The following is a 233,978-nucleotide window of genomic DNA, read 5'->3' on the forward strand; positions in this document are numbered from 1 at the left end:
TCAGCAAAGCCAATTGAAATAAGTAAACAGACACTTTTTTGTACCAGCGTCTGGCCTTACGGGCAACTAGATACGGTGCCAACAACTGGTCATTGAGGTCCACCCCTCACATATTTTGGTTATATTCGTGGACACAGAGGGGTTTCTCCACAACACCAGTCGCCGTAGGAATTTGGACCATCGTGTCTGCATGAAGGGAGGTAAGAAAGAAAACATTCTTATTATCTCTCCACTTCATAGCGAGCAAGTTATTACACCGCAAGCAGGCTCTCTCCCCCAGCCTAAGACGGGAATCTACAAGCCCCTGGGGAAAGCCCCAGTGATTAGGTCGCATGGTGCCACATGCTCCAATCTGATGATCAAACAAATGACTAAACAGTGGCACGCTCGTGTAATAATTGTCCACGTACAAGTGGTACCCCTTTCCGAATAAGGGTGACACCAAGTTCCACACTATCTTGCCAGCGCTCCCTATGTAATCTGAGCAGTTCTCCAGCTTTACGTAACTATCTTTTCCCTCATAAACCATAAAGCTCCATGTATAGCCTGTTGTCCTGTCACAGAACTTTTAGAGTTTGACCCCGTATCTGGAACGCTTGTTGGGAATGCACTGTTTGAATGACAAGCGGCCAGAAAATGTAATCAGTGACTCATCAACGCAGACAACTTGATGGGGAATAAACAAGGCTGCAAAACGTTGGTTGAAGTGGTTTATGAGGGGCCGAATTTTGTAGAGCCGATCGCATTCAGGGTCTCCACGAGGACTACATTATAGCGAAGTGTCATTTCTTCAGTGTTGTCACATAAAAAGATATAATAAAATATTTACAAAAATTTGAGGGGTGTACTCACTTTTGTGAGATGGGGGGGGGTTATTTACCAAAGCAAATAAGAAAACAGCTTTTTTGCTTGTACATGATTGGATTATAAAACTAGCAGTGCGTCCCCTCATTTCAGATCTTCCCCTCAGATCTAAAGCGACTGCACTTCCAAGTGCAGCAAAGTGGATTTGCATTTAGTAAATCAACCCCACTGTATATATATATATACATATATATATATATATATATATATATATATATATATATATATATACTGAATATACATATACACACAATACATCTTTTGTTAATATAACTAGAAAGGTTATGTGACATCGATGTAACCTGGCAGCCAAGGAAAGAGGACTGGAATGCGCATGCATGAACAGTGACAACTTCACAGTACTACTCAGCGGGGGCACTAGACATTGTTAAGTGAGCATGTGTACTGTGTTGCCTTTGCATTCAAAATGACGGAGCGAGTAGAGCAACAAATCTACATCAAATTTTGCATTAGGCTTGAACTTTCCTCCGCAAAAACTATTCGGGCAATTCAAAAGGCTTTAAGGGATGATGTAATGCGCACAGCGCAAAAGAAGTATGGTGCAAATGCTTCAAAGATGGTTGAGAGTCTCTTCTAGAAGGTGTGCAACAAGCAGAACACCTGAGAAAGTTTAACATGTATGGGCTGCAATCAACAAAGATCGGAAACTGTGTGAGAACTAGAACCTGATTGGGGAATCCAATGTGTCTGAGATTTTGACGCAGGATCTTGGCATGAAATGTGCTGTGGCAAAATTTGCGTGGCTCTTGCTACCTATGTCTTATATATACGTGTCTTGTATCTTCTTCAATAAATGCCTCTATTTTTTGTATTACATGGCTTGATACTTTCCAGACAGACCGTGTGTGTGTGTGTGTGTGTGTGTGTGTGTGTGTTTATATATAAATATATATACAAACATACACTACTGTGTCAAAAGTTGTAGGCAGGTGTGAAAAAAATGCTACAAATTAAAAAATAATTATTTGTTATTATGCAGGATTTATATAGCGCCAACAGTTTGCGCAGCACTTTACAACATGATGGAAGATAGTAAAGTTACAATACAATTAAATACAGGAGGAATCAGAGGGCCCTGCTCCTTAGCGCTTACAATCTAAAACAGAGGGCCAAGTGATACAAAAGGTATTAATTGTGGAGTTTATAGAGGTCACCTAAAAATGGACAGAGTAGAAGATAGCTGGACACATTGGGATAGAGAGTTCCATTGGATGGGAGAGGCTTGGTAAAAAGTCCTGGAGGAGATCATGGGAGGAGGTCACTGTTAGGGGTGGCTTAGCGCTTCCTTCTCTGGGCTGGCCGCTCAGCTGTCGGCTAATTGCCAGCTCTCTTCTCTCTCCACAGTTACCAGCTGTTCCTGATGATGCTCGTCTGACCTGCCTACTTAAAGCCTTCCAGCTCACTTCACCTCTGCCTTCGCCTTGGTCACATCACTAGAAACCATCTCCTGTGGCTTGTTTAAAGACTGGCTTGCTGACATCCCTTCTGACTCCTTATCCTGCTCTACTTGGATCCCTGACTTCTGGCCTAGCTGATTACCCGATCTGGTTACTGGACTCTGGCTATGCTTGACTACGCTTTTTCTATTTACCTATTTATTTTTATTAATAAATAAGTGTGATTTAATTGTACTTCTGTCTCTGTCTGATTCATGGTTTCTGACAGTAGGGCGAAGGCCATGAATTCAGAAGATATAGTCAATCCACTTGTTGGTAATATTTTTTCCAGATTGGATGAGCAAGATCACCGCATAGATCAGTTTGCCATAGCATTACAAACGCTCCTGAATCGCATGGCTCACCTGGAATCCCCCACGGTGGCTGCTCCGGTACAACCTGAGTCGCAGGCCGTCCTTGGTGCTGCACCAGTCTCTGTGCAGGCACCCGCCTCGAGTATTACCTCGATAAGAGGTATGTCTGGTTCTGCTCTGCTTCCCCAGCGATTTGGGGGCGATTCAGTTCAATGCAGAGGGTATCTCAATCAGGTTGAGATATACGTCGAGATGTTGCCGCAGGCGTTTCCCACGGACAGAAGCAAAGTATGTTTCGTGATATCTTTACTTTCTGAGAGAGTCTTGGCCTGGGCTAACCCTCTATGGGAGACGCAAAAACCTGTTGTCTTGAGTTACCCTCAGTTTGAGGCCTCCTTTAAAAGGGTATTTGACATCCCCTCACGCTGCGCTTCTGCTGCTAAGTGCCTCATGTCCATCAAACAGAGTACGAGAACTGTTGTCGACTACGCCATTGAATTCCATACTCTGGCAGCAGAGGTTACTTGGAACAATGAGGCCCTTGTGGCTGCTTTTTCTCATGGTCTCTCAGATTGCATCAAGGATGAGATAGCAGCCCGAGATATACCCACTGAGCTGGAGAGCTTGATCTTGTTTGCCATCCTCATTGACTCCAGACTCAGAGAAAGACTTTCTCTTAAGGAGTGCTTGCAGAAGCCTCCTATATGTTTGCCTCCGAGCTTTGTAGTCTCACCCATGCCTCCCTCACCTCCCATGCCTCCTGGTACCGAGTTGGTCAGTGAAGATGAAACCATGCAACTGGGCTTCACACGTCTCTCTGTGGATGAGAGAGCCTTTAGGAGGAGGGAGGATTGTGCCTTTATTGTGGCCAGGCAGGTCACTTTTTGAAGTCTTGTCCTACCCGTCCAGGGAACGCCCGAACCTTAGGGTCCTGTCATGGACAGACCTTAGGTGGCATTGTTTCATCCCCACCACCTCAAGGGAGCAACGGTTTTCACGAAGCTTGACTTGAGAGGGGCATACAATCTCATGCGCATTAAGGAGGGTGACGAGTGGAAAATGGAGTTTAATACCAGAACAGGCCATTATGAATACCTGGTAATGCTTTACTTGTAATGTCCCGGCAGTTTTCCAGGAATTTATTAACAATGTCCTCCGAGATTTGTTGCAGTTGTGTGTGCTGGTTTATCTCAATGATATCCTCATATTTTCCAAGTCCCTAGAGAGCCACCACACAGATGTCTGTCTTGTGCTTCAGAAACTAAGAGAGAACAATCTCTATTGTAAACTGGAGAAGTGCGAGTTCCATCGTGAACAGGTTACATTCCTGGGCTATGTCATTTCCACTGCTGGTTTTTCGTTGGACCCAGAGAAACTTTCGGCTGTCCTACAGTGGCCTCAACCCGTGGGTTTACGTCCTCTGCAGCATTTCTTGGGCTTTGCCAACTACTATGGGAAGTTTATTCATAACTTCTCGTCTCTGGTCAAGCCCCTGACTGATATGACCAGAAAGGACGGTAACCCACAGAGTTGGTCTCCGGAGTCCATTAAGGCCTTTGAGACTCTCAAGGCTGCCTTTGTTTCTGCTCCAGTGTTGGCACATCCTGATCCTACGTTGCCTTTTATCCTAGAAGTTGATGCTTCTGAGACTGGAGTTGGCGCCCTTCTGTCTCAACATCCTAACTCTGAGAGCGCTATGCATCTGTGTGGCTACATTTCCAAGAAATTGTCACCTGCTGAGTGCAAATGAGATTGGTGACAGAGAGCTGTTGGCGATCATTTTAGCCCTGAAAGAATGGAGACATCTCCTTGAAGTTACCACTGTGCCTGTTCTTATTCTTACTGACCATAAGAATCTTACATTCTTGTCTGAGGCTAAGTGACTCTCTCCCACCGTGGGCTCTTTTCTTGTCGAGCTTTAATTACATTGTCTCATTCTTACCCGGTACTAAGAATGTGAAAGGGCTGATGCCTTGTCACGACAATTTTCCTCCACTTCCAAGTCGGAGTCGGTTCCGGTTCCTATGATTCCTCCTGATCATATCTTGGCTACGGTTCGCACCAGTCTTACTTCTCCTTTGGGTGCCAAAATTCTTGCTGCTCAGGCCCATGCTCCTCCTGATAAACCTTGTGACCGCTGCTTTGTCCCAGATAGTCTCCGTACTGCTGTGCTCCAGACTTACCATTCTCCCAAGGCAGCTGGCCATCCTGGGAAGAATCAACTCATTTGGGCCATTTCCCAACAATTCGGATGGCCTAGTCTACAAGCTGATGTTACTGCCTTCGTAGCTGCCTGTCCCGTGTGTGCTCAGAGTAAGACTCCACGACACCTTCCAGTGGGCCTCCTACAACCCATACCCAATGGAGAGAGGTCCTGGACTCACCTGTCTATGGATTTCATTGTGGAGTTGCCCAACTCCCAAGGCAACACTTATCCTTATGGTGGTTGACCGGTTCTCAAAGATGTGTCATTGTATTCCACTTAAGAAGTTGCCTACCTCTAAGGAACTGGCTTCCAATTTTGCTCTGGAGATCTTTCGCTTACATGGGCTACCCAAGGTGATTGTCTCGGACAGGGGCAGTCAGTTTGTCTCCCGGTTCTGGCGAGCCTTTTGTGCACAGTTGGGAATCCAGCTTGCATTCTCTTCTGCGTATCACCCGCAGTCTAATGGGGCCGCAGAATGAGCCAATCAGTCCTTGGAGCAATTCCTACGTTGCTATATTTCTGACCATCATAACAACTGGTCTGACCTATTACCTTGGGCAGAGTTTGCTCACAATAGTGCCTTGAATTCTGCCTCCCGATTGTCTCCATTTATGGTGAATTATGGTTTCCAACCTTCCATGTTGCCTGACTCGTTTGTTCCACAGAGTATTCCTGCATTAGAGGAGCATCTCCTTGGTCTTCGTTCCACTTGGGTACAAGTCCAGGAGGCTTTGCGTCATGCTAATGATAGGTACAGACTCCATGCTGACCGCAGACGCCTGAGCCTTCCTACCAGGTTGGGGACAGGGTCTGGCTGTCATCTCACAACCTCCGGCTTCATGTTCCCTCACTGAAGTTTGCACCTCGGTTTATTGGGCCTTTCCGTATCCTTTGCAGGATTAACCCAGTGGCTTACGCGTTGGACCTTCCTCCTAGGTGGCACTCCGAGGGAGAGGGGTCATTGAGGAGGGGGTACTGTCAGGGCTGGGTAAGCCCTTCCTTTTCTGGGCTGGCTGCTCAGCTGTCGGCTAATTGCCAGCTCTCTTCTCTCTCCACAGTTACCAGCTGTTCCTGATGATGCTCGTCTGACCTGCCTACTTCAAGCCTTCCAGCTCACGTCACCTCTGCCTTCGCCTTGGTCACATCACAAGAAACCATCTCCTGTGGTTTGTTTAAAGACTGGCTTGCTGACATCCCTTAAAGACTGTTAAAAGACTGGCTGCGCTGCTTTCTATCCATCCACTCCAACCAATCAGCGGCCAGGCTGAACGGTGGAAAGGACGTTGGGGGCGAACGCGGAACTTTCCAGGGGTGAGGTAAGTAAAACGGGGGGGCTGGGGGCGCCGGCAGTGTCAGATGTTTTTTTACCTTAAGGCATAGAATGCCTTAAGGTGAAAAAACATTTACCTTTACAACCCCTTTAAACTAAGTAGAGGGTTCTTTACTGTAAGAGCAGCAAGGATGTGGAATTCCCTTCCACAGGCAGCAGGGAGCATCGATAATTTCAAGAAACGATTAGATAAGCAACTGAACAACATAGAGGGCTATACAATGTAATACTGACATATAATCACACACATGGGTTGGACTTGATGGACTTTTGTCTTTTTTCAACCTCACCTACTATGTAACTATATAGAGTATATAACCTATCTAAGGCCGCGTACACACGGGCGGACTGTTCGCCCAACCTTGTTCTGCAAACAGTTTCATCAAACAGTCCGCTCAAAATTTGCATGAGCGGACTTGCCCACACACGAGCGGACTGTTTGACGAACAAGGTTGGGCAAACAGTTCGCTCAACTTTTGAAATGAACGGACTCGCCCACGTAAGGAGGAGGCAAATCCGCCCATTTCGAGCGCGTGTACAGGTAGGCGGGGCCCGCGAAGGAGACGTCGCGGGCTCCGCCGCCTGGAATGGGCTTAAAGGGGAACCCCAACGCCGAAAAAAATCGGCGTGGGGGTTCCCCCCAAGTCCACACCAGACCCTTGTCCGAGCACGCTACCCGGCCGGCCAGGAAAGGGGGGCGAGCGAGCGCGCCCCCCCTCCTTAGCCGTACCAGGCCGCGTGCCCTCAACATGGGGGGTGCCTTGGGGAAGGGGGGGCCGCGCGGCCCCCCCACCCCAAAGCACCTTGTCCCCATGTTGATGAGGACAAGGGCCTCTTCCCGACAACCCTGGCCGTTGGTTGTCGGGGTCTGCGGGCGGGGGGCTTATCGGAATCCGGGAGCCCCCTTTAAGAAGGGGGCCCCCGGATACCGGCCCCCCACCCTATGTGAATGAGTATGGGGTACAATGTACCCCTACCCATTCACCTGTGAAATAAAGTACAAATAAAAACACAACACAGGGGAAAAAAATATTTTATTGCACAGCCGGGGGTCTTCCGTCTTCGGGGGTCTTCTCGCCGGACTCCTCCGCTATGTGTGTGTAGCTCTTTTGCCAGCGGAGGAGTCCGGCTTTCTTCCTCCCCGCCGCCGGCCTCTTCTCCCGACTTCGGGGGTCTTGTCCCCCTCTTCGGTTCTTCTGCCGGGCCACCGCGCCTGGTCCGGTGGCCCGGTCTTCTGTCGCCGTCTTCCGTTCTTCTGTCGCCGCCTTCGGTTCTTCTGCCGGGCCACCGCGCCTTCTTGTAGCTCTTTTACAGGCGGTGGCCCGGTCTTCTGTCGCCGCTGTCGCCGCTGTCGCCTTCCGTTCTTCTTCTTGTTCTTCTTGTTCTTCTCCAGGAGATGTTGACACGTCGCTCCCTCCGGCCGGAATGCCAGAGCCGCCCTGCGCTGTGACTTATATAGTGACAATGGGGCGGTGTCACATGGTATATGTCACATGGGTTGGTCACATGGTGACCCCGCCCCCTTACGATGTCATAGTCCCCATGTGACATCAACCCATGTGACCAACCCATGTGACATATACCATGTGACACCGCCCCATTGTCACTATATAAGTCACAGCGCAGGGCGGCTCTGGCATTCCGGCCGGAGGGAGCGACGTGTCAACATCTCCTGGAGAAGAACAAGAAGAACAAGAAGAAGAACGGAAGGCGACAGCGGCGACAGCGGCGACAGAAGACCGGGCCACCGCCTGTAAAAGAGCTACAAGAAGGCGCGGTGGCCCGGCAGAAGAACCGAAGGCGGCGACAGAAGAACGGAAGACGGCGACAGAAGACCGGGCCACCGGACCAGGCGCGGTGGCCCGGCAGAAGAACCGAAGAGGGGGACAAGACCCCCGAAGTCGGGAGAAGAGGCCGGCGGCGGGGAGGAAGAAAGCCGGACTCCTCCGCTGACAAAAGAGCTACACACACATAGCGGAGGAGTCCGGCGAGAAGACCCCCGAAGACGGAAGACCCCCGGCTGTGCAATAAAATATTTTTTTCCCCTGTGTTGTGTTTTTATTTGTACTTTATTTCACAGGTGAATGGGTAGGGGTACATTGTACCCCATACTCATTCACATAGGGTGGGGGGCCGGTATCCGGGGGCCCCCTTCTTAAAGGGAGCTCCCGGATTCCGATAAGCCCCCCGCCCGCAGACCCCGACAACCAACGGCCAGGGTTGTCGGGAAGAGGCCCTTGTCCTCATCAACACGGGGACAAGGTGCTTTGGGGTGGGGGGGCCGCGCGGCCCCCCTTCCCCAAGGCACCCCCCATGTTGAGGGCACGCGGCCTGGTACGGCTCGGGAGGGGGGGCGCGCTCGCTCGCCCCCTTTCCTGGCCGGCCGGGTAGCGTGCTCGGACAAGGGTCTGGTGTGGACTTTGGGGGAACCCCCACGCCGATTTTTTTCGGCGTTGGTGTTCCCCTTTAAGCCCATTCCAGGCGGCGGAGCCCGCGACGTCTCCTTCGCGGGCCCCGCCTACCTGTACACGCGCTCGAAATGGGCGGACTTTCCGAGCGGGAACAGTCCGCTCATTTCGAAAGTACAGCGGACAGGCCCACACACGGGCGGACTGTTCGCTCAAACACAGTTTCAGCGGACAGTTTTTCGGAATTTCCGAAAGACCTTGTCCGTCCAACTGTCCGCTGAAACTGTCCGCTGAAAGCCCACACACGAGCGGACTGTCCGCCCAAACACTGTTCAGCGGACAAGGTTGGGCGAACAGTCCGCCCGTGTGTACGCGGCCTAAGGCATATATCCCCCTTTCTATGGTATGGTATACAGTTTATCACCTATATAAGGCATATATTCCCATTTCTATGGTATAGTATACAGTATATCACCTATATACCACTTTTCTATGAATGGTATACAGTATATCACGTATATAAGGTATATACCACTTTCTATTGTATGATATACAGTATATCACCTATATAAGGTATTTACACCTTTATATGGTATGATATAGAGTATATAACATATAAAAGGCATATATCCCCCTTTCTATGGTATGGTATACAGTATATCATCTATATAGGGCATATAGCCCCATTTCTATGGTATGGTGTACAGTATATCACCTAGATAATGTATATACCCCTCATGTCTGGTATACAGTATATCACCTAGATACCCCTTTTCTATGGTATGGTATACAGTATATAAGGTATATACCCCCTTTCTATGGTGTGGTATACAGTACATAACCCATTTCTATGGTATGGTATACAGTATATCACCTATATAAGGTATTTACACATTTTCTATGGTATGATTTTGAGTATATCAGCTCTATAAGGCATATATCCCCCTTTTTATGGTATATACAGTATATCACCTATATGAGGCATATATCCCCTTTCTATAGTATAGTAATACAGTATATCACTTGGATAAGGTATATCCTCCTTTCTGTGGTATGATATACAGTATGTCACCTAGGTACCCCCTTTCTATGTATGGTATACTGTATATCACCTATATACCCCCTTTCTTACATAGTTACATAGTTAGTAAGGTTGAATAAAGACATCAGTCCATCCAGTTCAACCTGAATGAGTGTCTACAATTGTCCCTATCCCTGTAAATTGCCCATTCACATCAGTCCCTACCCTCAAGGAGCCCACAATCCAAGGTCTGCATTCATATACCAGGGCCAATTTTGGACAGAAGCCAATTAACCTACCTGCAGGACTTTGGAGTGTGGGAGGAAACCGGAGTACCCGGAGGAAACCCACACAGGCACAGGGAGAACATGCAAACTCCAGGCAGGTAGTTTTGTGGTTGGGATTCGAACCAGCGACCCTTCTTACTGCTAGGCGAGAGTGCTAATCACTACACCACTGTCCCGCCTTTCTATGGTATGGTATACAGTATATCACCTAGATACGGTATATATCCCCCTTCCTGTGGTATGGCATACAGTACATCACCTATATACCCCTTTTTATATGGTATGATGTACAGTATAGCACCTATATACCCCTTTTATATGGTGTGGTATACAGTATACCACCTATATACCCCCTTTCTATGGTGTGGTATACAGTATATTACCTATGCACCCCCTTTCTATGGTGTGGCATACAGTATATCACCTATGTACCCCTTTTCTATGGTGTGGTATACAGTATATCACCTATTTACTCCCTTTCTGTGGTATGGTATACAGTTTATCACATATATACCCCTTCTGTTGTGTGGTATACAGTATATCACCTATATACCCCCTTTCTATGGTGTAGTATATCACCTATATACCCCCTTTCTATGATGTGGTCTACAGTAGATCGCCTACATACCCCCTTTTCTTGGTGTGGTATACAGTATATCACCTATATACCCTCTTTCTATGGTGTGGTATACATTATATCACCTATATACCCGCTTTTCTTGGTATGGCATACAGTATATCACCTATATACCCCCTTCTATAGTGTAGTATACAGTATATCACCTATATACTCCCTTTTCTTGGTATGGTATACAGTATATCCCCTTTCTATGGTTTTGGTAAGGTATATACATGCCATTGTGCTCAAATTTGGTGTGTGACTGGGTGGCTTTGTCAGCAGCAGGAAGTGGTGGATGTAGCAGTGTCTGTGCTCGGAGAGTGATGATGTGAGTGTGCCTGTGTCTGCGGTCTTGTGTACAGCAGAGCGTCTTGTAGAGAGTGTAGCGGAGCGCGCCATTGAACAGAACAGTGCAGTGTAGCCGGGTGTGACGGGGTGTCTGAGGGCTGTATAGAGGACACTGGACTGGACATCGTGTGAGAGGGGGGTGACCCTAGGTAACGTTTAGAGAGGAGAGTATTCATGGCAGATGTTGTCGGAGTGAATGGAAGGCTTGTGTGCTGAGCACAGCTGTGTGTCCGGGTGTATAGTGCGGACTCGGAGTAGTAATTTGTGTGTAGTCAGGTGTGAAGACACAGGATGTCTCTGAGGAACGAGCTGCTGAAGTCCGTGTGGTATGCCTTCACTTCACTCGACACCGAGAAGAGCGGCAAAGTGTCCAAGTCCCAGCTGAAGGTAAGTGCATTGCTCTACTCCTCAGGCTGCCATGTCTTATGTCTGTACACCTTTCCTAATGCTACTCATAAATTACAGGAACTGGCAGAGCAAAACACTTGACTCATCAATTCAGCTTTTTTTATTCAGTCAACGTTCGGAGTCTTAAAACTTTCCATAAGTATAGCAGTGGTTGTCGTCATTTTTCTTCCTTATCGGGCCATTTAATGCTTCGATTGTATTGCACATTTTAACTGAATCTGCAAAAATAATCAAATAGCCATAACTTGCCTTTCAATCAATTTACACTCAATCTGGATCGGCCAGGGCAATTATTGATCGTTTTGCATCCATCGGCAGCACCAAGACACTTTGTTCTTAAAATGTGATTGTATTTGAAACTATCAGATCATGAGATGACATGGTGGAAACAGAGATGTGATTGCCGACTTACTATCTTATCTTAACTAGCCATAGAAATCCACTTCTCTGTGTGTGGCACATCAATCGATTGGGTTGTTGATTATTCCAATCAGAAGACAACGATTAGGCTGGCCATACATTATACAAATTTCTTCTACAACTTTCATTTAGATTAGGGGTCTCCGAACTTTCTATACAAAGGGCCAGTTTACCATCCTTCCCACTTTAGAGGAGCCGGACTGTGGCCATCAGCAGTAGAAAAAGCATCAGTTGGAGTAAACAATGCCTTATCTTTGGTGTCAGTGAGAGGAACTGTGCCCCATCGTTGGTGTCGGTTAGAGGAACTGTTCCCCATCATTGGTGTCAGTGAGAGGAACTGTGCCCCATTGTTGGTGTCGGTGAGAGGAGCTGTGCCCCATCGTTGGTGTCGGTGAGAGGAGCTGTGCCCCATCGTTGGTGTCGGTGAGAGGAGCTGTGCCCCATCGTTGGTGTCGGTGAGAGGAGCTGTGCCCCATCGTTGGTGTCGTTGAGAGGAGCTGTGCCCCATTGTTGGTGTCGTTGAGAGGAGCTGTGCCCCATTGTTGGTGTCGTTGAGAGGAGCTGTGCCCCATCGTTGGTGTCGTTGAGAGGAGCTGTGCCCCATCGTTGGTGTCGTTGAGAGGAGCTGTGCCCCATCGTTGGTGTCGGTTAGAGGAACTGTTCCCCATCATTGGTGTCAGTGAGAGGAACTGTGCCCCATTGTTGGTGTCGGTGAGAGGAGCTGTGCCCCATCGTTGGTGTCGGTGAGAGGAGCTGTGCCCCATCGTTGGTGTCGGTGAGAGGAGCTGTGCCCCATCGTTGGTGTCGGTGAGAGGAGCTGTGCCCCATCGTTGGTGTCGTTGAGAGGAGCTGTGCCCCATTGTTGATGTCGTTGAGAGGAGCTGTGCCCCATCGTTGGTGTCGTTGAGAGGAGCTGTGCCCCATCGTTGGTGTCGTTGAGAGGAGCTGTGCCCCATTGTTGGTGTCGTTGAGAGGAGCTGTGCCCCATCGTTGGTGTCGTTGAGAGGAGCTGTGCCCCATCGTTGGTGTCGTTGAGAGGAGCTGTGCCCCATCGTTGGTGTCGGTGAGAGGAACTGTGCCCCATCGTTGGTGTCAGTAAGAGGAACTGTGCCCCATTGTTGGCGTCGGTGAGAGGAACTGTGCCCCATCGTTGGTGTCGGTGAGAGGAACTGTGCCCCATCGTTGGTGTCGGTGAGAGGAGCTGTGCCCCGTCGTTGGTGTCAGTGAGAGGAACTGTGCCCCGTCGTTGGTGTCAGTGAGAGGAACTGTGCCCCGTCGTTGGTGTCAGTGAGAGGAACTGTGCCCCGTCGTTGGTGTCAGTGAGAGGAACTGTGCCCCGTCGTTGGTGTCAGTGAGAGGAACTGTGCCCCGTCGTTGGTGTCAGTGAGAGGAACTGTGCCCCGTCGTTGGTGTCAGTGAGAGGAACTGTGCCCCGTCGTTGGTGTCAGTGAGAGGAACTGTGCCCCGTCGTTGGTGTCAGTGAGAGGAACTGTGCCCCGTCGTTGGTGTCAGTGAGAGGAACTGTGCCCCGTCGTTGGTGTCAGTGAGAGGAACTGTGCCCCGTCGTTGGTGTCAGTGAGAGGAACTGTGCCCCGTCGTTGGTGTCAGTGGGAGGAACTGTGCCCCGTCGTTGGTTTCAGTGAGAGGCACTGTGCCCTATTGTTGGTGTTATTGGGAGGAACTGTGCTCCATCGTTGGTGTCATTGGAAGGAACTGTGCCCCATCGTTGGTGTCATTGGGAGGAATTGTGCCCCATCATTGGTGTCATTGGGAGGAATTGTGCCCCATTGTTGGTGTCATTGGGAGGAAGTGTGCCCCATCATTGGTGTCATTGGGAGGAATGGACCCCGATTGTTGGTGTCATAGGGAGGAACTATGTCCCGTTTGTTGATGTCAGTATATGAAATACTGCCCCAAGGGCTAGGTAAAAGAAAGCAAAGGGCCGCAGTTTGGAGACCACTGCTTTGGATGTATCAAAACCATACAATATGAGGTCACACTTAAACACTATGAATTTTATATGCAATCAGGCAGGCCCTTCCACTACATAGTTGAAGCTAAATCTAAAGGAAATTGAACAAGAAAATTGTATAATGTATGGCCAGCTTCAGGAAAGAAATCAGTCATTTGCCTGAAGGACCTATGGCCACCATTGGTGTTGGCTGGGAACCAGGTTAAAGTTGTAGGTATACATTGGTTAGCCCACCCAGAATGGATTAGTAGTTATGTAAACTTTGGCAAGTTCTTTCACTGGTTTTAGCGGATTTAACTGGAACAGGTCTGGTGGTGGTGATCGTCATCGGAGGCTCGTGCATAAGGGGTGGCGCAGGGGCGCTGGCCCCTTAATCTCCCTGCGGGGCACCGGACGCATTGAGTTCTATGCTTTTTTTTTTTTTTTTTGGTGAATCGCATGATTAGAGCCAGAGGCTTCAAATAGTTTGGGCTCGTAGGCGCAGAGCACTCTGCCCTGAGCCCACCTGCTTGTGACAAAAACGAATCAACATTTGCTATTGTCTTCATGCCTCTCCTCCCGACGGATCAGGACAAGAAGCTGGACGGAGAAGCGACCAGATTATCTGGGAGGGGAAGCCATCCCTGACCTGTATAGGGTAAGTGCAGGGCTGGTGGGCTTGCGAACGGGGCTGGTGAGCGGGCGGAAAGGGGGTTTGTTTGCCGCCCCCCCCCCCCCCCCCCAAAAAATGGAGCACGAGCCGCCATTGGTAAACGTACCTCTGGAGATTTGATCCTCGCCAGAGGCAGAATCGCTAAACAGGCTGCCTGTCTGTCCATAAGGAATAGCTCCTTTGTAGCCAGATGCAGCTGAGTGTCACACGTCACTGACACAGATGCTGCTGAATCTTGATTGTTGCGATTAGGGTACATTCACACCGGCCATTTGAGTGACTCTCAGTGGGTGCCGCTGCCAGCCCTGTTCACTATATCGACAGGCCACTGGTGGCTGCAGATATTTACCACTTTGTGCACATCAAGCAGCGATCACCGCTGCATCTAAATGGATACAAACACTGTTCAGTTGAAAATTCCACCTGGCTGCTTTGATTTTTCAAGTCGAAGGATGTCGGGTGGGAGATGTGCAATAGTGCTATCCACTATGCAAATTTTGGCGAGGGTTAAAGTTGTAGTAAACTCCATTTGGACATTTGTACCTACAGGTCAGCTTATAATAAGGCTTACCTGTAGGTACAGTGAATATATCCTAAACTTGCCTAAACTTGTTTAGGAGATATTCACTCTGAATGCAGTGGGTGACATCACCAGCGCATGCGCTCTGAAGGGATGGTATACCCGTGCCATTCCTTTAGGGATCTGTGTCATAAACTGTGACTCCTGTGCGCATGTGTGGGAGTGAATGCCATCATCGCTAAGTTATTCAAGTGGCTAGAGCCTGCAAACCCAGAAGGAAGATCGGGTGAAGGTGGATGCCACGTCATCGCTGACAGTGCGCCGCTGGAGGGCTTAGTTTTTAGGTAGGTTTTTCATAATGTGCTAGTATGTGATGCATACTAATATATAATATGACATTACCTTGCAGGGAGAAAGTTCCCCCCCCCCCAACCAAGAGTTTACTACTGCTTAAAAGTTGGCCATACATGGCCTAGTAACTACAAGCAATGGGAGTGTTCTAAACATGTCTTAGGACAACTGGGACAAGCTTTTCTGATTGGTGGAAATGATCATTATTTTCTGTTTCCAACCGATAGTCCAGTATGTACTGTATTTTTCCAGTGGTAAAAAAGGAAGAAAACTTTTATTGGTACTAACACCTGTTGGTTAAAATTGGAACACCAATTCGGATGAATAACTGGCACATCCACTGTTGTTCCTGACATATGACCATGTATGGCTTCAAACTGTCCATATGGGTTAAAATCTTCTTTCTCTTTTCTTTTTTGTTAATTATGCAGTGTGGGGACTTAAAGTGATTGAAAATTCTTGTGCCTGTTTTTTTAAAAATAACAAACATGTTATACTTACCTCCTCTGTGTAGTGGTTTTGCATAGGGAAGCCCAGATCCTCTTCTTCTCGGAGTCCCTCTTTGCTGCTCCTGGTCCTTCCCTCCTGTCAAATGCCCCCACAGCAAGCACATTGCTATGGGGGCACCCAAGACGAGCAGCAGCTCCGTGTGTCCATTCAGACATGGAGCTTCCATTCGGCCCCGCCCCTCTCTTTCCAGATTGGCTGACTGACTGATTAACAACGGCGGGTCAATGGCGCCGTTGCTGTGTCTCAGCCAATCAGGAGGGAGAGTCCCGAATGGCCTAGGGACTCATGGACATCACTGTACAGAGAGGGAGTATTAGGGGGTGCTGGGGAGGCTGCTACACACAGAAGACTTTTTAACTTAATGCATTAAGATAAAAAGCCTTCTGCCTTTACAACTCCTCTAAAGTATATCTAAAGGCAAAAAGTTTTTCTAGTCAGTTTGGAGTGGAGAGGAATTAGAACAACTGTCAGATTTCATTGCAGTCTGTGACCCCATTAGGGTGATTCACCCTCTGTTTGTCCTGATTATCATTATCATTAAAGTGGTTGTAAACCCTTAAAGGCTACTTTTTGCTACAGGTAAGCCTATAACAAGGACTTGTTATGCAACTTTTTATGTGGCACGGTATTTGCGCATCAATTTTCAAACACGTTTTGTTTTTTAATTAAATGAATTTTAAAATAACAAAAAAGTTAGCCCAATTTTTTTGTATAATGTGAAAGATGATGTTAACCAATATGTCACGTTTTAAAATTGCGAACACTCATGGAATGGTGGAAACTTTGGTTTTTAATCTCCTTAGGCAATGCTTTAACATATTATACAGGTTACCAGTTTAGAGGTACAGAGGTCTAGTGCTAGAATTGTTGCTCTCGCTCTTACGCACATGGCAATATCTCACATGTGTGGTTTGAACGGCAATTACATATGTGGGCGGGACATAGGCGTGCATTCGCTTCTTTTTCTCGAGCTACCTGGGACAGGGGTGCTTTACATTTGTTTGTTTTTTTATTGCTTATTTTACTTTGTTTTTTTTTTTATTTTTACACTTTCTCCTTAAATGTTTTGATCACTTTTATTTCTATTACAAGGAATGTAAACATCCCTTGTAATAGGAATGGTGTGTGACCGGTCCTCTTTATGGAGAGATGCCAATGACACCAATGATGGGAAAATTCATGATCTCATGCTTTCTAGCCGCGATGGTGACTTTGTTTACAATCGCCGGTGAGGCCATGAGGTCATAATGTCGTGCCCGGGCCTCCAATGGTCATAGCGATGACTGGTGACCATCTGGTCACCGGAAATCCAGCAGTGGTTGATTCTTTTTATGGGTCCCCAATGGGATGGGAGAGCCCTGAGAAGCACCAGAGGGTGGCGGGGGGGGGATATCCCTTCCCGTCGCCTGTGAGAATGATCTAGCGGCTGAGCTGCCGCTATGATCCTTCTTGCGGTATGCAGGATCGCCAGCTAAACAACAGGATATTTGAATGATGCATTTAGCTGCAGGCATCATTCAGATATTCCCACTGAAAGTCAAGGACATCATATGACGAAAGGCATATAAATGAAAGGCAAAACATTTTTGTATAGATAAAAAAAAAAACTTTATAAATACCCTTTTTTCCCCCTTATTCATAAGTGATCACTAGCTGCATAAGAGCTGGGTGGAGGTGAAGTAGTAGCCCACTGAGCTTCCCAGTGAATGGCTGTGCAGTGGGCGCATGTCAGGACAAGTCGTAGTGACTTGCCTGGCAATGCTCCCCGCTGTCCTCTTCCTGCACCTGTTCAGGACACCCCGAGATAGCGTTGTATGGAGGGGTTCCTTCCCAGCTCCTGAGTTCCAGGCCCAATGTCCCCCCCCCCCCCCAGAAAGGGGACTTCCTCCAAGGCCATGAAAGTCCAACACTGCATCACTAGTTCTTCTACCTGAACAACTCTTTCCACAGCAGGCTGACCATGAGTATATACAGGAGGCTTGCCCCCTGCCAATCCTAGTTGGGGATTGGTCAGGGCTCCCAGATACATTCCAATTATCTAAAAGGAACCATTATGGAGGAGAAACTCCATTTGTTGCCACCATCCCAAATATAGTATATATAAAGAAATAAGTACCCCCCGGTACAAAGGGACTTTAAGGGCAAACTTTTTAAGGGCACGATATTTTCAAAAAAATTAGAAAAATTTATTTCTTGAAAACAGTGTAAGCCCTTGTACACACGGTCGGACATTCCGATGGAAAATCGGACCGTGTTGTCGGATAATCCGACCGTTTGTGGGCTCCATCGGACTGTTTCCGTCAGAATATCCGACCGACAAAGTTTTAGAGCTGGGATATAACATTTTCCGACAACATGATCCAATCGGACTTTGTCCGATCGTTTGTAGAGAATTCCGATCCGACAAAGTGCCACGCATGCTCAGATCAAATTCCTAGACCAAAGCTATTGGCTACTAGCCTGAACGTAGTCCCATCATAACGAAATAACGTCATTACGTTCTGAATGATCGGATTTTCTGACAACTTTGTCCGACCGTGTGTATGCAACAGTTTCGGACAAAATCCGTTGGACAAAATCCGATAGATTTGGTTGTCGGAATGTGCGACCGTGTGTACAAGGGCTTACGGTCAGAGATAACAACCATGCATGAAATGATGCATAATATCCATATATAGTATATAAGAAATGAGCACTTCTAAAGCCTAACGTGTTTAGGGAGATTCAAGATAAATCCCTTATTCAGGGGCAGCAAGGAGACAATAGTTGGAGACGCTCAATACTATATTCATGGGATCAGGTATTTATTAAAAAAGATTATATGGAGGGTGCTGAAAGGAAATGGAGACACATATCTAGACTGAAAAGAAGATCGTCCAGTAAATGATAAATCCTCAAGGCTCGAGAGATCCCTCACAAAGGTCCCCAAAAAGGGTCCAGCAGCAGATTCCTGCAGAGCAGTATATGGCTGGAATTATGTTGCTATCAATGCTTGGTGGAAAAGTAGCAGCGTTTGTCTCACAAAGAGCCCCAGCTCCTGAGTTCCAGGCCCAAGGCCCCCCCCCCACCCAGAAAGGGGACTTCCTCCAAGGTCATGACAGCCCAACACTCCATCACTAGTTCTTCCACCTGAACAACTCTTCCCACAGCAGGCTGACCATGAGTATATATAGGAGGCCTGCCCCCTGCCAATCCTAGTTGGGGATTGGTCAGGGCTCTCAGATACATTCCAATTATCTAAAAGGAATCATTACAAATCATCCACCATCCCAAATATAGTATATATAAAGAAATAAGTACCCCCCCCCCCCCCCCCATACAAAGGGACTTTAAGGGCAAACTTTTTTTAAGGACACAATATTTTCAAAAAAATAGAAAAATGTATTTCATGAAAACAGTGTGACGGCCAGAGATAACAACCATGCATAAAATGATGCATAATATCCATATATAGTATATAAGAAATGAGCACTTCTCCTAAAGCCTGACGTGTTTAGGGAGATTCAAGATAAATCCCTTATTCAGGGGCATGAAAGAGACAATAGTTGGAGACGCTCAATACTATATTCATGGGATCAGGTATTTATTAAAAAAGATTATATGGATGGTGCTGAATGGAAATGGAGACACATCTAGACTGAAAAGAAGATCGTCCAGTAAAGGATAAATCCTGGAATTATGTTGATATCAATCCTTGGTGGAAGAGTAGCGGCGTTTGTCTCACAAAGAGCCCCAGAACAGCAGCGTCCGCTGGGACTTACCCTTTTTGGTGACCCTTGTGAGGGATCTCTCGAGCTTTGAGGATTTATCATTTACTGGGTGATCTTGTTTTAAGTCTGGATATGTGTTTCCATTTCCGTTCACCAGCATCCTTATAATCTTTTTTAATAAATACCTGATCCCATGAATATAGTATTGAGTGTCTCCAACCATTGTCTCCTTCATATCCCTGAAGAAGGCATTTATCTTGAATCTCCCGAAATGCTTTGGACTATAGAAGAAGTGCTCTTTTCTTTTATACTATATATGGGTATTATGTATCATTTTGTGCATGGTTGTTATCTCTGACCATTACACTGTTTTTATGAAATACATTTTTCTATTTAGAAAATATTGTGTCCTAAAAAAGTTTGGCAGAAAAAATGCATCCACCGCAACCTGCATACATATGAACCTAGCCTTAACCGGTTCCCGACCGGCGCATGCCGATGTACGTCGGCAGAATGGCACAGGCAGGCATATTGGCATACAGGTACGTCCAATCTTTAATGCCGCCCTGCCATCACGAGCACACCGCCAGCGGCACGCTCGCATGCCGGTCGGGACACCCATGAGTCCGGTCACGGGTCCCGCAGACTCAATCGCCGCGGGCATATCCGCGATCGTCTCACGGGGCGGCTGAATGGAAAAATGCTGCTGTAAACAGCATCTCCCCGTTCTGCCTAGCAACTAGTGACGCTGATCTCTGCTCCATCTGATTGGAGCAGAGATCAGTTTTCACTAAATGAAAGCCCAGCCCCCCCACAGTTAGTAACACACCCCTAGGAACACTTAACCCCCTACACTGCCACCCACTGGTTAACCCCTTCACTGCCAGTGTCATTTACACAAGAACCACTGTATTTATATAGCAGTGATTACTGTTTACATGACAATGGTCCCAAAAATTTGTCAAAAATGTCCGATGTGTCCGCCATAATGTCGCAGTCTCAATAAAAATCACTGATCGCCGCCATTACTAGTAAAAAAAAATGATTAATAAAAATGCCATAAAACTATCCCCTATTTTGTAAACGCTATAACTTTTGCGCAAACCAATCAATAATCGCTTATTGCGATTTTTTTTTTTTTTTTTTTTTTACCAAAAATATGTAGAAGAATACGTATTGGCCTAAACTGAGGGAAACAAATGTTTTTTTATATATTTTTGGGGGATATTTATTATAACAAAAAGTAAAAAATAATGCGTTTTTTTTTCAAAATTGTTGCTCTATTTTTGTTTATAGCGCAAAAAATAAAGACCGCAGGGGTGATCAAATACCACCAAAAGAAAGCTCTATTTGTGGGAAAAAAAAGGACGCCAGTTTTGTTTAGGAGCCACGTCGCGCGACCGCGCAATTGTCAGTTAAAGCGACGCAGTGCCGAATCGCAAAAAGTGGTCCTGTCTTTGGCTAGTGGTTAATATGGTCATAGATGGATATAATTTCAAATGAAAATTCTTGGGAAAATTTGCTTTAAAATTCTCAAAACATTCATATGTTGTTCAAAAGATTTTGTTTGTTTTAACATTTGATATTGGAATAAATAGACTGTACTGAACAAAAACCACATGCAGAAATGTAATATTAACTAAAAAAATGAAAATGCAGTTTACATTTGCTACAGCTTTGTTGCTATATTGTAGCCTATAGGAAGCAAGGGGGGCAGAGTGGCTTAGGCCTCATTCACACGGGTGCTGAGACCCATACAGCGTGAATGAGCGGTTTGTTTATGGGACTGGAGCAGTGCACCTGCCCCTGCACCCCTGTCAATCTAGGATGTGTGACTGTATCTGTACAGCTGCTGCATCCCCATTCAGTAACATAGGCATCTTGCAACCAGCTCTAGGCGGTTAGAGCCACATAAACAAACAGTTCTTTCACTCTGTTTTGGCCTCGAGACCTCGGCGAATTAAGCCATACACTGTAAGCAGAGTGACCTCAAAGCCAGGTACACACTATTTGTTTTTTCCCAGTGGGTTGAATGAAAAAAATTACTGTCAGCTCTAGTCTCCCACAAATGTGTGCAACCAAAACTTCTCTTTTTGATGCAAATTGTTAAAACCATTATGTATTTTTTTGCAGGCTCGCTGATAAGTGCTGGGAAAACTTGTTTGTTTGTACTGCTACAGCAGTAACTTGTAGTATGTGTCAAATGTACCATCTTAAAAGTGTCTTGATTCATAAGTGCCATCATAAGTATATCATGCCCTCTGCTGTGTCACAGGACAGTAGTTAGGGGAGATTGCAGGGATGATCTTGTGCAGAGCATTATGGGCATTTATAACACTGGGTCAGTGTTTTATAGCCCATTTCTTAAGCATAGCTGACCACATTTAGTTTAGCGGCTGTCGTCTTCCTTCTGGGTTCCCGTACTCCATCCGTCTGATTGGCTGAGCTGCCATGATGTCACTGCTGCACATGTGCACAGGAGTCACGGCCGTGATACTGGGCCCTTCAGAGCGCATGCACTGTTGACATCACTGGCTGCATGCAGTGTGCATATCTCCTAAACAGTGCAAGTTTAGGAGATATTCCCTGTACCTACAGGTAAGCCTTATTATAGGGTAACTTCTAGGTACAAATAAGAAAAAAATGAGTTTATTACCACTTTAAACGCTTTATCAACTTCATTCTATGAGAGTTCAGTTTGTAGTGCTGTTTTCCAGGCTGCAATATCATCACAGATTTTAAATAGTTTTCCGCATAACCACACACACACACACACACACACACACACTTGCCAGTAAATTGGTAACATTCTGTTGCCTAACTGGTGATCAAAAATAAACCTTTGCTGAGAGAAATATCTGGGCTGCCTTGGATCACGTCCTTCCAGAGCCCTGTACACACAGGCCAAATATCGGCCAAAATTAGCCAGTACAATAGAAACCGGCCAACATTTGGCCAGTATGTACAGGTCCTTGACTGACAGAAGCTGATTTCACAACCGGCTGTCGAACGAGCATGCTGGAAAACCAGTGACTGATCAGCATCCGATCAACTCTTCCAGCCAATGGCTGCAAGGGTTAACCGAAGTGTTCAGGTGGGGGGAGGGGTTGATGGATGGACATCACATTACCACAGCGGGTAGTTCGCTGGACTAACTTCATATAGTTAGTACTGCAAGCTCCTCCGTTTTTTTTTTATTTTGTTCAGCCTGCTGAGTTGAACATAAAAAAAATTACGGTGTGTACCAGGCTAGCTGACCAGCACTGGATTCAATACTTTAAGTGCACTTTCACTCTTTATACAGCAGATAAAGTCAGCATTCCTTGTCTGCATAATTGTTCCAGATCAGCAATTAAAGCGGAGTTCCACCCTCAAGTGGAACTTCCGCTCATCGGAACACTCCCCCCCTCCGGTGCCACAATTGGCACCTTTCAGGGGGGAAGGGGTGCAGATACCTGTATAATAATCCACTTCCGGGAATAGCTAGCCGCAGATGCCCCGCCCCCCATTGTGTTCTGGGAAACACAGTTCCCAGGACACAGCGGGGACCAGTCTCATTGCGCTGCGCAACTCACGCATGCGCAGTAGAGAACCGGGCAGTGAAGCCGCAGCGCTTCACTTCCCGATTCCCTGAGAGAGGTTCTGCTGCTGACATCGCTGGACCCTGGAACAGGTAAGTGTTCATTTATTAAAAGTCAGCAGCTGCAGTATTTGTAGCTGCTGACTTTTAATATTTTTTTTGCAGGTGGCGCTCCTCTTTAAGGCTAGGTTCACATTGCAGCGATGCGGGAACGCCGCAAATCCGCTGCGGGTTCCTCGAACGCATGCCTCCCGGCGGCAGTTCACACTGCCCTATGCGAACGGCTGGGAGTGTCAGTGAAAAGTTAATGACACCCCCAGATCAGTTCGCATATCGCAGTGCGATCTGCAAACTCAGACAGGAATCGGATCGCATGGTGTGAACACCCATGCGATCCGATTCTGCTGCGGAACAAAAAATGGGTCCTGTGCGAGTTTGGGGCGGGTGCGATACAAATTCAGCTATACTATCTGTATGGCTGAACTCGCATCGCACAGAGATCGGGTGTGATTTGCACTGCAGTGCGGTGAGAATCACATCCGTTCTCATAAACCGCGGCAGTGTGAACCCAGCGTAAGATAGCCATTGCCACCACCATTATCAAAAAGAGGTGTGCATGCCTATCATTAGCTGCAGGGTGGATTTGATTAAAATCAAGTTGATTTAAATCACTAGTAAAAAGGCTTGATTTAAATCAACTCCGTATAAATCATAATTTTTAACCACTTCAGGACCGCCGTATTGCCATTGTACGTCAGCACAATGGCACAGGCAGGCAGAATCACGTACATCTACGTGATTGCCTTCCAGCGGGTGGGGGGTCCCATCGGACCCCCTCCCGCTGGATACGGCGGTCCGATTCGGTCCAGGAGCGCTCCGTGATGAGGGGATGGCCGTTCGTTTTCGGCCACCCCCTCTGGATCGCTCCTGGCCAATGAGAAGCTTCCTCCCCTGTGTATTGTTTACACAGGAAGGAGGAAGTGATGTCATTCTCCTCGGGGCGGTCTTTTTGACCGGACTACGAGGAGAAGAGTAAAAGTAAGTCTGCACGAACACTACACTGACATGTAGGTACACACAGGCACACAAACCCCCCCCGATCCCCCCCCGATCGCCCCCCGATCCCCCCCCCGCCCCCCCTCCCCCCCCAGTCACAGTGTCACTGATTGCATTGATCATTTCTTTACTGATCAATGCATTCAGTGTCAGTTGTGACAGTAAAAACTGTCAGGACAGTTAGTGTTAGGTCCAGGGTAGCCCCCTATCACCCCCCAATAAAGATTTAACCCCCTGATTGCCCCTAGAGTTAACCCTTTCACCCCCTTTTGCCAGTGTCACTAAGCGATCATTTTTCTGATCGCTGCATGTGTCGCTAGTGTCGCTAGGTAGCTAGTTATTTTTTTAGGTTCACCGCCAGGTTTTTATATCGCTAGGTACCCCGATATACTACCCAATAATGTTTTTAACCCCCTGATTGCCGCTAGTTAACCCTTTCACCCCCTTTTGCCAGTGTCACTAAGCGATCGTTTTTCTGATCGCTGCATTAGTGTCGCTACAGTCGCTAGGTAGCTAGTTATTTTTTTAGGTTCACCGCCAGGTTTTTATAGCGCTAGGTACCCCGATATACTACCCAATAATGTTTTTAACCCCCTGATTGCCGCTAGTTAACCCTTTCACCCCCTTTTGCCAGTGTCACTAAGCGATCATTTTTCTGATCGCTGCATGTGTCGCTAGGTAGCTAGTTATTTTTTTAGGTTCACCGCCAGGTTTTTATATCGCTAGGTACCCCGATATACTACCCAATAATGTTTTTAACCCCCTGATTGCCGCTAGTTAACCCTTTCACCCCCTTTTGCCAGTGTCACTAAGCGATCGTTTTTCTGATCGCTGCATTAGTGTCGCTACAGTCGCTAGGTAGCTAGTTATTTTTTTAGGTTCACCGCCAGGTTTTTATAGCGCTAGGTACCCCGATATACTACCCAATAATGGTTTTAACCCCCTGATTTCCGCTAGTTAACCCTTTCACCCCCTTTTGCCAGTGTCACTAAGCGATAATTTTTCTGAACGCTGCATCAGTGTCGCTAGTGTCGCTAGGTAGCTAGTTAACTAGGCTCCCAAAAAGTCCCCCACATGTGGTATCCCCGTACTCGGGAGAAGCAGCAGAATTTATTTTGGGGTGTAATTTGACTTCTGCCCATAGCATGTGTGAGCAATATATCATTTAGTGACAACTTTGTGCAAAAAAAAAAAAGTTTGTAATATTCCCGCAACTTTTGGCAAAATATAAAATATTCCATGGACTCAACATGCCTCTCAGTAAATAGCTTGGGGTGTCTACTTTCCAAAATGGGGTCATTTGGGGGGGTTTTGTGCTATTTTGGCATTTTATGGCCTTCGAAACTGTGATAGGTAGTGAGGAGTTAAATCAAAAATTTGCACCCTTAGAAATCCTGAAGGTGGTGATTGGTTTTCGGGGTGCCGTGCGCGACTAGACTCCCAAAAAGTCCCACACATGTGGTATCCCCGTACTCGGGAGAAGCAGCAGAATGTATTTTGGGGTGTCATTTCACATATAACCATGGCATGTGTGAGCAATATATCATTTAGTGACAACTTTTTGTAAAAAAAATTTTTTTTTTTTTTTTTTGTCATTATTCAATCCCTTAGGACAAAAAAAATAAATATTCAATGGGCTCAACATACCCATCAGCAATTTCCTTGGGGTGTCTACTTTCCAAAATGGGGTCATTTGGGGGGGATTTGTACTGCCCTGCCATTTTAGCACCTCAAGAAATGAGATCGGCAGTCATAAATTAAAAGCTGTGTAAATTTCAGAAAATGTACTCTAGTTTGTAGACGCTATAACTTTTGCGCAAACCAAAAAATATACGCTTATTGACATTTTTTTTACTAAAGACATGTGGCTGAATAAATTTTGCCCTCAATGTATGACTAAAATTTAGTTTATTCGATTTTTCTTATAACAAAAAGAAGAAAATATCTTTTTTTTTCAAAATTTTCGCTCTTTTTTCATTTATATCGCAAAAAAAAAAAATCGCAGAGGCAATCAAATACCATCAAAAGAAAGCTCTATTTGTGGGAAGAAAAGGACGCAAATTTCGTTTGGGTGCAATATTGCATGACCTCTCTGACCTGCTGTTGACTCACCAACAGTCCCATTCACTTTAACGGGATGGCTGGTGATGCGGCAGTGACACAACAAGGTGGGGGATGTGGCGGAAGCAGTTGCTAACAGGCGCTGCCATGATAGATCTGAAATTACAGGTACTCTTTAAATGTAAGGACTTATTATTACTGGTAGTTAGAATCTTTATTATATGCAAACAACATGAAGGTTTTCTATTTAGAATAATAAGCTGTCATGCGACTTGTGCTCTGAGGATCTTGGGGGAAACCCCAAGCCAAATAAAAATAAAAAATGGCAGGGAATCCCCGCTCCAAGACCATACCAGATATGGATTTTAAGGGAAACCCCTCACGCCAAAAAATGGTGTGGGGTCCCCCCCCCCCACAATCCATACCAGACCCTTATCTGTGGACGTAGCCTAGCAGATCAGGAAAGGGGGTGGGGGCGATCGAGCGCCCCTCCCCCCCCGAACCATACCTCAACATTGGGGGTGGGTGCTTTGGGGCAGGGGGGCCCTGCGCCCCCACCCCAAAGCACCTTGCCTCCATGTTGGTGGAGACAAGGGCCTCTTCCTGACAACCCTGGCCAGTGGTTGTCGGTGTCTGCAGATGAGAGGCTTATCGGAATCTGGAAGCCCCCTTTAAGAAGGGGGCCCCAAGATCCTGGCCCCCTCACCCCATGTGAATGAGTATGGGGTACATTATACCCCTACACATTCACCCTGAAAAAGTGTCAAAAATAAGAAAAGTAAACAGGTTTTTAACAGTAAGTTAGTAACTAATTTATTAAAGAAGCTCCAGCATCTCTTCTGATTTCTTCTTCATCCTCCGGTTCTTTTCCCTCCACTGATGACATCTTCCTCCAGTTCGTCTCCATCCGCTGATGTCTTCTTCAGCTGCCAGGTCTCCTCTCTCTGCTGTCTTCTCCCTCTGTTCTTCCTCAGATGTTCTCCCGACACTGGCTCCCGCTGTAATGCTAGGGCTGACGTGTGCCATTACTTATAGAGCCATGGGGTGTGGTCATCTGGAGATCCCGCCCCCTTGTGACATCACCACCCATCATGCCCCAGGTGGCCACACCCCATGGCCATGCCCATTGGCTCCTGCTGCTGTCAATCAAATCCAGTGACACCGGGGCGGGGCTGAGTCCTGCTGTCTGTGTCAATGGACGCAGAAGCAGCAGGACTCGGGAGTGCGCCCACACTGAATGAGAAGGAGGAGGAGCCAGGAGCGCCGCCAGGGAACCCCAAAAAAGGAGGATCGGGCTGCTCTGTGTAAAACCCTTCTATAGGCATGTTTGTTATTTAAAAAAAAAAACAATCACTTTAACTAGCAGGCACATTTATAAACCTAAATGTTGCGCCCTGTGCTGGGTCCTCCTCCTATGCTAAAAGTAAGCAAACACAGTGGCCTCCTGTGCTAACCTCTTAGTTAAAATAGTAGTTGCCCAGCTATCTCTGGCTTTTGTATTTATTGAGACAATAATATTATACAAGCATGCAGATACCAAAGTCAGAAAAAAGTCAGATCTCCTGATCCACATGCTTGTTGCAGATTAGTGTCTCAAAATAAACTGATGCCAGAGGACTAGAATGACAGACAGATCTGTGACAACATTTATATTCTTTCTCTATATTACTATAGGTGGTTTCCGAACAAGCAAAAGTCAAATAAACTAGAAGCAGTTTCCCTTTTCTGAAAGCTGTTCTATCAGTTAGTATGATTCAGGGCTGGATCTAGCCTGCCTGATGAGGGGGTGCAGAAAAAAAATGTCAGATAGGATCAGCAATTTATAGGCCAATGTGCCATTAGTTTTTAGGACAGCATACAGAGGTCAGCTGGGCAGTGTCAGTAGGGTAGTGCACAGGAATTGGTAAAGCAGTGTACTGGGAATCAGTAGTGCAGATGACGGGGGTCAACACTGGCAGGACAAAGAACAGGAGTTAATGCTGGCAGGACAGAGGATAGGGTAATCACTGGCAGAACAGAGGACGGGGTCACCGCTGGCAGGAAAGAGCACAGGGATCACCTCTGGCAGGAGGGAGGACGGGGGTCACCTCTGGCAGGAGGGAGGACGGGGGTCACCTCTGGCAGGAGGGAGGACGGGGGTCACCTCTGGCAGGAGGGAGGACGGGGGTCACCTCTGGCAGGAGGGAGGACGGGGGTCACCTCTGGCAGGAGGGAGGACGGGGGTCACCTCTGGCAGGAGGGAGGACGGGGGTCACCTCTGGCAGGAGGGAGGACGGGGGTCCCCTCTGGCAGGAGGGAGGACGGGGGGTCCCCTCTGGCAGGAGGGAGGACGGGGGGTCCCCTCTGGCAGGAGGGAGGACGGGGGGTCCCCTCTGGCAGGAGGGAGGACGGGGGGTCCCCTCTGGCAGGAGGGAGGACGGGGGGTCCCCTCTGGCAGGAGGGAGGACGGGGGGTCCCCTCTGGCAGGAGGGAGGACGGGGGGTCCCCTCTGTCAGGAGGGAGGACGGGGGGTCCCCTCTGTCAGGAGGGAGGACGGGGGGTCCCCTCTGTCAGGAGGGAGGACGGGGGTCCCCTCTGTCAGGAGGGAGGACGGGGGCCACCTCTGTCAGGAGGGAGGACGGGGGCCACCTCTGTCAGGAGGGAGGACGGGGGCCACCTCTGTCAGGAGGGAGGACGGGGTGACTGCTGACAGGGTACTCAGCATAGCTCCCAACCCTGCACTGCGTACACAGCCTGAGCACAGGTAGCAAGATCTCCTCGACTCTTCTCTACACAACACAGATTTCAAATCTGATTCTCTTTCACAAAGCTACAATCTGCACTGTACAGTGAGGGAAAAAGTATTTGATCCCTTGCTGATTTTGTACGCTTGCCCACTGACAAAGAAATGATCAGTCTATAATTTTAATGGTAGGTTTATTTTAACAGTGAGAGACAGAATAACAACACAAATATCCAGAAAAACACATTTTCAAAAAAGTTATAAATGGATTTGTATTTTAATAAATGAAATAAGTATTTGATCCCCTATCAATGAGCAAAATTTCTGGCTCCCAGGTGCCTTCTATATAGGCAACGAGCTGAGATTAGGAGCACTCTCTTAAGCCTGGGTTCACATTATTAATTAATTCACAATAGCAGGAGATTTTGACCGGCTCTCTAAGGAGCCGGTTCATATATCCCTGCTGCGGCTCCTGTGCGAATTTGCACAGGAGCCCTGTGCGTCTTTTGGTTAGTTTCAGATATGAATTCAGCCAAACATCTGGGCTGAAACCGGAACCTGAAGTGGTGAACGGGGATGCACCGGACCCTTGCTGTGAGCTGCATGCGAAGATAGTCTGAACCCAGCCTGAAGGGAGTGCTCCTAATCTCAGCTTGTTACCTGTATAAAAGACACCTGTCCACAGAAGCAATCAATCAATCAGATTCCAATCTCTCTACCATGGCCAGGACCAAAGAGCTGTCCAAGGATGTCAGGGACAAGACCAGGGATATGCAATTAGCGGGCCTCCAGCTGTTGCAGAACTACAAGTCCCATGAGGCATAGCAAGACTCTGACAGCCACAAGCATAACACCCAGAGGCAGAGGCATGATGGGACTTGTAGTTTTGCAACAGCAGGGATATGCCCCTTTTTGCATATCCCTGCTGTAGACCTATTCAAGGCTGGAATGGGCTACAAGACCATCGCCAAGCAGCTTGGTAAGAGGGTGACAACAGTTGATGCGATTATTCAGAAATGGAAGAAACCCAAAATAACTGTCAATCTCCTTTGGTCTGGGGCTCCATGCAAGCTCGTGGAGTTTCAATGATCATGAAAATGGTGAGGAATCATCCCAGAACTACACGGGAGAATCTTGTTAGTGATCTCAAGGCAGCTGGGACCTAAGTCACCAGGGAAAAAACTGGTAACAAACTACACCGTGTAGGACTGAAAACTCAACTCGCCGCGTTTGGAGTACACCATCCCCATGAACACCATCCCCACCATCAAACATGGAGGTGAAAACATCATGCTTTAGGGGTGTTTTTCTGCTAAGGGAACAGGACAACTTCAATGCATCAAATGGACGATGGACTGTCAAATCTTGGGTGAGAGCCTCCTTCCCCCAGCCAGGGCATTTAAAGTGGGTCGTAGATGGGTATTCCAGCCTAACAATAACCCAAAACACACAGCCAAAGCAACAAAGCAGTGGCTCAAAAAGAAGCACATCAAGGTTCTGAAGTGGCCTAGTCAGTCTCCAGACCTTAATCCCATATGTGGAGGGAGCAGAAGGTTCAAGTTGCCAAACAGCAGCCTCGAAACCTTAAAGAGGTGGTCCAGCCTGGGTGAAAAAAATTGAAAGTCAGCAACTACAAATATTGTAGCTGCTGACTTTTACTATATGGACACTTACCTGTCCAGGGAGCCCACAATATCGGCAGCCCCAGCTAGTCTTCGGATCGACTCCCGGGTGCTGCCGCTGCCATTCCTGGTAAGGGATCCCAGCAGTGAAGCCTTTAGGTTTCACAGCTGGTTTGCTACTGCACTTTCTAATTGACCCGGCGGTGGGGGAAAGAGGAGGGGGACTGAACCTTCCGGGAGATCATGCTGTGGCCCTTTCTCCTGAAGTGGGGAAGGGAACAGGTCCTCGTTCCCCCCTCCCCCTGCAAGGTGCCAAATGTGGCTCCGGAGGGGGGGAGGAAGCGTGTAAGCGGAAGTTCCACTTTTGGGTGGAACTCCACTTTAATGACTTGGAGAGGATCTGCAAAGAGGAGTGGAACAAAATCCCTCCTGAGATTTGTGCAAACCTGGTGGACAACTACAAGAAATGTCTGACCTCTGTACTTGCCAACAAGAAGTCATGTTTTGCGAAGGGGTCAAATACTTATTTAATTCATTAAAATGCAACTCAATTCATACGGTAACTTTTTTTAAATGCATTTTTCTGTATATTTTTGTTGTTATTCTGTCTCTCACTGTTAAAATAAACCTATCATTAAAATTACAGACTGATCATTTCTTTGTCAGTGGACAAACATACAAAATCAGCAGGGGATTCCTTTCTTCCCTTACTGGATGTAGTTGGTGGCTATGTTGCACTTCTGACCTGTGAAATTCCCTGGTCAGAACAGCAGCACGGCTGTAGTCAGGGCAGCCATCAGAAATTTTGGCAGCTTTAGGTCTGGGCCCCCCGGGGCTTCACCACAAACATTCCTCAAGTCTGTCCCACCAAATCCACCCAATGGCCATCCCACCAACTCCTTCAGTGCACCCACTTTTATTTTAATACTCTTAAAACCCAATATATTCTCCATCACATGTCCTCTTCTTCCTCCACTCCGATATCCTTCATCCCATGTTCTCCTTTATCCCATGTGCTCCTCTTCCTCTTTCAGTCCCTTCTCCTCCATCCCATCTCCTCCTTCTCCTCCTCCTCCATCTCATGTCCTCTTCCTCCTCGACTCCCAAATCTTCCATCCCATGACCTCCTTTTCTATCCCATGTGCTCCTCTTCCGGTCCCTTGTCCTCATCCCATGTCCTCTTCCTCCTCCAGTTCCATCTCCTCCATCCCACATCATCCTCCTTTTGCAGTCACATCTTCGTCATCCCATGTCCTTCTCTTCCTAGGTCCTCCTACCCCACCCCATGTCACCCTTCTCCAGTCCCATCTACTCTCTGTCAGTTCTCTCTCGCAGTGTTCTCCCTCCGTAGTCCTTCGATCTCTTCTGTGCCATCAGTACAGCCCAGACCCAGTCGTTGTAATCCCTCCAGTATGTAGAGGAGAGGAGTGTGGAGGGTATGACAGTGGCAGAATGGGGAAGGATTTATTTTAATGGCAGTCTGTGGGGTGACCAGGGAGTGATGTTGGGTAGATGAGGGTCTGAGTGATGTTCATCAGCTGGATGTATGAAATGGTCTGGTAGGTGATGCAAGCTGAGGGGAGTAGGGGGCTGAGTTGTGGTCAGATAGTCATGTTTATAATAAAAAAAAATATTGTGCTCATCTATCTACTAATATTTAAAGGTTACATAATACAAAATTGGTACTTAAAGAAATCACCCTTATGCTATAAGATGTAACTGTATATTTATATAATCCCCTTCCCACCGAGTGTACACAGATGTGCGTACTCAGCTTTCGGGGGTTATATCGGGATGATGCCTGCAGCTGCAGGCATCAACCCTGTACCGTTTAGAGCGGGCGATCGGCTATCCCGGGATAACAGCCGATGCAGCTAAAAGCCGCTTGGCTGTTATCCCGGTGGAGTGGGAGGGGATGTTCCCCCCTCCCGCCGCTCTTCCCGTACCACCGGGAGGCCCGATCGACAAACCGCCGATTCTGGTGGCTAGGGATAGACTGGAACGAAGCCGGAAACGGCTTTGTTCCAGTCTCCCGATTGTAAACACAGAAAGTGACGCCGTGACTGTATTACTTGGCTGCCAATGGCGTCGGTTTAAAAAAAATATATAGTATTCAGAATCGCTGAAAACGGCGATCTAAATACTTTGAAGTGCAAAGGATAAAGAGTACCTGTCACCACCTATTACTGTCACAAGGGATGTTTACATTCCTTGTGACAGCAATAAAAGTGATCAAAAATGTTTTATTTTTTTTTAAAGCGCCCCCCGTCCCCGCGTGCTCGCACAGCAATGAAACTGCATAAGTCGCGCCCGCATATGTAAACGGTGTTCAAATCGCAATCGTCCGAGCGAGAACAATAATTCTTACACTAGACCTCCTCTGTAACTCTAACCTGCTAACCATCAAAAAAATTTAAAGCGTCGCCTATGGAGATTTTTAGGTACTGTAGTTTGTTGCCATTCCACGAGTGCGTGCAATTATAAAGTGTGACATGTTTGGTATCTACTCGGCGTAACATAATCTTTACATTATATAAAAAAATTGGGCGAACTTTACTGTTTAGTTTTTTTTAATTCATGAAAGTGTCCCTTTTGCCAAAAAGTTGCATTTAAAACACAGCTGCACAAATACCGTGAGACATAAAATATTGCAACAATCACCATTTTATTCTCTAGATTCTCTGCTAAAAATATATATATAATGTTTGGGGGCTCGAAATAATTTTCTATCAAAAAATACGGATTTTAACTTGTAAACTCCAATTGTCAGAATGGGCTTAGTCATGAAAGGGATAATCCAACCCCTTTCCAGATTATGTAAAACTAATTTATGACAATCCATTTAGCCCTATGTTATCCAAGCTCTGAGTTTGTAACATCAGAAGTGTAAACTCACAACAAACACAGGGTTGCATTAATGGTTATAATTATAAATTACATTCACATTAAAGTGGTGGAAGGGTGTTTGTGCGCTAGCTTGGGAGATATCTGTGACACACGCTGTCTCTACATTCTCAGTGTCTCCTTATCACTGCAATACATACAAGACCTACAGAAACTTTTTGCAGCTTTTCTTCCAAGGAGACTTTGCTAAAGAAAAAACAAATCTCACCTCCTAGTGTGAGCAAGCGCCCCGGTCAGCACAGCTACAGTGAGCTCCACCCCCCCCCCCCCCCGGGGGAGAAAGGAGAAAGGAGCTGTGGAGATTCTAAATACATACACACCAGTGCAGTGTATGTATTTAGAAGCAATGACACTGCTGCTGTCCCCTCAATGGCAAGTACTCCCCCCCCCCCCCCCCCCCACACTTACTCTAGGTCCCTGGTCCACCCCTGGTCAGAATGGAGGAGCCTAGACTCCATCGGCTAGGTGTGCTGTTATGATAAGCAGCAAACACACATCAGAGTGATTCATTGCAGCGCCGGTCCTCAGAGAATATGAAAGCTGCCAAAGAACCGCCCCCTCTCGGGCCCCTAGGGATGCCGGGCCCCTGACAGGTGTATGGGCTGTACCCCCTGATGGCGGCCTTAGCTCTAGTAGCCAGCTACACACCGTGCAAATTATAGCTGTTTGAAAAATAATCAGATTTCGGCTTTGTGTTTTGTGGGGAAGACCCGAGGAGAAGATCTTGCTGCCTGCACAGTAAACTTGTGTAGCCACTACACCTCTGTTTGCATTAACCCACATCCTAAAAAACTGTCAACAAATACTGTATTAAATGTTGTTCATACTCACTTAGTCACTATGAAATTAGTTTTCTGTATTCTGCAAAAAACCTGGTTGATTCTGTTGTTCTCTATCTCCCCTTTTGTCCAAGTCCCCATATCAGCTAGGGATTTTGCAGAGCAGTTTTGGCAGCTCTGCACATGCTCGGTTTTCAGTGAGTTTCTATGCTGAGCATTTCCTCCCTATCACATCTGAGCAGCCCATGTGACTATAGAGTCACACATGTGGGCGAATACACAGTGGTAAATGCCAGCTCACTCCCTCCCTCCCTCTCTCCTCCTCCATGCCCACTAACCAGCTAAACACAATGGAGCAGGATTTTACATAGATTGATGGTGGCTTTACCTCCCTCTTATTCTAAGACACAGGCTGGAGGGGTGTGACACAGCCTGTGACCATGTTATTGCTTTAAAATAATAAAGATTTCTCTTATATTCACCGATCGACACAGCTCCTCTCTGTAACTAAATGGGTTGTATAGCCTGCCATTAGGAGAAACTAGGCAAAATTGTTACACAATACACAGAACTTTAATCCCGCCCCAGGGGGGCAGGCCTCGTGCTATCAACCCTCCTCTTGCTCCCAGCAGCTTCAGTTTTTATTTTGCCTAGCAAGGAGAATGACCTAGGAAACCCTGCGGGCTTCTCGGTCCATGTTTTTGCTGCAGGTCTGCTGCTTTTTGCGCAAGATGAAAGATCCTGAGATCTTCTATCAACTGTCAGCTGGGTGACAGGCTGGTTAATGATATCCTTGTAGTCTCCCCAGTCCGGCCATTGAGCGTGAGCAGGCCGCAGCTAAGGCTCGGCAGGCCACGACATGCCTCAGCTCCAGAGGTGGTCGGTGAGCTTCAATGCTCCGGGGTATACATATGACCAGACTACTGATGTCTGGATCACAGTATACCGTGGTCAACAGTTACCCTGTAACTGCGCAGGAGTAGGTCTGTGGTGGAATGTCTCCCAGCTCTTCAGGACTGGTAAGCACGGCTCTCCCTGCTTTGGTGGGGTGAGCAGCTGGGCATTCCCTGGGGGGTCGATTCGGGGGCCACCTCACCTCCTTATCTTCTCTCCCAAGTCCCTATAACCCCACCTTCCCCCCTCTGAGGGGGGTGTCTGCATGCGCTGCGGGCGGTGTGTGTGTATGGGTCACTGTTTCTCACCTATGGGGGCTTTGTGCGGCTGGGGTTAGTCCTGGTCCAGGTCTGGGGGTTTCAAAACAAGTTTACGGAGGTTGTTCTGACTGTTAGCAGGCAGCACGTTTTTATTTTCTGCTCTGTCACTGCATGGTGCCATTCCGGCGGCTATCTTGGATTTGGGAAAGCTATAAATTGTGAGCTTCAACAGCCATTTTCATTAGGATTCCTATTGATCACATTGGCGGTCTTTTTCTTAAAGCCTGAGCGCTTTTTTCACCGCTGTCCTCTTGTGGCAGCATTACATGTGCTTTCACTTGCTATTTCCTGTATCCACTGTGTGCAGGACGCTGGATGGCTCTTTGCTGAACGCTGAAGCTGCTCTGCAGATCGTTGCACCGCTGGTTGGAGCTGCTACTGCTGACACAGTTTTCTGCTCTCTGCAACTGGGAACCTCCTAGGGACTACAGGCACTGCTGTGGCTATCACAGAACGCCCCAGGGTGGTGAGTCTAGCGCTAAGTAACCCACCACGCGGCGGCAGCAGGAGGGCGGGACCTTCACTGTCCTAAGTCCCCTTGCAGGTGGCAGACAGGCTAGGGTCAGCTTGGCTTCATAAACTGGTGTTTCTTCCCCCGAAATGCAGGCTATAATAACCGGGTCACCTGCAGAGCTCTGATGCAGACTCGGGCCCTGCTGCGGCTGGAGACCCCTGCTCTGACCTATCAGATGTGGCTGACCAGGACCCTTCGGACAGTGAGGATGATTCCCCGTCCGGGTCCGGGCGCGACAAGGCGCTTGTTGGAGCACTTATCACAGCTGTGCATAAAACCCTGAAGATTCAGGAGCCAGCGGATTCCTCTGCTGATGTACCGGTCCCTTTTGGGTCCCGCAAGCCAGCACGTTCACCAAAGGTGTTCCCGTATTTGACTTATTTTGATAAATTCATCTACAGGGAATGGGGTCGCCCGCAACGGACCATTTCGGTCCCCAAACATATGGCGGTGCGTTACCCCTTTGAGGAAAGCCTTCTCAAAAAGTGGTCGGCTCCTCCGGTCGTGGACCCCCCAGTGTCTAGGTTAAATAAAGTAACCACGATTCCGGTTGAGGGGACTCCTCCGTTCAAGGATCTCACGAACAGGAAGGCCGAGGCAGTGGCTCCTTCCCTGTTTACGTTTGTGGGGTCGGCCGTGCGACCTGTACTGGCATCCGCACTGGTGTCACAGACACTGACTGAGTGGGCAAAACTTTTGCACCGCGAATTGGGAGAGCAGAACGCCTCGCCGGTCTGCGTAGAGCTAGCAGACCAACTAGTGCATGGCCTTAAGTACGTTTGTGACGCGGCCCTGGATAATCTCCCCCTGCTATCCAGGGCCTCAGTGTCAGCCGTGGTGCTGAGGTGCCTCATTTGGCTGAAATGCTGGTCGGCTGATCAGGCATCCAAGAACGCCCTGACGGATATTCCCTTCCTTGGCGAACGGCTCGTTGGAGCCTCGTTGGATGACATTATTAAAAATGCCACGGGTGTTAAGAGTACACAACACCCACAGGCCAGGAAGGCTAAGGAGCCACGCAGCATGCAAGGGCCCTCTTTTTCCCCTCACAAGTGGCTTTTTCGCCCGCCCGGTGCTTCGGCAAAACGACCCCAGCCCGACAGGACGCCCACGGACGGTCAGAAGCATCCCTGGAACCGCAAGCCTAACAAGCCTGTGAACAAAAGTGCTACCGCATGAAGGTTTGCCCCCACCCATGTCTCGGGTGGGAGGTTCATCTTCGGGAGTTTGCAGCCCGGTGGACCTCCCGATTATCAGACCAATGGGTCTGCGATCTGATTTACACAGGCTACAAGATAGTTTCTCTCTTGGCCGCCAAACAGATTCTTTCCCTCCAGCATACCCGTGTCCCCGGTTCGCCGGAGGCCCTGTTAGGGGCGGTGAGGGACTTGCTGAATCAGAGGGTGATTGTACCGGTTCCGGAATAGGAACACTTCCAGGGGTTCTACTCAAATCTGTTTGTGGTTCCCAAGAAGGAAGGGGTACGTCCAATATTGGACATAAAAGCCCTAAATCACTTTGTAAAAGTACAGAGTTTCAGAATGGAATCAGTTCGCTCAGTAGTCGCTGCACTCTATCAAGGGGACTTCCTGGCATCCTTGGACATTCAGGATGCCTACCTGCACATACCCACATGCCTTCGGCATCAAAAGTTTCTGCATTTGGCAGACAGGGAAGCCCTCTACCAGTTTGTGGCTCTTCCTTTTGGCCTGGCATCAGCCCCCCCCCCCCCCGAGTCTTTACCAAAGTACTGGCTCCAGTATTGGCGTTGTTGAGACAACGCGGGATCGCGATCGTGGGTTACCTAGACGATCTCCTCCTGAGAGCTTATTCTGCCTCAGAATTAGAGGAGGATGTGGCGGTCACCTTGCAGTCCCTGCAAGAATTTGGCTGTTGAACCTAAAGAAGTCGGTGGTTGTACCAACTCAGCGTCTGGAGTACCTGGAGTTGCTGTTAGACTCCAGGGAAGCGAGGGTTTTTCTCCTCTCAGACAAATTGCTGACTCTCAGATCTACGGTCAAACGACTGACGAACCGCAAGTGGTCATCGCTCAGCTTTTGCATGCGGGTGCTGGGGCTCATGGTAGCCTCCTTCGAGGCAGTACCTTATGCCCAGTTCCACACCAGAGTCCTGCAGAAGGAGATCTTGACAAAATGGGACAAATCTCAGTTGTCCCTGGATCGGCAGATCCAGGTGAGCCAGCCAGTCATGGACTCCCCGATCTGATGGTTGAGGTCTCCGGTGATTCAGTCCGGAAAATCGTTCCTTCCTCTGAAATGGACGGTGATCACTACGGACGCCAGTCTATCCGGCTGGGGTGGAGTGATGGGGATTCAGTCTGCTCAGGGCCTCTGGTCAACAGAAGAATTCAAGTTGCCGATCAATCTGTTTGAATTTAGAGCGATCAGGTTGTGCCTCCACACGTGGTTGATGACCCTCCAAGGGCGTCCAATCAGAATACAGTCAGACAACGCCACGGCTGTGGCGTACATAAATCACCAAGGAGGAACAAGAAGCTCAGCCGCTGCTCGGGAGGTCGCTCACATACTTCGGTGGGCAGAGCGACATGTACCGGCCCTGTCGGCCATTTACATCCCAGGGGTGGAAAATTGGCAGGCGGACTATCTGAGTCGACAGATGCTGGACCCGGGAGAATGGGCATTGAATCCGGAGGTGTTCAGGCTGTTGTGCCTGAGGTGAGCCACACCAGATGTGGATCTACTGGCCTCCCGTCTCAATTGGAAGGTACCGAGATTCGTGTCCAGGACCAGAGATCCATGGGCAGATGCGTCAGACGCGCTGGTGGCTCCGTGGGATCGGTACCAGCTGATCTACGCCTTTCCTCCACTGAAACTGTTGCCACGTCTGCTTCGCAGAGTGGAAGCCGAGGGGATTCCAGTAATCCTGGTTGCCCCAGATTGGCCTCAGCGGGCCTGGTACGCAGACCTGGTGCGCCTGGTGGCAGACGCTCCCTGGCGACTGCCTATCTCAAGGTCCAATCTTTCACCCTGCTTTACCATCGCTGGCTTTAACGGCCTGGCTGTTGAAAGCCAGGTATTGAGGAACTGGGGTCTGTCGGACTCGGTGATTCCAACTATGCTGAGGGCGCGGAAATCTTCTTCTAGGAAGATATACCATCGTACTTGGAAGGCCTATATCTCCATGTGTGAGGAGAAGGGGTGGCATCCGCGCTCCTTCTCTATATCCAGGATCCTGCTGTTTCTTCAGCAAGGTGTAGACCAGAGGTTGGTGTTGAGCACCATCAAGGGGCAAATTTCAGCTCTGGCTGTCTTTTTTCAACGTCCCCTGGTATCTCACTCATTAGTGAGTACCTTTGCGCAGGGGGTGCGACATGTAGTCCCTCTGGTGCGTCCTCCGTGGGATTTGAACCTGGTGTTGTCTGTGCTTCAGAAGCCGCCGTTTGAGAATATCAGGGAGATTCCTCTGCTGACCCTTTCATAGAAGGTGGTCTTTCTAGTGGCCATCACATTGGCCAGGAGGGTTTCGGATCTGGCGGCCTTGACCTGCAAGTTGCCTTATCTGGTCATCCACGGGGATAAGGTGGTGTTGCGTCCGCAACCGTCCTTCCTACCGAAGGTGGTTTCGGCTTTTCATATCAATGAGGACATTGTATTGCCAACATTGTGTCCTAAGCCGAAGCACCCCAAGGAGGTGGCCCTTCACGCTCTAGATATGGTTAGGGCTCTGAAGGTGTACTTGTCTGCCACAGCTTCCTTTCGGAAGTCAGACTCACTGTTTGTTTTGGTGGCTGGTCCTAAGAAGGGCATGGCGGTCTCGTCGGCCACCATTTCCAGGTGGATCAGACAGATTGTAGTCCAAGCCTACGCCTTGAAGGGGCAGGTGCCTCCCTTTCCAGTCTCGGCCCACTCTACAAGAGCAATCGGAACGTCTTGGGCCTTCCGACACCAAGTGTCTGTTGCACAGGTGTGTAAGGCGGCGACCTGGTCATCTGTCCATACATTTACCAAGTTCTACAAGGTAGACATCAGTGCATCGGCTGATGCTGGTTTCGGCCGCAAGTTTTTGCAGGTGGCCGTGAGTTTTTTTTTCCTGGTTTTCGAGAAAAATGCAGTACTGTTTTGTTAATGCTCTGTTGCATTACCTCCGCACTGTTGCGGTCTGGGGGTTCGCTCCAGTTGAGTATACCCGGTTATATGGTGGAGTTTTTCCACATACTGCTGTTTTTATGTGGGTTTTGCTTCACTAGTTCCCACTTGCCATGGTGGTTGAAGTTTTTATGCTGTTTTTTTCCCACCCCTCATTTGGCACTGCTTGGAGACGTCCCATTTAGTTACAGAGAGGAGCTGTGTCGGTCGGTGAATAAAAGAGAAAATAGGATTTTTTGTACTCACTGTAAAATCCTTTTCTCTGTAATTCACCGACGGATACAGCACCCACCCCTCCTTTTTTCTACGTTGTACTGCTTTTTGATGTACTGAAGCTGCTGGGAGCAGGAGGAGGGTTGATAGCACGGGGCCCGCCCCCCTGGGGCGGGATTAAAGTTCTGTGTATTGTGTAACAATTTTGCCTAGTTTCTCCTAATGGCAGGCTATACAACCCATTTAGTTACAGAGAGGAGCTGTGTCGGTCGGTGAATTATAGAGAAAAGGATTTTACGGTGAGTACAAAATCCTATTTTTAATTCAAATATATATTTTTACAACAATTTAAAAGTTTATTGATATTAATTATTTTACTCTGTATTGCAAAGACAGATTTTTTTATTTTGAACATGTGACCAGCAGCAGAGGACTAGAAGCTCCTCCTATATTTCCATTCAGACAGGCTGGGAAAGATCTGGGGTGTAGCTGTATAGCGATTAAAAAAAAAAGATATTTACATTTAAAAAAAAATTTAAATAACTACAGTGCCATCATCCACATACATAAACAGAAGGGACAATGTGAATGAAATATTAGGGGTGTTGAAAATAATCTTCTAATCGATGCTTCGCTATACAGCCTTCAACGATTCTGCATCAATGCAGAGAACAGTTGCATCACAATTGCACAAATGACGTCATTCTGGCGCGCCCTTCTGGCTCTCCTGGAGAGTCCTACCAGCCCAGCATACTCTAAAACTTAAAAAAAAAAAAAAATCACTGCCAGCCATCTCTGTTTCATTAATCCATCCTACTACACTGTGTGATCTTTTATGGCCGGTCATGTGACCTCCGGCCGCTCTGTCTCCTCCTCCGTTCTAAGGACTGGAGTGGGAAGAGCCGAGATCCCCTCTGACGTCAGGCGGGGAGGTCACGTGACCACTGTGCTCTGTCCGCTTAGCCACTCCCACTGCAGCCTTTAGATCGAGATTGGAGGAGAGCGGCTGGAGGTCCCATGACCAGCTAGAACATATTGGTGATAAAGTACTATTTAGAGGTATTAGTTACACTAACACACAACACTCATTTTAAACTGCAATGTCCATATACAACAATGTATATTGTATTATATAACTACTTTGTAGGGAAATCTCTGCTTCTTTCTATGTTCCACCAGTCATTTCCCATCAGTGCTGCCTATCAGTGCCACCTATTAGTGCCACCTCATCACCAGTGCCGCCCATCAGTGCCGCCCATCAGTGCCGCCCATCAGTGTCGCCTATCTGTGCAGCCTCATCAGTGCGACCTTCTTCTCAGAGCTGGCCGCTCAGCTGTCGGCTAATTGCCAGCTCCTATCTCTCCACAGTTACTCAGCTGTTGATGATATCCTGCTGGTCAGTCCTGCCTACTTAAGTCATTCAGCCCAGTGGATCTCTGCCTTTGCCTTGGTCAACATTACAAGAGTCTATCGCCTGTGTTCCTGTTTAAAGACTGGCTTTGCTGATATCCCTTCTGGCTCCAGATCCTGCTTGCTGTTCCACGACGTCTGGCTTGGCTGACTATCCTTTCCGATTACTGAATTTTGGCTATGTTTTGACTACGTTTGTTCTTTTTTATTTTTATTATTAAACAAGTGTAATTTAACTGTACTTCTGGCTTGGTCTGATTTCATGGTTTCTGACACAGTGCCACCTATTAGTGCTGCCTCATCACTAGTGCCTATCAGTGCCCATTAGTGTTGCCTATCAGTGCAGCCTCATCAGTGCCCATTATGCTGAAGAATGCACTGGCACTTCATTGAAGGAGAAAAATTACCTGTTTGCAAAATGTTATAACAAACTATGAAAATCAAATAAGCAAAAGGGGGGGGGGGGAGTGTGGGACTTTAAATGAAGCAAAGCATAGTGCTTCCATCCCGATAATCAATAGAAATTGAAGGGGGGTTGGGACTTTAGATGAAGCAATTGTATAGTAAAAATAAACTGTAAATAAGTAATATTTAATTGATGACATTCATCTAGAATCATAAAGAGTATAAATTTATTTCATATATATACATAATGCACATGAAGCATAAACATAATAAGTAGAATAATACAGTCAAAATGGAAGATGATCAATGTCAAACAAATAAATATGTTAAAAAGGAGAGAATGATTTAAAAAAATAAAAATAAAATAAAAATAAAAAAAGGGATATAATTGCTATGGCATAAAAATGCCACAGCGACAGACCCAAGACTGGCACGTGCACCCACAGGGTATATATAAGTCTATTGGCTAAAATAAAAACAATATCATAGAATATTAATAACTAGGTAGGGATCAATCCATATGGAATACAGCTGTGTCATCAAGTATAACTCGACGCGTTTCGTGGATTTTTCCACTCGTCAGGAGCAGATGCACCGGAGATTCCTGTGAACGTATATAAAATATGTAAATATTTAAAATAGAATTATACATGGTGTTGTATGCCAATAGATGGCTCACCGAACAAACTCACCAACCCAGATAGCGCACGCAGCGCATGGTGACCGGCGCAGGGTGAGCCACGGACATAGACCCCACCATGGGAGCTGGGGCGGCATAATATGAAGGTGCAACATCTGACGAACAGAGGATGTGTACAATGTGGAAAGCCAATTTCAGTATAACCGGACGTGATAATGGTGTAATATGTGGAGCAGGTATAACTGGGGAATAATAAAAAAAAAATAGTATTATGTTAAGTATGTGTATTGGCATAAAAGGGTGTATTATAAATAAATGATGTTATATAGTGAGCCTAGTGTGACTATAAAAGGGTGATTACCATGATATAAGAATTAACAAAGAAAAAATATTAATGATAATGTATGATTAAATGAATGAATAAGTGAGGAATGATATGGATGTGACGAATGAATAGTGAGAATGTGTGAATATGAAGACATGAAAAAAACCCACCAATGAAAAAGAAAACAAGCAGAAAAAAATCAAAAAATGAACCATAGAAAAAAGACAAAACACCAACCAAAAGAGAGAGGAAAAAACATACCATAATGCTGCACCAAAGCACCACCGGCATAAGGATACACCAGGTGTGCAGTACCCCCAGACGGGGACCGGTCCGATGGACGGCCAGCTCTGAGTGGGGGGTGTCTATATATGCCGCCAGCGCCACACGGTGAACCAATGGGGGGGGGGGGGCGAGACCTCACCAGGACTGAGTAATCACTCAGTAACCGGCACTGAAGCTCCCCCGTGGAGACACCAGGATATTGCAGCTGGGCGCCGGCATGTGACGTCATCCCAGGCATCACACACGCGGCGTACCCACCGCCACAGCTGAATAGCTTGACGGGCGTGGCGCCGATGCGAGGAGGGGTGTCCGCCCAGATCTCCCAAACATAGGAAAAGTAGGGGGAGGAGTGGGAGGACCCACTGATCGCATCGCAACTCCCACGACGGGGGATAAAACCAAAGCCAAATCCCTGTGTCAAAGCAACCACACGAAGCGTATCACTAGTCAGGCAGAGAGCCTGCATAAGATGTCTAAAAGGGGGCCTTAACTGTGGGGGAAATGGGCCAGCATCAGGAATACTGTCTGTCATGATTATATACACCATATACACAGCCAATTTATGTTAATATAAATATGTAGAAACAATGAAAATAAGTATCATAGGAATAAGAGGCTTAACGGAGAATATCCAGTGAGTAAGGACAAAAAACTAAACCCAGGGACAGCAGGGGAACACTGCCAATCCCTTGTATACAATTGCTTCCATCCCTAAATTAGATAAGCAAAAAGGGGGGGAGTTTGGGACTTTAAATGAAGCAAAGCATAGTGCTTCCATCCCGATAATCAATAGAAATTGAAGGGGGGTTGGGACTTTAGATGAAGCAATTGTATAGTAAAAATAAACTGTAAATAAGTAATATTTAATTGATGACATTCATCTAGAATCATAAAGAGTATAAATTTATTTTATATATATATATATATATATATATACATAATGCACATGAAGCATAAACATAATAAGTAGAATAATACAGTCAAAATGGAAGATGATCAATGTCAAACAAATAAATATGTTAAAAAGGAGAGAATGATTTAAATAAATAAATAAATAAAATAAAAATAAAAAAGGGATATAATTGCTATGGCATAAAAATGCCACAGCGACAGACCCAAGACTGGCACGTGCACCCACAGGGTATATATAAGTCTATTGGCTAAAATAAAAACAATATCATAGAATATTATTAATAACTAGGTAGGGATCAATCCATATGGAATACAGCTGTGTCACCAAGTATAGCTCGATGCGTTTCGTGGATTTTTCCACTCGTCAGGAGCAGATACACCGGAGATTCCTGTAAACGTATATAAAATATGTCAATATTTAAAATAGAATTATACATGGTGTTGTATGCCAATAGATTTTTTTATTTTTTTTTTCTTTAATCATTCTCTCCTTTTTAACATATTTATTTGTTTGACATTGATCATGTTCCATTTTGACTGTATTATTCTACTTATTATGTTTATGCTTCATGTGCATTATGTATATATATATATATATATATATATATATATATATATATATGAAATAAATTTATACTCTTTATGATTCTAGATGAATGTCATCAATTAAATATTTAAATATTACTTATTTACAGTTTATTTTTACTATACAATTGCTTCATCTAAAGTCCCAACCCCCCTTCAATTTCTATAAACTATGAAAATGTTCTTTTTCTTTTTTCATTTGTTTAGCAAAAAATAAAAAACCCAAAGGTGATTAAATACCACCAAAATAAGGCTCAATTTTGGGGGAAAAAAATTATGAATTGTCTTCTTTTTTTTTTTTTTAAAGCAGATAAAAATTACATGGGCAGTAATCATGATGCATTGTGGAATCAAATCGTTGACAGGATAATCGTAATCAAATCGTGAGACCAATGAAGATGCACACCTCTATTAAATAGTGTGTGTTTAGTATAACTTTAACCACTTAAGTACCGGAAGGATGTGCCCCCTTAAGGACCAGGCCATTTTTTCCAATATGGCACTGCGTCGCTTTAACTGTTTACACACACAGATCCCCATTCTGGCTCTCTGTGGAGCGATCGCAGGTGACCGGCTGACATTCTGGCCGCCAGCCATGGCCATTGGCTCTGGCGCACGCCCCCTCTCGCTCTTAAATCGGCTGACGGACACGTACGGCGATTCGCCCAAGAGAGCCAACCTGCTGCAGTATAATGATGGTGGCTGGTCCTTAAGCAGTTAAGCTGTCAAAGCTGCTGCAGGGTGCTGGCTTTAGGTGCAGCCAGTGACCCTAACAACTAAATTGTAAACAAAAGTGCAACTGCTGTGCCTTTATCTGCTAGAGCCACTGGCTATGCATGCTCTTAGTGCAGACAATTGCTCTGAATAAAAAGTTGCAGCTTCTGAATGTAGAAATCAGCCTGAACTATAGCACATGTGTGGGATTGGTACTTGGCATCACTGTGAGTGATAGTTTTTGGTCTGCTGTCATCACATCCAAGATGGCTTGCGAGGGATATTACATAGAATGCAGAATACTGTACATAATAGTTATTAAATGCAATTGCAATGTTGAATGAGTAATTAAAGATCTGCATACAGGGTCTCTTTAATGGCTGTCCCAAGAAAAAGAGGTAAAATGGTTAACTGACAACAGAAAGCAGAACTAGGATAAAGGGAATATGCTGTTTGTATAGTGCAGAATTTCCACAGAAAACATCAAGATTCAGCTTTTCAGTGACATACATTTTGATTGGTTGATATGGGTTAAACAAGTTTGCATTGCTAGTTTGAATATACACGATTATTTGTACTGAGTATGTTTGTTGTGAGTGGGCTGTGCTCACTGAATGGTAAAAGTAGGCCAGCTTTAGGAAGTCAAATATCACTGATATCTGCCCTGACCACAGTGGACAGGACACGCTGGCTGCATTGTATTTCACAAACACATTTTAACCACTTGCTTACTGGGCACTTAAAGAGGAAGTAAACCCTGATGGGTTTACTTCCTCTTTTTTTCCCTGCAAAGGTAAAGCATAATGGACTACTATGCATCGCATAGTAGCTCATTATGTGTCACTTACCTGACACAGGAGCCAGCGAAGTCGCCGCTGATCCCTGTAGTCCGCCGCGTCCATCTTGCTGGTGGCGTCTCGCAGCTCCGACCAATGACAGCGGCGCAACCGCGATGACGTCACTCCCGCGCATGCGCACGGGAGTCGCGCCTCGCAGCTCCGTTGCTGTCATACGGCGAAGCCGCGATGACATCACTCCCGCGCATGCGCACGGGAGTCGACAAATTTGGCAAATCCATTCTTGGATTTGCCGCATTTAGTGCGCCTGCACGCCGCTGTCTACGGCGCATGCGCCGTAGACAGCGGTGCCCATTTTCGGGCAAATATCTCCTAAACCATATAGGTTTAGGAGATATTGCTTGGACCTACAGGTAAGCCTTAATCTAGGCTTACCTATAGGTCCAAGTTGTTTGGAAGGGTTTACTTCCCTTTTAAACACCCTTCCTGCCCAGACCAATTTTCAGCTTTCAGTGCTCTCACACTTTGAATGACAATTACTCAGTCATGCAACACTGTACCCAAATGAATTTTTTGTCCTTTTTTTTTCCCACAAATAGAGCTTTCTTTTGGTGGTATTTGATCACCTCTGGGGTTTTTATTTTTTGCGCTATAAATGAAAAAAGACCGAAAATTTTGAAAAGAAACGCATATTTCTTTGTTTCTGTGACAGAATTATGCAAATTATAAATTTTTCTTCATAAATTTTGGCCACAATTTATACTGCTACATATCTTTGGTAAAAATAACCCAAATTAGTGGATATTATTTGGTCTTTGTGAAAGTTAGAGAGTCTACAAGCTGTGGTGCGAATCGCACAAAATTGATCACATCTGATGTACTGGTGGCCTATCTCGCTTCTTGTGACCCGAACAAGTCAGGAAAGTACAAATACCCCCCAAATGACCCCTTTTTGGAAAGTAGACATTCCAAGGTATTTAGTAAGAGGCATGGTAAGCTTTTTGATGTTGTCATTTTTTCCCACAATTCTTTGCAAAATTAAGATTTTTCTTTTTTTTTTCTCCAAAAAATTGTCATTGTAATAGGTTATTTCTCTCACGTGGCATGTGTATACCACAAATGACACCCCCCAAAAAATTCTGCTACTCCTCCTGAGTATTACAATACCACATGTGTAGGACTTTTTTACAGCCTGGCCACATAGAGAGGCCCAACATGCAGGTAGCGCCATCATGTGTTCTAGAAACATAAATTAACTTGTTGACTATTTATTACACTTTTGAAGCACCAGGACAGTGACACGTGACACTGATGACAGATGGCACTGATACGTGGCACTGATGACACGTAGCACTGATGACAGATGGCACTAATATGTGGCACTGATGACAGATGGCACTTATACGTGGCACTGATGACACGTGGCCCTAATACGTGGCACTGAAGACACGTGGCACTAATACGTGACACTGATGACAGATGGCACTAATACGTGCCACCGATGACAGATGGCACTAATACATGGCACCGATGACGCGTGACACTGATGACAGATGGCACTGATAAGTGGCATTGATGACACGTGACACTGACAACAGATGGCACGTGACACTGACAGGTGGCACTGATGACAAATGGCACTAATACGTGGCACTGATGACACGTGGCACTGATGACACGTGGCACTGATGACACGTGGCACTGATGACACGTGGCACTGATGACAGATGGCACTGGGGACAAATGGCACTGACAACAGGTGGCACTGGGGGCCGCTGCAGCCGTTCATCTCTCCCCTCTCGCACGCTGTCTGTGTGAGGAGGGAGAGCGGTGCTGAGAGATGATCTCATATGTTTACAGGCGCTGTAAACGGCCGCTGTGATTGTCCCCGGGGGACACGGCGAACACAGAACTTCCGCGATGCGCGCCCGCAGCGGCGCGCATTGCGGAAGTAAACATTAGGACGTCCAGGGACGGCCTCCCGGACGAACGCGCCTGCCCTACGGCCGTCATTCGGCTATAGGGCGGGCGCGAGGTGGTTAATATAAAAATGGCTACTAAACAAGTTCTAAAGGAATACACTCATAATTGTCCAAAGTTCCTTCATATGCTCCAATAAGACTTCAATTAGACAAAAGTGTGTTGATCTTGCAGCTCTCCAGACAGGGATGATCCCAAGCCACACAAAAAAAAAAAAAAAGAGAGTGAGCGACGACTAAGGATGAGCTCAGGCGCGTTCGCATGGTCCACACGCAGAGCCCGCCAGGAAGACGGCGCAGCGCTGCGCTAATCACAGGCAATGAGACATTGCCCCTAAGTGCGGCTGCAGAGATCAGACAATGTCTCATTGCCTGTGATTAGCGCAGCGCTGCGCCGACTTCCTGGCGGGCTCTGCGTGTGGACCATGCAAACGTGCCTGAGCTCATCCCTAGCGACGACCAGCTGAGTGTATCTGCTGTTTTTCAAGTACCTTGTGAGAATTTGAAGTATTTTAACAATAAATTTCATTAAAGAGTCTTCACAAAGCCAGTACTTAGTACATCCATTTTAGTGGATAGTGTCTGGAATGTCTGTGATAAATTAATTCCTATATTACCTAGCTGAGGTCTGCTTTTGAGAAACGGGTAGTGCAGGTCCTTGAGCAAAGGGAGTTGCACACCACAAACTGTTTTTCAGCTATGTTACATCATTTAACACCTTTTGTACTGTGACAGGCAAAGCTTATTCAAGTTTTTGAGACTTGCCTGTTAGGCTTCATGTACACTGCTGCTGGTAAACAGATGTTTGGGATCAGATGGGGTTTTTTTTTTTAGCTGCCTTGAACTCTCCTCTATGTTATCATATTAGTACATGTACACAGGGTCGTTTCTAGGCAGTTGAGTTTAGACGTATTCTTTGAAAAGCAAATAAATGTGTTCAAAATGGATGTTCAGAGGCATTTGAAATGCCAAACGTCTGTAACAGCTTGTAAAAGTGGTAACCCCTGTTAAAAAAAAAACTATTATAAATGTAAACGTGGCATGTAAATGCAGCAAAACTAATGTTTTTAAATGTCGGTTACTATCTGTCAAGTTGGATCATCCCGTAAAATGTCCCGTGTACATTAAGCCTAATAATGCCATAAGAAGACAAAATATAATAAAACATTTTTGTTTTGTTTTAAACAGGGCTATTAAGTTTTTATTGCTGTCAGAGTCATCGCTAGGTAGATTCACCCTTTTTTTTCTGTTTGTTATTGTCACCGGGACAAAAAGTGGTGGGAAGTTGTAACAAAAGGTGAGGAGAAGTCCCCCAATGGGGACACCTGTTCCTGTGGCAACTGTCTAATGGTAGTTTACATGAAAGCCCTGCAGTAACATGCATTTTGTTAGCATGCGAGTTACCACAATGCGTGGTAACATACCTAATTGGTATTCCCTGGGTGCTTTTTAAAATGAATTAAGGCACTAAGTCAAAACACCTGCATTGTAGTGCTTGGTGTTCCACAGAAGTTTCAGGTGTGGTTTTTAATTCAGTTAGGTGCATTGGCAGTTCATTCAAAATTATTAGGCTGTCTTAACACAATGCACATTATTAATGCAAAACATAACGCATAAACCCAGCCTAAGGCTCGATTCACAATCATTTTTGGTGCTTTTTGCAGGAAAACATTTTATTTTTTTATCATGGGTTCCTATGGCACACGTTCACATCAATGTATTTTTGTGCCTCTGCATTTTTGGAAAGGGCCTGGGACTTTTTTCTCACAAAATGCAACGCTTTGCATGTAATATACTTCAATGGACCCAAATCCAAAAGCAAGTATTGTATTTTTACTGTTATTTTGCAGAGATTGGCGTTTTGCGATTTGTGTTTTATTCTTTTGGCTTTACATTCACTGTTTATAGCTGATTGCTAAGGAGCTGGCTGGAATCCCGGCCGCAGCATCCTTAAAAACCAATGATTCATCAGCTGTCAGCAGGCTTCCTCGCTGACAGCTGAATGTGAAAAGAAAAAAAATGGCATGGGGTCCCCCCAAAATCCATACCAGACCCTTATCCAAGCATGCAGCCCGACAGTTCAGGAAAGGGAGGGGAGGAGCGAGCGACCACCCCCCCCCTCCACCATACCAGGCCGCATGCCCTCAACATGGGGGAGGGGCATGTTGATGGGGACAAGGGCCTCCTTCCCACAACCCTGGCCGGTGGTCATGGGGGTCTGCGAGCTGGTAGCTTATCAGAATCCGGAAGCCCCCTTTAACAAGGGGGCCCTAGATCCTGTGCCCCCCCCCATGTGAATGAGTATGGGGTACATTGTACCCCACCTATTCACCAAAAAAGTAGTGTAGTGTGACAAAAGACAAGAGACAGTTGTTGACGAGTCTTTTATTAACCACGTCAGCCCCAGAAAATTTGGCTGCTCAATGACCAGGCCATTTTTTCCAATACGGCACTGCGTCACTTTAACTGACAATTGCGTGGTCATGCGATGCTTTACCCAAACAAAATTGACGGATGTTTTTTCCCACAAATAGAGCTTTCTTTTGGTGGTATTTGATCACCTCTGTGTTTTATTTTATTTTTTGTGCTATAAACAAAAGAAAAGCGACAATTTTGAAAAAAACACAATATCTTTTAACTTTTGCTATAATAAATATCCCACATTTTTTTTTCCAAAAAAACTAATTTTTTCCTCAGTTTAGGCCAACATATATTCTTCTACATATTTGATTTGATTGGTTGGCACAAAAGTTATAGCGTCTACAAAAAAAGGGGATAGATTTATGGCATTTTTATTATTATATTTTTTACTAGTAATGGAGTGATCTGAGATTTTTGTCAGGACTGTGATATTGGACACTTTTGACACATTTTTGGGACCATTGACAATTATACAGTGATCAGTGCTATAAAAATGCACTGATTACTGTATAAATGTCACTGGCAGGGAAGGAGTTAACACTAGGAGGCGATCAAGGGGTTAACTGTTTTCTCTCACTGTGTTCTAACTGTAGGGGGGATGGGATTGTCTAGGAGGAGAGAGAGATTGGTGTTCATGGTCAATGGTCCCAAAAATGTGTCAAAAGTGTCCAATTTGTAAAACTGCGGCGGCTGGATGGCAAGCAGTTAAAGTCTTCTTCCCTAGCTTCTTCCTCCGGTCTTCTTTTACCTCTGGTCTTCTCCTTCCCCACTGCTTCTTCTTCCGGTGTTGTACTTCCCCAGCTTCTTCCTCCAGTCTCTTCTTTTTCCTCCGGTCTTCTTCTTTCTCTGGTCTTCTTTCTGCAGTGTTCTTCCTCCGCTGGTGTTCCCACCACCACCCAGCTGAAAATAAAAAAAAGAACGACCCTCCTCCGACGCTGCGCCCCCTGCCGATCTTTCCGCTTCAATTTTGCATATTTCATATGAAATTGTGGGGCGTACCTATCAGTGCCATCTGGAGACCCCACCCCCTTGTGATGTCACAGACCCATCATGCCCCAGGCAGTGATTTCACAAGGGGGCGGGGGTCTCTGAATGACGTCATCTGCAGCATCAGAGCAGGTTCGTTTTTGTTTTCAGCGGGTCGTGACGGCAGAGAAAGAAGAGGAAGACCTGAGAAAGAAGAAGATGACCAGAGAAAAAAGAAGACTGGAGGAAGAAGAAGATGGAGGAAGAAGACGACATTTTTAATAAAGGACTTGCCAAAAACTATCTATTGTCTTTTGTAACATTACACTACTTTTTTACCCCAAACTCATTCACATGGGGGGGCCAGGATCTGGGTCTATAGTTTCTTTTGTCTGAAAATGTTTTGCCCGCTGACAGCTGATGACTCATCGGTTGTTAAGTAAGTGGCTGTCGGCTTCACAACCCACTTCTTAGCAACCAGCTATATACAGTGAATGTAAAAAAATTAAATAATTTTTTTTTTTTTAAAAAGCAAAAAGCAAATCATGGTAAAAATACAGTTAGAAAATGCAGAAAGCACAGCAAAAAGCACAGCAGAAACGCTCAAAAGCAACATGCATAGATGTGAATCGAGCTTAAGAGGGATTTCCTTTTAACTTAGCGATACTTCCTGTTTTGTATTCAACAATGGGACAGAGGCAGTAAAAACTACAAAAAAGTCACACTTTAGACACTTCAGAGATACTTTACTGAATGATGAACAGTGTGGGCAAGTTTAGTAACGCCTACACTAACAGCAGAGGAAATAAATGCTCACCTCTTGAAGAGATCATTTCTAGCATCCCTCTGGCTAATGTCAGCCTCTGAGCTTTTTACCTAAATGGCAATAGTCTGTTTTTAATAGCAAGTTTGCAGGACTGTATAATCACAATTCTAATTTGCCTTGCTCCTGTACTTGCCCCTAAGAAAAGTAACACTATTAGAAGTGAAACAAACTAAAAGCATCAATCAAAGATTCAGTCCATTCAGATGTGTATGCTGTAGTTTTCAGTGAATACTAGAGATGTAACCACCTGACAGTTCCCAATATCTTTCAGAGACTGCAGCAAGATGACGCTTAATTTTTCAGGTCTGGGTATGTACCCTGGGTTCTAATAGGGAGTCCCAATCCTTTATTGGCTATTTCATTCCTCCGTTGAACTCTATTTGCATTCCATAATTCTTGTTGTATTAGTTACCTTCATAAAAAGTGGTTACATTAACGTATAAGAAAATAACAATCAGTTATACTCCAAACACATCTATACTAGAGGGTTTACTTAGGCTGCTTTCACACTGGGGCGGTATTCAGGCGTTACAGCGCTAAAAATAGCGCCTGTGTAACGCCTGAAAAAAACCGGCCCCTTTAACTCCAGTGTGAAAGCCGGAGGGCTTTCACACTGGAGCGATGCGCTGGCAGGACGGTGAAAAAAGTCCTGCCAGCCGCATCTTTGCAGCGGTGAAGGAGCGGTGTATTCACCGCTCCTATACCGCTCCTACCCATTGAAATCAATGGGACACCGCGGCAATACCGCCGGCAAAGCGCCGCTGCAGCGGCGCTTTGCGGGCGGGTTTAACCCCTTTTCGGCCGCTAGCGGGGGTTAAAACCACCCCGCTAGCGCCCGCACACCGCCGCTAAAACGACAGTAAAGCGCCGCTAAAAATAGCGGCACTTTACCGCCGACGCCGCTCCCACTGCAGTGTGAAAGCAGCCATAGAAAACAGAATATTTTAGAACTCTTGAGGCAGGTGTACATAATGATCATATCATATTTGGTTTCTAACCAATTGTCATTTAATTCTATTCAGTTTGTAAAACCCTGTCACCTGGAAACATAAATGTGAAATATATTTTTTTTACATTTTGGATAGGGTAAGGAAGGGTTAAAACCCCTATCAGTTTTTTTTTTGTGCCATCTATGCCCCATTGGAGGGATTTCCCTTCATGTTAGGTACCATAGCTAAAACAGGAAGTGAGAGGAAATCCCTTCAAAGTTTTCACCATGATCACCAGTTCCTCTTTATTACTGTTCTGAGGATAACCCAAAGTGTGGTATTTTCTTTTACTTTCACTTCAGTGATAACAGTAAAAAGGACAAACAGAAAGGGTGAATATACCTACCAGTAACACAGACAGCAACACTTTTCTGACAGGTGTTCTAATCCCTCTCCACTCTATCCATAACTAAAAAAATGTTTTGCTTTTAGTTATTACCACTAGTTACATCCAGTTCAACGTGTGTGTGTGTGTGTGTGTGTGTGTGTGTGTGTGTGTGTGTGTGTGTGTGTGTGTGTGTGATTTTTATTCACTAACAATCCCCATAGCCCTGTATATTTTTTAAATTGTCGATACTCTCAGCTAGTACCACTTCCTGGGGGAGGGAGTTCCACATTTTACTGCTCTAAGGGCACTTTCACACTGGGGCGGGGGAACATTAGCGGCGCTGTAATAGCAGCGCTTTTTGGCCAATAACGGGGCACTTTTAACCCTCTCTAGCGGGTAAATAAAGGGTTAAAAGCACCTGCAAAATGCTCCTACTGTGCTTTGCAGGGGCATTGGCAGCACTGCCCATTAATTTCAATGGGCACAAGTGGTGGAGGAGCGGTGTAGGACTTTTTTTAACTTCCTGCCAGCGCAGCGCTCCAGTGTGAAAGCACACAGGCTTTCACACTGGGGCTGCAGGGGAGGCATTTTTCAGGCCCTTTACAGGCCTATTTTTAGCCCAAAAGTGCCTGAAAAACGCCCCAGTGTGAAAGGGGTCTAACTAAATTTCTCTCAGGAGAACACAGTGATTATTGCTAGCAGCTAAAATAGCTGCTAACAGTAATCACATCCAAAATCTGACAGGCTGGTTGTACCCAAGTTGATCGATCGATTAACTTGGGCACATTCAACCTGCCCATACGTGGTTGGAAATTCAGCTAAACCGTCCAAGAATTGAACTGTCTATGACCGGCTTAATTTATCACTACTCTCCGGACCTGTTCATGCAACCAGTTTCCTATTCATGTACATACAATTTAATTATCTCCAACAGACCTTATTTTATTGATCAAAGGTTTATGTGATACATTATCAAAATCTTTAGATAAGCTACATCCACTGGACTTCCACTGTCAAATTTCACACTTGCTTCCTCATAGAATGATATTCTGATAAGATTGGTCTTTCATAAATCTATGCTGGTTGTCACTTATGATACTTTTATTGCATACACATTTCTGTCTCTTACCAGCCCCTCATAATATTGATGTTAGGCTGACTAGTCTGTAGTTTCCTGGTATACATCTCGTTCCTTTTTTGTAATTTGGTACCTTATTTGCTGTACACCAATCAGTTGGTACCATTCCAGTCAGTAAGGCAGTGCTCGACAAAACCCGGTCGCCAGGTCGCATTGGCCACTAGAATCAGCGACCTTGCGCCTGGGGCAGCATAGCTGGGGGTATCCCGTCTCCGTGGACCCCCCCCCGCGCGATCGCGTCGGGCCGCGCCGCAGGCGGCCGGTAATTGAGCCCCCGGCTTTGAGGCCTTCTGTGATCCTATGGTTCCTTCTGGAATCTGGCGCCCTCTTGTGGTGGCCGTTGGAATTACAACCAACAATGCTAATGGGGCAGTCTTTCTCCATCCCTTTACTTAGAACCCCTAAACAAAACAAACAAAAATATATATATATATATATATATATATATATATATATATATATTTATATTTATATATTTATATATATATATATATATATATATATATATATATATATATTTATATATATATGTATATATTTTTTTTTTATTATTTATTCTAACACCCTAGAGAGTAAAATGGTGGTCGTTGCAATACTGTCTGTCACACCATATTTGCACAGCGGACTTACAAGCGCACTTTTTTTGGGGAAAAATTTTTTATTTAATAAAAAAAAAAAAGACAACAGTAAAGTTAGCCCAATTTTTTTTTTTTATATTGTGAAAGATAATGTTACATGTCAATCGATACCCAACATGTCACGCTTCAAAATTGCGCCCGCTCATGGAATGGCGACAAACTTTTACCCTTTAAAATCTCCATAGGCGACGTTTAAAAAATTCTTCAGGTTGCACGTTTTGAGTTACAGAGGAGGTCTGGGGCTAGAATTATTGCTCTTACTCTACCGATCGCAGCGATACCTCACATGTGTGGTTTGAACACCGCTTTCATATATGCGTTCGCTTCTGCACGCAAGCTTGGCAAGACAGGGCGCATTTAAAACAATTTTTTTTTCTTCTTTTAACTTTTATTTTTATTTTTTTCACTGTTCTTTTAAAAAAAAAAATGTGTGTCACTTTTATTCCTATTACAAGGAATGTAAAAATCCCTTAATAGAAAAAAGCATGACGGGTCCTCTTATATATGCGATCCGAGGGGTCAGAGAGACCTCACATCTCATATTTACACTAAAATGCAATTTAAAAATGTCCCTCTAAGAGCTATGGGCAATGACTTGGAGACAGGTGGGGGGCTGGGGGCTATCTTCCCCTCACTCGTCTCCATGTCAGGCCAGGGACAGGTCCAGATCGCCGTCACGGACCTGGCTCCTAACTTTTTTAGCTGGCTCCTAGATTCCAAGCAAATTTGTCAACCCCTGCAGTAAGGTGTCTTTAAAAATTAGAATTGGCGGCTTGGCTATAACTGAGTTAAGTTCCCTAAGGACTCTTAGGTGTAAGCCATCTGAACCTGGTGATTTGTTCACATTAAATTTCTCTAGTCTCTACTGTACTTGTTTTTTAGTCAACTACACAAGGTACGTTCGGTCATACATCATTAAACACGTTTATGACCAGCTTACCATGTTCATCTGTTATGGGGCCTATCAGTTCCTTCATAACCTTTTATACTATTGATATATTTGAAAACATTTTTTTTTTTGCCGAGCATATCCCTTCTACTTTTGTAATTTTTAAAGGTCTGTTTGTTGCTTGTTACCGAAAAAAAAATACAGTGACCGATGAATTTGTTTAATTCATTTTTAAAACAATCCCAGTTCACAGCTTATTTCCCACTTGAGCCCCCGGAAGGTTTTTTCCCTTTCATGACCAGAGAACAATGTACCCAAATTAAATTTATATTGTTTTTTTCTCACAAATAGAGCTTTATTTTGGTGGTATTTGATTACCATTCTGTTTTTATTTATTATATAAACTAAAAAAGACAGAATAGTTTTTAAAAAAATAAATATTTTCTACTGTTATAAAACAAATCAAATAAAATCAAACCTCTTCATAAATTAAGACCAAATGTATTCTGCTACATGTCTTTGGTAAAAAAGAATCCCAATAAGTGTATATTAACCACTTCAGCCCAGGACCAATTAACAGCCTAAGGACCAGAGGTCTTTTTACAATTTCGCACTGCACTGCTTTAACTGGTAATTGCGCGGTCATGCAATGTTGTACCCAAACGAAATTTGCGTCCTTTTCTTCCCACAAATAGAGCTTTCTTTTGATGGTATTTGATTGCCTCTGCGATTTTTATTTTTTGCGATATAAATGGAAAAAGACCGAAAATTTTGAGAAAAAATTATATTTTCTACTTTTTGTTATAAGAAAAATCGAATAAACTCAATTTTAGTCATACATTTAGGGCAAAATTTATTCAGCCACATGTCTTTAGTAAAAAAATAAAATGTCAATAAGCGTATATTTATTGGTTTGCGCAAAAGTTATAGCGTCTACAAACTAGAGTACATTTTCTGGAATTTACACAGCTTTTAATTTACGACTGCCTATCTAATTTCTTGAGGTGCTAAAATGGCAGGGCAGTACAAACCCCCCGCAAATGACCCCATTTTGGAAAGTAGACACCCCAAGGAAGTTGTGGAGAGGCATGTTGAGCCCATTGAATATTTTTTTTTGTCCCAAGTTATTAAATAGTGACACACAAAAAAAAAGTTTACAAAAAGTTGTCACTAAATGATATATTGCTCACACATGCCATAGTTATATGTGGAATTGCACCCCAAAATATATTCTGCTGCTTCTCCTGAGTACGAGGATACCACATATGTGGGACTTTTTGGGAGTTTAGCTGCGTACGGCACCCCGAAAACCAATCACTGCCTTCAGGGTTTCTAAGGGTGCAAATTTTTGATTTCACTCCTCACTACCTATCAGTTTCGAAGGCCATAAAATGCCAAAATAGCACAAAACCCCCCCAAATGACCCCATTTTGGAAAGTAGACACCCCAAGCTATTTACTGAGAGGCATGTTGAGTCCATGAAATATTTTATATTTTGCCACAAGTTGCAGGAATTTTACAATTTTTTTATTTTTTTTGCACAAAGTTGTCACTAAATGATATATTGCTCACACATGCTATGGGCATAAGTCAAATTACACCCCAAAATAAATTCTGCTGCTTCTTCCGAGTACGGGGATACCACATGTGGGGGACTTTTTGGGAGCCTAGCCACGTACGGGACCCCAAAAACCAAGCACTGCCTTCCGGATTTAAATATAAAATGCTACTAAAAAAAAACTGTTAGCGATCGCAGGGATCAGGCCTGACTCTGCGATCACTGCAGTTATGTGTTTAGTGTTTTGTAAGTGACAGTGATCGATCGATACTGCACTTGGGTGGGCTGGGCAGAGGGGCAAAACGCAGGTGCCAGCAGGTATCTGGGCTGATACTGCTAACAATGCGTTTTTTTGGAACCCTAAACTGCTGGGGATGCTAGTATAGATCTGATCAGATATTGATCTGTTCAGATTCTATACCACTACGGGAGGTTTATGCTTTGCGTGTGGGTGTTAGCGGTACTGGCACTAACCTAGCGCTGCCTGGGGCGACGCAGACCCTGACCCTAAAACCTAATTGATATCACCCGCCTGGTGATCAGGGGGTTAAACCTTTATTGGGTAATAAATGGTGGGTGCCCTGATGCTATAAAAAGCAAACAAACCAGAGTCACCCGTAACACTTATACGGTGATCACTGGTGAAAGGGTTAACTAGGGGCAATCAGGGGGTTCACATTTTTATTAGGTAGTATATGGGGGTCCCTGGCGCTATATAAAAACCTGACGGGGAACCTAAATAACTAACTGGCTAACCAGCGTCACCAGTGACACTTATACTGTGATCACTGGTGAAAGGGTTAACTAGGGGCAATCAGGGGGTTAAAACCATTATTGGGTAGTATATCGGGGTACCTAGCGCTATAAAAACCTGGTGGTGAACCTAAAAAAATAACTAGCTACCTAGCGACACTAGTGACACTAATGCAGCGATCAGAAAAATGATCGCTTAGTGACACTGGCAAAAGGGGGTGAAAGGGTTAACTAGGGGCAATCAGGGGGTTAAAACCATTATTGGGTAGTATATCGGGGTACCTAGCGCTATAAAAACCGGGCGGTGAACCTAAAAAAATAACTAGCTACCTAGCGACACCAATGCAGCGATCAGAAAAATGATCGCTTAGTGACACTGGCAAAAGGGGGTGAAAGGGTTAACTCTAGGGGCAATCAGGGGGTTAAATCTTTATTGGGGGGTGGTAGGGGGCTACCCTGGACCTAACACTAACTGCCCTGACAGTTTTTACTTTTACAACTGACACTGAATGCAGTGATTAGAAAATAAATGATCACTGCAATCAGTGACACTGTGACTGAAGGGGGAGGGGGGAATGGGGGGGGTTTGTGTGCCTGTGTGTGCCTACATGTCAGTGTAGTGTTGGTGCACACTTACTTTCTGTCTTCTCCTCGTAGTCCGGTCAAAAAGACCGCCCCGAGGAGAATGACATCACTTCCTCCCTTCCTGTGTTTACTATACACAGAGGGAGGAAGCTTCTCATTCGCCAGGAGCGATCGAGATGGGATGGCCAGAAACCAACGGCCATCCCCTCATCTCGGATCGCTCCTGAAGCGAAACGGACCGCCGTATCCAGCGGGAAGGGGTCCGATCGGACCCCCCACCCGCTGGAAGGCAAGCACGTACATGTACGTGCTTGTGCCTGCTGGTGCCATTGCGATGACGTACAATGGCAATACGGCGGTCCTTAAGTGGTTAATTGGTTTGTGTGAAAGGTATAGCATCTACAAGCTATGGTATATGTACATTTGAAAATGGATCAGTCCTGATATATTGATGTCTATTTCATTTCTTGAGGCCCCAAAATACCATGACAATACAATTAAGCTACCCAAAGGACCCCTTTTTGGTAATCAGACAGTCTAAGGTGTTTAGAATGAGGCATGGCGAGTTTTTGAAATTGTAATTTTTCATCACAATATTTTGGAAAATGAAGAAATTAAATAAAATTCGTTTTTTTTTCACAATTTTTTTTTAAATATACTGTCAACAGTGCAGTACAGCGTCATCATATGGCTGGTAGAGCTGCACCCTGTGTTGCTTGCAGTCCTAACGCTACAAATTTATAAGTGACTCCACAGTGGAAGCACATGCATGGAATGGATAGATGTGGGACAGGTGAGCCTGGGGACTGCCCTAGCCCCCTTAAAGGTACAGGAGCACACTGGACACCCAGCAAGAGCACAATGGCAGCGAAGGTGCCCAGTGTGTCCCGGGACCATATATACAAACAGTAACAAAAAACTGGCCACTGCCCACACCTATAACTGGTCTTCACAGTGAGGAGCCCATGGAAGGCATATACTTATAAGACAAAAACAATTCCATAGCTCAACTCACCAGTCTGCTGACCAACTAAATGAACCTGTCTAACCATCTGTTAAAAGCAGGGGTTTAGTTAGCACACATTTAACACCCAGCAAGAGCACAATGGCAGAGAAGGTGCCCAGTATGTCCCCGGACCCGGAGTTGTAATTTTTCATCACAATAGTTTGTAAAATTAAGAAATTAAATAAAAAATGCTTTCACATATTTATTTATTTTTTTTAAATATGCTGTCAACAGTGCAGTACAGCGTCATCATATGGCTGGTAGAGCTGCACGATTAATTGTTAAGAATCAAAATTGCGATCTTTTTCCCTTTCTGATCTTCAAAACAGCATGTCATGATTCTTTCTAACAAGTGCAGAGAGTTCTCACAGCTGGAAAAAAAAAATCTGGGTAGCTTGCTAAGTTTAATCACAACACCCAAATAAGTAGAAACAAAGTATCTTTTTATTCTTTTATCAAAGGAAAGAACTCCAGCATGTAAATTAAGGAAGTTTAACCATTTAACCACTTGCCTACTGGGCACTTAAACCCCCCTCCTGCCCAGACCAATTTTCAGCTTTCGGTGCTCCCACTCTTTGAATGACAATTACTCAGTTATGTAACACTGTACCCAAATGTTTCTGTGATAAAATTTTGCAAATTATACATTTTTCTTCATAAATTTTGGCCAAACTTTATACTGCTACACATCTTTGGTAAAAATAACCCAAATTATTGGATATCATTTGGTCTTTGTGAAAGTTAGAGAGTCTACAAGCTGTGGTGCAAATCATAAAAAAATGATCACATCTGATGTACTGGTGGCCTATCTTATTTCTTGCGACCCGAACAAGCCAGGAAAGTACAAATACCCCCCAAATTACCCCTTTTTTTGAAAGTAGACATTCCAAGGTATTTAGTAAGAGGAATGGTGAGCTGTTTGATGCTGTAATTTCTTCCCACAATTCTTTGCAAAATTAAGATTTTTTATTTTATTTTAATTTTTTTCCACAAAATTGTCATTGTAATAGGTTATTTCTCTCACTTGGCATGTGTATACCACAAATAATGCCCCAAAATAAATTATGCTACTCCTCCTGAGTATTACGATACCACGTGTGGGACTTTTTCACAGCCTGGCCACATAGAGAGGCCCAACATGCAGGGAGCGCCATCAGGTGTTCTAGGAGCATAGATTATACATCTAACTTGTTGACTACCTATTACACTTCTGAAGGCCCTGGAGCACCAGGACAATGACACGTGACACAGACGTGGCACTGATGACAGATGCCACTAACATGTGGCACAGATGGCACGTGACACTGATGACAGATGGCACTATGTGGCACTGATGACAGATGGCACTTATACGTGGCACTAATAAGTGGCACAGATGATAGATGCACTAATACGTGGCACTGATAACACGTGACACTGATGACAGATGGCACTGATACCTGGCATTAATGACACGTGACACTGATAACAGATGCACGTGACACTGACAGGTGGCACTGATGACAGATGGCACTAATATGTGGCACTGATGACAGATGGCACTTATACGTGGCACTGATGACAGATGGCACTTATACGTGGCACTGATGACAGATGCAATTATACGTGGCACTGGGGACAGATGGCACTTATACATGGCTCTGGGGACAGATGGCACTTATACGTGGCACTGTGGACAGATGGCACTGATGACAGGTGGCACTGACGACAGGTGGCTGTGATTGGCTGTTTACAGCGGTCTGTGACTGGCTGTGTCCGAGGGACACGGCCAGCACAGAACTTCCCCGATGCTCGCCTGCGGCGGTGCGCAGAGGGGAAGTAAACAGGAGGACGTCCAAGGACGCCCTCCCGGCAGTTAGCGTCCGCTCTGTAGCCGTCTTTTGGCAATAGGGTGGGCGCGAAGTGGTTAAAGACCAATCCTTTTCTGACATTTTGATTATAAGAAAAAAACATTATTTTCTGCTAGAAAATTATGTGGAACACCCAAACATGATATATTTTTTGCCAGACCTAGTCCGCTGGAAAGTCCGTTCATGTGTGGTCATATGTGGGCAAATCCGCTCGTTTGGAAAGTGCGTCGGACCTCCGCTGCAAAGCCCGTCAGATTGTCCGCCGGATAGTCCAATTGTGTGTACGGGGCATAAGCCACACTGCTGCCCAGCCCCTTCTTCCTGGCTTCTTCTGGGTGCCAGTCTTCAGCCATCTTGATTGACTGGTGTGGGAGTTGAGTCATCCTAGCACACTGGGAGTCTGTCAGAAATGTAAACACAGCTGCGGATGCACAGATCTGTGTACGTTTTGCAAAGAATTGTGAACAGGCAGGTACATGTATTTTATTGCAGAAGAGATTTTGCATGTCTCTGCCCATTCACATTTTTATTTTCAGCCTTTAGTTCTGCTTTAAAAGTGCTACAAGTACTGAGAAATTTCTGATGGTCCTACCAGAAATGCAGTTTATTTCTTATTTTGTTAGTAGACTGACAATAATGCCAGAGTTTCTTCTGCTTGACTATGAGAGCATCCCAATTTCTTTATCTCAGTGACTTCTCTTTGTTTACATGCTGCCCACACAAACATCAGTTCACATATTTTAAATATTTGTATTTTTAGGGCATATTCACACTGCTCCCGTGCTAAATGTTTTGTTTTAGCGTGCGGGCAGCTGTCAGCCGTGGTGAGGGGCCAGTGTGGTGTACATGTGAGCTGAATTGCACTGTAAATGAGGCACAAAGAAAACAATAGATTTATCCACCACACTATGCACAAGCCCATAATTTTGTTTTTTCAACAACGAATACGGTAAATGACAGATTTGTTACAGTATCATTGCATATTTTTCAATTTCAAATAGTAACAGAAAACACAGTTGCTTACACATCTCATTTTTTACCAGAACAGACATCAACACAGACAACAGACACAGACAACAAACGGCAAATGGTCAGATAGCATAAAAAATAATCTTTTTAAATTCCAACATAGATATGTGTCTGACCAGAAAGTAATCCTTGTGCGACTAGAGCACACCCATGTATCTTGCATTTAATATTTTTGGAATTATACAAAAAAAAGGAAAATGAAAGAGCAATAAAATTATAAAAGAAAGCTGTATGTTCAAACTTTACAGCCGCTTACTTCATGTCATGGTCTTTCATTTTTGTTATGTGAATATTCAGTGTCTCTAATGCCGCGTACACACGATCAAACAATCCGGTGGAAAAGTCCGGCGGACGATCCCCCCCGTGTGTGGGCTCCGGCTGACTTTTTTTTACCCAAAAGCCCGGCGGACTAAAAGTAGTTTTGCACCAAAATTTGGGTCCGGCGGACAATACGGCTGTGTGTGTGCTAGTCCGCCGTACTTTTGAAAGGAATGGACTTTTCCCGCACAGAGAAAAGTCCGTTCATTTTGAGCGCGGCTCCAGGTAGCCGGGACCAGCGAATGAAGCGTCGATGCCACAGAGACGGCCGCTCCCTGCCCCTCCACAGCTCTTTGGAGATCTGTGAGCCATTGGCGGTGTTCGTTGGCTCGGTTCTCAGTGCAGAGACAGTGGGGGGGGGGGGGGGGGACAGTATCGGTCTGATACTGCATCGACATACATAAGTTTGAATCTTTAATTAAGAAACAAAACATACTTCTCATTAAAGATTTACGACCACATTGAAAGCAGTTCTTCACCCTAGAAAATATCCGGTAGCTGCTGACTTTTAACAGGACACTTACCTGCCCAGGGACTTACCGGCACAGTGGTGTAGTGGTTAGCACTCTCACCTAGCAGTAAGAAGGTCACTGGTTCAAATCCCAACCATGACACTACATGCCTGGAGTTTGCATGTTCTCCCTGTGCCTGCGTGGGTTTCCTCCGTGTACTCCAGTTTCCTCCCACAATCCAAAGACATGCAGGTAGGTTAATTGGCTTCTGTCCAAAATTGGCCCTAGTATATGAATGGGGACCTTGGATTGTGGGCTCCTTGAGGATAGGGACCGATGTGGGTGTAGCAATGTACAGGGAAAGGGACCATTGTAGACACTCGCTCAGGTTGAACTGGATGGACTGGTGTCTTTATTCAAACCTAACAAACTATGAAACTATGGATCCAGCACAGTTCTCACCTGGACTAGTTCTTTACTAGCCTTCGGGTTCCGAGAGCAGGCATCCTGTGAGCAGCCAGCTGTGCTTCTTACAGCTTCACAGCCGGCTGCCCACTGGGCATGTGCAAGCCATGCTGCGCTTTGTGAGTGGTCCCACAGTCCTCTGAGACCTGTGACATGTCCAAGAAGACTGCAGGATGGGAGGGGGAGAGGAAAAGTGCCAAAACTACTTACTCACTCAGCCCCCCCCCCCCCCCCCCCCAAAAAAAAAATAGACCTATCAAAGAGGATAAGAGGAGGAGGTCTTAAAGTTCTGCTTTATGTACAGTACTTGCTGTCCGTAGGATGTCCTTGGGTTTCAGTAGTTATACTATATAGGATGATGCCTGCACCTACAGGCATGGTATGGATCTTTTCCGCCAGCAATTCCCTTTGTAGTAGAAGTGATTACAGTGGCTAATTAGCCACTTGATCACTTCTACGGGTGGCAGAAGGAGGTCCCAACCCCCATCCCGCCTCCTTTCCTGGACTCTACTGTCCCATTGCAGAGCCTGCGGAAATTGCTGCACTGAACTGATGTCGTTCCTCTCTCTCAGTAACCCTTCAAACCCGGGAGCGATGAGTATTTTGTCATTAAGGTGAAAAACCTTGAGACTTTACAACTTTAAATAGAAGAGGTATAGTAGTGGGTGTGACCAAATTGTGGGCAGTAGGGCCTGAACCTACTCTTCCCAGGAGTTCATAATACATAGCATGCAGGGATAAATGAATGAAAGAAAGAGAAATACTTTATTGTTGTACATATTACACTTACGCAATTTACATTTCACGTGCTGAGGATTTCATTTTTTTTTTTTTATGATTTATTATTTTGTCATCATGTGGGCACCTTCCTTGTTTGCACTGCATCATTTATGAGGTTTATGTGACCTGCATTGACATTAATGCCACGACATTGACATTAATATTCACATTAGGTTAATTACAGAAGCCATTTTGTCAGTACATATAGAAGTTCCATATGTCAAAAGATAATTCGTGGTAATCAGTAAGGTTTGAAAAATGTATAGGTCAGAACACAGGAAAGTCCATTAAATAAAACTGAGAACATGGAAGATACATAACATACAGTATAAGTTATGTGTGAACGTGTACATTGAGCACTCGTTGCATTGTTACTTCCAATCTGTTAGATTAACTGTAACGTGTATCTGATGTTTCTATGCTCTCTGTGTTTCTTTGTATCTCCTTGATTATGTATATCACTTGTAAGTGATCTAGGCTAGTGCAAGCAGCTTTTATGTAGCAGGAAAACCTCAGCAGAGCAGGAAATAAAAGAGGAACGGAAGTGGTGAGGGTGGGGAAAAGTCATAACTATGCAAGGCATGAAAATAAAAATGATCTGTGCTTCTCTTTAATTCCTGCATTTTGGTCTGAGTTCTAATCTACATAAGTAGCTCTGAACTGCTGGTATAAAGATGGCTGTGCAGATTAATTGCTGGTAGGTCACACTAAGCACGGACCAATGCACAAACCTTATGTGTTTTTTATAATCTTTGTTTATTTTCAAAATGCATTATTCTGTCCAACATAAAAATATTACAGTACTATTGTATAGTATTGTACATGCACATTTTTAAGACTTGTATCTGAAAGTCAGGCAAACGGCTAAATACAGAATTAAACATGTGAACTGTATTACCTGTTGATTGACTTGTAATTATGTCTAACTAGTCTAGCCTTTTTCAACCAGGGTGTCTTGAGGTTTATTCAGGAATGCCTTGGCTAAATGCCTAAAAATTTATTAAAATTGTATAGAAGCCAGCAGGTGGATCAAGCCTGCCTTTTAATTACACAAAGCCACAGGTTTACATTATGCATCATTAGGACTTTCTAGACACTGGCATCCTAACAACCAATGATGTCATCAGTTGATCAGGAGGATGTCTCTCTCCCTCAACACTGGGGTCACAGCTGACTGATGGAGAGAAATAAGGGAGAAGAGAAATACTAGTCAGTACCAGAATGCAAGTGTATTTGCTTTGGAAGAATAAATCACGTCTAAAGCAGGGCGTCTTACGTGTGGATGTTGCTACATTATGTAAAACGATTAGAATATTTTTTTTTTACATTTTAGAATGGGATGCCCAGAGACTGTCCATTCATTTAAAGGGTGCCTTGAGATTATCTATAATTTTAAAGGGTGCCTAGACTAAATCTAGTCTAAGTAACTAGGCAGGTAGCACAGCACTTTTCTCCCCTGCAATTCTAGGCAGCACAGCTTTGTTAAAGACTTAGCCTAGGTTCACATTGTAGAGGGTCTGGGAGAACACATGTAAATCACACACATTACCTGGCCCACAGGCAAAATGTTCTGCTCTTTAGTGCGCATCGAGTTTTTGGGTGGTGCACGAAACCTCGTGGTCCCAAAGCACCGTGCATTTCCATCAGCCACATTTTTAAAAAAAAGGTCAGGGATATTTTTTTGCATTTCCTGCAGGCACAGCAGCCCAGTCAATTAAATGGGCTGCTGTGCCCACCCAAATGCAGCATGCAGGACTTGTAATAGTGTGAACCTGACACTGCCTGCTAATTAGAATTAATAGCAGCATACCAATAAGGTTATCACTGTGTTTTCACCTCCTTTAAGGTTTACAGTGGTATGCCAGTTTTATGTCTATGCTTTGCAGTAACATATAGTAAAGTTGACAGTACCTGGGGAGCTCAGTTGTGGTGCCATTAATGTGAAGTGACATCCCAACTCACCTTGCCAGCACATTACAACATGTGCATTTCAATGCAATGCACAGATGTGAACTATCTGTAAGTTGTGGTGTGCTGCATTGAAAAAAAAAGGTGCATGTCCCTTTTTCTCTTTCATTCATTGACGGACTGCGTCAGACTACGCGCCTGGTCAACCACGACATGCCCCTCAGGCTCCATCTATCTTTGTCACAGTGTGCCTTGGCCAGCAGCCACCCCATACTGCTCGGGTGTGGGTCTGTGATGGGATGCCTCCAGCTCGTCCGGACGGTAAGTACAGCTCTCCCTGCCACGGCAGGACAGAGCAGCTGGGCACTCCCTGGGATGTTGATTAGGGGGTCCCTCTTCTCCCTTTCCTCTCTCCCTGTCCCTGTATCCCTCCCCCCGGGGGGGATGCTGTATGACTGGGCTGTTGTGCAGTGTATGTACCTGGGCCGGGGGTCCTCCGGGGGGGGCTCTGATCCTTAGCTGGGGGCTGCGCTGGTTATCTGTGTCCATGTGCTGTCATCTGTCTCTCTGCTAGTGTCTGTGGGTTCTACACGTGCTGCCGCCATACCGCTGACTGCCGCCATTTTCTGTGTAGTCTTTGTGTACAGCATGGTCGTCAGCCATTTTCTGTTAGCCTCTGTGAGAAGGATGGTCGTCTGCCATTTTCTCGGAGCCCAGCGGCCATTTTACCTGTGTTTTTTACTATACAAGAACGTCCGGCGGCCATTTTCTTGTAGCCTCAGCGTGGTTTTTCTCCCCATCGCTGGTTCCTGTACCTCAGAACAGCGCGTTTTTTTTTCCTCCACACTTGTGAGCTGACCTCCCTGCAATTTCATCCGCCTGCAAATAGTACAGTGCCTTTGGACACTTTGTCAGTGGTCCTTGAAATGTTCGTTGCCAGGGTGGAGGCGGTGTGCGGGCGCAAGGGGGGTAAAAAATGGCCCCTGCCCCCCTCCTCCTCTGGGGAGAGCTCTGATTCAGACTGTGGCCCCATGGTGACTGGCGGCCCTGTTTTGATGTGTCAGAGGATGCTGACTGTTCGGACAGTGAGGATAATTCCGTGTCTGCAGGAAAAAGCGCTATTTGGAGCACTTATCAGTGCTGTTCTTGATACCCTGAAAATACAGGATGCAGCAGGATCCTCTGCTGAGGTGGCGGTCCCTTTTGGGGCCCATAAGCCAGCCCGTACACCTAAGATGTTCCCGTATCTGACTTATTTTTATAAGTTCATATACAAGGAATGGGGAAGCCCACAACGGACCTTTTCGGTCCCAAAGAGAATGATGGCGTTACCCCTTTGAAGAGAGCCAACTTAATAAATGGTTGGCTCCCCCGATCATTGATGCCCCAGTATCCAGGTTAAATAAAGTAACCACGATTCTGGTAGAAGGGGCTCCTGCATTTAAGGACCCTACTGACAGGAGGGCCGAGGCAGTGGCCTGGTCCATGTTTACGGTAGTGGGGTCAGCGCTATGACCGGTACTGGCCACGGCATTAGTGTCGCAGACCCTTACTGAGTGGGCAAAACGATTGCACCATTAATTGGAGAAGCAACAGTGTCCTCCAGTCTGTAGCACTAGCAGACTAGTTGGTGCACAGCCTTAATTATGTCTGTAATGCAGCCCTGGATACACTTCCCCTGCTCTCCAGAGCATCAGTAGCAGCAGTGGTGCTGCGGCGCCTGATCTGGCTGAAATGCTGGTCTGCGGACCAGGCATCTAAAAAAGCTTGGACGGATTTGCCCTTCCTTGGTGAGCGACTATTTGGAGCTTCGCTGGATGACATTATTAAGAATGTCACAGGTGGGTAGAGCACGTTGCTCCCACAGTCCAAGAAGGATAAGGAGCCACGCTGCAGGCAAGAGCCCTCCTTTTCTGCTCAAAAGAGGCTTTTTCGTCCGCCCGGGACTTCAGGTAAGTGCTCCCAGTTTGACAGGGGGACTGCTGAGGGACAAAAGCGTCCCTGGTCTCGCAAGCCCAGCAAGCCTGCCAGCAAAAGTACTACCGCATGAAGGTTTGCCCCCGCCTGACACACGGGTGGGGGGTCGCCTTCGGGAGTTTGCAGCTCGGTGGGCCTCGCGGCTGTCTGACCAATGGGTCTGCAAACTGATTTCATCGGGCTACAAGATAGAGTTCCTCTCTTGGCCACCAAGCAGATTTTTTCCCTCCAGGTTATCTTTATTCCCGGCTCACCGGGAGGCCCTGTTTGGGGCTGTAAGGGACCTGCTCAGCCGCGGGGTGATAGTGCCTTTTCCAAAACTGGAAAGATTTCAGGGATTCTACTCCAATCTGTTTGTAGTTGAATGAAATAGAAAAAAGGATTTTTGCACTCACCGTAAAATCCTTTTCTCTGAAGTTCATTGACGGACACAGCACCCACCCCTCCTATTAGTTTACGTTATACTGCTTGTTGACGTACTGAGCTGCAGGAAGCAGGCTGAGGGGCTGTAGCCAGAGGGACCATCCCCTAGGTGGAACTGTACAGTTCTGTTTTTTTTCACATGTATTACATGTTCTGCCTAGTTCTCTCCTGAAGGTGGCGTAATAAGATTAATGGAACTAGGCGGCACAGTGGTGTAGTGGTTAGCACTCTCACCTAGCAGTAAGAAGGGTCGCTGGTTCAAATCCCAACCACGACACTACCTGCCTGGAGTTTGCATGTTCTCCCTGTGCCTGCGTGGGTTTCCTCCGGGTACTCCGGTTTCCTCCCACAATCCAAAGACATGCAGGTAGGTTAATTGGCTTCTGTCCAAAATTGGCCCTAGTATATGAATGGGGACCTTGGATTGTGGGCGCCTTGAGGGTAGGGACCAATGTGAGTGCGCAATGTACAGGGATGGGGTCTATTGTAGACACTCACTCAGGTTGAACTGGATGGACTGGTGTCTTTATTCAACCTTACTAACTATGAAACTATGGAACTGTGCCCGTCAATAAACTTTAGAGAAAAAGATTTTACGGTGAGTACAAAAATCCTATTTTTTCATGCATTCTGGTGTGTTGGTGGCCCATTTTAAAATTAAATTAATTAAGTAAAAGTTGCCTTACCGCAGCACTTGTTTCCATGTGAAATAATTATGTTAACGTGCATGCGGTATAGTGTGGCAAGTGTAAATTTGGCCTTATAGGGCCACACTGTGGGAAGGTGTTGACCCTGCCTTTTCTATATGAGAACTGCTGTGCAGAGCATTACAGGAAACTAATATAAGGACAGATGTAGGTACTATACCATTTTTTTATGTATCTGTCTAGATTTCAGCTTGGAGCCGAATAACAACAGGTATTAATTTATTACTTAACATAGAATTCTACTTCAAACCCTTCTTTTCTTAGTTCTGAAGTGCTGTTTTACACATCTAATAGAAAATCAGCCAGGGTCTTAAAAGGGGATCCAGGAAGTTCAGATTACAACAGAGTTTTGCTTGTCATGGCCATGTTCACGATGGAAGAGACATCCCTTATTGTCAGCAATGAAGACCTTTAGAGGGATCCAGTCGTGTCTCACTCCACCTAAAACTAAAAAAAAAGAATGTTGTAGGAAGAGTTCCACTTTAAAAAGACTATACTTGATACAAAAATGACTGTGAACCAACAGTTTCTATATCTTAAATTTTCTTCCTGTTTCTACTGTCTATTTTACACAGCAATCTATGTTTTTTCTTTACCCAGGTGCTGTCCCATAATCTATACACAGTACTATGCATACCTCATGATCCTGTGGCACTGGAAGATCATTTTCGTGATGATGATGACGGTCCGGTGTCCAGTCAGGGTTATATGCCATATTTGAATCAATACATACTGGACAAGGTAAATTCATTTTTAAATGTAATTTTCTGTAAGTCTTCTCAAGGAGTCCCTAGTGTCTGTAAACTGTTAAAAATGAGCATTAAGTAAATTGTTAAAGTGAAACTGTGCTTTGCCCATGCAGGACAAAGCAAGAGGGTGATAGTAATCTCCCCAGCAGCACATCGTTGCCTATTCTTTGCACCTCACCACTCTGTTTAATCACTGGGAGCAGACTGTCAGGAACCATGAATCAGACCGAGACAGAAAATGCAGTAAAATTCACACCTTTTAATATAATGGTAAAAATGGTACCAATCAGTAAACATAGTCAAAATATAGCCAGGGTACAGTAGCCAAAGTAGGTAGTCAGAACAAGCCGGTAAATCAGGAAGCCACAGAGCAGCATAGTCGGAGTCAGCAGACAGGATCAGGAACCAGAAGGGATGTCAGCCAGGCAAGTTTTCAACAGGAACACAGCAAAGAGTCTCCAGATATGTTTGACCAAGGTGAAGGTACTGAAGAAATGAACCAGGCAGTTTAAATAGCCAGAAGGGGTTGGCTGACGAGCAGGAAATGATCACCAGGTGAGGCACTGTGGAAAGATGAGTGCTGGCAATTAACCGACAGCTGAGCACTGAGAAGGGAGGGCTGAGGTCAGCCCTGACACAAGTGAAGCTACTCTGTAAACTACAATTCTTAGGTTAAACAGGGCTTTAGACTCTCCCCAAGTGTCAATGGTGGTGCTTAGTGATTTCCTGTGTGGATTGTAAAGTGCTATCATAGTATGTGATAAAGAAAAGTGGATATATGATATACATGTACAGGAATGTTTGCTGTAACTATCATTCTCTTTTAACAAACCATAATTTTCTTCCTTGTGGTCTTCTGACACATTTATTACTTTGTTTACCCTTAGGTGGTAGAAGGCACATTTGTAAAGGAAAGCTTTCATGAGTTATGTTGGACTCTAACAGCTAAAAAGAACTATCGTCCAGCTGAAAAAGTGATTTCCAATAGAGATGCGTTTTGCCTTTGGTGCCTTTTCAATTACTTGTCAGAAGATACATACCCTCTAATAATGGTCATTGATGAGGTGAGACATAATATATTCTAGCTATGTATGCACACTTTAGATGTGTGTGTGTGTGTGTGTGTGTGTGTGTGTGTGTGTGTGTGTGTGGTGTGTAATTATATATATATATATATATATATATATATATATATATATATATATATATATAAATTATACATACAGTACTGTGCAAATGTTTTAGACAGGTGTGCAGAAATATTGTAATGTAAGGATGCTTTATAAAATATATATTTAAATTGTTTATTTTTTATCAATTTACAAAATGCAAAGCGAGCAAACAGAAGGAAATTCTAAATAAAATCAATATTTGGCTTGAGTACCCTTTGGCTTCAAACCAGCATTAATTCTTACACTTGCATATGTTGTACACTTGCACAAAGTCAGGGATTTTGTAGGATCACCATGGCAAGACAGCACAGCGACAAGACACAAGGCACAAGACACATCAGCAAGCTCTGTCCCAGGAAAGGCTTCAAAGTATGTTGGGGTTTCCAGATGTGCTGTTCAAGCTGTTTTGAAGAAGCACAAAGAAATGGGCAATGTTGAGGACCGTAGACGCAGTGGTTAGCCAAGGATACTTAATGCAGCAGATGAAAGACACAATATGCTTTCCCTTAGACATCCAGGAAAACATAGGAACTGGGGTGCAGAAAAATGCCAGCAGGTACTCTGGACTGATGAGTCAAAATTTGAAATATTTGGCTGTAGGAGGCATTTTGTTTGCGGAAAGGCTGGAGAGCGGTACAATGATAAGTGTCTGCAGGCAACAGTGAAGTATGGTGGAGGTTCATTGCAAGTTTGGGGCTGCATTTCTGTAAATGGATTAGGAGATTTGGCCAGGATTAATGGCAGCCTCAATGCTGAGAAATCCAGGCAGATATTTATCCATCAGGCCATACCATTAGGGAGGTGTGTGATTGGCTCCAAATTTATTCTGCAGCAGGACAGCAACCCCAAACATACAGCCAATGTCTTTAAGAACTATCTTCAGTGTAAAGAAGAACACAGAGTCCTGGAAGTGATGGTTTGCCCGTCACAGAGCCCTGATCTCAACATTATCGAGTCTCTCTAGGATTACATGAAGAAACAAAAGGTTTTGAGGCAAGTCTATATCCACAGAAGATCTGTGGTGAGTTCTCCAAGATGTTTGAAACCTGACACATTCCTTCTAAAACTGTAGTTTACCTAGAAGAATTGATGCTGGTTTGAAGGCAACGGGTGGTCACACCAGATATTGATTGATTTGGTTTACTTGATAAAAATAAACTACTAATTATAATTCTCAAAACATTATTAATTTACTGCATTTTTTAACACCTGCCTAAAACATTTGCAAAGTAGTGTGTGTGTGTGTGTGACCCAAACCTGCAGGGAAACCCGAAACATTTTATCTTAGTATTTGCTGGAAGTGTGCTAACAGGTCTGTGTGGAGCCACAATATTATTTAGCTTTGTCAGTATGCATGTATTGCAAGATGATGACCCTCTGGAGGCAAAATATAATAACATAATATTATTTATGTTCATGAACCCACAAGGGCAGAAGGACACATAGAAGCGCCTTACAGCCCACCTCCCACCCCTGCTTGCTATTAATGAGGGATTCTAACCTCTTGCCGACTGCATAATGCATATATGAGGCGGCAGGAAAACAGAAACGTAACACTCAGCTGCCGCACATATGCTCCCACAGTGGCCTGAGGTTCCTTGTTGAGAGCCTGCTGGCTGCATGCCCCCAGCACACTGACCAAGCTGTCTCCAACAGTTCACGTGTTAAGCTTTTGAGCCAGTGGGACATGCTCCCGATCACATGACTGCTGTGAGAGCCAATCAGATTGATGATCAAAGGTTCACCAGGAGGTGGTGTGAAGGTTTTAACCACTTCCCACCCGGCCAATGTACATATACGGCCGGGTGGGAGCTCTCTACTTCTGATAGGACGTTCAGGAACGTTCTTCAGAAGGAGGGGGATCGCGCGCGTGTGACGGCGCATCTCGGATCGGCGGGAGGGCTCTGTGATTGGCCCTCCTGATCACATGACGGCCGTGTCCAATTACAGCCGTCATGTGATGTAAACAAACAGCCGGTTGCTAGGCAATCGGCTCCTCCTCTCCTCACACAGGAGTCATCGCTGAGGAGAGGAGAGCAGATCGCTGCAGCCGGCTGGTGATCAGTGAGTATGAGCTGTTTTTACAGCTTTTTACTAACTGATCACCAGTCTAGTGTAAACACACATGTCACCACAATACACATGTCACCACAACACACATGTCCCCAAATAATAAAAAGACATGTCCCTAAATAAAAAAACACATGTCCCCCACATATGTCCCACTAAAATCACATGTTCCATTGATTATCTGCACACATATGTACGTGATCACCTGCACACATCTGTACATGATCATTTGCGTACATATGTCCGTGATCACACAAACCAATTATTATACACTTAACGGAATTGTTTTACCAAAAACATGTAGCAGAATACATTTTGGCTTAAATTTATGACATAATTCGATTTTATTGGATTTCTTTTAAAATAGAAAAAAGAAAATATAGTTTTTTTCCAAATTTTGGCTTTTTTTGCGCTTATATCGCAAAAAATAAAAAACGGAGTCGTGAATAAATACCACCAAAATAAAGCTCTATTTGTGTGAACAAAATGATAAAAATTTCATTTGGGTACAGTGTAGCATGACCGCGCAATTGTCATTGAAAGTGTGAGAGAGATGAAAGCTGAAAATTGGGCTAGGAAGGAAGGGGGCGAAAGTGCCCTGTATTGTAGTGGTTAAGGAAACCTTTTGATATCACAAAAAACTGCTATATATTCAGTATAAAGCAAGGTATAAAAACATTATTTTTCTAATATTTCATTGGAAGAAAGAGGTAACTTTAGTGATATGTTTAGGGTGCTCAGAGATGAGCTTTAAATACACTCTAGTTGTTTTTGGTTTTAAGTTAAATATCAACAAATTAGAAAGAAGTGATATTCCATTGTACTGTATCTTCTTATCTTATCTGTCTAATCTGCATTAAATCTGTCAATTGGAGATGAACATTGCTTTATATTTTCAGATATGAATGTATACAAGGAAAATACAATATGTCAAAAGTTTGTTCTATGCCTTGCTTATATATCAGGTTTGTTCCTTTTAAGAAAAAAAAAAAAGGTGGCCACATTCTTATCAATTGTTAACCAGTGAACAAATATGTATAGTTCCTGTTCTTGTATCTCAGCTATAAAACTATAGCCATTGTATTTGCAACCAACTACCCTTTTTTTTGTCTTTTCAACTCATCTGCAAAAATGGTTTCTTGCAATTACCAGATAAAACAATGGTCACAACCAAGTTTAGATGTTACTAGAAAAAGTGTGCCAGTTTGTTAAATGGGCTAAATAAGGAAGGGTGTACTCGTGGAGTGCCAAGGGGTGTGTAGGTGCAGTGGGAGTGAAGTGGAGGCATGTAGAAAAGGTGTTGAGATCAAGGAGGGGGAGGATGGGGGAGAGTTTTGTGCAGTGGCGTCAAGTGCAGTCGTGCGTGTTGGTGCTGTGGCAGTGAGTGCAGATTGGAGCTGGCAGGTGGTGTGGTGGTGGTTGTAGGAGGAAGGAGGTGTCCCAGAAGCAGGAGTGGTAAGGGGGGATTTTAAAGCACAGTGGGGAGATCCTAAATCCATACACAGGATAGCCAGTGGCTGAGAGCTCTAAACGAAGGTGTTCTGGCTGTTCTCGTCAGAACACAATAGAACAAGAGGTGATGTAGCTGTACTAACATCGGCTTGTTAGTACAGTAGCAGTGTGTACTAGACATAAGAGTCCTTCCTTACATCAAGGTCCACCTTACATTATTGTCCTTATCAGTGCCCTTTATATTGGAACCTCCCTTACATCAGAGTTCACCCTTACATGACAGTTCCCATCAGAGTCCCATCTTACATCACAGGGCCAGATAAGGATAGGTACAAATATCCAAGTATGTCATATCACATCAAGCATAATACAGCACAGGTAGTTGTGCCACTGTTAATTCCAACCCGAAAAAACATGTTTATAGGTACACTGAGCACCACTACGTCATATAGCAGCTGATGTTCAGAAATACCTGTGGCGTCGCTATGGGGCTGTGGACCGCAACCAGGTGACACCAGTGAAGCGGTCACAGCGGGCTCTTTTCCCCAGGCTCAGAGTGATAGTACCTTAGTGCTTACTCAATAGATGATACAGAGCTGGGGGAATTGACTCATTTGCTCTGAGTAAGGGTGGTGCGAACCAATAGTAAAATCAATGATGGCCTCAACTTTATTAAGATGATAAAGATATGCATTGGTAAACTACCTGAGATTCATTTTTTTAAATTGCTTTTTAGTTGTAGTTCTTCGAAAATACCTTTTAAATAAAGTCTTCCTTCCCAGTAACAATTCAGAATTTTGCTGTCTTTTTAAAGGTGCAGTACCTTCTGCAGAAGCTGCTCACAGCAGCCCGATCAGAAATGGGGGAGATGGAGCTGGGGGAGATGTTGTCCTCCCTAGGACAGGGAATATCTGTCTGGCAATTCCTTGATCTTGTTATTTCACCAAAAATCCTGCGGGGTATCAGTGCGGAAACACTTAGTATGGCAATCCAAGATCTGTATGAAGAAATAATACAAGATGCACTGAAGCAGGTGAGATAATTTTTTTTTTAACACATTCATGTAGGCCTTTATGGTTCATGATTACTAAAAGCATACTGTAGTACATTTGACTTTTGTCAGATCTTTCTGCTAATACAACTGAAGATGTATAGTAGAAGCTTCCCTTTTTTGTTTCACAGGAATGTTATTGGTTGTGTAAGAAGTTTAAAATAGAGCAAAGCCAGACAGAAACATTAACATACACACTGTAAACTAAGAGTGTATATCTGTCAATAGGTGACAATAGGCAGATGTACAGTAAGAGTGCTGTGTTCACTTATTTGACATTCTTGCAGAATTAAAAAGTAAAACATTCAAAGGATTTTAGTAATTTCAATATCTGAGTCTGAAAACCCATAGTGTACTTGAGGTTGGATTGAAATGTTGGTGAAATATGAATTCCAAGTGTATGCACATAGATTTAGGCAAGATGTAAAGCAAGCCAGTGTTGGGTAATGTTATAAAGAATGCCACAAAATAGATAAGAAAGCAAAAGAGAAAGGAGAATAAAAAGAGAGAAAAGCAAAAAAAAAAGAAGGTGTGGGGAAGCGAATGCGGGAGGATAGATGAAGGGGGAGGGGGGGGGGCAAACCCTACTCTGCAGGAACATCACAGCCTCGACTAATGCTTTTATATGCCTAGAAATGAATCCTGAAGGTTACTTGGGAATTTGTAAGCTATCCACAGGGACCATCCTTTTTGGAATCTATGATGTCAGTCCTGAAGAAGATCAGTCATTTTTCATTAACCGTTGTGCCCCTTATTTGCTGAAGTTTAGTTCAGTTTTTTGTTTTGTTTCAATAGGGACATAACCTGTAATGAAGTGTGTCCCATGCCTGGCTGGTTTATGCATAGTATAGAAATCCTGTCGTTGCTACCAGGTCCTCCCGACAGGAGTGATCTTTGTTGCTGCTGGAAATAACATCAGCTTCTGTGAGCATACTGCTTTCCCACACATTCCACCCTCCTTCTTTATTCATGAAACATGCAGTATTCTTTCCCAATATGTGATTGGAGGAAACGAATCGTGTCATTCATCTGCCTGATTTGAGTGATTCGGAGTGTGGAAAGAATTATGGCTTGAACCTTGACGTTAGTATTTAAAAGAATGTGATGATAATTTATCCACAGTTGAGGATCCTAGGTTTAGGTAGCATCGCCACATTGGCCTGAACCTTCTCTGGACCCAGTCCGCATCCCCCTTTGATCTTATTAAAGACTGTCATGAGATGTGGAGAGAAAACATCAAGTAAATTGTTATAAATGGGGGTGGGGTGGTATTGGGTCTGGTAGGGTTCCTTGAAGACCATTAAAGATTTCTTGGCATGCTGGACCTCTTCTTTGGTTATAGCAGCATCCATGAAGTTCAAAAAGAGAAGGCAAGGAAATGCTTGAAAAAAAAAATCGACAGAAAAAACAGTGTCTGAATACAACCTGAAAAGATGGTGTTGGAACTCTTTTAAAATAATTAATTGGTTGCTGGATAAGGTCAAGTTTCATGTTTTAAAGTGTAATTCCAGGTTATACCTAACTAGCTTTAAAACTGTCACCTCCCCCTCCTAACACTACCCTGTGTAAAAAAGATGCATAGACGTACCTATTTTCAGGCTGCTCTGGTCCGGGTACGTGATCTGACTCCCCTGTGTCAGCCAGCATGGCCTGAGGGGAGAGGAGGAAGCTGCAATAATGAATGGGCCATCAAAGCCTATGGGGGATGTCACCGGACCAGGCTTTACTAGCCATTGTTGGAGGCCTCTCCCCTGTAGCTGCCTCTGGCTGATTGTGACTGGAGTGGAAAATAGGTAAGTATAAACATCTTTCCTATACAGGTTAGTTAGTCTGTTTCCTAAAGCATGGGTTAAAACACCTCTGAATTTGTTCTAGGTGTTCATGGAAGGAATCTTGAGGATTATTTTTAGCAAAGTCTCGTTTTTTTTAACTTAAAAGTAATAAACATATTATAATTACCTGCTCTGTGCAGTGGTTTTGCACAGAGCAGCCCTCATTCTCCTCTTCCCTCTTCTGTGCTCCTACGCCCTCCCTCCTGTTGAGTGCAACCAAAGCAAGCAGCTTACTATGGGGGCACTCAACATGGAAGGATATTTTTGCCAGCACACCATGGATCAACAAAATAGCGTCCAAACCGATTGTTTTTTTTAATGATCACATCACAAGAACAGTGCAACGTTTCGTAGTCACGCAGGACCCCTTCATCAGGCATGTGACATAAAATGCCTGACGAGGGGGTCCTGCGTGACTCCGAAACATTGCACTGTTTTTGTGATGTGATCATGCAATAAACAATCTGTTTGGATGCTACTTTATTGATCCATGGTGTGCTGGCAAATATCTACTTTGTGACTTTCTGAACCAGTCTCCAGCTGGTTGTTACTGTAGCACCCAAACTTGAGAGCTTATCCAGTAATGTATGCAATAGGAATATGGAGTATCATTCAGACATGGAGCCGTCCCCTTATTCTCCTCATTGGCTGACTAACTTTGATTGACAGAAGCAGGAGCCAATGGCCTACAATCCTACAACATCACTGGATGTAGATGAGGCTCAGGTAAGTATTATGGGGGCTGAGGGAGGGCTGCTGCACACAGAAGGCTTTTTATCTTAATGCATCTATGATATAACCCCCTTTGAATTTATGTTTATCTCTCACTACCTTTTTTCAGTCTTTAATTTCCATTTCCTATTTTTCCCTTTTTTTTGTTTTAATATGACCAATCACTTGACTCAAATATACACAAACAATTAGACCCCTTTAACACTGAGGCACTCAAAAACTGCCCATAAAACGTTGGGCGCTTTAGCACCTTTTTTGTGGCACTTTTGTGGCGCTAGCAGTGTGCTTCTTTTAAGGTCACTTGGCAACGTGACCTTAAAAAAAAAACCACATTAATTTCAATGGACAGAGGCATTTCTGAGGCCCTTTTTAAAACGCTCCAAACATGCCCCAAAGATGCTTTTGGCCTGGCCAGTGCACCACTCCAGTGTGAAAGCTTCCATTGAAATAAATGGGAAGAAGTTCAGGTGCTATTTTTAGCCTCAGTGTGAAAGGGGTCTAAGCCCACGTACACACGGTCGGAGATTTTGCCAACCAAATCCGTCGGATTTTGCCCGTCGGATTTAGTCCGACTGATTGTGTCCGAAACTGTTGCATACACACCGTCGGGCCAAGTTGGCGAAAAATCCGATCTTTCAGAACGTGATGACGTAATTTCGTTACGATGGGACTAGATTCAGGCTAGTAGCCAATATCTTTGATGTAGGAATTTGATCTGAGCATGCGTGGCACTTGGTCCGATGAAAATGCTCTACACATGATCGGATTAGGTCCATCCGGCCCAGTTGGTCGGGAAATATTTCCAACATGTTGGAAAATTGGGTCGGACGGAGATTCGGACGGAATCAGTCCGATGCATACCACACACAGTCGGATTATCTGACGACACGGTCCGATAAGACTCATTCCAACAGATTCTCTGACCGTGTGTACAAGGGCTTAGTCTTGAGTAAATCTGTTGTTTTATTGTTAAGCTATATAGTCAGATATTTGACACCAGAAAGCTCCCTCTTGCCACTAGGTTGTCTAGCTCCTGTGCATGCAAATTCCTCCATTTTAGTGGGTGCAGTGTTAAGCCCCACTGCCTGCAGGCTGTCAAAGTTTATGAAAGGCATAAAATGCACTACAGTTGGACAGGGTTGAAGGCTGTGCACACCAATACACCAGGATTGCACGCACAGGGGCTAGACACCCTGGCAATCAAGGGGCCTACAATATACAAAACATTGCCACATACTGTAGCATGAAAAAAGTCTGCACTCATGTTGCATCCTCTGTTGCATCCAGTAATCATGTTTGCATAGATTGAAGGCCTTCAGTCTGACATGAGTGGGGTATATTTAATGAAATAATTTGATCTGGATCACCTGGTCATAGTATTGGACATGGACATGGTATTCAGAAAATACTGAGGTCACATATGTGTCTTCAAATTTCTCCCAATCTTCTGATTGCATCTGGGGCACCAATGTGGTCCCTTAGCCTTTTGATATCTAGCCACCTTGATTTCTAGGAAAGTGGAGTAATATGCAGAGACCAGTTTGCATTGTCCTTTCCAGGAGCACTTTTTCCAGTATCCAAAGTGGATATATTAAAGTCAGCGAGACCTATTTGAGCTTTAACAGCCTGGCAAAAATGTGTGTAAGTAAAGTGGAGTATGAGTAAAATGCTCAGCCACAGTCCAAATTTCGAGCCCTAGGTGGCCCTGTGGAAATGAGCCAGGTGGAAAATTATCAGATGCAGTCATTGTGCATGTGCTTCAGTAGCAAGAAGGAGAAATTCTGTTCAGCATGGATGGAGGAATCTATTATTTTCTCTCTTGAGAAATCTTTGAGTGTATGGCCAGCACTTGAGGTCACACAGTGTCCAAGGGTTTTACTTTGTCCTTCATGAAAGAGGTTATTCAGATATTTGATATTGTCTCTCCAGAAGGTTATATTCATTAAGTGTAAAAAGTGGGACTGTAGAGGATTGCCCCATATAGACCATTTGGGGAATGAAAAGCTAAACCCCAGGAATGAGACTAAATGTACCCTTATAGTGGAGCCCCTGCACTTCAGGATAGGCTGGTCTGCATGGATAGGATGTATTACTTACCCTATGACTCATGCCCTGTACACACCGTCTGACTTTCCGACAACAAAATCCATCATCTTTCCTATACAGGTTAGTTAGTCTGTTTCCTAAAGCATGGGTTAAAACACCTCTGAATTTGTTCTAGGTGTTCATGGAAGGAATCTTGAGGATTATTTTTAGCAAAGTCTCGTTTTTTTTAACTTAAAAGTAATAAACATATTATAATTACCTGCTCTGTGCAGTGGTTTTGCACAGAGCAGCCCTCATTCTCCTCTTCCCTCTTCTGTGCTCCTACGCCCTCCCTCCTGTTGAGTGCAACCAAAGCAAGCAGCTTACTATGGGGGCACTCAACATGGAAGGATATTTTTGCCAGCACACCATGGATCAACAAAATAGCGTCCAAACCGATTGTTTTTTTTAATGATCACATCACAAGAACAGTGCAACGTTTCGTAGTCACGCAGGACCCCTTCATCAGGCATGTGACATAAAATGCCTGACGAGGGGGTCCTGCGTGACTCCGAAACATTGCACTGTTTTTGTGATGTGATCATGCAATAAACAATCTGTTTGGATGCTACTTTATTGATCCATGGTGTGCTGGCAAATATCTACTTTGTGACTTTCTGAACCAGTCTCCAGCTGGTTGTTACTGTAGCACCCAAACTTGAGAGCTTATCCAGTAATGTATGCAATAGGAATATGGAGTATCATTCAGACATGGAGCCGTCCCCTTATTCTCCTCATTGGCTGACTAACTTTGATTGACAGAAGCAGGAGCCAATGGCCTACAATCCTACAACATCACTGGATGTAGATGAGGCTCAGGTAAGTATTATGGGGGCTGAGGGAGGGCTGCTGCACACAGAAGGCTTTTTATCTTAATGCATCTATGATATAACCCCCTTTGAATTTATGTTTATCTCTCACTACCTTTTTTCAGTCTTTAATTTCCATTTCCTATTTTTCCCTTTTTTTTGTTTTAATATGACCAATCACTTGACTCAAATATACACAAACAATTAGACCCCTTTAACACTGAGGCACTCAAAAACTGCCCATAAAACGTTGGGCGCTTTAGCACCTTTTTTGTGGCACTTTTGTGGCGCTAGCAGTGTGCTTCTTTTAAGGTCACTTGGCAACGTGACCTTAAAAAAAAAACCACATTAATTTCAATGGACAGAGGCATTTCTGAGGCCCTTTTTAAAACGCTCCAAACATGCCCCAAAGATGCTTTTGGCCTGGCCAGTGCACCACTCCAGTGTGAAAGCTTCCATTGAAATAAATGGGAAGAAGTTCAGGTGCTATTTTTAGCCTCAGTGTGAAAGGGGTCTAAGCCCACGTACACACGGTCGGAGATTTTGCCAACCAAATCCGTCGGATTTTGCCCGTCGGATTTAGTCCGACTGATTGTGTCCGAAACTGTTGCATACACACCGTCGGGCCAAGTTGGCGAAAAATCCGATCTTTCAGAACGTGATGACGTAATTTCGTTACGATGGGACTAGATTCAGGCTAGTAGCCAATATCTTTGATGTAGGAATTTGATCTGAGCATGCGTGGCACTTGGTCCGATGAAAATGCTCTACACATGATCGGATTAGGTCCATCCGGCCCAGTTGGTCGGGAAATATTTCCAACATGTTGGAAAATTGGGTCGGACGGAGATTCGGACGGAATCAGTCCGATGCATACCACACACAGTCGGATTATCTGACGACACGGTCCGATAAGACTCATTCCAACAGATTCTCTGACCGTGTGTACAAGGGCTTAGTCTTGAGTAAATCTGTTGTTTTATTGTTAAGCTATATAGTCAGATATTTGACACCAGAAAGCTCCCTCTTGCCACTAGGTTGTCTAGCTCCTGTGCATGCAAATTCCTCCATTTTAGTGGGTGCAGTGTTAAGCCCCACTGCCTGCAGGCTGTCAAAGTTTATGAAAGGCATAAAATGCACTACAGTTGGACAGGGTTGAAGGCTGTGCACACCAATACACCAGGATTGCACGCACAGGGGCTAGACACCCTGGCAATCAAGGGGCCTACAATATACAAAACATTGCCACATACTGTAGCATGAAAAAAGTCTGCACTCATGTTGCATCCTCTGTTGCATCCAGTAATCATGTTTGCATAGATTGAAGGCCTTCAGTCTGACATGAGTGGGGTATATTTAATGAAATAATTTGATCTGGATCACCTGGTCATAGTATTGGACATGGACATGGTATTCAGAAAATACTGAGGTCACATATGTGTCTTCAAATTTCTCCCAATCTTCTGATTGCATCTGGGGCACCAATGTGGTCCCTTAGCCTTTTGATATCTAGCCACCTTGATTTCTAGGAAAGTGGAGTAATATGCAGAGACCAGTTTGCATTGTCCTTTCCAGGAGCACTTTTTCCAGTATCCAAAGTGGATATATTAAAGTCAGCGAGACCTATTTGAGCTTTAACAGCCTGGCAAAAATGTGTGTAAGTAAAGTGGAGTATGAGTAAAATGCTCAGCCACAGTCCAAATTTCGAGCCCTAGGTGGCCCTGTGGAAATGAGCCAGGTGGAAAATTATCAGATGCAGTCATTGTGCATGTGCTTCAGTAGCAAGAAGGAGAAATTCTGTTCAGCATGGATGGAGGAATCTATTATTTTCTCTCTTGAGAAATCTTTGAGTGTATGGCCAGCACTTGAGGTCACACAGTGTCCAAGGGTTTTACTTTGTCCTTCATGAAAGAGGTTATTCAGATATTTGATATTGTCTCTCCAGAAGGTTATATTCATTAAGTGTAAAAAGTGGGACTGTAGAGGATTGCCCCATATAGACCATTTGGGGAATGAAAAGCTAAACCCCAGGAATGAGACTAAATGTACCCTTATAGTGGAGCCCCTGCACTTCAGGATAGGCTGGTCTGCATGGATAGGATGTATTACTTACCCTATGACTCATGCCCTGTACACACCGTCTGACTTTCCGACAACAAAATCCATCAGATTTTTTCAGACGGATTTTGGCCCAAACTTGTCTTGCATACCCACAGTCGCACAAAGTTGTCGGAAAATCTGATCGTTTGAAAGCAGTGACGTAGAGCATGTATGACTGGACTATGAACAGGCCAGTAGCCAATAGCTTTCTTCTCGTAATTTATTCTGAGCATGCGTGTCTGTCGGAATTGTCTACACACTATCAGAATTTAAACGATTGGATTTTGTTGTCGGAAAATTTTAGATCCAGCTCTCAAACTTTTTGTGTCGGAAATTCCGACGGAAAAAGTCTAATGGCGCCCACACATAATCGGATTTTCCGACAACACGATCTGATCGCACATTTTCCATATGAAAGTCCAACCGTGTGTACAGGGCATCACACTGCAAGGGTATATTTTGCCTCAATACTGGGAACTCATTTTTAAGGAGACATCCTTTCTGTATACCATTTTATATAAAACATATATAGAAATCACGTATAAAAAAAAAAATCAACAAATCTAGTATTCATACACCCTATGTATACAGGTTCTGACACCACATAGCATAATGACAAGATACACAACCACATCCAGGAGCCAATGAACCAAAAAGTTCCTTGATTTCACTCTCCAAGTAAGAGTGTGGGTATTCAAAAAGCTGTGGGCGTAAGAAGTTCATTCAGTAGCTCAGTAGCTCAACATGTTGCACGTGAGTACGCTTCTTCAGGAGCATTGAGTTCATAATTTGCTCAGCAGCAGAAGTAATGACGTGCTAAAGTGCCGGTAGGCAAATAGATACACTTTTAATATGTGTCCAAGGGCAGGGAGGGCGCCGACACAGGGCTGAATACCAAATGGGTATTATCAGAAAGATACCAGTATGTATATATTCACACAGTGTATTATAGAGGAAACAGGACCAGAGATTTCCCCGAGACTGGCACCTTTAAAAGTTTTTTCAGCCTCAGTGTTCGGAGTCAACGTATCTCCCAGTGTGCCGTTTAGCAGCAGTTGCTAAACGGCACACTGGGAGTTACATTGACACTGAACACTGAGGCTGAAAAAACTTTTAAAGGTGCCAGTCTCGGTGAAGCCTCTGTTTCTGTTTCCTCTATAATACACAGTCGGCCTGTGTGAATATATACATACTGGTATCTTTCTGATAATACCAATTTGGTATTCAGCCCTATGTCGGCGTCCTCCCTGCCCTTGGACACATATTAAAAGTGTATCTATTTGCCTACCGGCACTTTAGCACGTCATTACTTCTGCTGAACAATTTATGAACTCAATGCTCCAGAAGAAGCGTACTCACGCGCAACATGTTGAGCTATTGAATGAACTTCTTACGCCCGGATTCACACTCTGACCCACAGCTTTTTGAATACCCACACTCTTACTTGGAGAGTGACATCAAGGAACTTTTTGGTTCATTGGCTCTTGTCATTATGCTATGTGGTGTCAGAACCTGTATACATAGGGTGTATGAATACTAGATTTATTGATTTTTTTTTTATACATTTCTATATGTAACTATGTTTTTTATCTATGTACTTAATTAATAAATGTAAATACTTTTAGACTGATTACCAGTGTGCTTCTAAAGTCCAACCTTCTAGTTTCTAGCTTTTTCTATAAACTTTAAATGAAGACTATTTGAGCTTTGAATGTGATGAATTCTGACACATGCCTAATTAATGCACAGCAAAGTAAAGGTAAAGAAGCAGCAAAAGGATTACAGACTGAACAAGGGGAGGTTAGATTGCGTTTAATACAATTACTTATGTTTGTAACTTTGAGCAGGGAAGGAGTATCTGCTATTGTGTTATTGTCTCAATATTTCCTGTTTACATATTGGTGGTAGCTCATATTGCACCTCTTTTATCTGCTTGTTTGATAATAAAAGTTGTTCTTTTACATTCATTAAAGATGGCTTGTCTTTTTCTAGTAGATAAAAACCAATTAATGAATGGTCTCACAAATTTCCTCCCTCATCAGCTCATAACATATTTTGACGGGAGGGCAAACATTAAATATTTCAATATTTTTTAAACTGAATTTCCAAAAACCCACTTTCTGTAGAAAGAATCATAGTAATTCTATTTTTATCAATGGAATTGCAGAGCGAAAAGAACAATCCTTTGCTTGCTGGAGTATGCTTCTGATGTGGCGCCTTCTCGTCTGTGGATTTCCTGTGCATACCCTTGTGTAGCAATTTTGATCAGCTTTTTTTTTTAGCTTGCTTTATCCATCTTGGTCTTCCTACAATGTTACTATCATGTAACATTAAAAATTCACTTTCATTACTTTGATGTGAGTTTTTTAACCTATTTGCTTGCTTTCTGCTACTACTCTTACCTCTTTCCACTTGTAAGGTTTATATTCAGTTATTCAGATATGCATCTACCCAATGTTTTCATTTATTTAGAATAATACTTTTTTTTTTTTTTTATAAGTGTGCCTAAACTTTATAAGATTTTTTTTTTGTTATAGAGAAATGTTGATTCTAAACCTTATTACTTATTTATTTTTAATAATAAATATGTTGTACACACCTGCTTTGTGCAATGGTTTTACACAGAGCAGCCCAGATTCCTCTTTCCTGAGTACACCTCCCCGCTGCTCCTGGCTCCTCCTCTTTGGTGAATACCCACCATAGGAAGATGCTTTCTATAGGGGCACTCATACAGGTTCGATCCTGAACTCAGCTCCCTGCTCTCTCGTCATAATACTTGATTGACAGCAGCCGAAGCCAATAGCCACAAAAGGTTTTTTATCTTATTGCAGAGAATGCATTAAGGTAAAAAAAAACCTTAAGGCTTTAGGACCACTTTAATTTCCTCTTAAAAAATTGTAGTGCAGTTCCTGACATGTGACTGTGCATAATAGGAAGAACTTTTCCTGATACGTTGTTGTGCCTAGGTACTCCTGTCTCTTTTGGGTCATTTCTGTATATCTGTGATGTGAGATTATCTGTACCTCTTGCTGCCTCTGACTGCTAAACTCACAAGACTTGTAGTAGTATTTGGTGATGTCTCTGCAGTGCTGCTCACTGTTTGCTGACGCGAAAGATGTACCTGACGACATGCAGTGCAAGAATCTTTCTGTTTCAATTGTTCAATGGATATGTTCTGCTATTTGATTATTCCATTATCATTTATCAGACCATAAGTGGTTATAGGAGCAGCTCTGGCATGAGGAAGCAAACCCCTGCTCCTCTACCAAGATGGCTGGCTATACACAGAGACAAAGCACAGAACAAGGCCGGTAAGTCGGTAATAGGGAAAAGATTAACTGCAGGGAGCCTACAGGCAATTTTGGTGATTAGTACTTTTTCTGCATGCCTTTTTGGACACAGTTTGCACAGTTCAGGTACTCTAATGCCGCGTACACACGATCGAACTGTATGACGTACTTAGTCCGTCATACAATCCGACGGACAATCCGGCGTACTTTCCACTGAACGGACTTGACCACACACGGATACACAAACAGTCCGACGAAAGCTTGCGCGATGACGTACAGCACGTACGACGGGACTAGAAATAGGAAGTCCAAGACACAGCAAAGCCCTGTAAATCCTTTCTGGGCATGCGCCATTCTTAGTCCGTCGGACTAGCATACTGACGACCGTATTGTCCGCTGAAACCAAAGTACGACGGAAAGATTTTTGGTCAAACCGAAATTCTTAGTACTCCGGACTGCACACTGAAAAAGTCCGCTGAAGCCCACACACGAGCGGATTGTCCGTTGAAATGTGTTTCAACGGACTAAGTACGTCATACAGTTCGACCGTGTGTACGCGGCATAAGCCCTTGTACACACGGTTGGCGATTCCGTCAGAATGTGTCCGATCGGAGCGGTTTGTCGGATAATCCGACTGTGTGTGGTATGCATCGGACTGTTTCCGTCGGACCAAATTTTCCAACTGGCTGGAAATATTTTCCGACAAACTGCTCCGATCGGACATACTCCGATCATGTGTAGAGAATTCCGATCAGACAAAGTGCCACGCATGCTCAGATCAAATTCCTACATCAAAGCTATTGGCTACTAGCCTGAACGTAGTCCCATCGTAATGAAATTACGTCATCACGTTCTGAAAGATCGGATTTTCTGACAACTTTGTCCGACCGTGTGTATGCAATAGTTTCGGACAAGATTTGGTTGTCGGAATCTCCGACCGTGTGTACAAGGGCTTAAAGTTAGACAGGCAGTGGAAAAGCAGTACTTACAATATCATCTGAGAGAGAAAACATATTGCTGCAAGTCAGTATTAATGCAAATCATATTTCAAACAATTATTGACCAATGACCTATCCACTAAAAAAAACTTTCTGTTTACTGGAAGCAGCCATTTAGTGACTAAGTCCTGCATAGTTGTTTCATGGGACTGTCTCTGTGATAAGGTTTGTCCTTACAATCCCAGAACTGGTTGGGGGGTACAAGAATCAAAGAATAGCTGCTGTCATAAGGTATTTGGTTTTCTAAGTCATTTTAAATTCATCCTAGATCTCCTGCATATTTACAGTGTACAGCCATGGTCAAAAGTTTTGAGAATGATACAAATATTAAATTACACAAAGTCTGCTGCTTCAGTGTTTTTAGATCTTTTTTTCAGATGTTGCTATGGTATACTGAAGTATAATTATAAGCATTTCATTAGTATCAAAGGCTTTTATTGACAATTACATTAACTTTATGCAAAGAGTCAATATTTGCAGTGTTGACCCTTCTTCTTGTTTTCCCGCATCTTGAGGATTGACTACAAGTTCTCAATGGGATGGAAGTTTTCTGGTCATGGACCCAAAATGTCATTGTTTAGTTCCCCAAGCTACTCAATGGACACTTTTGCCTTATGGCAAGGCGCTCCATTATGCTGGAAAAGGCATTGTTCAGGATGTTTTTGTACCATTCTTTATTCATGGCTTTGTTCTCAGGCAAAATTGTGAGTGAGCCCACTCTCTTGGCTGAGAAGCAACCCCAATCATAAATGGTTTCAGGATGCTTTACTGTTGGCATGACACAGGACTGATGGCAGCGCTCACCTTTTCCTCTCTGGACAAGGTTTATTCTGGGCGCCCCAAACAATCGGAAAGGGGATTCGTCCGACAAAATTACTTTACCCCAGTATTCAGCAGTCCAATCACTGTACCTTTTGCAGAATATTTGTCTGTCCCTGATTTTTTTCCTAGAGAGAAGTGGGTTCTTTGCTGCCCTTCATGACATCAGATCATCCTCCAAAAGTCTTCACCTCACTGTGCATGCAGAAGCACTCACACCTGCCTGCTGCCATTCCTGAGCAAGCTCTGCACTGGTAGTACTCCGATCCCACAGCTGAATCAACTGCAGGAGACGGTCCTGACATTTTTTGGATTTTCTTGGGTGCCCTGAAGTCTTCTACACAAATGCAGTGGAAATGTTTTTTATGGGATTAAGTTAATTTTCATGGCAGAGGGACTTTGCAATTAATTGCAATTCATCTGATCACTCTTCATAACATTCTGGAGTATATGCAAATTGCCATCATAGGCAGCAGACTTTGTGAAAATTAATATTTGTGTCATTCTTAAAACTTTTGGCCATGGCTGTAAAGACTCTAAAGTAGACCACCGGTTTCAAGTATTGCTCAAAGCTTTGAGTATGTTATCAGAGTTTAATGTAGACTTTTAAATGTTTCTAAAGAGAACCTGTATTGAGAGAATTATGTAGGCTGGTATTTGCTGATTTTCTTTAACGACTTGAAGACCAGCTGCAGCAGTTGTGCTGCGGTAGTGTCAGGGCTGGGCTCAGCCCTTCCTTCTCTGAGCTGGCCGCTCAGCTGTTGGCTAATTGCCAGCTCCCATCTCTCTCCACAGTTACTCATCTGTTGATGATCCTGCTCGTCAGTCCTGCCTACTTAAGCCTTCCAGTCCAGAGGAGCTCTGCCTTTGCCATGGTCACATCACAAGTAACTATCTCCTGCGTTCCTGTTTAAAGACTGGCTTTGCTGACATGTCTTCTGGCTCCAGATATTGCTTGCTGTTCCACTACTTGGATCCCTGACTTCTGGCTTGGCTGACTATCCGTTCTGGTTACTGAACTTTGGCTATGTTTTGACTACATTTGTTCTTTTTACTTTTATTATTAAACAAGTGTAATTTAACTGTACATCTGTCTCGGTCTGATTTAATGGTTTCTGACAGGCAGGTTGACTCTCCTGGGCGAATTGCCGTCATTGTATGGCAGTTTAAAAACTGTAGGGGGTACGTGCCCTTGGCGCAATGCCAGAGCTGATGTGAGTGGCCGCAATGTCCGCCGGCCATCCTCTGTTACTCGTGAGAGAGACAAAATGGGGATCTGTCAATGTAAACAGACAGATCCCCGTTCTGTCAGGGGAGGAGAGACAGATCTGCTGTTCCTAGTGATTAGGAACATGATCTCTCTCCTCTCCAGTCAGTACGCTCCCCCTACAGTTAGAAACACCTTCCTTAGGGAACACTTAACCCCTTGATTGGCCCTAGTGGTAACCCCTTTCCTGCCAGTGACATTTATACAGTAATAAATGGCTATTTTTAGCACTGGTCGCTGTATAAATGTAAATGGTCCCAAAAAAGTATCAAAAGTGTCCGAACTGTCTGCTGCAATGCCGCAGTCCTGCTAAAAATTACTAGTAAAAATTAAATTATAATAAAAATGCCATAAATATATCCACTATTTTGTAGAGTCTATAACTTTTGTGCAAACCAATCAATATATGCTTTTGAGATTTTTTTTTTACCAAAAATATGTAGAATACATATTGGCCTAAACTGATTAAGACATTTATTATAGCAAAAAGTTAAAAAAAATATATTTTTTTTTCAAAATGTATGGTCTTTTTTTGGTTATAGTGCAAAATAAAAAAACACAGGTGTTCAAATACCACCAAAAGAAAAAAAGGACATAAATTTTGTTTGGGTGCAGCATCGCATGACTGCACAATTGTCAGTTAAAGCGACGAAGTGCTGTATTGCAAAAAATGGCCTGGCAAATCCTCTTCGTTCTTAAAGTGGTGTTGCCACCAAAAAATTAAAAGCTGCTTAAAATTCTTTAAAAAAAATAAAAATAAATAATTGGCAAAAAAAAAATTTTTTACTCACCTCTAAATACCGGTTGCTAGGGGGTCCCTCGTAGTCTGCCTTCTTCATTGCCCGGGCTGGTGACATCACTTCCCCTTACGCCGCACATTCACCTGGGACCTGTCACGTGTCCCAGGTGACTGTACGGCGTATCACAGCGCCCTGCGCCGCTCGCGCATGCGCAGTGGGTGCCCGGCTGTGAAGCCACAGCCGGGTGCCCACAGTATGCATGACGGCGCCGCGAGCAGAGCGGGGAACGAGGGGGGGCTTCGTTCCCCCGCATAACTGGACCCTGGGGCAGGTAAGTGTCCGATTATTAAAAGCCAGCAGCTGCAGTATTTGTAGCTGCTGACTTTTAATTTTTTTTTTTTTAAGGGGTACCCCACTTTAACTGTTAAAAATGCAAGTTGTGTGACCATCTCTTGCTTGAATATATTACAAGTTTCTGACCCAGAACAAGTATGCAGTGTAAAGAGAAAGAGAGAGCAAGATTTAAAAAATGTTATATAAAAAATACAAATAACGAATTCCAACAATAATTTTCATTAATTATAATATTTATAAAATGCTTGTGGTATGTATGCCTGGTATGCTAGTGATGTAAATGCAGCTATGACATAGTCTATAGGAGATATTTATATATAGTGTGGTTGAATCAGAGCAATATGTGTGACTGAATGCAATCTAATTTGCTGTCTTTTTTTCCCTGCTATTACTATAATTCTTATGCTACACACACTAGACGTTTAGCCCGTGTGCATCTAATCCCAAGCGTGTCAGGCAACCAATAGATGAGTTGTTTTTTGTTTAAAAAACTTGCCCGATTCCCCCATCCACACGCGAAGTATGCATTCTGAGCATATGTCTTTGAATGCATATGGCTATAAATGTGAGTACCACTCAGAACAGCTTTCAGCCCTGTCCAGTCTACTTTAGCCTGCCTTAGACTTTGACAGGCTGCAGGCAGTAGGACTGGAAGCTGCACTAAATCGCAGAGATTGGTCGCTCTTGGGCTAAACGTCCAGGGAGCAAGTATCCTTGTGGTTGAACAGCCTTTGCGTAGTGGGTGAATATGCAAGTGAGCATTTAAGCAGGGCTTTATACATGTGAGTGGAAAGGGTGAAGGAGGAAAATAGGAAAACTGAGTGGGAGAGAACACAGGGGAAGGAAGAGCGACAGGGAGTGGAGAAAGGTATGAGAAAAAGGAAAGGAAGAAATAACGAAAGGGGGTAGAAATAACTTGTTGGAGACCGAAGTGATGGGGGGGGCCTCCCTTGCACCTCTAGTTCAAATGTCCCTGGGTGCCAACAGTCCTAGACTGATAACATTGGCCTGGAAAGATGATTTAGAGGGGATGTCTTGATCAGTGAATGCTCCACAGTAGTAGTAGTCCAGCCAGGGTCTCCCAGAGCTTGTCAAGCCTGATGAGAACAGTTGGCCACAAGCGGACTATAAAGGCAGTGGGGCAGCTGGATATGATTCTAAGTCTACGGTTGCATGCAGGGTGTGCACATTGTACGACGACACTATCCAGACAGAAAAAGAAAGGTGATAGAGAAAGGGGAAAGAGAGAGAGAAGGACCAAATAGAAAAATGAGAGTAAAGAAAGAGAGAGAGGTAAATCATTTAATGTATAATAGTCACCGTCATGAGACAATAAATTAGTAGTTGGGTTTATCTTTTTGTATTATTTTCAGTTTTTCTGGGTACTTGCAGCTGTATTTTCTGTACAATATATTTTCATTGTGTTGTTATTGTAGATAAGTGTTTTCTTTATATACAGTGTATATATGATGTTTCTCATTGTATACTCATGACATTTTGACATTGTTTATGATAAATAATACAAAACCACTGGACAACATGATTAAAGACATATTGAAGTTTTTTTAACTGTTCCTGAAGTTTATCTGTAGAAATGCAGGTTTGTAATCCATAATTTGCATGCAATAGCAGGTACCTTTTGGGTGCTTGTACACTGTACATTTTAAGCTTTTTTGCTGGACCATCCTGAGAGCCCTGAAACATGGGGCTCTGTATTATGCAGTCATCAGCACTTTGGTCTGCCCTCTATTGGCCCATAACTGTGATATCAGATTTACTGACCTATAGTGAGGTATCAGAGGGGCTGGTCAAAGTACACCACCTTAAAGCCCCGTACACACAGTCAGAATATCGGGAGACATTTTCCAGTACAAAAAATACCGGCCGACATTATGCACATGTGTATGTAGGATGTGCATGCTAGAAAACCAGCAGCCGACCGACTCTCAATCAGCACTCTCAGACAATGGCAGAGAGCACTGATCGGAGTGTTCTGGCGGGGTGGTCTCCCTGTCAGAACACAACAGCTCAGCGGGGGAGATCGCTGGACTAACCTCGCATGGGGTTGCACGGAAAAAAAAACTGTCGTGTGAACCCGACTTAACTGAAGTCTTTGCATAAAAGAGAACCTGTGTTTTGAGGCATAAGAAAAAAAAAAATGGAAGATACATCTGGAGGTGCAAGTTCTTGCATACAATATAATTTACTTTAAAGTTACACTAAACTCTGGTTTAAAAAACACAAAACATTCTATTCAAGTATATATTCTTAAGTAACTTCTGTTACGCTCAGTCTCCTCCTGATCTCTCTTTTTTGGCTGCTGTGATCTAACTTTTTGTTAAAGGGGGGATATATTAATTCTCCATGGTCTCACTGTATACAGGAACTCTGTAACCCTCTCTTGCTTATTCCCAAGATGGACTGTGGACTATGGCATTTGTAGTGTGCACATGACCATAACTAACATGTACTGCTTGTTCCAAACAAATTGTGTGAGTAGGAAAAGGAGAGGTTCAGCATCACACGTTATAAGAAGGCAATAAAAAAAAAGATTTAATTAAAAATAGATTACACAGTTATTAAAGGGGTTCTAAATACTAAAATTTTTTACCTTAATGCAGGGAATGCATTTAGGTAAAAAATGTTTAGCTAATGATATCACCTCCCCCCCCCCCCCCCCTTATATTTACCTAAACTGTCACTCGATCTAGCGTTGTGCCTGTCTATAGCGGCTCCTCCTGCTGTCTCATCTTTGCTGAGGCAGCGGGAGCCATTGGCCCCTGCTGCTGTCAGTCAAATCGTTTGTTCGGGGGCGGGTCGAGCCAGGCTGTCTATGGATTGAGCCTGCAGGTGTTCCACAATAGGAAGCGGTTTCCTATGGTGGCACACTGATAAGAGGAGGAGCCAGGAGCGCCAATGGGAGACCCGAGAAGAGGAGCACAGAGCAAGTAAGTATAACATGTTTATCATTTAATAAAAAACTTTACTTTACAATTGCTTTAACCAGTGAAAGGATTATTTTTGCAGAATACGGATATCAATAAGTGTCACTTTAATGTCTGATGGCAATCTGATATATAAGAATAGTTTTGCACTTTAGTTTATGATATTCTTATTATCAGGTTTTTATGGCCTTTTTACCTGCACGTGCTGTATAGGACTTCTTGTTTAAATCCTATAACTTTATTCTTTATTTATAGAGCCCGTTTTGCTTCACATTCATTCGGCTGTGTCTTGAATATTGTTCCAGGGGTACCTTTTAAAGAAGGCTAATTTGAGAAGAACGTGGACTGAGCGTTGGTTTGTTCTAAAGCCTAGTGTTTTCAGCTACTATGTGAGTGAGGAATGTAAAGAAAAAAAGGGCACTATTGCGATAGACAAAGATTGTGGAGTTGAGGTCAGTATCCAGACAACATTTTTGTGCTTATTCTTTCATCTTAAACCATTACTGACTTTACAATTACTTGTTTTTTTCTTTGTATTTATTTTTTTTCATTTTTATTATGAGTGTCAGGAAGCCACTGCGTTACTCTCTGAACAGTTGCAGCATTGTACACATGGTACTTTGGACCCTTCCTTTTTCTTCATATAAAAGTTAGGCCCCTTTTACATACAGTGCCTTGAAAAAGTATTCATACCCCTTGCAATTTTCCACATTTTGTCATGTTACAACCAAAAACGTAAATGTATTTTATTAGGATTTTATGTGATAGACCAACACAAAGTGGCACACTTTACTTCCGTAAAGTGGAAGGAAAATGATAAATATGGTGTGTGTTTGTATTCAGCAACCCCCCCCCCCGTCAATACTTTCTAGAACCACTTTTCACTGCAATTACAGCTGCAAGTCTTTATGGGTATGTCTTTACCAGCTTTGCACATCTAGAGAGTGACATTTTTTCCCATTCTTCTTTGCATCTGTGAACAGCAATTTTCAAGTCTTGCCACAGATTCTCAATTGGATTTAGGTTTAGACTTTGACTGGGCCATGGGCCATTCTAACACCTGAATATACTATGATCTAAACCGTAAACCATTCCATTGTAGCTCTGACTGTATGTTTAGGGTCATTGTCCTGCTGGAAGGGTAACCTCTGCCCAAGTCTTAAGTCTTTTGCAGATTCTTAACAGGTTTTCCTCTAAGATTGGCCTGTATTTGGCTCCATCCATCTTCCCATCATCTCTTTCCAGATTCCCTGTCCCTGCTAAAGAAAAGCGTCCCCACAATATGATGCTGCCACCACCATGTTTCACTGTTGGGGTGGTGTGTTCAGGGTGATGTGCAGTGTTAGTTTTCCGCCACACATAGCGTTTTGCTTTTAGGCCAAAAAGTTAAATTTTGGTCTCATCTAACCAAAGCTTCTTCCACATGTTTGGTGTCCCCCTACATGGCTTTTCGAAAAACTGCAAACAGGACTTCTTATGGCTTTCTTTCAACAATGGCTTTCTTCTTGCCACTCTTCCATAAAGGACAGATTTGTGGAGTGCACTACTAATAGTTGTCCTGTGGACAGATTCTCCCACCTGAGCTGTGGATCGCTGCAGCTCCTCCAGAGTTACCATGGAAAAAACGTCTCCAAAACTTTATCCCTGCCCCTGTCTGGTTTGTTCATGATGCTGTTTGTTCACTAAGGTTCTCTAACAACTCTCTGAGGGCTTTACAGAGCAGCTGTATTTATACTGAGATTAAATTACACACAGGTGGACTCTATTTACTAATTAGTTTACTTCTAAAGGCAATTGGTTCCACTAGATTTTAGTTAGGGGTATCAGAGTAAAGGGGGATTAATACAAATGCACGCCACACTTTTCAGATATTTATTTGTAAAAAAGTTTCAAAAACACTTATCATTTTCCTTTCACTTCACAATTATGTGCCACTTTGTGTTTGTCTATAACATAAAATCCCAATAAAATAAATTAAGTAAAATAAAATAAGTAAAAGAAAATCCCAAACAAATGGGTTGTCCCTAGAAAAGTAATAGAGGGGAAATCATCCAATGGAAACACTAGTTCTGGTGACTTGGGGGTCCCCAAGGGGTTTCCTTACTTTACAGGGATTTCCTCTCACTACCTGATTGAATATGAGGCAGAAAGTGAAGGTAAATCGTCGCAATGGGACACAGATGGTGAAAAAAAAAAAAAATCCGACGGGGTTATAACCTTTCCTTGCTCTATCCAAAAAAATTGGTTTTGCCTATAGTTCTACTTTAGGGAAGTTTAATAATAAAAGTTTGTATTTAGCCAACCTATTTATATACATCATAAGTAAGACCTATGCCACACTTGTTAGCCTGTCAATGCTGATGACCCACCAGCAACAGAATTGTTATGAAGGACAAGGCAGAGAAGTATCTAGCCAGATCCAGAGCAACCTGTGGAAACATAGGTGGATCATAAGTGTGGGATAGCCCTAAAATAATCATATTTGTTAAAATCACAGAACGTACTTCAGAATTGCATTTATTTGGCTAGTATTGTAAATAAGAGTCTTCAAATTCATAATTCTGGTTGTCAAAAAATGACAAAGCAGTTTTTCTGCTTTCTAAGGCCGCGTACACACGCGCGGACTGTTCGCCCAACTTTGTCCGTCCAACAGTTTCAGCAAACAGTCCGCTCAAAATTAGCATGGACGGACATGCCCACACACGACGAACGAACAGTTTGCTGAAACCGTGCGCGATGACGTGAACAGCACGTACGTAGGGACGAAAAATACGACGTCCTATACACTGCATTATAGCTTTCGGCGTGAAAATCCTTTCTGAGCATGCGCGCAACTTTGTTTGACGAACAAGCCTACACACGAGCGGGCTGTTCGCTGAAACAAGGTTTCAGCGGACAGTTTTTCGGAATTTCCGAAAAACCTTGTCCGTCCAACTGTCCGCTGAAACTGTCCGCTGAAAGCCCACACACGAGCGGACTGTCCGCCCAAACACTGTTCAGCGGACAAAGTTGGGCGAACAGTCCGCCCGTGTGTACGCGGCCTTAGTATATAGCCATGTATGTCAGTTTTTTTATTGTCAGTTTTAATGATACAAGAGTTGGTCTCACATTCAAACTCATGTGCACGTTATAGTTCATTATAAAGTCTCATGGTTTTTCACCTTAATGCATTATATGGCGGCTTTCCATGGGGGCACCCGATGAAAAGGAGGTTCATGGCTGCTCTGTGCAAAACCCTTGCATAGAGCAGGTAAGTATAACATGTTTGTTATAAAAAAAAAAGAAAAAGACGAACCTTCACAATCACTTAAACAACATACAATGAACCACTGCTCACATTCATTGTCTGGTGACACTCCATAAGGATTTTATTGTGGAAGAGCTGGTTGAGACATGTGCTTGAGAGTAAATTAATTATGCCTGTACCTACAACTACCTTTCTATGCCTAGGGCAGCTTTTCCTCTTTGTGTTAAAAAAAAGCCTATATGAAATGCTGTGTACAAAATTTTTTTTAAGTGACAATCATGTAATTCTCATATTTTGAACAATGTCCCCTTCAAAACTATGTGATTTAAAATAAACCACAGGCAGATATAAAACATCACGAGTCAGTTTGCTAGCATGCATTCGACAGATGATTTGACTTTTACATTAGACAAAAGCTGGATGTGCAGGCTATAAAATTTTTGTCTGATGTGAACTCAACGTCTGATTTTTGGATGGTCAGTACACAAATCCATCACACAAAAGTCAAAAGTACAAACACATGCTCGGAATCAAGGAACAACTGGGAAGCGTTCAGTCTTGTAAACTACTACTCGTAATCAAGAATTAACATTCAAGACGCAGCAATTGATGAAATGTCAAACTTCTCATCTTCTTTAATGGGATAATAATTAAGCTGCTTTGCTGGTGATACTGATATAGTTATGCCAAACGTATTTTAAAAGGCATTTGTTATGTACGATCTGAAAATCGCAAATCAACGCTCACCAAACTTCTACTAACATGAAATGACGTGGATAGTTAGTATGCTAGACAAAACCCTGCACACGCTCTTTTGACAAAAATCAGACGCTCGGTCGTCCAACAATCAAACCGTCTGTACGGGGCTTTACTCAGACAAGAAGGGCCGCATTAGAGGCCAATTAGGTATGCTAAATGCACATATGCTGATAGGGAACATGCTGACAAAAGCAGAGAGCAAAGAGAGCAGAGGAACAAGATTTTTAGGTTTGCTGCTACTCATTCATTGTCTAGTCACAGACTGCTGAGAGAGGGAGTTGCTTAACTTCAATAAAGTCAGGTCACCAATTCGAAGTTGTTGATTGGTAGGACTGTGTAATTCTCAGGACTTGAATAGCTCATATATGATTACAATTCTTTCCTTCATCCATGGATGGAAGGAAAGAAAATGTCAGTGTTGATAGGGAAATGCTTGCCGTAGCGCTATTGTTTTCTGCTAACAGGAGGAGGGGCATGGGGAGCCTTCCAGGCCAACAGAACATGATGATTACTGCTAGTTGCTATAGCAGCATGTAACAAATCCAACATGCTGGTTGTACCCAAGTCTACAGATGGATCAACTTGGGTAGAATCAGCCTGCCCATAGATGGATTGAATCTTCGGCTGGTCCCTGCTGAATCGGCCAAATTTCGACCCATGTTTGGCCAGCTTAAGTGGATAGAAATACAAATCCTCTGGCAAGTAATGCTCCTACATACAATATGTATTTTAACTGAGTATATGTATATGTTATATGTAAAGTGGAACCTCCGCTGATCGGTACCATCCCCCCCTCCGGTGTCACAATTGGCACCTTTCAGGGGGGAGGGGGGTGGAGATACCTGTCAAAGACAGGTATTTACACCCACTTCTGGGCATAGACTCCCGTGGGAGTCTACGCCATTTCCTGTCCTGCCGCGCTGTCTGCTGGGACACACATGGGTCTCAGAGACAGCGCAGAGAATTCCTATTGCGCTGCGCGACTCGCGCATGCGCAGTAGGGAACCGGGAAGTGAAGCCGATTTGCTTCACTTCCTGATTCCCTCACCTAGAATGGTGGCGGCAGCAGCCGAGGGCCGAGCGATCGATCGGCCTCGGCTGCCGGCATCGCTGGAACCCAGGACAGGTGAGTGTCCATTTATTAAAAGTCAGCAGCTGTAGTATTTATAACTGCTGGCTTTTAATATTTTTTTTTTTTTGGTGGAATCCCTCTTTAAGTTCATATTTAATACTGTCATTCACACATCGGATTTTTGGTAATTTTTATTTTTTGTGTGTTGCCATGTTTACCTGCTTGGTAGCATGGTTACTTTTAGTTTTTTTTTAGGAGTGACCACAGAGATAGTTTCTTAGAAAGATGCAGTTTAAGATCCTGTTCCAAATAGGCTACTATTCTTTCACTTCCCTTTACGCAGGGCCACTTGGTTTCATGAACTTGTTAAGATGAGTAGAAAAAAAGTGTATGCGGTAACTATTCATAAAATCAGCCACAATTCATCTTTCATCAGTCTGACCACACTGACTTCACAAAAGGCTAAATTGGTTGGGAGGCTGTTTGAGTATTAGGCTGCAACAGCACAATGCATTATCTAATTAAAGGTTATATTCATTCAAAATGGATTATTCACTTATTGGTGACCTCGTGCAGCACTTTGTTTGGATTGTATAAGGTGTATTGCACCCTGGCAAAGTCAGCCTTTCCAACACCCAAGCCACAACAGTTTGTTCTTACCTTAACATTAGGTAGATGCATCCCTCATCCTTAGCGAATTTCCAAAAATTATGGTTTTCGTTGCTTTAAATTAATAAGTAATAGCCTTGCATAATTATTAAATTAAACATTTTCAAGAAATAGGTTAGCTACAGATGTACTACTTATATATTCTTTATATCATAGATACTTCCTGACAGAGATGGCCGTCGATGTATGTTCTGCGTTAAAACTCCCACAAAAACCCATGAAATGAGTGCATCTGACACAAAGCATCGGCAAGAATGGGTGACAGGTATACTTGTGTTTCCAACTATGTGCAGCTTTAAAAAATAAATCTAATATGTTTCCTTTATCATTATGTCAGTAGACTGATAATGAATTGCTATTGACCATATATTCCCCAAGGCCATATATAAATAGTGCAATCCTCTGAACTATGGAGATACACAGGAATAGTTTTGTCGTAGCTAAAATTCTCAAGAATAAATTATTTTAAGAATAAAGCAAATAAAATTAACTTCTGACCACTTTCTCTTTGGAGTAGATGCCGTGGTGTATATGGCTCAAAGAAAGATAACTGCACATTGCTCTTCTAGGGGTCTTGTAGTCTCTGTCGTACTCTGCATGTTTTAGCACATTTGTTCACCTTCTTTGAAATATCACAGAAGAACATTTCAAACCTGACATATTTTCCATTCTAAGATCTGTCTATTCCTGTCATTTGACTAGTCATAATATTCCTTTGATCAAATTTAAAGAATTCTTGGAATGTACTTTCCTGGCCCACCTCACATCAGAACACAACGGGTTAACACCTCCTCTGGAGCCTCACATGACCACCTGTTCCTAGCTAAATAAAAGACAGTCCCTCCCCCAACTAAGGTGTTCTTTTTTGGTCATGCTCCAGGCCACCTGTGGATTGCAGTTGGTAAGTAATTTGTTTGCTGTATCCCCATGCCGAACCTACCCCTCCATGTTCACCACCACCGCAACCCCCTCCCTTTAGAATGCAAGCTCTACGAGCAGGGCCCTCCTGTACCTTTTGTATTGTACTGTAATTGTGTTGTCCCCCCTTATACATTGTAAAGCGCTGCGTAAACTGTTGGCGCTATATAAATCGTGTGTAATAATAATATAATATAATAATAATGTTCAGCCTCTCATGGAGTTGAAAGACCCTGAACGTTAGATGGTAAATACTCCTAAAAACTCGGTGCCCTTTGTGCCAGGACCGCGGGCAAAATTATGCTTGAACAGCATTGATATTGTAAAGGTAAGGTATTATAAGAGCTCTGAAATGTCATCATTGCCTCTCCCTTTGGGGTTCTTTTCCTGTCTTATATGCAGCGCACCACACTTCTGGATTTATTGTCAGTCTGAGAGAGGTAGTAGCTTTAAAAACATGACTATCTATAGTGCTAAGGAAACAGTAACAATGTTACAGCCATAGATTGGGGACAGCATGCGTTACACGGAACGAGATTACACACCTTTCACGTTTTTACGTCTGATGACGTAAGGGGGTGCTTGTAGAAAAATCATGCCACTTCCGGTTTTTGTAATCTCAGTCTGTGGAACGCATGCTGTCCCAGATCTATGGCTGTAACACTTACTGTTTCCTTAGCACTATAGATAGTGCATGATTTAAAGATATTGCCTTGAAATGATTGAGTAAAGTAAATTTTTATGGATTTGCACTATGAGTATCAATCTTTCGCATGCATCCATATGTGAATATATTGTATGAGCCAACATCCAGTGGGATAGGAAATTCCATTGGCATCAAGATCAGAGGCAACTTTGCTTGAATGCGATTTACCCCTGTAGGGGTACAGCTTTCCATTGAGTGGGTAACCGAGAGGGGAGCACAAGTGGAATTCAACCTCTTTTTTGCACAGAAGTTGTGGTTGATTTATGCACAGGCCACTTTGGAAGCTACAATATAGAGACAATATTTTTGCAATTCTGGCTGTAGTTGTTTATTCGATTGTGAAGCATTTGCACCAACACAACTTATATATAATACATTTATCTTATGAAATTTTTTTTTATTTTTTAATTTACAAATTAATTGATGGTCATTTTTGTTTTTTTCACTTTTTATGAAGCACCTTAACCACTTGCCGACCAGCGCACAACGATGTACGTCGACAGAATGGCACGGGCAGGCAAATGGACGTACATGTACGTCCCTTTAAATTTGCCATCGGGAGCGCGCCGCCGGCGGCACACTCCCGCGCTGGTCGGGACCCCCGTGAGTCCGGTCGCGGGACCCGCGGACTCGATCGCCGCGGGCATCCCCGCGATCGTCTCACGGAGCGGCCGAATGGAGAAGTGCCATTCTGCCTAGCAACTAGTGACGCTGATCTCTGCTCCATGTGATTGGAGCAGAGATCAGTGTTCACTAAATGAAAGCCCAACCCCCCCCCCACAGTTAGTAACACATCCCTAGGAACACTTAACCCCTACACTGCCACCCACTGGTTAACCCCTTCACTGCCAGTGTCATTTACACAGGAATCACTGCATTTATATAGCAGTGATTACTGTATAAATGACAATGGTCCCAAAAATGTCCGATGGGTCCCCCACAATGTCGCAGTCACAATAAAAATCGCTGATCGCCGCCATTACTAGTAAAAAAAAATAATAAAAAATTATTAATAAAAATGCTATAAAACTATCCCTATTTTGTAAACGCTATAACTTTTGCGCAAACCAATCAATAATCGCTTATTGTGATTTTTTTTTATGTAGAAGAATACGTATCGGCCTAAACTGAGGGGAAAAAAATTTTTTTTATATATTTTTGGGGGATATTTATTATAACAAAAAGTTAAAAATAATGCGTTTTTTTCAAAATTGTCGCTCTATTTTTGTTTATAGCGCAAAAAATAAAAACCGCAGGGGTGATCAAATACCACCAAAAGAAAGCTCTATTTGTGGGAAAAAAAGGACGTCAATTTTGTTTGGGAGCCATGTCGCACGACCGCGCAATTGTCAGTTAAAACGACGCAGTGCCGAATCGCAAAAAGTGGTCTGGTCTTTGACCAGCAAATTGGTCCGGTCTGAAAGTGGTTAATAAATAACACTGATGAATTTGCATAAACATTTATTATAAGGAGTAGATTAGGAATTTCATTGAGTCACCTTTATTTGCGTTAATATACAAATTTTTTCACTGCTATCAGAGCCAATTACCCCTCCCCTTTCTATTCATTACCATTACTTCCCTTAGTGAAGTTTCTGGGGTAGGCAGCAGCCATTTTTTACCTCTATTTACCACCTAAGCACGGAATCGACGATTATTATTACTGGCTCACATGCGTTTATGCCAGCATGATAGGAAATGCCTTGCCCAAGTCAGGGTGCATTTTGGGCCTGCATGCAGTCTGCAGTGGTAGAGAAATGACATTGCACAGGTTGCCTCACAAGGATATGATTGTGTAAAATCTTAGCCCTATTAAGGCAGCTATAGCAGGAAGTATGCTGCAAATATCCACGCCACAAGCAACACCCATAATGATGCCACATAAATCGCTTGTTGATAAAGGATGAAGATGGCTGATGTATGTTTATGCACTGCACTTCCAGGGGTGGATGCTGCCCTCTAGCATCTGGTGTCTTTGCCTTTTTATAACTCGGTTGCCTTCAGAGATCCTATGGATGGGAAAGTGGACTTGTTCACACCAGATGCAGTCCAGTGCGTTTTTATTCTAATCAAGAACGCATGGACAGTGTTTAACTTTGATTCCAATTACCTAGTTCACACCAATGCAGCGCATTCTAGTGCAGTCAACAAATGTAGAGTGTTACATTGTTTATCTATGGAACATATCTGGAAAGTGGCAAAATGCATTAAGAATGCAATAGAATGCATACAAAATATTCATGCAGAAACACAACTGGAACGCAGAAATTGTGGTGATCTGGCCATCAGGCTTGTACAGAACGACAGGTTTTGCCTGTCAACCAGCAATAACGTTAATTTTGATATGTATAAACTTTAGAAATGGCATTACATTCAACAGTGGAAATTGCAAGATTTGGCACAGTTTCTGGAAGTTGAACCTGGCAACTGACTTTTGATTGATGCTTTTGAAAACCCCATTACAAGCATTGGTGCACTCAGTCACTGCTATGAGAGCATTGTGGTTACACCACTGAAAGGCAGGTGAAAATTCTACAGAAGCCTTCAACAATTCCTATAATGTGAGGCTATTGTTTGGCCAAATGTTTAACAATGCAATTAAACAAATGACAGGAGGAAAAGTTGGGACTGTGGCCACAGGCTAGTAAGAGGAAGCCGCCATCTTTCACTCAAGCTTATTGAACTGCAGAAGGTGCAAGAGGCCAAATCTTATTGGACAGGCTGCAGATTTAACAGATCATGGTGGAGGTGCCTCAAAGTTACATTTTACATGAAATTAACTCCAGAGCAAGTTCCTAAGATGGCTGGAAAGTCTTGTGAATGTGCGTCCAACCAGTCTCTTCTAGTTGGGGCCAGGGGGCCTGAGTGAACTTGATTATTGTAGCCTCATTCTGGAGGGTTTGGACAACAATCATCAAAGACCAGTGGGTTCAGAAGACAGATGGAAGTACAATGGAGAATTCCAAAGTTGACCACTGAATCCATTAAATTTATGGCCAACAGATCTCAGAAGAGAAAATGTTTGCAAGATTAGGTATAAGAATTTATACTGCTAAAAGGCCATCATGCCAGTGATGCCGAAAGCATAGAACCATCTGGGGGCTTTTCTCCCCAGTTTTTCTAGTACCTAAGGCCTTCTGGCCTGTTTCACTTTGAAGGATCAAACATGTTCATACACACCAAGTGGTTCAAGGTGGAGTCCATGCAGACAGTCACAGGGACAGTTCAGCAGGAGAGGACCAGTTGGAATCAATCAACCTGCTGACTCATACTTCTATGTACTGTTCAATGCAGAGCACCAGAGGCGTGTGAGATTTGGGGTGGCCAGATTTAATTTCCAGTTCAGGTGTCTGCCAGGGAAGCAAAATCAACTATTGGTTAGGTAAGGCAGAATATTTTTAAACAAGTGCCTCCAATCAATATTGGCCCTATAGTGCATTCCAGCAGTATTTCCCAGGGAGAATTCACTGAACACGCAGCTTCTGATATTTGCAACAGGATACCAATGAAAAGACTCCGTCATACAAGTTAGGTTCACAGTGCCATGGAATTTTCTGTTTGATCTCTGTCTCCCTCCGGTGTCCTTGAATATAAAGGTGCTTCTGAAAAATTTGGACAGAACAGGTCCTTTACACCTACTGAGAAGGCCTTGGCTTTCACTGCTCCCCTCAGATGTCATCAGCACCACCAAATTAGTTTCTGGTCAAATAGAATCTTATATGGCAAGGTCAGTGACAGCACCCCAATCCAATGAGACTACTTTTTTCAGTTTAAATATTCTTTATTATTTTCTCAAATACAAAATATACATTTCGAAATTTTACATTAACATGTCACAGAATAACAATTTTATCCTAACATAAATCACCGCCCTTTACACCCAGCCAATGCCCCTCACCCCAATCCCACAGCCACTTATACCGGTATGTTGCCACTCAAAAGCCTCATACACACGATTGGGCTTTGTACAAACTTTCCTGTGGATTTTTGTACAAAGGGTGTCAGCTGAGAACTTGTATTGCATACACACGGCAGGACTTTTTCAGCCAACTTTCACCAAATCACGTGCTTTTTCTGCTCTGTACCGCCAACCTTTTGGTCAACTTCTGTATTGTCTGATCGTGTGTATGGGCCTTTATAATCTCACTGTGTCTATGTTGAAAAAATATGTTTTTATTTCTTATTTTCCCCTTATCCCCCTCTCCCTCTCTCTCTTACCATTAACTATCTACTTGGAACATTTTATCTATTATCACCAACCACAGCCAGACTAGTGTTTTGAGTTAGAATCACTGTATAAGTGTTGTTGCAGCTGTGTGATCAATTTTCTCGCTTGAAATTGTCTCTCTACATTACTCCATGTATCCCAGCACACATACTCTATCTTCTAATTCCAATGTGGTCCCAAAAGTTATATTTATGGTGTTGAATATATCTGCCCAGTACCAAAACAGTTTTGGACACCTCCACATCATATGTATAAGGTCCCCTATCTCTTGGCACCTAGGGCACTTGGTATCTGGTCTCTGGCCAAACAACCTCTTGGGGGTATAGTAAGCTCTATGTACCAAAAACAAATGTGATACTTTCTGTAGAGAAACTGTCACCAAAGGCCCTAGTTCTAATATCCTCCTTGACTGTTCCGTTGTTATTTCCCCCAAATCCTCTTCCCATCTTTCCTTATTTTTAGCGGACCTTGCCCAGCTATGGTTCTACTGCATATCTGCGAATATGAATCTGAGATAAGTCCTTTAGATATTCCTGACTTAATTATCCTTTGAAGGAGTGGGGCCTTACGCCATTCCACTACTTTGTGTTTTTAACTAAGCATGCAGAGCATGTCTGATTTGAAGATATCTATAAAATTAATGGTTTGGTATACCATATTCTCTCTCCTTAATTCTGAAAATGTATTCAAAGTACTACCCTCATATAATTGGGCCAAACGTCCTACATCCTGCTTTTCCCATTCATTGATCTTCCCCATGGGCAGTAGTTCTTGCAGATGTTTTTTATTCCAAAGGGGGGCGTATTCTGTTACCCCCTTATACCCCATTATTGTCTTAACTAACTGCCATACTTTTACTCCTAAGACTCCTAAGGAGAAAATAATCTGCTTCCAACGCTTCTATTACAGTATTGTGTGGGGCACTCAGTAGCATCATTCTACCACTGGCATTCCCCCCTCCAGATGTGATACACCCCCCCCCCCCCCCAAATGCTGCAACTGACCTGCCAAGAAATAGCTTTGAGGGTGTGGAACAGCCATTACCCCCTCATTTGTTGGTAACTACAAGGTTTGTAGTCTAATCCTAGCCTAGCCTTTCTGCCAAATTAGTTCCCTAAAGAGGGATTCTATTTTTTTGAACCATTCTTTTCCTATCCAGGCTAGGGAATTTTGCAGCAGATACAGCAATTGCTGCATCCAGATCATTTTAATAAAATTACTTTGTCCCACCACAGACAAGGGGAGTCGGCTCCAGATATCCCTTTTACTCTTAAATTTAACCAAGAGTGGGATTAAATTATTACTAATGTATTGGTTTGGATCCCTCTGTAACCATATGCCTAAATACTTCATCCTCTCCACCACTTTTAACTGAGGGGTTCCAAACAGTATGGGGTTTTTTAGTGGATCAACAGGCAAAAGTGCTGACTTATCACAGTATATTACCAGGCCCCAGAACCGTCCAAATTCCTCAATTATATTCATTGCCGCAGTTAAAGATGACTCAGTGTCGCCAAGAAAAAAACAAGACATTGTCTGCATACAGTGTGATCTTATTCTCCCCTGACCTGCTCTGAAACCCCTGCATACCCATCGCTGATCTAATCGTCCCTCTCTAAAGCTGAATCGACTGAGTATACATTATTCATTTTTATTTTAGCAGTTGGGGCACTATAGAGTATTTTACCCACCCTATAAAGGTGGGCCCAAAGCCAAATATCTCCAGCTCTCGCCAGAGATAGTCCCACTCCAGGCTGTCAAAAGCCTTGGCTGCATCCAAGGACAGGACAGCCCTTGAGCACATATTCTCTGTCGGGGTCTGCAGATTCAGGTACGTCTTTCTAATGTTAATGCTAGTAGATCTATTGGGGATAAACCCAGATTGATCTGGGTGTATAACATTTTGGATGCATTTGTTCAACCTGGCTGCCAACAAACACCCTTGCCATTATTTTAACATTGGAATATAGTAATGATAATGGTCTATAAGAAGATGTATCCAACTGATCTCCCCCCCCCCCCCGCAATACTATGTATTATGGGGGCCTCCATCATTAAGGTGGTCAGCCTCCTAACTACTGCTGCCCAGCCCAATGCGTTTAGCAGCTCTGGGAGCAACACCTCTCCATACCATTTATAAGTCTCTGCTGGGAGTCCATCTGGCCCGGGAGACTTTTGATTAGTCATTCCGGCTACTAGCTGCTGCAACTCCTCTAAAGCTATGGGGGGCCTCCATATTACCTCTATCCCTCTCTGAAAGGGCTGATACTTCCATTCTCCTAAAAAAAGCTGTCCATTTCTCCCGCCCCCTCCTCCCGCCTTGATTTATACAGATTGCTATAATATTCCCTAAATGTATCTATAATAACAGGCATCTGAGATGAGATCTCTCCCCCTAGCGTCCTAACCGCAGAAATTGCAGAAGGGGAGGAATTAGTTCTAACCAGAAGAGACGGCATACGGCCCACGCTTTTCCTCTCACCAAAAGCACATTGTTTCTGGAAGAGAATTGTTTTTTATACTCCTGTTGTTTATTAAGCCATCCCCTTTTCTTCTCCAGGGTGTAATGTCCCAGGCAGTGAGCTAGTAGTGTTTTTGTAGAGGATCACAGCTTCGGACTTATATACATACTATGTAGTTAAGTGGTTACACCTTATGGCAAATTACAGATAAAGGAACGAAGGTATTTTGAAGGATTAGTTTGGGTTTATTTAGGAAGTTTATATACAGCCATAACTTAGGTATCAGGAGGGTCAGGCAGTAGCAGTTCAGAAGTACAAAGTTTCAGGTATACTTGCAGTGAGTTGCGTTATGCTGATGGGGGCACTCCATATGTCTGGAGAGATGGTGGTGAAGCGTTCATTGGCCCAAAATGAAGAGTAGTAAGTGGGGGCTCTGTCCAGCTCAAACAAAGAGGATGAAGTGGGGCTCTGTCCGGCCCAAACGTAGAGGAGGAAGTGGGGCTCTATCCAGCCCAAACGAAGAGGATGAAGTGGGGCTCTGTCTGACCCAAACGAAAAGGATGAAGTGGGGCTCTGTCCAGCCCAAACAAAGAGGATGAAGTGGGGCTGTCTGACACAAACGAAGAGGAGTAAGTGAGGCTCTCTCCAGCCCAAACAAAGAGGATGAAGTGGGGCTCTGTCTGGCCCAAACTTGGAGAAGTAAGCAGCAACGTGCGGCTGGTGCACTAGGCCTGGTAACAGGTTCCTAGCATGAATGATGAGTCATTGGCAGCAGCTGTTTAAATAGGAACAAGAGGAGGTACCAGGTGATGTGACTGAGACCTCATCAATGTGCTGAGGGGATAGTGGAGATGACTGAGCCCCCAGTGGATGAATCAGACATTACACAGGGTTGGATCTTCCACATACTGTTTTTCTGCCACTATCACTTCTTTCCTAATGCTCTCCTCTCACTCCCTAGATTTCCTCTTAATCTTTGCCACCTTCTGAATTAATAGTCCACTAAGAAAGGCCTTCAGGGTGTCCCACATCACTCCCATTGGTGCTGTACCTGTATTAAATGCCACAAATTATTTTAGTTTAAATATTACCTCATAAGGTTCCCCCATTAATTCCAGCGAGAATGGGCTTATTTTCCAATCTTTCAGGGGGCATTTTCCCCCTGTATGCACCGTCAGAACTAGTGGTGAGTGATCCGACACTCCCCTTGGCCAATATGCTATATATTTTACTAACAGCAGTGCTGCCCCATTCCCCAGTGCTATATTTATTCTAGATAGTGTAGAGTATGAGCTGGATTCCGAATTCCCCATATGTCATACAAACCTCCTTCTTCCAAAAATTGGCATAAGCGACCCTCTGACACCCTATCTGACCGTATCCCAGGTGTCTCTTATTGAAAACCTCATTAAAATCCCCCACCACTATAACCGGTATTTCTTCTTTATCCACCAAAAATTCCATGAACCTATATAAAACCTCTAGTCTAAAAGGAGGGGTGTATAAAGATTTGCCAACACATATGGCTTGTTCTCTTAAGCAATACAGAAAAACATAACACCCCAATTCATCTATACTAATCTGAAGAGGATTAAATCAAATGGTATTGACACTGAAATTTCCTGCTGCGGAATTGTGTCATGGCGTCCTTTATCATGTGCGTCTCCTGCAGGCAGAGCAGACCCACTCTGTACGCATCCAGTGTGGAAAAGACTGTGGCTCTTTTGACTGGGTCACCCAACCCCCTGAAATTCCAGGAGCCTATATTGACTGTTTTAGACTGCATATAAAAAAAAAGAAAAGTAATGTCGAAAGAAAAAAGGGTAAAAAAGGAAGAAGAGGTCCAAAAAAAAGGACCAACACTCTAAAATTACTCTTTGTGTCCTAATACCTTTGTTACCATGTACTCATGATTGGTCTGCAAATGGATTCGTTTTTATTATCATAACTTTCAAAATGTGTGATATTATCCAGCTTTCATTTGTGTTCATATCCCGATCCTGTACATAAATTGTGTTACTGTTACCCCCTATCCGCCCCTCATACCCCCATTCCCACCTTTCCATCCTTTATATTTCTGTTGATTATGTTTAATTGCTGTAAACTCACTGCACTTCTGTAGGTCTGGAAAGAAATCTAGTTATAGCGAGATCATAACTCCGTTATAAAGGGTATTCCCCATCTCTCTAGCTCTTTGCAACATGGTCTCTTTATCCTTATAGTTGAGAAGCTTCAAAAGTATTGGCCTCGGATAGCCACCCGGTAACAGGTTTCAAAAGGGACTCCATGGGTCCTTTCTATTGCAAAGAGCGTTGAATAGGCATCCTCCCCAAACATTTCTTTGAGCCATTTCTCTAGGAATCCTATGGGGGGGCCTCACTCCGCTTCAGGAGGCCCACCACCCTCACATTGTTCCTGCGTAGTCTATTTCCCATTTCATCCATCTTTTACACATGTAGGCCCATTTGTTCTCTCATTACTTTAATTTCCTGTTTTAATGGGTATAAATCATCTTCAACTAAACTTAACCTCTCTTCTAGGGCAGTCCTTTCCACAGTCCTTCACAATTCCTGACCCATTACAAGTAATTCTTCCTTAATTCCTTTTAATTGATCACATAGACTGTTCATTGAACACTTGCATGCATTAACAGCAAACAATACATCTTTCAATGTTGGCTCCTCTTGTGGTGGTAAGCCAGATTCAGGGACTATCACAGACACAGATATGGGCATTTCTCCCTCTAGACCCATTAGTAGTTTTTGTATCTAATGGTACGATTGGCGTTTGACCGTGACTCTTTCTATCCAAAGGGGCTCCTGATTGAACTCTTGCTTGTGTTTGTTGAGTCCCTTTAACTGGTGACTGCACAGGAGTGTGAGCAAACTGCTCCAGCTTGGCTGCTGCTGCTGCTGCCTGGTTCCCCTTCTCTTTTTTGAAGCGTGTTGCTTGGGACCCTGCATTCTCCTGGTGTGACTGCTCCTCACCTCTCCTCCTTGTCATGGCTGTCTTTTTAATGTCCAGCTGGGCCCACGCCTCTGAGTCTTGGATTCACCTGCAGAGGCTCTTCTAATCTCCAGCTGGCCTCCAGGTAATAGCCAGCAGTGCTCTGATGAGCCGCTCTGCGCTGTGTGAGCCAAACACCATTCTGCGTGTGTCCTGCCCTCTCTCACAAGATATCGTGCCCCTCCGTACGTGGCTATTGTGACTGCCTCCGCCACCTCGTCCACCCCCGTCTCAGGCCGAGGAGCAGACGGCACACCTCCGGCTCTGCACTATTCCGCTCACCGCCTCCACCCATAACACAAGCCGCACTGAGCTCACGGAGCAGGGGCACACAAAACGGACACGGCGGGACCCCTCCAGGAAGCTCAGGACCTCAGAATGAAGCAGGGAGAAAACTCATTCACAACCTCACTCCCACATCCTGTCACGCTTCCAATGAGACTACTTTTAATATCCTGGCTATGGAATAGGCTAGAAAAGGGGTGCAGGGATTCTCATCTGAGGTTGTTCAGACCTTGGTGACCAGAAGATCATCCATGAATGCTATGTATGAGAGGATATGAAAGAAGTTTGTTTTGTTTGCTCAGCAAAAGCTTTCTCTCCTGTGTTCCCTACTCTAGCCAATATCCTGGACATTTTACAGTCAGCGCTAGAGGTTGGTCTGAAATACAGCTCCATTTAAGGTACAGATCGATACTTTATCTTTCACAGGCTGCAGATGGCTGCAAAAGCCAGTGACCAGATGCTTCCTGCAGGTGACAATCTATATATAGTTACATAGTAAGGTTGAATAAAGACACCAGTCCATCCAGTTCAACCTGAGTGAGTGTTTACAATTGTGCCTATCCCTATACATTGCACACTCACATTGGTCCCTACCCTCAAGGAGCCCACAATCCAAGGTCCCCATTCATATACTAGGGCCAATTATGGACAGAAGCCAATTAACCTACCAGCATGTCGTTGGAGTGTAGGAGGAAACCAGAGTACCTGGAGGAAACCCACGCAGGCACAAAGAGAACATGCAAACTCCAGGCAGGTGGTTTTGTGTTTGGGATTCGAACCAGCGACCCTTTTTACTGCTAGGCGAGAGTGCTAACCACTAGACCACTGTGCCGCCCCTTGAGGGAAATACTTGTTTCCTCTGTGGGACTTAGGCTTGACTCGAAGAGCACCCTTTGCTCCAATGGTTTCATTTCCATAGAAGTACCTTACGGTAAAACTAGTTCTTCTGACAGCAACTACTTCAGTCAAAAGGATGTTTAAGATTGCAACACTTTCCTGCAAGGGCCCTTTGGTGTCTTTTTTCTTTTTTACCAGAGATAGGGATACCAGGTCTAACTCCAAAGTTCAATTTTAAAGTGATATCCAGTTTCCAGCAAAACTGGGAAGTAGTCCCTCCGAGTTTTCACACGAGAGTCACTGAGTGCACAGCAGGAAGACTTCAGTTCCTTACACATGGTCAAGTTACTAACCGTGTACTTGGTCAAAAGAGGAAAGTGGACAATATTTTCATTTAGCCATCAGGGCCCCAAGAGTCATCCACTCCTGGGTTACCAGGGTGATTAGATTGGCATGCAGGAAGTAGTCCTTTCTGCTCTGGAATAATTGCAAGCTTATTTAACTAGAAGGGTGACAGCCTTGGAGGCAGTTATGCCAGGAATGCTTGGACGATATAGGCAAGGGCTAGCTTGAAGGTCTTGTGCGGTCTTCATTCAACCTTACAAACTAAATGTGCATTCAGCAAGTTTGGGACAAGAGAGGTCAATTCTATTTGGCTTTAGCAGCATTTCTTTGATTGTCAGTCTCTTTTCATTTGTTCTCTCCCACCCATTTATTCAGCTATGGTATATCCCATTGTGTGCTGACGTGAGGTTGGCCAGGAAAACAGAAAATTGGTATCAAATACTTACCGTAATTTTCCTTTCCTGGCTTATCTTCACGTGAGCACAGGACTCCCTCCCTAGTGGCCTGTGGCAGGCTAGGTTATTGAACACCTTAGTTGGGGGAGGGGCTGTCTTTTATTTAGCTAGCAACAGGTGGTCATGTGTGGTTCCAGAGGAGGTGTTAACCCATTGTGTGCTGACGTGAGAATGGGCCAGGATAGGAGAATTACGGTAAGTATTTGATAACAATTTTCCATTATTTCTTAAAGTAGAGTATCAGACAAAATAATTTTTACTTGTGGGAAAGGGTTAGATCGGGATTTTATTGCTGTCTGTGTCTCCCCAGGGAAACTTACTCTCAATGTTTGCACAGGTGACCATTGTTATTAGGACAAAAATAAGGGGAAATCCAAAATTTACAGTTGTCAAAGTAGGAATTAAGCTGATGATAGATGAATAGAAAATGAAAATTATTAGGAAAAGTCTTAAGCCAGCCATAGAAGGTTTGAATCTTGGCCAGTTCAGCAGGGATCGGCTGAGATTCGAACCATGTATGGGCAGGCTGATTGTATTCAAGTTGATCCATTGGATTTTTCATGTGATTATTGCCAGCGGCTATAGCCGTAACCTGGGGGAAAAAGTGTTAATAAAATAACACAACGCAGGTTTTTAAAATACTTTATTAGACAGCTCCAGGGGTCTTCTTCCGTCTTCGAGGGTCTTCTCCCCGGACTCATCCACTATCTTCTGCTCTTTTACAGCTAGCTCTTTTACTAGTGGAGGAGCCTGGCTTTCTCCTTTCATCACCGCTGCCGTCCGGGGGTCTTCTTCCGACTTCGGGGGTCTTCTTCTGAGTTCAGGGGTCTTGTCTCGCTCTTCGGTTCTTCTTGCCAGGCCTCCGCTTTCTTCTTACAGCTCTTTTACAAGTTTTGGCCCGGTCTTGATGCTGTCGCCTTCTTCTTCTCTTCTTCTTCTTCCTTCCAATGTTGACACGACGCTCTCTCCAGCCACAATGCCAGGGGCGCATTGTGCGGTGACTTATATAGGGCTAAGGGGCAGGGTCACCGGGTGATGTCACATGGTGACCCTGCCGCTTATGATGTCACAGTCCCGGAGGATGATGGGACTGTGACATCATAAGGGGCAGCGTCACTATGTGACAACACCTGGTGACCCCGCCCCTTATCCCTATATAAGTCGCCGCACAACGCGTCCCTGCCCTTACGGCCGGAGAGAGCGTTGTGTCAACATCAGAAGGAATAAGAAGAAAAGGAAGAAGGAAGAAGAAGGCGAGAAGACTGGGCCAACGCTAGTAAAAGAGCTGTAAGAAGATAGCGGAGGCCCGGCAAGAAGAACCAAAGAGAGGGACAAGACCCCCCCAAAGTCGGAAGAAGACCCCCGGATGGCGGCGGCGATGAAGGAGAAAGCCGGCTCCTCCGCTAGTAAAAGAGCTAGCGGTAAAAGAGCAGAAGATAGCGGAGAAGACCCCTGAAGACGGAAGAAGACCGCCGGAGCTGTCTAATAAAGTATTTTCAAAGCCTGCGTTGTGTTTTTTTTATTATTACTTTTTTCCCCAGGTGAATGGGTAGGGGTACATCGTACCCTATACTCATTCACATAGGGTGGGGGGCTGGAATCTGGGGCCCCTTATTAAAGGGGTTCCCGGATTCTGATAAGCCCCCTGCCTACAGACCCCAAAAATCAGCGGGGGGTGCTCGCTCGTCCCCACCCCGTTTCCTGACCAGCCGGGCTGCGTGCCCGGATACGGTCTGGTATGGACTTTGGGGGGACCCCCATGCCATTTTTTCAGTGTAGGGGTTCCCCTTTAAATCCATACTAGGTTGTCGACAGGGCTAGCGAGGTGTCAATCTCATTGATCCCTTGAGGGGGATATTTGTTGCATCTACCTAAGGACGATTTGTCTTGCGTGCCATAAATAACGTTTCTTGTAGACGGGTCTTGGCATATCCAGTCACCCTCTGGCTCTCCATCAGTCCCAGCATGCAGACCTCTGGAGTAAATGGGATACATACTCCCAGCACTTTTGACAATATATCCAAGACCTCTCTCCAATATCTACTAATGTCCGGGCAGGACCACATTAAATGCTCAAAGTTGGCCTCTGGTAAACAACACCTTGCACGTTCTGCATTCTCCGTTTGTCCCATTAAACTGAATTTGCGGGGTGTCAGATTCCCAATCATTTTCATTAAAAATTCTACCCATCAATGGCCAGCTTTCAATTTAAATCTTTTAGTTAGTACCCCCCGACAACCAATGTCAAAGGTGGAAGTTCTCCTAATTTGGAGAAGTTTCTTGCTCACTACTGTTATGTCTCTGGAATAGGAAACAAAGGAAAAACTTCTCAAATGGGGAAAACGGCAAGCAATAAAAAAATTCAGAGCTTCTAAGATTTACACACTCTATACCAGGGTTTCTCAACTCCAGTCCTCAAGGCACCCCAATGGGTCATGTTTTCAGGCTTTCCATTATTTTCACAGGTAATTTGATCAGTTTCACTGCCTTAGTAATTATCACAGCCGTTTCATCTGAGGGAAATCCTGAAAACATGACCTGTTGGGGCGCCTTGAGGACTGGAGTTGAGAAACGCTGCTCTATACAACATAGAAAATGTAGTTCTACTTTAAAGGTTTACAGAATGATCTATATGTTTTTTGATTATTGTCAGTTCTAATGTATAACCCGTGATGCAACACAGAAAATGAAATAAACAAGAATTTGTTGCACTGTGACAAACTATAGTTTTTAATGCTTCCATAGAAGTAAAGGTGAAGCCTGACTGGTTAATATTTACAGTCCACTGTTGTTCTCATGTTTTTTTTTCTATGGTTAATTTACATAATCTGGGTACAAACTATAACAAAATTTGAAACCGGGGATTGTACTAATTGTACGAATAGTTCCCACGACAAATGCTTTTTGTGTTGTTTGAGTCTGTTCATGCGCAGTTTTTTGTATCCAATTTTTCTCGTACAAAAAAAAGTACGAAAACCGTAAACATTAAACGAAAATTGTTAGCTCTGTTCATGTATAAGAATAATTTTGGAGTTTGTCCCTTTGGGAATTTTCATTTGGAAAGTCTGAATCAGATGTCAAAAGTTGTGTACACACAATACAAAGATCTAATGATCTTTTCTCATATAGAATTTTTTCTTCTGATTTTCCCATACTGTGTACCCACCTTAAGCCCCAAAGTGTTAAAAGTGGTGGCCCACGGATCAGGGGCTTTTATTCACTCATTTACAAAAAAATTGACACTCCTTAGCTCAGGACTAGGCACCATAAACTGCAATCCCTCTGTTTAATGAGAGGACCTCAGGGTGCAGTCAGGGTGCTCTTAATGGAAAGGGAGATGGTGGGTGCAGCTTAGCCCTGATATCAGATAAGTGAGGCAGTTAGTGTCAACGTGAAACCAGATTCCAAAGTGCACACAGCAAATGGCTTTCTGGCTAGAAAAATAACAGCAAGCACAATGTAGGTTCTGCTCTTAAACAAGATAGTTATGCATTTGTATTGTTAATCAATTTAATACAGCAGTAGCAGTTTTCTGAGTGATGATATTGGCAATAACTTTTATGTCTGTACTACTTCAGCTATCCAGACAGCTATCCGTCTCCAGCAGTCCGGCTCTGTCTCTTTACACCGTGAGCTGCAAAGTAGGCGTAGGGAGCAGAGGGAGCAACGGGAACAACGCAGAGTTGCACGAGAGCAAGAGTTGCAGCGACTGGCAGAACTTCAGAGTGAAAGAGAGAGACAGCAAATGGAATTGGAGCAGCTGAGAGAGGCACAAAAAAAGGCGGAAGAAGCCATGATACAAGAACAACACAGGCAAAGAGAACAACAAGAAGAGATGCAGCGACTGCTGGCAGGAAAGCTAAAAGAGGCAGAGGAGGTGAGTGAGGAAAGTGGACTAGTAGGTTTTGATAAACAAATTGTCCTTGAAACATCTACCACTCCTCGAAGCTGTTTCTGTAACAGCAAGTCCTTCTGCAGTCTTATGTTTGACTGGCATCCAATGTGTTTTATTAGCATAGAAAATACATTTCTCTTATATTCACTGACCGACACAGCTCCTCTCTGTAACAAAATGGGTTGTCAGCCCTATCACTGGAGATAACTAGGCAAGTTGTAACACAACACTCCAGAACTTTTAGTTTGGCCCAGGGGGCGGTCCCTAGGCTACAACCCCACAGCCTGCTCTAGCAGAACTCAGTTTTTTTTCTTGCCTAGTGTGGAGATAAGACCTGGGAACCCTGCGGGCCCATAGGTCCGTATTTATTTATTTTTTGGTGCAGAAGCTTGGCTTTTTGCGCAAGATGAATGATCCTGTGATCTTCTATCAACAGCCGGCTGGGTGACAGGCTGGTTCACTTATCCTTGTAGTCTCCCCAGTCCGGCCATCGAGCGTGTGCAGGTCGCAGCTATGGCTCGGCAGGTCACGACATACCTCGGCTCCAGAGGTGGTTGGTGAGCTTTATGCTCCAGGGCGTACATATGACCGGGCTGCTGATGTCTGCGTCACAGTTTTATAGTTTCATAGTTAGTAAGGTTGAATAAAGACACCAGTCCATCCTGAGTGAGTATCTACAATTGTCCCTATCCCTGTACATTGCACACTCACATCGGTCCCTACCCTCAAGGGGCCCACAATCCAAGGTCCCCATTCATATACTAGGGCCAATTTTGGACAGAAGCCAATTAACCTACCTGCATGTCTTTGGATTGTGGGAGGAAACCGGAGTACCCAGAGGAAACCCACGCAGCACAGGGAGAACATGCAAACTCCAGGCAGGTAGTGTCGTGGCTGGGATTCAAACCAGTGACCCTTCTTACTGCTAGTTGAGAGTGCTAACCACTACACCACTGTGCTGCCAAGGCCAGTAGTCTTCCCTGTACAGATCAGAAGCTGACTACCGTGGAATGTCTCCCTGTACTTACCTGTACACCACAGTATGCCAAGGCCAATAGTCTTCCCTGTACAGATTAGAAGCTGACTACCGTGGAATGTCTCCCAGCTTCAGGACTGGTAAGTACAGCTCTCCCTGCCTGTCAGGGTGGAGTAGCTGGGCATTCCCTGGGAGGTTGATTCGGGGGCCCCCTCACCCCCTCTCTTCTCTCCCCTGTCCTGACTCCCTCTTTCCCCCCCTTCATGGGGGGGGCTGTACATGTGCTGAGCGGTGTGTGTGTGCCTGGGTTCTCACCTGGGGGTTTTAGCTGTGCTGGGTGCCTGGGTCCTGCAGCTTATCCCGCTGGATGCCTGTGTAATCATGCCCCTGTGTGGGTGCAGCGTTGTGCCTGCCACATGTTCTCTCTAGTTCCCCATAGCGCTGTTCGGCAGCCATTTTAAGTATGGGCAGGGGTCAGACTAGCTTCTGGCTTTAGGCGGCCATTTTCCTGGTAAACATTGCGGTAATACAGAGCGGGACGGTCCAGGGTGGTGAGTCCAGCAGGTTAGAGCCCCTCAGCCAGTGGCAGTAGGAGGGTGGGACTGTCACTGTCCTAAGTCCCCTTCGGGTGGCAGACAGGGTAGGGTCAGCATGGCTTCAGAAACTGGTGTTCCTTCCCCCGAAATCCAGGCAATTGCAACCGGGTCACCTGCGGTCTGCGCGGTCCCTATGGACACCCTTACGGTGGTCCTCAATTCGTTCATTGCCAAGATAGAGGCGGTACATGGGAAGAAAGGTGCTAAAAAGCGCCAACTGCCCCCCCCCCCCCCCGTCCTCTGGGAAGAGCTCTGATGCAGACTCGGGTCCTGCTGAGGCCGGTGACCCCTGCTCTGTCTTGTCAGATGACGCTGACTAGGACCGTTCGGACAGTGAAGATGAGTCCCTGTCTGGGTCCGTGCGCGACAAAGCGCTAGTTGGAGCACTTATCACAGCTGTGCGTGATACCCTGAAAATTCAGGAGCCACTGGATCCCTCTGCTGATGTACCGTTCCCTTTTGGGTCCCGCAAGCCAGCACGTTCACCTAAGGTGTTCCAGTATCTGACTTATTTTGACAAGTTCATTTACAAGGAATTGGGTCCCCAAATTCATTGGGACCCCCCAGTATCCAGGTTAAATGAAGTAACCACGATCCCGTTTGAGGGGACTCCTGCATTCAAGGATCCCACGGACAGGAAGGCCGAGGTGGTGGCTCGTTCCTTGTTTACGGTTGTGGGGTCAGCCGTGTGACCTGTGCTGGCATTCGCACTGGTGTCGCAGGCACTGACTGAGTGGGCAAAACTTTTGCATCGGGAATTGGGAGAGCAACAGGCCTCCCCTGTCTGCGTGGAACTAGCAGACCAACTAGTGCAAGGCCTTAAGTACGTTTGTGACGTGGCCCTGGATATTCTCCCTCTGTTATCCAGGGCTTCAGTGTCAGCTGTAGTGCTGAGGCGCCTGATTTGGTTAAAATGCTGGTCTGCTGACCAGGCATCCAAGAAAGCCCTGACGGATCTTCCCTTCCTTGGCGACCGGCTCTTTGGAGCCTCGTTAGATGACATTATTAAAAATGCCACTGGTGGTAAGAGTACTCTACTCCCACAGGCCAGGAAGGCTAAGGAGCCATGCCACGGGCAAGGGCCCTCTTTTTCCACTCACAAGCGGCTTTTTCGTCTGCCCGGTGCTTAGACCAAACGTCCCCAGCCTGACAGGACGCCCACAGAACCGCAAGCCTGCGAACAAAAGTGCTACCGCATGAAGGTTTGCCCCCACCCATGTCTCGGGTGGGGGGTCGCCTTCGGGAGTTGCAGCCCGGTGGTCCTCCCGGTTATCTGAAAAATGGGTCTGCGATCTGATTTCCACAGGGTACAAGATAGAGTTTCTCTCTTGGCCACCAAACAGATTCTTCCCCTCCAGCATTCCCATGTCCCCGGTTCGCCGGGAGGCCCTGTTGGGGGCGGTGAGGGACTTGCTGAATCGAGGGGTGATTGTACCAGTTCCGGAATCGGAACGCTTTCAGGGATTCTACTCATCTGTTTGTGGCTCCCAAGAAGGAAGGGGAACGTCTGATTTTGGACTTAAAAGCCCTCAATCACTTTGTAAAAGTACAGAGGTTCAGAATGGAATCAGTTTGCTCAGTAGTCGCTGCACTCCATCAAGGGGACTCCCTGGCATCTTCCGCCTCAGAATTAGAGGAGGATGTGGCGATCACCATGCAGACCCTGCAAGAATTTGGGTGGCTGTTAAACCTAAAGAAGTCGGTAATTGTGTCGATCCAGCATCTGGAGTACCTAGGTTTGCTGCTGGACTCCAGGGAAGGAGTTTTTCTCCCTTCAGACAATAAAACTGCTGATGCACCACAAGTGGTCGTCGCTCTGGTTTTGCATGCGAGTACTGGGACTCATGGTAGCCTCCTTTGAGGCAGTACCCTTCGCCCAGTTCCACACCAGAGTACTGCAGAAGGAGACCTTGTTGAAATGGGACAAATATCAGTTGTCCCTGGATCGACAGATCCAGGTGAGCCAGCCAGTCAGGGACTCTCTGATCTGGTGGTTGGGGTCCCCGGTGATTCAGTTCCGGAAAATCGTTCCTTCCTCTGAAATGGACGGTGATCACTATGGACGCCAGTCTAGGGGGGAGTGATGGGGATTCAGTCGGCTCAGGGCCTCTGGTCGACGAAAGAATCCGAGTTGCCAATCAATCTGCTCGAATTGAGAGCGATCATGCTGTGCCTCCACACATGGTCGATGTGTCTTCAAGGGCGTCCGATCAGGATACAGTCGGACAACGCCACGGCGGTGGCATACATAAATCACCAAGGAGGAACAAGAAGTTCAGCCTCTGCTCGGGAGGTCGCTCACATACTTGGGTGGGCAGAGCGAAACGTACCGGCCCTGTCGGCCATTTACATCCCGGGGGTGGAAAATTGGCTGGCGAACTATCTGAGCCACCAGATACTGGACCCAGGAGAATGGGCATTGCATCCGGAGATATTCAGGCTGCTGTGCCTGAAGTGGGGCACACCAGATGTGGATCTATTGGCCTCCCGTCTCAATCGGAAGGTGCCAAGATTCGTGTCCAGGACAAGAGATCCGTGGGCAGACGCGTCAGGCGCGCTGATGGCTCCATGGTATCAATACCAGCTGATCTACGCCTTTCTTCCACTGAAACTGTTGCCACATCTGCTTCGCAGAGTGTAAGCCGAGGGGATTCCAGTAATCCTGGTTGCCCCAGATTGGCCTCAGCGACCCTGATACGCGGACCTGGTGCGTCTGGTGGCAGATGCTCCCTGGCGACTGCCGTTGCAAGAGTACCTCCTATCTCAAGGTCCAATCTTTCATCCTGCTTTACCATCGCTGGCTTTAACGGCATGGCTATTGAGAGTCAGGTGTTGAGGAACCGGGGTCTGTCGGACTCAGTGATTCCAACTATGTTGAGGGCACGGAAATCTTCTTCTCGGAAGATATACCATCATACCTGGAAGGCCCACATCTCCATGTGTGAGGAGAAAAGGTGGCATCCGCGTTCCTTTTTCTATAGCAAGAATCCTGCAGCAAGGAGTAGACCAGAGATTGGCATTGAGCACCATCAAGGGACAAATCTCAGCCTTGGCTGTCTTTTTTTCAATGACCCCTGGCATCGCACTCCTTAGTGGGTACCTTCGTTTAGGGGGTACGACATGTTGTCCCTCCGGTGCGCCCACCGTTACCCCCATGGGATTTGAACCTGGTGAACCCGCTTCAAAAACCGCCGTTTGAAAATATCAGGGAGATTCCCCTGTTGACTCTTTCCCAGAAAGTGGTCTTTCTAGTGGCCATGACATCGGCCAGTAGGGTTTCGGAATTGGCAGCCTTGTCTTGCAAGTCGCCTTATCAGGTCATCCACAGGGATAAGGTGGTGTTGCGTCTGCAACCGTCCTTTCTACCGAAGGTGGTCTTGGCTTTTCATATCAATGAGGATATTGTATTACCATCGTTGTGTCCTAAGCTGAAGCACCCCAAAGAGGTGGCCCTTCACGCTCTCGACGTGGTTAGGGCTCTGAAGGTGTATTTGTCTGCCACGGCTCCCTTTCGGAAGTCAGACTCACTGTTTGTTTCGGTGGCTGGTCCAAAGAAGGATATGGCGGTCCACCATTTCCAGGGGGATCAGACAGATTGTAGTACAAGCTGACGCCTTGAAGGGGCTGGTGCCCCCCTTTCCAGTCACGGCCCATTCTACAAGAGCAATCGGAACATCCTGGGCCTGTCACCAAGCGTCTGTCGCTCAGGCGTGTAAGGTGGCGACCTGGTTGTCTGTCCATACGCTTACCAAGTTCTACAAGGTAGACGTCAGTGCATCGGCTGATGCCTGTTTCGGCCGCAAAGTCTTGCAGGCGGCCGTGTAGTTGCAATTGAGATTTTTTTTTTCCTGGGTTTTTGATAAAAACGCAGTACTGTTTGTTAATGCACTGTTGCATTGCTTCCGCAAAAGGGTTGCGGTGTTGGGGATCTCTCCTATTGAGAATACCCGGTTATATAGCGGTGTGTTTTTCCGTACACTGCTGTTTTGTTTTGTGGGTTTCGTTTCACTAGTTCCCACTTGCCATGGTGGATGAAGTTTTAATGCTGTTTTCCCACCCCTTGTTTGGCACTGCTTGGGGATGTCCCATTTAGTTACAGAGAGGAGCTGTGTCGGTCGGTGAATATAAGAGAAAATAGGATTTTTGTACTCACCGTAAAATCCTTTTCTCTGTAATTCACCGACCGACACAGCACCCACCCCTCCTCTTCTCTGCGTTATTCTGCTTGTTGACGTACTGAGTTCTGCCTGGGCAGCAGGGAGGGTTGTTAGCACAGGGTCCGCCCCCTGGGGCAGGACTGAACGTTCTGTGCATTGTGTTACAATTTTGCCTAGTTCTCCTAAAGGTAGGCTAACAAACCCATTTAGTTATAGAGAGGTGCTCTGTCGGTCGGTGAATTACAGAGAAAAGGATTTTACGGTGAGTACAAAAATCCTATTTTTACACGAATTAGGAAAACATTGTAGCCAATAGTGAGCACCACTGGCAATCAGAAGCACTCTTTATTTCCCCCTAGTGATAACATGAGCATCTCAAATGATGCCTAGATTTGAAGTCTTTTTAGAAATTGGGTTATTGCTACCCTAACTTGAGGAAAAGAGCATACATTCATTCTTCATATATTCTTCTGTTGAAAGGGAGTTAATACACAGTTTTACATTTCTTATCCTTTATTTTTATTCATTATCCACCATATTTTTTCAAATATTTGTGATATCCTATTGTTCCATTTATGAAAGGAATTATTATTCTGCCTGTAATTCTCAATACAGAAACATCAGATTTTTAATTTGTTGTGTTTGAGAATGAAAAAAATAATTTGATTTGTTGATATTGGTGAACACAGATATTTTAAAACTTGTTTTTATCATTTTCATAAATGAGGGCCCCTGCTTTTCACATGCTCACTTTTACATAATATTTCCGCAAGGCACGTGCTTCTATGCAGGCTGAGATGCAGCAGAAAGAGTTGGAGGCTTTGCGCCAGAGACAAAGGATTCAGGAGCTGGAACAGCTGCAGGACCGTTTGCAGGAAGCTTTGGCTCAAGAAATCAAAGCACGTCAAGATGAAGAGGAGTACAGACATGCACAGGCGAAGTAAATTATCATTAGCATCACTCAAACCATTTTGTGTATTTCACAGAGAAGGTTGTTTATCTGAAATAACATTTCACGTTTCCACATTAGATAGCAGAAGTGCTTAGATGACTTCCTATTTAAAAACTTTGCAATAAATATAAACATTTTTTGTACTTAAGGCTACAGTTCACGTTTAAAAATGTGTGTTTAGCAGCATTTGCGTTCAGAATCGCTTACTAAAGATAACCTCAGGAGACCCTCCCAAATGATTAAAAAGCACTAAAAACAAATATTTATTAACTATTTCAGCCATTCTGTGAGAGAACAGTGTGAGTAGCAGCTGAGAAAGCAGTGTGCTTTGTAGCTAGCTGTTCATTTTTGGTAGGTTTGTTAATATGGATCCCATGATGAGCACATGTGAAGAAATGCTCCTGATGTTGCTTTTGCTGAGGCTCCAGAGATGTAGAAAATTGCGTGAGAGGACCAGAGTTCATCGGTACCGGACACATCCATTGATGGCTCAACGCATGTCCACAGGATACTTTCTAATATCTATGTTCATTTGCGTAATTACCCAGAGAATTTTTTTAAATTTTACACGCATGTCAACTGCCACCTGTGACGTTCTCTTTGAAAAGGTTACATCCCGTGTAGTTCACATGGACACCAACATGAGGAAAAGCATGCCACCAGAGGAACGTACGTTGGTGATTCTCAACTTCAGCGTCAAGTAATGCAAGTCGTGTATTGTACAGTATATGTGGCTGATGAGGGGAATATCACATGGTATATCAAGCTTGCAGGCAGTGATAATTGAGTTTTTGGTTTTTAACATTTTCCAGGCCCAAAAGTAATAAATAAAATGTTTCCCTTTAAAAACGATTCAAGACTAAAACGCACCTAAACACAGGTAGCCGCGTTTAGCCGCATTTGGTGCTTGAAATGCCTCTAAACACAGATTTTGAACGCATTTTTTTTGGGGTTCCAAAAAAAGACTCTAAACTCAACTGCCTAGAAACAACTATAAACAAACCTGTGTACATGTACTGATAAGATAACATAGAGGAGAGTTCAGGAGCAGTTCAAAAAAATTTCCAACTTCTCCTAACTGTCCGTTTAACAGCAGCAGTGTACATGAGGCCTTAGGCCCCATGCACACTAGATGTTTAGGCAGGTGCATGATGCTGCAGGGATTAGGTGTGGGCGGAATGAACAGATGCACTGTCCAGAGTCAGACCCCTGCCAGCAGCCTGTAAAAGTCTATGAGAGATTGACAGCTGCTGGAGTGGTATGTGCCTTTTTCACTACGGGCCCAATTTCCCTAACTTTGAAACTAAGGTCTACCCAAGAGCTGCACACTCTCATTCCCCTTGTCCATTGAGCATGCTCGTTTTGGTAATTTTAGGACTGGTAGATGATTTAGGGTTTGCCTCAAAAACAAGCTGGGCTAATATAGTTGGATAGTAAAAGTTCTAGGCATCTTGTGCAGCCTGCATTACATTCAGGTATATCTAATGCCTAACCGTTTCCCTTTAAGATATATTTGCACTCTTTACAAAATGTATATAATTTATGAAAGCACAGAAAAAATCATTAAAAACTGTTGTGTTAACTGTACCTATTTTAGTTATCCTATCCTGAATATTAGAAACGTATCTAAGTGGGTGCATTGTCTTGTTAGTATAGGGCAGTGATGGCGAACCTTGGCACCCCGGATGTTTTGGAACTACATTTCCCATGATGCTCCACTACACTGCAGAGTGCATGAGCATCATGGGAAATGTAGTTCCAAAACATCTGGAGTGCCAAGGTTCGCCATCACTGGTATAGGGTATACTTGTCTATGTACAATACCTACAATTTTGTTTGTGCAAAAAGTTTTTCAAAGACCCCATTTTCTGCAGTTCCCAGGGGCCACTTTAGTTACTCTGCATTTTGTACTCTTAGAATGTTACAATTTTTAACAAATAGTTGGAGACTTTGTTTTAGCCATCGTGCAAACATTTTGACCAGAGCAATTCAGTTTTACCATAGTAACATTGTACCACTCTGGGGAAGGGAACACAATTTTTTTTTTACACACTATGATTGCTTATACGAGTGAATTTCACTAGTAAAAGCAACCATTTTTACTGAATGAAACTGGTTCATTCAGTGTCTTTTATTATGAATATCTGTGATTGGCCACAGCTAATCACATGGTACAGATTGGCTATGATTGGCCCTGTCTGTACCATGTGATCACTTTGACCTTTGGGACATGTCAAGACCTGCACTTGAGACCCACTATATTTACCAATTTGACTCCAGGGAAGAACAAATTGCTTTGAGGACATTTTTTTTCAGTCAAGGTATTTCTGGCGATAGTACTGTATTGTGATGTATTACTTCTTCATATTTATTTGCTGTTGTTTATTGCCCCCCTTTCCCCCTTGACAGACTGCTTATGCAAGAAGAGGACAAACTGCAAGTACTTCTTAGAATGCAGGAAGAACAGGCACAGTTTGTAGAGATAGCACAAAGGGAAAAACAAGAGCTACAACAAGAAATGGAGTCAAAGAACAAAGAACTACATGAGGCACAGAGACAGCTAGAAGATGTAAGGGAAAACAGACAAAGAGCTGACAGAGATGTACAGGTGTGTAGTCCATGAAGATTCTGTAAAAATGGTCATTAATAGTTAAGAAGGTCAAGACGTTTAGGCCTTGTTCACATCATGGTGCAAAGACATATTTCTGCGTGTGTTTTGCAAAGGCACAAAGAAAATAATTGTTATATATTTTCCCTGTTCACAACACTGGATTCACATGCAGATTTTCTATGCGCAGGAATCTGCAACGTGTATTAAACTCATTACAACGCACACGAGAACTGATGTAAACTCGTGTCTCTGCAAGTGACAGCTGTGCATTTTTTTTTCCATCAGTTTTTCTGCATATATGGTGTGAATGAGCCCTTAAACTTCTAATTCTTGGAGCCTTGATATGGAAAAATGTTTGTTCTATGCCCTTGTAAGGGTAATAACTGTTTTCTTCTACTCTGAATTGAGACTGGCCTATGCTTACATTGCAAATGTTCAGTCTGCAGGTTTTACATATCATTTCAGAGTAAGAGCCTGTGTTGATGGGCTTCAGGCTTTGTGTTGATGGCATCAGTTTGCCAACAGTTTGCGTTGCTTTTAAGATCATTCATAATAAATTGACGGGTGCATTTTTGACCTGCAGTTGTCCTCTTCTGGCGTGCATTTTGACCTGCAGTTGTCCTCTTCAGGCGTGCATTTGACCTGCTTCAAGTAGCTTTTGCATTACCATAGATTTATGTGGAATTGTGAAACCCACTTGAAATGAACAAATGCCTTAAAGATTGAGCTACTCTTAGAGCCGGTTCACACAGGGGCGACTCAGATCCGACTTCAGGTCGCCCCTAGTCGCCTCAGGTCGGACAACATTTAAAAATCAATGTAAGTGAATGAGAGCCGTCTTAATGCACGCTACTTAAGTCGCTCCGACTTCAGAAAAGGGTCCTGTACTACTTCAATCCGACTTGTAGGCGACTGGTACCCATTGATTTCAATGAAGGTCGCCTCCAAGTTGGATCTCCATCTATACGGAGGCAACTCTGACAGAATTATCAGCTCTCAAGAGGGAACTCCACGCCAAATTTATGAACAAAAATTTGGCGTGGGTTCCCCCTCCGAGAGCATACCAGGCCCTTAGGTCTGGTATGGATTCTAAGGGAAAGCCCCTACGCCGAAAAGACGGCGTGGGGTCCCCCCCAGATCCATACCAGACCCTTATCCGAGCACGCTACCCGGCCGGCCAGGAAAGGGGGTGGGGACGAGCGAGTGCCCCCCCCCCCTCCTGAGCCGTACCAGGCCGCGTGCCCTCAACATGGGGGGTGCCTTGGGGAAGGGGGGCTGCGTGGCCCCCCCCCACCCCAAAGCACCTTGTCCCCATGTTGATGAGGACAAGGGCCTCTTCCCGACAACCCTGGCCGTTGGTTGTCGGGGTCTGCGGGCGGGGGCTTATCGGAATCCGGGAGCCCCCTTTAATAAGGGGGCCCCCGGATACCGGCCCCCCACACTATGTGAATGAGTATGGGGTACAATGTACCCCTACCCATTCACCTGTGGAAAAAAATGTTTAAAAAAAACACAACACAGGGTTAAAATAGTTTATTGCACAGCTCCTGGGGTCTTCCGTCTTCGGGTGTCTTCTCGCCGGACTCCTCCGCTATCTTCTGCTAGCTCTTTTACTAGCGGAGGAGCCCGGCTTTCTTCTTTGTCGCCGCCCTCTTCTTCCGACTTCTGGGGTCTTGTCCCCCTCTTCGGTTCTTCTTGCCGGGCCACCGCTTCTTCTTCCAGCTCTTTTACTAGCGGTGGCCCGGTCTTCTGTTGCCGCTGCCGCCTTCCGTTCTTCTTCTGGAGATGTTGACTCAATGCCAGGGACGCGGTGCGCGGCGAGACTTATATAGGGACAAGGGGCGGGGTCACCGGTTGATGTCACATGGTGACCCTGCCCCCTTATGATGTCACAGTCCCAGCATGCTGGGCCCCCCCTTCCCCAAGACACCCCCCATGTTGAGGGCACGCGGCCTGGTATGGCTCAGGGGGGGGGGAGCGCTTGCTCGTCCCCACCCCCTTTCCTGGCCGACCGGGTAGCGTGCTCGGATAAGGATCTAGGGGGGACCCCAGGCTGTTTTTTCGGCGTAGGGGGTTCCCCTTAGAATCCATACCAGACCTAAGGGCCTGGTATGCTCTCGGAGGGGGAACCCACGCTACCCCCTTCAGAGCTCATTCTCTGATTGGCCACGGCAAAAGTCGCCTGGCCTGGGGCGACTTAAAGTCGTGTTATAAGTCGCCCCAGGCCATGTCTAAGACGTGTTCAAGTCGTCTCCAAGTTGCCTCACAAAGTCGTCCTGGAAGTCGTGTCGCCCCTGTGTGAACCGACTCTTAGGCTCCATTCACACCTGATTGCGGGCACCGCAATTGTCGCATGGTAAAACGTGTTCGCAATGTGCTATACTTGCTGATCAAAAAAGGAACATGAGCTTCTTTTGGTGTGACAGCGTCGCGCATTGCGATTTGCTGCGATTGCAGCGTGATCTACTGTGTAGCAATCAGCAGGGGTGCCAAAAGAAGTAATGGCATTGCAAACGCATCTGCGATCAGGTGTGAATGGAGCCCTATGGTCTGAAGGATTAAAATAAAGAACTTAAAGTGATTGTAAATGTTCTGATTTTATTTTAAAACTGCTCTGTGAAATGGTTTTGCACAGAGCAGCCCGATCCTCTTCTTTTTGGGTCCCCCACTAGCTGCCCTAGCTCCTCTTTCTGCTGAATGCTATAGGGGCTATCCAGAAAGCTCGCTCCCAAGCCACGCTCATGTGCATGGACATACACATACAAATACAAAGCACGGCTTGGCCCCACCACCCACGCTCTCCTCATTGGCTCAATGGCTCCCGCTGCTATGTGAGCCAATTAGGAGAGAGATACCTGGGAGTGCCGCTGTTTTCATGCACATTGCTGGATCAAGATATGTACAAGGGGGAGCTGCACCAGAAGGTTTTTTTACCTTAATGCATAAAGTAGAATGCATTAAAATAAAAATAAAAAATGTTCTGCCTTTAGAAACACTTTAATTTGGCTTCTCAAAGTGAGAAGAGCTCTGAGAGCTGATTGGAGGGAAGGGATGCACACCCCCTTCACAAAGTACACTGGAACAGAGTTGAGGCTGTCCATCATAGGCTGTGTGCTAGAGCTCCTTCCCCTTCAGCTTTTTTTCTCTTGGTGTCTGGGTGAGACTTAGTGTTCTCATTTGAGACACTTACACACTCTAGAGGGATATGCTTTGTTCATTTTTCAGGTCTGAAGTTTACAACCACTTTAAGCGAATTTAAAAACAGCAGGGTATTTATTACTCATGGATGGGTATCTTGTTTAAAACTGTATTTCTGTATGTAAAATGCAGGTGGCACAAAGAAAACTTCACCAAGCCAGTACAAATGTCCGACATTGGAATGTTCAGATGAATAGATTAATGCATCCTATATCTCCAGGAGGTGAGTCTTCTATGTACAGAATGCAATTTTAAATTACTAGCTGCATTGAAATTTTTTTTTTTTTGGGTCCTTCACAAAATGTGTGCCTGTGCAGGATGACAGTACTGGATCTAAGAGAAGCCAGTATCCAAGCAATATCACTCTCACGAAAGGTGTTTGAGGTATATCATCCCCATACACTAATGTATTGGGTATTTCTTTTCACTCCTGACAGCCAAAGTTGCAGGGGGCACAAGGGAGATATATGAAGCCTAGGAGGCCAACAATTAAACTTAGCTACTGCTTTGTTTGCTTTGGGCTGCATGGGCAAAGCACAGGTTCACTTTCAGGGCTTTTAAACTGAACATACTTTGTTACCGGTGAATTAATATTATTTGTTTTAGTTTTGTTCATTCTTAAAGGATAAGTTCATCATTCATATTTACAAATTGTATTATAAGTCATTAACAACCTTACTGCTATGGTGTGAGTGATTTAGGCAGGGCCGTTGATAGAACTCATGGGGCCCCGTACAACCTACCAGACAAGCCCCCCCACCTCACCTCACATGGCCAGGGCCTGAGCCTGGCCATGATTAAGTGCATTTGGAGTGTGTGAAATGCATCTACCAGCTTTCTGTCAACACTTTGGGATGTTCTGAATATAAGAATTTTGATTGAGTACAAAATTTCTTCTTTTGAATATATGCGGAGGCGAGCCAAGGCGGGCACCTGTCCAGATCATCAGGCCTTCAAATCCTGACCTGGAGCAGGAAGTCTTTTTGTTTGGATACCAGGGCCTGAGCCTGATCACCCTTCCCTTAGTCTGCATTCAGTGTGCTTCCTAGAGAAATTTGGGTGTGGCAGAATTGCACAGTGGGAGGGGTTTAAAACATGTAAAGCTCTGCGCTATATAAATCCTGTATATTAATAATTGTACAGAGCACAGGGGTCAAAAGTATGTAACATACAGAGCACAGGTATCAGGTGTATATAATAAAAATAATGTCAGTAGAATGTATTGTATATAATTCAGGGACCAGGAGTGGGTAATGTACAGTATATATTTCAGGTTTCAGGAATTGGTAATGCACAGAGCGCAAGGGTCATGAGTGGGTAATGTACATAGGTCAGGAGTGAGTAACGCATAGTGTGCAGGGGTCAGGAGCATGTAATGTACACAGTGCAAGGGTTAGTAGGAGGTAATGCACAGGCAAAAGGCTGCAAAGACAGCAAAAGGGGTGTATCAATGATGCCGCCAAAATGCTTTGCAATGCAGTAGTGTAGTTTAAATGAGGTGGTAAAGAAGCAATATAATGAAAAGCAATCTACCATGGATTTCTTTTCAAGGGGTAACACAAGTGTACACAAATCCACTTCTGGAAGAGTCTGCAGCAATAAAAAAAATAATAATTCCCCTGGCCTAATTTGTTCAGCAGGGGTCCAGGGTAGAAAGGGGACTATTTAATCACTTTCTTGTGCAGACATTTCCTAAAAATTAAATTAAAGTCCTGGCCTGCCCCGACAGATATATAGAGTTACATAGTAGGAGACGTCAAAAAAAGACACAAGTCCATCAACTCCAACCTGTGTGTGTGATTATATGTCAGTATTACATTGTATATTCCTGGATGTTGTGGTCGTTCAGGTGCTTATCTAATAGTTTCCTGAAACTATCGATGCCCCCCGATGAGATCACCGCCTGTGGAAGGAAATTCCACATCCTTGCTGCTCCTACAGTAAAGAACCCTCTACGTAGTTTAAGGTTAAACCTCTTTTCTTCTAATTTTAATGAGTGGTCACGAGTCTTGTTAAACTCCCTTCCGCAAAAAAGTTTTATCCCTATTGTAGGGTCACCAATATATATAACTCCAATTCCGAGAAATCTGTGTAAAACCTACATAAAAACAATGCAACGATTTGCAAATCTCATAAATCCATATTTTATTCACAATGGAAAACCTATTAAGTACTTAACCAGTTCCCGACCAGCTGCAGCAGTTATACTGCAGCAGGATGCCGAGCCATCGTAGCTGTACATCAGCTCTTTAAGATGCTGTAGGAGGCGTGCATGCCTACAGCGTGTCTCTGGAACCGATGTGAGTCCCCGGCGACTGCAGTGGCTCGTAAACACACAAATCCCGGTCCTCTCAGGGGAGAGGAGACAGATTGTGTGTTAACTGAACACAGTTAACCCCTTTATCGCCCCTAGTGTTAACCCCTTCCCTGCCAGTGACATTTATACAGTAATCAGTGCATTTTTATGGTCCCAGAAATGTGTCAAAGTGTCCGATTTGTCTGCTGCAACATTGCAGTCCCAATAAAAATCGTTGATCACCTCTATTACTAGTAAAAAATAATAATAATAAAAATGCCATAAATCAATGTCCTATTTTGTAGACGCTATAACTTTTGCACACACCAATCAATATACGCTTATTGGGATTTTATTTTTTTTACCAAAAATATGTAGAATACATATCGGCTTAACCACTTAAGGACCGCCGTATTGCCATTATACGTCATCAGAATGGCACAGGCAGGCACAAGCACGTAGATGTACGTGCCTGCCTTCCAGCGGGTGGGGGGTCCGATCGGACCCCCTCCCGCTGGATACGGCGGTCCGTTTCCCTCCAGGAGCGATCTGTGATGAGGGGATGGCCGTTGGTTTCTGGCCACCCCCTCTGGATCGCTCCTGGCCAATGACGAACTTCCTCCCACTGTGTATTGTTTACACAGGAAGGAGGAAGTGATGTCATTCTCCTCGGGGCGGTCTTTTTGACCGGACTACGAGGAGAAGACTAAAAGTAAGTGCACCAAAACACTACACTGACACATAGGTACACATAGGTACACAAACCCCCCCGATTCCCCCCCCCCCCCGATCGCCCCCCGATCCCCCCTCAGTCACAGTGTCACTGATTGCATTGATCATTTCTTTACTGATCAATGCATTCAGTGTCAGTTGTAAAAGTAAAAACTGTCAGGGCAGTTAGTGTTAGGTCCAGGGTAGCCCCCTATCACCCCCCAATAAAGATTTAACCCCCTGATTGCCCCTAGAGTTAACCCTTTCACCCCCTTTTGCCAGTGTCACTAAGCGATAATTTTTCTGATCGCTGCATCAGTGTCGCTAGTGTCGCTAGGTAGCTAGTTATTTTTTTAGGTTCACCGCCAGGTTTTTATATCGCTAGGTACCCCGATATACTACCCAATAATGGTTTTAACATCCTGATTGCCCCTAGTTAACCCTTTCACCCCCCTTTTGCTAGTGTCACTAAGCGATCATTTTTCTGATCGCTGCATCAGTGTCGCTACTGTCGCTAGGTAGCTAGTTATTTTTTTAGGTTCACCGCCAGGTTTTTATATCGCTAGGTACCCCGATATACTACCCAATAATGGTTTTAACATCCTGATTGCCCCTAGTTAACCCTTTCACCCCCTTTTGCCAGTGTCACTAAGCGATCATTTTTCTGATCGCTGCATCAGTGTCGCTACTGTCGCTAGGTAGCTAGTTATTTTTTTAGGTTCACCGCCAGGTTTTTATAGCGCTAGGTACCCCGATATACTACCCAATAATGGTTTTAACATCCTGATTGCCCCTAGTTAACCCTTTCACCCCCTTTTGCTAGTGTCACTAAGCGATCATTTTTCTGATCGCTGCATCAGTGTCGCTACTGTCGCTAGGTAGCTAGTTATTTTTTTAGCTTCACCGCCAGGTTTTTATAGCGCTAGGTACCCCGATATACTACCCAATAATGGTTTTAACATCCTGATTGCCCCTAGTTAACCCTTTCACCCCCTTTTGCCAGTGTCACTAAGCGATCATTTTTCTGATCACTGCATCAGTGTCGCTACTGTCGCTAGGTAGCTAGTTATTTTTTTAGGTTCACCGCCAGGTTTTTATATCGCTAGGTACCCCGATATACTACCCAATAATGGTTTTAACATCCTGATTGCCCCTAGTTAACCCTTTCACCCCCTTTTGCCAGTGTCACTAAGCGATAATTTTTCTGATCGCTGCATCAGTGTCGCTACTGTCGCTAGGTAGCTAGTTATTTTTTTAGGTTCACCGCCAGGTTTTTATAGCGCTAGGTACCCCGATATACTACCCAATAATGGTTTTAACCCCCTGATTGCCCCTAGTTAACCCTTTCACCAGCGATCACAGTATAAGTGTCACTGGTGACGCTGGTTAGCCAGTTAGTTATTTAGGTTCCCCGTCAGGTTTTTATATAGCGCCAGGGACCCCCATATACTACCTAATAAAAATTTGAACCCCCTGATTGCCCCTAGTTAACCCTTTCACCACTGATCACCGTATAAGTGTTACGGGTGACTCTGGTTAGTTTGCTTTTTATAGCATCAGGGCACCCACCATTTATTACCCAATAAAGGTTTAACCCCCTGATCACCCGGCGGGTGATATCAATTAGGGTCAGGGTCTGCGTCGCCCCAGGCAGTGCTAGGTTAGTGCCAGTACCGCTAACACCCACGCGCAAAGCATACACCTCCCGTAGTGGTATAGAATCTGAACAGATCAATATCTGATCTGATCAGATCTATACTAGCGTCCCCAGCAGTTCAGGGTTCCAAAAAAACGCATTGTTAGCGGGATCAGCCCAGATACCTGCTAGCACCTGCGTTTTGCCCCTCTGCCCAGCCCACCCAAGTGCAGTATCGATCGATCACCGTCACTTACAAAACACTAAACACATAACTGCAGCGATCGCAGAGTCAGGCCTGATCCCTGCGATCGCTAACAGTTTTTTTGGTAGCATTTTATATTTAAATCCGGAAAGGCAGTGCTTGGTTTTCGGGGTCCCGTACGTGGCTGGGCTCCCAAAAAGTCCCCCACATGTGGTATCCCCGTACTCGGGAGAAGCAGCAGAATTTATTTTGGGGTGTAATTTGACTTCTGCCCATAGCATGTGTGAGCAATATATCATTTAGTGACAACTTTGTGCAAAAAAAAAAAAGTTTGTAATATTCCCGCAACTTTTGGCAAAATATAAAATATTCAATGGTCTCAACATGGCCCTCAGCAAATAACTTGGGGTGTCTACTTTCCAAAATGGGGTCATTTGGGGGGGTTTTGTGCCATCTTGGCATTTTATGGCCTTCAAAACTGTGATAGGTAGTGATAGGTAGTGAGGAGTAAAATAAAAAATGTATGCCCTTAGAAATCCTGAAGGCAGTGCTTGGATTTCGGGGTCCCGTACACGGCTAGGCTCCCAAAAAGTCCCACACATGTGGTATTCCCGTACTCAGGAGAAGCAGTAGAATGTATTTTGGGGTGTCATTTCACATATGCCCATAGCATGTGTGAGCAATATATCATTTAGTGACAACTTTGTGCAAAAAAAAAAAAGTTTGTAATATTCCCGCAACTTGTGGCAAAATATAAAATATTCCATGGACTCAACATGCCTCTCAGTAAATAGCTTGGGGTGTCTTCTTTCCAAAATGGGGTCATTATGGGGGGTTTTGTGCTATTTTGGCATTTTATGGCCTTCGAAACTGTGATAGGTAGTGAGGAGTTAAATCAAAAATTTGCACCCTTAGAAATCCTGAAGGTGGTGATTGGATTTCGGGGTGCCGTGCGCGACTAGACTCCCAAAAAGTCCCACACATGTGGTATCCCCATACTCGGGAGAAGTAGCGGAATATATTTTGGGGTGCAATTCCACATATAACCATGGCATGTGTGAGCAATATATCATTTAGTGACAACTTTTTGTAAAAAATGTATTTATTTATTTATTTTTTGTCATTATTCAATCCCTTAGGACAAAAAAAATAAATATTCAATGGGCTCAACATACCCATCAGCAATTTCCTTGGGGTGTCTACTTTCCAAAATGGGGTCATTTGGGGGGGGTTTGTACTGCCCTGCCATTTTAGCACCTCAAGAAATGAGATAGGCAGTCATAAATTAAAAGCTGTGTAAATTCCAGAAAATGTACTCTAGTTTGTAGACGCTATAACTTTTGCGCAAACCAAAAAATATACGCTTATTGACATTTTTTTTACTAAAGACATGTGGTTGAATAAATTTTGCCCTCAATGTATGACTAAAATTTAGTTTATTCGATTTTTCTTATAACAAAAAGAAGAAAATATCTTTTTTTTTCAAAATTTTCACTCTTTTTCCATTTATATCGCAAAAAAAAAAAATCGCAGAGGCAATCAAATACCATCAAAAGAAAGCTCTATTTGTGGGAAGAAAAGGACGCAAATTTCGTTTGGGTGCAATATTGCATGACCGCGCAATTACCAGTTAAAGCAGCGCAGTGCGAAATTGGAAAAAGACCTCTGGTCCTTAAGGTGTTTATTGGTCCGGAGCTGAAGTGGTTAAACAGGAAAACATTTCTTTTTTTTTTTTTTTTAATTGGGATATTTATTATAGCAAAAAGTAAAAGATATTGTGTTTTTTCAAAATTGTCGACCTTCCTTTTGTTTATAGCGCAAAAAATAAAAACTGCAGAAATGATCAAATACCACCAAAAGAAAGCTCTATTTGTGGGGAAAAAAAACTTAAATTTTGTTTGGGTACAACATCGCACGACCGTAATTGTCAGTTAAGGCGACGCAGTGCCGTATCGCAAAAAATAGCCTGGTTGGGAAGGGGGTAAATTCTTCTGGGGCTGAAGTGGTTAAACTAAGAAAATGGACCATTTAAAGCAAAAATACGTTTTTTAAAAATGTTTAAATTGATGGCAGAAACTTGTCTCAAAAAAGTTGAGACAGGGCAACAAAAAGCTGGCAAAGTAAGTGGTATTAACAAAGTAGAGCTGGAAGAATATTTGAACTAATTAGGTTACTTAACAACAGGTCAGTAACATGATTGGGTATAAAAAGAGCATCTTATGCCAGGTACACACGATCGGAATTCCGGCCAGAAAAAGAACGATGAGAGCTTTTCATCAGAAAATGCGACCGTGTGTATGCTCCATTGGAATTTAGCTGTCCGAATTTCTGCCAGCCAAAAATGTATAGCATGTTCTCAATTTTCCCGATGGAAATTCCGATCGTGTGTATGCAATTTTGACACACCAAAAATCACGCATGCTCAGATTCAACTACAAGACGGAAGCTATTGGCTACTGGCTATTGAACTTCCTTTTTCTAGTCCCGTCGTATGTGTTGTACATCACTGTGTTCTAAACGATCGGAAGTTGGTGTGACTACGTGTAGGCAAGACAGCTTGAGCGGAATTTCATCGGAATTCCGTCGGGAAAACCATCAGATCTTTTTCCGACGAGCATTCCAATCGTGTGTACGCGGCATTAGAGAATCTCAGAAGTAAAGATGGGCAGAGGTTCACCAGTCTATGAAAAGCTGCATCAAAAACTGTTAAACCATTTCAGAATAATGTTTCTTCAATGTAAAATTGCAAATACTTTAAAAATAACATAATGTGTAGTACATAATATCAAAAGATTCTGAGACAAGGGACAAACCTGAAAAACACTATATTGGATGCCTGTGATCTTCTGGCCCCCCAGATAGCACTGCATTAAAAACGGGCATGATTCTGTGATGGACATCACTGTATGGGCTCAGAAAATCACTGTCTGTGAACACAGTTCACTGTGCCATCCAAAAATGCAAGTTAATCCTCTATCATTCAAAGAAGCCGCACCTGGACTTAAAGTGGTGTTGCCACCAAAAAATAAAAATAGTTTAAAATTCTTAAAAAAATAAAGAAATAATTGGGGGGAAAAAAAATTGCTCACCTCTAAATGACTTCTGCTAGGGGGTCCTTCGTAGTCTGCCTTCTTCATTGCCCAGGCTGGTGACATCGCTTCCCCTCGCGCCGCACAGTCATCCCCCGCATCGCTGGACCCTGGGACAGGTAAGTGTCCGATTTATTAAAAGTCAGCAGCTACAGTATTTGTAGCTGCTGACTTTTAATTATTCTTTTTAGGGGGCACCCCACTTTAATGCAGAAATGCAGCCGTCTCTGGGACCAAGCTCATTTAAAATGGTCTTTTGCTAAGTGTAAAACTTTTCTACAGTCAGATGAATTGAACTTTGACATTGTTTTTGGCAACCATGGGAGCCACATACTCCCAAACTAAAGAGATGGACCTGCCGTTTTATTGTCAGCGCTCAGTTCCAAAGCCTACATCTCTGATGGTATGGGGGTGCATTAGTACGTATGGAATGGGCAGCTTGCACATCTGGAAAGTCGCCATCAATGCTGAAAGGTATAGAAGAGGGGATGCTACTCTGTAGTAAAGATGGGCCTGTCCCCATGGGGCTATGATACACTAGCCTAATTCCTCTAAATGCACAAGTTGACCACATGGCTAAGTGGAACTATCAGTGTCCACACATGGACCTCCCACATACGAAAATACACTCAGAGACACCTCCACACCTGCACTGTGTCCACAGACAAGCCACATCAGGAATAAGCTCCAACCTATCACAATATTATCAATGTTGTGTGATAACTGCATGAATACCTGTACTTGTGCTATTATTATTCTGACTGTATTGTTGTGGTCTCTGTGGACCGGTTTCCTGGTATAAATAAAAAATGTAAAAAAACATGGGCCTGTCCCAACTTTTTTTTTTTAGACATGTTGCTGCCATCAGTTTCACAATGACCTTCTTTTTTTTTTCTTAAAGTGGTACATTTTCTCAGTGAATAAAATATGGGTTTATGAGATTTGCAAATTATTGGATTCTGTTTTTATTTAGATTTTACACAGTGCCCCAACTTTTTGGGAATTGGGGTTGTATATTGTGATATTGCATTTTCCAGTGAGATCAGGCAATGGCAGAGTACTGTTCAGAGCTTGATGGCCCACATTTTATTAAAAATAAAGTCCAAGAAAATGAACTGCTGCCATCGCAGAGGTTTCTGCCAGTAACACGAAAAAAATGCCATTAAGCACCCTGGCTTGCTCTCGCAGTACCACTATGTTGATCTCTGGTATGATCTTTAGACTGCCTCACAGGAGCTACTGTGCAATCTATGCACCTCTCTAAGGCTGTATTAACACTACGGCCTTTTGAATCGCGGGCAGGCTTGCGCCGAGGTGTGAATGACAAAACGCAGGACTCGCATTCAAGATGCTATTCATTTTAATGACACCTCAAATTGCGGTGTGGGCCTGCTGCGACTGTCAATCGAAAAAATGTGCTGCAATCGTGGCAACCTGCACCGCAGGATGCATGTCACGCAAAGTAGCTGTTGAACTATTTTTAGGCAATATTTGTGTCAATATTTTGTGTGGTCACCATTATTTTCCAGCACTGCCTTAACCCTCTTGGGTATGGAGTTCACCAGAGCTTCACAGGTTGCCACTGGAGTCCTCTTCCAGTCCTCCATGACAACATCACAGATCTGGTGGATGTTAGAGACCTTGCATTCCTCCACCTTCTGTTTGAGGATGCCCCACAGATGCTCAATAGGGTTTAGGTCTGGAGGCATGCTTGGCCATCACCTTTACCCTCAGCTTCTTTAGCAAGGCTGTGATAGTTTTGGAGGTGTGTTTGGGGTCGTTATAATGTTGGAATACCGCCCCGTGGCTCAGTCTCCAATGGTAGAGGATCACACTCTGCTTCAGTATGTCACAGTACATGTTGGAATTCATGGTTCCCTCAATGAACTTTAGCTCCCCACTGCCGGCGCCACTCATGCAGCCCCAGACCATGACACTCACACCACCATGCTTGACTGTAGGCAAGACACACTTGTCTTTGTACACTTCACCTAGTTGCCACCACACACGCTTGACACCATCTAGACCAAATATGTTTATCTTGGTCTCATCAGACCACAGGACATGATTCTAGTAATCCATGTCCTTAGTCTGCTTGTCTTCAGCAGACTGTTTGCGGGCTTTCTTGTGCAATATCTTTAGAAGAGGCCATACAGACCAATTTGATGTAGTGTGCAGCTTATGGTCTGAACACTGACAGGCTGACCCCCACCCCTTCAACCTCTGCAGCAATTCTTGCGGCACTCGTACGTCTATTTCCCAAAGACAACCTCTGGGTATGACTCTGAACCTGTGGCCTGTTCTGAGTGGAACCTGTCCTGTTTAAACCGCTGTATGGTCTTGCCCACCATGCTGCAGCTCAGTTTCAGGCACTTGGCAATCTTCTTATAGCCTAGGCCATCTTTATGTAGAGCAATAATTTTTTTTTTTCAGATCCTCAGAGAGTTCTTTGCCATAAAGTGCCATGCTGAACTTCCAGTGACCAGTATCAGAAAGTGAAAGCTATAACACCAAATTTAACATACCTGCTCCCCATTCTCACCTGAGACCTTGTAACACAAATGAGTCACATGACATCGGGGAGGGAAAATGGCTAATTGGGCCCAATTTGGACATTTTCACTTATGTCGTGTGCACACGATCGGACAATTCGACCGTGTGTGGGCTCCGGCTGACTTTTTTTTCCCAAAAGTCGGACGGACTTTGAAAGAAGACTTGACTTAAAATTGTCTGCCGGACTCGGTTTTCCGGTGGACAATCTGCTCGTCTGTGTGCTAGTCAGCCGGACTTTCCAAATGAACAGACTAGCCCACACACGGATTAATGTCCGTTCATTTTGAAAGTGACTTCAGGTACGACAGGACTAGAGAAGGAAGTCAATGTCGCCGCTTCCATCGGTGAGATCGACACCCCACGAGCCCCACCACCTGGTATGGGTTTTAAGGGTAACCCCTACACTGCAAAACGGCATGGGGGTCTCCCCAAAGTCCATACCAGACCCTTATCCGAGCACGCAGCCAGACCCATCAGGAAAGGGAGTGGGGACGAGTGAGCACCCCCCTCCTGATCCTCACCAGGCCGCATGTCCTCAACATGGGGGGTGGGTGCTTTGGGGAAGGGGGCACCCTGTGGCCCCCCCACCCCAAAGCACCTTGTCCCCATGTTGATGAGGACAATGGCCTCTTCCCGACAACCCTGGCCATTAGTTGTCAGGGTCGGCGGATGGGGGCTTATCGGAATCCGGGATCCCCCTTTAATAAGGGGGCCCCAGATCCTGGCCCCCCACCCTATGTGCATGATTATGGGGTACAGCGTACCCCTACCCATTCACCTGGGGGGAAAAGCGGCAATAAAAAACACACACAACACAGGTTTTTAAAGTATTTTATTAGGCAGCTCCGGGGGTCTTCTTCCGACTTCGAGGGTCTTCTCGCCGGGTTCCTCCACTATCTTCTGCTCTTTTGCCGCTCTTTTGCTAGCAGAGGAGCCCAGCTTTCTATTTCGTCTGCGCCGCCCTCCGGGGGTCTTCTTCCGACTTCTGAGATCTTCTTCCGACTTCTCCGCGCTTTCCCGCCTCTACTCCCGCTCTTCGGTTCTTCTGCTGGTCTCCTCCACTATCTTGTTCCAGCTCTTTTACTAGCGTTGGCCCGGTCTTCTCGTTCGCAGCCTTCCTTCTTCTTCTTCTTCCGATGTTGACACAACGCTCTCTCCCGCAGTAATCACATGGTGCCCCTGCCCCTTTATGATGTCACAGTCTCAGCATCCCCCAAACGTCGTGTCAACATCGGAAGAAGAGAAGAAGAAGGAAGAAGAAGAAGACTATGGTGGCGAATGAGAAGACCAGGCCAACGCTAGTAAAAGCGCTGGAAGAAGATAGCAGAGGAGCCTGGCAGAAGAACCGAAGAGCAGGAGAAGAGGCCGCAATGCGTGGAGAAGTCAAAAGAAGACCCCTGAAGTCAGAAGAAGACCCCCGGATGGCGACGAGGAAGGAGAAAGCTGGGCTCCTTCGCTAGCAAAAGAGCAGAAGATGGGAGTGGAGCGGAGGAGCCTGGCGAGAAGACCCCCAAAGTCAGAAGAAGACCCCTGGAGCTGCCTAATAAACTACTTTAAAAACCTGTGTTGTGTGTTTTTTTTATTGCCACTTTTCCCCCCAGGTGAATGGGTAGGGGTATGATTTACCCCATACTCATTCACATAGGGTGGGGGGCCGGGATCTGGGGCCCCCCTTATTAAAGGGGGCTCCCGGGTTCCGATAAGCCCCCCACCCGCAGACCCCGACAACCAACGGCCAGGGTTGACGGGAAGAGGCCCTTGTCCTCATCAACATGGGAACAAGGTGCTTTGAGGTGGGGGGCCCCACAGGGCGCCCCCCTTCCCCAAAGAACCCACCCCCCATGTTGGGGGCATGCGGTCTGGTGCGGTTCAGGAGGGGGAGGCTGCTTGCTCATCCCCACCCCCTTTCCTGACCGGCCAGGCTGTGTGCTCGGATAAAGGTCTGGTATGGACTTTAGGGGGTTCCCTCACGCCGTTTTTTCGGCATAGGGGGTTACCCTTAAAACTCATACCAGGTGACGAGGCTAGTCCCTTTGTACCTGAAGTTGCGTTCAAAATGAACAGACTTTAGTCCGTGTGTTGGCTAGTCCATTCATTTGTAAAGTCCGGCGGACCTCCGCCAAAAGTCCATTCGTGTGTGGTCATGTGTGGGCAAGTCCGCTACTTCGGAAAGTCCCGCGGACCTCCGCTGTAAAGTCTGCCAGATAGTCTGATCGTGTGTACGCAGCATTAGGGGTGTACTCACTTTTGTTGCCAGCAGTTTACACATTTATGGCTGTGTGTTGAGTTATTTTGAGGGGACAGCGAATTTACACTGTTATACAAGCTGTACACTCACTACATTGTTGTTGCAAAGTGTAATTTCTTCAGTGTTGTCACATGAAAAGATATAATAAAATATTTACAAAAATGTGAGGGGTGTACTCACTTTTGTGAGATACTGTATATATATATAATCTTACATTGTAAAGTAAGAAGTTGAGCAATAAAGATCCCCTTTTTCTCTAAGGCGTGAGGTTGGGTAATGTTTGTTCATGTTAAAAAAAAAAAAAAGAAGAAAAGCAGTGCTTGCTCGCCAAAATCCTGTGTGAACTGAAACACTGCAATACACAGAGCACGCCAACTGTGCACTATTTCCTTCTAGTGTTGAGCTACATATCTACTTCTTCATTTTATAATATTGTATTTAACATATGCACAGTGTGGCACCAAAATAAAAGCAGACCATCAACTCACTTATAGTATAGGCGCTGTACTACCAGATAATTGTGCATTAGAGGTACAACGTCCCTAAATTGCAGACTCACCAGTAAAGGTGTAGTCTCTGAGACTTGAAGCTATGCCAAAATTGAAAATTCAGGAGAAAAAGACCCATGAAAAAGATGTCACGGGGGAACCAAGCAGCTTATATAGGGAAAAAGTTTTATTGCACAATTAATTTACGGGGACACAAAAACTAGGTACCCACCACCAACACCTAGACTCTATATTAAAATAAGACAACGTCTGTGTAAAAGCAGCTGCATTATAGGATTAGATACCGAATACAGGAGGTGGCAGTTAAGTTGGCACATTCATTCAGGTATCAAGCACCATCAGGACACGTGCATATCCAGCCACCATTGGTCATCATATCCCCACCCTATAGAGCCAGTGCCACTCAGAAGGCTAAATTGACTGTAGGCAATTAATGGTGTAGACTATGATGGCATATAGCCACTAACAGTCAATATTGCAGCCTCAGAGAGAAACCGTATTGGCAGGGGTAGCTCGGTGGGAGGTGTAATAGTGTGGCACCAATTTTTTTTTCCCTTTTACACTGTTAATTAAGAATACATATATGTGCACATCTTCTTTAATCATATATGCTTAATAGCTTTCTACTTTATACGTTGCTTTATTTTTTTGTACACGTCTGCATAATATTGTAAACACAAATCATTTTAAAGTATACACATTTTTGCACACAAGCGGAATGTCCGACAGAAAAAGTCAGACGGAAGCTTTTCATTGTATATTCTGATCGTGTGTATGCCTCATCTGACTTTTTTTTCCGAAAATTCTGATGGACCTAGAAATAGAACATGTTTTAAATCTTTCCAACGGAACCAATTGCTATTGGGAAAACCGCTCATCTGTATGCTGTTCCGACGGTCCAAAAATTACCCATGCTCTGAAGCAAGTACGAGATGGAAGCTATTGGCTACTGGCTATTGAACTTCCTTTTTGTTGCCCCGTCGTACGTGCTGTACGACACCGCGTTCTTGACGATCGGACTTTGGTGTGATCGTGTGTACGCAAGACAGTTTCGGTGGAATTCTGTCGGAACTGCGTCGAAAAAACCTTCAGAGTTTATTCTGACGGAAAAACCGGTCGTGTGTACAGGGCATTAGTGAATAGCATTTTAAAGGTCAGCATTTTGTGACTGAAAGCAGTGTTGTCTGTGTTGCCTGAATAAACCAATTGGTTTCTTTGTTTAATTTTCAAAAATACACCAGTTGCTTCCTTTTTTGGTGCAGCAAACATGCCCAGAGGAAAGAGGAGTCTGAAATACTCCTTGATGCCCTAAGGTCGTAAAACACCTTAACCACTTGCGGACCACGTATGGTTGGCCACTACAGTCAAAGCAATGTACTAGTATGTCACTGCCTGTTTCTGGGTTTAGGGTGTGATGTGTGCCCCCCGCTGACACCCGCTGTGATTGTACTGTGGCTGGGACCAGCTGATTGTCTGTGTCTAATCACAACCCAAAGCCCTGTGTTGACAATAAACATAGGTCTCTGTACAGAGGCAACAACTTCTCTGTTTATTATCCCTGCTAAGCAGGGATAAGAAACTGAGATCTTTGGTAAAAATCAGCACACCTTACACGATTACACATTGTTAGGCACACATGTAACCTCCTGATTTCCCGAGATTGCAACCCGTTCCCAGCCAGTGTCAGTAGTATAGTGACCGTGTATAGTATTAGCACTGATCACTGTATTAGTGTCACTAGTAAAGTTAGTGTCAGTTCCCACTCAGTGTCAGATTGTCTGCCACCCTATCGCAGTCCCATTATAAGCTGCTGGTCACTGCAATTAGTAGTATAAAAATAATATAAAGTATAAAAAAATTCCAGTATACATACATCAGTTTGTAGACGCTATAATTTTCATGCAAACCAATCAATATACAATTATTGGGATTTTTTGGGGGGGATATTTTTTATAGCAGAAAGTAAAAAATATTGTTTCTCAAAATTCTCAGTCTTTTTTTCATTTGTATAATAAAAAATAAAAAGCCCAGTGGTTATCAAATACCACCAAAAGAATGCTCTATTTGTGTGAAAAATGGTATACATTTTGTTTGGGTACGGTGTTGCATGTAGCAATTACCAGTTAAAGTAACACAATGCTAATTAACGAAAATTTGGCCTGGTCAAGAAGCGGGTAAAATCTTGCAGGGCTGAGGTGGCTAACTGCATTTACAAATACCTTTCATTCTCACAATGTGTTTTTTTTTTACCAGAGAAACGCACAGCCTCTGCTGGTGGATTTCAAGGATTATGGGGCCCAAGTCTCATTCGTCGGGACTCATCTATTAAAAGACTCCAGATGTTAGCTGAGAAAGAAACCCCCCAAAGTACTGGAGACCAAATGGAAAATTCAGTAAACCTATGAGATAATCTGTCAGCAACTGAGATTGTTGTAGTTTGTGTGTATAGATAAAAAAAAGTTTATGTATATTTTCAAAAAAAAAAAGCCATTTTGATATCCATGTATTGCAATAGTTACTTTTTAATAATGCTAATGAGGTTTTTTGTAACTATTAAAACATAAAATCAGTTTTCTGTGTCATTGGCTTTATTACAAGCTCGTTATAGGTAACCAGGAATGAATATAGATATGTTGTGGTGTGAGACAAGAAAGCAAACATGCTGTACATCTCTTACAGTCATATTGCACAATTTCCTTGCTATTGTACTTACAGTTACTGCAAAGAGGATCTTTTTCTTTCCTTCTGTTTTTAGTAATAGACAGAATGATATATACGAGACAAAATGAGTTTGGTAATTTTCATGTCACATTCACTAGATAAAGGAAACAGATTCTAATCAAATTGTTTATGGTGCGGGCATTAAAACACTAAAGTTAAACACTAACAGCTATTTCCGTGCACGAAAAAAAAACTGGTAGCTCTAGTCGGAGCTGCTGTACTACTAACCATGTGAGGTTATTTCAGCAATCTGCCTACTGAGCTGTTGTCTTCTTCTGACGCCCCCCTGTCTGAAAACTCAGATCAGCGCTCTCTGCCTTTGGCTGACAGCGCATGCATATCCAACAGAAGCTGGTCCGCTGCTGTTAGACAGACTGACATACACATTGGCCTGACTGTTGGTTTTTTTTTTTTTTTTTTTTTTTTTTGTAACCAGCCATTGTCGCCTGACATTCAGCCCCTGTGTATGGGGCTTTAGATCTTCACCATGTGCAGAGACGTCGTTTTTTCTGCACGGGTTCTGCAAGGGCACAAAAATAATTATTCTCTATTTGCCCAATTCACATCGCAACAATGGTATCCTGTGCAGATTTTTTTTTTCTGCGCAGGAATCTGTAATGTGTATTGTGACTTTAGTGCATTTTTGTGCATTCTACAGTATATGCAGCTGTTAAGACCACAATGATATGAACCAGCCATATGTGTCCATGAGGATTTGATTGAAACAAACTGGGGGACAAAAAATGTGGGTGCCTTCCTACTAGAAAACCTACAGCCATTTCTCAATACAGAAAATAGGTATTTAACTGCAAAAAAGAACGAGAAAATGTTTCTTAATATCAATCACCTATCTGTATTCCACTGAGAAGGAAACATTTCTGCATATTAGCCTGATCTTTACTGACCAGGTCTGATCTTTCCCTATTGTGATGCTTTTCTCTTACCTCTACAAATCTGCCAAAGATGGTAACCCCTTTCTTCCAACCTATTAGAAGTTACATTACACTCCATAGCATATTCCTCCACTGCAGAGCAATTCCTCATTACTCTGATAAACTCCCCCTCAGGCACTGATTTAATGGTGTGTGAGGGATGACAATTATTTGCTAAAAGGAGTGATTTGCAAAATGTTCTAGAGCTAACTATGCCTGTGGTTACAATGCCCTCTAGTGTCATGTCCACAAAATCAATAGATTTGCAATTATTCACACAAGAGAACTGCAGATTTAAATTGTTATCATTAAGATACTGTACAAACGGTAAGGCTTAATATACACGGGACGTTTAACCACATCACCTTACCGGGCACTTAGACACCTTCCCGCCCAAACCAATTTTCAACTTTCAGCGCTGTCGCAATTTGAATGACAATTGCGCGGTCATGCTACACTGTACTCAAACTATTTTTTTATCATTTTACTCCCACAAATAGAGTTTTCTTTTGTTGGTATTTTTGTAAATAAGTACGTTTTCTTCTTCAATGACAGGCACTGATATGGCTGCATTGATGGGCACCGATGAGGTGACACTGATGGGCACTCATAGGTGGCACTGATGTGTACTCATAAGTCGCACTGATGGGCACTCATAGGCGGCACTGATGGGTACTTATGGGTGGCACTGGTGGGTACTTATGGGTGGCACTGATAGGTAACACGGATGGGCACTGATAAGTGGCACTTATGCACACTGATGTGTGGCACTGATGACACTGATGGGTGGCATTGTTGAGCATTAGTCATTGTATCTGTTACTTTATGGTGCCAGTCAGTGCCCATTTGTTGGCACAGATTGGGCACATGTGGATAGCCATGGGGTGCATACCTGGCCATCTATATGTTGCCCACTTCCCTGGTGGTCCTGGCAGCTTCCCTGGTGGTCCAGTGGGGTCATCTGAGGGGGGGGGGGGGGGCTGTCAGGAGAGCCGCCGAGTGAGGAAAAGTCGGTCAACGGCTTCTCCTGTTTACATTGTGTCCAATCACGGCTGATCACGTGGTAAAGAGTCTCCATCGGAGGCTCTTTATTGAGATCAGTGTAGCGGTGTGTCAGACTGATATACCGCACCACCGATCGCTGCGATTTGCTCCCCAGTGGGCATGCGGCGACTGTTATCCTGAAGAATGACATATGACACCCAGTCAGGATAACGGAACCACCACCCGGCCGTCATTTTGCTATAGACACAATTAACCCTTTAACTGCCACCACCCCCATTTTAAAAGACAGCAGGAGGGAGGGACTCATAATTTTAGCAATGCCAATTATAATTTTAGAATAAGCGTCTGCAACACACACTGCCACCACAGACAGGTCTGCTCAGAAGCCTTACTCTACAACAGTAGCGCCCTTTGAAGAGGCAGGTTGGTTTATAGCTTGCATTAAGAGCTTTAGAGACAAGGTTAACACTTTTCAACATAAGGGTTTATTATGAAAAGGTCAAAGTTGATGCAAATAAAACATTTACAGAAAAAGGATGTTTCAAAAGATAAAGACAATATACAGCCACAAAGAAATAAGGTAGAATTGGGAAGGAAGAATACTTGCAATTAATGTCCAAGGGTTGATTTGAATTCAATCGATGAGCAAAGGTAATTGGTTCTCAAACTTGGCAGATGTTCCTGCTTGGATGGTAAAAGGTAAAATCAACAATGCAACAATCAGGCCCTCCCCTCACGCAGGGGCGGATCCGGGGGGGGCAACGGGGCAATTGCCCCCTCCGAGAATACGGCCAGCGGATAACAATCCGCAATGTGTGGCAGGTGACGTGGCAAGTCACAATCCACAATGTGTGGCAGGTGATGTGGCAAGTGACAATCCGCAATGTGTGGCAGGCTACGTGGCAATCTGCAATTTGTGGCAGGTGACGTGGCAAGTGACAATCCGCAATGTGTGGCAGGCTACGTGCCAATCAGCATCTGGTGGCAGGTGACGTTTCAAGTGGCAATCCGCAATGTGTGGCAGGTGACGTGGCAAGTGACAATCTGCAATGTGTGGCAGGCTACGTGGCAATCCGCATCTGGTGGCAGGTGACGTGGCAAGTGACAATCCGCAATGTGTGGCAGGTGATGTGGCAAGTGACAATCCGCAATGTGTGGCAGGCTATGTGGCAAGTGGCAATCCGCAATGTGTGGCAGGCGACGTGGCAAGTGACAATCCGCAATGTGTGGCAGGTGACGTGGCAAGTGGCAATCCGCAATGTGTGGCAGGTGACGTGGCAAGTAACAATCCGCATTTGGTGACAAGTGACGTGGCAAGTGACAATCCGCATTTGGTGGCAGGCGACATGGCAAATGACACCCTCAGGGCTCCCACTGATTCTGCCTTATGGTGAGTTGAACCATTTAATTTTATATTACAATGTATTAATAGAAACAATGCGCTTCAATCATCCTGACACCATAACAGCCATGGTGCCGTAGTGATTGAAGCGCCAATACCAGCCATTTCCCATATAAATTGCCCCCAAAAAAACATATTTTATAGCAGTGCCCCTCCCGAGACTAGACTCTGGATCTGCCCCTGCCCTCACGCCAGGGTACTAGGTGTAATCCTAGACTCTGACTTGTCATTTCAGCCCCAAGTCCAATCGTTGTCAAAAGTTTGTAGAATTCACCTCCTTAACATCTCTAAAATTCGCCCCTTTTTAACAAATGAAACCACCAAGCTCCTCATTCACTCCCTTGTTATCTCTCGCCTTGACTATTGCAACTCCCTTCTAAAATGGCCTGCCTCTCCATAGGCTATCCCCTCTTCAGTCTATCATAAATGCTGCTGCCAGACTTATCCATCTTACCAACCGCTCGGTGTCTGCCAACCCTCTCCAATCCCTACACTGGCTTCCAATCACCTAGCGAATTAAATTCAAAATACTAACCACAACATACAAAGCCATTCACAACTCTGCCCCGAGCTACTTCACCAATCTTGTCTCCAAATATCACCCAAATCATCCTCTCCGCTCTTCTCAAGACCTCCTACTCTCAAGCTCTCTCGTCTCCAGAGCCTCTCCCATCCTCTGGAACTCGCTATCTCCACTGCTATCCCCTACTCTTGCTACCTTCAGGCAATCCCTGAAAACTCATCTCTTCAGGGATGCCTATCATGTCTCCAACTAATCTCCTACCACTTTCATCAGCTCATTCCCCACATTTATAAGCTTTTGTACCACCTGCCCCACCCTATTCGATTGTAAGCTCTTCTGAGCAGGGCCCTCTTAATCCTCTTGTATTTTAGTGTATTGTAACTGTATTGTCTCCTTTTATATTGTATAGTGCTGTGTAAATTGTTGGCGCTATATAAACCCTGAATAATGATAATAATAATAATTCTGATCCTGTCACTGAGTGAGGGTCTGGAAGGAAGAGGAGAGAGTCAATGCTGAAGACATGTAAATAGTTATTTTTATGTGTAGCCCATTGGGTCTTGTGTTTACTTGTTATGTTAAAAAGCAATAAACAAAACTTTTCAAAAAATAAAATTTTTTTTATCTCCATTAAAAAAGCCTGCAAAACGAAACGAGGCTAAACGCGAGTTACCGTGTTTACACACGTTTACCAGCTGTTACAGGGGTTTGGTGTTTCAAATGCCTCTGAACATCTGTCCTGAATGCATTTTTTTTGGGTTCCAAAAAAAGCCTCTAAACGCAACTGCCTAGAAATGACTGTAAACGATCCTGTGTACATGTGCTGATCAGATAGCATAGAGCAGAGTTCAGGGGCAGCTGAAAAAAGGCCCAACTGCTCCTAAACGTCTGCTTACCAGCAGCAGTGTACATGAAGCCTACTGCCATGTACATACAATCGGACTTTCTGGCAGAAAAAGTTCAGACGGAATCTTTTCATTAGACATTCCAATCATGTGTATGCCTCATCTGACTTTTTTTAATGAAAAATTCTGATGGACCTAAAAATAGGAATTGGTTCCATTGGAAAGATTTAAAACATGTTCTATCGGGAAAACCGTTCGTCTGTATGCTGTTTTGATGGGCCAAAAACTATGCATGCTCTGAATCAAGTACGAGACAGAAGCTATTGGCTACTGGCTATTGAACTTCCCTTTTCTAGTCCTGTTGTATGTACTGTACGTCACCGCATTCTTAACGATCGGACTTTGGTGTGATCGTGTGTATGCACAACAGTTTTAGCGGAACTCTGTCGGAACTCCGTCGGAAAAACCTTCGGAGTTTATTCCGAAGGGAAAACCAGTTGTGTGTATGCAGCATTACAGTTGTTCTTCTGTGCCTCCCCACACCAAGATCAAATCGTCTATATATGTTCCATACCAAATGACATCTCTCCTATTGCTAATTCAGTAGCTCAGTAGATGCCCCTTACTTATTCTTTTGTGGTAGTACAACAATGCAATGCATGTGTAAAGGAGAAGTACAGCCAAAGTTCGTTTGACCCATTTTTAGCAGACAGAGGGCGGAAGTCCACTGTCTGCTGACATCACAGAGCCAGTCCAGGCTTGGGCAAGATTGCATCAATGGAGTTGGGATCTGCCCACATGCCTGGACCGACGCCTGGCTGAGATTTATGTTTTATGAATTAAGCACTGCATTTTTCTTGTTTTATTATATATTTATTTTTTTATTTTTTTATTTTTATTTTTATTTTTTTTTATGATATCAACGAATGTTCGAGCTAGCTGCTTTGTTAGCTTTGAGGGTTGGTAACCCAAGTACGGAATTTTGGTTCATATAATGAAGGATGTACAGTAGGCCCATTATACTATAATTAATGTGATAAGTGACCAGTTTGGGTCTGTAACTGAACATAATCTTCCATTCAGTTTATTTAGGGCCGGTTTACAGCTGAATTGCATAAGAACATGAAACAGTGGTGTATTGGTTAGCACTCTCACCTAGCAGTAAGAAGGGTCGCTGGTTCAAATCCCAACCACGACTCTACCTGCCTGGAGTTTGCATGTTCTCCCTGTGCCTGCGTGGGTTTCCTCCCACACTCTAAAGACATGCAGGTAGGTTAATTGGCTTCTGTCTAAAAAATTGGCCATAGTATATGAATGGGGACCTTGGATTGTGGGCTCCTAAAGGGTGGGGACTGATGTGAGTGCGCAATGTACAGGGATAGGGACAATTGTAGACACTCTTGAACTGGATGGACTGGTGTCTTTATTCCACCTTACTAACTATGTAACACGATTCCTGCACAATTCAGTTTGGTATGATTCTCAGCCCATTCATTTAAATGGGCTAAAAACACAATGGATGCACTAGTTTTAAAAACACACTGCAACCAGGACACATGGTACTGCAGTACCATGCAATCCATTGCAGGCAAACGCACTGCCTTTGCAATCTGCATTTGAGGCGTTGTTAGTAATACATTGACACCCGCAGCAGATCGAACACCCAGCGTATTTTGAATGCAGTGTGGGAAGCACGCATGGAACACTAGTTTTCAGAATTGCATTCTGCTGTAAACTAATGCTTGCATAATCACAAAAGATATTTTCTGTGCAGTCTGTATAATATAACAAGGACGTGATTGAAACTAGTCTTATACGACAGTGGTCATCAACCCTGTCCTCAGGGCTCACTAACAGGCCAGGTTTGCAAGATAACTGAAATACATCACAGGTGATATAATTTGCTGCTCAGTGATTGCAGTATTCTAGTCTGCATCTCCCCAATGTAATACATAAAACCTGGCCTGTTAGTGGGCCCTGAGGACAGGGTTGATGACCACTGTTATACGAGGAAGAATTTTGAAAAAACTCCTTGACACATAAAGACCCATTCCTTAGGCACTCAGGAAAAGAAAACCTCCAGGAAAACTTGGTGTGAAGGACTGTCCCTAACCCTAACCAATAAAGCTGAACTCCAGCTTCTCACAGTGTGCATTGGAGGCTGCAGCAAGTCATCGCTGAGGCTCTGACGAAGCGGGTACTCCCTCATAACGTGTAAGCCGTTCGTGATACCATCTGTTTCCTCTCAACACCCGGTCCAGGTTGCAGATGATACAGTTCCAAATTTTTGGAGCAATGTTAAGCCTTTTTAAACATTCTTTTGTGAGTATGACTCTTGCTTTTATTATTTAAATAAATGTTATCTTTGGTAATGCACAAGGTCGGTGCACCTCCCTGTTTTTTTTTGTTTTTTTATATGTTTCAGCTCTAAGGACATCTATTGTTCTGAGGAGGGCAGCAAGGCCTATGACTTTTCACTCACTATCCTAAGGGTTGACTACACCACTCACATATGGACTAAACACCTGAGCGCAGGAGATTGCTTTGTGTTGCAAGTCAGACTGTCTTATTTCTTAGAGGGAAGGCATCCACCAACATATAGCTCTTTTCTCCCTGGTCTTACTGTCCCTGGCCAGGGCCTTTCATTTGTTGGATTTCAGTTTTTTTCTGCATCAAATGTTGGTGTTACCTAGGGCAGTCTGCATGCAAATGTATAATTCCTAGAAACCCCTTCTCCTCTAGGCATCCATCCATTATATTTGTATGAATCCTCAAAGAACATGCCCACTGAGGATTGTTGAGAAGAATCCTGAATAAGGGGCTGTGATGTTTGCAGGAAGCTATGTACAGCACCCTGCCAGCACTTCCTACCACTACTGCATTGCGTAGAAACGCACAGAGACCTTGTGATTACATCACAGTTCTGCAATAAGGTATGTAATGAAAACAGAAAGGTTTTATTGAAAAATTTCACTAGCATATTGATGAGAAGGGAACAGAGGAATCAGTCAAAGTAAAAAATATGTAGATTAAATTTCAGCTTCAATGCTGAAATCCAATTGTCCAACCAGCCTGAATTGCAGCTTTTCACAAACAGAAACCATGATGTGACAGTGGAATTACTCTGTGCTTTGTCCCTAGTAGCATCGAATCTGTCATGCAACCAGACCTCTAACCACCAAAAGTGGCCGCCGGATGCCTAACCTGGCTTTAGCCCATGCTGGTTATTGAGCCCTAATCTAAAACTAGTTATAGAATCCCACACCAGAATGCTCTAACTAAAATTACAGGAGCTGCAAATATCCTCTATATTGCAATAAACAGGTTCACCTACTATAATGCTGGAAGGTGACTACTATTTTCATAGAGTAGCACAGACCTAGCTATCTTGCACTGTTCATGTGAGATAAAAACAATAAAATAAAGATACTATGTCACATGAATTCCTAAAGAAAGGAAATAAGCTATGGGTGGCTGCAGTTAAACTATTGGAACATAGGAATACTTGCATAATAGTATGATTTTTTTAGCCTGCCCTGTTTGCTCACTTTCCCGTGGAGACATTGCTTTTTTGGCTTAATTGGATCTGAAGATTGTTGGAGATCGATAGACACAATATTGGCATTCCCTGTAACAGGTGGAAAAGCTGAGCTGGATATACCTGTAGTGAGGGGTAACAAGTCACTGATGCACATATCGGCCTTGAAAGGTCATGATATCTGGTAAGAGGATATATTTACTTTAATTACCTCCTGGGGAGCTTGAGGTTTAATGCCTACAGTTGATTTGAAAGGACATCACTATTTTTATTTCACAACAAGGACGTTTTGGTGCTTTGGATCTCCTTTTTCACTTTAATTATCTCCAAGTTTTGTTGATCACATGAAAAGACTTATTGTTTATAAATATTAGGTTTTTTGCATACTGATTTTCATTATCACCATAATGACAGCTCAACATTTTGCTTATTTTACTTGCATAATATTCTCTGCTTCTGGTCTGGGTGAATTACAACAGCAACAGCAGTTCCTATGTGCATAAAGTCATGAGGCTCAGTTCTTTGTGTCTACTTCCTGGAAACGAGCCTTTATCCAACATTACAGTCCTCAATGGGCATATCTGACCCAACTAGCAAAGACAGGAAGTACTTGTCTATACCAATTAACTATGTAGTAAGGAGCTCCAGTCTTCTGTGTAAAAATTAAAAGATTGTCTTGCAGTCTTCTGGGACATGTGACAGGTTTGTGTTTTGGAACTACATTTCCCATGATACTCAACTAATGTCATGGATCTGCCACCCAGCGCAGGGGTCACCTAAGGGTTAACAATGTTGCAGAGTGATTTCAGTGATTGGCTCCAAGCTTCCTTATTTAAACACCTCAGCTGCACAGAGACCTTGCTGTCTGCTCTGCAGCTTGTACTTGTGACTACCTGTTCCTGAGATCCTGATCTGTTTTCTCTGTTTGACCCAGTTAGTTTTTGACTACGATAACTCTCTGTTATCCTGACTCCGGTTTGCATTGTGCATTTGCATTATCTCACTACTGCTTGATATCCTGTTGCCGAACCTTGCCTGCATCCTTAATATTCTCTCTGCTTGGCCGTCTGTTACTGTTGTCGAACCTGTTGTCGAACCTTGCCTGCATCCTGACTATTCTCTTCCTGTCATTACATCTGACTATTCTCTTCCTGTCATTACATCTCCTTGATCGTCTGTTACCGAACCCTGCTTGTCTGACCACGCATTAGTGTCTCCACGGCTCTGCACATACCTGCTTCCTGTCTGCATCAGCTGAGCTGTCTGCACCTGCTGCTAACCTGCTGGTCTACTCTGGGTATGCATCTGCTGCACGGAGATCCAGGTACTCATAGGCTCTTATGGCCACTGTTCTCAACTTTGGTTCTCAACCAGGGTTATACGCGAGGCCTTCCCACTGCACGTCAGGCTCATCCATCAGGTATGTGAAAGTTTCAGACAGCCATGTCTGAGCCGGCAAGTGTGATGTCACCCAGAGATGAGATTTGTCAGCATCTCGCAGCCCTGACCCAAGCTGTTAAATCTCTGCAGGATGGCTATACACAGTTGGAACAGCGAGTACAGACTTTATCTGCACCAGCCAGCACCACAGCGCCCACTGAAGCACCATCTGCCACTGGGACAGCCACTACAACACCATCAGTAGTGATTCTACCCCCTGAACCTAGAGTTTCAGCACCAGAAAGGTTTTCGGGGGATGGGGGAAAATTTTGTGCATTCCGCAATGCATGTCAGTTGTCGCCCTGCAGCCACAAACATTTTCTCTGGAATCCACTAAAGTGGGATTTATAATTTCCCCGCCCAAGGGCGAACCCCAGTCCTGGGCCCACCAGCTGCTAAAGAGGAATGATATATTGCTGCAGTCCATGTCCTCCTTCTTTGATGCAATGGCCTGCAGCGGACCTCCACACCAGAGGCTGCCCTTCATGTACTCCAGCAAGGCTGCAGGACGGCCGAGGACTATGTGATGGACTTTAGGGGCTGGAGTGCGGACACAGCCCTGTGACACCAGTTCTGCCTAGGACTGACAGAAGATCAAAAAGATGACCTGGCACTTGTCGTAGTCCCCAACACTTTGGAGGCCCTTATCGCACTGGCTATCCAGATTGACCACCGGTTCCACCGGACAGTCAGAAAGATCAGTCCACCAACAGCATCCAGTTTGGGTGATTCCCGGGTCCCAGCTCCCTCTCATCCCATTCCTGTTAGCTCTGCTCCAGTTTCTCCCGCAACCGAAACACCAAAGCCTATGCAACTTGGCCTGGTACGCCCCTCTCTGTCTCCGGAGGACCGCTTACACCGCCGACAGAAAAATTTCTGCCTTTACTGCGGGGAAGCAGGCCATTATGTGCACACCTGCCCGGCCAAGACATGTAAGTGGCAGACAATCTCACCTGTCAACCACCTTACTTCATCTGTCAGTATCATCCACCTTTCCCTTTCTATTTAATTTCAGTTGCCGGAGGGGGAAGTGCCAGTCACCGCTATCATTGACTGGGGCTTGCAGTTGTTTTATTGATCTGACTTTCTCCACACAAAAACGCAATTTCTTTAAAAACTAAGGCACGAGGACTCTGTTTACCTGGCTGATGGGTCATTCATCAAGTCTGTCCCTGTAACCCAAAAGACATTTCCTTTTCCCGTACTAACCACCTCCCAGCATAAGGAAATCTTAAACCTTGACGCCATCGTGTCCCCGTTGTTTCCTGTTATTCTGGGCCTAACTTAGCAACAAGCACATAACCCACACATTGATTGGGCCACAGGGAAAATCCATTTTCATTCAGTTTACTGCCAAGAACATTGCCTACCTGGGCCCCCAGTTCCTTTCAACGCATATATTTAATACGTATTCCAACTATATAGACTCTGAGTTTGAAGTGCGGCAAGTGGTACCTGACCATTACCATGATTTCCTTGATGTGTTCAGTAAACGGGGGGCTGACATCCTTTCCCCGCATCGGCCCTACGATTGCCCGATTGAACTGCTCCCTGGGGCTGAAATTCCTTTTGAGAGAGTCTTTCCCCTCGCTGAGCGTGAACAGGAAGCGATCAAGGAGTATGTTTAGGAGAACCTAAAGAAAGGCTTCATCCGATCCTCTACTTCCCCAACAGGGGCTGGAATATTCATTCCCAACGACAATGTGCACATTACCGGGAGCAGAATTATGGTGAAAAACTGATAAAATTTACTCACCCTCTTGTACCTGAGCTCTTCCAGAGACTGAGAACCGCCACTATCTTCACCAAGTTAGACCTATGTGGGGACTACAAATTGTTCTGTATCCCTCAAGGGGATGAATGGAAAGCGGCCTTCCGCACCAGATTTGGTTACTACAAATATTTAGTGATGCCCTTTGGCTTGTGCTTTCCCCCGGCTTCTATCCAGCACTTCATTAATGACGTGTTCAGAGACTTCCTGGACATTGTTATGGTTGTTTATCTAGATGACAGATTTACATCGTAAACACGTCAGGAGTGTACTAGGCTCCGCCAACACAGACTGTATGCCAAAGGTGAGAATTGCAAATTTGAGCAACGTTGTATTCAGTTTCTTGGGCTAATATCATCCCCTGAAAAAATCAAAATGGATTCCAAGAAGGTTTCTGCCATCCTGGACTGGCCTGCACCCACTAACAAGAAGGGGGTGCAGCGCTTTCTAGGTTTTGTCAACTTCTATAGGAGGTTCATTAAGGGCTTCTCTGCCATCTTTCCCCTTTCATGCAATTAACCAGGCAGAACCTTTGCTTCCAGTGAACAGCCGAAGACCAAGTCGCATTTGATACCCTAAAAATACTTTTCACCTCTGCGCGCATTCTCAGCCACCCAGATCCAACTCTACTGTACATTCTAGAAGTGGATGCATCCGAAGTTGCAGTGGGAGCAGTCATCTCCCAATGTCAGGGCCTTAAAGAATTAATGCACCCTGTAGCTTCTTTTTCTTGCAGATTGTCTTCTGCAGAGAGAAATTACGATGTCAGAGAACGGGAATTGCTGGCCATAAAATCAGCCCTGTAGGAGTGGAGATATCTTTTGGAAGGAGCAGTACACCCTATACTAATCTACACCGACCACAAGAACCTTGAATATCTGAGGACAGCTAAATGCCCAAAGCCACGTCAATTGCGCTGGGCCCTGTTCTTTCGACGTTCATATTACACATCATGTATCGACCGGGATTGAAGAACGTGAAACCTGATGCGTTCTCCCGTATGTTCGATGACACCAAGGAGTCACCCGTGCCAGACACCATCTTGTCAGAAAGTAATTTCTTGCTCTTACAGACTGACCTTCTTACTCAAATGAAGCAGGCTTTTGCAGATGTTTCTAGCCCCCCAGGGGTCACACTAGAATTCCGGGAAGGTTTGCACTGGAAGGAAGACAGGGTATTTGTGCCAGAAAATGTACGCATAACTATCTTGGGTCACAATCACCCCTTAGCAGGTCACTTCGGAGTCCACAAGACACTTGATCTCCCGAAACGCACATTCTGTTGGCCGGACCTCGAAGAGACCTGTAAAAGGTATGTTAATTCCTGTCTGTACCCAGAACTGGGGTCTCCTATGACTGCTGGCGGTCCCTGACCATGGAGGATGATTGCCATGGACTTTGTTGTGGAACTTCCATCATCAGAGGGATGTGCAGTCATCTTTGTGGTGGTTGACCACCTATCCAAATTTGCCCACTTCCTGCCCTTAAGAAATACACCTTCAGCTGTGGAGATGGCTCGGGTATTTATCAAGGAAATAGTGAGGCTTCATGGGGTACCTGCAAACATTGTCTCTGTTCGAGGGGTCCAGTTCACGTCCCGATTTTGAAAAGCCCTATGTGAGTCCCTTAAGTTCGAAAGATCCCTATCCTCCGCCTACCATCTTCAGACCAATGGACAGACTGAGCGGACCAATCAGACCCTGGCACAGTACATATGCTGCTTCACCACTTTTGTTCAGGATGACTGGGTATCGCAGCTGCCACTGGCGGAGTTTGCCTATAATAATGCTAGCCACTCTGCCACAGGTCATTCTCCCTTATACGCTAATTATGGTTTCCACCCTACTTTTTTATCTGATTTTATTCCATAGGCCACGATCCCTGCCACGGTGGAGTTCCCTGATCGCAGTAACAAGTTGCTGCAGGAAGCGATCACCAAGGCCCAAGCAGCTAGCAAAGGGGCCTTTGACAAGAAAAGAAGGGGAGAACTGGCTCTCCACCCTGGAGACCAGGTATGGCTGTCAACTACCAACCTCAGGCTAGCATGCCCCTCGACAAAACTGGCACCTACATTTGTGGGACCATTTCCAGTTAAAAGAAAGCTAAATTAAGTTTTGTACGAACTGTTCCTTCAAAGTACACCCTGTTTTCCATGTTTCCCTTTTTGAAACCCGCAGTGCCTGATTCCTTTCCAGACCGAGTATCTAGACCACCGGAAACCTGTGTCCATTGATGGCGAGAAGGAGTAGGAGGTAGAAGCCATTGTGGACTGCAGAAGAAGAGGAAACCAGGTACAATATTTGATAAAGTGGAAGTGTTATGGGCCAGAGGAAAATTCCTGGGAAACTGAGCAGGATGTCCATACCCAAGACTCAATTGACACTTTCTTCCAAAGAGAAACCTGTTGGGCACACGGTGTTTGCCCATAGAGAGGTGGCAATTTCATGGATTTGCCACCCAGCGCAGGGGGTTACTAAGGGTTAACAATGTTACAGAGTGATTTCAGTGATTTGCTCCAATCTGCCTTATTTAAACACCTCAGCTGCACAGAGACCTTGCTGTCTGATCTGCAGCTTGTACCTGTGACTACCTGTTCCTGAGATCCCGATCTGTCTCCTTTTTGACCACGGTTATTCTCTGTTAACCTGACACCAGCTTGTATTGAGACTACGCTTACCTCTATACTGCTTGATATCCTGTTGTCGAACCTTGTCTGCATCCTGACTATTCTCTTCCTGTCATTACATCTGCTTGATCATCTGTTACCGAACCCAGCTTGTCTGACCACGCATTAGTGTCTCCACGGCTCTGCACATACCTGCTTCCTGTCTGCATCAGCTGAGTTGTCTGCAACTGCTGCTAACCTGCTGGCCTACTCTGGGTACGCATCTGCTGCATGGAAGGCAACCCAGGCACTCATAAACCACTCGGCTCTTGTGGCCACTGTTCTCAACTTCATGGCCCTTGAACCAGGGTTGTAGGTGAGGCCTTCCCACTGCATGTCAGGCTCGTCCGTCAGGTACGTGACAACTACACTGCAGAGTGCAGGAGCATCATGGGAAATGTAGTTCCATAATATCTGGTGTGCCAAGGTTCACCATCACGGGCCATCAAAAGGTGGCTATCAGTTGCCAATCACCGCCCAACACCTGCCAGCCTGTCCCCATAATAAACGCCTGTCAGTGCCCATAACAATGCTGATCAGTGCCCACAAAAGTGCCAATCAGTGCCCAAAAAAGTGCCAATTAGTGCCCCATCAGTAATGCCTGTCAGTGCCCCATCGAAGAGCCAATCAGTGCCACTCAGTAATGCCTGTCATTAGCTCCTCATTAGTGCTGCCTATCCAGTGCGACCTATCAGTGCCCATCAGTTTTTTTATTTTTAATTATCGGTCTTTTTTCATTTATAGTGCAAAAATTTAAAAATGGAGAGGTGATCAAATCCAACCAAAAGAAAGCTCTATTTGTGGGAAGAAGATGATAAAAATGTAGTTTGGGTACAGTGTTGCATGACAGCACAATTGTCATTCAAAATGCGACTGCTGAAAGCTAAAAATTGTCCTGGGCAGGAAGGGGGTAAAGTGCCTGGTATGGAACTGGTTAAAGTGGTTGTAAACCCTTACAACACACTTTGACCTACAGGTAAGCCTAGATTAAGGCTTACCTGTAGGTCCAAGAAATATCTCCTAACCCTACACGTGCACATGCGCCATAGACAGCGGCGCGCAGGCGCACTGAGCACGCCGCTGTCAACGGCGATATGCCGCGAGTGGCGGCTCCCGTGCGCATGCGCGGGAGTGACGTCATCGCGGCTTTGCCGAATGACAGCGGCGGAGCGGCGAGACCCACCGAGAAGATGGATGCGCCGGACTACAGGGGACAGCGGTGACTTCGCTGGCTCCTGTGTCAGGTAAGTGACACATAATGGACTACTATGCGATACATTGTAGTCCATTATGCTTTACCTTTCAAGGGAATGAAAGAGGAAGTAAACTCATCAGGGTTTACTTCCTCTTTAAACAATGTTTTTAGTTCTGCTTTAACCTCCACATGCAGAAAAGGATTCTTCACAGTAAGGCTCGGTTCACACCTATTCGGATTACAGGCGGAATCTCCGTGATTCTGCCGCAATTCTCAAACCACCGCAAAACATGCTTGCGATCCCGTTACTTTCAATGGCATTCCAATCGTGGCGTGATTTTGATACGATTGTCACCTGCAAATTGGGCAAAATAGCACAGACAAAATCGTGGGACCCCTGTTGCCTAAAAGATGTTTGCGGCAATTCCGCCTGTGATCCGGGACACCTAGGTGTGAATGGAGCATAAGGCCCCTTTCACACTGAGGCTTTTTGGGCTAAAAATGGCGCCTGTAAACGCCTGAAAAATAGCTCCCTTGCACACTGAGGCAATGCGCTGGCAGGACGTTAAACAAAACTCCTGCAAGCAGCATCTTTGGAGCGGTGAAGGAGCGGTGTATACATTGCTGCTAAACTACTCCTGCCCATTGAAATGAATGGGCACCGCTGCCGAACTGCTGGCAAAGCACCGCTTTGCAGTTCGTTGTAACCCTTTTTCGGCCGCTAGTGGGGGTTAAATGTGTCCCGCTATCGGTCGAAAATTCACGAAAAAAAATAGCGTTGCTTTACCACCGACGGCACCGATGCCCCAGTGTGAAAGGGGCCTTAGAGCTTAAAATGTGGAATAGCCCCCGCAAGAAATAGTTCTGGTCAGCTCAGTAGATTGTTTTATAAAAGAGGATGCATTCCTAAATGCTCACATTATAAGTGGATACTAATATTTACAGGTAATAACACCAGGGGTAGTTGATCCAGGGAATATCTGATTGCCTCTTGGGGGATCAGGAGGGAATTACACCCCCTCCCTCCCCAGAGCAAATTGGATCATGCTTTGCTGTTTTTTTTGTTTTGTTTTTTTGCCTTCCTTTGGATCAAATGTGGATATAGGATTGTGTGTATGGAGGGTTTCTATTTATTTTTTCTATTGATTGAACTAGATGGACTGTGGTGTCTTGTTTCAACCTGACTGATGTAATGTCCATACAATAAATTGTGTCAGGGCAAAAGGGGCAGCTGCCCTGGGCCCTGTCATTGTTGTGGGGCCCAAAGCAGCTGCCTCATACTTGCCAACTATCCTGGTTTAAATTCCCTTGTCCCTTGAAGTTTTAGTCCTGTGCTGTGTCCCAATGCCCTATTGTTGTGTAAGGATGACTCACCTGCAGACCCTGTGTTTACATGTAAATAACCCGCATTCATATGTAAAAATGTTTTTTTTTCCATGCAGAAGGATGAAAAGAAAATCAGTTTTTCTAAAGGGTGCTGTGACTTCCAGGTATTGTCTCAGAGACATGCACCACATCAAGGGCATGGACATCTTGACTTTCTGTTGACCTAAAGGTTGGAAGCACAATTTCTTGATTTTCGTGAAAAACTGAAGTTACTTTAGAGTCTGACCACAGCATGGGGATTAATACTGCTCTGTCAGGAAAAACAAGTTAGAAAAGGCTCCTTCGAACCTAGATTTCTGATTTCACACTCTTTTAGCTGAACTAACCGCCACCAGGAAGGTGGTTTTAAATGTAAAATCCTTCACTGATAAAGGCTTGTCTAGGCCGAATGTAGAAAGAAAATCCAGAACAAAAAGGAAGATCGCACTTGGAAAACCTCGGCTTCCTTTGAGGTCTAAGCCTGATAGCACCTTTGAAGAACTGGCGAAAAAGGGAGTGACAAGTATGACAGATATCAAGCCGCTGCGGTGGCCAGGCCGTGTGTACAGGCCCAGTACTCCTTTCCAGACTTAAGGTATGTAGCACACTCAAACCTAGATAAAAAAAAAGGATGACAAGTGTCAAGCCGTTGTGGTGGCCAGGCTGTGTGTACAACCCCGGTACTCCTTTCCGGACTTAGGGTATATAGCACACCTAATCCTGGAGTAAAAAAAAAGAAAAAAGAATGACAAGTGTCAAGCTGCTGTGGTGGCCAGGCCATGTGTACAACCCCAGTACTCCTTTCCAGACTTAGAGTATGTAGCACACTCAATCCTAGACCAAAAAAATAAATAAAAAGGATAACAAGTGTCAAGCCGCTGCGGTGTCCAGGCCGTGTGTACAACCCCAGTACTCCTTTCCAGACTTAGGGTATGTAGCACACTCAAACCTAGATAAAAAAAAGGATGACAAGTGTCAAGCCGTTGTGGTGACCAGGCTGTGTACAACCCCGGTACTCCTTTCCGGACTTAGGGTATGTAGCACACTCAATCCTAGACCAAAAAAATAAATAAAAAGGATAACAAGTGTCAAGCCGCTGCAATGGCAAGGCCGTGCGTACAACCCCAGTACTACTTTCCAGATTTAGGGTATGTAGCACACGCAATCCTAGAGTAGGAACAAAAATGTCTCCTCTCCCAGTCAGTGCTATCCCCATACAGTTAGAACACACTGAGGGAACACACATTTAACCCCTTGTTCGCCACTTAGTGTTAACCCCTTCCCTGCCAGTGACATTCACACAGTAATTAGTGCATGTTTATAGCACTGATCGCTGCATAAATGTCACTTGTCTCAAAAATGTGTCAAAAGTGTTCGATCTGTCGCCATACCGCTAAAAAATTGCAGATCACCGCCATTACTAGTAAAAAAATAAAAAAGAATAAATAATAAAAATGCCATAAATCTTTCCCCTAATTTGTAGGGGCTATAACTTTTGCGCAAACCAATCATACACTTGTTTACCAAAAATATGTAGAGTATACATTGGCCTAAACTGATGAAGAAATTTGTTTTTTTTAAAAACATTTTTGGGGATATTTATTATAGCAAAAAGTTAAAAAATATTGTTTTTTTTTTTTTTTAAATAGAGCCAAAACTAAAAACCGCAGAGGTGATCAAATAGCACCAAAAGAAATCTCCACTTGTGGGAAAAAAGGACACAAATTTAGTTTGGGTACAGCTCCGCACGACAGCGCAATTGTTAGTTAAAGCGACGCAGTGGCGTATCGCACAAAATGGCCCGGTCATTAAGGAGTAAAATCTTCCGGGGCTGAAGTGGTTAATGTAAATAAATATTTTGGAAATAAAAAAAGAATTGCAGACACTCATGTTCAGGAAGCTCCTTGTATATTATAATACGAGGGCTGTAAAAGGGACTATAGTGGCAGATGAATGTTTTTGGATACGTATCTGGGACTGGGCTTTGTACACAGACAGCCCTTGGTATTCCCCTCTAGATGAGATGTGATTTATCCTATGAATGTTGTGCTGAAGCAATCGGCATTATATGGATGGGAGATCCAGGTAAACACGTCCGCACTCTTCTCCCTGCCCAGTCCATTTGCTGCTCAGCCAGCCCGTACAGAGATCTAATGGTACGTCCAACCAATCCCCGAAACAGCCAAATCCCTGCTCACATCACTGGTTGCCCTAGTAACTAGAGACTGCTGAAAATTAGTAAACAAGTCAGGGGTTCTCAACAGAACACGGGAACTGCGCATGCACAGAATGGAGCCTCAGAACAGCTTAAAGAGTTTAAAGGCGTTGTAAAGCTTTGTGTTTTTTTACCTTAATGCATCCTATGCTTTAAGGTGAAAAAACACCTTAATCCACCTCTCTGCCCCCCCCCCCCCAGCCCCTGTTTTACTTACCTGAGCCCCGAATCTCTGTGGGCACGATCCCATATTGCTTTCCCCCAGCTCCTGTGGGCTCTTCATTGGATGATTGATAGCAGCGCATCCATTGGCTCCTGCTGCTGTCAATCAAATCAATGATGCGGTGCACTGGGGGCAGGGGCGAGTGATATGGCCGCCCAACTGTATCACACAGGAGCGCCCTCGCAAGCTAACCCCCTTGGGAGAGCGCTTCCCGGGGGAGGGGGGGGGGTTAGCTTTTGCGGGGAGGAGCAGAGGGACCGCAGAATATGAGGATCGGGGCCAGTCTGTGCAAACGAACTGCACAGTGGAGGAAAGTATGATATGTTAATTAAAAAAAAAAAAAAATAAACCTTTGCAACCCCTTTAACCGCTTCCCAACCGCCTCACGCAGATATACTGTGGCAGAAGGGCACGTATAGGCAGAATCACATACCTGTACTTTGTCCTTTAAGAGATGACTTGCAGGCGCATGCACTGGGAGCTTCGTGAGCGTGATCGCGGGTCCGGCGGTCATCGATCGTCTCAAGGAGAGGAAGAGCAGGGAAATTCTAATGTAAACAAGCGTCTCCCCGTTCTGCCTAGTGACACTGTCACTGATCAGTGCTCCCTGTAATTGGGAGCAGTGATCATTGTTCTGTCACACACAGCCCCTCCCCCCCCAACATTAGAATGACTCCCTAGGACACACTTAACCCCTACAACTCCACCTAGTGGTTAACCCCTTCAATGCCAGTTACGTTTACACGGTAATCAATGCATTTTTAATTGCACTGATCGCTGTATAAATATGAATGGTCCCAAAATCACACCAAAAGTGTCTGATCTGTACACCATAATGTTGCAGTCGCGATACAAATTGCTGATCACCACCATTACGAATAAAAAAAATGATAAAAATGCAATAAAACTATCCCCTATTTTGTAAACGCTGTAACGTTTGCGCAAACCAATCAATAAACGCTTATTGGGATTTTTTTTTTTTTTACCAAAAATATGTAGAAAAATACGCATCGGCCTAAACTGAGGAAAAAAAAATTTTTTTACAGATTTTTTGGGGGATATTTATTATAGCAAAAAGTAAAAAATAATGCGTTTTTTTCTAAATTGTCACTATTTTTTTGTTTATAGTGCAAAAAAATAAAAAACGCAGAGGTGATGAAATACCACCAAAAGAAAGCTCTATTTGCGGGAAAAAAAAGGATGTCAATTTTGTTTGGGAGCCATGTCGCACGACCGCGCAATTGTCAGTTAAAGTGACGCAGTGCCGAATTGCAAAAAGTGCTCTGGTCTTTGGACAGCTAAATGGTCTGGGCTTAAGTGGTTAAGGTCAGCTGTTGGCTCGCGTGGCCGAGGCGCATTCATGTAGGTGAGGGACGGATATTTACACGAAGGGGGCGGATATTTCAATGATGGCCAGTGCTGGGGGTGGAATTGTTATCGATGGCCAAACAAATCCGCTAACTAAATCTTTATGCAATATAGAAAAAGCTGCCCTTCAATTGACTAAACATGCCCCGCAAGCGTTCAAAAGGAGCAATATAAAATAAAATAGCACATAACGATTTATTTTGCAGATTTCTTTGCCCATCGATGCAAATTACGCCCCCTCCCCCTCCAGCGCCAGCCATCATTGAAATAGCCATCCCTCACCTACATGAACGCGACTCGGCCACGCGAGCCAACAGCTGATCATAAACTCAGCTGTTCTGCGGCTGCGTACGGCGCATGCGCAGTTCCACTCGGGCACTATTCGATAGCCCGTCGGGTCGCATACAGATGATGTCACGCGAGTAATAGAAATTTCCTTCCAGAAAGAAAACATGGAGGACTCAGAACCAGCAGCTCCGAGCGAAGAGAAAATGAGCACTGAAGTCGCAGAGCCGCGGGAGAAGGTGGAAGAGGCGGAGAACGTGGTGAGGGGGATGCGTAGAAAGGAATGTGTACTTTAAAACCTGATCCATAGAAAGAAACGCTTGTGTGTTTCCTTAGGGGAATGGACTACACAGCAATACGTTACACTCAGTGAACACAAGTACATTTCAGTGGCATTGTAGTTCATTTAGACTGACTTAACCACTTCAGCTCCGGAGGATTTTACCCCCTTCCTGACCAGAGTGCTCAGAGTGCTCTTTGCGATTCGGCACTGCGTCCCTTTAACTGACAATTGCGCGGTTGTGCGGCGTTGCACAAAAACAAAATTCATGTCCTTTTTAGTTTTATTTTTTTGTGCTATAAACAAAAAAAAGAGCAACAATTTTGAGAATTTTTTTTTTTTTTTTTTCTATAATATCCCCAAAAATATTTGAAACTCCCCCCCCCCCCCCCCCTCGTTTTAGGCTAATATGTATTCTACATATTTTTGTAGTATTTTTTCACTCTGTTCATTAGTACAAGTGTGATTCTAACTAGTGTTTTTGAGTATTATGCTATACATCTTTCATATATTTTGTCTATCTGTATTTTGCTTTACATAGTTAATTCTGTGTCCCATTTTATATTTTGTAATATTAACCCCCCCCCCCTGGCAGTATTCCCGAGTCTGGCTCGGGGTGAAAATTCAGAACCAAAAGCGGTAACCCCGAGCCACACTCGCATCGCTGGATCCGGGAGGAGTTTACTTACCCTGTCCCCTGGATCCAGCGATGTACCCCCCCCCACGCGCACTGCGAGCGGCTCGTCCTCCACTCGTATCACATCGCCGGGCTCCGTTCCCTGCGAGCGTTGCGACTCACGGGGACAGAGAACGGCGCCAAATTCAAAAAGTAAAACACACACATTACATACAGCAGAGTAATCTGTAAGATTACATTATACTGTGTGTAATTATTTCACATCCCCTTTGTCCCTAGTGGTTTCTCCAGTGTCCTGCATGCAGTTTTATATTATAGACCAGCTAGAAAACCGCGATAATAAATTTGAATCACTTGCAGAATTGAGGGATAGCGATTTGTGGGGAGATCCGTCATCAAATACTGAAAAGTAATGACAGTGACAATTCTGCAACTGAGCAAATTTCTGTGTTTTTGATTACATTAATGAATAATTTTTATTATTTGGTATAATTATTTATAGTTATATTTTAATTTATGATTTCTTTTTAAAACTTTATCATACCCTGGATGTCTGCTAGACTCTGGTTTGGGCAGATTTAAGTGAGTTATTTCTAAGAATTACAGGACTACAATATAAAACGCCAAATTTTCATACAAAATAATTTTACCGCTTTCCGCACCTAAAATCTGAAATAATCAGACCGCCGGGGAGGTTAAATTTTTTTTATATATTTTTACATATTCAATTGGTATATTGGCCCTATAAAGTCCTGTCGGAGGGTCCCGTTTTGTGAAGGACATCATATAACGTCCAGTCAACACAATTAAGCCACAAAAAAAAGCCCATACCTTTTTTTTAAACCACATCCCGCCCGGCCTATAGCAAAATAACGGTCGGGCGGGATGTGGTTTAAAAAAAGGTATGGGCTTTTTTTTTCCTCTCAAAAATCATACTCGCCTAGGTGGATGCAGCTTCTGTCCCCCACCAGCTCTAAGCCCTTGTACACAGGGTCAGACATTCCGACAACCAAATCCGTCGTTCAGGCTAGTACCCAATAGCTTTGGTCTAGGAATTTGATCTGAGCACGCGTGGCACTTTGTCAGATCAGAATTCTCTACACATGATCAGACAAAGTCTGATCGGATCATGTTGTCGGAAAATGTTATAGCCCAGCTGGAAAACTTGGTCCGACGGAAACAGTCCAATGGAGCCCACACACTGTCGGATTATCCGACAACACGGTCCTATCGGACATTGTCCATCAGAATGTCCGACCGTGTGTACAAGGGCTAAGACTGAGAACTGAGTAATCAAACATAGCTGATCGCTTTGTTCTCAGTGCTCTGTGAACAGAGAGTAGTGACTGTCAGTCACCACTGTCTGCTCTTTCGACACACACACACACACACACACACACACACACACACACACACACACACACACGTACCCCCTGGAGTGCTGGGCTGTGGAGGGGGGTGGGAGTGGTTGTCTCAGGCTGTTAGCGGCTCGCTGAGAGGGGTGCCAGTGAAAGCATGTGGGCAGATCCTGACTTTCTTGTGGCGAACTTGCATGAGCCTGGACTGGCTCTGTGGCGCCAACTGACAGCGGGCTTCAGCTCGTCTGCTGAAAATGGGTCACAAGAGTTCAGAATGATCTGCACTCCTGTGGTCCACAGAAGTACAGCCAGTAGTTGAAAAGGATCTAAACCCTCCAAGGTTAATTTTGATTTTAGCCCCCCTCTTACCTTGTCTGCCGGGTTGTGCTCAAATACCTTACACATAAAGGGAATACAGTGTTGTCCTGCTGTGTTCTGTCAATCCACCACTATATGGCGTTATCGGGAGCAGGTTGTCTCTACCAGAATCTAACAGCCAACCCCCAATATTGCACTGTTGGGTCCACCCTCCATCAGACACTCTTTGTATGCTTAAGCCCCCTGGGATATCTGATGTAAATATCCCAGGAGGCTGCTGGAGTCACGTAAATGTAATTCTCACCTAGGCAAGTAAATCCCATCCCGAATAGTCCATTCATATCCCCATTTTAACGCCTAATGCTAGCCTTACCCAATTAGATTTCTTTGTTCATCCCACAGATTAAATAAGAGAAAAATCACTTGAGCCCCCCATCCACAATCAAAACTGTGGATGGAGGAATCTCCACTGCTTGCTAATGTATACACCATCAGCTGTCTGGGCACCTGAACAGTGAGTGTAGCTGATGGTATGCTGTCACTGTTTTGCCGTTCATTCTCCACTCTGCTTTAGATTGACTTTTGTCAAACCAACTGGTGCTTGCAGGGCCAAGCATCACTTGAATTTTAGCCAATTCTACAGGAATCTGCCAAAGCTTGAGCCGACTAGGGCCAGCTTTAGCCATTCAAACTTGATTACCATTTATGAACCCTGAGATGTACTGGTTTACAGCTATTTGGAGTCATTGCCCTATAAAGGGCACATCACACACATGGGTTGGACTTGATGGGCTTGTGTCTTTTTTTTTTTTTTTTTTTCCAACCTCACCTACTATGTAACGTCCCACCAGAGGGTTTTTTTTATTTATCTTTTGTGTGTGTGTGTGTGAAGGACATCATATGACATCCAGTGGAGACAATTTAACCACTGCCTGGCCACATTTTGCTGTAGGCTGGACAGGATGTGGTTAAAAAAGTATGAGTGCACAAAGACTCATAAAGTGTTTGTGTGCTTATAATAGAAATTCTGAACAGGGCAAGGGTGAAAGAATTGCTTCAATTTGTGGTTTACTCGTCTTTTTATAAGTTTGTGTACAATAATATTACTATCATCATTATTATTGTTCAAAACTGTATTTTCAAGGTGAAAGCAGAGGAAAGTCCTGTGACAGCAGCAGCCAGAGAGACAGCAGATGCGTTACTTAACGCTAAGAAAATGAAAATTGAAGTAAAGGAGAAAAAAGAAAAGAAGCAGAAAGTGGATGAGGATGAGATACAGAAGATGCAGTAAGTAACTGAATACACTGGAACTGACTCTCTGAAACTTCCTACAGTAATACCTAAATATGTCACACATTGTTTGTTTTCTATGTAGAATTCTGGTGTCATCCTTTTCAGAAGAACAGCTAAATCGCTATGAGATGTATAGACGCTCTGCATTCCCTAAAGCTGCTATTAAACGGGTATGATGTTGGAATCAAATTGTTTTTGCATGGGACCCTTATTTAAAGTTACTTGTTGTACCAACTTTGTAAACATTCAGTAATAACTGTTACCCTGTCACTGTAAGCTACCGTATGAGGTCACCTGTACAAAAATAGGCATTTACAGTGGCAAGAAAATGTATGTGAATCCCTTAGAATTATTTTTTTTGCCATAAAACGTGATCTGATCGCATATCGAACATGAAGAGTTTACTAAAGTTATGAAAATTATCATACAACAGAATAAAAAAAAAATCCGAAAGTATGTCGTGTTATAGTGTATTTGTATTGTATCTTAAGATGACAACTGTACTGATTGAATGAAAATCATACAATCTGGTATCGTACGAGAATAATTTTCGTGCTTGTCTGATTTTTTTTTTTTTTTTTTTTAATTTTGTGTACAGGCCTTTAGTGTTGTGGTGGTCTGTAATTTTATTTTCTTCTCCTATTGATTACTTTGATTCTGGAAGAATCTTAAATCATTTCATATATAATGTCCTTTGTTCTCATTTTCAGCTGATTCAGTCCATTACAGGCTGCTCTGTGTCACAGAATGTAGTGATTGCCATGTCTGGTATTGCGAAGGTCTTTGTTGGAGAGGTTGTAGAAGAAGGTAACTTTTTATAGTGTACTTTTTAAAAACTCGAATATCCCTGCTGTGTCAATATATCCAATTTTGAGGACATCCAAAAGAAGTAGACTTTCTCTGATTGGTAGCCAGTTCAGCTCATGGAGGTTCCTGTACATCTCTGCAGCAGCCTCCAAAACCCTATATCTTTACATTATGTGTCTCATACTTCACTTTGCAATTAAAACCAGGAATGTGATTCACAGAATTTACTCTAAGGTATTTTCCTTACATTTATGTGGGATGTATGACATGTTAACTCTCAATTGCCAGTTGATATTTATTTTTTACTGCTCATAAGGGACTTATGGGGTTGGGTTATTTCATGGTGTTGACACAGTCCATTGTAAACTCTTTTTGAAAACTAGAATGCCTAAAGCCAAAGAGTAGCCAAGATCACAAACAGAAAAATCAGCACAAGGGACATACCTTAGTCGGTAGAATGTGTTCCTTGTGCTGATTGCTCTGCAGGGGTTAATAGAATGAATGGGTAGTCACAGGCTCTAATCAAGAAAGCCCAGAGCCACCGTCCATCATTCATAGAAGCCGTCCTACAGCTTTTGTGAATGAAACGCAATCTGAAGCGGGGGGGAAAGCTATCAATTATCCGTCTGTCCTACATTTGTAGATCACTTTCTTGATGAGAGCCTGTGACAGCCCCTTAGTTGTATTAATCCTGGAAGATTATGGTGGGGGAGATAGGTAGGACAGATGATAGGCGGCACAGTGGTGTAGTGGTTAACACTCTCACCTAGCAGTAAGAAGGGTTGCTGGTTCGTATCCCAACCATGACACTACCTGCCTGGAGTTTGCATGTTCTCCCTGTGCCTGCATGGGTTTCCTCCCACAAACCAAAGACATGCAGGTAGGTTAATTGGCTTCTGTCCAAAATTGGCCCTAGTGTATGAATGGGGACCTTGGATAGTGGGCTCCTTGAGGGTAGGGACCAGTGAGTGTGTAATGTAAGGGACAATTGTAGACACTCACTCAGGTTGAACTGGATGGACTAGTGTCTTTATTCAACCTTACTAACTATGAAACTATGATGGAGTTTCACTTAGAGGAATCCATACAAGGGACACATTCTACTAACTGTAAGTTATGTCTCTTGTGCTGATTTTTGTGTTTGGCCTGTGCTCTGCACCTGGTTCAGTGCTCCTGCTACCTTCAGTCATGAAGCACACAAGAAAAAACTCCAGGAAGCCCTGCCAATGTGACTACATGTCCATGAGTACTTGTGCTCATTTTAAAATGCGAATGCACACAAGTTTCATTCAATGCTAAGAATTAATGAAGTGCTAAGATGCCAGTTAATAGGAGGTGGGTAGATCACATAGCCTCATCTTGTCACGGTATGCTGCCTGTCAGCACACACACCAGTTGTGCATGTAGCTGTGTAGCCCTTAGAAGGGCAGTGTGCATGGTGCAGTGGCTCCATAAATGCAGTATTGAATAGAAGGGGCTGGGAACAACAAGCATTAGAAAAACAAAACACGAATGTAATTGTACATACATGAGATTATATATATATATATATATATATATATATATATATATATATATATATATATATATATATATATATATATATATATATATATAAAATTATATTATATATTTTTTTTTTTTTTAATCCACTGAGCCTAATAACTCTATAAGGTGTCCATTAACCTAGTTGGTCAGGTTGAAAAAAAGACACAAGTCCATCCAGTTCAACCACAAAAAAAAAAATCATATAATCCCATATAAACAATTCTATACCCACAGTTGATCCAGAGGAAGGCAAAAAACCCCAGCAGAGCATGATCCAATTTGCTAGCAGGGGAAAAATTCCTTCCTGATCCCCCGAGAGGCAATCAGATTTTCCCCAGATCAACTTTACCTATAAATGTTAGTACCCAGTTATATTATGTACACTTAGGAAATAATCCAGGCCTTTCTTAAAGCAATCTACTGAGCTGGCCAGAACCACCTCTGCAGGGAGTCTATTCCATGTTTAGTTTAAGGCCTGATATACCTGCAAAAATTAACTTGAGCTAAGGTTATGGCTGCATGTCTGGCTTACTATATAGTCATGTTTCACTCAATTCGAGTTTCATCAGGAGCTTTTTGTGGTACAAGTTGCTTGTAATACTCCAATATATTAAAAAGATTGTTGAAAATTGGCCACTGGGACCCTTTCTCATTGTCCTATTGATTCTACAGACTTCAACTTTTGGAAGGTCTCTCTGCAAGCATCTAATATCCTGGCGCTCCCACCCATTTGAGGCCTCTTTGTCCTTGCTTATCAGTTTTCAATTTGTGACTTTTCAACAATCTTTTTAATATATTGGAGTATTACAAGCAACTTGTATCACAAAAAGCTCCTGATGAAACTCGAATTGAGTGAAACATGTTAAGTGTGGTAAAAGTTACCCTGACCCAAGTTGAATGAATTGTAGAAATTCCGCTGTCTTTTGGATGTATCCACATCTATTGTGGTTGTTTTTAGATAATTTCAGTATATTTAGTTGTTAGTTTAATCTATGGTCTGTTTTCTGATCATTATTGGTTCTCATAAACTATTTTGTACTTGATACCGTTAAAAGTCCCGGAGGTTTGTTACCTCCTTCCCTGTGTATAGTTTCTGTATTAAATTTTGGGATGTGGTATCTTATGGTTTGGTTGCTTCACCTCGGTCTATGAAAAGTCCACCTGTCAGTTTTCCAGGCGAGGCTGATCGGACCCTCCATTCACCCCTATGGAGTGGCAGATGTCCTCAGCGACACCCACTGCTATCCGATCCTGTCTGCCAAATCCAGATATATGGTGACCATATTTTCCATCGTATGGAGGATGGGATTGAATGAAAACGGACAGGCAGTCTGATTTTTCCAATAGGGGAGAGCAGGACTTTCTCCGCTCTGTGCAGTGCATGGAGACGGACTTGTCATCCGCCTTCTCAGCGGAGAGATCCTCTGCTGAGCGGACCGCCTGCGTCAAAGGGACCCTAAGGCAAAGCCAATTCTTAGGCCAGTTTCGCACTGCGGTTTGGCCACAGCACAGGTGGACTTGTGGTTTCCCATGGACTTTCTATTATGCTGCACATTTTTTGGTGTATTTTCTGAAAGCACACCAAATGTCCTGCATATTGTATCTTTTTGGTGTGCTTTCAGAAAGCACACAAAACCTTAAAAAAAGGTCCATGGAACTGTGGCCAAACCGCAGCGCACCGGTGTGAAATGGCCCTTTATGGAATCGATTTCAGATTTAAAATGATTCAGTGACCTGGTTGAATGAGCATTTTACCATGAAGTGTAGAGTAAAACTGACATTATACTAGTTATTTTATTAGCATGTTATCTCAATTAGCGTGCAGAATATTTTCTTTCCATTTCCGTCTGTTCAGCTATATTAATAAGTGACATGTTTTGGTTTTATTTTTTTCCCAGCTCTGGATGTTTGTGAAAAGTGGGGAGAAAACCCCCCACTACAGCCTCGTCACATGAGAGAAGCACTCAGAAGATTAAAGTCCAGAGGGCAAATTCCAGATTCAAAGTATAAAAAAATTGTGTTCAGCTGATGTTCTTGGACTTGATTTTGACTTCTCTTCTAAGAAGAGAGAGACTGCTTTTGAGGATTTGTAGCAAACCTGTTCCTTTGCTCATGCAGGGTCAAACAGACAATCTTGATTGGAAGACTCAACAGTACATACTGATTTTTAATTTGCTCCCTTGTTACTCTGACTGCCAAGGTTAATTCGCAACTAAACGGACCAGATGAGCTGTCATGTAGCACCTATTTAATGATGTAGTGCAGCGCAACACACCCAAAATATCTATTGCATAAAGTCCATTGAAACAAATAAACAGTCCAGCACCCAGTGCTTCTTGTGTAAATAAATGATCAAACTTCTTGTATGAATAATGAATCAAAATTCTTTTGACAATTGAGCCACCACCAGCTAAAAATTCTGCTCACCTCCAACAGAATAATAAAATGCCCATCAATATCATCTGACTAATGCTGTATAATCCAGACAAACACTTCCTAAATCTGAAAATCAGCCCTTCAGTTCCACCATATATTATATGGGATAAAAAGGCAACACCATGGTGCTCTCCATTAAAAAAAAAAAAAAAAAAAAAACAACAAAAAAAAAAACAGATGTATTGTCCCCCACAATTAAAAACACTTAGAGGAAATAAAACAACATGTGCTTGTATATACAGTTTTCAGCCAGCTCACAAATACGAACCTGGCAGTGGTGTGATGTCACAGTCCATCTTTGAGCCCCATTTTGCTTCATATACTCTGAAGTGGAAAGTCAAGACAATGAGGAATAGGGTGCGAGTCGCCCAGATCAATAGTTGCCCAGAGTGGCAGGTGAAGGGGTACTGTGAAAGTGAGAAATAGGTGCAATATTAGCCGCCAAATCGTAGGCAAGAAGGTTGGGAACTGAAAGACCACCATTAACCTCTGGGCAAACAATTTTGTTTGGTGATTCTGGGTCTGGAGGATCCCCAGATGAACTGCAAAACTTTACGTTGGTGGATCCGAAGTATATAAGGACACAGGTATAGCAGGTACCTTCAAAGCATACAGAAGCTTAGAAAGGTAACTCATCTAGACTGCATTCATTCTGCCAAACCAAAAAATGGGGAAGTGAATCTAGGAGGACAGGTAATTTCTGAAACAGAGGGACATTTGCTTGATATAATCCTTTATAAGTAGGAGATAAATCGAATCCCCAGGTATGGTAGGGATGCAAGCCACTGAAATGGAAAGGTTTGATTCAAGGCCCTGCTTGTCTGGGCAGTAAAATACTCCATTACCCTGGACATGACTAGTCTAACGTATAGGCAAGAGAATGAAGCAAAAATATCTAGAAGGACCATCAAATGTGGTAAAGAATGTCTAGGGCAGGGATCTGCAATTAGCGGACCTCCAGCTGTTACAAAACTACAAGTCCCATCATGCCTCTGCCTCTGGGTGTAATGCTTGTGGCTGTCAGTCTTGCTATGCCTCATGGGATTTGAAGTTCTGCAACAGCTGGTAATATACAATATATAATATAATATGCTAATTGCATATCCCTGGTCTATGGGATGTTTGAGTCAATAAAATGTCATTCGTGAATAAAGAAATTTTATGGGAAGAACCTGCAACATATAAGCTCTTAACATCTGCCTGACTGTGAACCACCTCTGCAAAAGGTTCCATGGCCAAAATTAACAAAAGTGGGGAAAAGGGGCGGTCCTACCTAGTCCTCATGCGTATTGGAAAAATGGAGGACTCAAAACTATAATATTTAAATTTAACCTGAGGGGGACTGTACAGGGCAGCCATACATTGCATAAAAGATTGGCAAAAACAATAATGGCAAAGGACTGCGGTTAGATGGTCAATACAAGGTGTCAAATGCCTTGGTAATGTCAAGAGACAGGAGCATCATTAAAAATTGGAGAATATTTAGAAGCAAATATTCAGTCTATTAGCCAACATCGTACCAGGCTTATTAGCCTGAGTCCACCAAAGAGACTTATCTGCCAAGTCTGTGAGGCAGAGGTCCAGCTTGGCGTGGATCTATTCACACTTGTGTGACTTATCATGCAACTTTGGCCATCAAAGTTGCATGACAAGTCGTTCCCCATGTTTTCCAATGATAACCGCAGGATGTGGAAACCTTGCAAAAAGATCTGATCAAATTAATGGGGTGGGCAACTACATGGCAAATGAGGTTCAATGTAGAAAAATGTAAAATAATTCATTTGGGTGGCAAAAATATGAATGCACGAAGTGAACAGAGACCTTTGGAGAGAATGCTGCAACTGCCTGGAAGCAGGGTGAGCCTGGGACAGGCAGGATGGGATGGTGATGCTGAAGAGGTGGAGGCCACATTCAGATGGTGGAAGGTCAAAGTTCAACTCTTGAAAACAGTGTCGTAATTCTCTTATGGAGGCAGCCTAAAACTGATGGCTCTGGAAGCAAAAAAAAGGTTTATTGGGGAACCCCCCCCCCCACTTATATCTGATGCTGTGAGACTGGAGGGTTTGTAGGAAAGGTTTAAGGTTCCTCCACTTGGCAACAGTGACTGGGGACAAAACCGCAAATAGCTAAAGTGAGTTGCCTTGTCTTGACAATCCTGGAAAGGCTTGCAGGAGTCTCTCCTTGGTACGGAAGAAATGACATTTTCTAATGACATCTCTGGGTGGACAGTCAGGTTGTCTAGCGGGCACAGTGGATCCTGTCAAATTCCAGGCATCCTAACAGAATCTCTGGGACCAACTCCTGAAAAAAGGCAGATAGTGCCTTGTAGGCCTGTAGTCATTTCCGGAAGACCTCTTGCCCTCAGATTATCTGAGCCCAATTTTTCCACATCCTCCAGCTCACCACAGAGCAAATTAAGTTCTGCCTGCAGCCGGGGTCTCCCCCCAGGCTGCTTGGATATTAGCGCTGTTCCGTCAACAGATGGCTTGTAAATATCTAGACTAGAGTGCCCAAGCTGCCGTAAAGAAGGCTCGGGTGGCACAAGGTAGAGGATTTAGGCGGCCATCTTTCTCAGCTGCGAGCATGTGCCCCTCCATTTAAAGTTGTTTTGATATGCTCAGCAAAGATCAAAAAAGGTTTTTGAACTTTAGGCTGTCTCTCACGTCTAAAGCCTCGTACACATGATCAGATTTTTGTCCGGGAATTGTGTGATGACAGACTGTTTGCCAAAAATCCAACTGTTAGTACGCTCCATCAGACAATTGTTGTCCAACTTTCGGCCAACAAATGTTGGATTGCAGGCTAGTAAATTTTCGGTGGACAACAGTCTGTTTTCAGATGTTCGTATTGTGTGGACACCAGTCCTTCACACAAAAGTACAAACATGCATGCTCTGAATCAATGCTCACCAAACACAGCATTAGCAGAAGGTGTCCAAAGGGCTCAAGTGCTGAAATTCCATGTAGTATATCACTACGTTCATGCTTGTTGGCCAACAATTGTGTACCGTTTGTATGCAAGACAAGTTCCTGGCACACGCCCTTCAGACAAAGGTCTGACGCTCTGTTGGCCAACAATCAGATCGTTTGTATGAGGCTTTAGGACCAAGCAATTTTCCTTCATATTTACCAAAACCATATATGTTAAGCACTGTGCAAACTGTTGGCACTATATAAATCCTATATAATAATAAGAGGTCAAACCTAAACGCTTTAATTTGTATGCAATCAGGCAGACCCTTGCACTACATAGTTGAAGGTGAATCTAAAAGGAAATTGAATAAGAACATTGTATAATGTATGGCCAGCTTTAGCTGTGGTGATGGTATTCGGTTCTGCTTAACTAAAAGTCATATCCTGATAAAAGAGCACTTTAGGGCTGATCTGCTAAAGCAGTAATTTTTACAATTCCTCTGAGCCTGTGTAACTGAGAAGAGTATACATGTATTAAGAGGAAACACACACAATATTGGTATAAAGTTCAGCGCTAAACCATCTGATGAAAAATATGAAGTTCAAAATTGTTATGAAAAGGCATACATCTGCATGCTGATACATGAAGGTGCAGCCATGTGAATGGTGAGTGGATTTAAAGTTCTGGGGGATGAACCCCTAAAAATTAGTCGTTAACCACTTACCGTCCACCTCCTGGAGCTGCTGCCACAACCGAGATGTCCATTTTTACAGGAGGTGGTCGTGTGTACGATAATGGGTGCCACCCCCCTCCCGCCAGTTACCAGAGCCGTCGGTAGCGGCAGAGGCGATCGGGTCCTGCACACTGCTGGACATGGAGACGAGTGAGGCCAAGATTGCCCCCACTCTTATACCATATCTATACCATAGGAGGGCAGAAGCGACATCAAAACGTCACTTCCGCCCATACCTCTTAAAGGAACCTTTTTTTTCAAATGACATGACGAGATGTTACCGGGTTCTCCTCACACACTGATCGTGTGTGAGGAGGAGATTGCGGTAACATCTCGTTACCGCTCAGTGTACACCAACACACACTGATTCCCCCCCCAATAAAGAGGACCTGTCCCCACCCATCAAAGTACCTGTCATCACCCATCACAGCCCATCTGAGTACCCGAGTACCTGTCCCAGCCCATCTGAGTAACCGAGTACCTGTCACAGCCCATCTGAGTACCCGAGTACCTGTCACAGCCCATCTGAGTACCCGAGTACCTGTCACAGCCCATCTGAGTACCCGAGTACCTGTCCCAGCCCATCTGTGTACCCGAGTACCTGTCCCAGCCCATCTGAGTACCTGTCAGCCCATCTGAGTATCGAGTACCTGTCACAGCCCATCTGAGTACCCGAGTACTTGTCCCAGCCCATCTGAGTACCTGTCACAGCCCATCTGAGTACCGAGTACCTGTCACAGCCCATCTGAGTACCCGAGTACCTGTCCCAGCCCATCTGAGTACCCGAGTACCTGTCCCAGCCCAACTGAGTATCCGAGTACCTGTCCCAGCCCACCTGAGTATCCGAGTACCTGAGCACCTATCAGCCCACCCGAGTACCTGTCCCAGCCCATCTGAGTACCCGAGTACCTGTCCCAGCCCCTCTGAGTACCCGAGTACCTGTCCCAGCCCATCTGAGTACCCGAGTACCTGTCACAGCCCATCTGAGTACCTGTCACAGCCCATCTGAGTACCTGTCCCAGCCCACCTGAGTACCTGTCCCAGCCCACCTGAGTATCCGAGTACCTGAGCACCTATCAGCCCACCTGAGTACCTGTCCCAGCCCATCTGAGTACCCGAGTACCTGTCACAGTCCATCTGAGTACCCGAGTACCTGTCACAGTTCATCTGAGTACCCGAATGCCTGTCACCAGCCCGTCGGAGTACCCAAGTACCTGTCACCAGCCCGTCGGAGTACCCGAGTACCTGTCACCAGCCCGTCTGAGTATCCGAGTACCTATTTGCACCCCATGCCTCATAGAATACACATTGGGGTGTTTGCTTTCCAAAATGGGGTCATTTTGTGGGTAATTCTATTATCCTGGTGCTCCAGGACCATCAAAAGTGTGATAGGTAGGAACGAAATGAGATGTGTCATTTATGCTCCTAGAACGCCTGAAGGTACCACTTCCATGTTGGACCTCTGTATATGGCCAGGCTGTGTAAAAGTCTCACACATGTGGTATCGCAATACTCAGGAGTAGCAGAATGTGTTTTGGGGTGTAATTTTTGCTATATACATGCTATGTGTTAGAAATATTTTATAAATGGACAACTTTGTGTAAAACTTGTGTAAAAAAATTAACCGCTCAAAAGACTCATAATGCTTCATAGAATATACTTTGGGGTGTTTGTTTTCCAAAATGGGGTCATTTCGTGGGTAATTCCATTGTCCTGGTGCTCCAGGGCCTTCACAAATGTAATAGGTCATTAGGAAATTAGAGGTGTCATTTATGCTCCTAGAACACCTGACGGCGCTCCCTGCATGTTGGGCCTTTGTATGTGGACATGCTGTGTAAGTCACACATATGTGGTATCGCCATAATCGGGATGAGTAGCAGAATGTATTTTGGGGTGTAATTTTTGCTATGTACATGCTTTAAGTTAGAAATATCTTATAAACTGACCACTTTGTGTAAAAAAAAAAAAATATGTTTTCATTTTCTTTCCACGTTTTCCGAAGACTTATGGAAAAAAATTAACTTTTCAAAAGACTCATTATGCCTCATAGAATATACGTTGGGGTGTTTGTTTTCCAAAACGGTATCATTTTGTGGGTAATTCTACTGTCCTGGTGCTCCAGGGCCTTCACAAATGTAATAGGTCATTAGGAAATTAGAGGTGTCATTTATGCTCCTAGAACACCTGACGGCGCTCCCTGCATGTTGGGCCTTTGTATGTGGACATGCTGTGTAAGTCACACATATGTGGTATCGCCATAATCGGGATGAGTAGCAGAATGTATTTTGGGGTGTAATTTTTGCTATGTACATGCTTTAAGTTAGAAATATCTTATAAACTGACCACTTTGTGTAAAAAAAAAAAAATATGTTTTCATTTTCTTTCCACGTTTTCCGAAGACTTATGGAAAAAAATTAACTTTTCAAAAGACTCATTATGCCTCATAGAATATACGTTGGGGTGTTTGTTTTCCAAAACGGTATCATTTTGTGGGTAATTCTACTGTCCTGGTGCTCCAGGGCCTTCACAAATGTAATAGGTCGTTAGGAAATTAGAGGTGTCATTTATGCTCCTAGGACCCCTTACGATGCTCCCTGCATTTTGGACTTCTCTGTGTGGCCAGCCTGTGGAAAAGTCCCACACATGTGGTATCTCCATACTCTGGAAGAGTTGCAGAATGTATTTCGGGGTGTAATTGAAAGTATGCATATGCTGTGTATGAGAAAAACTTGTTATTATGACAATTTTGTAAAAAACAAACAAAAAAAAAAACAATTCTTTTCCCCAAGAATTGTGGGAAAAAATTACAACTTCAAAAAACTCACCATGCCTCTTACTAAATACCTTGGACTGTCTACTTTTCAAAAAGGGGTCATTTAGGGGGTATTTGTACTTTCCTGACATTTCATAGCCTCAAGAAATGAGATAGGCCGTTATCAGGTGTGATCAATTTTCAATGATTTGCACCATAGCTTGTAGACTCTATAACTTTCAAAGAGACTAAATAATATCCACTAATTTGGTTTATTTTTACCAAAGAGATGTAGCTGTATAAATTTTGCCCCACATTTATGAACAAAAATTACTTATTTGCAAAATGTTATCATGGAAACCAAAAAAAGTGGGTTTTTTTTCAAAATTTTCACTATTTTTTCACTTATGCCGCAAAAAATAAAAAACCCTGTGGTGATTAAATACCACCAAAAGAAAGCTCTATTTGTATGAAAAAAATGATACAAATTTTGTTTGGGTACAGTGTTGCATGACTGAGTAACTGGCATGCAAAGTGTGAGAGTGCTGAAAGCTAAAAATTGGTCTGGTAAGGAAGCTGTATAAATGCCCTGTAATAAAGTGGTTAAACATGTAAACACCAAATCTGAAAAAGAGGCCTGGTCCTTAAGTGGTCAATAGGAGGCTGTAAAGGAAGCAAGGCTACTTCAGGCACGGGCTGGGGAACCCGATCACTGTGAACAAAAGGAGGAGAGAGAAGAGCCTAGCCAATCCTTTAAACAGCTTTATTCAGTAACTAAGTATAAAACAACACTAAAAACTTGCGTGAAAAAACGCACTTTCAGAGTGCTAGAGCGGGTGGGAGCTTCCACGCGTAGTGTCACAGGAACGCAGGAGGACCGCTGGGAAGTCTCAGCTGATGAAGAAGGTGAGGCCGTACATTTGAAAGTGTTCTGATTGGCCAGTGTGTGGGCGGCTCCCCAGTTTGACAGCCCTGGGCCACCCAGAGACACAACTGATGTCTCCATGAGGCTACGGCTAACACACGTTTGTGGATCCCTCAATAGAGACTTCCCGCCGGTCCTCCTGTGACACTGCACGTGGAAGCTCCCACCCGCTCTAGCACTCTGCAAGTGCTCCAACATTTTTCATGCAAGTTTTTAGTGTTGTTTTATACTTATATACTGAATAAATGCCTAATGCCGCGTACACACGATCAGACTATCTGTCGGACTTAGTCTGGCGGACAAACCGCCGGAGTTTCCGAACGAGCAGACCTGCCCACACACGACCGGACTATGGCGGGAGTCCGTCGTACTTTTGAAATGAACGGACTTGCCACGCACGGAGGAAAGTCCGTTCATTTTGAACACGGCTCCAGGTAGCAAAGGAAGTCAATGTCGCCGCCTTGGGCGGGCGAGATTGACACGTCGCTGGCCTTGTCACCTGGTATGGACTTAAAGGGGAAGCCCTACGCAAAAAAACCCGCCCCCCCAGCTGTACCAGGCCACGTGCCTTCAACATGGGGGGGTACTTCCTTCGCTAGTCCCGGCTACCTGGAGCCGCGTTTAAAATGAACGAACTTTCCTCCGTGTGCGGGAAAGTCCGTTCATTTAAAAAGTCCGGTGGACTAGCACACACATGGCCGGATTGTCCGCCGCACAATTTTTGAGTCAAAACTACTTTCCGCCGGACTTTTGGGGAAAAAAAAGTCAGCCGGAGCCCACACACGGGCGGATTGTCCAAGTCCGCCTGATAGTTTGATCGTGTATATGCGGCATTAGCTGTTTAAAGGATTGGCTTGGTGCTTCTCTCTTCCTTTTACATTTATTAAGTAGGTCTTCTATGCCTAATGTTTGGTCCTGATCAGATCTTCAAGACTCTAGTTCTGAAAAGAAACCACAGAAGGCTTGTATTCTGCTAGTGCTAAACTAAGCTTGTGAAAATACAAGTTGCTTGGTTGTTATGCTGATATAAACATTTCCAGGAGGTTAAGAATGTTGGGCTCCATTGGTCAATATAGGTTTCCCGATGAAACCCTTTCAGAGCGTGTGCACACACACAGAATCCTAGTTCTTGGATGGGCATAAATGGAGATTCTTTCAGCATGAAAACCTATCGTGATCCAGAATTTTTGGGGATACATACTATTTAGAGCAGGAACTTCTCATCCTTTTTGCCCCAGAGGTACCCTAATAATTTTAAGGTCACGGGGAACCCCTCCTAAAACCAATTAATGGGAGGGAGTCAGTAGAACAAAAATGCCTCTCACTTTTATGGTCAGTGGTATGAATGTTCCTCATTACATTTGTGGTCAGAAGGCCATCCTTTTAGATCATTGGTGTCATACTCATGGCCCTGCCAAGTGGTGTTGGGTCCAAAACTATGCATCACCATCAAATGGGAGGTCAGTCAGCCACAGGTCAAGAAACACCTAGTAAACTCTGGAGGAACCATAGGATCTATGGAACCCTGGTTAAGAATGGCTGGTCATGAGAGGTATGTCTACCATATCACCAAAAGAGGGAAGAGGAATAAGACACATGGGGCAAGGTGGAAAGTAAATATATCCACAAAGACCTGACCTGAATTTTTTTTTACTACAGACATAACACACCCACCAATCAGTTTTAGGATTTTTCTGTTCTCGAATTATAATCGATAAAGTTTGATCACAACCTGATTTTGCAATACAGTATCTATAAAGCTGAATGTAAACTTAAAAAAAAAAAAAAGTGTAAAAAAATAGGTTTTTGCAGATGTGCACAATTTCTAAAATATTTACATGCTGGGTATCTATTTACTCAGCTCAACATCATCTTTTGTATTTTATATTCTACCAAAAAAAAATGGGTATATTATTGTGTTTATGTGTACTAAAATGCATTTAAGATTATTCTTTTGAAATTTTGCATTTAGTAAACAACTGCGCAAATATGGTGTGACATAAAAAAAACCTGCATTTAGTTTTCTATGGTCTCTGCTTTCAAAAAATATGTCTCTTGTTTGGGCATTAAGTAATTTTTTTGGTGGTCTCATAGTGTAAATTTAGATATTCAGGGGTGAATAGCTGTTAGGGATGTCAGACACTTTAAAGTATACTTGTTTTAGCACAGAAAACAATGCACTGAGAATGGACTCACAGGTTAACAATGACAATATTGTCCATGTGTATATAGGAGCTATGAAAATGTCCACAAATTTGTGTAAATAAACAGAGGGAATTAAAAAAAATTCTCTCTGCAGGAGAAAATGATCCACCATTGCCCAGTGTCACCACTTCCACCCTGGAGGGCTAGTATGCTGCATCTCCAAAAAAATGGTTCAAATAGCCATTTTCCCTCCCAGGTGTCATGTGACTTGTTAGTGTCACAAGGTCTCAGGTGTGACTGGGGAGCAGGTGTCTTAAATTTGGTGTTGTTGCTCTCACTCTCTCATACTGGTCACCAGACGTTCAACATGGCACTTCATGGCAAAGAACTCTCTGAGGATCTGAAAAAAAGAATTGTAGCTCTACATAAAGATGGCCTAGGCCAGTGATGGCAAACCTTGGCACCCCAGATGTTTTGGAACTACATTTCCCATGATACTCCACTACACTGCAGAGTGCATGAGCATCATGGAAAATGTAGTTCCAAAACATCTGGGGTGCCAAGGTTCGCCATCACTGGCCTAGGCCATGAAAAGATTGTCAAGACCCTGGAACTGAGCTGCAGCACGGTGGTCAAGACCATACAGCGGTTTAAAAGGACAGGGTCCACTTAGAACAGGCCTCACCATGGTCGACCAAAGAAGTTAAGTGCACGTCGTATCCAGAGGTTGTCTTTGAGAATTAGATGTATGAGTGTTGCCAGCATTGCTTCAGAATTTGAAGGTGTGGGCTTCAGCCTGTCAGTGCTCAGACCATACGACACATACTGCATCAAATTGGTCTGCATGGCCGTCATCCCAAAAGGAAGCCTCTTTCATAGATGATGCACGAGAAAGCCTGTAAACAGTCTGCTGAATACAAGCAAACTAAGGACATAGATTACTGGAACCATGTCCTGTGGTCTGATGAGACCGATCAAGATAAATTTATTTGGTTGAGATGGTGTCAAGTGTGTGTGGCAGCAACCAGGCGAGTACAAAAACAAGTGGGTCTTGGCTACAGTGAAGCATGGTGGTGGGAGTGTCATGGTCTAGGGCTGCATAAGTGCTGCCAGCACTGGGGAGCTACAGTTCATTGAGGGAACCATGAATACCAACATGTATTGTGACATATTGAAGCAGAGCATCGGAGACTGGGCCACAGGGCAGTATTTCAACATGTTAACAACCCCAAATACAATTCCAAGACGAACACTGTCTTGCTAAAGAAGCTGAGGGTAAAGGTGATGGATTGATCAAGCATGTCTCCAGACCTAAACCCTGTTGTCCATCCTCAAACGGAAGGTGGAGGAGCGCAAGGTCTCTAACATCCACCAGCTCCGTGATATTGTCATGAAGATTTGAGGACTCCAGTGGCAACCTGTAAAGCTCTGGTGCACGCCATGCCCAAGAGAGAGTTAAGGCAGTGCTGGAAAATAGTGGTGGCCACACAAAATATTGACACTATGGGCCCAATTTGGACATTTTCACTTAGGGGTGTACTCACTTTTGTTGCCAGCGGTTTAGACATTAATGGCTGTGTGTTGAGTTATTTTGAAGGGACAATACATTTACACTGTTATACAAGCTGTACATTCACTACTTTACATTGTAGCAAAGTAATTTCTTCAGCGTTGTCACATGAAAAGATATAATAAAATATTTACAAAAACGTGAAGGGTGTACTCACTTTTGTGAGATACTGTACCTTTATGTAGCAAAGCTGCTGTTATAAAGGATAATAAAACGCAACTACTCCACTACGGCTTTACTGTTAAAATCCATTATTTTATTTTTTGGTTTACAGACGAGGTTTAACAAAGTTTGTGCAGGTACAGTGGGGGAAAATTATTATTTGATCCCCATGCAGATTTTGTAAGTTTGCTCACTTACAAATAAATGATGGCTCTATCATTTTTATCATGGGTGTATTTTAAAATGATAGAGACAGAATATCAACCAAAAATCCCGGAAAAAAAACACGATACAAATGTTATAAATTGAGTTGAAGTTCAGTGACTAAAATAGGAATTTAACCCCCTACCAACCAACAGTAATTCTGGCTCCCACAGACTGGCTACAGTATGAGCTCATGTGGTACACAAATTAGTCCTGTCAATTTAAAGCGGAGGTCCACCCTAAAGTGGACCTCCGCTCATCGGAACCCTCCCCCCCTCCGGCGCCACAATTGGCACCTTTCAGGGGGGAGGGGGGTGTAGATACCTGTACAGTACAGGTATTCTGCACCCACTTCCGGGATAGCTCTCTGCGGAAAGGTGCGTAGATTACGCCCCTTTCCGCAAGTGCCCCGCTGCCTGCTGGGAAACACACAGATCCCAGAGGCAGCGGGGACCGTCCTTATTGCGCAGCGCGATTCGCGCATGCGCAGTAGGGAACCGGGAAATGAAGCCGAAAGGCTCCATTTCCTGATTCCCATACCCAAGATGGCGGCGGCAGCACCCGACAGACGATCTAGAGATCGGCTTCGGGTGCCGACATCGCAGGCGCGCTGGACAGGTAAGTGTCACTATTTTAAAAGTCAGCAGCTGCAGTATTTGTAGCTGCTGGCTTTTAAAAAAAAAAAAAAAACGCGGAGTCCCGGCGGACTCCCGCTTTAAGAAGGTACACCTAACGACAATTCATCATGTGTACAAAAGGCACCCGTTCACAGCATCTCTTTATTCCATTCAAATCCACCATCATGGGCAAGAGCAAAGAGTTGTCAAAGGACATCAGGGACAAGATTGTAGACCTGCACAAGGCTGGAATGGGCTACAAGGCCATCAGCAAGAAGCTTGGTGAGAAGGAGACAACTGTTGGAGTGATTATTCACAAATGGAAGAAATACAAAATAACCAGTCACCAAACAAACCATTGGTAACACAATACGCCATAATTGACTGAAATCCTGCAGAGCCTGCAAGGACCCCCTCCTCAAGTAGGTACATGTACAGGCCTGTCTGAAGTTTGCCAATGAACTACTAAATGATTCAGAGAAGGATTGGGAGAAAGGGCTGTGGTCAGAGGAGAATTTTTTTTTTAGCTCTTTGGCATTAAAGTGGTTGTAAACCCTTACAGACCACTTTTTGCTACAGGTAATTAAGGCTTACCCAGGATATCTCCTAAACCTGCACGGTTTAGGAGATATCTCCTGTATTTGCATGTGCTGACGTAATCGGCACATGCGCACTGAAGCAATGGCACGTACGTGCTGTTTGCTTCAGTGAGTGTGCCGTTACTGGCAGCTCCGGGCAATCACAGCGCCGGAGCCGCGATACCTGGAAGTAACTCCCGGGAGTGATTTCGCCGGCTGGTGTACAGGCACTGCAGCGTGGGCTTCGATCTCAGGTGATTATTACATAATGTGCTAGTATGCAATGCATACTGGCTCATCATGCCTTTGCCTTGCAGGTGTTCATTTTTTATGGAGGTGGAAACATTATGCTTTAGGGCTGTTTCTCTGCTAAAGGTATAGGCTGACTTTGCCATATTGAGGGGCCAAGTATTGTAAAGTCTTGGATGAGAACCTTCTTCCCTCATCCAGAACACTGAAGATGGATGGGTCTTCCTGCAAGACAAGGACTCAAAACTTACTGCCAAAGCAACAAAGGAGTGGCTCAAGAAGCAGCACAATAAGGTCACGGAGGGGCCTAGCCAGTCTCCAGACCTTAATCCTACAGAAAATTTATGGAGGGAGTTGAAACATCAAGTTGCCAAGTGACAGCCAAGAAACCTTACAGAAGATCTATTAAGAAGAGTGGACCAAAATCCCTCCTGAGATGTGTGCAAACCTGGTCACCAACTACAAGAAACGTCTTACCTCTGTACTTGCCAACAAGGGTTTCTCCACCAAGTACTGAATCATGTTTTGCTAGGGGGATCAAATACTTATTTTACACAGTGAACTAAAACTCAACTTATAACATCTGTGTCATGTTTTATCTGGATTTTCAGTTGATATTCTGTCTCTATCCTTTAAAATACACCTATGATAAAAATGATAGACCCTTCATTTGTAGTAAAATGGGCAAACGTACAAAATATGCAGGCAATCAAATAACGATTTTCCCTACTGTATGTCATTGCAACAGCATTATTAAACATTTTACATAATTCTATGTAAAAGTGTACATACAGTCAAACCTTTTTTAAAGAGTAACTAAACAATTGAAAAACAAGTCTCCAATCATCATCAGGCAGCTTTGGCAGCCTTGCAAACATTATATAAATCTATAAATACAGTACCTTGGAACCAGGATTGTTGCCTTGCAAGTAATGTTAGATCATCACCCATGTTGCTTACACTATGTATTTGTCTACGTGATACGCAAAAGTGGGCAGAAGCTACATACGTTAATTCATTGAGGCAAACTCCACCTATATATCTAAAAAACTAGTGGGTACAGTGGGTATGTTATAGAAGCAGCTTAGTAGAAGGAAGTAAGCGCTGCATACAAACCACGCAGTACAATGGACCTAGTTAAAGTGGAACTAAACCCATCAATTTAACAGTTTCACAAAACAGTTGCATTCAAGGCATGTTGTGAATAAAAAGAGTGACCATTGATTGTACTCTCAACTGAACTGTCAAGCCATCAAATGGCTGGTGTCATAACTGGTCATATGTGCAGCACCATGGCAAAAGAGGCTAAGATGGCAGCTTCCTTGGCTGTAAAGGATAGGAGGGATTATTTATGCTTCAAGTAAAAATACATGTGTATATTGTTTGCAAGGAGGTTCCAAGCTCGTCCTATATAAACTGAGAGATTTGTTTTTTCCTTTTACTGTAGTTACTCATCGTTGCATATGTAACATTTTTGCTACATTTGTTAATGTAAAAATTAGGCTAACAGTTTATAAATACTTTACATTGTTTTTACATTTGTCCATGTTCTACGTTGTAAACAAACAAGCAATTTGCACACAGTACATTGCTACAAGTGGTACAGCAAACCATCCATACTGAGACAATGCACACTGCTCTCCACAGCTGAACTGTCTCAGAGTAAGGCCCTTTCACACTTGTGCAACCTGAAAGTCACACGATTTTGTTGCGACTTGAAGCAATGCCTGTGTAATCTTGAGAGCCATGGACCTCACCTCGCATTAAAGTCGGACCAAAGTAGTGCAGGGATTACTCTGAAGTCGCTGCAACTTGAAGTCGCACAGATATGAATGGTACTCATTGAAAATCATGGGGTACGACTCTTCATGCAACTTTGCAGTCCCAAGTTGCAGGAAAAGTCACACAAGTGTGAATGGGGGCCTTACAGAGTCTCCCTAGAAGAATGCCATGTAAAAAGGACAAGCTGGTGAAGTCCACAGTGGGTAGTGGGAGCTAATGCTGGCATGTTTTTGTCTGGTGGAGTTAGGATCCTGAGTGCAATCAGTACTGTGGCTCTGAATTGATCCTTGTCTGGGCAGTGAATGATGGCAATAAAACTTAATATTTTGTTTTATCGTTACAAATAATACTTGTTACTAGTACCATGTGGATCTAATGTAACATTAACTGAACTTAGACATAACCATCTTAGTTTTGTATATAGCAAGGAAGTGTTAGAACTGAGGTTAGATCTTTTATTGTTTTTTATGTCCCCCCCCATTGGGAAGTTTCTCCTTTACATTCTGTGCAAGTGAGAAAATGTGAGGGGGAAGCCCAAAAGCTAATAGCAGTAGTGGGAACTAGAGGGTAATTTTCCTTAAACTGCTTGTAAACCCTTATATATACCCAGTGCAATGACTGGCCTCAGGTGATGCACAGAGATTTAAAAAATCCTCTTACATTAGTTGTACCTGTTTATCTGCAGTCTTCTCTACATCCATTCAAAGTCCAGAATTCATAAAGTTTTTCTGAGTTGTCAGAAAAAAGGGGGTTGAGAGTGACACACTGCAGAGCTCGGTGAGGAGAGCACTGAGAGCCGATTGGAGGAAAGGGACACATCTCCCTTCACACACGAACAGAGCTGAGGAGGTCCATCAACTAGAGGGTCCCTCCTCTGTCACCTTTTTTCTCTTGGTATCAGGAAAACGCATCAGAAGTAGCTCATGCTGATCCAGAAAAATGAAATAGCAGACAGAAATGAGACTTAGTGCTCTTAATGGAGACAAGTACAAACTATAGAGGGGTAGACTTTGTTCATATTTCATGTCTGAGGTTTACAACCACTTTAACTATGGAGAGTTTTTCCTCACTTCCCTTCTGCGAGACTAAAAGAGAGCCAAACGCTCAACAATGGGGAAGATGTCAGCAAGAAAAACTTGATGTAACCCTTCCCAAATCTACCCATACAATAAACAAATTGACTTCCACTTTAATAGTAATTTCCATCAAAGAAAGTGTTTCGTTAATCCATAACACATAATTAGAGTCATTTTCTATACAAGGTGCAAACAGTTGTTGGTTTCGCTATGAAACCGGTGCAGTATATGAAAAATATCACATTTACAGTGATCCAGTCCACATATTAAAGTGGTAGATTTTGTGGACAACTTTCAATCAGATGTTAAATAGAGGGTTATATTTCCTGATTTCTTGCAGGAGCTTCTCCTCTTGTTGTTTTTGTTGTTCAAGTTTTGCCCGAGCAGCTAGCAATTCTTGCTGGAGTTCCTGCACAATAGAAACACCATTAGAGTGATTGAAGTGTGCATAAGACTAGAAAAAAAAAAAAAAAGAAGACGATGAAATATGTGCTTATTACTTTAACAAAGCATAGGATGCAATCAATTTATAGCAAAAAAGAAAAGTGAACAAGTAGAGGAGTGCAAGTACACAATTCCTCAGTGCACAGCCCCACTATTCATAGACTTAGGAGGCCATACCACTTGTTTCTAAATAACAGTATGGACATAATTCTTTGGTGCATACATTTAAGAAAAAGGAGTGCAAATTACATGGTATAGCAAAGAGACTGTTTGGACTAGTTGGGATCAGGAGTGATTGCTCCGCAGAGAGGCAGAATGGGGATTTGCAAACAAGGCCGATCCCCATTCTGATAGGAGACAACACTAAGATCTGCTGTACCTAGTGATCAGGAACAGAAATCTCGGAGGTTGTCTCAGTGAGCCAATCCCCCACACAGTTATAACACACCCAAGGAACACAGTTAATCCTTTAATCACCCCCTAGTGTTAACCCCTTCCCCGCCGGTGTCGTTTATACATCAGTGAATTTTTTTTTTTTTAGCACTGATCACGGCAATAATGTCACTGGCTTCCAAAAAGTGTCACTTGGGGGTCATATTTGTCTACCGCAATGTCGCAAGTCCCACTAAAAAAAATACAGATTGCCACCATGACCAGTAAAAACAATGAAAAAAAGTCCATAAATCTATCCCCTATTTTGTAGATGGTCAAAACACAAGACAAGTATGGGACTTTAAATGAGGCAGGCTCAAAAAACAAACAAAGTCCCAGTATATGGAGATATACATCCCCCCCCCCTTTTTGCATTTTGTAGATGTGATCATTTTGCGCAAACCAATCAATATACGCTTATTGCAATTTTTGTACCAAAAATATGTAGAATAGATATTGGCCTAAACTAGTGGATACATTTTTTTTTTATTTGTTTTTTGAAGTAAAAATTATTTTGTGTTTATAGCGCAAAAAATAAAAAGCACAGAGGCGATCAAATACCACCAAAACAAAGCTCTATTTGTGGGGGAAAAAAAGAACCCCATTTGTTTGGGTACAATTACGCATAACCGTACAATTGTCAGTTAAATCGATGGCATAAAATGGCCTGGTCATTAAAAAATATTTTGATTTAAAATGTGCTTTTTACAGGGTGACACTGTAGATGCACAAAGTAGTAATGTGCCAACGTCCCGATATTACTTGTGGAAAAAGAGGAAACTAATTAATTTGGACTTTAAAAAGGCACATGGATAGCTGATCTAAAAATAATTCTATTTATTTAATCAAGTAATAAAAATAATTACATATAAAGAATCAATAAAGTTAGTATTCATGGACCCTTATACAACAAATCTGACACCATTAGAATAATAATAGTAACAAGATACACTATCAAATCCACAAGTAATGATCAAAATCAGTTTTCTTTATAGAAAACAGATACAATGCCCAGATAGAGGGATAGATATTGTGGAGATGTTGGGTCAGAAGTGTGGATCCGTATGTAATTCAGTCATTAGCTGGTCATTAAGGTGGTAAATACATACACATTTATGCCAAGTGTAGCAATTGTAGCCATTGATTGGCTACCACAGTGATCAGTCACGATGAAACTCGCCCTTGTTTCTCTCTCTGTGAAGGGAGAGAAAAGATACATTGCATCTTTCTCTCTCCTTCTTGCCTTGCAGAGAGGAAAAAAAAAACTGTAACGATACCACCACCTGTGGAAGGGAATTCCACACCCTTGCCGCTCTTACAGTAAAAAACCCTCTACGTAGTTTAAGGTTAAACTTCTTTATTCAAATTTTGATGAGTGGCTACATGTCTTGTTAAACTCCCACAAAAAAGTTTTATCTCTATTGTGGAGTCACCAACGATATTTATAAATTGAAATCATATCCCCTCTCAAGCGTCTCTTCTCCAGAGAGAATAAGTTCAGTGCTCGCAACCTTTCCTCATAACTAACATCCTCCAGACCCTTTATTAGCTTTGTTGCCCTTCTTTGTACTCGCTCCATTTCCAGTGCATCCTTCCTGAGCACTGGTGCCCAGAATTGGACAGCATACTCTAGGTGCGGCCGGACCAGAGTCTTAGAGTAGAGTGGGAGAATTATAGCTTTATTGAGTTGATCCCCTTTTTAATGCATGCCAATATTCTGTTTGCTTTGTTAGCAGTAGCTTGGCATTGCATGACATTGCTGAGCCTATCATCTACTAGGACCCCCAGGTCCTTTTCCATCCTAGATTCCCCCAAAGCCCCCCCCCCCCAGTGTATAGACTGCATTCATATTTTTGCCACCCAAATGCATCATTTTACATTTTTCTACATTGAACCTCATTTGCCATGTAGTTGCCCACCCCATTAATTTGTTCAGATCTTTTTGCAAGGTTTCCACATCCTGCAGAGAAGTTATTGCCCTGCTTAGCTTAGTATATTCCGCAAATACAGATATTGAACTGTTTACCCCATCCTCCAGGTCGTTTATGAAAAATTTTAATTGAATCTGTCCCAGCACAGAACCCGGGGGGACCCCAATACCCACCCCTGAACATTCCGAGTACTCCCCATTTATAAACTCTCCTTTGTAGCCAGTTTTCAATCCATGTACTCACCCTATGGTCCATGCCAACGGACCTTATTTTGTACAGTAAATATTTATGGGGAACTGTGTCAAATGCTTTTACAAAATCCAGATACACCACATCTATGGGCCTTCCTTTATTGAGATGAAAACTCACCTTCTCATAGAAGGTTAATAGATTGGTTTGGCGAGAACGATTCTTCATGAATCCATGCCAATTACTGCTAATGATACCGGTCTCTTTACTAAAATCATGTATATAGTCCCTCATCATCCCCTCCACAAGCTTGCATACTATCAATGTTAGGCTAACTGGTCTGTAATTCCTAGGGATTTATTTTGGGCCTTTTTTAAATATTGTTGCTACATTCGCTTTTCTCCAATCAGCTGGTACCATTCCAGTCAGTATACTATCAGTAAAAAGTAGAAACAATTGTCTGGGAATTACTTGACTGAATTCCCCAAGTACCCTCGGGTGCAAGCCATCTGGTCCCGGTGATTAATGTTAAGTTTCCCAAGTATAATTTCAATTCTGTCCTCTGTTAACCATGGAGGTGCTTCCTGTGATGTGTCATGAAGATAAACACGGCAGTTTTGGTTACTGAAGCCCCCCGATTCCCTTGTGAAGACTGAGGAGAAGAATAAATTCAATACCTTCACTATCTCTCCATCCTTTGTAACCAGGTGACCTTCCTCATTATTTATGGGGCCAATATTTTCTGTCCTCCCTTTTTTACTGTTTACATACTTAAAGAATTTCTTGGGATTTTTTTTGCTTTCCTCCGCAATGTCTTTCATGTTCTATCTTAGCCGCCTAATTGCACCCTTACATTTCTTTTTGCATTATTTATAAAGTCTGAATGCAAGATGCGCACTATTGTTTCGGGGCTGTACTACGGCACAAATAACAAACACATATGTGGTATTGCTGCGAGGAGGAGTATCATTTATTTTGGGTTGTTCTTCGGTGGTAGGTTATGGTAGTAACAAGAAATATACAGCTAATCTTTAAAAATATATTTTTTTACTATTTTGGGACAGTATTCCTTTCATAATACAAAACAAAAAAAAATAAAAATCAGGATACAGGGGGTCCCCTACTTACAAACATCCAACTTACAAACGACTCCTACTTACAAAGGGAGGGAGATAACAGGAAGTAAGAGGAAATCTACCCCTAGGAAGGGAAATTCTCTCCTGTAAGAGTTAATATGGAAAAAAGGTGTCTCCACTAATGCTTTATCACCAAGCCACAGACAATGAACAAGATCGTGTTGTCCACCTCTTCCAATCCATCATTCTGGAATGGCGTGGTTTAGTTAACGCCAGACCTCCAAGTGGAAGAGAGGTGGGGATACCATCTTGCATGAAAATTAAGTAAGTTTGATCTTCATTAAGTTGAGGAAACAACCAGTATTGTAGCATGTCCAGATGTGAAAATTCTATCACAGTTTGCTCAGCAAGAAGGAAAAGTCCATAAACTTTATTTGCAGAAATGGCTCAAAACACATTCAGCTTTGGCGAGTCTATTTCACGTTTGACGACTATGCATAGATTTTCACTCCCCCAAATTCTAACATTGTTGCGAATAACCTTGCCAGGGGGCTGAAACATTAAGTCATCCGAAAAAATGTGTCATTTGGAAAAATTGTCCATTTCCATATACTGCAGAAATGCAGCACAAAATTCAACCCTTCTGTTATGGTTGCAGGATGCAATGCCTGCAATAACCGCAACCTGTACATCTTCATATGCAGATGGTTTTTAAGAACATGCCATACTGAATAGAGCTTCTAGACGGGCTTTTATCTTTGAACCTTCCTCTATCTAGTGATGTGTGGAATGTGCCTCTATCTCTCACAGTTTGTTTGAAATAAAAAGTTAAATTCTCCACCATTTTTGAATAACATTGTATATCAGTATTAAATATATCAAATGTAATTGCGAATGTATAGAAAAAAATGTTGCTAGCTAGTTGCTAGTGTCAATCTTCTTTGACTCCGCCCACACCATATTAATGCACAAAAACTGTAAACAGTTTTTTTATATTTGTACTTTAACCAATAGGCATTCGCGCTATAGCCGAAAGACGGCTGCAGAGCGGACGCCAATTGCCAGGAGGCCGTCCTCCTGTTTACTTCCGCAATGCGCGCTCCCACGAGCGCACATCGGGGAAGTTCTGTGCTGGCCATGTCCCTTGGACACGGCCAGTCACAGATCGCTGTAAATGGCCAATCACAGCGGCTGTTTACAGCGCGATCGGCGTATCCAATGAGAGATGATCTCATATGTAAACATATGAGATCATCTCTCATCGCCGGCTCTCCCTCCTCACACAGACAGCGCGTGAGGAGGGATAGATGAACCGCTGCAGTGGTTAGTAAAAAAATAAAGTACCATTTGTCCCCACTGCCACCTGCCCCCACTGCCACCTGCACCATCTGTCAGTGTCACGTGTCATCAGTGCCACCTGTCAGTGTCATGTGCCATCTGTCATCAGTATCACGTGTCATCAGTGCTGCGTGTCAGTGCCACCTGTCAGTGTCCCGTGTCATCAGTGCCACGTATTAGTGCCACCTGTCATCAGGGCCACGTGTCATCAATGCCACATATTAGTGCCATATGTCATCAGTGCCACATCAGTGACATCTGTCCCCAGTGCCCAGTATAGGTGCCATCTGTCATCAGTGCCACGTATAAGTGCCATCTGTCATCAGTGCCATCCGTCATCAGTGTCACATGTCATCAGTGCCACGTGAGTGTCACATGTCATTGTCCTGGTGCTCCAGGGCCTTCAAAAGTGTACTAGGTAGTCAAGAAGTTAGATGTGTAATTTATGCTCCTAGAACACGTGACGGTTCTCTCTGCATGTTGGGCCTCTCTATGTGGCTAGGCTGTGGAAAAGTCCCACACATGTGGTATCGTTATACTCAGGAGTAGCAGAATGTATTTTGTGGCATACACATGCCAAGCGAGAGAAATAACCTATTACAATGACAATTTTGTGGGGAAAAAAAAAATCGTAATTTTGCAAAGAATTGTGGGAAAAAATTACAACATCAAAAACCTCACCATGTCTCTTACTAAATACCTTGGAATGTCTACTTTCAAAAAAGGGGTCATTTGGGGGGGGGGGGGGGGAGGTATTTGTACTTTCCTGGCTTGTTAGGGTCGCAAAAATTGAGAAAGGCCACCAGTACATCAGTTGTGATCATTTTTTTTATGATTTGCACCACAGCTTGTGGACTCTCTAACTTTCACAAAGACCAAATAATATCTACTAATTTGGGTTATTTTTACCAAGGATATGTCGCAGTATAAATTTGGTTACAGTTTTGGTTACAGTTCCACTTTAAAGAAATACAAATATTGGATGTGTCAACAAAGGATTCTTAAAAACATCTACTTACTGAATGTACTGCTAGTCAGGGACATATCACAAATATATACAGTACATTCAGTATATATTTGTGATATGTCCCTGACTAGTAAGTGCAGTGCTACATTGCTCATCTCACCTCTATACTTTCAGGTAATGTTTCGGAGCTGTTGTTGATATGTACAAAAGGATGCGTTACTCTGGGTATAGGGTCTGACGATTCTTCACCTAGGAATAAAAATGTTATAAAAAATAAATTGCGTGTATAAAAAATAAAAAATATAAAAACAATAATTTTTCATTCAACTATAAACTTGTTCTATAGGTTATTAAAGCATATTCTGTTCTTAAATGTGTAAACGTTAATTCACTTTTGGATATACTCCTAAGGAAGGGTTAAGATTATCCACTGGGTTGTGGAAACTTGCTAGGACACCAGCCTAGCCTATATCATGGCCACTACAGATGAAATTGGTGGAAGGACAGAGTCCCACAGAGCTTTGACAAGAAAAGTACACTTTCTATTTTTGAAAACAAATGCAATGGCAAATTACAGATTGATTTATATGACAGTATAAGCCCTTTGATCTTGCCCATGTTCAGAGGAGGAATACCGACACAAAATTAAATGAACCTAGAAGAATCTTTATGCGATCTGGAAAAATTGTATTTTTGTACTCACAGTAAAATGCCCTTTCTCTGAAGTTCATTGATGAACACATTATCTTCATCTTGACCTTAGGGTAATATCGCCCCTTTAGGAGAGGACTAATCAAATCAGATAGTGTTAAAAACAGCAACACTTGCACAGTTTCGCCCAGGGGGCGGTCCTACTGGCTATAATCTCTTACACAGCATCCAGTAGCTCAGTTTTCAAAAGCTGTACAAACATAAACAGAAGGGGTGGGTGCTGTGTCCATCAATGAACTTCAGAGAAAAGATGCCTGCAGAACCTTGCAGGCGAAGCAAGCATCTGAAGATGCGCTCACATCAACCTTGTAAAATTTTGTGGGTGTGAACGGACGACCAGGTCACTGCCTTATGACGCTTGATGTCGGAAAGCCCAAGAGGCACCAATTGCCCTTGTAGAATGTGCCGTGGCAGGAAAGGGAAGCGCCCGCCCCTTTATGGCATAAGCCTGAACCATGATCTGTCTGATCTACCAAGAAATGGTGGCCGATGAGACCACAAGTCCCTTCTTCAGATCTGCCACCGATACCGAGCCCGACCTCCGAAAAGGAGCTGTAGCAGACAGATACTACCTCAGAGCCAGGACCACGTCCAAGGAATGCAAAGCCACCTCTTTGGGGTGTGACGGCTGAGGACATAAGGACGGAAGCACAATGTCCTCATTTAGATGAAAGGACGAAACAACCTTTGGCAGAAAAAACGAAGGCTGCGGACGCAGCACCGCTTTATCCTTGTGGAGGATAAAGTAGGGAGCAAGACAAAGCCTTCCTGGCAGATGTAATAGCCACTAGAAAGACTACTTTCTGAGAGAGTGTCAATAAGTGTCTAATGTTTTCAAACGGCGGCTTCTGAAGCACCGAGAGCACCAGATTCAAATCCCACGGAGGTAACGTGGTCAAACCGGAGGGGCCACATGTCGAACCCTCTGAACAAACGTACTCACCAATGAATGAGTCACCAAGGGTCGCTGAAAAAAGACAGCCAAAGCGGATATCTGCATCTTGATGGTGTTTAAAGCAAGTTTATGATCCAATCCTCACTGCAAAAACAGCAGGATCCAGGAAAATCGAGTAGGTGCGCGGACGCGACCCCATGTCCTCACATATGGAGATGTAGGCCTTCCACGTACGATGATAAATCTTCCGAGAAGATGACTTCCATGCCCTCAGCATAGTGGAAATTACTGAATCCGACAGACCTCGGGCCCTTAGCACCTGGCTTTCAACAGCCATGCCGTTAAAGCCAGCGACGGTAAAGCAGGATGAAGTATTGGACCTTGCAACAGAAGATCCTCTCGCATCGGCGGTCGCCAAGGAACATTCGCCACCATTCTGACTATGTCGGCAAATCACGGAAACACAAAGGCCAATCTGGGGCAATCAATCACCGGAATCTCCTCGGCCTCCACTCTGCGAAGCAGACGTGGTAGAAGTTTGAGTGGGTGAAAAGCATAAATCAGCCGATAATGCACCCATGGAGCCACCAACGCGTCTGGCGCGTCCGCCCAGGGATCCTTTGACCTGGCCACAAACCTCTGTACCTTTCGATTGAGTTGAGAAGCCAGGAGATCCACATCTGGCATGCCCCACCTTAGGCAAAGGAGCCAAAATACATCTGGATGTAGCGACCATTCCCCTTGGTCCAGCATCTGATAACTTAAGTAGTCCACTTGCCAGTTTTCTACGCCTGGAATGTACACTGCCGACAGAGCCAGCATGCGCCGCTCTGCCCACCACAGGATGTGGGCGACCTCCAGTGCTGCAGCTGAGCTCCTTGTTCCTCCTTGATGGTTGACATATGCCAACGCCGTGGCGTTGCCCGACTGGATCCTGACCTGATGCCCCTGCAGCCTCTGTGACCATATGGAGAGGGACCTCCTGATCGCCCAAAGCTCCAGCACAATGATCGGCAGGCGGGATTCTTCCTACATCCAGCGACCCTGGGCCGACTATACGCCCCAAACTCCCACTCCGCCGGTAAGACTGGCGTCTGTTGTGATCACTGTCCAATGGAGAGGAAGGAACGACTTCCTGGACCGAAGGGCCGGAGACCTCAGCCACCAGAAATGGAATCTCTGACTAGCTGGCTCACCCGAATTTGACAATCCAGGGATGTCGGATATTTGTCCCATTTGGACAGGATCCCTTTCTGCAAGACTCGTGTGGATTTGAGCATACGGTACCGCCTCGAAAGTGGCTACCATGAGGCCCAGAACTCGCATGCAAAAACTCAGCGACGACCACCTGCGGGACACCAACAACGTCACCATAGATGGAAAAGTCTACAGCTTGTCTGAGGGGAGAAAGACTCTCACCTCTGAGGAGTCCAGAATCAAGCCCAGGTACTCCAGACTTTGAGCACCAACATCAACTTCTGGATGTTCAACACCCAACCAAACTCCCGGAAAGTCTGAATGGTGATCGAACAGAAAAAAAGAAAAAATCCCAAGGACCATGGTCCCCACAGGGAGTCAGGTCCTTTTCCTACACTAAGCAGAAAGAAACAGCTACTGGAAGCAGAGTGAGGGGTTATAGCCAGTAGGACCGCCTACTGGCTTGTCTTATTTTTTAATTCAAAAAAGTGTATTTTTTCCTAAAAATTTCCCTTGTAAGACCACTGCGCAAATAGGTGTGACAAAGTACTGCAACGACTGCCATTTTATTCTCTAGGGTGTTGGGGAAAAAAGGATAATGTTTGGGGTCCTAAGTAATTTTCCAAGAAAAACAATTTTTTTAACTTGTAAACAACACATCTCAAAAAGAGGCTCGGTCCTTAAGTGGTTAATATTAGTCAAAGCTAGCTTTTGTTCAATGCCCCATTCAAGAAAGGCCAAAACCTAAGCCACTCAGAAGGAGCAGAAGGAGTAAGGATAACCAAACCTGGCAACCCTCTGTCTCCCAAAACCTTGTCTTTAACCTTCAGGACATCCAAAAGCATTCCAACTGAGAGGTGGGCAACACGGTAACCAAAAGCTAAAGATCTAAAAAAAAGAAATAAAAAGAAAAAATAAGAAAAAAGAAGAAAACTGTGGATCTAAACAACACCTTATGCTCAAATATGGCATTAGACAAGGCCTCAACATTCAGCTGGTAGAATTTAGAGTGTGAGCAAAAGATCAAGTGGCAGCCTTGCAAATGTGGGAAAAAGGTTGCTTAGTGTCGAAAAAGCCAAAGAAGCACTCACAGATCTAGCAGAATGCACCTTGAGAGGAAACAAACCTTGACACCATAGGTTTGACTGATGGGAAAGAGAAGCCGATACATCTTTTTAGGGTACATCCAGGATCAGTCTTTCTAAAAAAGGCAGTGACTAAAAGATAGAACTCACACAGCCTGAACCACATTCAAACAAGAGATGGACATTTCCTTTTGGTGAACTGGATACAGAGGGATGGAAGAAAAATTTCCTGGTTGAAGCAAAAAGAAGATACAACCTTAGGCAAGTAGAAAGTGCTAAGCCTCAACATCACCTTGTCCCTGTGCAAAAACAAAGAAGGTTCTTTGTAAGATAAGGTCATGTCACAGGAGGTGATTGCTACAGGAAACACCACCTTATGAGTTTCAAATGCAGTTTCTGAAGTGCAAAGAGAACCAGATTAATTTCCCACAGTCACTGGGGAATGGAAGGGGGAGCTACATAGGAGAGCGCCTGTACAAAGACCTTATTCAATGTGACAGACCAACAGTATCTGAAACCTGATAGAATGCAAAAGCTTGACCTTCGACAGTGCTAAGAGCCAAACTCTGGTCCAGGTAAACTCCTGGGGTGGAAGCTTCGATATGCATACCAAGTGCAATATGTCTTTCACATCTCATGTCGGACCTTGTAATTGGCCCTTGGGATAAAAGATCGTCAAATGCATGCCAGGCATACCACAGCCGCTTGCGGCAGGACAGAGAAATGAGGATTACCGGAATGTCATCCATCTTGATCCTGCCGAAACAGACGTGGAAGAAGCCATCCAAGGTGCAGAAGAGAGGCAATACGGCAGAACAACAAACTGGTAGTGCAGGGGCTCCACAGCAAAGCATTGGAATTTCAAACATCTGGAAGGATGGGGACATGAAGGTAAACATCCTTGATTTTCACAGGAGCCTGAAAGTCTGCCAGGTGAAAGAAGGGCATTGCAAATTTGGTGGACTGAATGCAGAAATTCTGAACTTGAGTACATACACTTAAAGTATTTGTTACCCCAACATTTCATATTCCCGATTTGTGCCTGCTGTACTATGTACTTGTATGAAAAATTCTCTTTGTATTGCTTAGTGTGTGTGAAATCCCTGGTGTTCCTGCCAGTCCCTCTGCTTTCCTATTAAAAACTGACCACACTAAGCAGGAGCGCACACCATGGTCAGTTCTCTAGCTATGTTGGGAACTCAGCCTGCTCTCCTCCAATGATCAGGCTCGCCCTGACCCACCCTACCTGCACAGTCTTTCACTGTGAAGCTCAGCAAACTGCTGTTTCTCCTCCTCAAGCCCTTAAGCAGCTGAGAACAGAGATAATGTGATCACCTGCTACTGTGAGTGTACCATTTGATGATGTCGCTGCTACTGTTCCTGAAGTGCCATCAGCAAACATCGCCATCGCTACTGTGCCCACTGCACCTGTCCAGAAGAAGGTGTAAAGGCATCCCGCGGCCGGGGCTTACCCCAGAGACCACCAGAACCAGAAGCCGTGGGAAGGTGTCACTCCTGGGAAATCCATTTCAGGAACTGGTGAGAAATCTGGGTCAAGCATTTTAGTGGGCTCAATGTGTAAATATAGGCCTACAGAAGAATAAAGGGATTCTTAGCTGGATTCCTTGTCCGAATTATTTGGTGATGATGGACTGTCTGAATTTATACCACAAGAACTATTGTGGGCTAATAGTGAGGATGTTGCTTCTACCTTCAGTTTCCCAGACTGGGCAGCTTTAGACTTCGGAGAGACATCAATTAGTATGGAAATGCCATATGTTACTAGTGAGTCTCTGCCTAAAGTTATCAGTCCAGCTGAAACTGAAAAGTTGTCTGCTAAAGCCATGGTGCAAAAGTATCTGAATCTGTGTGTGTCCTGGATTGGGGAATACCAGAGCCTTGCCAAAGATGGTCGCTTACAAAGAGGGCTCAACAAAAGAGGTGCTACAGAATATGACCTGGAATTTCCATATGTTCCTTCAGAGACTATGCAAGAAATTGAATTAAAGGGAGAGCAGTGGTACAATGAATCTATTTGGGACCGTCTGTACCAAAGCCTTTCAGAAAATATGGCTATTCATCTGTCATGGATGAGCATTATGATGGATGCATGCTTCAATGGAACTATGGCTGGCATATCTACTCGGACAAAGTGGTCATTTGTAGACCTGGAAAAGAAGATGTTTACCATGTTACTACTGTGGATAAAAAAGGGAAGCCAGTTAGTTTGCCAGATCCTCGTTTCTACTGTTAACCATTTTAAAGGGACCGTCATAGTTCAGCTGGCAGATATCGGTCTCTGCTCTAAAGCAAAAGTTTGTTCCTGTTTAAAACTCAGAGAAGAGTCTTTAATCCTTTGAACAAAGACCGAGAAAAGTGCTTTACTCTAAATGGACTATGGGGTACATAGCCAGATAGTTCTAGGTTTAGAGAACTTCGTGGTCAAGATTTTCCACATGTGTACAGAAATTTCAATACTTTGGCACTAAGGACTTCTGCCATAATGATTTCTGCCGCTAGATGGTGGCTAAGTTACTTATAGAAAGGAATGGACTTTTAAGTTAAATTCTAGTTTGCTTTGCAATTTAAAATGTGGAAGAAAGTTTCACTCTCCTGGGAGCGAAGCTTTCTCCCAGGTGATCAGTGAACAGTTATGTGTTTCTGTGTTTGTCACTTTGTTCTTTTTCAGGTAACAAAGATCTCCTATCAAGCTGCTAAATTGGGGGCAGTTAGATAGATAGTGAGGTTCCTATAACATGTTTGATGTGAATATACTGTTAATTGATATTTGAAACTGTAACCTTCTTCTCTTACTGCCTTACCCTTCCCTTCTCCCATCCAAGTTTTTTTTTTTGGTTCAGATATCTACTGATATCAGAGAGTTATTGTTTTTTTTTTTCTTTCTTACAGACGCTGAGGACATTGTCTCCCTTGGTGGGAGGAGTGTGTAGCACCCTGTTCTTAAAATTGGGGCTATAGTGCAAATGTAGTTTTTGGCTGAGCTGTAAACAGTTCAGATTTGATTGTATAGTTTATTTGGTTCCGCTCTAAACTAAACTTAGTTGTGCATTTCCCACTGTTGCCAGTAGGCGTCACTGGTACTACAGGCCAGTATGAGAATTACAACTAGGTTGAGCTATTTAATGATTGTTCTTTTCCAGAACAGCCCAGTAGGAGGTTCCTGGCCGCTGTGCATTCTGGGAAGGGGGTATTTATTGGGCAGAGCCCAAGGGGGGAGATTTACAAATAAATTCATAGCAAGACCAGGTGAAGGGCAGGAGCCATCAGAGAAAACAAAAAACCTGTAAAAAGCACTTCCAACTGCTTATCGATTGGGTTTTTGAAGACAGGTGCAGTCCCGTCACTTTAGTAAGCATCTTACTAAGATGAGGCACAGCCAGACCCACAGTGGGAACAGACCTCTTCTATACAAAATCCTCCTCAAATGAATACATGGCTATCAAGCACTAGAGGAAGGGGAAGCAAATAACTGATCAGGATGCTTACAACCCTTCATGAGTAATAGCTGGAAAAGCAGGTGAAAGTTTTTGCACCCTTAGGAGTTTTAAACAACCCAAGGCTAGAGACAGCACCAGTAGAAGAAACATGCGGATTATCTAGTTTTAGAGTGGTGTGCACTGCATTAATAAGGGGCAATATAGTCTCCTTAAATTTGGGGCGTAATAGCAATAGTTTGCAACTCCTCCAGGGTTGAGTTTATCAGTCAGACTAAAGCAAATCAGACAGTCCCTGCAGCCGATGGCGCAGAAGCTGCTAGAGCCACGAGCAAATCAGATACAGGATCTGCAGTTAAAGGCATGGGAGTATGTTTGTGGCTTCTGTGATCAGTCAGTAATCAACCAGGTGACTCAGGTCAAAGTTTTTCATGACCATGGTAAAGACCTAAGCCAAAGAGCAGAGGACCCAGCCACAACAGACAGAGCTACAGAGAATTCTGAGGATAGAACAGACTCTAAAAGCAGAGGGCAACCTGACTCCAAGATATAAACATCAGCAATGTCAGTAGGTGTGTTCCAAGCCACCCTGGAGCGGTTAGCGGAAAAAAGAAGGCTGGGTGCACCCAGAACAGCAGAATTGCCCCCCTCTGTGTCTAGAATAAAACATTTTTTGACTGGCAGTAATGCAAGATATAGGCTCAAGGTATAAGGCACCGCCTTAGGTACTCAAGAAATCCAGACTGGAGGAAGGTGAGGGTTGGGTGGAGTGAGGTGACCAAAGTTACTGTAGGTGGGCAGCAGAAAAAGATCAAAGATCAGAGTGCCATGTAGTTCTTTGCAAGCAGGAGCGGCAGTGGGGAGATGTTTCCATAATGCTGAATGGCGAAAAAAAACATGGATCACACCTGTCACTCTACTCAACAAATGAGGTCAGTCCTCAGTCCCACATCAAAAATTTGTGTACAGGGAATGGAACTGCCCAGAAACCAATGCAAATAAGGTAGTTCCCAAAACTCTGCCTGACCAGCCCACTTACTAAGTGAGTTTTTATATACAAGGCGAGCACTGAGACAATGCGAGGGGATCTGGACCTGGAAAGCACTCTGTGGATAACTTACCAAAACAGAGTCTAGAAAGAGCCTACACAGAAAGCAGCATCCAAAGTTTACTTCCATATTGGCCCTGCAGTGGATTCCAAACGTGGAACTCCAAAAGCCAGGCGGAAGATGGCCATGCCAGATAGCGGCAATCAAAGAAACAAAGCTTCAGTGATGATGTAGAGAAGAGTCTTGATTGAAAAAAAAAATGAAGAAAAAAGTGCTAAGAAAGATAGGTTCTTCATAACACAGCAGAGATGAAGAAAAGATGTCCACCCCCCTAGAACATTAGTAAAAAAGATGAAAACACGCTGGTAGTAAAAGATTATCCTGCGTTGATCTGCAGCTTTTTATTTGCCAGTATACGATCCTCCGATAGGCGTCAGTATACCCTGAAGGTTAAAGGCTTCCTGTGACCCTCGATGGACAATAAAAAAAAAAAGAAAAAAAAAAAAGAAATTCAAAAATAAACTGTGAATCCCTGTCCTTTCTAGCTGTAAAGTATATCATCTTCAAAGATCCACAAATGGAGACTCTAAGGCCTCGTGTACACTGCTGTTGGTAAACGGACATTCAGCAGCAGTTGGATGCTTTTTTCAGCTGCCCCTGAGCTCATCCAATGTTATCTTATGTGTACATGCACACAGGCTTGTTTATTGTTGTTTTTAGGCAGTTGAGTTTAGAGGTTTTTTTGGAAAAAAAAGATTTGTTCAGATGCGGAGTTTAGAGGCATTTCAAGCGCTAAACGCTTCTAAACGCAGTGACTCGCATTCAGCTGCATTTCGTTTACAAGCGGTTTCAATTTTTGGCTATTTTTCAAATGCTTCTAAATGCAAACGTGGCATCTAAACGCAGAGACAGACATTTTAAAGTGGTTGTAAATCCTTACAAACCACTTTGACCTACAGGTAAGCCTAGATTAAGGCTTACCTGTAGGTCCAAAAATATCTCCTAAACCTATATGGTTTAGGAGATATTTGCCCGAAAACGGCATGTGCCGTAGACAGCGGCGCGCAGGCGCACTGAGCGCGGCATTCTCAGCGACGGAGCTGCCGCGCGTGTCGGTACCAATGCGCATGCGCGGGAGTGACGTCATCGCGGCTTCGCCGAATGACAGCGGCGGAGCTGCGAGACCCCACCAACAAGATGGATGCGGCGGACTACAGGGGACAGCCGCGACTTCGCTGGCTCCTGTGTCAGGTAAGTGACACATAATGGGCTACTATGCGATGCATAGTAGTCCATTATGCTTTGCCTTTGCAGGGAGTGAAAGAGGAAGTAAACCCATCAGGGTTTACTTCCTCTTTAAACGTGGGTTGCCATCTGTCAAATTGTTCAGGAATGGTTGTAAAAACGTCCCGTGTACATTAAACCTAAAATCAGGGTTTAACATTTTTGACAGATCAGAAACATCTGCTTTGTGTCTACATTGGTGGGCTGGTAAGTTGCCAGGATTCTGCTCCCTATGTAAAATACAGTTATGATTTTGGTGCCTTTGTGTGATGTTTGAAGATACATTTCTCAAAAAAAAAAAAGTCTATAGCTACAGGGTTGATCAGGGGCATATTTTATATTGCTTTTATGGCTTGTTCATAGGTGTGGCCAGCGGGCAGGTAACACAGGCGATTAAACTGCGGTTTACCTCCCTACAACCGCCCACCAAAGACATGTAGCCAATCAGGACTGTACATATGCCGTGGGAGAAATTAGACCCCCTGTTTTATTTTTGATGGGCAGTACTTCTGCCAATAGAGCCATAACCGAATTCAATGCATGTGGCTGTTGCTTGGTGGGTCTGCATTTTCAGGTTTAAAACAGCCAGTAAGGAGACAACGCCTCCTCACCTCCTGTCACACACACCCTATGAAAAGCGATTCACCAAGAGCTACCAAATTTCATAATGAGCTTTTGCTGCTCGTCCAGAATATATAATACTTTAGTGTGAATAGTCAGGGCACAGGTTTGCTTTAACAAGTATCTGTTAGGTAAGGGATTCCTATTTCTTCCTTGGATATTACTTTCCTAGGCATTACAAGTATATTTCAAAAAATATCTGTGCACACGCACTCATTAAACATTTTACTATACAGTGTTTAAATACCGGTTGCACCCATGTCTTTGTAATGCAAGCAGGTAGACCCCTCTTTCGCTTGCATTAAGATAAAATCATACAGTTATAGTATTCAGTAAAGTCCTTACCTATTAGGCGGAAAACGCCATCCTCTTTCCGCTGTACCTTGAGGTTCTTCAAAGAGAAGGCAACTGGCTCAGGAGAGATTGGAGAGGGGTAAAGTCGTGGCCCATCATCCTATTACACATTAAAAAACATGTTTCATCTCATTGCTTGAAAGTGCCATGCACTCTACCATACTATTGTTTAGCATTTGTACAGATGTGACTTTTTAGTGCAAAGTCTTGTAAATACTTTAGACTTAAATTAATGGTACACCAATAAAATGAATGTGATCATTTAAAGCAGAGTTTCATCCAAAAGTGGAATCTCCGCTTATCTGCTCCCCCCCCCCTCCGGTGTAACATTTGGCACCTTTCAGGGGGAGGGGGGGGGAGCAGGTACCACCCACCCCCCCATGTTAAGGGCATGTGGCTTAGTACGCTTCGGGGGGGGGGGGGGGGGGCTCGCTCGTCCCCACCACCTTTCCTGACCGGCCAGGCTGCGTGCTCAAGTAAGGGTCTGGTATGTATTTTGGGGGGACTTTTTGGCGTGGGGGGGTTCCCCTTAAAATCCATACCAGACCTCAGGGCCTGGTATGCACCTGGAGAGGGAACCCATGCCGTTTTTTAATTTAAAATTTGGCGTGGAGTTCCCCCTTGAGAGCTGATTATACTCTGATTGGCCACGGCCAAAGTCTAAGCTAAGCTAAGCTAAGCTAAAGTAGTGTTGTAAGTCGCTCCAAGTCACGCTGTTATTCATACTCAAGTCGTGTCCAAGTTGCCTCCAAAAGTCGCGCTGGAAGTCGTGTTGCCCCTGTGTGAATGGACTCTTAGGGTATATTACCAGCAAAGATGTAAATAGTGCTTAGCAAAAGTTGTTTGTGTTATGCAAACAGTAAAAGTTGCACTGACATTTTGCACACTGCACATACTCACATGAAGTGTGATCTTGCTGTTGTTGACCTGAATCATCATCGGAAGTATCTCAGGAATCTTCTCATCCTCTAGGAAAGGTCCTAGGTGGGTTATTGCAGAAACTGGTATCTCTGAGCAAAAATCCTGAATCCACATTTGTAGAAATCCATTACGCTCAGCAAGTGGGGAGAAGGAGGCTGCAGCAGGGCCAATATCAAAGTGCAATGTGACACGGGGAGTGGATGGGGGAGAAGGAGGAGTACCTGGAATACTTGTCATTGAGGCTGGTAGAGATAAAAATAGAAGATGTGATGATTTTATAATGTGTAATACAGTATTACTGTATCAAGATTAAACCTAAATATGCCAAAACATGTTTTGTGATATTTTGCCATTGTATTAGTGTTTACATTCAAATGAAATTCTTAAAGCCCAATTCTGGGCTAGCCCCCCAAACTCATGCAAAAAAAAAAAAGCTTGCTTTTCCTGGGGACGATTTAAGCAAAAAGACTCATGGCCCCACAGTCTCTCTCCTGCCTGTTCTGACAGTGATGACCGAACCACCAAAGCAGCTCTTTTGGCCAGTTGTGTTGCCTTGCCTTTCGTTCACATGATCATGCACAATACATTGTAATTGATGACATCAAGGACCAGACCACATTCCAGCACTGAGGAGAAGAGGTTTGCAGAACAAACTGCTGTAAAAACATAAGTTAAAGCAAGTATTTCTCGCTTTTAGATCTACCCTAAGCAAATATTTTGCATATGCTGGGAGAGGGGTTGTGGGGGCAATTCAATTTTATAGGCCAGCTTGTGTTTCAAGAGACAAGAGCAGGACCCAAGGAGCCAGAGGATACAGGGGACAGGTCGGTACGATTGGTGCGGCCATTACAGGCACGGATCTCCCTGTATAGCCGCTTCTCCTCCTCTCTCTCCTGCGGCTATCAGCTGCTTTACAGGTATACAGGGAGATTGGTACGGGCAGCTACAGGCACCAATCATCTGTGAGGTTGCTTGGCTCCTCCGCTATACGGAGGACAACACAAGTATCGGATTAGGCATCGGAAGCATTTGCACAAGTATAACTACTTGTGCAAATGCTCGGTATCGGCATTGATACTAGTATTGGTGCAACCCTAATTTGTACTCCATGAACGTGGAAATTTTAGGGTAAATAAAAAAAAAATACATTGGGTGCATATGTGAGGGTAATGTACCCTCACATTCTGCAGGTTGTACGCAGCATCTATGCCTCCCCGGGCACCAGAAATTATGCTAGGTATATAATATGCCTGTAACAGCCCAGTGTGCATGAACCCTTAGTTGAGAAAGCTTTTTCCTACAAGTGTCCCTCTCAATCTATTTTGTTGACAACGTCACTAAGAATATTAGCCTACAACAATCATTAAAGCTGAACTTCAAACACAAAAATGTTTAAGACATTCCTCAATAGCTACTAACTATATAAAACCATTTGTGTGTACTAAATGCTCTTGAAAACCCAGATATTACCTTGATAAAGCAGCATGACATCATCACAGCACTGCACATAACCTGTGCAGATTACATAGCTGTGGGTAGAACCTAGCAGGCCCTCCAAATACAGGCTGCCTGCAAAAACTTGTAGGAGGAGGATACAAGACCACAAGAGATAGAGAGAATCACTGCCTGGTCTTTACTACAAAAAACTCCTGCATAGAGGCAATGTTAAGGAGTTGTTTCATGAAGGATTGCTGTACAAATCAGGAAGATATATACAAGGGACTCCCAGATTTAAGTAATAAACATGCCTTTTGTATTTATATTAAAAATTTAAAGGGGCTGCTAGCCTTGCTTAAGATGCACCACATCCCTATATCAAATACCAAAAAAAAAAAGAAGAGAACCAAATCTTGGAATTCTTCTCTCTATAAAGATAGTTTGATTCTTGGCCACTAGATGGCACAAATCTTAATGTGCAGACACTATCGTTGTGCAGCCATATAAGCTGCTCTGGCAGGGTTCGACAGAAATTAAACTTCTATGTATGACGTAGTCAATGGCCTGCACATGACATGCCCATCAGATGTTATGTCGTATTCTGCCTCCTCTGTGGTCGGTAGTGTGTAGGGTTAATAGTGCTCATTTTGCGGGATTGCCATAGCGCTTTGCAGGTGCTTCGGGAGCACTGCCCATTCATTTTAATAGGCAGGGGTGGTGGAGGAGCGATGTACACACCGTTCCCGCACTGCCCCAAAGATGCTGCAAGTGCACCGCCCCAGTGTGATAGTACTCGACTTTCACACTGGGGTGGCTTGAGAGGCGATTTACAGGCGGTATTTTTAGAGCTAAAATGCCTGAAAAGCACCCCAGTGTGAAAGGGGTCTTAATATCAGGTTTGGGGAAAAATATTTAATCTACCAATTTTTCAACATAGCGATTACAGAATGCATTTTAGCATAAGCCATAGGAGTGCCCCATATACAGTTGTGTTCATAAGTTTACCCTGCAGAATTTATGATTTCTTGGCCATTTTTCAGAGAATATGAACAAGAACACAAAAACTTTTCTTTCACTCGTGGTTAGTGTTTGGCTGAAGCCATTTATTATGAATCAACTGTGTTTACTCTTTGTAAATCATAATGGCAACAGAAACTACCCAAATGACCCTGATCAAAAGATCACATACCTGCATGGATGCAATTTACCTTCTATTCTGTCTTCCAGAATAAAAAATAAAATAAAAATAAAGTTCACATGCCCTGGTGATTTTGGCCCGAGAACATGCACACAAGTTGACACAAAGGGGTTTGAATGGCTATTAAATGTAACCATCCTCACCTGTGATCTGTTTGCTTGTAATTAGCGTGTGTGTATAAAAAGGTCAAAGAGTTTCTGGACTCCTGACAGACCCTTGCATCTTTCATCCAGTGCTGCACTGACGTTTCTGGATTCTGAGTCATGGGGAAAGCAAAAGAATTGTCAAAGGATCTGGGTGAAAATGCAATTGAACTGTATAAAACAGTAAAGGGATATAGAAAGATATCCAAGGAAATGAGAATGGCAATCAGCAGTGTTCAAACTCTAATCAAGAAGTGGAAAATTAGGGGTTCTGTTGAAACCAAATCACAGTCAGGTAGACCAACTAAAATTTCAGCCACAACTTCCAGGAAAATTGTTCAGGATGCAAAGAAAAACCCACAAATAACTTCAGGTGAAATACAGGACTCTCTGAAAACGTGGTGTGGCTGTTTCAAGATGCACAATAAGGAGACACTTGAAGACAGATGGGCTGCACGGTCGAGTCGCCAGAAGAAAGCCATTACTACGCAAATTCCACAAAGTATCCGGTATACAATACGCCAAACAGCACAGAGACAAGCCTCAAACCTCCTGGCACAATGTAATTTGGAGCGATAAGACCAAAATTTAGCTTTTTGGCCACAACCATAAACACTACATTTGGAGAGGAGTCAACAAGGCCTATGATGAAAAGGTAGAATATTATTACTGTGAAACACGGAGATGGATCGCTGATGTTTTCGGGATGTGTGAGCTAAAAAAGGCACAGGAAATTTGGTCAAAATTGATGGCAAGATGAATGCAGTATGTTATTAAAAAATACTGGAGGAACATTTGCATTCATCAGCCAGGAAGCTGCGCATGGGACGTACTTGAACATTCCAACATGACAATAATACAAAACACAAGGCCGACTTGTCATTGGCTACAGCAGAATAAAGTCGTTTTGGAGTGGCCATCTCAGTCTCCTGACCTAAATATCATTGAGCCACTCTGGGGAGATCTCAAACATGCAGTTCATGCAAGACAGCCCATGAAATTCCAGGAACTGGAGGCTTTTTGCCCAGAGGAATGGGCAGCTTTACCATCTGAGAAGATAAAGAGCCTCATCCACAAATACCACAAAAGACTTCAAGCTGTCATTGATGCTAAAGGGTGCAATACACGGTATTAAGATCTGGGGTATGTAAACTTTTGATCAGGGTCATTTGGGTAGTCTGTGTTGTCAATAAGATTTAAAAAGAGTAAATACAGTCGACTGATAATATATGGCTTCAACCAAACACTAACCATGAGTGAAAGAAAAGTTATTGTGTTGTTCATATTCTCTGAAAAATGTCCAAGAAATCATAAATTCTGCCAGGGTATGTAAACTTATGAGCACAACTGTATATTTGTTTGCCATCCTCCCACCTTTTCCTAAGACCGATAGGGAGTACTATCCCTGGCAGAAGCTCAGGCTCAAGGTCTCTTGCTGTATTAGGCTGTACAGCTGCACTGAAACTATATGTAAGGACAATTATTAACTATGTACGTGTATTATACCTTTTGCATCTGTATATAAGTGACATTTGAAACAGATTTTGGAATGTTCTGATGTTTTCGATAAAGACTCTAATAAAGTTCCACAGTTCCTGAAGAAGCAGATGTTTACCTGCGAAACGTGTTGCAAGAGCTTCACGCCCTCCTCACCCAATGAGTGGACTAATATAGCCTAATATGTAAATGTATTGCTATACAGTTAACTGTACATACATGTTAAAAATGTAGGAGGTTGGATAGGCAGTATCATGCAGCTATGATGTCATGTTACCTAAGGGGCATAACTGATCTATCTATTTGTAACAACCATTTTAAACATGTTTTTAGTATGTAAACTTTTTTGTGTTCAAGTAAAAGTATCGAAATGGAAAGCATCTTAACCACTTCCCGACCAGTGCGCGCCGATGTACGTCGGCAGAATGGCACGGGCAGGCATATTGGCGTACAGGTACGTCCAATCTTTAATGCCACCCTGCCATTGCGAGCGTGCCGCCGGCAGCGTGCATGGTCGGGACCCCTGCGAGTCCGGTTGCGGGACCCGTGGACTTGATCGCCGTGGGCATACCCGCAATCGTCTCACAGGGAGGCTGAACGGAGAGATGGCGTTGTAAACAGCATCTCCCCGTTCTAACTAGCAACAAGTGGCGCTGATCTCTGCTCCATGTGATTGGAGCAGAGATCAGTGTTCACTAAAAGAAGGCCCAGCCCCCAACAGTTAGTAACACACCCCTAGGAACACTTAACCCCTACACTGCCACCCACTGGTTAACCCCTTCACTGCCAGTGTCATTTACACAGGAATCAGTGTATTTGTATAGCAGTGATTGCTGTATAAATGACAATGGTCCCTAAAATGTGTCAAAAATGTCCGATGTGCCCGCCATAATGTCGTAGTCACAATAAAAATCACCAATCGCCGCCATTACTAGTAAAAAAAAAATGATTAATAAAAATGCCATAAAACTATCCCCTATTTTGTAAACGCTATAACTTTTGCGCAAACCAATCAATAATCGCTTACTGTGATTTTGTTTACCAAAATTATGTAGAAGAAAACGTATCGGCCTAAACTGAGGGGGAAAAAATTTGTCAGTTATAGCGACGCAGTGCAGAATCGCAAAAAGTGGTCTGGGGCTGAAGTGGTTAATGCAAGCCATTCTCAAATATAGGAGTGGCACCTGAAAAGTCTCTGATTTGGTTCTTTTTGGTATGCTGCTTGTATTTGGATAATAATTGTTTAGCCTGGAGTTCAGTTTTAAACAATTCCTAGCAAATCTTGTCAGGAAAATAAATCTGCACATTTGCCAGCTAAAACTAAATTGCTGGACATTCACCTACTTCTGTTCTCAAACGTGAAATGGTGCTTATTGTACTTATCATCCAGTTTAGAACTCAGCCAATGTAACATCCACTGAAAACTTCACTCAGGACATATTACCATACTTACAGTGCATCCAGAAAGTATTCACAGCGCTTCACATTTTCAAAATCTTGTTATGTTACATGTTACAGCCTTATTCCAAAATGGATTAACCACTTGCTTACTGGGCACTTAAACCCCCCTCAGTCCCAGACCAATTTTCAGCTTTCAGCGCTGATGCACTTTGAATGACAATTGCGCGGGCATACAACACTGTACCCAAATGAAATTTCTATCATTTTTTTCCCACAAATAGAGCTTTCTTTTGGTGGTATTTAGTTACAGCTCGGAGTTTTATTTTTTGCTAAACAAACAAAAAAAGATGCAAAAAAAAAAAAAAAAAAAATCATGTTTTAATAGTTTGTTATAAAATTTTGCAAACGGGTCATTTTTCTCCTTCATTGAAGTGCGCTGATTAGGCGGCACTGATAGGCTGCATTGGTGGGCACTGATGGGCTGCATTGGTGGGCACTGATAGGCTGCATTGGTGGGCACTGATAGGCTGCACTTGTGGGCACTGATAGGCATAGTTAAGGCGGCACTAATAGGCACAGATAAGGCGGCACCGATGGGCACAGATAAGGCGGCACTGATGGGCAAAGATGGGCACAGATAAGATGGCACGGATGGGTGGCACGGATAAGTGGCACGGATGGGTGGCACGGATGGGCACTGATAGGTACCACAGATAGATGGGACTGATGGGCACTGATAGGTGGCACTGATAGGTGGCTCTGATAGGTGGCACTGCTGGGCACTGATGGGCGGCACTGCTGGGCACTGATGGGCGGCACTGCTGGGCACTGATGGGCGGCACTGGGGTGCAGCACCTTTGAGGCAGATTGGGTGGCACTGTGGGTGGCACTGTGGGGTGGCACTGTGGGGTGGCACTGTGGGGTGGCACTGTGGGTGGCACTGTGGGGTGGCACTGTGGGCATTATGGGCACAGACGGGGGGCACTTACTTTTACTTTGTTATTTTTCAGGATGGCACTGCGGGAGGCAGGTGGGCACTGGCAGGTGGCATGTGCTGCCTTTCATTGCTGGCCGTGATCGGGACTGATGTCCCGATCACGGCCGCCGGTGATCGGCTTTTTTTTTTCTCCTCGCGCTGTCAGCGCGAGGAGGAATAATAGCCGATTACCGGCTCCGTTCTATCACATGATCAGCTGTCATTGGCTGACAGCTGATCACGTGATAAGGGGTCGGGATCGACCCCTTACACGGATCGGTGATCAGGCGAGTCTCACGGACTCGCCGATCACAGAGCGCGCCGCGCGCGCCCCTCAGGGGGCGCGCAGGCCGCTCGTAACCAGGACGACGTCAATAGACGTAGTCCTGGAAATCTAGGTCCGCGCTAATGCCGTCATTCGGCAATAGCGCGGTACCCAAGTGGTTAAATGCATTATTTTCCTCAAAATTATGTAAACAATACCCCATAATGTCAACGTGAAAGAAGATTGTTTGAAATCTTTGCAAATTTATTAAAACATAATTCACAAGTATTCACAGCCTTTGCCATGACACTCAAAATGGAGCTCAGGTACATCCTGTTTCCACTGATCATCCTTGAAATGTTTCTACAACTTGATTGTAGTCCACCTGTTGTAAATTCAGTTGATTGGACATGATTTGAAAAGGCACACACCTCTCTATATAAGGTCCCACAGTTAACAGTGCATGTCAGAGCACAAACCAAGCCATGAAGTCCAAGGAATTGACTGTAGACCTCAGATACAGGATTGTATTGAGGCACAGATCTGGGGAAGGGTACAGAAAACTTTCTGCAGCATTGAAGGTCCCAATGAGCACAGTGGCCTCAATCATCTGTGAATGGAAAAAGTTTGGAACTTCCTAGAGCGGGCCACGCAGCCAAACTGAGCAATCAGGGAAGAAGAACCTTAGTCAGGGAGGTGACCAAGAACCTGATGGTCACTCTGACAGAGCTCCAGCATTTCTCTGTGGAGAGAGGAGAACCTGTCATATGAACCACCATCACTGCAGCACTCCACCAATAAAGCCTGTATGGTAGAGTGGCCTGACGGAAGCCACTCTTCAGTAAAAGGCACATGACAGCCCGTTTGGAGTTTGTCAAAAGACACATGAAGGACTCTCAGACCACGAGAAACCAAAATTCTGTGGTCTGATGAAACAAAGATTGAACACTTTGGCCTTAATGGCAAGCGTCATGTCTGAAGGAGACCATGCCCCGCTCAATACCTGGCCAATACCATCCCTACAGTGAAGCATGGTGGTGGCAACATCATGCTGTGGGGTTGTTTTTCAACAGTTGGAACTAGGAGACTAGTCAGGATCGAGGGAAAGATGAATGCAGCAATGTACAGAGATCTCCTTGATAAAATCTGCTCCAAAGTGCTCTGGACCTCAGACTGGGGCAAAGGTTCATCTCCCAACAGGACAACGATTTTAAGCACACAGCCAAGATAACAAAGGAGTGGCTATAGGACAACTCTGTGAATGTCCTTGAGTGGCCCAGCCAGAGCCCAGTTTTGAACCCCATTGAACATCTCCGGAGAGATCAGAAAATGGCTGTGCACTAACGCTCCCCATCCAACCTGAAGGAGCTTGAGAGGTCCTGCAAAGAAGAATGGGAGAAACTGCCTAAAAATAGATGTGTCAAGCTTGTAGCATCATACTCAAAAAGACCTGAGGCTGTAATTGGTGGCAAAGGTGCTTCAAAGTGTTGAGCAAAGACTGTGAATACTTATGTACATAGGATTTTTTTGTTTTTTCTTTTTAATGAGTTTGCAAAGATTTTAAACAAACTTCTTTCACGTTGTCATTACAGGGTATTGTTTGAAGAGTTTTGAGGAAAAAAATGAATTTAATCCATTTTGGAATAAGGTTGTAACATAACAAAATGTGGAAAAAGTGAAGCGCTGTGAATACTTTCCAGATGCACTCTATATTACCATATAAAGTAATGAATTTGTGTTTTTAAGGACTGTTATCACCCTGGTATCCATCTATGCTACGCAGAACACAATTAACTTTTCTGCAGAGCCAGCGATTACCTGTGGTGATTGCTGCTGGACACACTTTGTGTGCATCCAGCAGCGATCCCTGCAGGTAATTGCTTGCTGTGCGGACAGCAGCAAATAATGGAAGCTGCCGTCGACCTATCATTGTAGTGAACGGGGCCGGTGGCCGCACCTAGCCGCAGCAGAAATCTTTGATTCCTGCTGCTATTTGTACTGGCCCTAACTGCCGGTGTGAATGTAGCCTAAATGTCATTAATGATGCAGATAATTCTTCTATGAATGTCTGTAAATCCAGCATAGTGAATGTGTTTAGATTCACTAGGGTTTTTTTTTTTTTCTCTTTTTTAATTCTATTTATGGTAGACGACAAGACAAACAGAAGAAAAACGTGTAATGTAGAGAGCACTACATAATATGTTCATACCAGTGAGAAGAGCCACACGCAATGGGTCTGTAGTCCGCCATTACAATCCAAATCACAATATAAACTATATCAAGGAGGATGGCTCTGAGTGGTAACACAATAAAGTCACGTCACCTACAAGGTATACAATCAGGAAACCCCACAAAGAGTTTTTTGTGTTTATGAAGGAAAAAAAAAAATAAACAATATGTAAAAGACATAAACCAGCGAGATTCTCTAGGGTTTTTAAATTTATAAACAAAGTGTTAAAATGTCTTCAACTGTCCAGTCAGAAGTGTGAAGGTCTCTTGCATAGGAGCATCTGAGCCCCTGCAACATAAATTCCAGCATTCTTTTCCTTCTAGGAAGCCCAGATGCAGCGCGCAGCTGCCCATAGGCATGAATAATTGTGCATGGCTGTATGCGGACATTGAGGTCTATGGGCCCCTGGGCTTTCTGGGCGGGGGAAATACTTCAGAATTCACGTTGCACAAGACCTATGTTATTAAACAAACTGTGTAAACTAGTATTCATGTTGCCTGTAACAAACACATTCTGCTTTTAATTTGCACTGAAAGAAAGAAAAGAATCCGATACATTAATAAATAGGGACCAATACTATTATTATTCATATAGAATTAGAAATGTGTAATTTTTTCAGACTAAATTTTTATACCCCTCAAAATAAATGCAAGTAAGAAAAGAACCCTCATCCTTACCTTTCAAATCTTCAATCTTTTGTGCACAGCTGAGGTCCAAAGCTTGAACAATAACGGAAACATCTTCCCCATGTACACGAGTCACAGAAGTGACATGGTGAAGGGCCAAAGTCAAAATCTAAAAAATTGAAGAATAATAATAATAATAATAATAATACAAAAAATAAAATAAAAAATCACACTGGATTTGCTTGTTTTGTTTTATATCAGTTTAATCAAAGCTTTTCTCTGTCACCAAGATTGTAAGTGCCTCACTTACCTGCAGTGGTTCAGGACCCTCTGTACTTTGAGAGGTGGTGTCTTGATCAGATAATGCTGTTTCTGCATTAACTTCCAATTCTAAAACAAAAATAAATATCTAAAAAAATTGCCAATTAAAATTGCTTAGAACAACGACATTACACATCCCTCTTTGGTTTAAATGGACCCTTTGATCTTCTCTAATTTTGCGTATCTAAATGTTTACAGTTGTCCCTAGAAAAGAAGTAGAGGGGAAATATCCAAAATTAAGACATCTGTTCTGGTGGCAGAGATTTCCTTTTAATTCCTGTTGTGTTTTTGGGACAGGAAGTGAGGGGAAAGCTTTTCTAGTGGACACATAAATATCAATAAAAAAACGAAACTTATAATCCTTTCATTACTGCATCTAAAACTAAACACAAAATCTTTGGTGGGGTGCTACTTTTAATTCCATGGCAAATAATGGCAGATATGGCAGAATGAAGTGTAAAATAAACCCTATCTGTATGTAGAGAGGCAATGGAAGTGCAGGTTCATTGGTTAAATAAGTCCCATAGTTTCTTTTGACACTTTGTTTTAACAACAGCAGACCCATACTACTTTGGTAATGGTGGATTATCCTCGCGCTATAGTGGTAGAATTTGAGCAGGCTGGTGTGGTTGCAGCAAAAACACCGACAGAGGTGCAAACCCTCCCCTCAAAGTGATAGTAAGTAAAAAATAGATGGTGTTGCGCTCCACGCCAAATAAATTAAATCTAATAACACAATTGATAAATAATCGCATAAAATCTTGAAGATGCACTCATGCGATTAAAATTACTATTAATTATAACTACAAACTTTAGTGCAAAAAATTAATGCCAAGTGATTAATTCAGTGCTCGGAGTAAAGCTAGTTCCTACTATTATTCATGAATGAAGGAACTAAAAATGATCTATACAATCATAATAAAGTGCCAGATAAAAAACGCAGATCTTAATAGAAATACTTCAAAAGAATCGTGACATCAAACAAATCTGTGTCAGTCCATGAAAGTGCATCCAAGTGCCAACATGTGTGCAAAACTTATATATAAAAAAACCATATATAATAAATACACAATAAAAAGAATATAGAACGGTGTGTGAAAAGTATCACAAAGTACAAAGACAATAGTCCAACAAACGTGATTGCTAAAAGTGTCTCTAAATTAACATAAAAAACTAAGTAATAAAGTTCATGCAGGAAATGAAATAAATCCACGCTGTGCTATGTGAAGAAATTAATCCTGTGAACGACCCCGGGATAATTCCACCAGTGATCTTGCAGCTCCTTAAACGTGGGTGCTCACACACTGAGTGCAGTGGGTACCTTACCTCACTGCTGTCAGTCAGACAGCAATATGCTCCAATATAGCGGTTGTGTCCTCAAATGGGATGTATGTCCTCAGTGGGTGTAGGGATACTCCAATACTTTGCGGTGTATATCCTAAATGCAGTATGGGCGCCCCTAAAACTTTTCCTCCAGATACTCCGCAAAGGATCGCAAGTCAGACCCAAGAAAGAAAAAAGGGGGGCTCCAATAGTGAAGTACGTCACACAAATACTTTATTATAAAAGGACCAAGTCCTGGGTACTCACATTTATGCAGTAAAATTCAAACGTTTTTACATCTAACAAACAACGAACGGCTTCCTCGTTCGTACCCCGGACGTCACTTCCGGTATCCTCCTAGGCCATAGGAGGATACCGGAAGTGACGTCTGGGGTACGAACGAGGAAGCCGTTCGTTGTTTGTTAGATGTAAAAACGTTTGAATTTTACTGCATAAATGTGAGTACCCAGGACTTGGTCCTTTTATAATAAAGTATTTGTGTGACGTACTTCACTATTGGAGCCCCCCTTTTTTCTTTCTTGGGTCTGACTTGCGATCCTTTGCGGAGTATCTGGAGGAAAAGTTTTGGGGGCGCCCATACTGCATTTAGGATATACACCGCAAAGTATTGGAGTATCCCTACACCCACTGAGGACATACATCCCATTTGAGGACACAACCGCTATATTGGAGCATATTGCTGTCTGACTGACAGCAGTGAGGTAAGGTACCCACTGCACTCAGTGTGTGAGCACCCACGTTTAAGGAGCTGCAAGATCACTGGTGGAATTATCCCGGGGTCGTTCACAGGATTAATTTCTTCACATAGCACAGCGTGGATTTATTTCATTTCCTGCATGAACTTTATTACTTAGTTTTTTATGTTAATTTAGAGACACTTTTAGCAATCACGTTTGTTGGACTATTGTCTTTGTACTTTGTGATACTTTTCACACACCGTTCTATATTCTTTTTATTGTGTATTTATTATATATGGTTTTTTTATATATAAGTTTTGCACACATGTTGGCACTTGGATGCACTTTCATGGACTGACACAGATTTGTTTGATGTCACGATTCTTTTGAAGTATTTCTATTAAGATCTGCGTTTTTTATCTGGCACTTTATTATGATTGTATAGATCATTTTTAGTTCCTTCATTCATGAATAATAGTAGGAACTAGCTTTACTCCGAGCACTGAATTAATCACTTGGCATTAATTTTTTGCACTAAAGTTTGTAGTTATAATTAATAGTAATTTTAATCGCATGAGTGCATCTTCAAGATTTTATGCGATTATTTATCAATTGTGTTATTAGATTTAATTTATTTAGCGTGGAGCGCAACACCATCTATTTTTTACAGACCCATACTACTGTAGAGAACAAAATGAGGCAGCTGAAAAATAGACAGAATTTGCAATACGCAGTGAAATTATACATATTTAGAGTGTCAACAGGTATCTCTACCCCTATTTGTTTGTAGCATAAAATAATGGATACAGGACCTCTGGATAGCTAACATAAAATGTACATCAACCAATCATAGAAAAAATATATCCAGTTTTTTCAGATCAAGCTTAAAAACTTGTTAACCATAAAACCATAGTATAACAATTCCTACCAGGCAAACACGAAGGTTTGTACAATAAGTCCCCTACTTAGGAACAAGTTCTGTTCCCGGGAGCACATTCATAAATCCAACAAAGATCAGCACTCTTCTGGTGGGCCAATTCTCCGTCAGAACACAAAGGCACAGTGGGGAAGATCACTGCACCAACATTGCTTGTGTTGGTATGGTGATCTGTCAGTTTTTTTTCTGAAAAAATAAATGAGTGTTTGTACCCAGTTTTACAGGATTAAAGATCCAAACACATGTTCCAATCTTTGAAAGTTCGCAAATTGAATGTTCGTATGTAAGGGATTTGCTGTAGTTGATTCATCATAAATATTTATCAGTCAATGACATTGCAATATTCAAAGCTTTTGCACATTTTAAGCAGCAGTGTCTGCTTCATCAAGAAGGAGGTAATTTTCTAATGTGCTGATATAAGCAATATATTTCATGTAAATCCTGCCAATAGCCTTCTTACAATGGCCATCCGCTCAAATGCAAAATCCCTCTCACAAATTACCCAACTGTATTCCAACAGCAACCCGACAGAGAAATCAATGAAACCACACATCCCCGATGGTGTACAGTCTAACCTGGTCACTAGCCATATACAGTACAATGATCAGTTTAGGCATTGTTTGACTCGTACACAAAACCTTTGTTTATCGTAACACCTGTTGAAGATTAAAGATTTTGTGTTTTAATTTACCAGCATCCATTTTAAGTAAGAAATTCTCCGTAGTTTCGCTGTCCAGAGACAAAACATCCAGCCCCTCAATTGAAACTGTGTCAAGAGACTGTGTGCGAGAAATAGGTGAGCTTATCATATTATGAGTAGCATCCACATCCCTGAAATAAAAAATAAAAAAAACAGCAAACATTATATTGTGCTCGAAAGACAAATACTTGGAAAAGAATGTAAATCTATTAAAAAATGAAAAAAATGAAAAATAAAAAAGGGGTGGAAATGCAGCAAAGATAATAACATGGAGATGGTACCAGGAAAAAGAAAGAGACCAATGGTCTAGTGTAAAGCATGAAGAATTTGTGTACAATATGGTAAGTTCAGATGAAGTATCACACACTTATGTTTAGTGTCACCCAGAAGACGCTGCATTCTTTCTTTCCCAAGGCTAAAATTCTCTTTTGTCAGACCCAGTGTATTAAGCAAAGTGTCACGTGCAAAATCCTTTCCCAAAAACAGATCAACAGAAAGTTCCTTTGCCTGTGTAGTATCTTGAGCCACCACCTTATTTAGACTGTCTTTTACTGGCACGTCTACTTTTTCTGCCTTGACATGTTCTCTGGGTTGAGCAGGTATTCCTGAGTGCACAACAAACTCCTCCTGAGGCTCTTGTACTGGTTCCTGACCAAGAAGTGAAACCTCATTTTTATTAACTGGGATTAACTTGTTCCTCTCCCTTTCACTTCCTGTGTCTCCATCTGTCAGTTCAAATCCAATAAGGCTGCTCCTCTCAGAGTCCTCTGGTTGCACTGGGGAGTGGGAAGCAGGAAGCATAAGGGAAATAGTGACTACAGGAATCAGTAGACCAACACAGACTGCAGGAGGGCAGAGCGGAGGCATTTCTATGGCAAAGTGCAATGATGAATTTGCTACATTTTGCAACCCTTCCAACAAGGCCTGAACCTGCTCCTGTAAACGTAGTAAAGTAAGGTAATGGTAGTGGTTTAGCTGCAATCGTACCATTTGATCCACATTGAACATAACATGTAGTTCTCGTTCAGATATTAAAAAGCAGGCCAGGGCAGTAAATGGTATGGGGTGGAGAAGCATCTGTTGTTTGGGAACACCTCCCTCAAATCGCAATGACATACCAGGACTATGTAAACTCCATAAAGATGTTGAGGGGGGCTCAGAGGAAGGATACACATGAGACAGAAATGCATTATGCAAAGGTCCTGGAGGATAATGAAAAGATTTGTGGGCAGCAAAGGACCGGAAGGTATTCTGAAGGTGGTCAATGGTTGACCCAGGAGCTTGCCGTGTGTTCGTTAGGGTAACTGAGGTAAGGTGGGCACATATTGAAGAAGGTCGTTCAGGTGGACTGTAAGAAGGAGATGGCACGGGGAAACCTAGCTGTAAGGCAAGAAAAAGTCAAATGTGAGAAAAAAAGCACAAAAATAACAACTGACAGAGAAGTAATAGGAAGACAAACCTTAAGGTTAAATCCATCCAGACGCACATCTCTGTGCTCTCCAGCTTCATCATTCACGATAGAAGTAACAGCAGCAAAGTGCTGAAGGTGATATGATAGGTCTAACATAAAATAATTCAGCCACAGGACAGACTGGGCAGCAATGTGTAACAGCAGACCATGTAGCTGTATGTACAGAGCAGGAGGAGGCACTGCAGAGAAAGAATAAATGAACAACAAGAACAGAGGGCATCCTCTATGCTAAACAAATAAAAAAAGCACAAAGTATAGTCATAAATAATTACTAAAGCACCTGAAAGGCTGTCTCCTGGAAAACGATAATACTCAGTATATTGAAGGTGTACAGCAGAGCAAGCACCAGGAATATGACCACATGAAATAAGTGGCGGTTTTTGTGGGCTCTGTCCTGAGGAAGATACCTTTAAAGGGTAAACAAAGCAGTTATAAACCAGTACAGGATGACAAACTAGTTCTTGTAGTTTTACAATTCCACCTTCCTACCTGATGAATGTCCATATCATCTACTCTGATCAGTACAGACCGGAAGTAAAGGGAGGAGGATGATCCTGTACTGCCTAGGTAAAAATAACCACAGTTATTTATTGTGCAAAGAAAGACAAAATGAATAGAAAAAGAAGAGGGTGCAGGGAAATTTAAACACATGTAGCTTGCTCATATGTCGAAGATCTAATTTCCTTGACCATACATAGGGATGGATTTCCAAGATAATTTAGGCAGACACGAATGGAAATAGTTAGTGGCCATGCAAGCAGGAATCCAGTAATGTGCAGAGATCTAGAATCATTAATCTTTGGTAATCCACTGGTTCTAAATAAAATACTATATGAAAGTTTAAGAAGACAAATACGCTGGCCTTGTGCACAGTTAATTAGTGAAAGATGGAAGTGGTAAGATTAGTAAACTACAGCAAGGTTTGCAGAGGCAATTTTCAAACTTTAATGGTCTTTCAACCCTAACAATGAACCTCTTTTTTCTTTGCTCTTTTTTGGGCTGCTATACAATCAAAAGCATTTTATTGTATTTGGATGACAAGTGCAAAAATTTTTTTTAAATCTTGTTAGCCGATATATATCTTTGATCTCCGCTTGTGATGCTGACAGGATCGTTAGGTAAAAATTTGGAGAGAAAAAAAATGCCTAAAAAAATTAATTTGGATAAACTTTAAAATTACCATGTTTTGGAGATGACATTTTTCCTAGCACACTGTCATTACAGTCCTCTTTTGCTTGCCTCTCTTGGGCAAGTTCCTGTCTCCACTGTTCACAGGTACCCATTGCAGTGGAAAACCGATTCCAATGTGCGCAGCTCTGACCTGCAAAAAATAAAAGAAAATTGGCAACTTTAACCTTATATATGAAAGAAAAAAAGGTTTGGCACATTTTCACAAACAACATGTAAAAAATATATAGCATGTAGAAATACTCCCACACCAGTGTGAGCGAGGGCTGGCTTGTGTGAAGGAAGAGGCAGCGAAGTATATCCAGCATGATATGAAAATAGGTGATGGTCCTGTGTACTGTATTATTACTTCAGTAACGGAGCGATCAGCAAGAGAACAGGACAGGCTGATTTAACAAGATCAGTTGGAAAGATTAACACGTGGAGTTTTGGAGTTCCTGTGCTGTATTAACTTCCCCTCTTTCACTGACTGCTACACTTTAACCACTTTCAGACCGGACCATTTTGCTGGTCAATGACCAGAGGTCTTTTTACAATTTGGCACTGCGCTGCTTTAACTGGTAATTGCGCGGTCATGCAATGTTGTACCCAAACAAAATTTGCGTCCTTTTCTTCCCACAAATAGAGCTTTCTTTTGATGGTATTTGATTGCCTCTGCGATTTTTATTTTTTGCGATATAAACGTAAAAAGACCGCATATTTTGAAAAAAAATGATATTTTCTAATTTTGTTATTAGAAAAATCCAATAAACTAAATTTTAGTCATACATTTAGGCCAAAATGTATTCAGCCACATGTCTTTGGTAAAAAAAAAGTCAATAACTGTATATTTATTGGTTTGCGCAAAAGTTGTCACATCTACAAACTAAGGTACGTTTTCTGGAATTTACGCAGCTTTTAGTTTACGACTGCCTATCTCATTTCTTGAGGTGCTAAAATGGCAGGGCAGTACAAAACCCCCCCAAATGACCCCATTTTGGAAAGTAGACCCCCTAAGGAAATTGATAAGTGGCATGTTGAGCCCATTGAATATTTTATTTTTTTGCCTCAAGAGATTGAATAATGACAAAGTTGTCACTAAATGATATATTGCTCACACATGCTATGGGCATATGTGAAATGACACCCCAAAATAAATTCTGCTGCTTCTCCTGAGTACGGGGATACCACATATGTGGGACTTTTTGGGAGCCTAGCCGCGTACGGGGCCCCGAAAACCAAGCACCGCCTTCAGGCTTTCTAAGGGCGTAAATTTTTGATTTCGCTTCTCAATACCTATTACAGTTTTGAAGGCCATAAAATGCCAAGATGGCACAAAACCCCCACAAATGACCCCATTTTAGAAAGTAGACACCCCAAGCTATTTGCTGAGAGGCATGTTGAGTCCATGGAATATTTTATATTTTGCCACAAGTTGCGGGAAAATTAAAAACTTTTTTATTTTATTTATTTTTTTCACAAAGTTTTCACTAAATGATATATTGCTCACGCATGCCATGGGCATATGTGAAATGACACCCCAAAATAAATTCTGCTGCTTCTCCTGAGTACGGGGATACCACATATGTGGGACTTTTTGGGAGCCTAGCCGCGTACAGGGCCCCGAAAACCAAGCACCGCCTTCAGGCTTTCTAAGGGCGTTACAGTTTTGAAGGCCATAAAATGCCAAGATGGCACAAACCCCCCCAAATGACCCCATTTTGGAAAGTAGACACCCCTAAATTTAGGGGTACACTAGTGAGACTAGGTAATAAATGGCGGGTGCCCTGAAACTATAAAAAAATAACTAACCAACCAGCGTCACCTGTAACAGTTATATGGTGATCACTGGTGAAAGGGTTAACTAGGGGGCAATCAGGGGGCTTTATGCGGTAGTATATGGGGGTCCCTGGCGCTATAAAAAGTTGCGGCGAACCTAAATACCTACCTGCCTAACTAGCGTCACCTGTGACACTAATACAGCGATCAGAAAAATGATCGCTTATTAGGCTGGGTTCACACTGGAGCGATGCAGGAACGCCACAAATCCGCGGCGGGTTCCCGCATCGCATGCCTCCCGGCGGCAGTTCACACTGCCCTATGCGAACTGCTGGGAGTGTCAGTGAAATGTTAATGACACCCCCATATCAGTTCGCATATCGCAGTGCGATCTGCAAACTCGGATCGCATGGTGTGAACACCCATGCGATCCGATTCTGCTGCGGACCATAAAAAGGGTCTCGTGCGAATTTGCGGCGGGTGCGGCGCGAATTCAGCCACACTATCTGTATGGCTGAACTCGAATCGCACAGAGATCGGATGTGATTTGCACTGCAGTACGGTGTGAATCACATTCATTCTCATAAACCGCTGCAATGTGAACCCAGCCTTAGTGACACTGGCGACGGGGGGTGATCACGGGGTTAAACCTTTATTGGGGGGGTTAGGGGGGTACATTAGAACTAAAGGGGGCTAACCCTAACAGTTATTACAGTCACAAATGACACCAATGCAAAAAAAACAAAAAAAATGCAATTGGTGTCACTGTGACTGGGGGGGGCAGGGGTAATTGGGGGGGTGATCGGGGGGTGAAGGGGGGGTGTGAGTGTGCCTGGCATGTTCTACTGTGTAGTGTCGTGTTGGTGCAACTCACCGATCCTCTCTCCTCGGTGCCGGAACGAAAAATACCGACACGGAGGAGAGATTACATCACTTCCTCTCCTGTGTTTACATTACAGGAGAGGAAGTGATGTCACGGAGCATTTCTATTCGTCGGGAGCGATCGCGAGGGGGTGGCCATGAATGAATGGCCGCCCCCTCATCCCGGATCGCTACCGAACGAATACCGACCTCCGCAGGCACCGGGGGGAAGGCAGGGACGTATATATACGCCCATATGCCTGCCCGTGCCATTCTGTCGACGTATATCGTCGTGCGGCGGTCGGCAAGTGGTTAAGGTGCTGATTAACCACCTCAATACAGTGCAGTTACACCCCCTTCCTGACCAGACCAATTTTCAGCTTTCAGCGCTCTCACAGTTTGAATGACAATTACTCAGTCATCCAACACTGTATCCATATGAAACTTGCGTCCTTTTTTCCACACAAATAGAGCTTTCTTTTAGTGGTATTTAATCACTAGTGGGTTTTTTATTTTTTGTGCTATAAATAAAATAAAACGTAAATTTTGTGAAAAAAATGCATTTTTCTTGGTTTCTGTCATAAATTTTTGCTAATCATTAATTTTTCTTCATAAATTTTGGCCAAAATTTATACTGCTACATATCTTTGGTAAAAATAACCCACATTAGTATATATTATTTGGTCTTTGTGAAAGTTATAGAGTCTACAAACTATGGTGCCAATCACTGAAAATTGATCACTTCTGATGAGGCCTTCAGTACATCAGGTGTATCTCATTTCTTGAGACACTAACAAGTCAGGAAAGTACAAATACCCCCCAAATGACCCCTTTTTACAAAGTAGACATTCCAAGGTATTAAGTAAGTAGCATGGTGAGTTTTTTTAAGTTGTCATTTTTTCCCACAATTCTTTGCAAAATGAAGATTTTTTATTTTTTTTTTATTTTTTTTTACTAAATTGTCATATTATCAGGTTATTTCTCACACACAGCATATGCATACAACAAATTACACCCCAAAATACATTCTGCTACTTATCCCGAGTATGGCGATACCACATGTGTGAGACTTTTACACAGCCTGGCCACATACAGAGCACCAACATTGATGTAGTACCTTCAGACGTTCTACGAGCAAAAATTACGCATCTCGTTTCTCAACCACCTATTACACTTTTGAAGGCCCTGGAGTACCAGGACAATGGAATTTCCCATAAAATGACCCCATTTTGGAAAGCAAACACCCCAACGTATAATCTGTGAGGCATAATGAGTCTTTTGAACGGTTCATTTTTTTTCCAGAAGTTTTTGGAATATGTGGAAAAAAATTAAAACGCATTTTTTTTTTTTACACAAAATTGTCAATTTATAAGATATTTCTAACACATAGCATGTATATAGCAAAAATTACACCCCAAAATACATTCTGCTACTCCTCCCGAGTATGGCGATACCACATGTGTAGGACTTTTACACAGCCTGGCCACATAGAGAGGCCGAACATTGAAGTAGTACGTTCATGCGTTCTAGGAGCATAAATGACACAAATTACCCAAAAAATTACCCCATTTTGGAAAGCAAACACCCCAACATATATTCTATGAGACATGGGCTGCAAATAGGTACTTGGGTACTCTGATGGCCTGGTGACAGGTACTCGGGTACTCTGATGGCCTGGTGACAGGTACTCGGGTACTCTGATGGCCTGGTGACAGGTACTCGGGTACTCTGATGGCCTGGTGACAGGTACTCGGGTACTCTGATGGCCTGGTGACAGGTACTCGGGTACTCTGATGGCCTGGTGACAGGTACTCGGGTACTCTGATGGCCTGGTGACAGGTACTCGGGTACTCTGATGGCCTGGTGACAAGTACTCGGGTACTCTGATGGCCTGGTGACAAGTACTCGGGTACTCTGATGGCCTGGTGACAAGTACTCGGGTACTCTGATGGCCTGGTGACAAGTACTCGGGTACTCTGATGGCCTGGTGACAAGTACTCAGGTACTCTGATGGCCTGGTGACAAGTACTCAGGTACTCTGATGGCCTGGTGACAAGTACACAGGTACTCTGATGGTTTGGTGACTGGTATTTGGGTACTCTGAAGGGCGGTGACAGGTACTCATATGGACTGTGACAGGTACTCGGGTACTCAGATGGGCTGTGACAGGTACTCGGGTACCCTGATGTGCCGTGACAGGTACTCGAGTACCCTGATGTGCCGCGACAGGTACTCGGGTACTCTGAAATGCCGGGACAGGTACTCGGGTACTCTGAAATGCCGGGACAGGTACTCGGGTACTCAGATGGGCCGGGACAGGTACTCGGGTACTCAGATGGGCCGGGACAGGTACTCGGGTACTCAGATGGGCCGGGACAGGTACTCGGGTACTCAGATGGGCCGGGACAGGTACTCGGGTACTCAGATGGGCCGGGACAGGTACTCGGGTACTCAGATGGGCCGGGACAGGTACTCGGGTATTCAGATGGGCTGGGACAGGTACTCGGGTACTCAGATGGGCTGGGACAGGTACTCGGGTACTCAGATGGGCCGGGACAGGTACTCGGGTACTCAGATGGGCCGGGACAGGTACTCGGGTACTCAGATGGGCCGGGACAGGTACTCGGGTATTCAGATGGGCCGGGACAGGTACTCGGGTACTCAGATGGGCTGGGACAGGTACTCTGATGGACTGTGATTGACAGGTACTATGAGGGGGGGTGACAGGTCCTCTTTATTGGGGGGGGCAATCAGTGTGATTGGTGTACACTGTATGCGGTAACGAGATGTTACCGCAATCTCCTCCTCACACACGATCGGTGTGTGAGGAGGAGAACCCGGTAACATACCGTTACCGCGGTTTGTTTACATTTTAGTGATCGGCTGTGAAAGGATCACAGCCGATCACGTGGGTAAACAGTCGGCCAATGGCTGTTTACCAGCGTCGGTGACGAGCAGTGTTCCCGGGGAACACGCCGCCACCGACGTGCACGCGCAGCGCGCTCATGCGCCGTGCACGTTCGGGGTGTGACCATCTGTGATCGGCCATGACTTCATCACGGCCGATCACGTGGTAAACAGCCATAACGAATGTCTGTTCACCCCCTTCGGTGGCGAGCGGTGTCTCCATGACACGCCGCCACCGAAGAAACAGGGATGCGCGCACACGATCACGCGCATTCCCTGTTTAAACGGGAGGACGTCATATGACATCCTCCCGCCACAATAGGTGCGCCGCCTGGCCGTCATTTGACGGCCGGCGGTCGGCAACCAGTTAAATATTATCAGGGAGAGAATTGAGGAAAATCTACTGGAGGGAAGAACCAGTTACTTACTGTACAAGATCAGATGAAGGCTCACCCCAAGTCTACATTAAAGCGCTACATGACCTCCTTAACGAAGAGGTCACATTAATTGTGGTATGAGCATTGGTGTATCACACATGGTGGAGCACAAGAGTGGCTAATTAAGAAATGAAAGGAATAGAGCACTTTTTTACACCGATGGTGTGGGACATTTTCTACATGCTATATTTTTTACATGCTATAGCTTTTGTTTTGTTTTTTGCCAAGTGTGGTCTTATACTGGAAGTGTTAGCGCCAACCTTTTTTTTTTTTCTTTCAAACTTACAGTTTAAGTGAGGATACACTTAGGGGCAGCTACGCTAAATATTTATGTAGCATTTTGCACATACTAAAAGGGTCATAGTACTTGGTGTATAAAGCAGACGCTTGCTATTTACAGTATAGTATGCACTCAATACATGGTCAGGGCTCCTTTTGCATGAATTACTGCATCAATGCGGCATGGCATGGAGCCGATCACCCTGTGGCACTACTGAGGTGTTATAGAAGCCCAGGTTGTTTTGATAGCAGCCTTCAGCTCATTTGCATTGTTGGGTCTGGTGTCCCATCTTTCTCTTGACAATACCCCCCACAAATTCTCTATGGGGTTTAGGTCAGTCGAGTTTGCTGACCAATCAAGCACAGTGATACTACGATCATGGGCAGGTGCCAAGTCCTGCTGGAAAATAAAATCAGCATCTCCATAAAAATGGTCAGCAGAGGGAAGCATGAAGTTCTCTAGAATTTCCTGGTAGGGGGCTGCACTAACTTTGGATTAGATAAAACACAGTGGACCAACACCAGCAGATGACATGGCTCCCCAAAGCATCACTGACTGTGGAAACTTCACACAGGACCTCATGCAACTTGGATTCTGTGCCTCTACACTCTTCCTCCAGACTCTGGGACCTTGATTTTCAAATGAAATGCTAAATTTACTTTCATCTGAAAGTAATTCTAGCCCTATACCTCCTCTGTAATTTAAAACATGCAACCTGTAGAATTTTTTAAATGTCGTCTATGGAGATTTTTAAGGGCAAAAGTTTGTCGCCATTCCACGAGTGGGTGCAATTTGGAAGTGTGACATGTTAGGCATAAATTTACACGGTGTAACATTCTCCTTCACAATATAAAAAAAAATGGGCTAACTTTACTGTTGTCTTACTTTTTCATTAAAAAAAGAAGTGTGCTTGTAAGACTGCTGCTCAAATACGGTGTGACAAAAGTATTGCAACAATCGAAATTGTATTCTCTTGGGTGTTAAAAAAAAAATGCATGATACTTGGTTTCCAGAATAATTTTTTTTTTTTAAATGCTCTCCCCTTTGTGAGCCTGCTGATTCTCAATTTCAGCTGTCAATGACAGCCTGGGTTCCCACAGATGATTTGAAAGAATGGTCCCTATTCATGTGATTATGTCAGATCAAACAGTGATCACATGCAGGCTTCAATAATAAAAACAGAAGCCACCTTCAGGTTGCAGTATTCATCTGCAGTATTATCTATTTAATAGTGCAACTGTCAGATACATTTGCATCAATATAGAATAATAAAATTGAGAAAAGCTAGAAAATGCTGAAAATAATGGTAAAAAATAACGGACATGTTGATGCTACAAAAATTTGCCAACCTGACCACATGTCACAAATGAGGTAGATTAACTGTTTTGACTCACATTTTTAAAAGTTTGCTCCTTTTTATTATGGTATAAAGTATAGATGTGAAAAAATAAAAAAATAAATAAAAAAATTCAGAATTTAATGTGAATTACATTATTTATATATCTCCAGGTACTTTTACATGCATGTATATCTGAAATATTATATATTCAAAAATGTCAGTAGGGAATATTCAATGTAAAATGTATAAACCGGAAGGAGTGTGCTGGGAAATACTCTCCAGCACCCAGAATATTCCTGCATTCAGTTTTGGATAAGCTCCTGAAGTATTTATCAATGAATGCCATTAAATGCATTTGCAAATCTTAAAGTGTGTGTTTAGATTTAAAAAAAAAAACTTTCTTTGTTGACTTTTGAGGACAGTAGGGAATGGTTAAAACCCCTATTTTCTGCTGTCTCTGTCCCACTTGGGAGATTTACTTCAGGGGAGGAAATATCCCCAAATTAAAAGAATTTACAATCTTAAACTCACCATACGTTACAATCTGACTGTACAATTCCTGTTAGATCTACCAACAAATATGTAGTCCAGGAGCCCATCTGGTTGTATACCAACTGATTGAATAGTTTAGTTAGGTCCTCATATTACATAGTTTTGGTAGATCTAAAGATAAATGTACAGAGATTGTATGGTCAGATTGCAATGTGTGTGGTGACTCTTTGTTGCCACCAGAACCATAGTCACTAGAGCAAGAGATAAGAATGAATCTTCTGATGGGGAAAACTCTACTTAATTTCCTCCAACTTTGTTTAGGTAACCGGGTCAAAT

At 43.9% G+C, this 233,978-nt stretch overlaps 3 protein-coding genes across 5 annotated transcripts in view; 2 read left to right on the forward strand and 1 right to left on the reverse strand.

Annotated features, from left to right (window-relative positions):
• Positions 1–10,812: 10,812 nt before the first annotated feature.
• On the forward strand, positions 10,813–145,903 carry DEF6 (DEF6 guanine nucleotide exchange factor). The gene is made up of 11 exons (XM_077481429.1): positions 10,813–11,241; positions 70,848–70,988; positions 71,884–72,060; positions 76,505–76,723; positions 95,018–95,164; positions 100,616–100,724; positions 117,280–117,578; positions 124,099–124,265; positions 126,687–126,885; positions 130,219–130,309; positions 145,587–145,903. The coding sequence occupies exons 1-11, from the start codon at positions 11,146–11,148 to the stop codon at positions 145,736–145,738; spliced, it is 1,797 nt and encodes a 598-aa protein (XP_077337555.1). The 5' UTR covers positions 10,813–11,145; the 3' UTR covers positions 145,739–145,903.
• Positions 145,904–166,911: 21,008 nt separating this feature from the next.
• TAF11 (TATA-box binding protein associated factor 11) lies at positions 166,912–175,398 on the forward strand. Its single transcript, XM_077481431.1, has 5 exons — positions 166,912–167,085; positions 170,563–170,705; positions 170,794–170,881; positions 171,422–171,518; positions 174,965–175,398. The coding sequence occupies exons 1-5, from the start codon at positions 166,993–166,995 to the stop codon at positions 175,093–175,095; spliced, it is 552 nt and encodes a 183-aa protein (XP_077337557.1). The 5' UTR covers positions 166,912–166,992; the 3' UTR covers positions 175,096–175,398.
• Positions 175,399–186,774: 11,376 nt separating this feature from the next.
• BLTP3A (bridge-like lipid transfer protein family member 3A) overlaps positions 186,775–233,978 on the reverse strand; it is a 142,576-nt gene continuing 95,372 nt past the window's right edge. For 2 of the 3 annotated variants that reach the window (XM_077481432.1, XM_077481434.1), the window contains 12 exons: positions 225,561–225,701; positions 224,870–224,943; positions 224,661–224,787; positions 224,369–224,559; positions 223,277–224,289; positions 222,901–223,040; positions 219,241–219,320; positions 218,982–219,099; positions 209,137–209,399; positions 208,228–208,336; positions 197,746–197,834; positions 186,775–191,662 (listed from right to left, as the gene is read on the reverse strand). In XM_077481432.1, coding sequence (XP_077337558.1) covers positions 191,507–191,662; positions 197,746–197,834; positions 208,228–208,336; positions 209,137–209,399; positions 218,982–219,099; positions 219,241–219,320; positions 222,901–223,040; positions 223,277–224,289; positions 224,369–224,559; positions 224,661–224,787; positions 224,870–224,943; positions 225,561–225,701 — 2,501 coding nt within the window. In that variant the 3' untranslated portion in view covers positions 186,775–191,506. The remainder of the gene's footprint in view (positions 191,663–197,745; positions 197,835–208,227; positions 208,337–209,136; positions 209,400–218,981; positions 219,100–219,240; positions 219,321–222,900; positions 223,041–223,276; positions 224,290–224,368; positions 224,560–224,660; positions 224,788–224,869; positions 224,944–225,560; positions 225,702–233,978) is intronic. The other variant, XM_077481433.1, reaches the window with a different exon arrangement.

Source organism: Lithobates pipiens, unplaced genomic scaffold (assembly GCF_037356315.1).
Source record: "Lithobates pipiens isolate NorthernLeopardFrog02 unplaced genomic scaffold, aLitPip1_a1.2 Scaffold_16, whole genome shotgun sequence".
Classification (NCBI taxonomy): domain Eukaryota; kingdom Metazoa; phylum Chordata; class Amphibia; order Anura; family Ranidae; genus Lithobates; species Lithobates pipiens.

Coding starts and splice junctions, on each gene's coding strand:
- DEF6 (XM_077481429.1), top strand. CDS start 11,146: ATGTCTCTGAGGAACGAGCTGCTGAAGTCCGTGTGGTATGCCTTCACT. Junction 72,061..76,504: donor TAATAATGGTCATTGATGAG/GTGAGACATAAT, acceptor GTCTTTTTAAAG/GTGCAGTACCTTCTGCAGAA. Junction 126,886..130,218: donor GAGCTGACAGAGATGTACAG/GTGTGTAGTCCA, acceptor TGTAAAATGCAG/GTGGCACAAAGAAAACTTCA.
- TAF11 (XM_077481431.1), top strand. CDS start 166,993: ATGGAGGACTCAGAACCAGCAGCTCCGAGCGAAGAGAAAATGAGCACT. Junction 167,086..170,562: donor TGGAAGAGGCGGAGAACGTG/GTGAGGGGGATG, acceptor TGTATTTTCAAG/GTGAAAGCAGAGGAAAGTCC. Junction 170,882..171,421: donor CTAAAGCTGCTATTAAACGG/GTATGATGTTGG, acceptor TCTCATTTTCAG/CTGATTCAGTCCATTACAGG.